Source organism: Passer domesticus, chromosome 1 (assembly GCF_036417665.1).
Source record: "Passer domesticus isolate bPasDom1 chromosome 1, bPasDom1.hap1, whole genome shotgun sequence".
In the NCBI taxonomy this organism is placed as follows: domain Eukaryota; kingdom Metazoa; phylum Chordata; class Aves; order Passeriformes; family Passeridae; genus Passer; species Passer domesticus.
Window position 1 is genome coordinate 113,839,834 of NC_087474.1, and position 236,914 is coordinate 114,076,747.

Here is a 236,914-nt window from a genome sequence, read left to right on the forward strand (position 1 = left end):
TCCACCAGCACATGATGCCCAATGCTGCCCCTAAAGTAATCTTTTTTTCACTATATAAACTATATCGCCACTCTTTATTTGCCTTCACTGGCTTCCTTCCTGTCGTAATTCCTCACTGCAAGCTCCTCACCCTCCACTTGAAGACCAAACACAAACTCCCGGCTCCCATTTCTGCTCCCACTTCCCCTTCCTCCCATCCGGGCCGCCTACAGCCAACTTTGTTCCAGCAGCCTTTCTGCTTTTGTTTCCCAGCTGCTCTCTCCTGCATCTCTTCAGTTGCTCTTTACACCCCTTACATCGCTTTCCTACACGGCTTTTTGCAGAGATTCTTCACACTTTCTCTTCCTTTTCTCTCACTGATTTCTTACTGGATTTTTTTTCTCCACTTTGGTGTTAATGGCAGAGAAATAGTGGATTTATGATGAATAGTGAGTAAAATTTTAGTTCTTGCAGAACTCATTGAAGCAAGTCTGAAAATTAACACATAGCTAAAACAAAAACTGGTAGAAAGCTAATTAAGGGAAAGCATGATGTTCATTGGCCTTGAACCACGTAGAAAAAGGCCACTGAATGAGTAGCTACAGAGAATGATTTGCTTCTCATAATGTTAATCATGTTAATAGGGTATAGTAAGCCACACATTAATTATATTCCTTGAATTAGAAGGAGTTTTGAGAGTGAAACTCTCCTTAGCTCTCACAGAGTGGCTCACAGTAGGAGAAAGGTGCGCTCTGCCTGTCACACCTGCCAGCCAGGCTCATAATATTTTCTTCTGTTGATCTCTTACTCATTTACCATCCCACAAGCTGCAAGAAAGCCCGTTCACAGCTTCTTTCCCACCCAGTGGCAGGCTACACCTCTGCCTGCTATTCATGCAGCTGGGAAAAGTTTGTCTGCTTCCCTGAGCTAAAAAGTGTCATTCTTGTATCTTTTCAAACATTGTCACTCAGCACAGCTTACAGTACCAAGGTTCACAGCCTGGCTTTTAGCTTAACTAGAACCTGGACATGGTTTTGTTTGGGTTTTTGAGGGTTTTTTTTTTTGTTTGTTTGGTTGGTTTTTGGTGGGTTTTTTTGGTGGTTTTTTTTGGTTGTTGTTTTTGTTTTTGTTTGTTTTTTTTAATGTGGGAGTAGAAGAAGCAACAAATACAAGCTAATTTATTTGAGGGAAATAATTGAAATAATTTAATAATAACAATAATTTAAAATATATTGTAACTCAAGTTATTGCCACCAGTATCCTGCAGAAGGACCAGCAGGTTTGCTTTGGCGTTTTTGACCCCTCCCATAATATTGCTCACTGCAATTTATACTGCTGAGAGACCTCCTGCCTCCTGGGATATCTTCAAGGATACCTGGGTCTTGCCCATATGGTACAAATCACATGTTTTAAGCCTTCTGTAGGAAAAGCAAAAAGTGTCCAAAACTTATGAAAACAAAGAAGACTGGGGAGATGCATTGGCACTGGTCCTGTTTCCATCTTCTCTGTCGGTTAAACACTATTTTAACCAATTACTATTTTTTTAAAGAACAAATTATTCTGTAGGTAATTTAAACAAATTCCCATAATCTTCACAAAATCTGAGGATTTTTAAAGGTCCCTTCCAACCCAAACACACACACACAGAGGAATCCACCTCTGCCTCTGCTGGGCCTCTCCAGCAGCTCTGTTGGCAGGAGCTGCTTCGAGGATGTGTGAATCACCGAGGTGTTCCCAGTTACTGCAGGCTGTTTTACCAGGTGCCAGGCAAGTTGCAAAGCTACAGCCCCCAGCCAGAGGGATTCTCTCTTGCTCGTGGTCCTCTGCTGGGCTCTGTGCAAGCAGGGGCCTGATTCTGCAGACACATGAAGGGGGGAAAGGCAGATGTTCTCCCGAAGGAAATAAAACCGCATGAACTGAAGACACATCCTGTACCACGACTGCACATGCCTACAGAAAATGCTCCACATTACACTGCTACAGAAGCTGCCTCTCCAGGACTTGCAATTCCTTTGATTTTCCTATGACCAGAAACAGCAAATAACAAATTGGGAATCAAATGCAATACCCACCCCTGAAACCCTCTGCATTTAACAGAAACCAGCTGATTTTCTGCAGCATTTTTACTGTAATCTATTAAGCTATTTTCAGAGTGCTTGAACCAAGAATAGCAGTGAATGTCAAGTCCTTCTATGTATGGCTGTACCCTTCATTTCTCTGCAAGATACATTTCCAGGCAAGTATTAGGCCTTGACAACTATATCAAACGTTCAGATCAGGAAATGTTGTGTCCAAGAGGTAGATAATTCCCCCCCCTGCTGTGGCCACAAACACACAATATTCTACAACCCAGCTCTTCTGTTTCTTCCCATCACATATGCCAGGCACCACTGTTTTCCTTATTCTGTCTTTGTCCAGAGTTTTGACCTCTGATTGACTTTGAAGTTTACATATGAGGAAAAACAGTCAGGCAGCTGCTAAAACAAGCGCTGAGAGATCAAACGGTTTTGAAAGAATTAAAAACAAACAACTTTTATCTTTTTCTTTTGTGTTTACCAATACGTTAACAGATCCAGATAGATGGAGAGATACCCAAATGTGCATACATATATATTTAAATGGTAATGTTAAAAAATTACATTAAAAGCATATTGTTTAGAAGGATAAGGAAATTAGGAAAATTAGGAAATACCAGATTAAGACTGCTATGCTAATTTCTTTCTGCTACTGGGTGTGATTATCCTGTGTTGTAAAGAATGAGGCATGCATCCTGTGGGAAAGTCTAAAATCTGACTGTGTTGTGGAAGGGTTTGTAAGAAAACATATGCACAAGGGGAGGGACAAAAAATGATTGTCCAGAGAGTCTTAAATCTGCCATTTTCTAATGTATCAGGAATGGAACTGTAGCTTAAGTGGCACTATTTAATGACTGGAGCATAGGGAATTGGATGTTCTAGCTTGTTTTCAAGGGAGAAAAAAGCTAGCAGAGGGAAGTTCCCTGTGACATGCATAGAGAAACACAGACTTTTGCCTTTTATTGAGTCATTGCAGACATTTAATTAATTGGGTTTGGAGTGTCAGGCATAAGTAGGAGTTATTTGGTCTAAGGCTGGAGGTCCACTTAGTAGAAACCAAGTTTTGTTTCCTCTACCATACTAAACCTTTTTGAGCTTCATCTCTATTAAATTGAGTCCAGAAATTTCATTCTGCTTTTGCTGTACAATTTCTCCTAATGCTTCATCTCCTATTACTGTTTCAGTGTCAGCAAGAACTCGGGTCTTTAAAACCGTGATGTTGCCCAATTACTATACTGGCAGACTGCCTTGACCTTTCCTGGAGAAACCAACAAGAGAAAAGCGGTGGTGGTTCCCAACAGTTTCCATCTCAATGACTCTCACATAGAAATTCACAGAACACAGGAAAAATGTTGTCTCTGAGATTAATGACTTTGAATTTCAAAGGTCTGCCGAAAGTAATAAAGATGTTAAACTTTCCAAAATATGTCAAATTTCACAAATGCCTAGAATATATTACTGCAGATACCATGTAACTATGAATAATAATCTAAACCAGAATGTTTTGATTGACAATGGATTTCTATTTGGTTTGTGAGAAGTTTCCTTTTTTTTTTTAATAAGATTACTTTGGCCTGTATAACTCTGTAGGGCTCTGTAACTTGTGGCAGAGGCAAACCAGTCTGTGCATTCTCCTGCCTCTTGATATCACTTGTACATGTAAGATAATTTCCATAGTCAGTTAATTCAAATCTGCTTTCTTAAATGCTTAAAAAGCAATAAGTTATAGGATGAAAATTCTTCCAAATCACAACTCCCTGTGTGTCATTTTGCCCTTCTGCCATGGATAAACCATTGTCTCTTATATACAAAAGTCTGCCAAAGGACCAGTTTGGATAAATGTAAATATGTTTTCCTGTGGGTTTGGGGTTTTCTTAATGCTGAATTTCACAGATTGTTGAGATAATTTTTGTTGAGCAAAGTAGCAGTATAAACAGAAGTAAAATTGTCTTTTCAGTATTGGCTTCAGAGCTGAAGCAATTTGTGTACAGTTATCTTTTCCATCTATCCCTTGGGCATAAAGGCAGTGAAAGAATTCTTAAAGAGGGGAAGGAAATTGCGTTGGTCAAGATCAAATTGCAAGCATGCATAATTTGATGTACTGATGACTGTCCACCAGATATCACAGTAGGAGACTTGCCAAGATGTTAATTGTCTCAAGGACTGGAGTTTGATGCTTAACAAACATCTCAGTTTCGTTGTGGAATGAAAGTTATGACAGCTGGAAAGACTCCTTGTCTTAGTTGCATGTGCAGTAGTGAGTAGCATTGAGAAAAATCCTGATTTTAAATGAAAACGTCTTCTGCTTGCAAATAGTAGTTATTGGTAGGGTTACTAGAGAGAGAGGGAGTGTAACTTCATAGCTTCAGTATGTGGAGTCAGTACAAAACTCCAAGGTTGACTTTGTGGCTTCGAATCAACTCAGATACTAGGGGAGCATGTAATTTTGTGTAGCTCTTTCTGCTTTTGAAAATGTCAGGTTGTATCTTAGAGACAGTCCCACAGTGAAGTCCTTGTATAAAACAACTCAAACCTCTATTTCAGTCTTTGCATAGAAGTCTGCAGGTTGCAAACTGCAGTTGCATACTGCAAGTTGGTAGATGTCATTTGTTGTCTCTCATGTCCAGACATATGAGCTAACAAACAGGCTACTTTTTAACTATTATTTGAAGCAAAAGGGTCAGTCAACAGCCCATTAAAAATACTTAGGGTGAATAAAATATTTCTAAACACAGAAGACTCCCCTAATCTGACTTCTGTTCAGCAATCCTGCTATTCATCATCCCAGTCCTGAGCAGTGTACATAATGAGAAGAAATACTTCTCCATTTAGGACAGAAATTTTTCTCACTTTGATGGCTAGGACTTCATCCCAGATATTAAGAAAACTCTGACTGCAGTAATTGTAGATCTGCTGGTTGTGCAGGGAGCATTAGCCTCATACCAGCCAAGTAATTGTTGTCCAATTGGAGAATGGTATGGCCTTTTTCTCTGATATTTCCCCTCACCACCACATGGAGAATCCTTCGACACAAATGTTACCCTGTCTGATTTGTTGTAGCTGTTACTGTGGAAATTGTACACATGGGCCTGGATTCTGTTTTTGGCTGAAGCAGATTAAACTGCAGAGGGAATAACTGGAATTAACCAAGAGCTATCACACATAAACTGGATTATTTAAGCATGTAGATGATCAGCATTTCCCATGCACATCAGTAAAAAAATGTCAAGTTCTTTTTCTGCAATAATCCTAATTTAATCTCAATATTCTTCTGAATATAAAAAAAAGAAGTGGTAGTTATGTTTATCCACAGCACATATCCATGATTGTTTCAGATTCCTCTCTGTGTAAACTACACCAAAAAATGATCCAAGGTGGAATACATTAATTACTTCATTTGCTGATGAAACTGGTATCTTTGTTATAGTATTTCTAGACAGAGTTGTTGGAAACAAATGTAAGGGCAAATATCAATAAATAATGTTGAGAAAAATAATGATATCAAACGAGAAGAATTACTGGACTGTAGTGACTGAAAGCTGAATCTTCATCAGGAATACATCCAGATACCTAAAAATAGTGTGTACTTCAAAGCTACGTACACCCATATTGATAATGAGAAATAACAGCCCTATTATGGCCATTCCATAATCACTGCTGGTTCCTGAAATGCTTGTCTATCTGCAAGAGATGCTGTCCAGCAATCTCAGTTGATCAAACTGTAAAGCATTTTCTTCCAAAGCAAGAGAACTTGGCATCAGCCTGTAACTCAACCTGAGGTAGGCAGGATGAGTTGTGAACTGGGTAGAGCAGCTGTTGATCCTGTTTTTGTTTCGACTGCTGCTTGCAAGGAGTTATTTACCCTGCTACACTACATAGGCTGCTCCAAATTGCCATGAGGCTTTTCTTTCTTTCTGCAGCATTCAGGAGAGGCAGGTCTGTAAATTCTCTTCTCTGACTACTCTGAATCACATTAGCCTGCTCTTTTTTTGTAAGCATACCCCATAGTGATAACAGAATTCAATCAGGCAGGCAATGTTGCTCTGCCTGCTTTTCCCCATGTGCACGTACATTCGTGTGTTCACCACCTCTTGGTGAGCTCATACCAGGGAGCAGCTTTACCCCCATCATCAGGGCAGCTCTTGGGGCTTTCCTGCTGCAGGTGCAGGGAGGAAAACCCTACTCACCTACCCTCTGGGGAATGCATAGCCTGTGAGAAACCTACACAGCAGGGAGGCCATCCTCTATGAAAAAAATCACCTTGGACATTTTTGTTTCTGGCTGCCAGGGAAAATATTGACATTTATCTGTGGCACTGGTGCCAAGGTACATTTAGGCTTGCTCATGCTCAGGAACTTTTTGGCTTGGAGAGAGAAGAAAAAGAAAGCAGTTAGGCCACAAGGCTCTTTGGTGCCTTTCATTTTGTCCCTCTGGGCTGCTGCCTTTTTCCTTGCTCCACAGCAATTCTTGTGGGAGGGGAAAGAAGTGACTGTGGCAGTAAGGCACAACAGAAACTGGAAGCAGGAACCTGCATATTAGGGCACGGTGACCAGCAAATCTGCCAGGAGCTGGCGATAATACCCAGGGCACAGTAACCTACACTTACAGCTAGGAAAATTACTTCATGTGCTTCCAGCACTTTATATGCTGGCCTGTTTGTGCTCTTACACCTTCATGGAGAAAGTATGGAGTTGCTACTCGGTGTCAGTGCTGCTGGGCACCTCAAAAGAGTTTCTCCAAGTGCTGAATGCTTGCCTCTGGGAGGTTAAGAATTTTGGTTTGCATAAATAGTTCATATTACCCAATAATAAATGTAACTAATTATTTATTTTATTATTATAATGTGTTATGCATTTTATGTAAATATATTTGCTTCTCTAACTCCAATTTGGATTGCTGGCTTTACTTTCCCAGGAAGGAAGAACCCTTGTTTTGGGAGAGTGTGTATCCACCCTCTGAGGAATTGCCAAAGGCATGAAACCCAGGCTTCTCCTGCACTATCCAAAGTGAGGAAAATGCCCTTGGTGATTATTCCCTTGGGCAGAACTGAGAATGAGCAACAAAATCTGAGGAACACAGTCTGAAAATGGGTGAATTTGTTTGCTTTCCCATCCTGGTCTCCTCTTTGCTGTCTCTTACAGAAAGATGTTGGCCTGGATCAGTTTCTGTTTTTCTATAGGGAGCTTGCCCTGGGATATTGGGGTAGCTGAGAACAACTGCTGAGCAAGGACATTCCCCAGTCAGTTTGAGCAAAATACTGTTTACCCCATTCTCACTCATTTGCCTCTCCCATTTCCCTGTTTCTCACTGGAGGCGACAGCTGCCTGAGGCATGGGAGTAACAGCAGATCCCTCAGCTGCAATGGCTGTCAGACCAGGAAGGGCACAATGAGCCCCACAGAGTGTACCCAGGACCTTTGGAAATCTGCTTTTTGCTACCTGGTCCTGTTACCCTGTCCAAAGTCTCTTACACCCTACACCCAGGGAGATTCCACTACATGGTCTGACATTCTTCATACACATACCCCACATTGACTAGGGCACTCTGGCATTTACTTCCAGGTGTCACTGCACACATGCTTATGCACAGCTGGAGATGATCCTCCTCTTCCCATCACCCTGCCGCTGCTTTGAGATACAGAGGATCCCTATGGATATGAAGAGGGGTGTCTCTAATTGTGGTTTCTGGTCCCTGGCTGGTGCCAGGCCAAGTGTCCCTCATTCATGGGAAAGCACAGAAGAAAGAGGCTCAGCAACTAGACCTGTAGCTGCCTGAGCTCAGAATGTCTCAGGGTCTCAACTATTGGCACTCAGACTTGGCTTTCTTTGTGTGTCTGGCCCCTTCCTCCTTGCCCATAGTTCTCTTCAGTTTTGCCAGTCTTCTTTGCAAGAGAGACCAGGAGGCTTGGGCCAACGAGTTCTGCCTACACTTGGTGACATGGATTGAGTGCTGGTTCATCAGGACTGGTTTCTGCATATCTGTGAGGTTACTTACTCATTGCAGATACCACCACCCATGGTGAAAGCCCAGGTTCTCTGAGTGGTCCATGAGGGAAAATACAGCTTGCCACTGCCTGGGCCAGATTTGTCAGTCAGACAATTGATGGCAACAAAAACAGGAAAGCTTAGGAGGGGGAGCCCAGCTAAACAGCCCTGGGCATGACACACGTGTGAAGGCAACTCTGACCTGCCTGCATAAACCATACTTGTGTTTTTTTGAGTCCTCCCACTCTTAAATCTGACTTAGAAAATTTGCTGCACCTGTCTATGCCAGCTACACGGTCTGCACACAGTGGATCCAACCTACATATCAGCAAACCTGCTGTGCACTGGCAGCTGCTGTTGTGGCCTGCCTTTCCAGTTGGGAGACAGATGCTTTTGTCTGTGCACTTGTGCCTTAACATGGCATTGGAGCCAATGTGCTGAGGGTTGTTTCTACAGCATGAAGAAATTTGTGGTGGAGCCACTTTTCCCTGGAGTTGGTTACAAGACTGTTTCCTCAGATGGTGTAGAAACCAACCATCAGAAGGCAGAGCCTTTGTTTATCCTTACCAGCTCCTGCCACACAGAGCTCAGCTAAAGAGGCTCTTAATTTCAATTTTCCTCAGAGAGACATTCTCTGGTTTCTTCCCAGACCACAGGATCGAATAATATTTTGTTCTTTTGTTTCATAGATTCTCCCATCTTTTCTGCTTTTTCTTTCATATATTTCCAACATGCACTGAATGTTTGCCATATTGGTTATTCTCTCACACGTGTCTTGTATGTCTGCTCTGCTACAGGCATTGACTTGCTCCCGTGTTTGGGATAGAGATTCCTATTGTTTGTATGGTCTAGCTACATGGAGATCCCCTGTCTTAAATTAGGGATGACAGTTAGTCAAATACAAAGCCATGTAAAGTAAAAAAAGGTAAGTTATTTGAAAACTGGGGGAATGAGATGCTGGAAAGCAGTGCTGAGGAAAGAGACCTGGAGGTCCTGGTCGATGGCAAGTTGAATCTAAGTCAGCAGTCCTGGCAGCCAGGAGGGCCAGCTGTGTCCTGGAGGCATCAGGCACAGCATCACCAGCCAGGCACGGGAGGGGATTGTCCTGCTCTGCCCTGCACTGCGGCAACCTCACCTTGAGTGCTGGGGGCAGCTTTGGGTGCAATACAAGAAGTGTCTGAGGTCACTTGGTTTGTTCAGCCTGGAGAAGACTGAGAGAAGGTCTTACCACAGTCTTCAACATCCTCATGAGGGGAGGTGAAGGGACCAGTACTGATCTGTTCCCTCTGGTGACCAGTGACAAGACTCAAGGAAATAGCATGCAGCTGTGCCAGGGGAGGTTTAGGTTGGATATTGGGAAAAGATTTTTTGCCCAGAGGGTGGTTAAGCACTGGAACAGGCTCCTCAGGATGTGGTCACAGCACCAAGACTGCTAGAGCTTAAGAAACATTCAGACAACACTTTAAGACACATGGTGTGATTTCTTGGGCTTGCCCTGTGCAGAAACAGGAGTTGGACTCAATGATCCTTGTGGGTCCCTTCCAGCTCAACACATGATTATATGTTTCTAAATTTTTGCTCACAATTGTCCCAGACTGCTCACTCAAAGTTCAAAGGAACTGTTTGCTTTGATCCCCATGTTCTCCTTCATGTATAGGGATGAAAATCCTTCACTTCCCTAGAATAGAAAGATGAAGAAATATATGTGAATCTCATAGGTATTATGATAGTGAGAAGCATAGAAAAGCCTAGGAAGAAGCTGATGGTTTTTCCTCTGATAATGGGACTTGGGTCAGGCAAACATTTGATGAAGAAAAACTCAGTTCTACCATGATTTTTTTCTTTCTTCTCCTGCCTAACATTCAGCCTATCTCCTGATACTGTGAGACATGGGGAATGTGTAACCACATTACAGCAGAAGAGATCCCCTATTCACCAGGGAGAATCTACTGTGGGAATCTCCAGTCAGTTTAAGTTCATGCTCTGCATGCATAAGCAGAGCAAACTTGGCAGGCTGAACAGTCTGTCCCTTGGGAATATTGACAGATGAATATAAACTCAATTACCTTGCTTTTTCATTCCAGTTGGGTTACTTGTGCTGTGTAACTAAGTACATCAGCATCTGGAGTCACTCTAACAGGAGAAAACATTTTCTGGTGTTGAAACTAGATTTTTGTACAGCATTTATTACTTGCAAAAAGTCAGGAGGCTGGCTGTGCTTTGTTTCCCACCATCCTGAAAAAAACAAACAAAGCAAAACCAAGGTAGAAGGGTCATCATTGCCAAGGGCTGGGGTTTCTTCTTTTGGTATAGCTAAAAGGCTGATAGCCATTGTGCCTATGAGCGTGCACACCTGAAAGATGCAAAACCAGCTCCTGAATTTTCCTTACCACTCTCCCCACCACCACCATCTTCACTATCCATCAACCTGCCTCACTGCTGAAAGCTGAAAACACAAAAGTAAACATTAGTTAAGGAGTTTTGCACCCGGGGGTGGTAAACAAAACTGCTCTCCATGCCTGTGAGCTCTGGAAGGGAAAGTCTGCTGTAGGAAAACAAATCTCATCACAGTAAGAACAGGTCTGCCTGGGGTAGGTTGTGTGTGCAGAGAATGAGAAGAATATTTTCATTTTTCTGATTTCATAATTAGGGAATGATGAGGTACAAAATCTTTCCTAAATGTGTCCCTCCAGTTAGAAAATACATACTTGCCTTATCTTTGTTTTCATTGTAGCTAGAAGCAGCAGTTGATGCTAATCTAATTCCTTACTCCTCTGTAGTTTGGGACATTTCAAATACATATTTTTTGTCCTGAGATTTTGTCTCAAATGGAGACAATTGAGACTTTGTCTTGGACTAAAAGAATCAAGACTTTGTCTAAAATGCAATAATATGGTGCATGCTAAACAAAACAAGTCTTTGTGTGTCATTGTTATTAAACATTGTAGCAGCAGGAAATAGCTAGACGTGGACTTTCCTTTGCTAGTTAACTGCTACTATAGATCTGTTAAAGTTCAACTCATTATACATTTAAATCCTATTACAGTACTGAATGCTCTGACAAAGAAAGAAACAGCCTGTAACACAGTTCCTTGCAAAACAGTAATGCATATATTAAATCAGCATGTTCTCACCTTACCGTGTCCTTCGTTCAGTCCACCCTTCTCTGAACGTGACTTTCACTCCTGCACCCGGGCGTGACCTCCTCCCGCCTGCCCAGTGGAGCATCACCAGGGAGAGGCAGGAACACCCCCGGCAATCTGGCCCCCTCGGGAGCTGCACGACAGGGTCAGGTCCACCCCTTCGGCATCGCTCACCAGAGCCGGGCTCAGCCCCAGTCCTTCAGGAGCTCCTTTGAGTCCTTGGTCAGAAGAAACCCGGCGCAGTTTAATGCCTGTGGCAGGGTCTGCTCTCTCGGTCGGTGCTCCCCCTCCGCAGGGCTATGGTCTGAAACAAAAGCGAGCTCTAGAAAAGCAGATCTCCCTAGTCACACATTCAGGGATAGATTTTCTCCTCTTCTTCTGGTGCTGAAATCAGGGAGAGGACTAATTCTTCTGAAGATAATGGAGCAAACCAACGCAAGTCAAAGGAGAATCTGACTGTAGCTCTAAGAAACACCTATTCCTATTACTTCCTAGGTTTTTGTTGGGTTGGTTTTTGGGTTTTTTTCCCTGAACATATATAAATCTCTGCATTAGCTGACTTCAAAGATCGTAAATCCCTAATTGTATGTGCAGACTACTAATACAGTGTGCTGCTGATGCAAAAAACACGTACATATTACAGAAATACACTCAGGCTGGACTTAAATTTAGCTTCAACCACACAAAAGATATCTTTATAACTAAGAATGATGGGAAGAAAGATCTCATTCCAGACCAGATGAACATCTCATTTTTTCATTAATCCTGGATTTGGCTGGTCTGACTTAAATGTGTCCTAAGATGTTTCTTAGTGCTTTGGAAATTACATCAACATACTTGGGTTGGAGATGCCAGAGTTAGGAAAAAAAGGGGGGATTCTATTTTTAAAATTCTGCTGCTCCTTTTAAAAATAGATCAGCAAAGCATAACTTTTCCTATAGCTGTAATTTTTCAGGCTAAGCAAACTCCAGCAATTTCAAAAGCAGTGGGAACAAGGGGTCACTTGGGGCTAGCCAGAAAAACAATTTAACTCTTTGCTCTTTTCCAGCACAAGTTTTTGTCATGTTATTATTGTTGAACAGAGTCAGCTTATAAATGAAAAGTTAAGCTTTTCCTTGCAAGAAAACACAAACTGAAAAAAGTATGCAGCAATAATTATTTGAGAGCTGGATAAGAACATTAATGAGGGAAGAGAAATAAAACCAGGAGTTCAGCTGTGCATTTTCTTAGTACTTATCACTATAGCCAGACTAGAATTTGCTAAATGACATCTGTCACTGACAGCTGCTGTCATCAGGAGACTGCCAAGAGCTACAAACACCTTTCAGCAGCAGGAGGCTATCAGCCATGGCAGTGTACAAGCTTTTCATGACATTGCCTTCAGTGGTGAGAGCTCCAAACCCTTTCCCTAATAACATTGCTGCAAGTCTTCAGTTTAGAGGGGAAGAAAGCCATGTTACAGCAGCATGACCTGACTCTCTTGAAAATTGAACATGAATAATACAGATCCTTGTTTCATGATTGTTTTGTATCAGACAGCTAGACTTCCATGAGTTAGTGTTTCAGGTGATTTTTAGATGTTACATTTTATACAAATATACAAGTAACCCTGAAACAGCGAAAAACCCAAGCACAGGTGGATAGGCTGTCCTTGCCATTAGGGTGTGTTTAGCAAAAGGATGGACTCCCCCTCGCCTGAATTCACACCTTTGTGCTCTGGCCATCTCACTGATAAAATCCCTAGGAGTAAAACTCCATCTTTACTTGACCTGCCAGCTATAGCTCAAGTTTGCTGATTTCAACTGGGGCTCCACTCACATTTATATAGAAGTTATTTGCCATCCTCCTGGCAAAGTCATAGGGTAAATGATTCTTTCCCTCAGTACTTTTCAAGCATGGGAATTTGGGTTAAAAATCTATTGGTTTCCCAAGTGGCTTCCAACAGGGTAATGATAGTTTGGCACTGGAAATGCTTGGCCTCTGTAGTTTGAGAACCAAACTGGGGAAGGTAAGATAGATGTTCAGGCTTTGAAAACACCAGCTAGTGCTCTTTGTTTGTATCTACATTTGCATTGGGATGAACAACTCTCAGCAGAAGCAAATGCAATTTGTTTAAGTATTTCAGCTAGAGGACAGCAATTATAAAAACAGGGCCCTCCTTTTCCTACCTTCAAAGCATTTGCTGGTGTCAATAATTAGGACCTGAGACCAAGTCCCAAGGCTTAAATCTCTTCTAACTGGGCCAGCCTGACACTTAGGAGATTTACTATTTTGCATTAGACATTGTGAAATGTTACAAACACTTCCCAGGTAGAGCTTTTTTTTGTCCCATTGACTCAGGAATAGTCACACTGCAATGATGTTTTAGACTCCTCCTTGAGAAATGAGCTGCTTCATGCTGTAACTGCAGAGTGTGATCAGTGGATAGACAGAACACCAATGAATCTTTAGTCACAAGACATCCATACAGTTCAGTAGCACCCTCTGAAACATCTACAGCTCCTCACTTGTCAGGAATTGTGTTGCCTTAAGAAATCACATGAAAAATCCTTAATGGTATTTCAATAACACTGACCATGCATTGTCTCTTGGAAAAAAACCCCTAAAACTCAAAAATTTGGTGATCTAAAAGTGTATACCAGGAAGGACAGTCCTGTAGTTACAACTCACCGTAGCTTCTGATGTTGGCATTGACAAAACAAAAGGGAGTCTTCTTCGATGTAAAAAAGCTTTCCATGAGTTGATCAGAAAATACAGAACTCTTTGACCAAAAGTCTCTTTTATAAAAAAAGGCTGCCATATATAAGCTATTATAAAGAATAAATTCTAAGGGCTTAATCAAATAAATTTCTTTCATGAAAGATAAATTTCTGGAGATTGAAAAGTGTAATATAAAGGCTAATTATTTGTTTTCTGTCTGTTACTAAAAAAGTTCTACTAAAATAATAAAAAAATGCTTTCATCATATTTTCTTCCTCTTAATTTTCAAGCTTCCTATATTTTCATTTTTGCATTTTCTTTCCAAAAAGCAGCTTAAGTATTGGACCAAAATTAAACTTGTGAACGACCCAAATTTGTGCGATCCAGTGTCTCAGTGCAGACTGCTGTGTTCAAAGACAGCAGATAGATCCTATATTAAACACTTCCTTGAAAATCTAGTCATCTCAGACAAAGGCTATTTTGAATTTTATAACCTAAATAGTGCCAGACCACCAGTCAGATGAGAAATATTCAAGGAAATAAACTGAAGATATTTTAAGGAGCTGTAGTGTGGGGACACAGTAAATTTGGGTTTAGGACTTCCAGTATCAGATCAGGAGTTGGCAGTTGCATACTGTAAAATATTTTTGAAAAAAAAAAAGTCATGTTTTTAGCTGGATTCTATTTGAAACAATCTTAACTCTGTGCAGGTGGCACTTGGGCTTGTATTGGTACTGTCAGAAGAAATGTCATCAGCCAGTCCTCAGCTTCTTATTTTATCATCTGGAGGTTGGTGTTGCCAGTCAGTGTCCTTTAATTTCAGATCCAAGTCAAAATCTAATAATCTCTGTATTGCAGCCATTTCCCTATTTGCCATAGCTATCTTGCATGTTCTTTTGACCTCTTCTTTTGCATCCACCCTTTGCCTCCCTCCTCATATGCTGAAGAAAGTGAAGAAACTCAGGATGATCTCAGGAACAGATATGGGTTTCTATCTGTAAAGAGGCACACTATAAGTTACATGCACTGTATTTCCCTAGCCCTGTCTGCCAAAATTCAGCCTGGTCCCGGGTTGTCAGCATGCATCATGATAAAGTTTACAATTTCTATGTGGATACCACAGGATAGACACCAAAGGGAACTGGAGCAGCGCAGGGACGGAGTTTTGAAGTGTGACTACAAGAAAGGAACTGATGACTTGATGCAATAGGGTGCTGCTGGCTCCTGAGGTGACCAGCTCATCCAAAGACAGTGGGTACAGTGGGATCTTGATGGCAGACTTCAAACTGAAACTTTGAGCCTAAATGCTCTCTTATCAGAAAGTAAAAAAGGATTCAAGGATTGAGAGGGGACTGTCCTAGGGGCAGCAGCCAAAGGGTAGATGGACAGTACCTTCTCTGTCCTCGGATGTTGTTTACAGGAGAAAGTCAAAATAAATAAAAAAAAAAACCAAACCAACTTGCCTCTGGCCCAAGTAAAGAAGCCACTATGAGAGCTCTCTTCTGCTTGCATTTTTTTATTTGTTTGCTTTATTTCTTTTGTGGGGTGCTCCAGTTTTCTGGGCATGTCTCCAGGGGTTGTGTGCTTTGCCAAGCGGCTGCTTCACATTCTCAGGCAGGCAACATCCTGGTTCCACCCTATCCTTAACGGGGTGTGCTCACACACCCTCATCTACCGTCAAGAACACTTTATTTCAGATAGATGTCTGGTGAAGAGAAATTAGACTAAATCTGCTTTTCTCCCATGAACTGGCCTTATTTAGTGTACTGGCACCTACAAATATGAGCTGTAGCTTGGCACAGCAGTGCTGGAGAGATCCCAGAAGAAGAGATACTCCCCGAGACGTGCACAGGCTCTTTCCACAGGCAGGTTCATAATGTCTCCTCAGGCATCATTTGCTGTTGGTGCATTGTGGCGTAGCTTGACTTGAGTGACAAGGGACTTCAACTGATTAGAAACTACATGGATCACTGTCACATTCTCCAGCAGGGCAGAGGTTTCACCTGTGGACCATCGCCCACAGACATTTACTGTCTCCAGGGCTGTCCCAGACACGGAAGGAAAAAAAACAGAAATGCAGTTTCTAAACAGAAAGGAAAATAGTTACTCATTTGTGTAATAGAGGACAACTGCTTACATTTTACAATACTGCCCGGGAACAGGGAAAATTCAAGGGAAAGGTGATAAACCCACACGTGTAAAAGCCAGGGAGCCGGAGAAGGCAGCTGGGGTGACAAGGACAGGGCTCAGCCCAGCAAGCACGCATCCCGCCCCCGGCCAGAGCTCTGTTCCCGGGCAGCCATGGGCAGCGGCCGGCTCGCTCCCGCAGTCCCCGCTCCCAAGGAGGGGAGAGAACAAGCAGCTTGGCCAGGAGAACGAAACTCACTCCGGTGGGTGCCGCGGACCCCTCATTGCGGGCAGGCGGCGGCGGGCCGGGCCCGGCTCCCCGCGCTCTGCGGGCCGCTGGGCGGCGCTGCGGCAGCGCGGCCCGGCCCCGCGCCGTGAGGGGACTGGCTTGGTGGCGGGGCACTGGCGCTTGTGGGAAGCTGTGAAGATAGCGTGTACATATATAGTATAAAATAAAATAAAATTTAAAAAAAGGTGAATTTAAAAAAATTGCTTAGGCGCAGAGGGAAGGTTCCGTGGGCGGATGACGTCCGCGGCGCTACTTGCGCACGGCAGCGAGCCCCGGTGGCCCTGTGCCTTTGTCCCCCGGAGCCCGGGCCACCGCCGATGCATCCCCCGGCTCCCGAGGGTACTGGAAGCACGGTCTCATGTGTCTCCCGCACTGAGGCAGTGCCGGTACTGGAGGGTTTGTCGGGATTTCCATGGAAGGACCGAGTGACAAGCGGCACGCAGCCAGGAGAGGTGGCTGCCGTGTAGCACCACAGAAGGGCAAGGATGCCGCAGAGATGAAGAGCAGCATAAATACAGATAATAAACATTTCAGAAGAAGGTTTCTCTAAAATGATAGTAACAAAGGGATTTTAATAATGTATTAATTGCTATATGGGGACAGTATATAAGTGGTAGCAGTGACATAGGAAGGGGTGCAGCTTCAAGCAACATGACTGTGCTCCAGTAGGAAACATTTCAAAGGGATTTATTAAGACTCTGCCTCAGTTTTGACTCAAGTTTGCCTGGAATTTTTGCCTATGCACAATATAAACTAAACAAAGATTTGCAATGGACCTGTTTTGGGAATTTCAATGACTACCTCAGTTCTGCATCTGGGAGGAAAAGCAAGTGGAGTCACTGCTGTGGAGGAAGAGTAGGTATGTCAAGATGCTCAGAATGATACTAGACATTCTAACATCAGAAAATATGTCAGCACCCCAAACTTCCTACGACCTGGCAGAAGCTTGTCATTAAAAGTCACTTTCAGAAGACCTGGAAATACAGGGGATCTCCAGGGGGTCGAAAAAAAGTTCATAATGAAACAGTATTTGAAGGACACACAGAACAACCTGGCAATTCACGAAGTGAACTTCTGTCCAGCCTTGACATTGCCTGGATTCTTCTGGCTCTGGGCCTGATGGAAGTCCATAGCCTGAAATGTGTGCTGCCCAAAATGACTGTGTTAGTAAACACCAAGATAAAAGAAAGTATATTATTTATACTAAGTAACATGTATTTACAAAAAACAGATTTTGCTGAGATAATCGGATACCTTTCTCAGAAAAGCAAGACATTTTCATATAAAGCTGCTAGATGCATGAGGCTTCAGTTTTGTGCAGCTCTTTTATGGAGAGGTTATAGCATATCAGTATATCAGTTCACAATCCAGTAGTCAAGTCTATCTTAATGTTAAACAATCATTGTTCAGTATCATTCATTGTTCAGGGGTAGTAACCAGTGAAGCTCCACCTAGATTGTCTCCTGGCTATTTTTCATTTTGATCTGTGGTACAGAAAAAAACCCATAAACTCACCCTATGGCAACAGACCAGAGGAACAGAAACTAAAATAGGCCACTGATGTAATCAGATGGTAAACAAAACCCAAGCATATTATATGTTACCCTATTACAGGTAAACATTATATATCTAAGAATAGAGAATGAAGGCAAAAACTTAAGATGGGAAACTATGCTTTGAAGCAGTAGTTCTGGAAAAGACTCATGAAAGAGGGACACAGCAACTGAACAGAAACTCCCACTGAAAGAGGACCTAGAGGGATAAGGAAATCTTTAGATGTACAGGCAAGTGAGTTCTTGAGTTGGGCTAAGGAAGATTTTGAGATTTGTTAGTAATCTTGCCATTATGCAGAAATACTGGGTCTAGTTCTCCTGTGTTTGGGTCTGGGAGGATGTTGTCACGTTAGTGGGGGGAGAGGTCAGTGTCATTTTTCTGTGCTAGACCCAAAGCACACATTAAAGAACTCCTAATGGTCCAGAGACTTCTCTTATAGACAAGAAAATGGTGTAATGCAGCAAGCAGAATGCTGACATTAGTGAAAGCAAAGCTTTTTATACCTGAAAGATTGATTTCTGGTTGTTATCAAGTATAATTTTCCTGGAACTGAAACCATTCAATACAACTGTATTTTTCTCCTAGATGGAAGTAAATACCTTGAGGTCAAGCTTTCTAGCTTCTGCCTGTGACTGGGAAAAAAATTATGTCCCATAAGATAGTTTCCTGAAACAGGAAAACCTTATGCACTTCTGAGGATAAATGTCAGACTATTTCTTTTACTGGACTTTTGAAAATATGAAATTAAATAATAGAATCATAGAATCATTAAGGTTGAAAAAGACCACCAAGATAATTTAGTAAAACCATCAACCCAGCACTTTCAAGTCTGCCTTCATTCTTTTTGAAAGGGTTTCCTCCACTTCAAGAACCCTTTTCTCTGCCCTCATATTTTGCTCTTGGACTGCTTTTGTGCAGGGCAACCAATGTCAACACTTGCATGTGTCCCCGTGTGAGGATTTATGTATTTGCAAGTTGCCTGCATCCTAACGCTTCTTTTCATTGTGGCAGCACAGTGTATGCAACTAGGAGGCTCAAAGTGCCTAAAAGTGTCCTTTCTTTTTTACTGAGTCACTATGCAGTTGCTTACTGATGATAGAAAAAAGGAACAACTGGAGACCACCTGCTCCAAGCCCCTGCTTAGGACAGGGTTGATTTAATACATGCTACTCTGTGTCTTTTCCAGTCAGTTGTAAGTATGCCAAGGTATGAGAATCCTCAGTACCTCCAGGCAGCCAGTGCTTGAAAGGCTTTCCCCCCCTAATGTTGTGATGGAATTTCCATTCTTGTTCCCTGATAGGCAAGTAAGTGTCAACTAGTGTTTACAGGGAAGGCAGTGTGCTTGATGGTGATGCGATGAAGGACTAACACAGGGAGGTGGCATTTACATTCTTCAGCTTGCTCTTGGTCTTACTGGTTGCTCCGCAACTCCTCTTCAGTGAAACCAGATAAGATTTGAGTAGCAACGTTGTTCTCCAGTCAGCGGGCAGTTCAATGACCAGGTAGTTGACCAAAGTGTTTGATGAAGTCAGAGCAGATTCTGTTTTGACCAGGACTTTAATGAGTGTTGTGTTTACCTGCCTCCATTTCATGTCCATCTTCTCATGCCAGTTTTAGTAATTTCTGGTTCCCTCCTTAGTTGCATCTCTTGAAAGATTTTATAAACTATTCCCAATATCTGTCTGTTTTCAGCTCTGACTTGCTAACATCGCTGGACTTCTTCCTTGAGTCTTCACCACACAAGTGATATGCTTTTTCTCTTACCCTCAACTTTATTTGGAATTGAAAAGTTCAAAGTCTTGTGATTTTCAAGTTTACCTTTGCATAATGTTCACGTTCCTGCTGCTGATGATTACAGCAGATGTAGACAGCACCCAAGCACCAAGAGTAGTCTCTGGCAACACTACAAGTTCCCACCACAGCTGGAGCCACTATCTGTAAGACATCACGCATCTCATTTGCTACTTTAGGAAAAGTGTTACTCTCAGGCAGTCTCTTGAGGGGGTTCCTGCTGAGAAGACAACAGCATGCCTTATTTTAATTTGGGGGTGTCAAATCCCAAGAAAATCTTTGGACTTTCAACTACAAAACATTATGTAAAACTGAACTTACTTACGAGGAAAAACCTTCCTCACAGGCTAGAGAAAATAAAGCAAACAAACAAACAAAACCCAAAACCAAACAAGACAAAAACAAGAGCCCAATCAACTAACCAACCAAAAAGCAAAGGAGGGCAGGAATACCATATAAATTCATAGATTGCTAAACGTCATGAGTGAACATACTAAAGAGACTTAAATGACTTTTTGTTAATTCAAATGAACAAAAACTCTCTTTAAACAGACTGGAAAAGCCAGAGGAATTTGTTTCGCATAACCTAGATCTGCCGTTTCTCTGGAGCTACTGGAACATGAACAATTTTATACAATAAACATAAACCATTCTATACAATAAGGGAAATTAATAGAGATTAACCCACAGCATTAATAAGTTCATGTTTTGTAGCCCTCAGGATTTCCTTGCTCTTTTTGGCGGACTGGACAGCAGCTGGTTTTGGAACTGTTTCTAACCAGCAGAGCAAGCAGGCAGGTTTCCTTCCCTGGGGACAGCAATCACAATCCTGTCTGTTTCACTGTCAGGAGGTACCAAGAAACTGGTTTTAAAAAGCAATATGGAAATAAAACATGACCTGAAACTACACATTGCAGTCATGAGGATCCAAGCATGTCTGAGCTGGGACGGGGGGCCATAGATTGGCTGTTGTGGACTCCAGGGCAAAGCCATGCAGGGAATAAGTGCAGCAGCATTCCCTGCTGGCCTACCCACATACAAATCCTATCCCAGATTGCTTTCAAAATGCTAGTAAGGACTCTCCACCAATTCTCTTTCACTGATGTCACAAGAAGACCCACAGAAATCCAAAAGCTCTACAGCAAGTTGTTAGCAAAGGTAACAAATTCACTGTGCATTTTTTAGTACCATGTGCTTGAGAGATGATAATACAGTAAAAGACAGAAAATTACACTAATTTGGTGAAACAGCTGATTTCCCTGAGACACAGATGAATCTAACTCAGTATTAAATCCAGTAGTTTTGTGAGACATTAGCCTAAATTAATCTCCCATGAAAGTTACACACAGAGAAAGAAACAGAGGATGGGTAGTTGGACAAAAGTATTTGTAAGTAATACATTATCACTCACATACAAATTTATTTTTGCAATGAGTACATACAAATTTATATTTGCAGGCATATAGATACTGCAGCATTTAACTTGGCTTGTTTTCTTTTTCTCTTTTGTTGGAGAAACAGGAGAAACAGCTGGGAGATGAGTAACTAAAGCATTCTGTGTCTGCACACCTGCAGAGTGCAGGTTGAGACACCTCAATGGCAAGACCCTGGAAGCTGCCCAAGAGAGGGATGGTAGGTATCCGACATGTTTCTGAAGCTCTGTGGGAAACCTTCACTGTGGAAAACCCAGCTGCTGACAGGTCACACCCCATGGCACACATCCATTTTTCTTTCTGTGCTTCAAGAGAATTGAGCCAAGCTATCTCTGCATTCACATATCTCCATAAATTTTTCTGGTGAAGATGGAGATTTTATAAATATGGGAGTAAATCTCTGTGTAGGCTTAGATGTTTGCCTCCAAAAGACTACGACAGCATTTGAGCCAGTTAAGATACACTGAATGCTGGACTGAGTTCCCTTACTGGGAAGGGAGTCTGGTCTACTATGATGTGTGTGGAGCCAGTAGGAAAACTGGGAGAAGAGTGAATTACTGTTACTTCTGGCAGCTGCACAAGCCCAGAAACTTTACCATAGGCTGCTTTAAGTAGGATTTTTTTTCTGTGTAAAGGAATAGTGACAAACCTGTGAATAGTTAGGGCTTGTGCAGTCTTACCTACCTCACCTTAAAAGTATTTTCCATTTGTAAGAGTCCCAAAAGCTCAAACACATCTGTGACTTTCTGGCAAAAACAAAACAAACTCACAAGCCAAATTGAAAATTTGATACCCTAGATAGAGAAACCTGCATATATTATGGGTAGTGCAAAACATTAAAAATTTCTTGCACTACAAATATTACACTTAGGCCATGGGTGACATTCCATTACAGCACATGGGTGCTGTAATTGTGAAATGACTGTTTTTCACCTCTAAAATTACCAGTTTCCGTGTTTTGACTCCAGTATGGATTCAGGGCCATTTTCTCTGCTATTGTTAACATACCTGTAGTTCATAAGCAGCATCTCTTATGCAGTGCAAACATCTGTTTAAGAAAAGGGCAGCAAAAAATAAAGTAGGAAGCAGCAAAATAAAAGGAACTAATTGAAATTTCCAAGATGGATTCAGAATAAATATCCCAACAAATGTCAGCCAACACTAAGGAGGCCAAATTGAATGGTGCTCTGAGCAACCTGGTCTAGTGGAAGTTGTCCCTGCCAATGGCAGGGTGCTGGAACTAGATGATCTTTAATGTCCCTTTCAACCCAAACTATTATTCTATGATTCTTTACCAACTTTGATGAGAATCACTTCTCTTAGTGATAACAACTACAGGAAACTTTGCAAATTTGGAATTTAAAAAACTAACCATTGAGCTTTACTCTTCAAACTACGTCAGTGCCATGAAATCCCCCCCCCACCTCTGTAAGCTCTAAATGTAAATGCTTATATGAAACTGCAACTTATCTTTTTGCTGTATATGATTAACTAGTCAAAGGACTCACAGCAAGCCTGTGAGTGGTTCTGTTGTGCAAGTCAAATGGTGAACAACAGGGAGAATTTTTTTATATCCCTGTGGTAAATGATCAGGTAATCCCAAGGAGACAGTCTGCATTTCACCACTATTGGTGATGTGTAGGTGCATAGTCTAAGCTAGGGCTCTAAACTCTCTCAAAAGTCAATGAGAACAAGAGAAGAGGGATTGCCTTTTGAAGGTGTTCATTTAAGAATGGGAAGAAACTGCCAAGTCATTTTCACTGTCTGTAAATAAAGATAGATTAGATTTCAAGTTTTATACCTCTAAAAGTTAGGCAAGACTGCCTCCTCTACAGGTAAGCCCTATTTAAAAGGATTATTTCACTCTAGGCTATAAAATAATTTGATTTGAGTAGATGTGTTTGGCAATGGAGATGTGTCAATTAGGAGTAATGGATCTCAGTTTCAGTAGTGTCTGAAGGTGAAAAATCCAGAGCAGACTGGAGTATTTTACTGAATAATCAGTATTATGCTTACCTTGTATTATGCATATTTTTTCCATTTTGTTGATATTGCTTTTCATATGGTCTTGCACTTTGAAAACATTTAAACAATTGATAGTATTACTTTTTATTACATACAATTAGCTAAGTAGCCTTGGCAAAATTATTATTTTTAATAATATTTCCTGATGAAGAAAAGACTAATCTATATCTAGATATCCCAGGGGGAAAAAACGAGTCTTTGATAGATGGGCCTCATGAGTGTACTAACTATGCATTAAAAGATACATGGAAATTCTTTATAATGCAGTTAAAGTGAACAAATCCAACTAACAATCAGAAAACACTTCTTGAATAATTTCAAGCAGTCACCATGCTTTTAATTTCCCTTTTAAAAATGATAGTGGTATTGATAACATTTTGTTGTATAGTAAAAAATCTGTCTGTATTTTCTCACTGAAAGAGGTCAAAATGGATTGCGCTAATCACATGGTGTATAAAAACCAGGCTCAATCAAAAAACTTGAATTCACAGTGTGATTCATTTTACTCAGCTACATTCCAAAGTAATGCACAGATTAGGTAACAAAAATGATTCCTTGATCAATAGCTAATAAAAATGATTCACTGAATGATCAGTGAAATCTGAAATAAAAATTTGTATTAAAAAAGCCCCATAAAAATTATGTAGACAGTCAGTTTTGACAAGTGCTCACTTACAGAGTTTTCCATAACTGAGTACATACTTTTTTGCAATATGTGTGATAGTGCCAAAAAGGGGTAGTCCTTTTTCACTGCCTTATCTGAAACAAACCTATTTTAAAAATTATGAAGAGACACATTCTCACTACATGAGACCACTACTTTAATGTAGTTCATTTTCCCTTTAGCTGGCATCCAGGCTGCTGTTAAGGACAGGCTTCCTAGCAAATGAAATGGCATCCTGCTGTGCCTTTCATGATGGATACTGTACACTTACCAATCGGTAAACCAGAGATGACGCTACTGAATATTTTATAGAAGCTTCTAAAAAATGGAGGCTGTTATAGTTTCTAGAGTCAGTGTGACTGAGATCTAAGTGATTAACTCCAGGACATTTCTACAACCATCCTTTTCCTTTTGTGATTATCTCATTAACAGGCATTCTAAATTACCTAAAATCCTATTAAAATCAAAAAGAAATAGAAAGTATATGCCTGTCACTGACTATGTAATACTGCTGAATTTTCAGAAAAGCCTGATGATGAGTTGCTCTATGGAGCAACAATCCTACTTCTATGGAGTGACTAATGGAAAGATAAAGCAAGTATGTCCTTACTGGTTGTAAGAAACTCTCTTTCTCCTTTATCTTGCTGTGCACAATCAAATTTTTTGGTAGGAGGTGTGCTAAATATTCATGCTAAAAACATTAATGCGAAAATATGGATTTAAAAAACATTACCATGAAATAATAGTGATAAAGAAGCCTAGATATGATGACTTGGAAGTGGAATTACAGCAGCATCTGAGCATCAGATCTGAATTCAGTTTAGCTCTGACATCAAACTGTCTGCATTATAGACATGTAATTTCATGTACTTTCACACCCCATCTCCATCTCATGCTTTCTGTTTCATCCTATCCACCTGTTTCACCCATTTAGAATAAATGTTTTGGGGGCAATAGCTCATTTCATAGATGCCTTCATGTTAAATAGACCAAATTGTATTGGTCCTAATCCTAATTACAATATTACAACTAGGGAAAGGATAATTCACATCCAAATAATAAAGGGGTAAAGTATAATGAACTTTAAAAGGTCATTGGTGATTCATACAGAAGGAGAGAAGTTCTTTAGAAGGCTGAAACCAGAATTACTCATCAGGATGGTGGGATTTGCTTTAGCCCCAAAAAAGAAATCAAAGCGAAGTCTGCAATTGGATTTTAACTACAACAATACCAGGTCTGTGGAATTCAGAGTCTTCATTCAGGCAAAATTTAATACCAAAGGTCTCTTAGGCTGGATCAACTAAAACATTGATACTAAAACAGGATAGAAATTACTGGGTTTAGTATGTATGAAATTAATAGTTCACAAAAAATTAAAGCAGAGAGTTCTCTTGTGTGACTGTTTATTTCTTTGTCGTTTTGGCAACCTAATTCCTGAGGCTGGATACATCAGATTATCAGTGAATATTTAAATGTAATGAACATGACAACAATAAACACAAGCTTGCAGTTCAGAGAATGATCTAAGATGAACTTAAAACCTTTGCTTGTAGGATTGAGAAAAAAGGTTGAAATCTGTTGGGAGTTTGCCTTTATGGCTTGGAAGAGGGAAATGGACTTCCAGAGCACTAGATCATAAAGGACCTTATTCCTATTGCTCTCAAACCCAGCAAATATGAAGAAAGAGACTTTCACTTATGTGCAGAGTGAAATGTGATACACAGTGAAGGCTCAGGTCTGAATCATGCCTATCAACTTCTGTAGTTCCACTGGGCAGTGGTCCATCAACCTTTGCACAAAGTGTAGCAGCAAACAGTGTTCTTGTACAGTAGTTCTTTACAACAGAATAAAGGTGATGGTATCTTGCCTTGTTGAGTATGAAAATGACCAAAACTCAACCTGTGACAGATAATTTTCTTATATGTTGCCTAGTCAGCAATCAGAAAATGCTGTTTGTTAAACAAGGTGCTTTTTTTGATGCTGCCTCTTAACCTAAGCATTAATTGACCTTGAATCCCAAAGTGAGTCTCTAATTGCTGTGTGACTGCATATCTGCTGTCAATAATTCCAAATGATTGACTTCAATTTCTCACTACTTGAAGTTGTGCTTTCTTTTCCCCTCAAATGTCCTTTTGTTCTGGATGTCCTCATGTTCCTCCAACTGTGTGGTCTCTCCTTTATTTCACTCCAGCAGCTGCTTTGGCATTCTGCGTCTTCTGTTTCAGATACATGAGTGGCTCTGCACATTTGTATTGTGAATATCATGGCTTCAAACCCTGAAAGACTTTTATGTCCTAAAACATTCTCTTTGCAGATTTTATCCTGCCATCTGATGTGCAATATGGCCCACAGATGGTACAGATGAAACCACCCTACAAGCTGTAAATGTTGATAGTCAAAATAAGAAGTTAGAAGAAAACATATAATTAATGTCTCTTCCTTTTCAAAAAATCAAAACAAAAATAAGTCCAAATAGTAAAATAGTTACTGCATTAAAGCTACCAGAATAATTCTCACTCATTCAGTACATATCTCTAATTAAATTCAAACACAGATTTCGAGGGAAATCTAGACTGCAATTACTGGGATCAATTCAGATATAATTAAGTAATCTGAGTTAGAGTTATCATAAGTTATAGCATAGTATTATACAGGAGCCTTGATATGCTTTCAAATCTCTCACAAACCTTTAATAACTATAATAGTTACTATCTAAATGTGTCCAGAGACACATGATAACATTATCTCAAAAGGACTGACACTGACATTGCTTAATTTGATTATATTCGTGTGTAATATCAATAGCAGAGTTGATATACACAGCATAAAAATGTACTACTAAGAACTGGCAAAGTGACAAAGTTTGATCCTGAAGCCTGACCTGCTTTGGTAAACTCTCTTAAACTCTGATTCAACTAAATTTTTAGCTACCTGTTAAGGGTCATATTATTGGCAACTTTATGAATGCGGAGATACCAAGATGTTTAGGCTAATGGAGGTAGCATGTCTTCAGGTAATCCATGGCAGAAGCCCAGCTCTAAGCGATTCAAGCATGTGAATAGCCCTCTCAAAGACAACTGATGTAGAAATTCACATAAAATTTGCATGAAATCAGAATGAAAGTAGCCAGTGAACAACCCAGTTACAAAGCCTTGTTTGGGAGATGTCTTGGTTTTGAACATTAAATGAATTTAGCCTTTTTCTGCCTTGGCTGTAGCCATGAGTTCCAGAACTTCCTTACATTTATTCTCCTGCCACAGTTGTTCTCATTTCTGGACCAAGCAGCATTTTTGCAGTGCCATACTATAGCTGTGCCACCTCTACTTTCTCCAATGCGTATGGACAGTTTTTTTTCCCTCCCACTTTTTGATGGGAACAATGCTGGAACTTAGTGTTTTAACCAGCAAGTACAAAAGAAAAGGATGTGAGAGAAGTACTGGACTTCTTTTTCTCTGTGTCACACTGTAGCAGGTTCCTGTCAAAGAAAATGAACACATACTACCACTTTTTTGTCACTGTACTTTTTTTTTTCCCTCAGGTGTTGAAGCAGAAAGATAAAACACTTTTATCATAGCATAGGATTGAGCCCTATGGTCCCAAGAGATGAGAAAGGCTTTTTGAAAAGCTCTTGAGAAATATGTCCTGTGAAAAGCAAAAAGGGACATAGCTCATACACTTGCTTAATCAATCCAAGGCAGAAGAAATGAAATGCAAAACATTTTTTTCCCCAGTTCAATGGATGCTTACCCTCAGAGCCCCTGGCTATTTTTCTAGTCTCCTTCCCATGCTCCTGAAAAGAGACCTTCATCTACACACCAAGAATCTGAACCCACTTCTTCCCCACTCACTTGGACACAATTTACAGATCTAAATGTTCCAGTTCCTTCTGTTTCCAATCTCTCCAACACAATCAGACCCTCTCACCTTTACCCACCTCAATTAAATATCAGACACAGTATCAGTTCAATTTAATATCAAACACAAATATACGCAGAGCGCCCTTTTCCTGTTGGCCTCCAGCAGCCTCCTAACATGCTAAATCCCTTCAGCTTCTACTTCAGCACCCCTGGACCAGCTCCATTGCTAACTAAACCCAAACAAACCTCCCGCCCAAATTTCAGCTCTGCCCACAGGACTGACCACCGTGCACTGCAGGGCTGTCTCTCACAGGGCAGATGGCACTCCCAGTGCCATCTTCTGCCCTACCGGCCGCCGAGCCATGCTCAGTATCCGACAGGGTTTTGACATTTCCTAGCTTGGCTCCTCTCTGTGCTCTTTCCCTCACAGAATGGAAGCATCCCAGTTGGCTCCGTCCTCGGGGAGTCTTTGCCGCTCCGTCCCGAGCCTCACTGCTCTTCACCTGCCTCCTCCCCTAACTCATGTCCACACTAGCTCCCGTTCCATCACCTCAATCCCCGACACGACGCTGGCACCCCCTTCCCAGCCCCGCCGCCCTGGGGCACGGCCGGGGACGCTGCCGCCGGACGCCCCGCACCTGAGCGCGGTACTCCCGCGGGCACCGCTCGCTCCCCGCGCCTGCCGCCCCCCGACCCCTCTCCTCCCGCTGACAGAGCAGGAGGGGCGGCACCTGCGGGTCCGCCCCATTCTCCTCCCCTCGCCTCCCCTCCCCTCCTCTCGCCGAGAGAGAGAGAGAGACCGAGACCCGGAGGGGGAGAGAGAGACAGTGGCACCGAGGGCGCCGGGAGGCACTGCCTGAGCGCAGTGCTCGGCGTGAGGGGAGGGAGGGGGAAATTAAAAAACCAAAACCAAACCCCCAAAATTTCAAATATTTAAATTTAAACAAAAAAGTGAGGGAGGTGTAGAAGGAGAGTGCTTCAACTTTTTCTCTCTCTGCCCAGCAAGGTAAGGGAACGGCACGGGGCTTTGCTTCGCTTTCTCGCCGGTTTCTGGGAGGGCACAAAGGTAGCGGGATGGGGCGGCGGCGGCATCTCCGCTGGCGGAGCCGCGCTCGGCGTTGTCACCCCGCGGAGCGCAGCCCCGGGGGCGGCGGCGGCGGCGGCGGGCTGCGGGCTGCCAGCGGCGCGGCGGGCAGCACCCGTGTCACCCGCGGGCTGCGGGCGCCCGCCCCTGGGTGGGCTCCAGCCCTTTGTTACCGGCGTCTTGGATCGGGGCGGGGGGGTATAACCCCAGCCGATGGGCCAGGGCGGGGGTGGGAGAAGCTTGGGCAGGGGGCTGCGGGAGCAAAGCAGCCGCCGTGGCCGGGCGGGCGGCGGGCAGCCCAGCTTTGGGACGAGGCGGGCGCGGGGGGTGCAGGTGGCTCCGCCGGGGGCGGGCGGGCGGCGAGCGCGCCCCCGCCCCGCGCTGCCAGGCGGGCGGCCGCCGGCAGAGGGGGCTCGGCCGCCTCGCCCTCCGCGGCCGCGGGGGCTGCGCCCGGGCGGGGAGCCGCGGGACGGGCGTGTTTGGGGGCGCTTCTGGACGTGCGCGGGCCGGGTTTGAGGAGGGAGGGGAGGATGGGGCGCCGGCCCCCTCGCGGGGTGAGGGGCTGTCGCTGTGGCGGGGGCACGGCCGTGTCCCCGGGAGACGCGGCGGCCCCGACGCGCGGTGGCGGCCGCGCTGCTCCCGGGCCGTGCCACCGGCGGCCCGTCCGTGATGCTGCCACGGCGGGGACAGCTGACCGACACGGCTCCTTTGCTGTTGTGGAGTAAGGGCAGAACGGGGGAAAAGCGGCTGGGATGAAGCCGGCGGCGGGTCCCCGCGGCAGCTGGCAGATGTACACCGGGGCCTTTAGGTACCGCCGGGTCCGGCCCTTCTCTCCCGGCGCTCCCCGAAACCTCCGAAAGATGAAAACTCTGTGTACACCACAGGATTTCGGCCAGCTCAGCGGGTGGGCCAAGCATTGCTGTTTGCTTAGGCCCCAAGCCTGCAAATATTTATCCATATTCTGAAATTTAGGAATTATCAATGGTTAGATGTGTTTGAAGTGCGGGAGACTCTTTCAGTAACCCCGTGGAAAAATATTTCCCATGTGTGCTGCTTGTCAGCATGTTTGCTTTGAATATGCTCAAGATAGGACCTTTTTTTACATTATTCCATTTGCCTTTCTTTGAATTGGTGCCTCTTCAGACTTTTCCACTGAATGATACTTTAAGTATTATTGAAATAATACTTCATATTCTTCATACTTAATTGATATGTTGTTACAGAGAGCTTTTTAAAATATGGAAATAAAAAGGCTGCTGAGAAGAAAGTGTTGTGTCTTATTGCCTGACTAGGAATTACTAAAGCTTTATTTTTTAACTTTTTTTTTTTTTTTTGCAATTGTTACTCTTGTTTGAGAGGTGAAGCATAGTTCAGTTGCAGGGATGGTTATATATGTGGCTTCTAAGACAGGTAAAGCTTTCAGCACTTTAAATACTGTAAGGCACACCTAAGTTTGGTTTTTATTAAGGGATATGCCCTCTAAAGAGATGCAAGGATGGGTCTTAGCTTGATTGAAAAACTTATTACATATGTGCTAGTGGATTAAAAAAATCTTTACAGATTTTAAACATTATTCTGTTGAATTTGCTTGTGAGTACAACAAAAGCACTTATGAAGCTGGAGGATTAGCTGGTTAAATACCTCTTTGCAAAGGAATAGGGATTGTGTGAGTATTCTCAGAGCTGTTGAGAAATATTTACTTATTTGTCATTATTAATATTGATGGATTTTGTACATATGCATACTTTTTCTCAGGTATTCTCAAATATTCCCAATAAAATGCTCCAGAAAGTCAATGAATAATGCTCAATATGTGCCTACCTGTTTAAGTGATTGGGTTCTGAGCCCTGAAGGTTTAATTTAACATCTGTAAATACAGATAAAAAGTACAGTCTTTATTTCTGCTTACTGTTAGTAGTGTTGGTGCAAAACAATTTTTTTCTAAGGTGTTCAACAGGAAAAAAAATTAGCTCTAAGTAACAATTTGTACATACTAGGAATTTTTATTGGTTGGGTTTGGCTGTAGATAATGTAGCAATCATAAATAGCGAGGATTTTTCTGTAAGACAGTTTTTAAGTCTGGGATGTAATACTAAAGGAAATAAGTAGTAATAGGCAAGCTGATTACTGAGCTTTTACTGGGATAATTAAATTGCGTGAAGTTTCTTAAGATCACATGAGCACATCACAGATGAAAGGAGGGGTGATCTGACTGTGTGAAAAGTTTGTCTAGAATTCAAAAAAAGCACATTTGGTTCAAGGTCTTCTGAAACACATAGCTACCAATACACATATTGGTATTTGGCAGTTCAACAAGTCATATCTTAAGTATTTTGCAGATATAACATAAAGAAAATTTGGAGTCCAATTTAGGAGACTCTAATTAGTTGCTATGGGATATAGAGAATTAAACTATTTTTTTAAAGGAAAAAAGTCTTGTGTACCTTGAAGCCAGTCACACTATGAATGCTGGGCTGTTTATTCAGTGTAAAATTAGATTCGGTATGATGTCAAAAATGTACTCTAGGAAACCTTTTAGTGAAAGCTGAAAAAAAAATTGAATGCTTTTCTCTCTAATTTTCAGTGCTTCTAGGAAATTTGGAGTGGGCATAGGACTGTAAGGATTTTACTTTCTGTGGCGTAATCAGTTTTGTAGTACCTTTTATATTAAGCATATGGTTTTTAAAAGTGCTTTTTTTGCTCTGTACGGTTCTGTACCATATGTTTTGTATTTAATTCTTTGAATGACCACTGAAACACAGCCAACTTTGGGTAAATGTGGCAACTGTTAACTAGCGCTTAGCAACAGTGCACAATAATCAAGACGGGAAGTGAGGAAGAATGCCATGTCTAATTGAAACTGTGGGGGGCATTTAGCTGGGTAGGACATAATTAACAAAACATGGAGCTTGGACATGATATTAAGGCATCACATCTTGACTCTTGCCAAAAAAGGATTGTGAAATTGACAATGTAAAAAAACCATTTCAGGTATTTTGCTTTACACTTGGAAGAACAGCCTCTTTGAGAGGTATGTGCTTTGCCTATTCTTGTATAATAATTTCTTGCATGCAATGTAAAAGATGCATTTTCTTTTGTTTCTAAAACAATTGTGAGCAGGAAAACTGTTGGGAAAACCAACAAATGAAGGAGTAATAAGCCTTGACATTCTGACAGTCATGTCTTTTACAGAATTATTCCTGTGAACTGGAGTTCATTAGCTATAGTAAGCAATTAAGTGATCTCTAATATCCTGAAACAGATTACAGCAGCATCATAAAACAACACTAATTTTACAACTAATGTGTTGCTATTTTTTTTCAGAATTGTTGACTTTCCTCAAATCCTGTCTTGTCATTACTTTCCTTAATATGTTAAGAAAAGTATTGCTTGTAAAGATATGTGTTCAAAATGCTTTTGCCTAATGTAGTTTCAGGCTTTATTTTAAAAAAATTCCAGACCTGATCATTTTGTTTCATGCTGTATTTTGTGTGAGATACATTAATGGATCAATTTTATTTCTTGTATAACCCAAAGGCATCTTGTTTCTAAGAACTCTGAAGATATCCTCACATAATAAAGAGAGACCTAGTGAATAAAGCTGCAGTGAGTCATTGCAAAAGCTAATCTGTAACTCTGAGCAAACTACTATAGCCTCTGTTAATGGATTTGAATTTGCAGGTAGGTAGTGAGAATGACCCGAAACCAAGGAGCCATTTTTTGAAGGTGTGTGCATTGGCGAACTATCCAGTAGCATTAGGCTCTTAATAATTAAACAGAATCATTAATGTTTTTAGAATCTGGAAGTAAAAAACACAGGATATCTGTTGGAGGAACTTGTAAATGACAAAAATTTGGAACAGTGTTTATTTACAACGGGGACAACTACATTTTGTACACTGTTGTTGGCTTGGAAGTATCAAACAGAAATACAGAGTTCTTACAGAAATTATAGGCTGGATTGATGGGCCAAGGCCAATTGTATGAGGTTTAATGAGGTAAAGTGCCAAGTCCTGCTCTTGGGTCATGATAACCCCGGGCAACACCATAGCCTTGGAAAGAGTGGCTGGAAATGTACTCGGTGGGCAAGGACCCAGGGGTATTGGTTGACAGCCAGCTGAACATGAGCCAGCGTGTGCCCAGGTGGCCAGGAAAGCCAGCAGTATCCTGGCTTGTGTCATTTACTGTGGCCAGCAGGACCAGGGCAGTGATTGTCTCTCTGTGTTCCGTACTGGATGAGGCTGCACCTTTAATCCTGTGTTCCATTTTGGGTCCCTCAATTCAGGAAGGGCATTAGATGCTGGAGCATGTCCAGAGAAGGGCAACGGAGCTGATGATGGTTCTGAAACACAAGTCCTATGAGGAGCGGCTGAGGGAGGCAGGATTGCTTAGCCTGGAGAAAAGGAGGCTCAGAGGGGATCACCTTGCTAGGTGGGTGTTGGTCTCTTCTGCCAGGTAACAAGTGATAGGACAAGAGGAAATGGCCTCAACTTCCTTGAGGGGAAGTTTAGAATGAATATTGGGAAAAATTTCTGCATGGAAAGGTTTGTCCAGCCTTGTAACAGCTGCCCAGGAAAGCTGCTGAATCAACAGCCTTGGAGGTATTTAAGAAGTGTAGTCATGGCACTTACAGACATGGTTTAGTGGTGAACTTGGCAGTGCTGGGTTGATGCTTGGACTCAATGATCATGTAGGCCTTTTTTGATCTAAATCATTCTATGATTCTGTGATTCTGAAATGTAATTAGCTTTGGTTTGGATGACTGCTGAAGCCTGGTGAGCTGGTTTCTGTTGTCTTATTGTGTCACACAATAAGGTCACAATTTCTGTGAAATTCTTTTGGGACATGAGAGACCATAGAGGATTGTGTAAATTATTACTTTCATTGAAGTGTATTTAATGTTATTCTCATTGAGTTAGCCTTTTAAGTTCCATGGCACTTCAGATGTTTAGTAAAAAACCTCCATATACTTGACCTGAAAATCTTGCATCATATACTGTCAAATGCTTTGGTTAATTTGCATTTAATTTTTTTTTTAGCAGTGACACTACACTAACCAATAAAATGTTCATAAAATATAAAAGATAGAAAGAACTATATGTTGTGACATAAAATCACCAGATGAGTAAGAAGGTAGGGAGCAGCCTGAGTCAGTATGACAAGATATGATTGATTCATGTTGGTCATGTAAGGTTTTAGAGAGGTTATTTTGAGGTAGTTTTTCAAACTGCTGGAGCTGTGCACAGAAAACTGTGTGGGCAGACCTAAGATACTGTTACTTAAGAGATTACCAGACATCTGTTGTACTGGTTCCATGAACAAGCCTGGAGTGACTAGTTTTTTGAAATGCTGTGCAGAGATCCTCTTGTTCTCTGTCTCCTATCTCCATCACTGTTTGTAATTAGCTCTTTTCAAGACCCTTGGTATGATTTGATCAGAGCACTTGAGGCAAGTGAAGAAGTTAGTTACTGAGTGTAACAGTGGTCTGAAACGCACTCTATTAATAGCCTTCCTTTTTAAAATGAAGATTCATCTATGTGTCTCACCAAAAGTGATAATATTTTCCTAGAACTTACAGTGTGAAGCTTCTTTAGATGGTTATTTTAAGCTGCTGAACATTTTCCTGGTACTCCTGTCCTTTTGCACCAAATTCTGCTGTACCTCCCTCTGCAGCACCTATTTCTCCGTTGAATGGAGTGCACAGCACCAAAATTTCAGGGAAATCAGTAGCCTTTTTTGAAAGGCTCTGTTTATGCTGCTGTTTTTCTCTAGAGCCATAATAAATTTAAATTTGGCTTAATGAAGAAGTATTAATGTGCATATGAAACATTTTACCTCTAGCATTCTGCATATTTGAGGGCTGTGATTTGTCCCTCCCCTTTCTTTTATAATGCTACCTCCAACTTCAAAAATTGCTTTCTTATAGACACCCATGTCTGTAGGCATAAGGAAACCTAAGTACAATTTTTCTGGGAGTGTGGTAGTTAAATTATGCTTTTAATTTGGTAGAATTCCATTATGCCACCTTCCTTCCCCTCCCCCCTGCATTATTTCCAGCTGTCCTTTAAGATAGAGGTGGTCATGTGCAATTGTAATGCCAATGCTCAGGGAGACTTGTGTATACTCTGAGTTGCATGGTCCCTTGTTGTGTTATCACTCAGGAGTAATTGAGTAATTAGAGGAGTGCTTGGAAATTGCTGTGAGCCTGATCCTCCACAGTCTTCCTAGTAAAGAGGAAATGATCACTTATTTAAAAAAGCGAAGTGTGGCACAGCATTGTGGGCTTAGTGAGATCCAAGCTCTTTCTCCATCACACCCACTTCAAAGTGATGGTGTAGTGGTAAGGAACAGCAAATGCAGATAGCTGAGCTCAGCTGCCTCTGATGCTGTAAGGACTCTGGGCAGCTACCTCTTCACACTGGAACAACTGGTGAAATAGGGGTGTTCACAGCAACATTTTACAAATATCACTGTTGCCTGCCCACGCTCAGAATGAAGAGCATATGTGACAAAACTGTCTTGATGGCTTGATTTTGGATTTGCAGAGAGCCAAGTGCTCTGTTCCCTGTCCTGAGCCCTGTGTCCTTTTCCTGCTGGTACAGTACTTCACTGCTATTAGTTCTCTTCTTACTTATCTCCTTGGTGATAATGTGCTTCACAGTGTACGACTGCATCTCAGTTTTGCCATTCAGCAGAGCAAGCCATCTACTTTTACTGCTTTTGTTCCTGCCACACTGACCATCTCCCTGTGGCTTCTCAGGAAGTCTCCCAAACTCTGTGTTGCTTTGCAGCATTAGATGGCTTTATTCTCCTGCTCTTTTACACTTTCAGTGCACTTTGAGAACAGCTGTTTAATACAGGAAGCTTGATCTTGTAATTTCTTTAAACCACTTACACAGAATCAAATTCTTAGTGCAATTAGGTGATTCCTTTGGGAAGACTGTGAAATAGGTCTTGAATTTTACAATTACAATGCACTGAATCAAGAAGTGGGAAACAGCTTCCTGCCAGTCATGTTGTATGTGACATTTAAGAACATGGTGGTTTCCCATTCTTGCAAAAAATGCTTTCAAAAATTAATATGTATAGATAAGATGTTAAGATACTCTTGTTACTCCTTTGAATCTTAACCTCTTAGAGGGAAACTTCTGGTTGTGAGAACAATAAGAAATTAGGTGGGTTAGCCAAGTGATCAGTACCACCCCACAGAGGAACAGTTTTGAAGAAAATGTACAGGAGAAGGGTGGGAAAGGCAAAGCCATCCAAGAACACTTTAATACCTCCAGACATGCCAGAGGCACACTGAACTACCATGGGATATTTAAAGCAGAAGTTCAGAGTGAAAAATATGCATATCCTCACAATCTCTTTTGCAGCAGTTTTGGTAAATTTTGAGAGTTAGTGCCTCCCATTTTTTTCAGTAGGAGAGTCAGCACTCAATTTCCAAGACTTTTGAGCAGGATGAAGACAGCTTAGCTGCCACACTGTGGACTTGGGGGAAGAAGGTGAATTAACAATCATGATTATAGCAGATGTGGAAGGTAAGTTGGATTTCAAGGGCACAAAGATTAAAACATTAGCAGTCAGAAACTTTTGTGTCAAGAGCTATGAAATGACAGGGCATCTAGACATACAGATTTCTTTGTTTTGTTTTGCTACATTAACTTATTAATACTCTTCTTTCTTACTACACATCTGAAAATGTTTAAAGTACTCAAAGCTAGAGAGGATACTGTGTATGTTTGTGCATGTACATGTATATATATACATATATGAAAGAGAAGAAGACATTAAATAGAAATGCTGAGGTCTAATATCATATTGGTCCAATACATTAGTGGTCTTTAAAGAAGATTATTTTTTTAAATAATTGACTGGCTGAGATGATTCATATTGGTTTTTTTGTGTTGTTGACAGTTTTCCTTTAGAGACCAGAAGTTCTTAGTGGGTAGTAGATGTGCCACTGGTAACGTTATTCAAAACAGTATGCCTTCAAAGCTTTTAAACAAAGGCCACCACCACAAAAAAAAAAAAAAAAAAAGAATTAATTTTAAACAGCAGATGTGACCTTGTGGCAGAAAAGCCTGAGAAGCAGGGGAAGAAAAACAATTATTTTGGCTGCTCTCAGCTAGCATAATGAACAGTGTTGCTTGTTGACTGTCCACCTTGGCTGTTTTATTGAGAGAAGTCTTGTTTCTGGTGTCTGTGCAGATAGATGCTCAGTTTTCATCTGCTGCACAGCTGACTGGCTTTCTGTCAAGCTTGGCTTTGGGATGATTCCAGTTGTCACGTGGATTTGGTGTAGAAGGAGGGAGGCCATGCTTGCAATAGGAGTTAAGCACTCCCCTACACAGCGCAGTGTAGGTTTTCAGCTCCATTTGCTGTCACTGTAGTAAATCCATTTCTGATTATGTGCTAAAGCCAGACAGATTAACTGCCAAGTTGAACTTGTGAAGTTGTGTGTGTGTTGCCAGAGTCCCTCCTGCTGGAAAAGGCAGATCTATATAACCTGGAACAGTTGAAAATTCATCCTAACATTGTTGCTTTGATGTGTGTTTGAAAGCAAAAAAAACCATGTTTGCTTTTGATTACCATGTTTTAAGGATGCTGTCTTACAGTGTAATAAATGAGAATTGGATCTGGGACTTAGTTTCAGTAAAAACAGTGTTCTTCCAGATGCTTTTAAATTGAATCTTCCTGTGAAAATGGGCTCAACTTTGAATTCAGTAACATTCAGTTCAGGGGTTTAGGGCTGAAAAAGACAGAGGAATGCAACAGATGCTGCATAGTTATGATACTTCTTATGTTGGATGACACTGATACTTTAAGCTTGTGTTCTCTATTCTGATTCACTATATAAACAAGAGCAGCATGAACCTCAGTGTATAACCTTGACACAACTGGATCTTTACTTTATAGGTCACTAACAGTTTGTCCAAATTGCAAAAACTGTGTGTTGGGAAACAGATGAAATATTTGCATCAATAAAATATTTAATTTCCTTTAGCAAAAGCGGTTTTGTGCCTTGGGCTTTTTATTTTTAAGAAACAGACCTCCAGTCCTTGATTCGTTGTACCCTAGCTGAGAATCACTGAGAACCTCACAGTTAGATTTGACAGGATAGTAAGTCAAAATTATCAATGCAGATCAGCCATGAACCAAAATGCATCATAATGTGTGTTGTTTTAATGGGATTTCCAACATGGCCCTGCCAAGAGTGTGAGTTTGGACTGGTTGACCTTCAGAGTTCTGTTGATTGTTGTAAAATGGGGTAGTACAAAACCCATAAAACTTGGCAGTATTACCTATTGGTAGGATACAGCTTCCTGAAACAGTTCATCTGGCCCAAGGCCTTTGCAAAAATACTCAAGGAACAGGCTACAGGCAGCCTGAACTGGTTTTGTAACCTGCTTTCTACTTTTCTTCTTTCTGGCCATTTTTCTGCTATGTACCAGATGTGCTTTCTGTATATCATCAGAAATGTGTGCTGCTTGCACATCCAGTCACATGCATTGACAGAGAGACTCCATGGGTTCCGCTACTGGCAGCTCTCTGCTGGTCTTGTCACCTTGGTGGATGGCAACAGAAATGGTCTGGTGATTGAGGCATCGCTGGGCACGTGTTAATAGGAAGGCTGCAAAGCTTGAGTGGTTCTGTAAGAGGTTGTTTGGCCTGTCTGGGATGGGAGATTGAGCATCAAAGGGTAGTAGTGGTACCTGATGGATTGACATTGTTGCATTGTCTAAATTCAGTCTGTCTAGATTCACATTCATAATTGAATGTTTTACTCTAAGGAGTAAAAAAACTTGGAATAAGCCCAGTAGTATTAATTTTAAACCTTTTTCAGGGCTAAAATAAAACATGCGTAAAAAGGAGATACTTGTTATTTCAGTCAATCACTTCTACTACTTATTTTGTTAATTAGTGAGATTTGGGAACTGCAGTTTTCAGTGACATGCCCTCCAGCATCTTTCTGTTGAGTTGTATGTGTGTCCATATGTTTTATTTTTCTGGACATATTGATTCTTATGTGATGATTCAGTATGTGGGTTGCAGTTTCTCCTTGACATATTCTAGCTGAACACACTCCATATGTAGAGGAAAACCAGCCAAGTGTGGAAAGAAGGGGGTTGTGCTTTTTTTGTTGCAATTATGAAAAGAGGAACAGAGGCTGGATGATAAAGTACCTTTTCCTGCTTCAAGTGATTACCTGAATAAACCGTGGGTGATTGAGGTTTTGTAAAAAAACAAGGGGGGGGAAAGAACTAGAAATTTGCAACTGCAGATTGAATTTTCTTTGAGAAATTCCACCTCAGGAAGAAGCTGACTGGCAAGTTAACAAGAGCCAGAAAGCAGAACTGTTTTATGATTCATTGTCCCAAAGACAGAAGCAAGTGCATTTTGAGGCCATATGCCTGGAAGGAGGCTGGCCTCAGGATGAATTAATTGAAACAATTCTCTCCTCCCTGTTCCAAAGTGCAGTTCATGCTGAGAGAGACTGATAAATTTCTCATTAGGAAATGCTTGTTGAAAATGTGGTCTATTCTCTGTGTTGTCACACTGCCTTTCTGATCTGGAATAAATTACATAAACTGTGGTCCTTTCAGCCAGCATGCAGAGATAAGAGAAGGCACGGGTGAATCTTGTGTCCATTCTGTCATTATGTGTGCCAGGAAAAATAGCCCCAAACTAAATATATAAGCAGAAAATTGTTTTAAGAGAAATGTCCCCTTTTAACACTTTGATGTCAAACTGGGGAGTAAATAGTTAAATGCAATGCTACCATATAGGCACATGAAGGATAATACTCAGTTTCTGATGTTCTTCGTTTTGGAAATGAGGCTTGCAGTTATGTACTTGCAGTTTTTTACTGGCTTAACCCTGTAGGTTATCCCTTTTGTAATTGCTTCTCTGTTTCTATGGATAAACTTATTTTTACTTAACAGAGCTTTTAACTGATGATCACTGTTCTTTACTGTTCTATTCTTCTGCCCATCATTTAATGAAAAGTAATGTTATTATGATTTTAGTAAGACTGAGGAATGTTCTTATATTTTGAACACTGCTTATTGCTATTATATTTTATGGCAAAAAAGAGGACTTGTTTGGGTCATTCACAGATTCAAGCTTTATTTTGCTGTTGAATGGCTTCGTTCAAGGTAAAAAGTCAAGTTGAAATAATTATTATAATAAAGTGTGTTAGAAGACCTAGAGTTTTAAACTAGCAGTTTAAGAGATGGAGAATCCAAAGAAAATCTGTTGTGATTTTTCTAAGAAAAGGATACTGGAATGCAGTTTCCTCAGACCTCATTTCATAGAATCACAGAATTATTGACAGAGATATGAGGTAAGCTTGTGTCTTTTTACATTTCAGCCAAAAACATGCAATGTGTCTGGAGATACCACCTAGGTCAGGGAATATGGAAATTTCTTTAGTCATTGAAGAAAAAGCATGATGTTTCATTTAAGAGGGAAAAAGAAAACAGCCTTGCTTTCTTTCCCCTCTTAGGTGGTTCTCTCTCTCTTACCATGGCAGAGTGGTGTAAAGTACATATATTTAAATGTAAGGGAAAACACCTCTTTTTAAACTATAATAAATGCCTATGCAAAACTATAATGTCTGTTTTACTCCCAGATGATGGTCTGTGTATTAGCAGGTAAAGAGTATGGAGTTTTTGCTACTGTGGTATATTTCTCACCATTTACACTGATGCACGAAAGAAACAAAACCCTTGCAGTCCATAATTATTTTGATATTTATAGAGAAATTGCTAACTTGCCTTAGAGAAAGGCGATAGTTTTATGTCTTATTTAGCCAAAGTCTGAATGTGTTAGAAAAATAAGTATATTCATTCCTGAATAACTCTGGAATGACTATCATTGCTTGCCTGATTGGAGAGACTAATTTGGGTAAAGAATTGGATTTAATGTACAGGTCTCTTGTTCAGCTGTGAAGAGGCTAAGAAAAACAGCTGTAAAAATGTTGATGTTGGCCATGAATTTGCATAAATAATGTGGTAAATAGGTATGATTCATGCTGATAAAATTGAAACAGTAATCAATATTGATACAATAATTAATATTTGGAAATAATAAAACAGTTAAAGGTGTAATGCCAAGAAAGAAAGGGAGAGGAGGGGTTCCCCTCCTTCTGCTGAAGATGTTCAGAACAGGAAGAAGCAAGAGATAACTTACTAAATTTAGTTGGAAGAGAGGAGAATTTGGTTGGACACCAGGAAAATGTTAATTATATGAGATTTATTGCTTTAATGTTAGAACATAATATTGGCTTATACTATACCAGCTTGGTGTGCATATCTAATCCAAAAGGTGAACTAAAGGACACCGAGGAAGAGGAGAGGCCTTCCTCAAAGAAGACCCCTAAAAGAATGGTGGAGCATGCATGGTAAAAGTGATGATGAGGGTGGTGATACAAGTGTGACGAATCGAAAATGGGAGGAGATAGTAATGATGTACAGCATAAAAGGGGAATTTTGTCTTGGCAACTCATATGTGTGGTGATGGGGGTCAAGCCCTGCCCTCTGTACCCCGCACTACCCCACGTGGTTGTTTTTGCTTATGCGCTATTATCAGAACTGAATTATTCCTTATTTCAACCAAATTATATTGTCAATATTTTGAGTGTATTCAATTTTATATATATTATGCTACTTAATTAAAATTGCTGTTACATTTAATTTTGTTTGGGGTTTTTTTATTGGATAATTAGGCAAATAGAACAACAACAACTTGCTTGCTTTCACATGCATACTTAGGGTGATATTACAATGTGGACTTGGGTCTGTGAAAGATCAGGTTTTATTTCCAAATTCTACCACTGAGAGATGGCACATGGCTTCTACATGTCTCAGATTCCCTCTCTCTAAACCAAGGGTGTTCTTGGCCTGGGAGTTTTTGAAGCACGATAGGGTAGTAATGATTTGCTTTTAAGGTCTTTTATGGCTGAGCCTGGAGGGCCTTTAGTTCAAGTCTCCTGCTCAGGTCCTTGGGCTGCTAAGCTTCATGCTTCTGTCAGAAAGCTTTAGACCTCAAAGAACAAATGGTGTTCCTGGCATACATACAAGCAGCTATTTGGCTTTTTGTGTTCAAACCTTCTGTTTAATTGCAATTAACTTAATTTTGATTAATTGAATTTAGACATCACAATCTCTGGTTTGCCTGTGAAAACTCTTTGCCGTGTGCAGAAAGCCGGGGCAGCGTCTCCACTGAGGTGACTTGATGGTGAAATGGATGCGAAAGTCCAAGGCCTTTGGTCAGTGAAGCAGCCCACGGCCCGTGTTTACCCACCATGGTGGTGGCAACCAGTATCTGCACTGGTGTCAAAGGAGTACACAAAATACCCAGTGAAAATAGCTGTGTCTTGCAGAAGTCTTCAGCTGGCTAAAGCAAGCAGTAGTTGAGGAGGGAGTAAATAAAGCTCTTGCAGACCACATGCTGTCACAACCTTTCCCCTCCCCCCACCTCCCCCTATTTTTTTTTTTTTTTTTTTATTGGCCATATGTTTTAGTAGTCTAAGTATGTGTCAGCAGTAATCCAGGCTCTGTGCTTTTAAAGGATGATTACCCAGTTTGTTGCTGAAGTGAGACTTTTTCTTCCCCATTTAATTAATTTCTGTGAGGGTTGTAATTGTAAACCTTTTTTTTTTTTTTTTTTTTTTTGTAATTTATCACAGATTACTCTTTGTGTAGCTAAATTTAACTCCCATCTATTTTTGCTGGCTGCCGGTCTGTTCCCGCTTGGTATGACTGGGGGGGTCAAACAAACCGGTTTGTTCCCTGGATGCTAATCTGAATTTCAGAGGCGCTGTCCTTCACCCCCGGGCTCTGCTCCCCTCCCCCTACTCCCTGATCTCTGCAAACAGCCTCTTCGGGTCTCTTTCTCCCCTCCATCCCACCCCCACTCCAGCCCTTCTTTCCTCTACTGCCTCACCAGAATAGTAAATTTTGATTATCCTTTCCTACTCATCCCATACCCCAATTCTCACTTAGGGTTTTTGATGTACTAGAGAATTAATGCTCCTAAAACTCAAATTACTTAAAAGCTCGCTGGTCCAGGTGTTGTATTAAAGATATCATGGTGCTTTTTGAGAATTAAATTTTACGGATTTTCATGGGTTAAAGCAGGTACAGGATTTTTTGATGAGTTTTTAAAAAGTGGTGACCTTTTTTCAGGGTGTGATGAAGGTCATCTTTGTTTCATATAAAATAGAGACTGGGAGCTCCCCTCTTTAGGGAGTAATTTCTCAGGTCACCTTGGCGGAACAAGGAGGGGTTACTAACTAGCATTGGATCCCTGCTTGTAACCCGTCTTCATGGTAGTTCTCATAGCATGGATACAGTTAACCTCCTTCTTGCCTTGAGAAAAAGGAAACGTGGCTAGTGGGCATGCAGGAAGGCATTGTCCTTGCTCAGAATAAACCCTCCTACCTGATATGTGGAAAATAAACAAACCCACAAACACACCGCCCTAGTAGATTGAAATGTATGTGTGTCGGGGAGGAGGGGAATAACACGTAGGAAAAGATTTATGCCTTCCTTTGGGCTGTTGCTTGGTAACAGAAAATGCCTCTTAAGCCTATTTTTGGAGAGGGGAGGGGTGAAACTTGATTCAGTGACCATCTGTCCCAAGCTGGTTGATTTCCTGTTGAGCTCTCCTTTGTTTCTGTCAAACAATTGATTCTTACCCTTTACAGATAAGAATACTGTTGGTGACATTGCCCTGAATCAGCAGGTTGCCTTGTGGCAACCACAAAACAGATCTATTAATTTTAATAATTTTTTTAATGTTTAAGGGATTTTGTTTTCTGGGAGGTTACTGACTGGTTTTACTGGGATTTATTTATCTGGGTTGTGGTTTTGGGTTTTAGGTTTTTAGCTCTTTGGGAATGCCTACAGTACAGTAAGCAAATGTAATAAATGTAATTGAAACATTATTAGAGAAGACATAATAAGCTGTTTTTTCACTCTGAAATTGTTGGGGAAAAGAAGCCATGGTTTTGGGTCCATTAAGCCTTTTGTCAGTGGGGGGGGAGCAGAAGTTAATTGAAGTCACTATTGAAGAAATCCCCACTGTTTCTGTGAAAACAAAATCCAGATTCTTGATTGCAAATGGAATATTTGCTATTGTTCTTGCTTAATTGTCAGAAAATCATTCTCTGTTTGACTGCCTCCTGATGTTTGCTTAGTAGTAATGTGCTGGATGGATTTGAACCCGAGTTATTTTTAAATCATCTGTTTTATTTATATTGCAGAAGCCCGTATTTTTCCTTTAGTTTTATGCATGCAGGGTACAAGGCCCATGCATATGTCAATATGTGTGTCCTCTGTAGCTGTGATTATTTAAAAGCATTCCAATGCCGTTTTCTTCCCTGCCCTGAATTTCAGCATTCAGAGAAGCATTTCATAGTTCCAGGTATCTGCTGAAGGCAAATTAAGGCATGTGTGACACAAAGAGACAGGTAATATATGCAAAAAAAGCAGTGAAGTACCCCAATGCAGTAGGAAAATGATAGTCGCTGTTATTTTCTTCAGTCATTGAACCTCTTTCCTGGAGTATTTCCATGATGTTGTGTTACAGAGGAGGGTGAGAAGGAAAGACTTTCAAAACAAATGTCTTGGCATCTTACAGGTCTTTGCTTATTTGAGTTTAGCCTACTTGTCACTCAGTAGATGAAATTTGGAGTTAATTCCCAAAGGTCACTTCACAGTGTTAGAGGAGGTGTTAGAAAAGTTCATTTCCCTTTCTCTTCTATTTTTCCCATGTGCTTTCCAGATTGCTTTCCGTAGGTAGGAGGCCTGTTGCCTGCAGCTTTCAGCATGGTCCTGGATGTGTGTGGATTCAGCTCTTTTGGAAGCCAATGGCAATATGCCTACTGAACAGTGATTTAGTGATTGTTGGGTCAAGGGATACTTGTGAGATTTCCATCCTTTCAAAAGAAAGTTGCATCTTTGATTTGTTTCAGTGAGGAAGGTTCATATCAAACCATGTGAATGAGCCTGTGGCTTGTGGTCCATCAGCCCTTGGCTCCTCGTTGGTTGCCCATTTCCTCACCCCAGTCTCAGCCTTTCCCTCTATTTTGCTGCTGTTTGTTTGGAGCATACTGGGATCTGGCAGAATAACTGATCCACTTGAAAAACACTGTCGTTCTCCAGGTTACTTTTCAGCTGGATGAATTCCTTGATCCAGTTTACCCACTGAGTAGCATGCCAAGCTTGACTGGTGCAGTGTAACACAATGGGGTGGAAGTGATCAGTACTGAGTAGATTTATTTTATTTTTTCACAAACCGCTAGTGCCAAATGTACTGTAAAGTGTTTTTAAACATACATTATATTTTAGGTTGAGAAATCCTACTTTTGGATTTTACACTGGACAGGTGTAAAATGAATTGAACCTGCGTATTTGCTGCTTTTTGGTTTTGTTTGTTTGTTTGTTTTTGTCGGGTTTTTTTTGTTAGAAAGTGATAGGTACCACCAACATGCCTTTTGGGCATTTTCAGTCTGTCTTGAAATTATACTGAGATCAAAAAAATCATTTGTAGAACTAGTGCCAACTAGGTGAATGTTGATCTGAGGTTTTAAACTTGGCAGTGAAGGAACTGTTCTGAACTGTTTTAAGAACTGATGAAATTTTGTTTCTTCCTGCAGAGTTATTTTCATAAAGAGAAAAAAAAACCCTGGAAATTTTATTTCAGGCTTGAAATAAATGAAAAATGAAGCCCTGCTCTAGTACTTGGAATACATTTTTTGTCTGACCTAGAGAAGATGATGAGTGGTTGTTCTTATCAAGATTTTCTTGGAACTCTTAAAAGAGCATTACTAAGCTGTATGACTCAAATTGTAGGGAACTGACAAAAAGTCCAGTTCTTCCGGCATCTGGGGCAAGCAGCTGAGTCCATGACCTGTGCAGATGACACAGCAGTTAGAATACAGTCCTGCACTTGTCTCTGTGCTTTCTCTGCCTGGCTTGTACTGCGCTTCTCCCCTTAGAACGGCTCTGATGTGCCCTTTGTTCCCAGATAAGAGCATCTCCAGATCTGCCAGTCAGGCAGCAGCACCTGTAGCTTACCCTACGGACAGTAATTCTAGAAAGGGAAGTTGGTAGAAGACTGGCATCTGCTTGCATTCACCTTCTCATGTTGCTTTTGCAAGGATGGAATTATTTATGTACGTTTTTTGTCCCATCTGAATGCAGTCAACCAGAGTCTGAAGAGCCACTATTCAATGTCAGGGTGTTTGGCAGGGGTTTTCTTTTGGGAGGGGGAGCACAGAGGTAGGGTCATGATAAGCTTCTTCTCCATGCTGGGTGAGTTCATTGTATGTGCCTCAGGTATTATGTCATTGTCATGTCAATGTCCCTATTACAGTTCTGACTCAGCAGCCATTTACAGAACTGACAGCAGTGACACCCTTAATACGAGTTTGAGAAATCTTTCTCTCTTGTGACAAAAAGGCCTATTTGTGGTTTGCAGGACAGAGTTTGGGCACTGTAGCAATGACTTTATGCTGTAAGAATAAGAATGATGTGACCCCAGCCAAAATCCCCAACTCCAAAACCATGTGCATCAAAAGTGCAAGTGCCAGGCTACCCTTGTAGGAAGGTATGGCTGTCAGCACCACTGACAGACTCTTCAGGGTGGAAGCAACAAAGAAAAGGCTTTTAGAGAGCCTTTTGTTTCCAGCAAATAGCTTTCTGAAATTACAAAATTGAAACTTAACTTTGGAAAGGAAAAACCCCATGTTCTTCAATAGAGTTACATGGCCGATTACTTCCTGGAGTACCACAGCCCTGTTCTGTGTTAGAAGTTACTGCTTAGGTGAGCATTTGCTTTTAAAAGAGCTCCAGGCCTTGGGCATATTGGGCTGTGCTCATCCTCTAATCTTTGCTTAATGTTCTGAGGCCTAAGATAATGTCTCAAAACCTACCTTCTGCATATTTCTGACTAAAATGTACTCTTTTGTAACCTGCTGGCTCAGTGTTCATGTGAGTGTGCTTTCCTTTGTAGAGATGAGCCCATTTCCCACTCAGGAGTGGGGAATAGCCACTCACATATATATCTAAAACACATGTGAGTGGATCAGAAAGTTTTCCTCCATAAATAATAACTGATTTGATTTAATCTAGATTTTATTTTTTATTTAAGTTGTAAGTTGCAGTTGCCTGAGATACACTGCTGCTTTGCTCTGTGATCAATGCTTTGAAAGTATAACTTTGGTGTTTACTAATAATGTTTAATATGATCCAGACATTTCATATGATGCAGTGTAAAACCAGAGAATCTGGACTATTGCATGTTAAACAAGTGTTGCCTCTGTCTGGTACTGCTTTATACATGTGGGTAAAGGACTACAGAAGACTGCAAATAAATGGAGGATGTAACTCTTACATGTGTCTCTGTTATCCTGGAATGGCAGTTTCTGTGAATGGAAAAGAAATACCTTATCAGTTGAAAAAGAAGTGAACCAATGTAAAGCAGGGCAAGGCCAGTGTCTCTGAACTACTGTTCAGAGACAGTAGTTCTCCAGGCTTTTTGACCTAAGGATTTTTGTCATCACATGATGACCATGTAGACCAATACTTCTACTTTTTTTTTTTTCCTTAGCTGAGCAAAGATATGTTCATTCTTTCCCCACTCTTGTTCTCATGAGGTTGAATTTCTTGCTCATTTTTCCAGTGGTTTTGCCTCGAGGTTTTTTCAGATTGTTTGCGTAAGTGACTAGATAGTGGCAAGGAGTAAGGGGACTGAACTAAAATTAACCAGCTAAAGCCAGCAGCTGGGAGATCTTTGTTCTGTTCAGTCTTGACCGCAAGCTTCCCAACAAACATTGGTGGGGGTAGGGGCATTGATCTCAATTCTTTATCTTCTTAATTTTCTTCTCCCCCTTCATAAGTAAAATGGAAATAAAATGTTACTTAAATGAGCAGCTAAATTCTTCTCAGTGTTGGTGTTGAATTAACATACTCTGTAAAGCCTGTAATAAACTGTGGGCTTACAGAAATACCCTGGGAGGATGTGCTGACTTTTTTTTTTTTTTTTCTTGCAGTACATTTGTTTAAAGTGAATTATCTAAGTACCATGGAAGTGGGTCTTCGTTTTACTCTTCTTTTTGGAATGCAATTTATTAGTGATATCCAGAGGGGTCAGCAGCATAAATAATGTTTGTTTCGAGTCCTGTTGGTTGCAAAGGAGGGGGGCTCACAGTGAAGAGCTGTTTTGTTTGGTGTGGCTGATGAGGAGTGAGGCTGGAATTGCTCATAGCTGTCATTCAGGTTTTGTTTCAAAGTCCAAGGACCTACTGGGAAAAACAAAAAGCTAATGAAAGCTGACTGTATTTCAACCCAAACCCTGTGGAATCCAAAATGATGTCCTGACACTGTGTGTATTCTTATTCTCCTGCATTCCCATGGTTACTAAGGTAACAGGGTTTTAGAGGCTTTACATCTTCATTGTCAAGTATTTGCTACACTTATTGTTGCTGTTTGCAGATTAGGGCAATTTAAACAATGCCTTTTGAAATGGCAACCAAAAAAATACCAAAAGAAATATAGTAGAAATAGATGTAATGAATCAATTACCTTCCCTTGTGTAAATTTTCAGTGCTACATCTCAGAAGCTACGCACAAAATGTCACACTGGTTTAGTGTAGGGATTTTAGGCAGAGGAAAATGATTTTGTGGCTTTTTTTATAGCATGTTAATTACAGAACTCCAAATACAGATGTGAGGAGTACCAGATGTGACTTAGTGCCTTTTTTGACTACAGAACTGTGAAGAAACTGAAGTTTGTGTTTATGTCAGGGTATTGTCACTCTACTTACAGTACATCTGAGAGAGTGACCCGGATCTTGTAAGCTGTGTTATCTACTGCATCTGTGAAATCATACTTGAAAAATTAAGCAGCTGGGAAAGAAATAAATTGCTCTTTTTCTAACAAAGAAAAAGGCACTTGTACTTGGAGCATACTTTATTGATGCTTCTCTGTCCATTTAGATCAAGCAGAAATATGCTTGTTCACATCTTCACTGTAAAAATGGATTATAGATGAGATGGTCAGGCTTGTAAGTGTATCTCCAAGAATATGATATTTAAATTAATTTAGTACCTGCTGGCTTATTGCAAATTAGTGCACTGCTGCAGCAAAAATATTTAGCTTCTGTGTTATTTTTTTAAAAAAAATTAGTGAAAATAGTGAAGTCTTTACGTCATGATAATTTGCGCTATGCAGCTGAGGTATGGTACATAAAAATTCTACTTTGCCTGACAGAAATAAAATGTTTCTAATTGAGAAGAATCCTGCTAGACAGGGGAAATACAGGTACTGTTCTCCCTGAGTGTCCTTGAAATGAGTCTTTTGCCACAGACTCAAGAGCCCTTTATTGGACAAACCCATGCAGTGGGTGAGATCCCTGTGCTGCTGAAGTGAATCACCACCAGTGTCCATGCTGTCTCCATCTGGGCAAGACTCAGAGTATGCCCTTAGACCACTTTTTTTAATAAAGGTGGGTTATATGAAACAACTTTATTGCTGCTTATTTTCAGCTAAATATAGTTTCTTTGGAAGCACAAGTGGTGGTGGGCCCTGTTGAGCACCATTTTATTATGGTTTTGCAGATGCTTTTGGCGGTGGTTTGTGCTCAGCCAGGCATATGCCTGGTCTCAACCATCTGTACCCCCAATATCAGCAAGAGGTAACTTTCTTGAGGCAGACAAGACTTAGGAGTCTAGTGTTCAGATAAGTACAGAGCAGATTACCCCAGAAAAAGGGAGGTGACAGATGGGTGGCTGACGCCAGAGGGGTGAAGCCGAATGCAGACTGAATTAGTCCCTGCAACCAAGGACAGAAGGTGCTTGGCACGCAGCTCTCACAAGTTATCATTTTAAAGTGTTTGTAGGGAAGCCTTTAATTTGATTAGGTCATTTCCTTAATAGTTTTGTACTTGTGGTTGTTACATTGCCCTGGACAAAAGTGTGATTTGACATCAAAATGGCTGTTAACATTTAGCTTTACAATAAGCCATGACAAGATTTAATTTTTTTTTTATATGACAAGATTTAAATTTTTCTGGTACATACAAAAAGCTGAATGAATGAACGTATATGTATGTATGAAAATAGGTATACTTTTGTCAGACTGCTGAAGGAAAGGTCATCTTCCTTCCATCTCACTTAAAAATATGTGTAATGCATAAGAGAAATAAGGTGTGCAACTCAAAAAAATTATGTAGTATTACATTATTATTATGTATTATTTATATATAAATACAATTGTTTGTTTTTTTTTGTTTTTATGGGGTCTTTTAAACTTGTTTAAACCTGCTGTTGTACTTTCAGCACTTCTTTGAGTTTTTTGAAAGTTGTTAATCAAGAGGGGAAATCAAATTTATTATTAGTGCTTTGCAAAGCTTTTGAGATTCAAAGCTACCAGTATTCTACGTGTGTCAGTTGTAAGCTTACTAGGAGGGCTTGTAAATTCCTTAGCTGGAAAAAAAAAAGTCTCTGAAGTGTAAGGTTTTTAAGAACAGACCTGAATGCAGAAGGGTCCATGACAACTTGTGTTTTTAAAAATAAATAAAATAGAAAAGTCATACTGCTTTTTGCCGAACTTGGGATAATCATTGAAAACTAATGTGGCAGGAGGCTGTAGCACCCTCTGGCAGAATTTTTCCATCCTATAATAAGTATCTTCCTTCCCTACTGGAACAGGGATGAACATCCACCCATCACTCATATTATGGATCATTTCAGAGTAGTTTGGAGGGGGTCTTTAGTGAGCAGGGAGGATATCAGGGTGCTTTGTTCATGCTTTGGCATTCCAAATCTGACTGAATATAATTTAAAACCATTTGTATGGGCCTCAAAGGAGCCTTCCACTTTGCTAATGAAAATCAACCCCACTCCTTCCTTCTTTTGCTCCCCCATCCAAAAGGCAGGGCCAAGTCTTGCATAAAAACATGGTTTTCAACCCATTTTTTTTCATCAGTGCTACCTCTTCTTTTTTTTAATTTTTTAATTTTTTTTAATTTTTTTTTTTTTAAGCATGATTTTGATCCCTTTTTGGTCAACTATTTAGATTCCACTTTTATTTTCTGTTGAAAACTTCTCTTTCATGATAATCTTAAGAAAGGTTTCTGTTGGATAGGCTCCTTTTTCATCAAAATTATTATTTCAGACAAACTGAAAGATGTTAATAAAATTATATGAAAATTAAACTTAAGTGAGTGATTAGGTACATGTTCCTAATGTACCCTCCAACGTGCTGGTCACTGATTAGATTCTAGGAGATTCTACTGGGTGCTTCATAAGTAGGAGTGCCAGTCTTGACAGTGAATTTGAGATCAGAGTTTGGTAACCTTGATTTGATATTTATTTTTTTAAGCATTGCGCCTGTTGTTGGTTTTTTTTAGTTTTGTTTGGTTTGGGTTTTTTTTAATGGAAGATGTTTGAATGCCCTTATTTCTAAATAGCAGCCAGAGTAATTTACTTATTACTTACCTCTAGATCTTTCAACACTAAGTTATTACCCTTCAGTGAGGAAAAGGGTATTTACCTCAGTAAGAACCAACTGTGGTTGAGCACCAGAGAAAACAGAAGGAGTTTCTTTTTCTGTATGGTTTGGCTGTTAAAAGCAAATTGAATTTAAACTCTGAGTTGACTTAGCTGTTTGCATTCTTACAGATGGCATGGGTTTCTGCAGTTGTCCTAAAAGATTTTGAAGACTGAAAGTGTGGATAAAACCAACAAGATGAATTAGTTGCTGGAATGTTTAGTGTGCTCCTGACTCAAACAAGGGAATGACTTTTATTCTTTGTGGATAAAAACAACTTAATGCTTTAGTAGACATATAATTTCTAGACTAATTGCATAGTATTTATAACCCATAAATGAGTTATAAATTTGCATTATCTGTGGCAGATGCAATTTTTTTCTCCTGAGCCGTTAGTCAGCCTACCAGTTTATTCCCATTGACAATGATGGCTGCTGAAGAGGCACAGACATTGCAGGATCAAGCTATAATTTTAATTTCTGGCACACTGGAAGCTCTTCAAAGTGTCTTGTGTTGGCAGAGAAAATTCTTGCAATATAAATAAGTATTGTATCTTGCAGCCCACACTGAAGAGAGATGGAATGAAATGCAAGAATATTCTTTGGGTTTTGATGAAGTGGTTTTCTCTGGGAGAACAGAACACAGAAATAATTCAAGAACTCTTTTAAGGCTGCAAGATTTAACTACTTTATATCTTCTTCAAGCAGCCTGTGCTGAACACCATTTGCTATATAAGAAACACTGACTGAATATGTTGTGGGGGTTCTCCTCAATAACTGCATAAAAGAGAGACTGATGAAAAGCAGTACAAGCCTATTCTTTTCTCATCCTCTCTTTTTCCTATAAACTGACTTTGTGGAATTTCCACACAAAATTCTTAAAGAATGTCCCATTTTTTGACATGGCAGCTCTCAAATCTGTGTGGAAAAGCTGTTGGTCATGCACGAGAGCTAAAGTAAATTATTCGCTGAGTAACCTCTTTGTCTGACACTTAATGTTATAATAGAAAATTTATTATCACATCTCATTTATTCAGACTATCTAAACTGAATGTTTAGATAGTCTGAATATCCAGTGAAAATTAAATAGACAATTTTTGTAATATTTGCATCAGCCTATTAATCTTTTTCTTCATTAAGTGTATGGAGTTCTGGTTAAATAGGTATTAGCTGAATAACCTTATAGGAGGAAATTTGGTGGTTTTCAGCTCTGTTTCACAAAACAAAACTATTCCTAGGGCCAAATGAGTACAAAAGATCAGTTGCAACTAACTTTGGTTTGCAGCAAGGAAACCAGTGGAAACCAGAAGGCCAAGGGGGTTGTCTTCCATCTGTGCTGAAGATGCAAAGTCATGCTATCTATAGGAAAAGAAAGATGACATTGCCCTTTAGCCTGGGTTTAATGTAGGTCAGTTGGGTCACCAGATGACATGACTTTAATGGCCAAACTGCTTTTAACAATTGCCTTGGGCAGTGTTTAATTTCACTGATCCTTGCCAGCCTGCAGGAGAGGAGAGAGAAGAAATCCACCTTATCTTTTGGTTTTCACACAGTGATGATTTAATCCTCTTTTGTACTGAAATTTCTCTAATGAAACCTATTATATAGTACACACTTGTTATAGTTGAACACAGCCCAGGTTTGTATGAAATTTCAGAATGAGTTGACAAAGAGGCTTGGTTGTGTTCTTGGGCTGTTCAGCTGCCATGTACAGAATTCCTAGTCTGTTTAAGTTGGCCTATGGTTTATTATCTCTCTTTCACATGCAATATCTTCCTTCTCACTGCAAACCACTGTAACAATCAATCATACTGTAATAACACAAGAGGAAGGATAGAGCTGAATTCCAGTTGTCCTAACACTTTTCCATCCTGGTCATGTACTGGAATAGCAGTTCAGGGAATATAAAATGTTCTCTTTTGGAAATATCACAGTATATATCTTAGAAAGTGCATGGATGTGTGTCAGTTTTGTATAGATGCTCTGAATGGGCTACTGCCCAGAAAAAAATGCCATTAATGTGCTAGATTAATGGTCTGTAATGATAGGGGGGAAAAGACAAAGAAAAGCAAATGTTGAGGCATTAATGGGATAAAAAAAGGAAACCAAAGCAAAAAATTATTCTGCCATGCACATGCATCTTTGGGATACCTACATCTTGAAGATCATGTGCAATTTGTCTCCTTCCTCTTGCTTAAGTGATAACATATTGAGATTTGAAAAAATGCAGAGAAAGAAGTAAGGTTGAGCCAAGTGTAGAACAACTACTACTATGTAAGGAACAGCTACACTGACCAGACTTCAGCCCTCCAAGTCAGACAGCTGAGGTCCATAAAATACTGTGGGGCAGAAGGTGAGAGCTGTTCGTGTCTTCTGGAGGAAAAGAGCTGAGGAGCATCAAATGGAATTAGCAGGGGCTGTGCTGAATGCAAACAAAAGGTGATAATTACCAGTGTGAGGTAGGTTATCACACTCCTTTCTTAGGTCCCAGGCATGGTGCTTTCTAAAGCAGCTGGATAAATGTATGGTTCCTCTTAAATGAGCCTTGAGCTGCACATCAGTGGAAGTTGGGAGAATATTTCAGATACTTATGACTGCAGGAATATCACAGAATTTATGTTCTTCTCTGAGTATCTGCTGTTGGCCTCTAGGGAAAGCAGCCCCATGTCTGCTTTTTAGGTTGATCTGACCACTCCATTGTCCTTCTTTGATTAGTGTGGGTCACTGTGTTGGGTGAGGTGGGCTGCAGAAAGTGTTCCAGGTCTGCCCTATGCTCACAGTGCATTTTCTGCAGGCAGTGAGCCAGATGAAAGCAGCATACATGTGCCTTGTCTGCACCATGTTGGTTTGATAGGTAATAAAATAAATTCCAGGGGTGCCAGTACTAGAGAAGCTAGTTTCCTAAAGATTTGTCTCTTTCTTTGTTAATAAACTCTGATTTAAAGTGTTGCCTGTATTTAGGATGTGGTTAGGATCAGCCCTTCCAATGGCTTCCTGTTGTGCTACCATTACACAGTCAAATGTCCTGCCTAAGTGGCTAAGTTTCCTCATGAATATTGAGAAGCTAAAATATTTTTCAGAGCTCTGTTCCTCTGTTTCATTTGAATGGAATTGTGGGTTTAAGAGGTGGTTGACAGAAAACATGTAATGTGAGCCATGTTTCTCTTGGAAGCCAGGCAAACACAAATAGTACAAAATAATTAGAAATAATACAAAAAAGCCAAAGAATCCTTCATCTTACCACAAAGTAGTAATAATGTAGTTGAAAAAGTCGCATGAATATAAAAAACAGATTAATGTTCATCTTTCTAAAGTTTTGAGTGTAATACAGGTTAGTTCAATGCTCATGGTTGTGCACAGGAGCAGTGGGGTGTGAGTGTGACATAGTATTTTTCTTACATTATTTAGTAACTGACACACGCTGTGTTCTTGCTGGTTGCTAACAGCATGTGAATTATGAGGCCAAAGGGCTCTTCCTCCTGACAATGGCTAATGTTTGCAGAAATGCAAAGGTCATGATCATGACTACTTTTTTTTAATGCCAACTGGATACCAATGACAATTACCCAACTAGACAGTTCTTAAAGGGTCAGTTTATTGACTTATCTTCCCTGCTTTGTGAGGGGTGATGGAATCAAAGCAAATGCCTGGCTTCTGTTCCAATTTAAGTGAGTTTAGCCTTAGATAGTTTTCCTTCATATTCCCATAAAAAACAAGAGCAACTGGTTCACTAGGTTTATTTTTCTGTGAGGTACTACTTGATTAGTAATATTATTGTCATCTTTAAAAAAGAAAAGAGAATCAACTTCTTAAAACATATTTTGTGATTTTGAGATAGCTTTCTTTTTCTTCTAACCTCTAGTTTAAACTTTAATGGAGGAAAAAAAATTGGTGGTTTTGCACTTACAGATTGTAAGTGGTGACTGCAGTGTACTTTTAAAAAATAAGTTTTTTAAACAAATTTGAATATTGATATCTCTGAGCTAAGCCCAGGATGTTAAATAAAGCTCTTTACTTACCTATGGCTGAAAATATGTAAATGAATAGTTTTGGTTTTCTAACAGACAGAATGTGTTTGGAGGGAATTGCAGAGTAGGACAAATGGCCATAGGTTGTATCTTCTCTTTCCCAGCTCAGATGTTCAAAACTGAGTGTCCATGACCTTAAAATAGATTCTGAATTAATTCCTCTGTAATGCAGTGACCATCATCTGTGGGATGCTGGAAGTCTGCACTGCAGTGTGTTTAGTTATCCTTACAGTGATTAAAAATCTGAAGTGGAGACATGAAGGCTAGTATTTGTTACTTTGAAAGCCATACTTTCCAGTTACTTCACTGAGTGATTTCTGGAGAAGTCAAATACTAGACTAGTATTTTGAGAGAGGGCAGGTCAGACATCAGGAAGTTGAGTCACAGTTGGAGTGGACACAGCACTAGGAAGTATCCTTCTTAATAGCCTGAGAAGACAAGTGGTATTAGATGACCTAATCTTTTTCCTGTGAAATTTTTGCTGTTGTGACTTTTTCCTTGTTGCCAAGACTAAATGTGGAGGTCATCTTTTGCTTTTTTTTCTTTTTTTTCTCTTTACACAGGAACATTTCATCAATACACCACTGGTTAGTTTGAACCTTGACTGAATTTATGGCCTTCTGATGCAGGTATGGTAGTAGTATGATAGATGTGATGCTAGAACTTAATTTTATCCATTTACAAAACTGTTGATTCATTACTAAAAAGAGGACCTTGGCTTTATGATAAGAATCTTTGTCTCAAAAGAGGCTGGAAATTATGCAGTCAATTACTTTGTGTTTGGTAACAGCAAATCCATATGAAATTTGTCTGAAGTTAAAGAAGTTGGTCTAAAGCCAGATGTATCAATGCAACAGTTGAGTGTAAGCATGAAAGTTCTTGTTTGCATCCCCTTGGGAGCTGGGGGTTAGTGGTGGCAAAATGAAGGTTAAAAATCTTGCCAAGGTTAAAACCGGCAGTGAAGGAAGAGTCACTTTTAGAAACAAATTACAGGAAACAGCAGATACTTTTAGACAAATTATATTATTTTATTGTTTTAAGTAACTATAGGTGAAATTTATAATCTGCTGAGATTTACAAGTGGTTTCTGTGACACAATTTAGTATCCTAGTGCTTTACCAGACTTCTGTCATATGTCTGAAACTTTGGCTTGTTGATGAGCAGCTGTTGAAGACTACTCTGTCCCCTTAGTCCAGCTGTTGGCAGTTTTTGGCATCAGGCACAGAGCTGAAGCGATTACTTTTTTTGCAGAAGGAAATATACTGTGAAAACATTGTTCTTGATTGCTTCTTTTTTTTTTTTTTTTAATCCTTGCTGGCTAATTACTTTGTACTTGGCAGGAGCAGTTTTAATCTTGAGTTTACGTCTTTGCTGTCACTTCAGAAACTAGCCAAAGCTATTTAAGACCCAAAACTTCTAGTTTATTCACGCTCAGAAACTTGCTAGTGCTGCACTGCTAAAATTCCACCTCCCCTGTGGTTCTGTTACAGCCTGCAGCTGTACAACCTTTAGTTGTACCCCCTGGTCCTTACAACCCTCCTGAAGATAACACACTGAAGCTGAGGAGGATTTTAAGGGTGCCTGTGTGTGTGACTGTATGACTTCACTGGTTGGATTTAGGCAATGTGGAAGATGGTGAGGAAATGGAAATCATCATGGGGGGAGTAAACAAGAAGGCTGAGAAAGATAGGGAGTCTTGGAGTGAAGGATGTAGAACAAACTGAGAAGGAGATTGGACTGGCCATAACAGATTCTGAGGGCTTGGAAACTAAAGGGAAAGCACATGTTTAAAGAAATCAAGATTGGCTGGATGAGGAGGAAGTGTTTGAGAATCAGAAAGGGAAGTGAAGGGGTGTTGAAGGCAAAGCTAGGCAATAACACTGAGAATATGTTGACAAGGAACCTGAGAACTGCTGAGATGAAGGGGGAAAAGGTGTACTGAAGCCAAATGTTTCTGATAAATTCGTATAAAAATAGGCAATGTTGTTTGTAATGAGTCTTGGGATGATGGGAGAGAGTTGGTGTACTGGGATAAAACTTTAGGAGTAGGATAAAACCCTATGAAATGACAAGAACTGGCACAGTGTGGCCTAGTAATCAGGATTCAGATTAGGGAAAGGGACTGGTCTGGAGATGGAAAAAACAGCTGGGAGAGGAAATAGCAGTGTTATATCAGAATAATATGTTTCCACAGAAATTTATCCATTGTAATACCTGAAAAAGGATCAAATTTTTTTGTCACTTTTCTGCTGTGTTTTGGGTTGACCCTGGCTGGACACTAGGTGCCCATCAAAATCACTCTATCACTCCCTTCTTGAGCTGGATGAGGGAGAGAAAATATAGCAAAAGGCTTGTAGGTGGAGATAAGGACAAGAAGAGATCATTCACCCATTGCCATCCAAATAGACTTGGCTTGGGGAAATTAGTTGATTACTAATGAAGTCAGCATAGGATAACAAGAAGTAAATCCAATTCTTTAGACACCTTTCCTCCACTCCTCCCCTGTTCCTGGGCTCAATATTATGGGTCCCTCCCACTCAGAAGTGATATTCTGTGATATTTCTCTCCCTACTCCTCTGCAGCACCACTATCAGGTCATCACATGTTGTCTCTGCCACTCCTTCCTCCTCAGGGGAAGACTTCTCACACTCTTCCCCTTCTTCACCAGAGGGTTCCCTTTTCACAGAGTGCAGTCCTTCAGGAACAGACTTTTCCACTGTGTGTCCTTTATGGGGTCACAGGTCCTCCAGAAAATCTGCTCCAGCCTGGGCTTCTCTCCATGGGGGCCCACAGGTCCTGCCATGAGCCTGCTCCAGTGTGGAGGGGTCATAGCCTCCTTTGAGCATGGTTTTGGGTCCTCCATGGGCTACAGGTGGATCTGTGCTTCACCATGGACCTCCCTTGGCTGCAGGAGCACGGGCTGCAGAGGGTTCTCAGTTCCTGAGCCTGGAGCACCTCCTCCCTCCCCTCCTTCGTGACTTGGGTGTCTGCAGAGTTTTTTCACATGATCTCACCCTTCTTTCCACCTGCAGTTGCAGTAGAACATCAATTTTCCCCCCTCCTTAGCTCTGTTATGCCAGAGGCACTACCATGGTCATTGATGGGCTCGGCATTCTTCTGCAGCATGTCTGTCTTGGACTCCACTGGCATTGGCTCTGTTGGACACAGGAACTTTCTAGCAGCTTCTTATCCTTGTGCCCTTCCACCACCATAACCTTTCCACACAACCCAAATACATACTGTCAGTAAATACCATAAATCTTTTTGCTGACAGGGTCTTTCCTTATTGCTGGTGTTCCACATGAAGCACCTGACTCAGGGAGAGGAACTCCAAAGAGCTTTGCTGCTCCCAGCGGATGAGCAGACATGGGAGCAGTGAGCACCACCATGTTCTTGCTGATCTGTGGGAATACGGGCAGTGCTGCTTGACTTCTGCTTGTCTTCATGAAAACAGACCATCAACTAATGGTTGCCCATCTCCTCCCCTGTTGGGGTTAATTATCCCCACAGATACTCACAGCAGTCTGATCACACGCTGCTGGAGCCAGGACGTTGGTGGGTTTGGCTTCGTTCTTGGGTCAGGCTGCGGCTGGGATAGAAAGGAGGTCACAGTCAGGGTCAGGAAAACCCAAGGTCAGAGACCAAAGAAGTACAAACACATTAATCTTGAGGTCAAGGCAGGGGTGTGGATGCCCGGCTGTGATGTGGAACGTGGGAAGGGCCGGTGTGCCAGAGTCAAAGCCCAGAGTGTGGGCTGAGGCAGAGCCTGGACTCCACAACACAACAGAGCACAGGAATGCTGAGAGAGGAGGCTGGTGAAGCAGGATGGTTGGGAATGAGTCTCGGAGTATCAGAAAGGACGATCAGGGATTAGATTTAGAAATTGCAGCATAATACATAGTTTTAGGAAACTTGGCAAGCTCAGAGAAAACCTTCTGTAAAGATGTACCTACCACTTTCTGACAGTATGGCTGAATTTGGGGCAGCACAGTGGGGGACTCCTTTCCTAAGAAAAGTTCAATCAAAGCACACTTGTATAAGTGAAGATCATAGTGTTTTTTCCTAACTTACTGCAGATGCCTAGGCTTCACTCTTTATGGAGACTGTTCCACAAATGTGTTTGTAATGTGTTGTGTTGCCTGGTTTTGTCCTGGGTATGACGGGTACACTGGCACAGACAGAAGAAAAATACTTTTATGGTGAAATCACATTCTGAGCTCTGATTTTACAAAGGTTTAGGAAGAAGGTCCTAAGAACACTGTTAGGAGAGTAAAATCTGTTCTCTGGGAAGCAGCTAAAGCCGCAAATTATTACAATTATATGCTTGGCTGTTTCAGAAAATTAGAATTACTAACTTTTCATTGAGGAAAAGAAGGAGGTGTGTGTGCAAGCTGGTCTGAAATGTTGAAAGAAGAAAAAGTAATTAGTGAGGTTTCATGTAGGTGAAACCAATCTCACTTAGGAAGGCTAACTAGCCCCTCATTTTCATGACTGTAATAAACACTCATTTATTCCTGGCTGCTGGCAACATAAAGTAGCTGAACAATTAGTGTGGGATGGGCTCATCTGTGGGTGGCAAGTGAGGTAATACCAGTTGTTCCTGAGGGGAAAACTCATACCTAGCTACCTATATTTTTACCACCACTAGCACACTCCGTGGGCTGGAGTTCTGCACCTCTGGCTCCAGTGTAGCCAGGATGGAGTGAGTGTGGGATTTGAATCTGAATTTTCATGGGATTTTGGCTCAAACAAATCAAGTGGCTTGCACTGCCTTCTGTAAGGTGGAAGCTCAGGGAGAATTAAGCTTAAAAATTGTATAAATAAATACAGATTTACAGTTTTTGAGATGTGAGGAATTCTGTTGACATATTCAATGTCAATTCAGTGTTCTGCTTGTGGAAGGAGACAGAAGTGACTTGGTGTTCCTTCAGAATGTCCTAGTGTATAACGCAGGTCAGAGGAGTTTCCCAGTGGTTTTCATGCTAAATCTTGGGACACAGGAGAGGTATAATAATTTTATTTGATTTAATGTGGTTTTCCATCCCTTAAATTTAATAATTATCATTGGCTGTTTGTTTGCCTGGGTTTTTTAACTTTTCAGGCACACACAAGATGCTGTCCTACAATTTGTTTCACAAGAGTAGATGATGTTTTAGCGTATGGACTTTGAAATTTTGTGGATTTAGGGTGAGATTGCCTTAAAAATGTAATTTCTAGCTGGTGTATAAAATTGAATCTGAGAAGCATTTCTGTGTTAAACACAGTTAGCTTTATTTTCAAGTATTCTTTCAATTAATTTATTTCTTCCTTTCTTTTCTCCTCCTCCCAACTCCACTCCCTGAACTCTAGGAAAAGCCTATTCATTTGTAAAGCTTCATTCTTCTTTCAGGGCTGGTATTTTGGGAGGGCAGTCATACTGTCAGTTGTAAAGGGGCACATCAAAACCTACAGTTTTTAATTCTTTTTTCTACCTAGTGTGTTCATCCTGCCTGGTTTCGGGGCAGAAAGTGTAGAGTGTTGCACAGGATGGGATGGAGAATGGAAACAGGGACAGAGAAAAATACTGTGCTTAATTTAATAAAATTTGGTTCTCTCTTTTAAAGTCTGAATTGTTATTTTGTCCTTTTTGTAACACTGGCTTTAGAGGAACATTTAAAATAGAGTCCATTTTCTAGGTTTAGAGAAGTGTTGTTTATGAGGCAGCAGTTGCAGGCTGCTGCAATTTTTTTTTGTGCCTACACACAGTTTAATAAGGTTCTATTGACAGTAAATTTTACTAAAATTACTTAGGAGAACAGCCAATCCACAAATTTCCTAAGTACGAGGACATGCAGTTGGTGCAGCCAGTATTTTTTGTATCTCCCCTTCCCCCTCCCCTTTGATTTACTAATAACTCTGATTCTCTTGAAAATTTTCTTCCTTCCCCACCCAACAACTGCTTTATAGCTGACAAAAATAAGCAATTTCCTAGCCTTATCCTCGACCTGCAGAGGTAATAAAAATTGCTAATGGAAATGCTGTTGCCTTCTGTTGTGTGATTCTAATAGGAAACGGATCACTGCAATTTATGGGGTACTTACCCTTTTCGGTACATGATGAATGGCTCACTTCAAATGATGTTTCCTCATTGATTTCCAAGTATTTATCACCAGAAAAGACAGAGCAGGAAGAACAGCATTTAAACATGAAGTTGATTTTGAAGATGTTGTCTTTTCACTGCCGTGTGAATTCATGGCAATATAGCATTTGCTGTAGTAGGGAAGCAAAAGATGTGAAGTCGGTTCTTTACGTTGCTCTTAAAATTAGCTCTCTAATTAGGTCTCCCGCTTTTTGTTATGCTGTGTTAGCTTTCTTGCCTCTTCTTTGGTAGGGAGAGTGAGAGGCTTACTCCGTGCACAGGTTTTGCTCACATTCTGCCTATTTCTTGCCATGTTCTTCAAACAAGCACATATGATATTTATATGTCAGTAGTCTCTTTGCTGTCAAGCTTTTTCGGATATTTTCACTTAATTCACAGGAAAATCTATATGCAAATAAATTCTATGTAATATTTAGCAGGTGACTGAAATATTTGTATTGGTGTGGTGTTGTTTTATTTTGCTACATGAAGTATTATATTTTGAATCTGTTCCATTTCTGGCTGGCTGGACTGGGCTGAATCAAAGTAAAAACCATCTCTTTAGTGACTGCAGTGTTCATACAATCTATTTCTGTTTGTTGCTGCATGAATCACTGGGCAAAACCACATGTAAGCAAGGTAGATCATGGGCAGATACAATCCTCCAAAATATATTTGTTTTTAAATTGCCAAGAGTAGAAAACTGATACATCCCTGTGCCAAGTAGGATAACTTGCTTCAATGGAGAAGCATTTTGCAGTTTGTAAGACTGGCTTAAATGTCACTGATTTGACAGTCTTTGAATACTGCAAATGGTTATAGCTATGCAGTAACTAAAGTTTTCATCTTTTTAAATGTTAATGTTAAAACTTGTTTGCATTCTTCATTTCCAGAGAGTCCAATATTAGATAATTAGATAATATGCTAGCAAAAATGAGGTTTTGTTGGTTAGAAAAAAGCGTGGAGTTTCACAAGTCACTTTGATAGGTACTACTGCAATTAAGTTTACTATTAAATGGATATAAACTAATTTTTCATTAAGGAACTATATGAAACCATTGATGTAAAATGCACCTATTCCAGAGAACTTGTAATAATTTTAACTTTCACTATGTAAGAGCGCATCTCTATACTATTCTCTTACATTATTTATCTGCTTCTTGAGGTTATAACTTTGATACTTTCTTTCTTATTGTAATGTGATTTACAAATTTTTAGTTTCACATCATAATGCAAACAATGGAAGTGAAGAATAAAATCTGCAGATGACAACTGTGCAGTTTCCATTTTTTTCTCTTTTTCTGAAAGCTGTGTTGAGTAAATCTCTAAACAAGCTACCAGGCTGCACGTGGATGACTGACAAAAACCACTCTGTATTGTCTACTTCCATTGCCAAGATTTATAGAATTGGTCTTCAGATGTCTCTAGTGTAAACATACTGGATGTCAAAGGAAAACAAGTGAGGACTGTCATACCTCTCTGATCATATTTGCTCTAAAATGGGCTTAGTATAATGCACAATTTCTTTCTACGTGAAAAAGCACTTTTCTCTAAAACCATCCTTTTCAGCTGTCCTTTCCAAAATCAGTATTATCAAGTGTTCTGTTCTTAACTTCACCTGCTTTCTCACGCCACACTGCAGTTGCTTGCAAAAGAAGAGCTCTCATACTTGTGTAAGATGTCTCACATAAAATAACAACAAAAAACCAGTTACCAGCCTTGCAGAACACTAGATTATATGTTCACATTCTGGGCTAAAAGTTGTCCTATAAAGGACTTCCTCAATTCCCACAGTGTTCAGGTGGATCCACCACAGTCACTGATTAATCTGTGTTTCATTTGGAAACACATTGGTTGGACACTGAGTCATGGGTGATGGTGTGAAGAATAGGTGCATTAAATCTGTGTAATATTGGAACGTAAAAGATAATTGAAATAGTACCTTGGAAACACAAAAATGGTATCTGACTTGTTAGAAGGCAAGGAATAAGCTATATTCTTTATCTTGAGAATGTGTAAAAATATGGGTGGAGAAAGGGAAGGAATAAATATAATTGTTTACTGTACTTCATTTCAATTAAAAACAAGCATAATTCAATTCATTGTATCTGCTTTTCTTTGTAACTTAGGGTTTGGTGTACATGCTTGAGTGGCAGAGGACAAAATGTACTTTTTGAAGATAAGAAATGTTCTAAATGATGAGAACAACATGCACTGAACAAGAACAAATCATTCAGATACCTCTCTAAATTGCACATGTTGAATTTAAGTGACTTGAAATTAGGTTGAAGTATCAATCTAAAAATACATAGAACCTCTTTTTTCTAAATCCTGCTTTTAGAATTTATCTTCTTATTGTACATCAAAGAGCTGTTGACAGCAAGTCTCTAAATGGCTGGCCCAAATCTGAGTTAAATAATATTTTGGAATGAACTGTTCCTAGTCTTTGCTCTTGTAAACCAGCCTTGTCTCTGAAAATGATAAACATCTATATTTGCAGTCTTGTCTTTTGCTCTTGGTGGTGGCATGGCCTGCATTGAATATCTCACGTCTGGAGATTCTGACATTTTGTTGCAGCTAATGAGCATCTGACTCTTGATACTCACAGAGCTGCAATGGACTTGATTGTAAGGCTGGAGCAAGGCTGGTTTTGGATAGTGCTGGTGGGTGTTGCTGGAAGATCTGTCAGTCAGGGGATTTCAAAAAAGGGGAAATGGAATGAAATGTTGGCAGAATTTTAATAAAGTTACAATTGCTTAAAGAGTGTTCTAACTTATTTAACTTGTCTTTTAACCTTATTATATGCCTCACACTGTCAATATGTAAATGTAAGAGCTGATTACAAAGGAGATTATGTAGGTTCATGAAGTATTTTAGCAGTACTACCCAATTCTTTCATTATCTTTTCTGTAACCCTTGGTAGAGCTTCATGGAAATGCAGACCTCAATGAAAAGTATCGACCTGAACTATTAAAACCGTGTATAGCCATACATACAGAGTAGTCCTATGAAAGCTTTGGGTATAACTTGGATTTTCTTTAGTCAAATAATTTAAAATAATCCTCTTAAATTATAAATTAGTAGTTTATAGAGAACTTTGAAAACCATTTGTATTGCTGTTTGTCTTTTAGAGCACAGATGAGAGAGAATCATAATTGAGAGGAATCATGTTTTCTTTGGTAATTCTAGTGAGGGGCTGTTTTTTTGAGGTCTTTTGTGGAAAAAGAAATTAAATAGGTGACTTAACAAAGTTGTGTTATCTCTGTAAAAAATTATACTACTGGTCACGATTTAAAGTATTTTTTACTGTAGTCTAAAAAACATTGGGTTTTCTTCATTGAAGCTGAATGTTTGAACAGAGGATTCTGTTGTAGATGAGAATTGCTTATTGCTTTGAGTTTCAAAAGGGCAGATTTTATTTAATCTCTGCTAGCTGTTTACCACAGAAGAGCACTCCACTGGGCTTCCTTCTTCAGGTGCCAGGTTCTGCATTGCTAGAAGGTACAGCTGTGGCTGTAAGCAAAATTCAGAGGAGCTGTTTTAAAATTCCACTTTGTTCCTCGCTACTTAGTGCTGTTAAATAAATACCGACGAAGCCTGTTGTATGTACTGGGCTTTTATCTGTTTATTCTATGCCTTGTGTTTCTTTCTGTGCTGTTTTCTCCTCTATCTGAAACAAGTATTATGTGTTTGCTGTTTAGTAACTTGTAGTTTCCCTACTTTTATTTTGTGGAAAATCAAAATTCCTGGTATATGAATGAGTTGGCAAAGAAAAAAGTTGCACAACCTGTCATGAAACAGCTGCCTCTAGTACAGAAATACATTTTGTTTCCAAAAATGCAAACTAACAAGTATTTGCATGATTAGTGCTCAGAGACATGACTTTGATTTTTATGCATCAGAACTTAATCACAAGCTCAATAAAATTCTCTGCTTGGAGAAAGCTGATAGCAGCTAATTGTCCATCAGTACAGGGATGGAAAGTCATGTTCTTTGCTCTGTGAAGGGAAATTATAATATCCTACAAGCAGCTGACTGGTGAAGCCCCCCTCAGAGGGTCAGCATGGAGAAGATGTCAGTCAGAATATTCTTTTTCAATATTCTGAGGAGTCATTCAGCTTCAGGATGGAGCTTCACTGCTGGAGTCAGCTTTTCCTTCAGTGCTCCTTCAGAGTCTGACATTACACCTGGAGCTCCTGGTGTTAATAGGACTGCACCTCCCTCTGTCTGCAATTCAGACATCAGGATGGGAAGAAGCATTTGATCTGGTTTAAGCTTGTCATGGTGCTGTAAATTATGACTTAGAACTTTAAGCAAGACAGAAAGTACTAGTGGAGGTTGTTAGTAAAGCAGCAAGCAAAATCTTTATCCATAGCTTTCTCTTCACTAGAATGAATTCATTGCCCAGACGCCTTTGGCCTCATCTTTCCAAAGGAATTCTCTGTGTCTAGTGAAGAGAACCTTGCATTCAAACTCTGCTAGCTGGTACCTAAGTGTCTAAGAGGTATTTAGCATGGGGAGGAAAATGTTTTGTACTCACTGTTGTGACTATTACTTCCAACACAAAAGCACCCACAGCTCTGCTCCGTGAATTTGCTTTAAATGAATGTGCATATGCTAACAATCTTCTACTTAATATATACAGGGGAATAGCACCCGTAAGAAGTGCACTGCCTTCTTTTAAAGTGACAATTTACTATGAGGAATTTCCAGTTTTGTAAATGCCCTGTTCCATTCTATCATCATACAGAAAACCTACAAACATGGTATTTCTTCATATGTTTTTTTCAGTGCAGTGCAAAGGTACTGAAACGTGATGGTTTAGAGAAAGGTTGGGCTTCGATAGACGCTGACCCCAGGACAGCAAGGAGCTCCATGTGAGCTATCCAGTCCACTGCTCAGAACATGATGCCCACAAAGCTGCCTGCAGCTGTGGGTGGGCTCTTTCTGCTTCTAGAGCTGCCTCCTCCCTCCAGATATCTTTGCTCTGCGTGTGCTGGGAAGATACAGCCTAGTCAGGGCTGTAGGTCAGCTCCGTGCTTTGTTAACAAAAGAAACAGACTCAAAGGCATGTCTTATCTTCACAGGAGCTACTGCAGGTCCCAGTGCTCTCCCATTCCACCACTGGGGCAGAGCTGCTCCTTTGTTTTCAGACATGGAATGCAAAATTCATCAGTCAGATACTGAAATTGTTCTGTTTGTTGTTAAACTTCACCCCTGAGTGACAGCCATGTTGCTTTTGGGTTTTGCAAATAGGAAAGGCACCTGTTGGATGTACAATGCTAGTGGTTCTTGCATAGTTGGAGTCCAATTGAAAATAACCCTTTGCAGTTCTCTGGTGATCTTTACTGCCCTTGTCCAGTTCCTGTGATCCAGTTATACTCTATATGGTGGCAGTAAACACTTGAAAATTTTTTGCCACTGACTTAACAAGAGAGAATGGAACTGTTCAGTTGAGGAGTGGAAAGCTTTTATGGACAGAAAGCTCTGTGATCTCTTCTACTCTGGGGAATTAATATTTGCCTTGCCTGGGTGTTTTTAAAGCTTGCACTTACCATTTATTGATCTACATTTTTTTCCCCTCTAGTCTGACTCAGTATTCCCAGTTTTAAGAAAATAGGTGGGACTGCAATCCAGAAAAAAAGCGTTATTATTTCTGAGGCAAAAACGATGGCTCGCATATGGAGGAAGACAGATTTTTTGGTAGTTCATCCTAGGAGAATGGGGAAGAAAGGAGATGGTCTTACTTGTATTTTCACATCCCTTAGATGACAATCTGCATTAGTAACATTTGATATTTCTATTAGAGAATAACCTCCAATTTTGCACCCCGAAGTTCCAATATTCCTTTTGATTTCCATAGCCTTGTGTTCCACAGCTCTTTGTTCATGTTTACCTTTCCTCTGGACTCAGCCTGCCTAGCCTTGCTGCTCTGTGTCTCATCAATTCCAACCTAATCCTTTCCAGTGCAAAAAGTCTCCTTTCTCCTCTAGCAACGTGCAGCAGAGACCGCCTTACTTTTTCTACCTATGTCCCTTTTGCCTCCCAGATGGCATCCTCCCTGCATTTAACTACAGGCTTTGAATTTGGATGGTCTCTTCACCCATGCTCGTGTTCCCCATCTCTCCTTCATCTATCCTGTTGGCACAAGGACCTAATGGTGTGTTGATTCCTAAACCCAGATGGGGACACTACGTAAGTAAAAGAAGGAGATTGCAGGTGTCTGCTCCTGTTATTGCCTCAACATCTGCAAGCATAAAATGCCAGTGAAGAGACAGGGAGATCTTCCTCCAGGTTGTGGCTTACAGTATTCTTGAGAGAAAGAACGTGTAGTTTTTTTACACTTGCTCTGACATAAATAATATTTAACTGCTCCAGCCTGATTGGTATCCCTTGAAATTGCATGTAGTTTATGGCAAGAACACCATGTTCACTTTTTGAATGCCTAATTTTACTCATAGAGATAAATAGTGGCAGTTGTTCTGGTATAAATGAATGAAAGAAGATTGCTTGGAGAAGTGATCTGGGCCAGAGAGCACAGCAGCTATTTTTATGGAACAGGAAGTCCTGAATGAAGCAGTCAAGGTCAGAATGGTGTAGTTAAACCCAGGAGTTACCAAGTTCCTCTGACCCAGATGAAGGTCTTTTTCTTGGCAACCTCAATAAGAAAACACTAGCTGTTGTATGGCTCTGCCTTGGTTGTTACATTGGTGAGACACAGATTGTGGTCTGATTTATAGTTGAAATAGATCACCAAGAACTGAGCTGGACTTGCCCTGGCTGGCAGCAGTTCACAGAGTGCCATGCCCTGGTCCTCTGTGACCTGGACTGGTTTCCTCTGTGACCAGCAGTTGTCAAAGAATTAAGAGGTTTTAAAAGGTATGATTAACTCAATGTCCACCTTTAATGTAAGTGTAGAAAATAATTAAGTGAACATATAATTATGCCTAAATATTTTGCTTATCTTTTTGGGAAGATGAGGGAGATGAGTGGAGAGAAACTACAAAACTGATATAAATAGATCTATATAATGTGTATATAAGAAAAACCCCAGTGATTTATATATTAAGTATCTGTTTCTGAGCAGCATGCAGAATCTTTACATCAGGACACCTGTACTTTGGTTACATCAATTCCGTATCCTCAAAGATGTGTTACTAGTGTGGGGTTTGGTGTATTTTGTAGTGTACGGGATCCCCCTTTTAGGAGCCAATGTATAATGTTTTCCCCTCGAAAACTGGAATTTCTCACAATCTTAGCAGTAAGATATGTTAGAATTTGGGGTAAGTAAGGGAAGAGGAGGAAATTTCAACTGAATTATATGAAAAATTATTTAGATTAATTAGGAATGCCTAGCAGGCCCAGGGAGAGAAGGAAGGTGTGTGATCCTGCTCACAAGAGAGAGTGAGAAGGAACTGTAATTCAATTCAGAAAGCATAATCTGTGCAAAACTTTTTTCTTTACAATTTCTACTCTTTCAGTGCACAGTAATGCTGACTGTCTCTACAATTTGTCTGGATTTTAAATCAGATCAGTGTAATTAGCTAACTTTACTTATTAGCTTGAGCTGACTCTAGTGGCACAATGGTTGAATTGGCTGCCATTATATTTGTTTAACTGCTGTAAAGTAAGATTCTAACAATAGGTTCCTACACTTAAATAGCACTGTCGAGCACTGGTGCCCTATCAATCAGTCAGACCTCTCCCTCCTGCTGTCTGCTCTGATAGACAGTTCTGCTGATGTGGGGACTCTGGAAGAAGAGATCAGGAAGAAGGGATGATGGATAAAGACCATCTCCTGTCTTGGGAGGAAATCAGAAAAATCCTTTCTTTGACTATCAACAAGCTGCTTTGTCAAGGTGTCAGAAGATTAATTATGCTCATGCAAGAGGCGAGAGTGGCTGTTTTCGTGCCGGTTTTGGTGTAATGGGGTGGCATTCTTCTGAACCATGGCAGAGAATTGTAAAGAAAGAGGCTTAAGAGATTTCAGCCCCCTAACATCACTGTCCTGTAAGCGTTTGTAAAGCTCTTAGGCACACATCCACAGTACTGTGAAGTTCTGCCAGTAATTGATTAATCAAAGTGTTTGCTTCGAGTGCTGTATGGACTTGATCTCATGAAACATTTGGTGCCAACCACTGTTAAAGTCTGTCAGTATTATTGGTCGTTGGTACTCTTTATATAGAATAAGCTTTCAACAAAAAGATGCAGAAAACTTTTCCATAACAGTGAATGTGAAAACATGCAACCCCTCACTAGTTTTTTTAGTTCATAAATCAATGAAAGGGAAAATCTCTAGTAAGTATTTGGAGTATTTCATATTGGAACTGAGCAGATCTGCTTTGTGTTTTCTTTTATCCATCAGTCTTTCATATGTTTTTGAATAAATTAAATGTAAAGTATAATAAAAAATGAACGATCTTACATTTTGAACTAATCTTTTTGGGAATAAATACGATGTGCTAGCTTTAATTCTGATCAGATTAGATTTTGGTAAAGAAGAAAAAGAGGGGGCATTTCTTAGAATAAATCTAAATCGTAGACTTGAAGAAATTCACTACTTGAAATATGAGGTTATTTTAACTAAGTCACTTGATATATTAAAGGAGTATCTTCAAAAGCTCTTTAAATTTTGATCAAACTATGTCAGTAAAAGAACTCCTTCCATCTGGCCTAATCTGTCTCACTTAATCCTGTTCTCAGATGAAGAAGAACATTTTTTGTAATCTGCTAATTTGATACAGTTTTGGGTTTTTTCTTGAAAGAGTCAAGTCTAGAGTTAATAAAAGGGAGAGTTAAAGAGCCACATCACTTTATTAGTTGTGGTTTAAGATGTTTTAAACTCTAGTATGCTGTAGTTGAAACTGTAACAAATTCAAACATTTTAAACATGGATGTGCCTGACCTTGAAATGCTGCTGGTAAAAGCTAATGCTGTTAAATTGCATGCCAAATTAACCCTCATTTCCAAATGCTTTGTGTGTGTGTTTCCTGTAGGATAGGCTTTGATCCTGCCAAGCAACACTTCTTTTACAATCAGTTATTTTTTAATGAAGGAAAATCAATGAACAAGTTTCAGTAGCTGATTTCAGTGGTAGTGAAATGAAATGTTTTGTTTTACATCTTTCTGCCACTGCGCTTGGTGTGCTGTATCAGACACCTGACATGATACATTTTTGTGGTTTTGCTTGGAGGTAATGGTGATTTTCATCTTGAAACTTTATTTTTACATGTGTAAACCTTATCAAGGACTACAAGTTCATGTGATAAAGGCACAGGAAACTGGCTAATAGACTGGGCAAGGAATACTTTCTGAAGCAGTCTTTTTTTTAAGTCTTACTAAGGCTTAGCATCAGTAAAGTGGGGGTTTAATCTAAATCAAGAGAAAAAAATGTTAATTGCCTCACAAGTGTTTTTTGCTTGAAGCATCTGGGTTCACATTACTTTAGCGGTTGTCCATTTTGGAGTGTTTGTTTTTAATTCAGAAGTTACATTGCAGAAGCATCTGTCTGTGCAATCCATGGGTTTTTCATTTGCATCTTTTGAGAAATATACACTTGGTATGAGATTTAATGGGATATAATCATGTCCCTTTTTGGACCAGCAGGCCTTGTAGGTCTGGTGGTGTACACTCCACTAAAATCAGACAACAGGCATGAGCAGAAACTGCTCACATACAGATACTGGCTTTCTTTTAGTTCTTGTCTGTTGTGGACCTCAAGTGTTCTTGTTTTTAAATGGAAGTGGCTCTTTTTAACCTCTGACAAATGAACTGCTATCTGCATAAATTCATTTGAGAGGGACATTATCTTCCTGTGTGAACTTTGGCGGGAAGTGCTTTCAGGCCATAAAGTGAATCATTGGTCTCCCTGGGCTGCAGCTGATATCTTGGTCTCTCTCCCTGGCATCTCCTCCAGGATGTTTAGCTCTGTCATGTGTCTTTTCTCTGCCACTATGCACGAGCCGCCCATACCATGGCTGTGTCCTGTGCAAGGTCTCTGACCTAGCTGTATTACCTTTACATTTGGAGAGGGAAATACCATGGTCCAAATTTCCATCTTCAACACATCAGGACCATGTTCGTTGAACTGGGCAGATTTCTCCTTATGCCTGGTCTGTGTGGCTGTTGTTTTCTGAGTATCACCTTGATTGTGTTACCTTACCTTCTGCACTTCTCTGCCAGCTTTTTTTTTTTTTTTGTCTCTATGTTAGACCTAAGGTTTTTATCTTTTCTTTCAAGGCCCTCAAAAAAACTCCCAAACTGTGAGGGTTTTTTCTCTGTTATCTGCCACTTGTTTCCCTTTGTTATTGAGACAAGGAACAGCTGACCTTGATCCAGGGCCAGCTGACTTTGATCCAGGGCCAGCCCAGCACTGGTGAGCCTTGTTGGGTCCCCACTCCCTGGCACTGTCTCACTTGCGTGGTGCTTCCACACATGCTGAGACATTTTGGCTGCAGGATTGGAAGTGTGGCCGCATGGAGCTTGCCCAGACAGCTCCTGAGCCAGGGTGGGAGAGCCTACTCCAAACCAGAGGTAGCCAGTTGCTGCACCAACCAGCCCTGCTCTGGGAAGGGCTTTTTTTCACCCTGGTTCTGACCTGACCTTGCTGCTGACAGGAGAGCTGCTTGAACATCTCTGTCTGTGGTCCTACTCTCTGGAATTGGATTTTCCTGTTACCCAGTGTATTGCAGCACCCATTGCTCTGTGTACTGGGGGTAACTGTATTCCTTTGTGTGGCCTGTTGTCTCATGTGGATGCTGGGGGAAGTGAAGCAGCCAATCTGTAGGTCAGGGCAGCATCCTTCCCAGCACATATACTGCCAGCTCCAAGATAACACAGATTATTGGAAAAGTATATGGTGCTTTACCTACATACTTTGGTGCAGGCTATTTTAGAGACTTGTAGGGGTGGGGAGGTGTGAAGAGTTGGGAGGGAGCAAGCTCAGAGAGCAAGACTCAGGATTTTCCAAAGGCTCTGTTTTGTTTGTGAGCTTGTAAAGCATCATCCCCTTTCCAACTCTAAATACAAGAATTAACGTTGCTCCAGCACAGTAGACTTTGATGCACAGCTGTTTCTTTATGCAAGCACACATGGCTTTTTGCCTGCTTTGTAGGACCCTGTATTTGCCTCCAGGAAAATCCAGGGACAAGGTTTCCAGTTTGTGCCTGATGGTGGGGATTTGCAGCAGTGTGAATGGAAGCAGAGGGGAGGCCTTGCCTGTGGAGCAGCAACAGATGCAGCTCGTGAGCGAGCGGATTGCTCGTGGCAGTGCTGAAGTGCTGCTGGAAGGGCTGTCTGGAGGTCTAGTCCAGCTCCTGCTTTTAACAGCTCTGTTGCCAGCATTTGTGTTAGAGGAGGAGGAGAAGGTGATAGGGTATAACCAAAGACATTGCTATATTATAGCTGAGAGGACCTTACAAAATGCTAATAGCGGGAGGAAGAGGTGATGGGTTTGTTGTTGCCTCTTTTTAGCAGCATTTCTCTGAGAATTTAAGAGAAAATTAATTCTGCTGAAATGACCTTTTCTTCACCTCTTACTGGCTCTTGAAAAGCCTGTGCTCCCTGAGCTGTCCACACAAACACACAAATAATCCAAAGAAAAATCCAAGTGCACATGCTCCAAGGGATAGTTAACCATGTCTAAAAAAAAATCCTCATCGCTGCTATTATGTTAGAGGGCAGTTGTTTCTGAGTAAAATTGATTTTTTTTTCCCCACTTTAATACCTTAAAAATGCTTTTAATCTATCCCTAAGGAAAATGTGATAAGTTCTAAATAACTAACTAGAAGCTTTTTGAAGCCTGGAATATCTTTGTTGTTCTCCCTCTCTTGTTTTCCCAAGACTAAGGGCTTTGTTAAGACGTAGAAATAATATTTAGAAAGAGATAAGATATCTGATCCTGCTAAGTCCTATACTTTTCTGTAGAAATTCAAGGTAATTGAAGATGCTGTTTTTTTCATTTTAAAATTGTCTGTACAGCAGATAAAAAGTGAGCTTCAAAAGAGGCTATTCTGGAAAGGAAGTAATTTGAGAAAAATGGGCAATTGAACAGGAATTGGTTTTTTAGCTTTCCTTTGAGCACAAAGTGTTCCTGCTACACTCGCTGACCTAGTTGTCTCGCTGTTATATCAGAACGTACTTATTTTCTCTTTGGTATTTTTGTCTTTCTATTCTTGGACGAGTAATGTGCAACATTTGCCTGGTACCTGACAGTAGATCAGTCACATCTCTGCCTTCCTAAATGAGACTCTTTCTGTCTGATACTATTTTTTTTTTTCAAAGAGGAGAACCTGTATTTTTCTGTCTTGACAGATTAATGGCCATGAATGACACCTTGCAATAAAATCAGCATTCTGGCACAGTCCCTGTTGGCCCTTTTGTATTTGCAGGGTAGGAATCCCTGATCACCAGGTTGTTTTCTGTGCAAACACTGGGAGAATGCTGGGACCAACAAGGTTGAGCTGACCTTATGTGCTGGCCTGCTCACTGCCACTGACTGTCATGTTTCAAAGGTTAAACTAACTGTGGATGAAATGTAATCAGTAGTGCACTGGATCCTTTCCAGAGCTCACTGGAGGAGTGCAATAACCAGCATTGTTAGCTTTAGGAGAGCAAGAGACAGAGGTCATTACCTGTGTGCGTCTGAGCATGAGGAACCAACTGCCTTTCCTGCTACCTCCCACGTATGTTTATTTAAATCTTATCTGGAATTGTTATCCAGCTGGCCCCTGCTTTTTAAAAAAATATGTCTGTTTATTCTTCATATGCTAATTTTTATCCTTCTGTTGCTTTCTCATGGTTTCCATGAGAAAAAAATGTGCTTCTCTCAAACCCTGTCATTAGATGGGATGAGAATTGATACTTGGGGAAGCAGAAAAGGCTGAAAGAAAGAATTGCTATGTTTTTAGATGACAGCCAAACCTAGGCTGGGGTAAACCAGACACTGCTCTTAAGACAGACACGTAATGCACCCGCAGAGTAAAGATGATCATGGTAAATTTTCCCTCCTTCACTACAGGGTAGCAAGGAAAAGAGCTGGTAAAATAGGAAGCTGGCAAGGGACAGAGAGCAAGAGTGGGAGGAGAAGGCCAAACAGAAGCACTGAAGCAAAGATAGCATTTCTGAGAATTGATTTCCTGTTTCTTTCTATAGTAAACCACTCATTTTCCCCAACTCTCTGTCATTTGTTCAGTACTTTCAGTCCTCAGCATTCAGATCTGCAGCAGGAGTCTGTTCTCAGCATCAGATAAAAAGGCTTTCTGGAAAGCACCAGAAGCATATAGGATATGGTGGGGAAGTACTGCTTGTTGTCGCATTAGGAATGTCAAGGGTGACAGGCACTGAAGTCAGTTTTGGTTTTTTTTACCTGTATAGATTTTATATTACTTGCCTTCTAAAAATGCCTGTACAATAACAATAAATTTAAGTGAGGAGCAAAAAATTGTCTTCCTTTTGAATCCTGTGGAAAGATTCTTTTTTACTCCATCAAAGCATTTTTTTTTCTTTATAGATTAGGGTGTGGGTATGGCCTTGAAAACCAATACATTTAGAAGAAATTGAAAGAAGAGAGGAACAGATGGGGGACTTCCATTTCGGGGAAAATCAGAGCTGTAGAGAGGATTAGATTATTTTTATATATGTTTTGTTGTACACTTGTGTTTATTGTGTTATAATCAGCTGGTGGGAATATGAATGTCTTTTTCAGGATCTTTCTGTATGGGCTTTTCATTTTGAATTAGTTTATAAAAAAGCTGTGACAAAAATAGAACCCTGTACCTGTTAATAGGAAAGTCAGCTCCATTCAGAAAAGCTCAGTGTGAGTTGGTTATGATGTGAGAAGAAATTGCCATTATGCTCCTTAGCCCACCTTTATCAAACTCTCAGGTTTGTAATCACAAGCAGAGAGAGTTCCTTAGCACTGTTTTTATCTGTTGCCCCCTCCTGTACTTCAGAAGTAGAATGATCTTTTTTTTATTCTTAGTCTTCGTGAGGTCTCTCTACTTCAGTATGCATGAGAGAGGACAAGGTATTCTTTTTCTATTTACTGTTCTTATGAAATTCTTATTTCTGAAAGGCCTTTTTTTTTTTCCCTTGGCCATTTTTTTTCCTTTCTCTTCATGCCAGAGCACTGGAGATGTGGAAGGACTGAGTAAAAGCACTAGCAACTGTCTGATCCTTGTGAATGCAGAGAAGTATTCTTTCCCAGTCCTGCATCTTTCATGTCTCTTTCTCTGTGATCGATTTCTGTGTTAATTGTTCAAAGAGCAGCTTGATTTCTCTTCCCACCTTGAGGCAGAATGCTTCCATAGCCACTTCTGTACATATGGACTTCTAGTATGGCAAGCAATGTCTGGATTAGACATAATTTCTCTGTGAATGCTTCCTGGTCTACTGGGATAACTATTCCAATGTCCAATATTTGTGGTGCAAAACTGTGCTCAAGGAAACTCTCTGTGCAAGTCTTTGTATAGAGAGCTTCTCAACAAAAGCAGTTTTGATGTGAGAAAAGATGTAGACTCAAACTGCAGTCACAGAGAATGTACATCAGCCTGAGTAGTGAAGATGCCCTGGTCAGTTTGTGGTTTTCCAATCAGGTCTATAAGGAACCCATCAATTTTTCTGTGTGTGTGTGTGTGGGGGTCTTTCTAGAGACCTTGTACCAGCTCTGCTGAATGACCTTAGAAACAAGAAACAAGTTTCTTCTACCTCCCAGGTGTTCAATCAACTGCCCAGAACTGGGTCCATGGCATTCTCAGCCAGGGGAATACTTGTGAGTCAGGTGCTTGCCCCTATGTAGAAATAACTAGAATTCCTCAAAGAAAGCTTTTAACATTAGCATTTTTAGGAAGGTCTGGCCATACTCAGTGTTTCTGCACAAGAAAAAGCAGATAAACAGCAAGCCCTAATGGAGTTTCTGTTTTTCTGGAATATCTTAGTGATGGGAGAATTTGGGCAATACAACTTGAAATAAATAGCCTTGCTTGGGAAAGCCATTTGTAATTCAAATATGGGGTCTGCTTGTATTAAATAGTTTAAGTTGGTTTTTTTTAATATTCTGATCTGCTTCTTTGCTTAGTGTGCTCTGATATTTTATTAGAAAGATGCAGTGTAAAATCACTAATCATAATCTAACTGTTCATGACTACCAAGCATGTTTTCCCTTTGCAGCAGAAAGGCCAACTGCATTTAAGTGGATGACTTAATGTGACTGCTAGCTGTATCCATCTTTGTATTCAGACTGGCTGATTGCTATAAATACAAACACAAGTTTCTCTGAATGGTGATAGGCTGAATGTCCTCAGTATAAGGGTTCAGGATGAGCCAGGTGTGCATCAGTATCTTTTGTTTCCCCTCCAACTAGATTTCCACAGCACATATGTATGCACCTTTTGGTCACAAGTCATATTTCTTTTTGAAATCTCCTTTCTTCTTGACTCTGTTCTTCACATATTTCATATTTATCTTCTGTGGATTTATAAAGGTGTGTTTATGCCTGAGTGCTGTTTTGGCTAAGAAGATACCTTTAAAAGAACAGTAAAAGCAGAGGGGCTTCCACTCTGTCTGCCTTCTGCCCATCCACCTTTTTCTCTTGGGTCATGTATGTGGCAGAAATGCTAGCAGCATCATGGATACCAGGGTAGTACTCCAGAGGAGAATGGTTTGGAACCAGAGACAAACTGTATGTGCACAGTACCTACTCCATACCATTGGTCTTTTGGGCTTTGTTGGGTGTGTTGGCACTGATGTCCCCAGAGATGGCCATTTTCTATAATTAGAGGCCTGCATTACATCTTTCCCCTTTCAGATGTGTTTCATGGCTGTGTATTTTGAAAAACTCAACAAGTAGCAGAAGGTGTTTGCAAAGCTTTTTCTGACAAGCCTTTCACTGAGCCTCGACAGCAGGATTTCCAGGTCAGTGCATACCATATATTTGTGTCTGGACACAGCTGCAGGTTGTCCTTTCATGCTGTCCCCACCAGACTCTGCTGAGACATTTTTATGGGTCTATTTTCCCTGCATTTGTCACTGAGAGGAATCAGCTGGCTGTGGACAGATATGCTTCATATGTGAGATCCCATCCTTACTGACTCTAGCCGGTTTATTTGTTGCATGTGTTCAAAACCCAGGGAGGCAGTGTGGTGTTCCAGGAAGGCTTGTTCCTTCACCATGTCTCAGCTTTCTGTGTTGTGTGCTAGCAGCAAGAGATGCTGAGAGCAAAGCTAGCAAACTGAAATGTTTTCTGTATACCACAGTGTTCCTCAGAAATTTCTTCTAGCTCATGAATATTTTATAGCTGGGCAATTTACTGTCTTGTGAAGAAAGAAAAATACTTGGTTTGGCTTTGAGTGTATAGAATTCTTAATTGTATGAGACAAAATTGTGGCAAATTTTCCAATGTTACCCTGGAAAGTTTTGACTTCTCTCTCTCTCTGGTGTCTACATATCCTTACAGACTTTTGTGTTTGAGTTTTGCAGTTTGGTCCTTGTGGTTATAGTGTGCCTGGGCTTTTTTCAGGATAAAAGTCCTGTTTTAAGCTTCTGCTAAGGAATATAATATGATTCCTTCCTGTGTTAGTGAGACACACATGTGAGGAGATGGGGACTGGGGGGAGAAGGCAGCCTTCTTGTGTAATTACATGAGAATATTGCAGTATGTGCATTTTCTGTAGGAGAATTTTAAATACAGATAAAAATAGTGAATCTGTTCCTCAAGCCTAGCATAAATGTTAAGTCTTCTAACTGAAATCTGTACAACAAATTTAAAAATCATTATTAGACCTTTAAAGCATCATAAAGATTCAAAGACAAAGAGGCCAGTTTGCCTCTTTAAATTATATGGCATTCAAGGATGTGTTATTTCAGGAGCTTTTCCAAGACACTGCACTGTCACAGCTTCATTGCTTCAAATGTCACTTCAAGTAGGAGCAGTTTTTATAACTACACAGAAAACTCAAGATGGTTTAATGGAAATTATTTCTTCATGTGTCAAAATGACCCCTTTGTTTCTCATTTTACTCTTTTGTTGCCTGCAGCTAATCTGGTTTTTGGGTTATCAGATCCAAGCATCTTACAATGCTGGCTCTAGCAGCGGCATTCAGCTGGAATGCTGCCTTTTGTTTACTGGTTTCACCAGGCCTCCAGTGCTTTCTTTGGTCATCTGGTGGCTCCACTAATGTGATTTGCACTCCCAGGCTCTGCAGGTAGTCATGGGCTTTTAAAGGGAATTAGAGGAAAGCCTGCCACCCTGGTTGTTAATGAATCCACAGGGTATTTTTTACTGGTGTTTTGTTTTTCCAGATTCTTTTCTCTGTTTTATGGTATTTTTCTTCTGTCTTCTTGGACTTCAGTTTCTAAAGTAGGTTTACCTGGCTGTGGTTTGGGAACATTCACTTTGCTTGAAATAGAAGTACCAAATCCTATTGGTTAGTGTGTCCATTTGGGGTTTTCTCAGGAACTGTAAATAAGTATGGAAAAAATAGATATCTACACAAATACTCAAAACTTCTTTATTACAATACACATTATACAAAGCTTGTTCTTGGTAATAGGGGATGTGGTAAAAAGAGACAAACTTCCACTTTCGTGAAAATTTTATTAAAATAGCAAATATTGCTCATGTAGGGAAATTGAAGTGTTTTGCTAATGGGGTGGCAGCTGGAACACTGAATTTTTGCAAGCACACCAGGAGAAGATGCAAGTTTATAAACACCCTCAGTGCAGTCTTACAAATGTGAGCCAGTGAAGGACATAGTCAAAGAAATATTCTATTACAGTTTTTACAAAAAAACAAGTTATACCGGAGAGGGTTTTTTAATATGAAAAGCATATGCACAAAAGAGGATATATTATTAAAACATCTTCTTTTCTGGAGCAAAGGAGAGTTTCAGACTCTGAGGAGTTAAGTTGAGTAGCATGTCAGATGCTGAGTAAGATGCCATTCCTTCTTATATCCACAACCTCTTACTTAAGTATCCTTGTGGATTTGAGTAGGGATTAATAGAGTGATTAGGGTTGGTTGGGGTTTTTTTTTCCCCAGATTAGTCTTGCAGTTTTGTTAGGGCCAGTATTTGGCTTGCACAGAAACAAGCACAATGTCAATGTTTTTGAAGCTTCACTCTAGTCTAATTAAGACTCAACCTCCCGTGGCAGGATGTGCAATGTTTTTATGTTTTCATAACATATTTTTCATCCATTTCTGTTGTTTTAGAATGGAAGAGAAAAAAATCCGTGATAAAAGCAAAATCTGAATAAGGCTTTGGAAATAAATGGGCCCTTCCCATGCAAAAATAGTTAATATTGAATCTATTTTTATTTACCTTAAGAGCGAGTCTATCTGTTTACCCAAGTCTGAATAATTTAGACTGGTAGGAGTTGTGCCACTGATATGTGGTTTATAGGGCTGGGTCTTAAGAGTAGAAGAAAGCTTTAGAAAGGTTGAAGTACACAAACATGTTTCAGTGCCCTTGCTTTGTGCTCTTCCACAATGTTGGTGCTGTGGGATTTATGTTTATATTATATGAGTGTGTTTATATGTTTTAATATACAAATTAATATCACAGCATTAAATTGTGTTCAAAGAATGTCAGTATAGTTATTGCATTGGTATTTTCACTTCAGAAAAAAAGAAACCCTGTAGAAATTCAGGTGTAGGGGTTTTAATAGTGGAAAATAAAGCAAGAGTGTATCGATTGAGTTTTACCAGGCTGACAGCAGCACTGAAGGTCCTCATGATGCAGAAGTTTGTGACCTCTCCATTGTGAAATCTCCATTTTCCTTCTATTGGTAATGTATCTTGAAGTACAGAAGCCTGGAAAATGCATCCTGGGTGAGCTAACACATTGATTATCTACAAACAGAAAATTATTTGAGCCTGTTGCTAAAAATGTGTTTGGTAGTAGTAAATATAAGGGATAGGCTTAAATCAGATTGTTAAACAAGTGTTCCATGAGCACAAATTTACTAAGGCAACAGCCAGTCCTTATAGGTATGAACAAGATCTGCTATATTTTCCTTTAAAATGCTAATTTCAGATGCTTGGCCATTTTGCTGATTCAGCTTCATCAGCTTTCTGGTGCCCAAAGATCAAAATTTTGCTTTATAAATGGTACTTGTGTCTGACTGAAGGAAATAAAGGGCAGTAAGGAATTGAGCAGTTGTTTCTAAAACGGGTAAGTATCCAAGGTTCATGAAAAGAAGCCTGTAGCACACAGGCACACCAGCAGGCAGATTTTACAGCTCTGTCCAGAACACAGAAAGAAGATAAATGATGGCCATCCCCCTCTCATTTTTGCAATGGTTCAACCCTGGGGTTTAGCTGAAGGACTTAAGGAGTTTTTGAAGTGCAAATAGACTGGTGAAGGGTAAACCTTTTCAGAGTTTCATTTAGATGGATTTTTTTTTTTCTGTGTGGATTTCTGGCACCAGCTGAGATCTGGAAAGCCACAGGATTGTTTTGTTTTTGATCAATCAAGCAAGCAGAACTTGCCATGGGGGTGTACATTCTCTGCATACATATTGATCCTATTGTGTTTAAAAGTAGTTAATTTAATCAGGGCTTTTTGAAACCTTCCCTGGTAAAACTTGCATTAATGAAGCTGTCATTTCAAGGTCATGTTTCAGTGTCAATAACTTAATGGTAATGACAGAAGTTACCTGTAAGTTTATTATCAATTTTAAAATTGCATTGAATGAGAGCTGATTTTGCATACATGCATGTAAAAATTTTCAGCTTCAATTGGAAAATGTGAATCTCATTGAATGAAAGATTTTCAAAGCAGTCTAGAGTTACCAAACACATTAATAATGACAGTTCTGATACTGTTCACTGGTGTTTGAATCAGTACCCTTGGTCTGCCCTATTCCATATGGAGTTTGGCTCTAGTAATCTATTTTGCACCTTGTCTCTTCCAGCAGAGGTTTTTTCCAAGGCCCTTTCTAGTAGCTTTGACCTTTTACTCACATTTTATCTTGTTTAAAAGCAGCAGCATGCAGAAGATGGATTGCATATTAATTATAAACACTTCCCTCTACTGTGATAAATATTTGGAGATAAAATGTGTAAGGGCTGGCTGCTTGATAAGATGCCCATTTGAGTGCACAGTACAGATTTTTTAAGGCATGATACAGTTTACTACTTTTTCATCCATATCTGCTGCCAAGATCTTCAAGTATTTTGGGTGAAAGCATTGTATATTTTCAAGCCTTTTTTTCCTGTGAGGATGTTAAGTGCAGACTTCATTATTTGCTTCTTTGATTTATTTGAGTTGGAAAGAACTTCAGAAAGTTGTTCTGGACGTGGTGACACTCAAGGTATAGTGGAGTTAGTGGATTCAGATACTGCAGCAGAATGTCCCTGTACATCCCTGAATCAATCTTCTCATTTCTTTACTTCTTGATAGTTGCAGTGTGCCTTGAACCCTGCCAGTTGCTGAGAGGTGGAAAGCAGAGTCTCTCACAAAACTTTTTCAGTTATATACAGTAACAGTCTTCTGTAGATTTTCCTGTTCATTTTTTTTCCCAGCTGAAGGGGATTTTAGCAAAGATTTCGGTGTCAGATCATTCAGGGGCTCAGAATGGGAGAGGAACTCTAAAGGTGGTCTGAGGCCCAGAGTTCGGATCCTCTTTAGGAAGGACTAGAGTGATTGTTAGTTTAATTTCTATGTGTTGAATGTCCAAAATGGTACTGCAGAATGGCATATTGTGGGAAAATGACCTGTATTAAAAAAGGTGTATTTATACATTACTTCTGCATTTACAGTCTGGTGGTTTGGTTGGTCTGCTATGAGAGTGCAGCAGAAACATTCACCATCAGAATAGAGACCAAAATTAATAACACAAATTAATAAATATGGCTAAATACAATCAATAAATAAATCTTAATAAGTCCCTGTTATGATTTTTCCCTGACTTTACACTGGACAGGAGATGTTTGGTTATCAGGCCCCCTATTTTATTTTACAGTTCTAACTTTATATTTGTACAACTCACATGTTCTCAGTTTCATGTACTGTAATGATGGTTATTACAGGAAGGGTTTGGAAACTGAACATGAGATGCTGTTTAAAGCTTTACTGAGAGCCAAGGAAATTCTTTTGTATCTCACTGCAGAGAAGGGGTTCTCAGCATTTGTGGTGTCACTTTTGCAAATATGTCACCAGGAGAAGCTAATATGACCTTCCGTTTTTTAAGCAATATTTTCTACCACCAGGACTCTTCAGCAAGTCCTGTTCCACTGACTGGATGGAGAATTTGGGCTGTGTTTCAAATCAGCAGTTTTAGCTCAGTCTTACACGCATAGAGGGCAGATTTTTGTTTAGGAACAGGCATCACTCCATAGCTGGGTATGTGGGTGTTGGCTGGAAAATCTATCATTCTAATTTAATTTTTTTTTTTAAGTGGTGCATGCTCAAATGTCACAACACTGAGGGGTTGTTACTTGCAGATCACAGATTTATCAAGCAGCTGTGACATTAAAGTAACCTTACTCTAACTTACTGGTTACAGTATGCATCTTTCAAGGGCACAGGCTTGCATGATGATTCTGAATTCCTGTGGAATTTAACTGAGCAACAGCTGGTCTGTAGGATGTGTAGATTTTAACAAGGTAATGTCTGTGTTTTGGCAAAGGTCTTGTGTGACCTTCTGCTGAAGCTGTTCCAAAGTGCCTTCTTCCTCCATTCAAGTCTGTAGGGGTCCTGAAACAGTATTTGTGAGAATTTTCTCCATTCTCTCTTCTCCTCTTGATTCTATCACAAGTAAATTCTACACAATTCTTCAATGGGAGGGGAAGAAAATAAAAAGGTCATCAACACTACTAAATACAACTTAAGATGGAAAGAATACTCTTTTTGCTTGTAATTGTGTCAGATTCCTTTTCCCCACAGTTGTTGGTTGGGGTTTTTTTTCACTTGAGAGAGGTTTATGGTGCTGTCTCTGCCAGGATAACCATGGCTCAGGGTTGAAGTTGTATTTCTCCCGGAGTTCCTAGAGGTGATGTTATCTTTTGTTCACTCGACAGTATGGTCATTCCTGAGAGCATCTGTCACTTCAGGCATTGTAAGATGGATGAGTCTCAAGTGAACTGCTGGTTGAAGCAAATGGTAAAAATAAGAAAAGACGTGGGGGTTGGGGGTCTTCAGAGGGGACAGACGACAAGGCAGTGCTGTTAAGAATCAAAAGTAAGCCAGACCATAGTGGAAGAAAGAGCCAAGATGTGGGTCACGTTAGCAGATCTCACGGGTCTTGGCAATGAAGATTGGTGGTTGATGAATTCTGAAGAGATCTTCTTGGCAAAAATGCTGTTGATTTGTTTCCTATTTCATTTGCAAACAAGGGAGGATAAGAAGGAGGTGACCTGGACATAAGATGAAAAACATTTTTTTTGGTCATGTTATGTTATATGGTCAGGACAAATTAATGTTGCCAATATTCAGGAAAAGGGTTAATGGTATTTTGCATGTCTTAAATATTGTGTGATTATCTGTCAGTTCTGAGTGGGCACATAAGAGTATAAAAAGCAAAGCAGCATATCAGCAGTTTAGCTTTTGGAAAAAAAAAAGGAAACTTAAAATTCATAGTTCATGGTATTTCAGAAGGTACTTGATATTTTTTAAAGAGGTAAGGTTCACTACAGCATCTCTGATTTAGCTGAACTAATTGAGTTAGACTTTTTAACAGAGAGAAAGTGGTGCAAAAACACATAAACCCCAAGAAAACTGCCTCAAATGCTGTGACAAGCAGATCCAAACCCCCCACCCCCAAGCTGAGCAAAGGTCTGTGTTTGCAAAAGCAGCCAGCAAAGGACAAAAGGCACTTACAGCCCAGTGCGTGTCAAGGTTTGGGAAGGGTCCAGGAGGATCTTGGCTTGAAAAATTATTTTGTCACACTGTTGGCATTGGTCCATAAGGGGAAGAACTGGTTGAAAGGCGAAGAAATTAAGATGATTAGAAGCTTTAAAGCTTCACAAATGGTGGAGTATCTCTCTTCTCAATGGATATAAATAATAGATGAAAGACTGAGAGTGACAACAAAGGCTCAGGGCCTTTAAGAGAATGTGTGCAGCCTGAATAGAGGTCTGTGGCCTAGGGCCAAAGGTCTTAGCTTTGAGTGTAATTAGAAGAAAATACAAAAATGTCATTACTAGCAGGTGAAATGTTCAGCACGTGTCTGAAAAATAGCAATTTCAGAGGCAGGAGCAGTTGGAATTGGATTACAGACGTTCTGCAGTGGCTGCAGCCCGTGCAGAGCCCTACAGTTTGGTCGGGGCTGTGCGTGTGCTGTCTCTGTTGTCCCTCTGGGGCTGTGTGTGCGTTGTCCCTATTGTCCCTCTGTGCCAGGGACGCAGTGCGGGCCAGCAGCAGTGATCCCTGGCCATGGAGTTGCTCAGTGCCTTTCTTCAGAACACGGCAATCCCAAAACCTTCCCTGAGCCAGAAGTGAGGGTTACAGCTGCTCTCCTAAAGAGCATGATTTTTAAAATTGAGAGGCGTTCAATTTGAAAACCTGGAGTTTGAATTGGTGGTGTCCAGCTGAGTTCTGGTTTTGCCAGTGGGCCTGTGCCTGTAGTCCCAGCTTTAAACCTTAAAATCCCACGTGCAAACACTAGGGAAAATTCCTTTAAATCTTTTGGCAAAATATGGTCTGTTGCTATTGAGAAACCAAGCCAGTTTGTCTGCCTAAGAAAGTCTTGTCAAAGTCCACTCAATGACAACTTAATTTAAAGCTTTTCCTGATGTTAATTGGTGTTCTCTACAGCCTTAGGTATTTTTGGAGTTATTCTTTTGCTTGCTAGACTATTTTTACCATTCCTTGGGGTACTTCAGGTGTATTTTCTTTTATTAAGTGCAATTTCTATTAGCAATGTTTTCACTTCAATATTTTTATGGAAAGCCAGATAGGAGAGCAACCATCTAATTCTGATTTAATTTTGAACATTGATCTCCAGGGTGGATAACTGCTCACTCATTTAGTTTGTTTCTTTATAAATAGTAAAAAAATAACTTCTGCATTATCATATCTTTTTTAATGTTTCTGCAACAGTTAAATTTATCACATTAATGTGATAAATTCTTAATCTGTCATATAGTGACTTCAGTGCCAAAAATGTGCAAATTCTGAGTTTGTACTTATGGTAGAATATAGAGAAGCCACCAAGCACTTTCAAACAAGTATTCCTCTAAAGAAAGATGTGCTTTTTATAGTCATTTGCCCTTCTTTTTTCACCCTAGACCAGGTTTCCACAAGAAGGGATTTTTGTCTTATTATAAATTATATGCTGGCATGAGTAATTCTGATTTTTCCTCCCTTTTTATTTTTCAGGTGTTCAGGAGTTTTAAACAACTTTGCAGCAAGGCTTCACAAACTCTTAGCTGCATCCTTTAATCATGACTGCATTTCAAATAGGTTAAAAGGAATCTGAGAAGGTACTGTACTTGCTTTTCCTAATAGACAATGCACTCAGTGTATGTTTGTGATCAGCATCTCTGCTCTCATTTCCATTGGCTGCATTTTAGGAGCTGTGTGGACTGTAAATAACGATTTTATTTTTGCTTCAGACATGTAAAATGTCCAAGTTCTTAAAAAAACCCCATGAAATCTAGTTCATATAATCAAAAAGCCTTCAACAGAGGGCTGATTTGTGCTTCCATTTTTTTCTTATACACCCACAACGAGGTCAGCTTCATTATTTAATGACACTTCTTTTGAAGCTGTAACAATCTTCTTCTGCTGTTTTACTTAGAGGCTCTGCAAATACCTAAGCAACTAGCTAAATATATGTTTTATGCACTTGGGGGGCGAATGTTTGTTTGTTTATTTGTCCTCTCGAAGGTTTTAAAACAAATGGGAAGAAGAATGCAGATCTTGGTAATGATTGGGCTAGATTTGTGCTTCCAACTGAGATTCTCACACGTCTTTTTTTTTTCCCCTGACTGCTGAGAGGGGGGAGGCTTGCCTCAGTACACAATATTGGGCTCGCATAGTTTCTTGTTGCATTTAAATAGCCAGCGTGCCCAGAAGGCTGAGGATCTATTCCTGCTTTATGACCTGTTGTATCCCTGGGGGCAAGGGCAGCCCTGAGCGGAGCCAGGGGGTCACGGCCACAGCCCAGGTTCTGCGGGCGCTTGGGGCTCCCCAAACCTGCCTGCAGGAGCGTTTTGCTTGGCAACATCTGGAACGTGGCGTAAATCTCGAAGAGGGGGGAACCTCCAGGATTTTGCTTCACCAGGTGCCAGGAGGAAGCAACATTAGCCTTTTGGATGGGGGGGAGAGGCAGATTCTGTGGCCCTGAAGTTAGGCTAAACAATTGCAGAGGTCAAAGGACAGCTGAGTGCGGTCAATGAGACACCCTGGGGTGTATTTTGTTACTTAGTAAAAGGAGCAGCATCCTAAAACCCTAAAGGATTCTCTTGAAAATCTCTGTTGTGAAAAGGTTTTATGAGTCTGATGGCAAAAAGTGCTGATTTAGCTAAGGAATGCTTTGCTTTTGTCTAAATGAAAGGCTAATCCTTACCAAATGTTGGCAGCTATTATAGTGCAGTCAATGCAGGTCTGAAAGGACAGTTAGAGTAGAAGTGTACTTTGGGATCCCAAATGTTTATCATTTTAATGGTTCTGTAACTGAAAAGATTTCTGAAACTTTCACCCTTTATCCTAAAATTTAAACCGTGAACAAATTATCTGAAAAAGTAATAAGTAACTCTTCACTATAATTTCAAAAAAAACTGTTCATAAGTGAACTGTGCCTGCCTGGTTGTTCTGTATTCCCTGAGAAATTTGCTTTTGCTTTTCAGGGTATTGCCCGGCTTAAAGCGTAACTTCCTTTAATCTGCTAACACTTATTAATTGGCTGAAAAAAAAGTGTGGGTTTTTTCCTGGTCTTGAGTAATTTTTACTGTTCTTGTTTCAATGCTCAGGACAAAAAAATAAAGAATAGGTTTGGGGTAATTAATTCCTATAATTTGTTTAGCATTATCTTTCTTTAAAAGGACAGCTTATTAACACTTAACATCTGTCATAGAAACAGATAAGAAATCAATGTCAGAGCCAAGACCTTGTAAATAACCTAAAAGGAAATGTAATAATGGCCGTCTTCGCCACAGAGGTGGTGGGGGAAGGACTGGGCATGTGGCAGAAAAGGTTCAGTGCTTTTTGTTTTCGTTTGGAAGGGGGGGTTGCTGCAAGGCACGACCCAGAGCCTCTGACTCGTTGGCCCTGCTGTCTTACACAAACACTCGTGGTTGTATTAGGAAGAAAAAGGTACTTGGGAGTCAGTGGTGGTGGTGTTTTTATAGTGACCAGCCTGGTGTTTCATTGTGATCTGTAGAAGAACTCTGTAAGAAGAGCAGAAAAAGAATAAACTGCATCATTTTCAAGGTGGGGGGAAGTGAACAAAGAAGTTGACAAGTTGGTTTGTTTTATTTTTGAAAGAAACCTCCTTGCAAAATACAGCTCTTTGTAGCGTTTAATTTTTAAACTCTTCAGAAGTACTCCATACAGATGCCTAGCATTGATTTATGTCAAGGTTAAGGCACCTTTAAACAAATAAAGTCAGGAATGGATAAACCTACTAAAATACAAATCGCCTATTAAACACAGAAGATGTTTGTATAGCATTCAGGTTGCCACAAAACTGACACATGTCCTGAAATTCTCCTGATAACCCCTTCTAAACTGATCAGGAAATGATGGCATGTGTTTGAGGGGTACACAAGGGAGCAGCCAGAGAGGACAGAGATGGAAGGTCAGGCTTTAGCTTTGACTTTCTAGGCTTCAGCTTCATGCTTTTGCAATAGGGTGATGGCAAATGAAGAAAGGATTAAGTGATTTATTTATCAATGAGATTGTTCTGGCTTCTGCTGTAGGAATTCAGTGAGAGGTCTGAGACTATTTTCAGCTTTATCCAAACAGACAATAACTATCACATTTTACATATATATCTATGTGGTATTAAGTGCTATATCTGTATAATTAAACTGCTTATAAGAGTACATATTTGAGCTGTAATGCTTAATTTTGTTTATAACTTCAGAATTGTACTACTCAGAGTACATAAAATAGGTTTAAGTGTGTTGTTATATTTTTTTCTCATCTATTGGAGAAAATTTTGTGTTTATAAACTATTTATTTAGCAGGAGTTTGGGTTTTAAACTTTTTTTAAAGCAGATTTTAGCCCACAGTGAGAATTTTATGGATAGTGTTTATATTCCACTGTGGCAACAGTCACAGAAAAATATTTTGAGTATTAGTTTCTTGAGTGTCAGGATTTACTGGAAGTTTTATATGCATGCCATCAAGAATGCATAGAAGCTGTAAATATTCCATGTTGCTGACTCATTAAACCATAATAGCAGCTTTGGGAATCAAGACTGCCTGTGCTAGCATGCTTATGTTGCATGTAAATTAAGTTCAGCCTGTAAACATCATTAAGATTTTGGGGAAAAAAGTACAGAAGTGTATCTAATGCCTCCAACAAGTCAAATATTTTACTACAATTTTTTTTTCATATAAGACATAGCCACCCCCCCTGCCCAGATTTATCATAGTGGTTGATGAGGTACATTACAGAACAATATAAGCATTAGAAATAGAAAATTATTTCCTTCTCCTATTAAGTGTTAATAGTATGTGATTTGAATTTTTGGATTTCTGTTTTGAGTAAAGATAAAGGTGGGGGGTTTTTTCCTAGACCTAAATGACATTGTATAAATGTCATTTGTGGGTATTTATCCCACAAAAAAACTTCTGAGATTCCTAAGTATCTAGAAAAGGTAGCTTAAATGTCAAAACTCTTCTTTTTTAGCCATATCCCTGGATACGGTGTTCAAGTGTTGTTCTGTTGATTGCCTGTTTCTTGCAAATTTCATCCTAACTAAAATCTGGGATATTGCAAATGGACCAACAGCAATGAGCATCTTTGATCTTAAACAGGGTTGCCTCTGGTAATTTTGGAGATTCTGGACAGAAGTTTGTTTATTTTACAGAAGAATTTGTGGTATTCTGGGGAGGGGAAAAAGTAGAGTCAGCTTTGACACATGACAAACACATGTTGTGGAAAAGGAAGAACTCTATAAAGTACTTTGCACTTGGTAGTTCATTTCCACTAAAATTATCTATGAGAAATTTGGACACAGTTTCCCACCAGCAGGGAAGTTGCAAAAAGATTGATATTAAATTGACATTACTTGTGGATTTAAGCTGATTGTTACGGTTTTGACCTATAGAGGGTTTTCTTGTCCATTCAGAGCATTGTTTCTGCATAGAAATGGCCATGAAAGCAGCTGGCTTTGCTGTGTTGCTCTTCCTTGTCTCTGCTGAAAATGGGCTGAAAGTGACTGCAGAAATGTTAGATGTGCCTCTCTATCTAGTGACTACATGGGAGCTTCAGATAAGAAGAATCTTGTTTGTTCCATTCTAAAACATATTTTGAGTCCAAAAGGGCAGAAGTATGATCATTTTGACTTATTTAAAAATGGTACTTTTGGAAGAGCTGTGCAGGTACATGCTCTGAGGGAACTTGACAAATATTTTGACAGAAGTCTCTGCGAAAGAAGAGGGGCTTGTTTCCACCTTTGCTGGCTCCTTTTTAGGGATGACTAAGCCTTGTAAAGCTAAGGAGAACTCTTGTCCAGGCTTGCCTGTTTTCAAACTGTGCTCTGGAGAGAAAAACAGTCCTTTTTCAGAGGATGTGAGGAACCAACAGCTTAGCTAACCTTCTATCCACGTGCATTAGTGAAGGCTAGTTTAATTACTTAAGGCTGACTTTATTTCTTCTTGATTATATTTTATTTTTAATCTAGAGATCTGTGTTAGGGATTCTTTCATTAATCTATTTGAAGAGGGAGAGGAACAAAACTTGATGTGCTTTTGGCAGAATTTTGTGCTTTACAAGTGAAGGAGAAGGGGGAAATGCCATGTGTGAATCACTTGGATGCAGGGTGTTACCCTTTGTACAGAGTCAGAGACACGTTCTGGCTGCAGAGACTTTTTCTTTTTTTTATTGGTAATCCTGAAATTACTTTCAAGTTGCATATTTGTAGAAGTGCCATGGTACATCTCCTGCCCTGCCAACTTCATGGGGGAAAAAAGTTTGCTTGCAGCAAAGGAAAGGTTGAAGTCAACAAAGTTTTACTCCAGGGCTTTATTTTTAGCCTGCTGCAGCTGTCAGAAACCAGAACATGGATCAGATAAGATGAATACAGTGGAAAAAGAAAGTATTAAGTGGGTATTTGTGAAGAATTGGGTCATCTTTGTTTGGAAAGTTTTAAGAGCCAATGTAATCTGTATTACCATTATGGCTATTATTCAAAAAGTTTTATTTTTATTAGCGTCAGTTTGTATGTGTTTCAAGAACTGAGAACTTTCAGAACCACTAATGTCTCTGCGAAATGAATAGTGATTTGTTTATATTGCTTGGCAATAAAAATATCTTTTCCTCTCTTACTTAGCAGCACTTTCACATGAGAAAACTTTAAAAATAAAAGAAATTAAAGAACATGGGGAAAACCACTTTTATTGTAGATATACATAATGAAAATGATCTTTATTAAGGATTTTCTTTTTAATGCTGTACAATCTGATGTTGAGATGAGTCAAAATGGATTACATTTTAGCTTCTATTTTCTGTATCTTAATAGGGATTTTTTTTGCTGTTTCCTATCAAGTAGTGTCATCTTGGTGAGCAGTCGTTAAAAATGTCAAGCATAAGTTTCTATGCAAATGGTACCTTCTGCCTACAATAAATAATTAGCATAAGCCGTGATGTTTAAAACTTAAAATTTTGCAGCCCAGTGTCCTAAGGATTTACAATAATTTACATGCATAAATAAATAATATATAAATGTATGCTAAGCCATAATGCACAGTCCTACTCCACAGTCCTGTTGAAGGCAGCATCAGGCAGGTGAATATGTAGAGTACTGAGCTCTGAAAGCAGATCAGGAGAACTGGTGTAGAGACAACTTGGAGGAAAAAAAATGAAACAGAAACAAGCTGAGCAAACTCGGTGGCTGGAAATTACTTCAATATCATTAGCTTCATATGGTGGTCTTTGTTAGTCCAGTTGTATTGAAGAGTTGGTCCACAAACTCAATAGATAAGGCATTTGAAGTATTCCTGAGATTGTGGGTGAAGTGCTCAGCTTCCAGGTACCCAGTCCTGAAGTGTTTAATAGATGATCATTCCTTTCATTTTCCCAGCAATGCCAGCTGAGATGCCATTGTGATTGCTTCTTTTTATGGCATTACATGGCTCTTTGGAAACATTGGTGAATTTGCCTTTCAGTTTCTTGGAATAGAAGCAACGGGGAAAAAAGCCCCAAACAAATATACAAACCCATAATAACAAATACAAAAACCCAAACAAAATACAAACAAAAATATAATTCCTAAAAGTCATCAATTAGTGATAATTACCAGCATTAAAATTGGTGACAAGTACAGACTTGTGTTTATTTAGAAAGACCATTCACTGAGCTTCCCAGTTATGGAATTTTTTTTTTTTAACTGGTGGACTATTAGACAGTGTTCTCTTGATATGAACATTAAATCATAATTAGAGACAAAGCTTTAAATTAATGGGTGCATCTGAAAATACAATTTACTTCATAGATTTTTGTAAATGACATAAATAGATTTTATATCTCTAATGCTTCTGAATAGTTTGTTTTAATTGGTAATTATTAAATATAGTTGTTAACTAATAATTTACAATAAGATCTGTGTATTGACAGAATATATTGAATGACTAAACACGTATATATATGAAAACTATATCAAAATAACAGTTTCAATTCAAATGTATTCACTTTGGGAACAGATATTGATTTTGAATACATTATTTGAGGAACAAATTCGTACTTATTTTATTATGTTAATTGCTTACATACTATATTAATTTTATCTGCTGTGTTATTAAGAGTGGTAGCTAAATTAAGTCATAGAATCATAGAATGGGTTGAGTTGGAAGGGACCTTCAAGACCATCTAGTTCCAACCCCAGAGCCTCACCACCCTCACAGTGAAGAATTTCTTCCTAATACTTACTGTAAATCTATATTATTTCAGCTTAAAGCCATTTCCCCTTGTTCTGTCACTTCTTGCCCTTGTCAGAAGTCTCTCTCCAGCTTTCTCCTAGGCACTAGAGGTCTGCCTGGAGCTTCCTCTTCTCCAGGCTGAACAGCCTCAACTCCTACAGCCTCTTCTCACAGAAGAGGTGCTCCAGCCCTCTAATCATATTCATGGCCCTCCTCTGGACCTGCTCCAGCAGCTTTACATCATTCTTAGTATGATGGAGACCCCAGAGCTGTATGCAGGACTGCAGATGGGGTCTCACCGGGGCAGAGCAGAGGGGCAGAATGCCCTCCCTTGGCCTGCCAGCCGTGCTGCTTTTGTCGGAGCGGGATGCGGTTGGCCTTTGGGGCTGCAGGCGCACATGGCTGGGTCGTGTTGCTCTTCTTGTCAACCAACACCCCCAAGCCCTTCTCCTCAGGGCTGCTCTCAGTCCATTCCCCATCCAGGGTGTATTTAGGCCAGGGGTTGTCCCAACTCAGGTGCAGGACCTTCATGAAGTTTTCATGGGACCACTTCTCAAGCCTCCTCCACATGGGATCCCTTCCCACCGCTCTCACCCCTTTGCAGAAGATTACCAGATTTTCAGGCACAATTTGTCCTTAGCGAAGCTCTGTTGGCTGTCACCAGTCACCTCCTTATTTTCCATGTGCTTTAGCATAGTTTCCAAGAGGCTCTGCTCCATGATCTTGCTGGGCACAGAGGTGATTCAAGCATAACTGCCTGACTGTATGAAAATGCAAGGTTGTTAGAAGAATAAATTGTAATTCATGTCTGCTACTAATTGCAAAATCAAAAATACATAGCAAAAATATGCCTTGATCCTATAGATAGGATTAAACATCATTGCTAATTTGGTTGTATTGCACTGGCATTAATAATGTGGTTAATAGTCCTGTTGATTTAGGACAGAAAATATAAGTGGGGAAAGCTATGTATGAGCATGCATGTTTTAAGGAGGAAGGCTGAGGTTTTCAAAAGTGCTCCTTGATTTATTTCTGCCATCCCTGCCACAGCTGTGTAAGCATATACTCCTTTTAAAATAATGAAGTCTTTTAACAACACATAAATTTCAAAATCAAAAGCGATGTTTGTAGGTTGATAACACTTTTTTTCCCCCACCTGAATGTTTTTCTATTGAAAGAGAAGTGTATCCCTTTTGTTAAGGGTGCATACTAATGTTCCTTTTCCTATGTATACTGTGAAAGGTCCCTGCAGCATAAAAGGATTTGCTCCATCTTCTACTAATTTATTTAGAAAACCCTACAAAACCTCCACAGTAACTTATCTGCTCATTTCATAACCATTTGAAAGGATTCCAGAAGCTTTGCAGTCAGAGTAGGCTAAATCCACATAATTAACTCCTGAAATCTTTTACTTCTTTTCCTTCATCTGCTTATTACATCTGTTTTTTTAGGAAATGGCATCAAATGAAGTTTGGAACATGCTTAATCTTAAATCACCTCAATCCTCACTAGAGGAATGTGTTGGTGCACTGGCTGCACCAGCTTTCCTCTCACTGTGCTGTAAAAGTTTAACCTATCTAGAATGCAGCATTTTTTTTCCTGAGTGGGATTCATAACCTGGAGAAAAGTAAAAGCCAGTGCCATTTTGTAAAACTTGACTTGAGCTCAGCTCACAGTGACTTCTGTACCATTGTGCCTCTCAGTGCATTCTGTGTTTGATTGTGGTTGTAAACTGCTCTTTGTGTGCACAGCTCTGTGGATAACACTGTTAAAAAGAACTAAAGAAACATTTCAAACTTGAGGTAAAAGAGATGAAATGGTGTTTCAGTGCTGTTTTTTGCTGGTTTTCATTTGCCAACCTCAATGTCACATCACTGCTAGTTTATTCTGTGAAGCTGAAAACTCCCAGGTCACTGAATTTCTAAAACTGCAATTCAGACCTAATTTTTGCTTTAAATCACGTGGGGGTGATTTGAAGTTCATTTATGTATGTTCAACTTAGTAACACCATCCTGCATCCAGGTGTTAATTTTACCTTTAGTACGTTTATTGTTTTGTGAGCTGTTCCTGAGACTGTAGGAATAGTGGGGTGGAAGGGATGGAGCAGTAAGAGCACAACAGTCTCCATATTAAAACCACTTGTGATTTGCTTTCTGTTTGATGTTGTGGGGAAACAGCTGCCCCCTTCCACCATCCTGCATTTGGCTCTGCAGTATATGCATTTTTCTGTCTCTGTGCAAGGAATTGTCCAAATCCCAGATAATCTGATGCAATACTCCAAGTACAGATACCATTAATTGAGCAATCAGAGAAATAACCTTGTCAGGAAAAAATATGTGTTCTTGATCCTTCCCATAACTTTTACACAGTAATAACAACATTAGACTCAAAGATGAGACTCTAAATAGTACTGGATACAAAAATACTTTTTAAAAAAATAAAACAAAAAATAAAAATGAGAGGAAACTGCACTGTAAATAGGGGAAATCCAAACTAATAATTCATTTTTTAATACACATTGTGAATGAGTTATTTTTCTGTCACTTGCTACATAGGATTGTAAAGCTTTTTTACAGTTGAGTTTGAATATCCCTAACGAAGACAAAACAGGGTGAGAATGTCCAAACCTTGAAAAGACTGTGAGGGGGGGAAAAAAGAGGTCTTACAGTGGTTATGAAGTAAGGTTTCTACTCCACCTTACAATCTTTTTTTGAGTCACACATAAGTCTTCCCCACTGAATGCTACAGTCGATGCTGTACATAGACTTTTGACTTTGAAGTCTGCACTTCTGGTGAGTGCATATACTTGTTATTGTCATTATTACCTAACATTCTTTCTGCTGAATGCATGTTCAGGGTACATCCTAGTGATGATGCTCTAATGGGAAAAAATAATACTCCCAGAACATGACTGAGAATGATGTAAACAATCAAAAACACTAGCTGTACCTGAAACAACCAGTTCAGTTTTTCTGCAGCACAAATAGATGCCTGCTCTCTCTTTGCCTGAGATAACCCTTTGAGATACAGGAGCTGTGCTGGGCCTGGCAGTGCCTTTGTGGAGAAACTTGCTTTCTTTTCCTTTGAAGAGAAACTTCTCTGTGGGGTAGGCCAGATCAGAAGCCAGATTATGTGTTTTGGAGAACACAATTACATTATTAGGTTAAACACAAAGTAAGGACTTGATAGAGCTGACTTAATGGAGGGTGTTTGCATCAGATTCATCATTCGCTATCAGGTAATTGTGAAATTGCTTTAAGCCATAACAACAACACTCACCCCCTCCCTCATCCTCCAGTTCGGTTCCTCTCCTTTAAAGTCTCTGGGGTCATGACCCACCTGGAGGCCAAATATGTGGTATCTGGTGTACTGAATGATCTGATTATATTTTTACTAGCAGAGCCTTCAACTCAATGTGCACTTCTGGCTTCCAAGAGTTATTGAGTCATGATGCACTTTTCAGAGATGACTTTTATTTTTGTTTGTTTGTTCTGGTTTTTTAATGTAAAGAAGCATAGTCACCTTTTTTCCTCCTTTTTTCCTACCTAAAAGTGGGTAGTGCTTACTGTACTTACACACTGCTGGACCTGGGCTCTGGTTTTTCTCAAACATCCCATGTCATGTCTCTGCACAGATTTTTTGAAACCTGTGTGATCACATGGAACAAAATTATTTGCTTGAATTGACAAGGTCTTTTTGTAAATTCAGCTTCTGAGTTTGAAGGAGTGATTAGAATTTCCCTGAGTCCTTCACCACACAGCAAAGTGATGCGGTGTTAAAATCAATTATCTTTGAAATTTTGCTTTTGTTATTTCCATTTCTATCTGCTTTGATAGAAGCTCATGGTAATCATAGTTTTTCTTTCCACAGTAAATGCCCATATGAATTGTTTTCTTTAAAGCTGTAGCAATCATCCACCCATCCATCCATCATCAAACCTCTGTGGTCAGGTTTGAAGAATTTCACAATTTCCTTGGTTAGAGGAATTTCACAATTCCAGTAGAGGAATAACAATTGCCTTGTTCGTGTGTCTTTGTAAGGAGACAGATGGCAATGTGAGGGCTGCCTTCCAGCTCTGTTTTAAGGCAGTTCTCACTCCAGCAAATCTCATGGTTAATCCTCTAGTTCAGTGCCACTGCAAAGAAGACTTGAAGTGGGTTTAGGAAATTCGCTTTGTAGAAGCACAGCAGCAATGGAGATGTGCTGGATGGTGTCTGAATCTTTTCAAAGAAGAATGCTGAGAGTGATAGAACCTGGAGGTGATCTAAATTTTAGGAAATTCCCCTATAATTTAATGTTTTCTTTCAAATTTAATTTTGAAATTATTCAATTGTTATAATATCTTCTAATCCCTGTAGTGAGTTTTAAGGAAATTAAATAAAATTCATCTGTGTATGGTGGGAAAATTGTTGTGGTAGAGGGGGAGCCTTAGAAGGAGTGTTGCCAAATTGGACCTCCTTCCTTGGTAGGCTGGTGGGGAAGGAAAAGAATAGCAGCTAAATACACATACACTTTGCACATACTAACATTCTGTAGAGTTCAATCCAAAACAGACCTTAAAAAGTCACCAAGAGAAGTAGGCAACTTAAGAATTACACTGGCATCCATCTAGTGGTGCAGGTAAAAGGAAAGGTGAGGGCTGGAATACTGAATTAGAGATGTGCAGATTGCTCATTGGCAGGAATCTAACCAGCTCTGTGCTGAGTTAGCTACAATTAGTGTGCAGGTAGATATGGAAATGATTATTTACCCTCTCATCAAACCTCCTGCCCACTGGAAACCTCTTGGTGCACGCAGGTAAGGCTTCAGCAGAGCTCCATGCCATGTTGCTGGGTGTGGAACAATGGACACAAGGGTGAGCCCTGATGTGCCAGAGTTGGCAGCATAAAAACAGGTTTGTGAGATCAGGGAGGAGCTCCTGAGTCAAGTCCAGCTCTGTTTTCTCAGTCACCGTGTCAGATCGGCTCAGATGAACTCAATGGAATGTCTTTCCCACATCCTCCTGAGCTCACTGATGCATCCGATGGGCAGACTTTTAGGAAAACCTTGTCTAAATTTCACTATAGAAAGCAAGAGGGGTTGGTTTGTTTTGTTTTTGCCAAATGACCTCATGTATGAATGTTGGATAGACATATTACTTGGGTAACTTTTTTAACAATGAGCATTAATTTAGTTATGTTAAATCATTGGCTTTGGTCGTATTTAAATGCAGATATGGCAGATACATGTCTTAATTAGAGAAATGTTCTTTGGTTTTGGTGGTTTTTTGTGTTTTTTTGGGGGGTGTTGGGGTTTTTTTTGGTTTTCTTTTGGGTTTTTTTGGGGTTTTTTTGGGGGGGGGTTGTGTGCTCTTGGTTTTGTTTTGTTTTGGGGTTTTTTGTTTGGTTTTTTTTTTTTTTGTAGGGTTTTTTTGTAGGTTTTTTCCCCCCTCCCTTTAAATTCCATCAATTTATTTGTCCCATAGGCTCTGCTGCCTCCTCCCCAAGCCCCCTCAGCACGTTTAAAGCACGTTCTCCCATCTCCTCTGCCGCTGCTGAGGTGTGCTCCCATTTACACTGTGAGGAGGAAAATGAACGATTTCCTAATTGCACCAGGCATTTAGGGGTCGAATCAAGTGCAGAAACACTTGATTCTAGTAACTCAAGGAGTTACTCCCTTGGATTGGTGCTCCTGGCTTTCGGGGAGGCTGGATCAAGCGCAGCCTGAGCCAGGCCGAAGCTCGCTGCTGGAGAGTCTTGCCACCTCCTCTCCCCTGCCGAAGGAAAAGCCCCTGCTCTCCCCTCCCCTCCCCAGCTCTATTGAGCTCCAAATGAGGCCCAGCTGCCCTAATGGCCTCAGGCCGTGTTAGGAGATCGGCTGCCCCGTGCTGTTCTCCGGGCTCTCGGCTTCCTCAGCTGGGCCCGCGGCCGCCGTGCCCGGCCCCATCCCTGGCATCGCTTCCTCCCGCTCTGCTGCCGCGCTGCAGGGACCGGAGCTGTGCTTCCCGAGCTTTCCTTTGCTCGGCATTCCCACCAACAATCTTGTCTCTTGGCAAGCTGGAAACATCCTCTGGTAGCATTAACCATTAACCATTTCTCTGGTAAATCTGTGACAATCTCCATCCGCAGGCGAGTCTCCTTGTGTAGATGCCAGGGAAGCAAATCAAACTGCCAGCGTTTTTGCTCTGTGTGTGCTATGCTTTATTAATAGCTTCCCATCGAAATGAAAATGATTGTCATAGATTTTATGCAACAATGGAGAATGAACAGACTTCATACAGATGTTGTGCTGTGGGGATTGCAAATTTTCTGATTCATGAAGTTTGATTCATTTTCATTATGGTGTCTTAATTAAACTCTTTTAATTTGAGTACAATCCTGAAATCTTACCTTAAGCACATCATAACTGACATAAACAGCAGAGAAATTAAATTTTATTGCATGAAATTTAATAATAGTCTGTTATGATTTCACTTATATTTGTGGAATTATCATCACTGATTTCAGTAAAATAAGTATTTCAGCCACTTAGCTGATCTTCGTAAATTCTTTTTCTCAAAGGCACCTGACAGGCTTTAGGCTACTGCAGCCTTAATCCTGCTTCAGTGTAATTTTTTTCCCTAACACACTTTGTAGTTGTGTGTTTGTATACAGTTCCTACCATTTCCAAATCTAATGAAAACATGTAGAAGGGAAAAGAGAATCTACTTATCTTAGGTATTTCATTGCTGAAATAGCAGAATGTTTCTGGTAAGAAATGGGTTTTTAGCTGGTGTTGTCTCTGGTTGGGGTAGAGAAGTGTAGTTGCCACAAAATTTATTAGAAGCCAGTCTAAATCAGAGATGGGGAATTACTTTCCCAGACCTGCATAAAGACTATGAACAGGTAACTGACCCTCTCTCCCAGGTTAGAGGTGAATAATTTGATTTTTTTCACACCTGTGTACCCAGTAGTGCAGTAATAATTAGCTCTTAGCGATTTGTCTCCACCAGCAGCCCTCAAAGGCTGCTGGAAGTGGCTGTCATGATTATTGCCCTTTTACAGGTGGCCCTGAGGACCTTGAGCAACCCACTGATAAAGCAGGAGTGGAACTGTAGGTTTTCAAAATGCCAACTTATCTTCTTGGCCAAGGTCTCTTCCTGTTTGTAGGGCTGGGTGACATCTAGTGAGGGGAAGTACAAAGATAATTTATAAGGTTTTGTACTTTTGTGCATATTGGTATAACTGGGGTAAACTTTTCTCTGTTGAAATACATTTCTCAGAAGTTGGATGATTTTAGACTGCTGTTTCTTTGGAACAAATGTCATTTGGTATAATGATCTAGCAAAGTGGAAAATTTCATATTTCAGTGAGTCTCCTTTAGCTCATTTTAAAACCTTCTGTGGCCACCCTGTTACTAAATGTTTAAATTTGAGTGTCTGTATCCTAGTGCTGGGTGCACAAATATAACAGTCTTTGGGCTGTGTGAATCCATCCAAGGAGAAGAAATTATCTACGGGTCTGTTTGTGCTTGAATATTTAATTAAGTTCCTAAGTTCGTCATTGATATAAACAGAAATATTAATTATAAATAAAGCATATTTTCAAATAAAGACATTTTACTGTAGTTGTTGCATGTGGTTTAGAATTTACTTATTTCTCTCTTTTTTATATATATATATATTGTTATAACTAGATCCTTTCATAGGTCAGACAAATGTAAATCGTGATATTACACTGAAGACAAGAGGTGAAAAGATTCTGAAAAGACAGAGAAACTGACCTTCCATGTAATTTCAGTTAATATGAGCAAGAGCAAAAATTCAAGTTATTAGATTTCTTTGTGTAAAGGTTTTCTCCAAATAATGGCATACTGACATGTGAAAAATCATGTAAAGACACTCTTTGGCAAAAACTGATGAAGACATTTTTTTTTGTCATGTACCCTTCTGTATTCCACTCTGAATATCCTAAAAAAGCCCAAATAATAGTAATAGATAATTTTATCTCTCCTCCACTAATTTTTTATGCCAGGCAGGTTCTTAAGGCTGTTGAGAGGCCATGTACTCAGAAGACACAGAGCAGTGTGTTGGAGATGTGCTAAAAGCTTAATGGAACAGAAGGATTCAGTCTGTTGGACTGAGAGAGAAACATGAACGTGTGGTGCTTGTTAGAGATGTTGTTTGCACAGCATATTTTCTTGCTAACTTTATATCACTGTCATGGATGATAGTAAGACCTCTGTCTTCATTTGTAAATTCTCTGTGCATGGGCATTCCCATTCCCTTACCAGCTGTTTCCTTTGTGGTTTTAGATCATGGGGAATTCATATGCAGGGCAACTAAAATCTGCCCGTTTCGAAGAAGCTCTTCATAACTCCATAGAAGCTTCTCTGAGATGCAGCAGTGTTGTCCCACGGCCAATCTTCTCACAGCTGTACCTGGATCCTGACCAGCCTCCTTTCCTGCCGGAAGGTAACCATGAAAGTATGGCACGTTTCAGTTGTTTTTCTGTGTGTGAAAAGGGTGGGGTGTGTTTAATTTAAAAAAAAGCAAACAGAAAGTGCACGACAGTTAATTGTGTGGCAAAATCTGAATCTTGGGCATCATTAAGGGGAAAGAATGGCATGCTGGTTATTTTAAAAGGAGATAAATGTTATATTAAAAGGAGGTACTGTTGAAAAGTTTAATTTTCTAGGTTATTTTTATTTTTACTATATTTTATTATTTTTACTATTTTTATTCTTCAGATGTGAAACCAAAGGTAGAAGAGTTGGATAAAGAGTTAGTACATCGCTATTCACAAAATGGAAACCTGGACTTTTCTACCAACCAAACTGTTAATGAAATGGAAGATGAAGAAGAGGATGAAGACATGTCAGATTCAAGTAGTCCACCAATCCCATACTCGCAAAAACCTGCCCCGGAAGGGTCTTGCACTACTGATGGTTGGTACCCTTTTTTTTACTGTATGATCTCCACACCTGTTTCTAGTGATAATGTGCACTCTCTGCAGTTACAAATTCTTGAGTTAGAAAGTCTGAAAATACAGTTTATAGTCAAAACCATAGATCTTGCAAGATAGGATTAGAAGGACTTATTTGAGGACATTAAACTTAATGTATCATTTGAAAGCAATGTTGAGGACTGGCTGTGGCATGTCATTAGTTTCTGAAAGCCCTTTTTTGTCTGTGGTTTTCATTGATTCACTGTCCTCAAAGAGGTTATCTGAGTTGGCATCAGTGTGGCTCCTTCTCAATCTATCCCTAAATGATTCTCAAAACATTGGCAAAGCTGGATTTAGTTGCTTCCATGGGCTGAAGGAAGAGTTTGGAAAAAGAAAATGGGGAGGACACTTAATGTAATTTCTGCTGCTGAGGTGTCAAGAAGGTTGGTAGTGGAAGATTGTCTGTTTTGTCTTCCCCATGTGCCTGTTGGCCATTGCTTCCTTCCCTGAGCTGTCCTGATTTGTTGTTGCTCAAGATGAGCAAAATTGTTGACCATACTATATTTGTTTGGATTTAAATGTGTTAAAGAAAGAACCAGGTAATTATGCATGTATCTATTTAGTCTAAGAAAAATCTGCGATTGGTTCATCTTACCCCAGAATTGTTCTATTCTGAAGGTTTAGCTTCCTCAAAAAAGGAAGATCTGCTCATAATTGTTAGATGTGCTTCTTGTTAAAACATCTCCCTGCTGACTTCAGACACCTGGAAACAAGAACTATTCCCACCAGATCCAAATGCTCTTTTTGACCTTTTATTCAATATCCTCCTGAATCGTGGAATTCCTTGTGCACAGTTCATCAAAAATTGTAACTTTGAAATGGTTTTGCACCTTACTGAAGTATCTGTTTATATGAAGTGATAGAAGTAAGGACCAACCGCTGGTAATTCTTTGACATTTCTAGGGGTTTGGCATTAGTGGCTTGTCTTGTTATCTTTGCCTTTTCCATTTCCAAATGCAGCTCACAGGAGCATATTTACCCTCTGTAACAGCATCCTGCCTGTTCCCTGTAGCAGAAAGAACAGAAGGGCTGGCTGGCTACTGTGAAAAGGTGGGGAATATTGTTGGGAGAATTTGTTATTCACACAGAAGTGTGGCTTTCTGTTCTTTGAAGGCTTGTAAATTTGAAGGAGGAGGGAAGGAGAAAGTATAAAACAATGTATTCCTAGGAAAGTGTTCTCAGTTGAGGACAAGTATCAATAAAGTCTGCAAAATCTCCTTTGGAGAGGAGGAGCAGTACTTCACATATTATATGTATGTAATATTAAACGTCTTAGTATGTCCTGGGATTGACCTTTCAGGGGCAGTTTTGTGTTTTGATTTTTATCTATAAGGCTTTTATGATCAAAGCACTTTAGAAAAAAGTTCTGTGTGTTACATATGCAGAATTTTAGGGTTGTTCATTACTCATTTTTAAGTTTACCATTGTGAGTTTACAAAATCTACCTTGCTTTTAGATGTTCTCAAGGAACTGATTTAAGAGAGCAGTGTTTTTGTATCTGGAAAAGGAAAGGAAAACAGATTTTTTTTTTCCAAATACTTCTGGTGATCTGTTAGGACAGTTTTGCATAATTGTTTAAAATGCCCTGGTTCCCAAACATTCACACTGCAGGCCATATCTCAACAAGATATTAATCTGATAGCTCATCTTTCATCTCATGAGTATGCCTTCCAGAGATGTAAGACAGGATCACTGCCATTGTTTGCATCCCTTATCTTACTTATTTAATTGCAAAGGTAAATAACATTATGAAGATGTTAAACAATACTGATAGACCATTTGAACTCACTGTATTTGGATACTTTAAACTAAGCATGTATTCAATTGCTTGTCCAAGAGCAAAATATTGGTACTAGAGCCTGCAGTTCATGGCTCTGCTTGCTGTAAAACCTGTTTTCCACCTTTTGGATCAGGTGGGATGAAATCTTTTTCCGTTTAAGGTATTTGTGTTGTTTGTTTTTCCTGAATTCAGGATGTGTGCCATAACCATCATATTATTTTCTGTAGTGACTTGAGCTTTTATTCAGAGGCATTTGTCAGTCACATGGCTGCAGAAAGTAGATCTTAATGCCTTTAGTTGTCAGCCAAAAAAAAAAAAAAGTATCTCACAAGTGCGTTTGTTTGAGATTCTTTCTCAGCTAGCATTAGATGTCTTAACTCTCTCCTTAGCCCATTGGAAAGAGCAACTGTATTTGCCACTGAACTTGCTATTATTAGTCAAGAAAGTAATTCACTTATTTTCAGGGGCATTGGGGGTTTGTTTTTGTTTCTTCCTGCTTAACAGAAATTTTTGTAACTGAAATTTCCATGAAAATAGGCTTTCAAGAAAAATAATTTATTTGTTTTCATATGGGTATCTCAAATAGGCAACAAAATTCTTGCATTATCAAGAAGCTGTTCTGAACCTCTTGCTTGCTGTAGCTTTAAAAGAGGCTGCTTCTAATTTGTGGAATAACATTCTATGCAAGCTGTGGGAAACACAATAGTATCACCTTTCTTTTGTTAGCAAATCCTCAATTTACCTGATGCTTAAAGAAAGGCCAAGGTAGTTTCAGAAGCAATTAGGTAAGGAGGTACTTAACACCTGATCAGTTACTGTGAGGTTACAATAGCGAGTGACAGTGACCCCTAATTCATATGTAATTCCTGGAAGCTAATTCCTTATGCAAATAGCCCATTTACTATAGTGCAGGAAGGGCCTGGTGCCCCACATGGAAACTACCTCTTACAGTAGGGAAAGGGAAGACAGATACAAGTTTCATTTCTAAGAAGATTCTAGCACTTGTAGTCCTTGACAACTGCGGGGATACGTTTTCAGGGAGACGGGACTGGGTTACTTTAAATGAAGTGATGTTGGAGAATGCACTCAGAAGCAAAAACTAATGCAGAGAAATACAGATGTCTGTAAAAGCTGTTAATATTTTAATTTTTTGGTGACTGCTCCTGGTATTTGCAAATCTTTAATTGAAATATAAGTGCCTGTCCTTATTTGAAACAAAGCTGAGATCCTGTGAGAACATGTTGTTTGTTTTGGTTTTTTTTTTCAGTAGTTCAGTTACATGTCGATAAAAGATTTCACAAAGAGAATTTGGTTTGGTTTACTGACTCGTGTTTTCTTCTCTTTGTACTTACATTTTCATAAAAGGTTCACAAGTAAATTAAAGTGCCAGTCTTTCTTCTTTAGAGGAAATATTTTACTGCTGTTTGACATAGCAATGTAGGTGCCAGCACAGTTATAAATGAACAGCTATGAAATGTAAATGGATTTTAAATGTTCTTAGACATTGACAGCACAAGTTCATCTAGTACTGAAACATTATGTCTTGTCTTTCCTAATGTGGAAATTATTATTTCTAACAGATAATTAATTACCAATGCAAAAATCATGCAAAACAGAAAACAAAAGAAAAGAAAATAAGGTTGGGATCTCTGTGGTGCTTGCTAATTAGAAAAAGACAATGTAACAGGGAGAGGGTTAATCCCCCCTTCATCTCCCCACAGTTACTTGCTTCCAAATCAATGTATTTTGGGTGGAATTTCCTCATTCAGTTTCAAAAAGGAACAGAAACTTAAAAGAGTGCTTTTCAGCCCTAAAAGTCAAGGGAAAGAAGGATAATGAAGGGCTCTTGAAGTATACCATCTGCATGTCTTTGAAGGAGAATTCAAACCTTTTACTGCACAGGAGCAGATTTGCATCCTCTCCATATCTCCTGGTGGAAGTACCAAGCTCTGCAGCCCTCCCTGCTTCTCCTGTGGCAGCTGTTCAACCAGCAAGAGAAAAGTTCCTGGAGGCTCTGAGGGTCTGTCTGTGCTGCCTCTCATGCCCACCCATCGGGATCCCTTTCCCTCTCAGAAGGGGAGCCAGAGGAAACCATTTGGTGTCAGCCCTGTTTATTATCTCACCACCTCAGCAAACGAGGTTTTGGCAGTCGCCTGCGAGCTCTGAGCTGGTGGCTGCTTTCTGCCGTTTCTGGCAGAGGGGTAGAGATTATAAAGGTAGTGAATTTCAGCAAGATTTGTGAAGTTCAGGAGCTGCTTGGATGACATCGGTGTCCCCAAACTTAAGTCCCCTAGGGCAGCCAAGTAATTATAGCTCTCTCGCAGGCTGAACATCACAGAGGCATGTGCTGGCCAGCCAGTCTGCACATGCATACCTCTCTGATCCAGAGATGTCGCCAGCCAAAGCAGAAGAGGATGCCAAAGGAGATTGTGAAAGGAGGGAGAAGGGGGAGCGTGCAAGGGGTCTGGGAGCACTGGCTAAGTAAGAGATGATACTGGGGTGAATCGTAGGTATTGCTTGCAGATTCAGCTACGTATCCTAAATGGTAGGAAATATTAAGTATTTTAACATCTACAGCCTCTCAGCTAAGAGGCTGCTGTTCCCATGATAGCAGGCTGTTACTGAATTGTGCTTGTAAACTTGGTAAGATGTTTTTTCTTAGGGCTCTCCCGTACCTTCTTCCTTGAGGACGGATGCAGAATGGTGACACACAGCTGCTCAAAGCACAGCTGAAGCTGTTTTGCTCATAGCCCACATAAAGCTGAGTCTTTTCTTCCACCTGGGATGTCGTGCAGCGCTGTTTCACTTCACTGGGACATCAAAACCCACAAGCAGCCCAAGGGGCTCAACGCTTCCCATGTGATATTCACCCTTCCCAATGTTGCATGCTCCTTCAGAAAGCAAGTCTGTGTTGACACACCATAACACTGACAACCTTGCTTGTGCCAGTATTGCAAGCAATTCCTTCAAAAGCCTCCTGTTGGGCACCATTTGTGCTTCTGGGCATTTCCGGAACGTTTTTAGGTAGAGACTGGGCTAGAAGCTAATTGTGTAAAAGCACGGGTTTAAATCTGTGTTGAAATCTTACTGCACTTGCTGTTTCATAATCCTTATCTTCAGATTTCCTGTTTGCCCACATTGTCAGCAGTGGGCAATTTTTCTGTTTTAAATCTAGATGTAAAGTGGTATTTTCTAAGCATGTCAACTACTCAGGTTTCACTGAATGCCTAAATATTTAAGGTTAGTTTGAAAATTCTGGATTTAATACCCAAGTGATATAAACATTTGAATAAGCAAATTTTATTTTGAGTGTAAGGGGCTTTTCCCCTGGGTTTGTCTGCAACTGTTTTTCTAAATTACATGAGAAAATCTAGATAATACTTACCCTGGTACCTGGCTTTCTACTTGACTATGATCAATATGTTTTTAGAGAACATGCCTTAAGAGAAATTTAACAGATTAAAATCAAATGGCACCTAATCAGAAAAGAACTAATTGTGCTTTAAATATACAAATTTAATATTTCTCTCCTAAAGCATATGCAAGTTTTTATTGATAAGTTATTGGTATAATCCACTGATTCATACATGAAAACTTCAGGTGCTTCATTTCAATTCATTGCCTGGAAAAAGGTGTGTGTGAGGGGTGCATCCCAGCTTTCCATGAGCTGCTGCTGGAACTGAGTTGATTGAAGAACTGAAGAAACCATTCAGCCAAGAACTGGTTCAGCAGATTGTGAATGTAGGCACAAGACTGAACCTGTATTGGACCCTGTTTTCAGCAAGCTGCTGCTTGTGAGGAAATTCATGCAAGCTGATTCTGTGCATTCCACTTTGCACATGCTCTGTGCCTGCTACAGTTCTGAGATAAAACCAAAACCCATTAACTTCCATAATTTTTGCTGAAGTTACTACAGGTTTTGGCCCAAGAGCTAAGAGCACAGACGTGTATGAATAATGGCTGAGGTGGCTTTTGGTTGAGCTGTGATCACATTTTGTTACCACATGCTTACCCAAGATATTCCTCCAGGATTTTTTTTTCTTCCTTAAAATTTCTGTGACAATGAATAATATTTACATGAATAATATTTTAAATCAAGTGTAAATAATAGGTATTAATAGCTATTGCAGTAAATTCAACTTCCACAGTAATCTTGATTCTTGTGATTGTGATTTTCTTTATTTATTGTTTATTTAGCCTGGACACTGCTCTGGGTTGCCTTGCTATGCTTTTTGTGTGACCCAGCCTGCCACCTGCTCACTGAAGGGCATAGAACAGCAGAAACTCCCTCAGGTCCCCATTTTTGCCCACTTCTGCTGCTTTAGCTCTACATTGATTAGAAGCCCAAGAGGCAATGTTATGTCCTTATTTTGTGGGCATATGTGTGTTTGAGTGGGGAAAAGACTAATTGGGGACTAGAAAGTCATGCCGTACACTGAGACTTCAAGAGACTCAACTGGAGATGTAGCAAAAACATGATACAGGTGTCTAAAACTAGTGAATTATTTATTTGCCGGAATTTCTAAATTGTGTAGAGAATTTTAAAATTATATATTTAATTATTGTAATGTAATAAAATAATTTTTAGTAGTCACTACTAAACTTTCATCAACAATTTTTATCATTTTTTGTATTACTTAATGGTGTTTATATATCAATTCTAGCCTTCTACAAGCAACGAAGACAAAACAGTTTCTCTTGAAAAAAACTGTAAACTAAAATTTGGCAAAGAAAAAATAATCTTTGGCATGTTTTAAGAGCTGCTTTCTGTAATTAAACCACAAGCTTATCCTCTTATTTTGATTGTTTTTGAAAAATTGGGTTTTGGAGCCATTTGATGTCTAATGTTTGGACACTTAAATTTCTTTTGTGCCTGTATATGTTCAGCATATTTAAAATAATGAAACTCTCAGCAAGTGGTTGTGATGAGATGCTATCTCAATTTCCTCTATTTCCCTTGAAAAGGATATATTAAAATTCCAGTTACAGTATCAAGTTGTGAAGCCCATTTACTTTTGCAACTGATAAAACAAAGAAAATTAAATGAATTCTTCTGAAGAGCTATCATTTGTTTTGCTTTGTTTTGTAGGTTTTTGTCAAGCAGGCAAGGATTTACGGTTAGTATCTCTGTGCATGGAGCAAATTGATATCCCAGCAGGCTTCCTGTTAGTAGGAGCCAAATCTCCCAATCTTCCTGAGCACATTCTAGTCTGCGCTGTTGACAAGAGGTTTTTGCCAGATGATCATGGAAAAAATGCACTTTTAGGTAAGAGATCCTTTTTTCTTTGTGCTGTAATAATTCAGAGAAAAAAAAAAAATCCAGTTGAAAATTATCTAATGTCATTTCAGCTAATAACCTTCTATTAGAAATATGTTGAGGAGAGGACTGACTTCATTAAATCAGATCTGTAGATGAACCTGCTTTAAAAGCCCATTTTAAAACAAGTCCCTGATTCCACAATTAATCACAATTGAATCTCCTAGGTTTCTGTGTGGGCAGAAGTCAATTGCAGCCCTGGCATTCTAAATGTGAGCTATCCATACTGTTTATCTCAGCTGGAGCTTACAGCATTTTCATTTAAGGAGAAATATGCTCATGCAAGTACAGAAAATGAACTATATAATTTTTTAAAAAATTTAATTAAGGGATGTTTTCTGCCCTTGGCTTCACCAGGATCATTGTTCTCAGTAGAAGTTCTGGGAGCAGTTTGCTTCCCAAAACCCAATACACAGAGACACCCTGCCCCACCTTTTCCAATTATGTCATAATCTGTTACATTTATGAAGTTTAAAATTTTAGTACAACAATGCCTCTTGGTAATTGAAGACAGGCCTATGTGCACCTAGATTTCCTGCTTGGATCACAACTGGTACACATTTTAACAAGCTAGTAGAAGTGATTGAATGTATTTTGGCTCCTTTAGCCTGTTTTGAATTTACTCTCTCATTTCTCCCTCCAGTCATTGCTCTGCCTAGGATATATTCAGAAAGACCTTTCAACAGAAAAGAAATTACAACAAAGGATAAATACCCTGATTTAACTTCATTGCTCAAATTCTGGTGCAGACCACCAATATTTTGTGTAACTATTGGAAGCAGCTTTGTTCTGTGCTTTAACATTACCTCTCCATTAAATCCATTTGACAAATCCATACACAGCAAACCTTTGGGCCTAGGGCAGAAATGCCCCTGGCCTGAGTTAGAGCTGTGGTGTGATGTGCCTTCACTGGGCATAACTGGGGATTTTGGATAACAGGGTACACTTCGGGATTCAGAGGAGCTTCTCCCCTGCTAAGCAGGGGAAGTGTCAGGAGCTGACCAATGAGAACTGATAGGCAGATGGTGTTTAAACCTGATTAAATGTGGTACTGCTTGCCTTTGTTGGTAAGCCTCCCAGCTTTGTATCCATCCATCATCTCTGGTCTCATTTGTTAAGGAGCCTGGTGACTCACACCTCTGGCATTGCTGAGGTATTGAAGTGCCTCCAGGCTTCTGTCACTGGCACCTGTGAGCAAAGAACTAACTTAGTAGCTCTGAGAGACCCTGGTTACTCTTTCTGAAAACTGTGGAGATGCATCAGTAGATTCTGTGGGCTGCAAGGGAGTAAAGAAAGAATGATGCTGTCCCAGGAAAAACAGATGAAGAAATTTGCATCTTGGCGTCCTCATCAAAGATGATAATGAGGTGTAGTAAGGCTAAAGACAATGGCCTAATTATTAAGAGTTTTATGGATAAGGTGTTTTGTCAAAAACACTGAATATCTTTGTTATAAACCCGTTATTTTGGCTGATGTGAGTGTAGGAACCAGCATCCTCCAAGCTGTTTGTCATTGTGAAAAATAAAGATAGTAACAAGAACGAAAAATTGATTCTCTTACAGATCTTGAACTTACTAGTAAATGGAAAAAAACCCAGACAAACAAAAATAAAGCATTTCCACTACGTATTTATCTGCTAGCACTTTTATAAATCATTATTGATATTGCATAGAAAATCTGTTTCATTAAGGGTTGAAAACAGTTCAGAGACAAGTGGCATGACAAGTAAGACAATGGGACTTAACTGTTCTGCATTAGATAATAGAGGGCTGAGTCAAACAACAAAGATTTTAAGGCAGACCCATTTCAGAACACGCCCTGTGCTTTGTTCTATGAAATGTTACACTGGTGTCATCGTTATGCCAGATTCCCATTAACACAGCTGTGAATGACACTGGAAATCAAGGCTGCTCATAATTCTTAGTCTGGATTATGTCCTGCAGACCTCAACTCAAAATTTCACCCCTTTCTGTGAAACATGGTGGCGAAGGTTGCAGAAAAACAGTCTTTGTCCCTAAAATGGTTACTTTCTTGAGAAGCTGTAGGTTTTTAAAATTATTTTGAAGCACTCCTAACTTTGGCCATGCAAATCTTGATGTCAAGTGATTGCTTTCAAGACTGTAATAAAATGTAAGGTTCAGCTTACTTGGAAAGTATTTTGTGTAAGAAGCCTCAGGGAAAATTTATTTGATGGTAATTTTACTCATATGAAATTGCTCTGATGAATTAGCCACTATTTTGAGAGAGATGTCTGCAGTTTGGAACCCATGTTTTTTTAATAGAGAAAAAACAGCCTTTTTTTTTTCCTCATGGAAATTTCCTAGTGTGGCAACATAGTTCTCCCCTTGTCAAGTAGTTATTCTTCTCTGAGCTGTGTAGAGTGGAAAACTGGTGGTAGGATTTTGACATGAGTCAGTATGCCCCAAAGAGATGTAGCAGTTTCAGAAGAGCTAAGACTGACACACACGTGCTGTGTCCACAGAAGCTGGCTGGCTGGAGCCCTCCAGTCCCCTGGAGCTGGGTGTGCAGGTAGGTTTAGGTGGCCTTATTCCTAGCTGACAGTAAAAGACATTTAATTTGTTTGTGTGTCTTCTGCTTCATTCTTTCAGGATTTTCTGGGAATTGTATAGGCTGTGGAGAAAGAGGATTTCGGTACTTCACAGAGTTTTCCAATCATATCAACCTGAAATTAACCACTCAGCCAAAGAAGCAGAAGCACTTAAAGTACTACCTAGTAAGAAGCTCCCAAGGTGTACTGTCAAAGGGACCCCTTATTTGCTGGAAAGGTAATTAAGATGCCCATTCAATTTTTGTGGTTTTTGCTGTTAGGGGTGATGTTGAATGAAAAATTGCAAGTCGCTGTTGAAAATGTATGCATTCAAAAGTAGCTGCTTGAAGGGAGAATTCTCACTGATTTCACTGAAATTTGGATTTTGCCAAAGAAGTTAAAGTCTTAATAATAACCCTCTGATTGTGAACCCTCTTCTTTCATCTCACCATACTTTTGGTGGCAGACCTAGATCTTCCCATCTTAGAGTGTGCAGTCATCTTGGTAGAAGAGAAGAAGCTACTCAGTCTGATGATTCTTTTATGTGCCTGAAGCAAGGTGACTCACAGCCAGGGCTGCAGCATTGGTTTTCCACTGATATCCATCTTTGCAGGTGCAATCCAATCTGTCTCATGCCTGAAGATAGCTAGCATGCTGTAAGATTAAGAAATCTCAGGGCATTGATCTCAGGAAAAGAAAAGACTTAGATGGTCCTGCCATTTCCAGTGTTTTAAACTTGGTCTTACCTTCTACCAGAGCAGCCTGGGTGATATTATGTGCTACAAGAGGTTGCATTTGTGACCTCAAGGCAAGGTAGCCAGGGGGTCTCTTATTGGAGGATTTTAGGGCAGGGTTTTGTAGCTAGAACCATGCAAGGACTCAAGGAAAGAGTAGTTTACCCACTCACTGTCAACCAAGCTGGTTTACGTGCAGACTACCTGACCTTTTCATCTGTGATCTCACTCACTGAAGACAGAATTTGATCTGGCCCCTGTTGTTCCAAAATGTGGATGTGAGGAGAGGGGAAGCTCTGCAGGAGAACTGACAGACATCTGAGGAGTCACATCCTCATGTGAATAGCAGCATGACACCAGAAAGAGATGGTTATCACCAAGATGTATGAGTGATTATAGTTTGTATCAGTTAGTGGTTCAAAAGGATCCTGGCTTCAGCTGCTTTTCTCTGTTACAAGGATAATTAACACTGCTTTAGAGTGCATGTGGCTTTTCAACAGCATTTTTTCACAAAAATGACACAAAGATTTAATTTGGTAGTGAAATTCCAAATAAAGACAAAGGAAGCCTTATTTTACTTCTGGAATATTTTTTCTGAAACCCCTCCCTGATGCTCATGCACTTGGAGTTGGTGTGTGTCCTGGTAAATGCAGTTGGGAGTAATGCACATGTGGAAGAAGCAGATACTGGTTCCACTTTTGGTTATATGCTAATTGTACGTGTTCTGAGCACCCATGAAAGTTCAGAAAATCAACCAAAAGTCAACCTCATGGGCATTACTTTGATAGGTCCTATCCCCATATTGTCGCCATCCATCTGGTAACCTTTCACTCTTCACTTACATTATAGGTCTAATTAGAAGAAGAGTGCTTTTAAATGCTTAAACCCTTCTCTTAAAACAAATCCTGATTAGATCTCAGTTTAAAAATGGATTAATATGTGATTTTCAAGGTGACTTTCCCCTCCCTCAACTCAGTTATCATTCAGACAGACACTAACAGCGCTGAGATCTCCCTGAAGGTTTGTGGAAGCATATTAAAAATCTGGGTCTCAGCACAATTTCTCCTTTTAAAGGGCAACATGTGACGGTTTGTATACAGGTTGTGCCACAGAAGTCGCTGAGTATTTTCTGGGACATGTCCAATACCTTAAAATCTGTTGGAAGCTGTGATCTGAGGGCTCTTGCCATTTTGCAGCATCTGGTCTGTATTTGCCTGGCCCCCTGAGTGGCCCCCAGGGAGGTTTTCTTAATTAGAAGACAAAGTTGACAAAACTGTGAATCCGTATTTTCGTTGAATGCTGCCATTTGCCGCTGTTTGTTGTACGTGCTCTGTGTGTGCTCTTAACATTTTGTCACCCTTTGCCGCCGCGTTGCTGGACTTTGCTGCTGGAAGGAGGCCTTGTTAATATGTACTGTAGCTGCTTCATTTGCAGAATGTAGAAGCAGGCAATCATCTGCTGCTAGCCTCCCTGCTAAACCAAATCCTTCGGTGTCACCGTCCACGACCCCAGAGGGTGGATCAGCTAATGGATACAAGTCAGGGTTCACTCAGACAGGTAGGAGCTGAAAGTGCTGTAAAGATAACCATTGGGGGTGGTAAGTTACCTCAGACACTGGTGGGTCAGGGATGCTGTAAACAACTGGGTATTTACCTTGAGCCATGTATAGATTACACTGGAGAGGATGCCTTGCAAAATTTGCTTTGGCAAAGATTAAGACCCAGGTGAGGGTGAAGGTTAGATTAGTCTCAAAACAACAATTGATGTAAAAGTATTAAACAGTCTTTTGATTAATTTATTTAGTTCTGTGCTTCCTTGTTGAAACCTCTTTGTTTCATTAATTTTTTTTTGTGCATCTCAAAAAACTTCAATTACATGTTTGTAGGGGAGTGTTTGCTTACTATATAAACTAGGCTATTTGTCTGGTAAAGGAGAATAATCTCCTTTTAGGGAGAGGGAACCAGATGTTATTTTATTTACTTGCTAATTTCCTTATTTATTTAATTTTTTTGCATGCAAAGCTGTACTTAGAATTGCAATTTGCCCTTATGCACACAGTGGGTTTTTGTTGTGTGAGCTAACAGGTCTCTCACAACTATTCTAGAAAGTTATTAATGATATCCTTAAATAAGGGGAAAATATAAAAATCAAATAGACATTGACTGACAAAGAAGCAGCATCTTAATATAATGTATCTATTAATTTATTGCAAGTAGACAAAGTGCTTTTGTTTGAGCTTTCTTCCTCATTGCTTTACTGCAGCTTCATCTATGCTGTTGTATGTTTTTGTGTCTGTTTGTGCTATTTCTTGAGAAAGTAAAAACAAGAGAAAATGGCCTGTTAATTGTTATTAATTGATATGAATGTCCAAAAACACATATTTCTTTAAAGGAGTATGAAATGCAGATAGAAAGCAAGATGGTTAAAATACTTTTTACACCCAGAAAGTTTGTCAAAAGGAGTAATAAACTGCTGAACACGGGCATTCATATGAGAATATAATCACTGATTAGTATTTTCAGAGATACTTCTCTCAAGTGGTTGCCCCTGTCTCTGTTGAGGAAGCTAAATGCTTTAGGCTTTGGGTAAAATTAAATGATAGTGGGGTTAAAACATATCTGCATTTCATTGCATGATGCCTTGGCTTCCAGATCCAGGCATGAGAACTGTGCAGATGCATGAGAACCTGTTTATTTGGAGCAACAAGAATTCTAATATTTACACAGCTTTGTCTTCTATTGTATCTGCCAAGTTAATAGATACACCTTTTATATACGGCTTTCTCCTTATCACTCCCTGCCATTTTCAGCCTGCTTGGTGTTTCTGTGTGTCACTGTTTGTACTCCCAGGTCATGCTCCTCAAAACCTTTTCATCTCCTTCTGCTGTTATCTCCTAGTGAAGATAATGCCACATACATACACATGAATCCCCTGTGACTGGGAGAAGGGGGGAGAGCACCTTTTATTCAGTGGCATAAATTCTGACGTGTCACCTATGATGGAGGGCTTTTCTGGCTTTTTCTCTCCTAGATTCTGCATAGCTCTTTCTACTAGAATTTGCTTCTAGGTTGTTTTAAAACAGGACTGCTTATTAGCAGGTTGTTTTCAGCTCATCATCAGCCCATATCCCCTTTTTTCTTTAAAAGTTGTGTAAATATTTCTGGTGAGCAGTTTATTCTCTGAGTTCTGTAAGATAAGTGTAGGTACTTATGGACATACAGTATCAAAAATATTATTTTGGGCAGACACTGGAGGGGAAAATTCAATTCATGTGTTAAGGAACTAGAAGCAAGGCTTTACAAGAGAAAGATGAAGAGTTTTGATAACTGGTGTTTTAATAACTGTGAGTCCTGCTTAGGTAACAGAGTGCAACAGAGTGGTGTTTAGACACATACCAGCCACATCCACATTCACAGATAAAATTTCAAGAAAATGTATTACAACTAGAGATGGGGGGAAAAATCCCCAAAGCTTCTGGACAGTTTACTTTAAAGAAACTTTACATATTTGCTACATCATATTTAATGGCAGACCAGTGTCTCCCTCCAAGGGCCAAGACCTGGTAGTCTATTTTGTTACCCATTCAGCAAATTTCCTCTGAACCTGGACAAGATTTTCTGGTGGGGCAGCAGCAGCAGCAGAGGCTTCTGTGTTTGTTCTTCATGTCAGTTACTCGGTCTGGCAAAGAAGAGCTTCCTCCCACCCTCCTTCACCAAATGGTGTGTGGCCTGAGGGTGAATGTGTTTGGCAGATCAAGTTGGTCTTTGTCTCTGTTTTCTTTAGCTGGCTGTTTTACTAGGACATCTGTAGGTGAACTTAGCCTCCTTTGCCTACTTGCTGCAAACTACTTGCTGGACTGACAGTTAATATTCTTTCACTCTGGTTATAAGAATTTGGATTTGCCAGTGTATCAGCAACCCAATGCCAATTTTTTCTTGAAGTAAATTGCAAGTATAAAATGCCTAATATTAAAAGGACTTACATGCTGAGAGGTTTGGAATCAGTTTTATACTGGGCAAATATCAAAACTTGTTTGTTCTTCAGGTTATCCTTCTATAAAATAGAAAGATTTATAAGTTTTAGCCTTGGTAAAGTGCTCTACGAAGTTTGTTAGTTCATGCAAAGAGTTTGGGCTCAAATATTCTTAATTTTTTACCCAGATTTATAAATGGGCATATGCTTTTCATAGTTTTATAGACAGTAGTGCTGTAAGGAGGCTGTGGTTTTGGGTTTGGTTTTTTCTGCCCTTAGTGAAGCTTAGCTGTGTCTGACAGAGATTCAGTTGAAAATCTCAGGTGATGGAGATTCCACAACCTGTTTTAGGTAAGTTATTCCAGTGCTTATTCCCTATGCTTGCTGGCTGCTAGTTCCATAAGCTCTTGGTCTTAGCTTTCTCATGTGAATCATGAGATAACTGCATTTATTTGCCTACCCCATGAGACTATTTTGAGGAGCAATGAGATAACTCTTTCTACAGTTAAAATATTTTTTGAGTGTGTGTGAGTGAAAAATATTGTGGAGGAGATCACTCATGGGTTCAGTGGATTATAAGATTCTACAGAAATGCCCAGTTAAATGATTGTTAAAACTCCTGAAAGATACATGGTAATTTCTTAGGAGTGTAAAAAAATTGTTTGCAATTTATGCAGAGATGAGTTTTGATAAATGTGTATGTAATAAAAATTATATAGATATATGTATGTAAATTTTAATCATTAATTAAACAACTTCTATTCTCAGATTCTTCAGTGTTCAGTCCAGCAAAATCATCTTCTGCTGCTGTTAACTTAAGTGGAACACAGGACCCATCCCGGAACAAGAACGTTGTGAAACCTCTGGCTCTGTCAGTACAGCTCGTAGGAAAGGCATTTGCTGCAGGTATGGCTTTGCTTTCCGAAACTCCTGGGAGCCAAGGGAATCATCAGCTTAACAGCCAAGAAAAGAGAGTGTTATTTTTTTTTTGGTGGAAAAGGGAAAGGAAAACATTCACTAGCATTCTCCAGAACTGTCATATTCTTGCAGTCTTTGGCACAGAAATTTTTGCAGTTAATACTGTCCCCGAGCTTCAGCCATGCCTTTCAGATTTAACATCCTGGTAGGAGAGCAGTGATACCTCTCTCTGCACTTCCCAACTGTAAGAGAGCATAAATGTCACCTCTTGATATCACACTGATTCCTGCCTCAGTAATTGAGAGTTGTGTGCAGTTCTGCATTTCTAACAATTATAGTTCCTCAATATACATTTGTGGAATTTAGTCTCATTTTAAGGCGTTATAATATATCTGCTGTTTTAATTGCTTCTTTCTGTTTTGTGTGTTTAATAAATTGTAACCCTCAACTGTGACATCTAAGTCCTACACTGACAGTCTGGGATAATCTGATTGTGTTTTACTTTAGCTTTAGGTTAGTCTTCAAGCAATAAAAAAAAGAAATCATCACACTTATTGCAGGACAGAATGTTTGAATAAGAAAATGTATCCATTTATTTGGTTTATACATGCACGTGAGCATTACACTTTATACATAATGTATTACATCTGCTATTTAATACTATATATACTGCTATGGTACATAATACAATTATGTTATATCTAATAAATCATTAACAGTTCTTTGTGCAAAATACTTTTCCCCCTCCATACTTGTGTGATTTTTATTTTGCATTGAAATTTCTTCCCAGCTTTTCAATCGCTTCTGTAACTGACCTATGTCCACCATAACTGCTCGTACAAAATTGTTGACTCAGAGTAGAAATGGGGAGCTTACAATGGGCAAGTGAGGTTATTCAGATTTTGTAATTGAAAATTGTGCCAGAATTTGTTTGGATGTCTGCAGCTGGGGAGTTGCATTGTTTTAAGCTACATACCCACATCTGTAACACGTCCAGTTGCAGCTGCCATCAGCAAGCTGCTGCACCATCTCCTGGTATTGCTTCTGGAATATGTTCTTGGGAGCTAAATCCCTGTGAAGCTGGCCAGTATCAGCAAGGAACTGGAGTTTTCACTGGTCTCCATGTTGGCAGTTTATGCCATTTTTTTTTTCTTCTGCAAAAAAATGTTCTGAAAAAGAATGAGAATGAGCTCAGATGAGTGATGGTAACTTCTGGTGATCATCAGTTGTTGTAGTTTAATTTTGTGGCCTGGATATTGTGGGACCTGCTGGAGTGTCAGGTTTGCTGGGACTGGAGGATCACCTTAAGCAGAAATAGCAAAATCAAACATGGTTTGCCTCAGTAATGCTCAGGCCATGTACACTTTGCAGCCAACTTCCCTGTCTTCCCCTGCCCAGTGTCCTTTGCTAAGGCTTTAGATGAGAGCCCTGTAGTGAATTACTGTGCATAGCATGTGGGTGACTGGGGGAAAATTATGTAGATACACCCAAGTAGCTTAGAAATCCTTACAAACTGAATTAAAGATGTATATTTAAAAATAATTTCACGGTGTAAGAAAATATCTCACAAACTTGGAAATAATTTTGTGTGTGTGTAATTTTTTATTGTATTTTCGTGGGGCTTTCTTTGCATTTTTTCTTCCACCTATCCCTCCTCACCTTGAAATCTGGACACCCCTTTTCAAGGCTTGGATTTTGCAATCTTACTGTTTCTCTGCCGAGTACATTTCATGCTTTGCCTGGAGTATGTTTTTTTTTCAGTCACACATCTTTCTCTGGTCTTTTGCATCAGTGTGTGGCTGTATTATTTTATTTGTTTGTTTTCGAGATTGTCTCAAGCCACACACTCTGTATTTTATTATATTCAGCTCCTCTTTCACTGCGTGCCACGGATGTTGCTAATGGAAACGCTAATGGAGGAAGAAATAATGCATTGAGTACTACAGTCTCTCGGCCAATGCCTCACTCAACATCCCCAAGTCCTGGCTGTGCAGCTGGAGATCAAGGTAAATAAAACCTCTCTGTTTTTTATTCTAAGCTGCATTGGATGGTGAGTTTGAAATTTGTGATTTTGCTCTTCTTCCGATTGTAGCTGTTCCTACAGTTCAGTTTTCACAGATCCGTTTGCTTTTTGGCATGACCATTAATGATAATGCTGGACATTTTAACACGGGTAACAATGTTTTTCACATCATAATCTGGTTTTATGTAAATCTATGTATGAGCCTCTGGTGCTCTGCGATGTGATACCCACTCAACACCGGTGTGAAATGGAGTGTAGGCTGGAGTTTGGTCATCTGGGAGGACAGGGTTTAGAATTAGTTTTTGCTTTCCTTCCAGCATCTATGTCCAGTTCTGGACCACCAAAGAAACGTCACCGAGGATGGTCTCCTGGGTCCCCAGTCCCGCCTCCTGGTTTAGCAGTACCTGTTCCTACAATCCGGCCTTCGACAAGAACAGGTACAACTTGAATGACACCGAGATTTCATTTGTTAAAACATGAACTCAGCCAGCCCAGCAGCCCTGTGCTGCACCTCTCGCATGTTCCACAGCAAACATAACTGATTTTGTCAAAGTATTCAAGCACACCACGGAATATTTAAGCACACCATGCCCTCAAAAAAGCATGTATGATTGCTTGGTCCTGGTTGTTGTAATCTAAGCTGCGACACAGGGGAAGTAAAATTGCTGGTGGGGAGAGAGGAGAAGAAGTGTTAAATAATATTATTAAAAATATAAAGCTAAAAGAAACCCATGGTTTACCCAACTGTAACTCAGTTGTTCTAAAATTGTGCAGGTGTGTGGATATATGAATATATTTCAAGGATTTTTCATTAGCCTTCACCTTGACTGTTGTGTCTCAGTCTGGTGTGGGATGCTACAGAACCTGTACACTCTGTTTCTGCATGGGAAAACCAGCTTTATATAATTTTGGCCTAATAAAGGACACTGATACTGATACACTAGGTGATCTTCAGTTAAAAGCAGAAAGTGAGGCCAAATGTTAGTTGTGCATGAAAAAGCTGTAGGAGTTTAATGTCATTACAAGACATAGAATTAATTACAAGTACTCATTGATATCCATGTAGATAACTTTTTATTCATAACTGTTAATAAAACTGTTCACTATTTGAGTACTTTTCAATTGTGAGATTTAGCATATTTTCTGAAGGGGAATAATGAGTTATTTATTCTTCTCGCTATAGAGTGAGAGAATAAGCATCCAAGGAATGAAAAAAGCCATTCATCAATATGCACAATGCGTTTTTAACTCTGCTCTTGAAGACTAGGTTTTAAGATATTTTGGAATTATTTTCAGATATATTCATAATAGGAGGAAGGATTACATGGTAGTCAGGCCTGCTTTTCTGAGCACCTCAAACTGCAGCTTTTGTCTGTTTCTATCTTCAGAAACCTGCTGAAGAGACATGATATATAAGGCAGTCTCCTCTGTTGAGTTTGTCTCTACTAATCTCCTACCTCTGTTGTGTACTCCATTTTCTATGAGTCTTTAGTAGTACTTTTTTCTGTTGGATAAACAGTTTCCCCTGGTAAAACATATGCATTCATTCATTCTGACTTTGATGTTTTTCTATTGATGGCATGGTTTGAAAAAGTTGTTGCAAACCACCAAATGAAGCCTAAGAAACTTGTGAAGCAGGCCTTACTCTGAAACCTGATTACAGGTTACAAAATTCTTGCACTTGGTTTCTTTCACTTATGAAAGCTGCTGTTGCTCTTTCATGAGTAAAGCCTGATTTTTATCCTTGTGGCAACTATCTAAGGGCAGCTTTGAGATTTTGGCCTGCTTTTATTTTTCTTATCTACATATATTCTAGGTGAGAATTTGAAGCAGTTTCTTCCCTTGTGTTGAGAGGCAGTATTGGGGGGTGGACTTTTGGCTTAGTACTTGGCTTTGTTTAAAGATGCATATTCAAAGCTGTGTTTTGCTCTCTCATTCTCACCAACAATACAGTGGTCAGAAAAAGTTTTATTTTAGGGTTGGGGCTACAGGAGGATATAGGCTCTTCATTTAAATTACTTAAAACTATAGCAGGAAATGCAGAGACCTTTTGAATTTTATTACAGTTAGTGATTTGCAGTAATTTTTTTCTTATTTGTTCATAAGGCCAAATCACAGTATGAGCCTTTTAGTAATGGAAGTCTCTCTTTTCTTTATTTTATAGAGCCTCTTTTGTCAGTCCCAGTTCCTCAATCCATGTTAACTGGAATTTTACAGCCTCAACCCATCCCAGCAGGGGAGACTGTAATAGTTCCTGAAAACCTGCTGAATAACTCAGGAGTCAGACCAGTGATTCTGATAGGTAAGTCTTACACTGGGGAATCAAATGCTGCATTTTGGGCTTATTTCTTTTTGTTGGTTCTGGCATTCAGTACAATACAAAGTTGTTTTGTCACAGATAGTTTCCTTTGGTTGCTCAATATGTAAAACTGAGAGTCAGGTGATTTCTGGAGAACCTGATTTGCAAACAGGTCACCACTAGGTCAAATTTATGCAGAACTGCTGGCCAAATCTAAGTTTTATACAAATAAAATTTTTGTAAAACCCAAGAAGAGAACTATTTCCAAGTAATGAAAATAGCTTTCCGGTATAAACAACTTATAAACCAAGCAAATATTTCCTGCAGCATTTATAGTTCACATCTTGAAGCCCCAGAATTCTACGTGAGAACCAGAAAATTGATTTGCACTGACTAAACAGAAGTAAATCATACTAACTTTTTGTCATTTATAGTTCATAGTTCTTGTAAGCAATTGAGATAACAGATCAGGCTTCAGGCTTTTAAAATCCTTTAGCTGTATAAAGGACTTTGTTAACCCTTAGAAAGATGTTGCTTTAAGAGTATGACTTTAAATGTGAGTATGCCTTTCAACCTGAGCTATTTGGGCATAATAGTTAAAAAAGATGGGTCAGCTAGAGCTGCCAAAATTATGATGAGTGATTTCTTTTTTCACTCTAAATTTCTTTTAGGTCCAATAGATGGTCATATAAAGTAGCTTCAGTGCCAACAGAACATGCCTGTCAATACAGTACGTGGAGTAATTTAGGAGAAGGAATGGAGAAGTTCTCCAAGTCCTCACTTGCACAGATAATTTTAATACATGCAGCTCCTGGAGAATTAACAGGGCCATCCACACCAGTAAATCTGTCAAGGATAGGGTTACGCTTCTGGTTTGTTTTGCTTAGCATTGTTTTCTGGAAGCCGATTATAAAGCTCTAGCGTGGTGTTCTAATGGTTTTCAGAGAAACACTTCCTTATTAAAGATGAGGGTGCCTACAGCCATCAGCTTAAGTGCAAATTGAATGCAGCCCTTAGGCTCTTGGAGAGCTGCCATTAAGTCCTGAGTTAGGCTAAACGTTAGTGGCCCTGAGAAACAGCGTCCTATTAATAGCACAGAACCAGATGTACCCAAAAGGATGGATTTGGCAAAATGTCTGTGGAAATGCTTCTTTTGAAACAAAAAACATTCTGAAGGAAAAGGAGTTAGCCTGTGCTCATGTGCTTTACCTTACAGAACAGCATGTTTAGTTGTCAGTGTTTATTTTACCTGTTTATGAAAACAGAATGGGAAGGTGGCAAAAAAAGTGAAATCAATCACAGCAATACCACAGTGGCTGAATCAATGCTAATGTGACTTATGCTGTTTTTATAATGTTAAGATCAATGTACCTTTTCTTTCATTGATTTTTCTTCTTTGTACACTATATTATGGAGAATCTGTATTTAAAGGTCAGAGTAAGACCCAAACAGATAATATTCTCATCTGTATTTGGATAACAATAATTATTACCCTGCTAGATATCATGCAGTTAATGTTTGTTCTTGCAAATATATGTGATCACTTGTTGTAAAACACAGCAGAGGATCCCTGGCCTATAATTATTTTTTTAAAGCTATTATAATGCCAAGAACAGTCATTGATGCAATGTATTTTGCCAGACAGCTTTAAGAAGATGTTCGGAAATGTATTATTGTGCAAGATTTCATGTAATGAAATCATGCAAATTTTATTAATTTTTTGGGGGGTTTTGTTTCTTTTATCATAGGCTATGGCACTTTACCTTATTTCTATGGAAATGTTGGTGATATTGTTGTAAGTCCCTTGCTGGTGAACTGCTACAAGATTCCACAGCTGGAAAACAAGGATTTGGATCTCTTGGGTTTGTCCAGCAGTCAGCTGTTAAGTGTGGAGAATATGATACTTTTAACTATTCAGTATCTTGTCCAACTAGGTAAGCAATTTGTCATAAGTACTTGATTTTAATTTGAGACTGTCCTTTTTTTCTTCATACCTTCTTTATGTCCCTTTAGGGCCAGTTTTCTGGCTGCTTTTGTGGCTGGAAGAGGCAAGTGGCTCCATCTAGTGTGTGTGACTTTGTCACTTTGTTCCTGAACGAGAAGAAGTGAATTTAAAGGCTGATACTGTTTCTACTCTCCATATGGGGATTGACCAGGTCACCTTTGTGAAATGGATTTGCAATGCAGATAACTCATTTTCTTAGGGCATCAAACCATCAGTTATCACAGCCCTTTCTAAGGACACTTGGTCTGTTTTATTCAGTTTTGTGACAAATGCTGGCAGATGTGTGATGGTTGTCATTGTTTTGGTGACAGCACTGTTTACATGAAAACCACATTTGTTATTCAGACTCAGGCAAGTGATTCAGTGAATATCTCATTCTTGTAAATGTTTTTGAAATGGACTTTTTGCAAGTTTGAGAGCAAACCAGCAAGCCACCTTTTTTTATCTCATTGCAGGTCCAGTCATTTTTCCCTACCTTAGAATAAAAAGGGAAATGGTAGCAACGAGGTTTTAGAAGTCAAAAAATGCAGGATAGGGTTGGGAAACTTCTATGATAGTCTTACCCTAACTTTTCTATTTGAAAAGATGCCAATTATCATAGGGGAGTGTGAAGTTACTTTTGTGAAGAGCGCAGTGCATCTGTAATATGTAATGGTATGAAATATGAAGATGTTCCAAAAGCAGCACAACTGCTGATAACCTTACAATGTGGAGACCAAACATGCAGATTTCACCCATGAGTGCTTGTACTTCTCTGCAGTTCTGTAAGAGACAGGAAGGAAACCATTTTCCATGTTGTAATTCTCTCTAAGTGACCTGTTAGCTTTGTTTATCATTCTCTGCCTCACTAGTCCATTGGATGCCATGTTAGAACTGACAAAGGGTTTCTTAATTTTTTACAGCATGTTTTTCTGTTACCTTCTTTCAGTGGGCCTAAATTTCTTATTTGAGGTTTTTTATTGGAAAGTTTGTAGAGTGTGTGTGTTAAAAACAGCTGCTTCACGCAGGTCTGGGTTGATAGAGGCAGCTTGCAAATTTGTAGCCAGCTGATAAGAGCCTTTCCAGTTAAAAATAAACTATTTGTTGAAACTTGTGAGTCAGTGAATCATGCTCCATGAGCAAGTCTAACTTTAGATGGATGCATCAAGTCTATACTTGCTGCAAACTAGAGGAGGCTTCATGCAAAGCTTCTGTAGCAGAGCTGTGTTCATTGAGCACTGTGACTTCAGCATAAAGCAGTTCTCTTTTTGGCAGGTGTTTAGTTTGGCTTTTGTTCTTAGCTGGGCAAAGCTGAATAGTTCGCTGTTTGACCTTATGTGGAGACGTGTGCCAGTACTGTAAGATGAAAGAGCCTAATGAGGAGAAAAGTAAAAACATTCTGTAGAGGAGGGGATAAAAACATGTTGCTGGTTTGAATATTGCTGTAAACTTAAAACTGTTGGAATTGTGACAGCTGCACTGAAATGTAGCCTTTGTCCCATGTTGTTAAATCAAAGCAGATTAGAGATGATTGGTGGGCGGCCAGATTCAAAAGTTTTTGACAGGAAGAGACAAATGCACATATAAATTAACAATTTATTCATGTAAACCTCTTTTTTTTATTGAGAAATTAGGACTAAAATGTTTTTCTTTTCTCCAGAGTATATTTCGAAAGAGTAAGATAAAGGCAAAGATAAAAAAGCAGGCAAAAGCACGAAAGAGAGTCTTGCCTAATTTTTTTCAGATCTCACTACTTGTATAAAATATATTTACAGATGACTGTGATCACGGATGATAAGACTATTATCTATGGAAGTACTCCTTCTTTGGAAAAAAAAAGGATATAGCTGAGAATTCCTGTTGGTGTTCTTGTGAATTTATGACAACATTAATTGTAGGATGATGCTGTTGTGTTTTCCGAAATCAGCTGAGCAGCTCGTGATGATATTACAAATCAAAGTAAAAATAAAAAACCAAAATGCATTTCTGATGCTTTAAGCCTTCTTTGAAGACTATACATAGTTAAACCTGTGATTGTGAGTGGTAGCAGGGCTGTAAATAAAGTCTACTGGCTGTGGTAAAGGAATAAGTAAAAAAAGATAAAGAAGTGTGTTTGATTTTAGTGGGTTTTTTTTTTTGGTCTACCTCTGGGACTTATTTGGATTTCACATTTGTTATCTTTGGCAGCATTCATGGTGAAGTATTCTCAAGCTTTGTTTTTATACATCAGAATGCCTGTATTTGCAGTATGGGTTACATTCCATCATCTGTAATCATCAGCTTTTTACTATTGTGCTGCCATTTCTACAAACACAATCTCAGCCTATGCAGTGCTAAGGTGGTCTGTGTTCTGGTTGAAAAAGATTTCTGAACCCTTTGTTTTACCTCCTTTTTAGGATTCTGAAATAATTCTCCTTTCTCTCTTGTTGTGGTGCATTTCAGTCATTTTGACTCTAGATTTTGTACGCTGTGACACTCAGAGGTGTTTTGTAGTTTTAATGTCCAAATGCACATCCAGACTCAAGGCTCTTGCAGGGCTTTGCTTTGAGTGGAAGGGATAGTCAGAAACTAAAAGCAAGAGCTTATTCCAGCAACTCTCCTGTCTTAGGTGGTTGGAGAAATAGTCTCTGTGGGATGTACCCTGAAGTTTGTCTACCCAGAAATGAGTGTCATCCAGAAATGGATGACATTTGAATATGTTGACTTAAACTGTATAGAATAATAGAATAGAATCACAGCAGCATTTAGGTTGAAAAAATCATTTCGGTTGAAAAAAAGCCTTTAAGATCAGTGAGACCAATCATTAACCCAGCACTGCCAGGTTCACCACTAAATCCTGTCCTCAACTGCCACATCCATGTGTCTTTTAAATGCCTTCAGGGATGCTGAATACACCACTTCCCTGGGCAGCCTATACCACCCTTTCAGTGAAGAAATGTATCCTAATGTCCAATCTAAACTTCCCCTGGCACAACTTGAGGCTGTTTCCATCTGTCCTGTCACTTGTTACCTGAGAGAAGAGACCAATCCCCACCTGGCTACAGTCTCCTATCAGGTGATGGTAGAGAGCAATGAGGTCCTCCTGGCCCTCTTTTTCTCCAGGCTAAACAACCCCAGTTCCCATTTCCCACAGAACTTGTGCTCATCTGCTCTGCTGCCCTTCTCTGGACACCTCAACATCCTTCCTGTAGTGAGGGGCCCTGAACTGTACACAGGACTCGAGGTGTGGCTTCACCAGTGCTGAGTACAGGGGGATGATCCTGCCCCGGTCCTGCTGGCCACATTATTTCTGGTGCAAGCCAAGCATTGGCCTTCCTGGCCACCTGGGCATATATGTGCTGGCTCATGTTCAGCCAGCCATCAACCAACACCCCCAGGTGTTTCTCCACTGGGCAGCTTTCCAGCCACTCTTCCCAAGCCTGTTGCACTGCTGGGGGTTGTTGTGACCCAAGGACAGGACATGGCACTTTGTTTTGTTGAACCTTAAACCACTGTCCTCAGTCCATTGATCCAGCCTGTCCAGATCCCTCTGCAGAGCCTTTCTGCCCTCTGTCACCTGCAAGCTGCCTGAGGGTGCTCTCATACAGAATGACTGAATATTGTGAGTTGGAAGGGACCCATAAGGATCATCAAGTCCAACTCTTAAGGGTATGGCCCATACAGAGTTTGAACCTACTACCTTGGCATTATTAGCACTGTGTCTGACCAACTGAGCCAATCGCACTCAATGCCCTTGTCCATATCATCAATATAGATATTAAACAGACTGGCCCAAACACTGAGCCCTGGGGAGCACCACTTGTGACTGAATGTAACTCAGATATTAATATTTTATTATATTGTTTATTTTGCTGTTTTGTTTTTGAAATCAAGATGATCATTTACGTGCTCATTTCTGCAGAGGAGCTTCTATATGTTTCCTTTTAGCATCGATATTTTTTTAAAGAAACTATTCACAATCAAAATCAATATCTATCATTTTGTCTTACATCTCATCATTAGTTCCATTATTTTTCTGGACAGTTGTGCAGAAAGACTGTCATACTTTCTTATAGGTAATCTGAGTGAAATTCTGTGTATTCTCATACTTAGAATTCGCTGTTCCATTTGTACCATTATTTTAGTCTTCTTGGATTCATGATGATGATCCTTGTGTTTAGAGCCTGTCTCTTAAGTAGCCTCCCTCAATCAGCAAAAGCTTGCTTTAATTTCTGTTAGTGGGTAGCATCATTTTCATCTGTTACTTTATTTCTGCAGAGGAACATTCTTTACTGATATATGTCTAGTTGTTTGTTTGGTTTTTTTTTTAATTTTGAGGTCTTCAAGGACCTAAAATGTGTGATGCTTTCTTAGAAGGAAAAAAAATCCATTTCCAAAAGAGAACCTTAAAAGAGAGAATTATGCCCATGCTGTGTTAAATTGGAATCTTCAGAATCTTTCAATTTGCATCAAAAATGAAAACAGCATTGCACTTACAAGTTTATAGTTGTCTTACCATCCTATGGTAATTGCATGGTGGCACTTTCCATATGTTACTTCTCAAAAAGGCAAAAATGACAACAGGTGGCAGTTTTTACAGATTCTGTGCTGTGGGTTATTTACGCACACCCTGTTTCTCACACAGCCTTTCTGTTTCCTGGCCTGAAAGAAAACATAAAACCAAACCCAGTACTTCACATCTCTCTGATATTTAAGCCCCCCTCTGTTTAGTCATAGAAAAGAAGCTCCTGAAGTGTGAAGCTGCCTCCTTTGGCATTGATATGAAATCTTGGCAATATAAGCCATGGTTACTTTTTACTCTGTGTTCATGAATGTTTTTAACTGTTCCTGAATATTTTTGACAATGAGAAAAAAACCAGAATATTAATTGAAGTTCAGTTAGAGGACTGATGCCAAGATAGGATGGCTTATATTTCTGTTTTCCAGTTCAAGTTGACAGCGCAGTTGACAGAGTCTGGGGAATGTAGATTTAAAGTTGCATATTCTTCTTTAGTTTAGGTACTCCCATTTTTGCTAAATTAACTTAATTAAGCTAAGGAAGAGGTTAAACATGTTTATTTGCATCCATGCTTAGCTGATTAGTATGCAAGATGAGAAAAAGCAAAGCAAAGAGCACTTAACAGGCTTCGTCAGGCTGCATGGCTGTGATTAGGCTACGAGGATAAGCATTTTTGTTTTCTGCTGCAAAAACATATGGCTGCATGCTTAATCCTTCTCTTCCAGGCAAAAGGCACATATTTTCCCACTCCCTTGTTTGTCCCACCTGTTGCTGAAGCTAGGAGTGAGGTGGAATACCTCATTGTTTGGAAGACAGAAAAAAAAAGGTGGTGGTGGAAGAGAAATGCTTCTAAAATAAAAAAAATAAAATTAAAAAAAAACAAACCCAAAAAAACCCCAAGAATAAGCCGTGTGGGTAGATATCCACTGAGTAGCAAGTGGTTTTTTTTAAATATAAAAAATATGATGAAAGAGCTTGTCAGATCAAGACAGACGTAATTATTCCTGATTCAATTACATTTTTATATGAGACACTGTTCTTCTATTTGTTTGTTTCCATTGTAGGACCTGACCAGATACCCCTGAGGGAAGAATTTGAGCAGATCATGTTGAAAGCTATGCAGGAGTTCACTCTGAGAGAGAGATCCTTGCAAATGAGTGCACAGTGTATCTCTGTGTCACCAGGTCAACTCCCTTGGCTTGCCAGGTTAATTGCCAGTGTGTCTCGGGATCTCGTGCACGTGGTTGTCACCCAGAATTCCCTGGCAGAGGGCATCTCGGAGACCTTGAGGTCTCTCAATGAAATGAAACATCAGCAAAAGCTACCAGATTATGTAGTTGCCATTTGTGCATCAAAGATTAGAGGAAATGAATTCTGTGTAGTGGTTCTAGGTGAGTATATTTGCAGACTGCTTCAAATGGCAATGCCAAATTAATTTTCTTGAGTTATTGATCTGGTTTTAAATCCCTTTTGTTCTCTCTATTCTCCTTTGTATTGTTGCACTGCAATGTCACTTGTCACAGTTTACTGTATCTTTAGCAAGACTTGGAGTACTGAAGTCCATGAGGATATAGAAAAATATCTTTATGCTATTACTACTTCTTGAGAGGCCTGAGACTTTACTGTTTGTGTGAATGCCTGAGAAAATATCTTGAAATGACCCAGTGGTAAAATAGATGATTTGTCTTTGTTTCATGGAACAACTGTGATATTTTACATGGCAGGGTCTTCTGCAGTCTGCTTAAAACAGAATGTGCTTTTCATCCTTTTTGTCCTTATTTCTGTCCTTTTTATTCTGCACTGATGACTGGCTGTGCTGTCTGTGTGTGAATGAGTGTGTCTGGATGGAAATGAACTTTGACTAGTCATCTTTGCTTTGTAGGCAGAACAATCAGTAATGCCATTTAAAACTTTTTTTTACTTTTTTTTCTTCCCACACTAGGGAGAGTGACTTTTTTCATATTTATCCAGAATCCTCCATTTTGTCTAAGGTGCAAATACTTATTTTGTCATACAAGTTTGCAAAATGATGTGCAATCGCAAAGAACCTGCTAAAATTAGTTATATCAACTAATTCTCCAGTCATTAATGAAGTAGACTTGAGACTGCTCTCCCAGTCTGCTGGGTAAAGGCGGTGGAGATCCGTGGCTGAAGATCAGAGTGCCCCAGACTTCTAGGATGAGGAGGTTGTGTTGACAGTAAACTGTAATCAGGTTTGCTCTCACTCTTTTCCCCTCTCTTCTCCAGGTCAGTATCAATCTCGGGCGCTTGCAGAGAGCATGCTTACCACCAGTGAATTTTTAAAAGAGATCAGTTATGAGCTCATCACAGGGAAAGTTAGTTTCCTGGCATCACATTTCAAAAATACATCTTTAGGTAAGTGATTCTAAGAAACAGAAGTCCTAGCCAAAGCAGTCTTTTCTTTAGGGTTGGTGTGTCTGCTGTTCAGCAGTTAAAATACACATGGATACAGCTCTCCTCTCTCCATTGAGAGACATTCTGTTCTTCTCTCTTCCTTGTGTGTAAAAGACTCATTCACCTGTGTGGTGGCAGTTCATAACCCTCTGGCAAAACATTTTTAACACTGTCTCAGCTGTTGAATGTAATGGCAGGGTATGTTGTGCACCCATAAGTACCACAAGTGTTTTCTAGTTTATGCTTTTAGCAAGGTTTTAGAGGTTGTTTTATAGTGTGTATTTCTTAGTAATCATCAGATGTCACCAGTAGCTGTAAAGCCACAGACCTAAACTTATACAACTGTATCTCCTTTTTTTAAAAAAAACATAATCCAACTGGTAAATCAGTAGATAAAAAAGTATTCTCCCTCCCTCTCTTTCCTATGTCCCCCGTCCCTTGCCCGAGTGCAGATTTGACACCAGCTGTGTGAGAACATGGGTGTGTGTAATGTTCAATGATGTTCCTCTGAAATGGTTTCCAGATAATCTGGTGTTGCAATTCTGATCTAGGTGATGATCTGGACAAGCTGCTGGAGAAGATGCTACAGCAGCGAGGGGAAAGTGTCATTATTCCTTTTAATGGAGATGTTAGTGAGTGTGTGTCATCTCAGGAGGCAATTGCCATGGTTTCTACACAAGAACCAGGTAATTTTTTTACGTGCAAGTTATGAAATAAGTGAGTAGCTCGTTAAACATCAAAATGCATACACCTTAGGAGAATCTGAGGGCACATTGCAGTCAGTGTGCCAACCTTAAAATACTAATACTGCCAGCTAAATGTAGCAATACAGCAGTTGCTCAGACAGAAAATCTCTGTAATAAACTTCAGCAATTTTTTCCCCTGATGTTTTTATATTCTCTAAGGTAAAACATGTTATCTTCTGCTAGGTGTCAGGCAGAGTAGAGAAGATGTTTCTTTGTAACACTGGCAGAGTGGATTCATCTCATCTTTTTGCAAAGAGAAAAGGAATGTAACCTTGAGTTTAAGGCAAAGGGGAATTGTGTTCTCCTTCTGATCTCCTCAGGTGTCCTCCTGCCTGGTAATATGCATTAGAGACTTGTGCTCTGAGGCTTAAACTTTTAGGGAATGTGTTTTAAGATCTTGGACTGAAAGTGCTAGGCAAGTGTGATCTGTAATTTGTTGATCTGAGACATGTCTTATTCAGCATAATGTGATAAGATGCTTAAGTGCAAAAGGTAAGCTGGGATTTCCTGTCTAAAATTGCTAATTTTCAGAATTACTTAGCTATTCGGAGTTTTAAACATACTTTCCTTTTCATATCACAATACTGACAAAAGATACACTGAGCTGTTGTGAACACTGAGATTCTTTCAGGTCCAGTATCAAAGCAAATTCAACCTCCAGTAAAGCTTTTTTCTGTGAAAGAAAGGTATGCTCTTGGTTCATATTAGTTAAATTTACTTATTTGGTGTTAAATCTGAGTGAAAGCAAAGTGTCTTATTGTCTTCACGTGGATCAGGAGATCCAATTAGAAGGGCTGCCAGGCACTTTGTTCTGGCACCCTCACAAGTCTTGAGCTTTCACAGAGGATTAATTTGAAGGGAGAAAGATCTTTAGATTCTCTTGTTTTGTTTTTTTTTCTTACTGTGTAGGTTTTTTAAAAGCTTCATATTTTCTCAAACAATTGTTCTGCATTGGTTTTGTTCTTAACATATGGCTGTACAGTGGTTGAAGCCTGTATAAAAATAAATAAAGCTGCTTGAATAAAAATAAAAAAAAAAGTAAGTCTCCTAGGCAGTGAGAGGGACATTTCTTCCGTAGCAGATCTGCTGAAATGGACATTAAAGGCATATTTGAACAGGAGATAATCACGTGCACATACACACATGAAAACACATCCCTATGTAAAACCAACACAGTAGAAAAAGTGGCATAAACAAAAAACTGTAATACCATTATAGGATTTAATCTGGTAATCTGCAAATTGAAAAGTGGTTAATGAAGCATGCATTGTTAGACATAGAATTTACCTAACGGAAATACTGAAATGGAACATGCTTTTTATTTTGAGGAAACATGAGTGCTCTGGTCAGTCTCTCAGTTCTCTGCATGTGGTATTGACTTACATTAAATCCAAACAGATCTGAGTTTCAGGAGAACATTAGAGCTTTGTACCTCTCTCTTTCTGCTTTTTATTATATGTACACATGCACAAATTTATTTTTGTCTAAGTATGTGCATGCATATTATGTATGTGTTGGTTCATTTAACAGAATGCATTTCACTGTGTTGCCATTGAGGTTTCATTGGGTCACACTGTTAGAAATCCTTAAAAGTGCTTCAGGCATTTTAAAAAATGGGCAGTGCTGTACTTGAGGTCATCTGATATATTACCACATTTTTATCAAAGAAACAAAGTTGGCATTTGTGATCTGGACCAAACTTTCCAGAGAGTTGAGATTTATTCTGGTGAGTGATTTTTTTTCCCTGATGGTAGAGGGTAGGCTGTTTGGAGGGTCACGTTTTACTGGGGGGGTGGGAAAGTAAACATGTTTCTTGCTGTGTTTTGTTTTCTTTTTCAAACAAACACACTCTAGATTTGGATGTTGATACCTTCCAAATTTACCAGCCACAGCTCACAGTTGCCAGAAAGCTCTTGTCCCAGGTTTGTGCTATAGCGGACAGTGGCAATCAGAGCCTGGATCTGGGCCACTTCAGCAAGGTGGACTTCATCGTTATCGTGCCCCGTTCGGAGGTGCTGGTGCAGCAGACCCTCCAGCGGATTCGACAATCAGGTAAAAGGGAGGGAAGGCTCTCACCATGGCATATTTTATGAAAATCCTTTCAATAGCATTTTCTCCTGAGAAGCTGAGGAGCCTCAGGAAAGAAATGTAAACAATAACTGTCTGCTGCTGTGGAATGCAACAAGTGCATCTTCCATTGGTCCATGTGGATTGTTTTCACTTGATGACCAGTCACAGCCACCTGTGCCGAGGCCATGAGCAGTCATGAGATTTTGTTATTCATTCCATTCCTTTTCTTTCTAGCCTTCTGATGGATCTTTTTCTCTCTATTCTTTTTTGTATAGTTTTAGTGTAGCATTTTAATTTAATATGATATCATAATATAATAAATAAGCCTTCTAAAACCTGAAGTCAAGATTCTCATCTATTCCCTCATCCTAAGACCCTCGAACACAACCACAGGAGGGCAAACAGACTGATAAACCCCAATATGTGAAGTTATTACATCGTTACAAGTATAAGGGGAAAAGTAAGTTGCTCCAGCATATCTTTCGTCCTCATAGTTTGTGTTTTATTGTACTTCTAAAAAAAAGAATTTACAAAATCATTATGACCCTGGAAAATACCTAATTGATCCATATGTCAGACTAGTTTACTTTTTTAATTCAAATGGCATTGAACGTCATATACATTGCACCATGCCTAATTTATGTATGTGGCAGCAATATATCTTTACAAAGACTAGTTGTATTGACACAAATATTGAAGCAGAGCATAAAAAGTATGATAGGATATGATATGATAGTAGGGAGAATCAATTTTATATAAATTAATGATATTTGCAAAGCAAAGGTCAGGGTGACTTTTTCTAACTCAAACAATATTAATTCATTAGCTTAATGTAGGCAGGTTTGGCCTAGGATTGATCATAGAGCGTACCCAACTGAATGCTGCTTTGGCCTGATGTTTTCCCCCCCATTTTTTGATAATAGGTGGAGTTTTTGAAAGGTCTTCAGGCACTTTTTAGAGGAAATCTAGAAGCCAAGTAGCACATTTTGGCCTCCATTGTGAGAGAAATCTCGTTTGGATAATTGTCTTCTTACTGGGGCCTATTGGTGCTTTGGTGGACAAGTGGGAACTTCCCATTGACCCTTCATTTCTCGATGCACTCAAAGGGAAAGATTTTTGTTGTATTTTCCTTTTTGACAGGTGTGCTTGTGGACTTGGGCCTAGAAGACAATGGGACAGCCTATCAGAGAGCTGAGAAGTACGTGGTTCGGCTGGACAATGAGATTCAAGCTAAATTTGAGGTTTTCATGAGGCGAGTGAAGCAGAACCCCTACACGCTCTTTGTGCTGGTTCATGACAATGCCCACGTGGATTTAACAAGGTAGCTGCTCCAGTCTGCTGAAGGAAAACCATCCTCTCCCAGCATCTTTCCATTAGGTTTATCAGAAGACTTGCCATCTTAGACATGTATTGCTTTGTCTAGGCATTTTTAAGGCATTTGGTGCCTTATAATCAGAATCTCTTTTGGTTGCCCATGGTATTTGTTATCTAATTCTGATTCAGCTGAAGGTAGGTAGGACTAGTTTCAGATTACTGGATGCCTAACAGGACTCTTTTTAGGGTTGTGTGCTATGGTGCTGAAATCTAGGGGGAAATGCTGGATTTTGCAAATTTCTTTGTTGTTCTTGTCTTTGTTTTCTGTTCCTCTTCTTTTTCTGTCCTCAAACCCAAATGTATCTGATGCTCACGAGCTGGTTGTGCTTTAATTCATGTTTCTATCCCTGATAATAGTTTTGTTTGTGGTATGAGAAGGCCTACGGACATTTTAAGTCTGCATCAAAAAAAAATGCCATAGCTTCTGTAAGAAAAGCATTTAAAGAAGCAGCTGTATTGAATTTGGCTTTAGGTCTAAACACAGCATGTACACACATGCAAAATCATTTATTCACACCAAATCCCAACTTCATATTGAAAGAAGAAAGAAATCAGTAAAGCTGATTATTCTGTTCTTGTTTCATGAGTAAACTAAGGAGAATATGGTTTAAACATGATGTATAAGGTTGTGGGATTCTTTTCAATATTAGCAATAGTGAAAGGTGTCCCTTCCCATGGCAGAGGGGTTGAAACTAGATGGTCTTTAAGGTCCCTTCCAACTCAAGCCATTTTATGGTTCTATAATAAGCAAAATACTCTCCTTGAAAGACAGCTGAAAATAGACAAAAGCAACATTATTTCTATCTGGTCTTCCCATTCACTTTTTTCTACTGTCCTTGCTCTACTTTGAATTTGGAATTTCTGAATATATAATGGAAGTAAAGGCAATTTCAGGAGCTCAGAACGTCAGTAGATTTTCAGGCTCTCCAGCCTTTTAGAAATTTTTTATTTCAGACTGGAAAAGCCACTGTATTTCATAAAATTGCTACTATATCCTGTCCCCACAGCTCATGCAACAGTGTTTCTTAATGAAGGGGTTTAATCAGCATTGGATTATTTTTGGTTTCCTCTGTGTGACACTTTTAAAATTGTCACACTAATCCACCTTCTCACTGTCAACAGATTTTGATCCTTTATTTAGGTGTTTGTTGTTTTCCCTTGTTTTCCTGAGTTTACCCACAGAGAACAGCCAAATGTTTTTTGAAGTCTTTTACCTTTCCAAAGAGATTTTTTTTGAGCTATGGTTCTCTGTGTCATGGTCATTTAGAGAATTTTTTCTGTAGGAAGAGAGTAATCCATTGAATTTCAGGATATCTGTAAGGCAATTCTTTGCATTCTTATTTCTGCAGTGCCATTTCAAGTTCCCTGTCCCATGGTGAGCCTAATCATGGTCTGGCTGATAGAGTTATTAATTGCAGGGAGGTGCTTGAAGCGTTCAACCTCCTTGTTCTTCAGGTCAGCTCTTTCCCTTATGCCCTGCAAACGCAGCAGTCCAGGATCAGCTCTAGCAATGAGGTACATTGGATACAATCTGACCCTGTGGTAAGTGTTTAACTGTTAATTTTAACTGTGCATTTTAACGTGGAATTGATGCCTAACAGAGTCTAGAAAATGTGTGTGTTAGGAGGGAGCTCTTTCTCTGCTGGAGTTTATTATCTCAGATTCCAGATGGATAGCCCTGAGATACTGATGGTAGAGGTAGTACCTGATATTTAGGACCAGGAATTAGAGAATTTTCTTTATCCAGTCATGCAAGATGAGAATCCACTTTCTGTCCTCTGGTCAGACAAAGCTGTGTAGACATGCCATAAAGCTCCAGAGCTGGCTTTCCCTTTTCAAACAGTCTGACTTTTGACTGTCAGTTATATGTCACATAGCCTGTCAAGTCTGTTCATTACATCCCCAGTCCTAATTAATGTTGTGTGCTAGGTTAACAAGTTTTGGTGTAGTAGGTGCAGAGGAAAAATCTTGTTGGATATTCTGCACTATTAACTTTTTTCAGCATTTCAGCCAGCTGATTCAGAGGATGTTTAGGATAAACCTGCTAAAAATAGCATTTTCTCCTATTACTTGTTTGGTGTATTTCTATCCGATTTGACTTTTCTGTCCTGAGTGGACCATTAGTTTCTGCAAAGGTCTTAAAATGGGAGCTGTAAAAAATAGCTAATCGACAATGACAGAGTGAATGAATATTCTAAGTTTGCTTTTTGGTCAATGGTTAATATAAACCATGTTTAATGGTTTCTAAAATGGTCTGGACAATTTTTTGTTTCCCAAAAGTAAAAAAATTAACAGCTTTCAGTCTTCTGATTAAAAAAATAACCCACAAAAGCGGGGGAGACTGTAGGTGGTTAATTACATTCCTAGAGATTACTGCTGATATAAATGAACTGGAGAACATGCTGTGCTTTCATCAAAGGCTCATGAAATTTGAAACACAAATATTCTGCCTTTCTGATAGCTGAATGCAGATTTACATTCCAACCAAAAAAAACCCCCTATTAATTTGTGGTTTCCATTAGAAAAGCATGTAGACTCTGACAATCAAGAACAACTTTGGAAATTAATAATCCTTCTCTTTTCAGGTTCTACTCTAAATAGAAGTGAGATGACACTAGTCAGTAGATTTAAAGCCAGAGATAGGGAGTCAGAAAGTAGTTGGCAGGATTCTAGAAACCCCCTGCAGTCACAGGTAGGAGATAACACTGAAAAATTTGCAAGGACTTGCACCTGTCTTTCCTAGCTTTAGTCAAATAATAAGTTAAGGAAAAAAAAATTACATTTTATTGTATTCATTGAAACAAATAAATAGCATTACTTTGGGAGAATGGATAAAAAGAAAGGATTCTTTGGTTGGGAAAGGCTTTCCACTTTTTTTTTTAAATTACATAAGAAATAAAAATTTGTTCCAGAGTACCTTATATTTTTGCTGTTTGTGTATGAAACAGGATGATGCAGCAAGTGAAGAAAAGCTATACTTTGGTTTGAATGAATACAGCAAATCCCTCCAATGGGGAGTCACAAGTCCCCTTTTGAGATGTGATGAAACCTTTGAAAAAATGGTCAACACGCTTTTAGAAAGGTAAATAATAACATGGAAACTTGGGATTCTGCCCAGTTGGGATCTTAAAGATACATCTTTATGAGCCCCATTACAGGGGAGAAGACATGATGACCTTTGATGTTGATCTTGGAGAACATGAAGTATGTGCAATTTTATTTTTGTAACAAATTTAGTGCAGTTGAAGAAGGGAGGGGATATCCTTCATTTGTTTTTAGATGAGATCGGCTCCTTTCAGCAGCAAGCTGGGCTCAGCTGTGCTTCTCTCTTCTTTTGGCTCAGCCCTCACTGAGCTCAGAAGGTACCAGAGGTTTCATGCCTCGCCACTTCTGGTGTCTCTCTTGTTGGTGGTCAGGGTGTTTCAAAACCAATTTTTGTTATTTCAGTAGCTGGCCGTGATTTTGGTTCCTGCAGCTCAGGGCCTCTTAGCACCCTGCAGCTGCCTGAAAAAGCTACTTTCATGCACATATCCAAGATCCAATTTAATGTGCCCATTTCAGGAGTGAGGGGAGTATTGTCATTTCCAGCAATGTGGAGTTAATCTGCTGTGCGTATCAGCAGGACAGATCCCTTATAGCTCTTCAAATAATAGGTCTCATGTTTTCATATTTGCTAGAACAGGATTGTTCTATGTTCTGTACAGTTTTTTTCTGTTTTAATTAGGTCAATATAATAGTTGTAAATGCATCTGTATTTATTAAGTAAAAGTCAATACAAAATGTATTAAATTAGCAACATTAATAATTAAGTGCACCATTAATACTATTGTAATTAATGATCATCATTAATAATATTGTTGTTATCTACAAATAGGCAATAATAATTAGGTCAGTTCCTTAGGTTTCTCCTATTCTTTCTGGTCAAATCCAATGGAAGAGATAGTGGTCACTATCACTCTCCTTCTGTTCAAGTGTGGGTGGGAAAAAGGATGAAGGAGGATTTATGTATGTGCAAATAATCATACGAGATTAGGATAATACCAGAAATTGATGGCAGGTGAACCTCTCTACCTTGGAGCCAGGATATGTTTTTGTGTTGCAGTTTATCAGTTTAGGCTCTGTTTTCAAGAAACTGGAATATTCTGTCTGGGTGGATGAGCCATTCAACCTTACAATCTGAAAATATTGCAGACATTTTTGTATTATAAGAAAGGCTCCATTTGTTTGAGTAGCAGAAGTGCAGTGGGCACTTTTATGGCAGGAAGAGTAAAAAGTATTTTAAAAACTGGTTTAATGACATACTGGTTTAATGACTGGCTTGTGGTATCCAGAACAAACTACTGTATCAACTGGCTAAACACAAACCCAAAACTTTCTTTAAATGGATATAATATTGTCTGTTAGATTACTCAAGAAAGAGACCAGAGAAATTTGGAAGTTCTAGTTATTTTAGTTATTTGGACCTATGTGACACGAGATCAGCACTCAAGGCGTAATAGTGTAGTGTTTTTCTGTACTATGGTGGCAAGTGAGCTCATGGGAAATGTCTAGAAATTGAGTTGGGTTTTTGCTTGAGTAGGTTTTAAGTTTATTTCTCTTAAAATTTTACTTCATATTTGTTGTCACTACATGTGGCTGTAATGAAAGCAAAGATAAGTTAAAAGGCAAAATGGGAGTTCAGATTTGGCTCAGAGCCAGCAATTCCTATTGGCACATCCAACTTTCTGGTGAGAGATTGAGAGCTGTGAAATTATGAACTACTTCTCCCACAAACCACTTGAAGCCATGATGGTCCTCAAGTTTGTAGAAGAAAAAGCTTGTGGGAAGCAAAGCAATTATAAACGTATGTTCCCGGAATAAATTGGATCTGAGGTGTTCCTTATCTCCATCAAGCCAAAGGTCTTCAGCTGAAATTTTGGACCAGATGAGGGTAACAGAGGTTTATAATTCCTGTTACTCGAGCTCAGGACTTGGGCCAAATGCAGATAATTTTTGTTCAAAATTTTTGTCTATGAGAATGGAAGACTTCATTCTTTGAGCACTACTGGAAAAAATAGGCACTTCCTCACTATGCTGTCCTGCGATTTTCAGACAGTGCTGTGATTTTGCATGTGCTGATGCAGAACTGTGTCTCCCCCAAGGTACCCCCGGCTGCACAGCATGGTGATCCGCTGCTACCTGCTCATTCAGCAGTATTCCCAAGCTCTGATGGCCCTCACCACCATGGCCTCTCTAAGGGATCACAGCACACCTGAAACACTCAGCATAATGGACGACCTCATCACAAGTCCGGGAAAGGATAAGAACGGCTGTGGCCACATGCTCGTCATTCGGGTGCCATCGGTGCAGCTGGCCATGCTGGCCAAGGAGAGGCTGCAGGAAGTGAGGGACAAGCTGGGGCTGCAGTATCGTTTCGAGATCCTCCTTGGGAATCCTGCCTCGGAGCTCACTGTCGCGAAACACTTCGTGACACGGCTCAAGGTTAGCAGGAGCTGAATGTTTGTTTGTGTGCTCGCTGTAGTCATCTGGCTGTTGTAGTTTTGTGTTTATGCACATGTGTTTATAGGTTGATTGTTCTATAGGGAAAGGGCAGGTGTTCTGTGTCTGTCGCTGTGAATGCATTTCTGTACTTTGAGCATAGAAGGTAGAGAGACTTGGACCCAACCTGAATTTTTACTGGTCCATGAAGTCAAACACCAGTTGTTATTTCACTTCCTAAAGTTGATTAACAGCACACATCAGATAGGGTTCATCTCTAAAAGCAGAGCTCAGATCTCTGTAGGCAAACTAATTATTTCCACCAACTTATCTGTCTGTCTAGTGTATCTGTTGTCTGCTCTGTTCATCCATCTTCTGCCCTTCTGATAACTGGTAAAGTATGCTGTTTGTCATAGATTTCTTTCCTCAACCCCCTGCATGCTGAAAGCCTGAAGAGGCTACATGCATATATGCCTGGCATATCTGCACCAGCCTAAAATTTTGCATGGATTTACAAGAGCATGGTTCAAGTAGCCAAATCCACTTCATTGGCCTCACTACATTAAACAAAGAGGCGATGGGTTGCCTGCCTTAGGTATCAGCCTTAAAGCAGTACTGGTTATCTGTCCTGATCTCTGCTCTAAGTCTCACAGAGAGCTTAATTTTCTGCTTCTGCTATGAGCTACACAGTGTATCCAAAACCACAGAAAAGAGGAATTAATTTTGTGAGCCTGTCTGAAAGAGCTTGCCTACAGCCAAAAGCAGATAAAATGTCCTATAAAGAAGCTATGACTCCTGCTTCTCAAACTTTATGTGCAGCAAGAGAGGGAAGAAAATGTCATAAATGAGACAATAACATGTGATATTAACTGCTCTGTGCTGGTGGGAATTCATGGATAGGCATGAATTCCACCCTTAAATAATTCTGGACTGAATCCTGTGAGGGCTTCTTAATAGTGCTTTGCCATAATGAGTTGCAACCCTTACACAGTGCTGAAGCAGCCTGTGAGGCCTTGACTGTGGAGCTGTTGCAGGTGGATGTCCATGTAGACATTGGTCTGGAATAGAGGAATTTTATCATGTAGAGAGTGAAAAATCTTCAAAATATTTCTTCTTATTCCTCTCTCCAAAACATAAGATGTATTTTTGGACTAAACAGTGCTGTAGGATTCTGGATTTGTTTCTTTCCTTGCAGTTTACTAGAAGAAAAGCCCTCAAATCAGAACCATGCATATGAAGGGAGTTGAGGAGGGGAATTCAGTTTCCCAAATATAGCCTTGTAGTGTCTTTTTAGGCGGGATGTCCCAGTGGTATTTCAGAATAATAAAGGTCACCTGTGAGGCTGGTGCTGCACTACCATACCTGCTCGTCTGGTGCCTGGGATAACACAAGATTTCTGACATGGTGTGAGCATATCTTTGGGGAACTGATTCCCATTATAAAATTCATCAGCCTAGGTTATTGCAGATGAATTTGATTTAGTCTCTATGCTGCTGGGCATTTGTTCTGACATTAGGTGGAGTACTGAAACTAAAGAACTAGAGGCAGTGGAGAGCTTTCACTGCAAGCATCCCAGCCCTTTTTTTTTGATGTGTGCATGTGGGGAGAGAGCAATATGAGGCTACTGAGTGCTGAGGCTCAGAATGTAGTCCCACCAATAAATAATCTTGGTTGCAGGAAGGATGATTCCTCATCATGACCATTTTCAGAGTCAGAGAGAGAAACTTTATAGGTGTTAGTGAACCCAGCTGGAAAGTGTGACTTGACTTGGCCTCTCAGATGGCATTAGCAGGGTTTGTGATGCCACAGCAGGGCAGGGAGGGTGGGCAGATGTCTCTGCAGTGCTGGTGGCTGCATTGTTCTGTCAGACAAACCTGCTGGTCAGCCAGAGCAGCCAGACAGATCATTCTTCACCATCAGGGAGTCAGAGCTACAGAATGAAACAAGAGACGGAAGACAATTTAAATAACTGTTTCACTGACCAGGGATGCTGTTGTGGCATACCCTTTAAGTGTAACAAGAATCAAACTGTTTGGGACACATTCAGAAGTGAGGAGCCCTGAGGGTTATGCCTCTCTGACTTCTGAGAAAAATGGTCAAAAATATATATTCTGGGTGCAAATTTACACCTCAAATCCCCAGGTACTCATTCTTTTAAGTCCTTATGGTAGCAAAAAGAAAGTCAAGGAAAATCAAAAGAAAAATTGTCTTCCCCTATTTCACTTTCTAGTCATGCACTTTCACAGAAACTTTGGTCTGTGGAGAGATGGGGGAACACACAGCTGGACTAAGCCTGTTGAGCCATACATTCTGTCTTTGCTGCCAAGGCTGCTTTCCCAAGTCATTAGGTACTGCTAGTTAATTGGAGAAATAAATTTTTTCAGTAAGCTCTGCTGAACCAGGGGAAGTGAAGGGTGTAAGGACATGAGACTGATGCTACCAACCTTTCCAGTGCTAAGGGAAAATGGTGCAGTTTTGTGGTCTTGGGCCTTGATAGACTGTAGGTAAGGAGTTCTTTTAGGGGGGGGATTGCCTCCAGGGAAAGGTGAAATGTGTTTCTGTCACATAATCTTTTATTGTATATTATAATTAAACAAGGTTCATTGGCCCATTTTCATACTCCACTTCAAAGTCTTACTTTAGCTTTACATTAATACCTTTTATCTGTGCCACATTGAATGCATCAATGGCTTTTTTCTCTGACAGCCCACACTAATACCACACCTGGTGAATATTTCCAGCACTGAATAACATATGCTGTGCACCCATTTTCTTTGCTTGGCTAACAGTTGGCTACCAGAAAACAAATGCATGCCTGCACCCAAGGTCTCCTTCATGTTGGCTGTTGAGTAACCAAGGCCTATATACAAAGCAAAAGCAGGAGCTGGTGAAAAAAGGAAACAGCTGAAGATTTAGAAGATGTGATTTAGGTGTAACTGGAATATTCTTTGTTCACAGGCTTGGAGGGGCAATGAGCAGGATGACTGGATTCCTCGCACCTATCAGGATCTGGAAGGTCTACCTTGCATTGTTATTCTCACTGGCAAAGACCCTCTGGGAGAGACTTTCCCCAGGTGCTGTTATTACTCTGTCAATATAGTTGCTCTCTAATGTGTTTAGATAAGTTGGGTTTGATACCATCTAGCTTTCTTTTCACAAAAGAAGTCTGTTTTTGTAGACTTCAGTTAGGAACTGAAGGTTTAGTTTTGGAAAGGTTTAAGGGTTTTTTTAAAGGTTTGGAAAGTACAGTTTGTGAAAAGTCATATTTCTCTACTGTGTGGATCAGTGTCTGTGCAAAGTATGAAGGAACACAACTTAAATGCTGAATATTTTTAAATCATTTTATATGTACAGGCTAATAAAATTGTTCATGAATATTTAGTAAGCAATTAAATATAGGGAGTGTTCTTAAAAGTCAGAGAAAGCAAAACTTCTTTTTTCATTTGTGTTGGCTTTCCTAGGTCGTTGAAATACTGTGACCTTCGACTAATTGACTCCAGCTACTTAACTCGTACTGCGTTAGAGCAAGAGGTAGGCCTGGCATGCTGCTACGTCTCCAAGGAGGCAATTCGAGGGCCTATTGTAGCTCTTGACCTCAGCGAGAAGGAGCAGGAGAAGGCAAATGGCAGCGAGAATGACTCTGATGAGCTGCTGATAGACTTGGACCGGCCCCAGAGCAACAGCAGTGCTGTCACTGGAACCTCAGGTCAGTCATTCTGCTGTTGGTCTGAAAAACAAGTCTTTATTCCTGCCTCACTGGAATTTGGATGCAAACAGTGAGATGTTTTCTCAAATGTGGGTTGCTTAGCTGGATTCAGCTGCAGGCTAAACAATGAAATGCTGCAGATTCTTCACACAGTGAGCAATTTTCCTGTCTACTGCTAGAAGGAGACGGTGTTTCAGTGGAAGGGATGGTATGCCATAGCTAAGCATCCCTTGTGATTTTGATTTTTAAACTTTCATTTCACATTTGTTGCTAGCTTTGTTCAGTGGATCCTGACAAGATCTTAAAAATCAGAGCAAAAAGGGCTAGTATAAAATTGTAGGAATAGAAAAATGCTCTGAACTCTGGGAATACCTGTGGGTGAGGATGGATATCTGCCTCTTTGGCAAGAGCAACAGAATGGTTGGGTCTTGTCCTACCTCTTCAGGCATCACCTCCACCAAGCCTTCCCTTCTTTGCATTCTGCAGACACTTGTGGTTCCTTCTCTTTATCTCCCTATAAGTCTGAGGTATTAAGACAGCTGAACTGGGTCTTTGCTATGCGCCAGGTCTTCCCATACACTAACTAAACCTGACAGGTAGGGAGGAGGGGACATAGTCCAGTTCATGTCCAAGTTGCAGTGAAATAAATGCTATGTTCTTCCTAGAAAGGAAGATGCAATTGATCTGTGTATACAGTGTTTTGTTAAACTTGACTTCCAGTAAATTGTGCCATCAAATTCCAAATCCTACATGGGAATTGATAGCTAGCATACAGAGATTAGGACTGAACACTTGGATCTGAACCCTATTGCTCCAGGGCATTTGCCTGTCCAGCCAAAGGGACAGACAGATGTAAATGATTTCTTCTTACATGGTGCGACACTGACCTAAGCCACAACAGCATTCATTGAACAGAAGTATTTGTACATTAGGAATGTCGTGTAGATCAAATTAATTAGTGGTTTTCTTTCATCAGTCATTGCTTTTTGTTTTCCCAGGCTCCCTGGCTGATAATGGTGTGAGCTCCTCGAGTGCCGCAGACAAGTCTCAGAAGCAGGCTCCATCCCTGAACTTCCAGGCTGTGGCACACAGCTCAGTAGACGAGGGAGCTTACTCCAGTTTTACAGCCAGAGAGACCCTGAAACAAGAGTGTGACTCGCTGGGTAACCAGATGGCGAGCAGCACCACTCCCAAGCTCTCCTCCTTGTCATCAGTCTCCCAGACCTTTCAGTGGCCTGCCCAGTCAGCCAAGGACAGCAAGGCCCTCCGTGTGGCGCTGCCACGCATCGTCATCCTGTCCAAAGCTGCCTACTGCCTCCTGAGCTCGCAGAAAAACGGGAACTTGCCTTCCTCCTCCTCCCTCCTGCCGCACGCTGACGTGTCTTGGCTGAGCTCCCTGAGGCCTCTGCTCCACAAGGACATGAGCAGTGAAGAGCAGTCTCTGTACTACAGGCAGTGGACGACAGCCCGACAGCACCACGCGGACTTCAGCAATCAGGCTGAGCCGTCTGGCACCAGGACCTTCCACCCCCGGCGCCTGCTTTTGACAGGGCCACCACAAGTGAGTTCCTCCTGCCTTTTCTGCAGTCTGAGGGGGCCAAGTTTGCAGGGATGTGTTCTGAGGTCAAAAGTCAAAGTCAAATTTTAAGGCTAAGTCCATGCTGAAAGTGATAAGGAGAGGAAGGGTGATGCTTTGTGTCATGTTTTAGCCTAAACAGAACACATGTGGGTGGCACTGGGCATAACATTGTCATCAGGAGAGATGCAGTTATCACTGCTGATCTCCCTGCATACAAAAGTAACACAGGCTTATGCTCAGAGACCAATTTAGTAAAAGTGTTTTCAGTATAGTAGGCAATATTACATCTTTCAGTGTTTTTAGGCAGAGCTGAACACAGAGCTTTGGGGTAAGCCTAGAGGGATTTTTCTGAAATTTACCCTTCCACTGTAGTACTTTGGGTTGGCATTTAGACTTTTTTCCATCTCTGGCTCAGGTTGGAAAGACTGGTTCATACTTGCAGTTTCTAAGGATTCTCTTCCGCATGCTGATCCGGTTGCTGGAGGTAGATGTGTATGATGAAGAAGAGATTAATGCCAGTAAGTATTTAGTAGGTATTCTTAAGATTTGTCATAAAGAGTCTACATTGTGTATTACTCAGCAAGGAAGTTTTTAGGCTCACTAAAAGACTATGAATTATACCTACTGCATGTTCTCTCCATTGGTGTGTAGCTGGACTCTAGGTGTCTGCATATATTTCAGTATAGACTGATAAAAAAGTGAACTTTATAATGGGCTTGTCTGAGAGCTGTTACGTGTATTTTGGGCTGATATGTTTGTGTAGCACTCAAACAAAAGTGAGCACAAAGCTGTAAATGGGCAACATCTGCCCATGTTCTCTCTCCTTGCAGGTTTTTAAGTGCTGGCTGCTTTTAAGCAGACAGGACATTTTGTTCCTGGCTGAAACCTAACTATTATTTATGTTTATTTAGAAGCTATATACCCATTTTCAGTAAGATTGTCTCCTGTCTGCAGTTTGCAGGTTTTATGCTGAGGATAAAGGGGAGCAGGATCTTCTTTGGATTTGTGCTCATTTGTCAGATCTCACAGATCCATTAACTGCCATGGCAGGACTTTGCCTTGAGGAAAGCAAAACCTTTTAAAAATTAGTCCTCTTTAGTCCTCTTCATGGTGTTCTGGTACATAATTCTCATGACCATTAGACTGGCAACCTGAAAATGTAGTGTTGAACTTTTGAAAAGGCTAATATTTCTGTTCATGCAGTCCTATTTAATGAAAAAGAGAGAATATATTTTCCTTTGATTTGAAGCTTTGGGGGATGTAATTCCTTTGTTATTCGAACTAAAGTACCACAGAAACTTAGGATGAAATATTAAAATGCAAGAGATGTTATGCATCATGCTGACTGGCCTGTTGAGATCATGGCAGTGTGTCACACCCCTGCCAGGAATGCATGGAACTCCAGCAGAAGAGAAGTTTGGGTTTGGTTGGGGTTTTTGTTTGTGGCTTTTTTGCTCCCACTACTTCTCTTGGAATGCTTCTCCAGAGCCTTTGTGTTCTCAGTATTTTAAATACTACTTTATTCTCCACCCCAAATATGTTTCTGTCCCATTTATACACATTCTGTTTGGGGCTAAAAAGCATAGTAATTTAAATTAAAATACTTTTTATTTTATTTGATGTTTGTTTCTTTGGAGTGGTCAGGCAGCTATCTTACCTCCCCTTCAGCATTCATCTAGGTAGTCTGGATCTTCTTACAGGATTCTCACAAATGACAGGCTCTTTATTTTCCTTATCAGTTTGTTACTCTGGCCTACACATCTATTTTCAATTTATCCTTCTGGTGCATAGGTGAGCAGAACTGAATGTTCACAACATATGAATGTGAACAACAGCTCATGTATTTCCCTGCCCCCACTGAAAGCCTCATGACTGGTGAAACCTATGAATGCACTGGTCTTTTCCATTCTCCCTTTTCACTGGCATTGATGCTTAGCTTGTACTCCAAGGTTTCTCAGCAACTCTGTCATTGGCACTCCCAACCTGCTGCAGAAGTGCTTGTTATTAATCCTTGAATATCCTTGAATATAATGCGACTCACATTTTTTCTGTTAAATGTCACCAAGTTTTTGTTGTTACAGTTGTTGAGGCCATTGAATTCTTTCCAGCTGATCTTTGATTCTTTCTCCATGTTGGCATTGTGCCACCAGCAAACTTAAGCCAATTTTTTGTTTAAGCTGGTGACATTAGTGAAAATATTAAACAGTGTGCCCCTCTACAGTATCACCTGCCTTAATGCTTACAATGTTACATGCTGCCATCTTCTATTTAGTCAACTCTTTACAGACATTTTCTTCAGCTGTATTAATAATTTGTCTTATAGTATCATACCAAGTACTTGAGTCCAGAAGGGTAAGATTCATTGTATTTCCTTTGTTCAGAGAAATAGGTACTTCATGGCCATATAATGAAAGTAGCACAGGATTTCTTTAGTCAACCTATTTGCATTTTATCACATTTTTCATTTATTTCAACATCTTTAATTACTTCCTTCACCCTCTCCCAATTTTGAATATTACCCAGGTCAATGTAATGGATTCAGAGCTTTCTAGATTACTGTCTCTCCTCTTGCATCAGGGTAGGGTGAGCATGTGCTCGTCCGCATACCCAACCTTCTTTTGACTAGAATTCTCTTTTCTAAAATCGGTAACCTCAGTTACACACCTACTTTCATGTGTTCTGCCATCTCATTTTAATCTGAATTGACTCACGTCCAAGCTGCATTCCAAAGCTGTTTTCTTAGGCCAGTGTTTTCTACCATTCCCATTGCTTAAACTTGATTTTTTACTTTAGACTTATCTCCTTTGGATCAATACAGAAAAGTTTCATTTGATCCTTGCTGGCCACATCCTATTCCGTAATAGGAGTGTGTCTTCTACTGCCTTTATCACTACTAGTTCATGAATGTATACAGCCTCTCTTTCTTTGCTTTCATCCTTCTGCCTTTGGATACTTTTGCTTCTCATTTGCCCAGTGCTCTTCATTCCATCACAAAAAGGCTCGAAACTACTACACCCATGCCTTCTGCACAAATAGGACCATTCATCTGAGCATTTTATACTTGAACCAGAGTGAATTATACCTCAGCAGCATGATGAGGGACAGTGCAGGAAGGTACCTAGGAGGCTTCTTCTCCTGCATGCATTTTCTAAGGAATTGCCATTTCTTTGAGGTGGCTTTATGTGGATTGTAATTTCACTGGTAGTATTTATGTTGTTCAGAGATATTGCCTGTGTGAGTTCCAGTGCAACTGTAAAGCAGCAACCATCACAAAAGCATTGTTTGGTGAGTATCTGATTCTGCTTACCTGGAGTGTGTTGTTGCAGATCATACAGAAAACAGTGAAGTTACTCAGTCTAGCAATGACCACTGGCCAGACATTGAGATCTTCAGCAAAATATCTTTCGACCTGAGTGTACATGACCCTAAGTACAGAAATATAAGTCCTGTATACACAGAACAACTCTCAAGAGTGAAACAAGGTGGGTAAAATGTAGACTTTTTAAGGAATATTTTCCTACAGAGACTCAGTGTTTATTGGTTCATTTGAACAGAAGTTCACAAGAACCTTTAATCTCCCAAAATTAAGTGGAAAAAAAATTTATGTATTCTTTACAGTTTTTACCAGAATCAAAATCTCTTGTTTTTAACGCTCCTAAAATTTCTGTTACTCCTTTTCTTTCTGCACAGAAACAAACAAAGAAACAAAATCAGAGGAACCTAAGAAAAGGGAGACTGTGTCCATGATGCTGACTAAATATGCAGCTTACAACACCTTCCATCACTGTGAGCAGTGCCATCAGTACATGGACATTAATCCTGCTGCACAGGTTGGTGTCAAGGTCTAAGGGTAAACTGCATCCTTGTTTTTTTATTATGGTTCCTGCAGGCATACTGCTGTCATCTCAGGACTCATGCTTTCACCTTCCCTCAGATGGAATTGTTTAATTCTTCCATTCTCAGGGGAGATATTGAGCTACAGACCCAGGAGCATCAGCTGTGTCTGCCACGTTCTGAATGAGCAGTTTTCCTCTGCAGCTGCCTCTGGCAAAGGGTGAATATTGTGATGAGTTTTCTGAAGCCAAAGCATTATTCAGCCTGCCCAGAGGGTTTGCAGTGTCTCAAGGGAGAAAACTAAAAATGAAGAGAAGTGCTTGTCTAACCTAAATGCCAGCCATCCACACCTGTGATGGGAGATGGCAAGGCCTCCTTCTTCCTTGCTTTGTATGTAACTGAGCATCCTTCTCAGCAGTAGCTTATGAGTCGCTGGACAGAAATGAACATTTTAATCTGTTTAGTTAAAAAAAACCTTTCATTTCTAAAGCAAACAGTTCTGCTCACAGAGGACTGGCAAGTAAGATTATTCCTGGTTAATAGTTCACACATTATTTCTTAACCACCAGCAGCAATTTACCTGGAAGTTTCTTATCTCCATTCATTCATTCCTTGCTCGCTAATGTTTTCCAGCAGCTTGCTATTAAGGTATGGCAGTGTAGACACCCCGACCTGGCAGTGCACAATGCCAGTTCCCTCAGAGCAGCACCAGCAGGTCTGATCTAAGCCTCATGCTTCATTAAGTCCGTTGACAGAAGCAAATCCTCCCCAAGGACATCTGTTGTTCCCTCCTCTTATCTTTGTGCATGTGGTTAAACATAACTAGTACTAATAAATATAAACATCTACTTCTATGTGCCAGTGTGAGTTGTGTATATAGAATTAAGATAATTAAGCTCAGAGAAATTACGCTTTCAGAGGGGGGTCACTGGATAGCAAACATTGTGAAGAGAGAGGGATTCTTAAATGCTTTAACAAAACCTAAATAAAGTCCCTTGCATTTTCCACCTTAGGCTAAGTATTTAAATTTTTAGCAAAATATTATAGAAAACTCATTGGTAAGAGTGATTTGACTTTATAGTAAGACAGATGCTTTTGTAGGATGAAATCTATCAGCTGTGTAGGCATTTGTATGCACTTACATGGTTTACTGAAGTGCTGTGAAACTTAAGTTCACCCACATTCTTCATAGCCTTGTTAATGGTGTGGTCTGCTTTGGTCACACAACTACTTAGGAGAGAATTGCCACAGTAAAAATACTACACTGACACCAGTACAGCAGTGCTCCTGCTGAGGTGTCTGAATGACAGTGCATGCTGCTGTGGAGGCACCCCCACATACTGCACTCCTCTTTGAACCTTCTAGGTAAATTGATTTGGACAGTTTTTTTCCTAGTATGTATGCATGTTTGTGTGTGTGAGTGTGTGTGTGTGTATCTGTACATTTGACTCCTCTTTGTAAATACTGAGAAATAATTGCTAGCTGAAATGGACTTCAGAAGAGTCCAGTTTGGCCAAAGACCATTACTGGTACAGAAAACTGATTCCTTTAATAGCAAGGCCTCAATAATGTACCTTATTGTGAGGGAAATGATTACTGAAAAAGAGTGGTTTGGATGTTCTTCTCTGATGGCTTCCAGTACTGTGACTGTAAGAACTCCTCCTCCTTACATACTCCTTATGTGTTACCTGCTTGGAAACCTCTTTTTGCTGCTTGTTTGTTTTCAGGTGTCTGACTCCACTCTGCATGCATTCACGTTTTCATCCTCGATGCTGGGAGAAGAGGTTCAGCTGCATTTTATAATCCCCAAGTCCAAAGAGAGCCATTTTGTCTTCAGCAAACAGGGAAAACATCTCGAAAGCATGCGACTCCCACTCGTTTCTGACAAGGTGCGTGTGCTGCTCTCGCCCATCTGCTGCTTGCAGTCAGCTTGGCATACATATGCAAATTAATGGGGGCAGGTTTTTTCTGTTGTCTTTTTGTTTTAAAGTCCTTTGTATAAATCTTGCCTGTCCTTAGAATGTATTTTTTGAGGGCAAATATTCATTTTTTCTGTTTCTAGCGTCCAGTTCATTTGTGTTTCAATAATCAGTAATGTTAAAATCCGGTATAAAAAATAAACAAATAGAAGTCCTTACCAGGAATAATCTGCTTTTTTTAACCTAATGTTGCCAAAATACCCTGTGTTCCAGCAGAATTTGAATGCAGTCAAGAGTCCCATCTTCACCCCATCGAGTGGACGTCATGAACATGGACTCTTGAACCTCTACCATGCCATGGAAGGCATCAGCCACCTGCACCTCCTGGTAGTCAAGGAGTATGAAATGCCACTTTACCGGAAATACTGGCCCAACCACATCATGCTTGTCCTGCCAGGCATGTTCAACAATGCTGGAGTTGGTAAGAGACACCATCAATGCATTGCTGTGAAGGTTCCAAAATCTACCTTGGACAATGTGGATCATGCTGTTGCAGGAAACCATGCAGCAGCTCCTCACATAACTGCTGTGAGAGCAGCAGCGATGTCTGTGCAAAAATGTGGAAGAACTGCTGTCAGGGGCATGGAATATATGTTTGCATGGATCAGTGCCTTCTCAGCCTAAAGTCTGATGTTTTGTGGGCCATAATTCACTCATTTTACTCAACCCTGCTGTGTAAATTCTAGATGTTTTACACATATTCAAATTGCAACGTTTTAGTTAGCAGAAGGTAAATATTAACTGCAGCTGAACAAAGGGGGGTTGAACTTCGGAATTTGTTTTCATGGATGCTGATTTTATTCTGCAAGAAGTTTTAAGTAGCTTCAGTTTTACAATCTTAGCCCATTCTTGGTACAAGTTACTTCATTAATGCCCACAAGACTGTGTTCTGCAGAGTGTCTTAAAGCATCCAGTCTTCTTGGAATCTGCCTTTTAGATTTAATCACACTGAAAAAGGGATATACAGATTTATCTTCAAACTAATGTGTTATGAGCACTAAGTTCAAAAAGGGTAATGAGCAGATGTTTCTGTTACCTTTCTCTGGAAAGAGTGATAAAGTCTAATAAAGATGTCTGTACATCTTCTTTATGGTATTTCCTCAGGTGCTGCCAGGTTTCTTATTAAGGAACTTTCCTACCACAACCTGGAACTGGAACGAAACCGCTTGGAGGAGCTGGGAGTGAAGCGCCAGTGCGTGTGGCCCTTCATCGTGGTCATGGACGACTCCTGCGTCCTGTGGAACATGCACAGCCCCCACGAGCAGTCCAGGTTGGTACCCACCCACGCTGGCTCCTTGCGCTGATCCAGCGCTGCCAGCAGCACATCTGGGACCGAGGCTCACCTCCAACATCTGGCAGGGATGCCAAAATCAGAAGGCTTATGTTTGTCTTGTTGACCACCAACATTCAGTGCAACACCTGCTGTTGAACACTTCCACATGACTGTGCCCTTACATCTGTGTCAGTACCTCCAACAGACCTCTCTGCTTGTGTTTGCTCTTTGCCTAGAGCCACTCTTGTTTCTAGCAACTGTTTATTAAGGGATTTTTCAATGCGTTACTTTGTTTTGATTCAATTTCTGTTTCTCAGAGCAAACAGTTTATTTGGGAAACCTAGAAGGCATTAGGCTCTTGACCTTCTCACTGCTTACACTGCCTAGTACAGAGAAAATAGCATTCCAAAAATTATGTGTAAGGTGACTTCTTTTCCCTTCATAAATTGCTGTGTAAGAATTTATCCTGCTGAAAGGCTCATTTTCTGAATGGTTGCCCTGATGAGGGCAAAAATTAGTTGCCTGTTGCTAAAAAGTCTTCATTTATGTATATATTTTTAGAGCAACTGGAGTAAATATTCTCAGTTGTCAATGGAATTTTTTTGATCCTTTTTATACACACAGCTGTATATATATGCAGTGTATGTAATATAAAAATAATAAAATATGCTATGTATGATCATGTTTTGCAGCCAGTCCCTGGAGCCTGCGACTTTCAGCAAGAATGTGTCTTTGAAAAGTGTCCTCCAACACATTGAAGCCACCCCCAAAATTGTTCATTATGCAATACTGGGTGTTCAGAAGTGGAACAGCAAGCTGAACACCAGGAAATCCAAGGCTCCGTTCTCCAGGTGCCACGTGCGTGATTTTATACTGCTCAACATAGACCTGACCCAGAATGTGCAATATGACCTAAACAGGTAGGCAGTACATATGTATCTGTGGAAAAATAGCATATTGGCTTGATAAGAAATTTGTCACAATGTTTCTGAATGCTGTTCAGATAAACAGAAAGATTCTACCTCAGGTAATGAGTGCACAATCACAAAAACAAAACACAGCGTGATGGATGTTTCATCTGAATAAGTAAGGCATCAAAATAAAACTGCTATAAGCCAAAAAAACCCTGGGGGAGACAGATCAAGGGCAAGGAAGGGCTTCAGAGGACTGAAAAAGTGAGGAAATAAAAAACTTGAGGAGAAAAAATAATTGGGACACCGAAAGTACAAGAAAGGAGCCAAAATGGCATCAGTTACAGGAAGAATGGGGAGTTTCCAGAGTGCCTAGAAGGAGGAATTCCTTGTATTTCCTTCAGAGATAGTTGTCCTCCCTGCTGTCACTTGAGTTTGCAAGAAAAAATTTCTATTTCCTTCCTCTCCCCACCCCCCACCTAACTTCATCCTAAAGCATTTGCAATAAAGCACCCATATGATGGGCCTTTATTGCTAGCTGTCATCACAGACTGAAGAAATACCTAATTCTTCTTCTTCCCAGACAAGTGAGCTCCAAATAAACCCTGTCTCTGCTGTCCATAAATGGCCCTGGGGTTTCTCACCTTGGGCTCCTGCTGCTGTTTTCAAGGATCCTGTGTGTTTCAGCGAGGAACTGTAGCCTGTCAGTGCAAGCTGGTGTGACTTTTGGAGCTCTTGATTTCACATTCTGTGTCACGTTGAATCATGAAGTGGGAGTCAGCCCATAGAAATGAACAACATCATAAATAGTGGAGGACTAAGGTTACTTCCCAGCAGCTTTTCCTCTCATAGCCAAGTATTTGTTAAAGCCATATTTTTGCTTTAATTCCAGTTTATGGAGAAATATGTCATATGGAACTGGTTTGTTCAGAGGTGGAGGTTGGTCACTGCAGAGCTTCTGCCAAGTCCAAAATATGTAATACAAAAAACCCCAAACATAAAAAGAATTTAAAAAGAAGTAAAGGGTGGGGAGAAAATTACTGATGCCAGTATGTGATGAGCATAACAGCACAAGCCAGATTTGGTGTGGGAAAGAAACACACACTGAAAAGTGAAGACTAGTTTGGGTTTAGGGTGAGCAGCAGCTGCTTTCTTTGAACAGGAGCACATTGAAGGAATGAGTCTTCGGAACTCTGCAGAAAATTGGTAGTGGCACCATATCAGATGATCTCCAAAAAGCTCTGCTGAGCCCATAGTGGTGCATTTCAGTAGGGAGTGTGTGAATGCTCGTGCACAGCAGCCACACAGCTGGTTTAGTGATCTTGTGTTTAATGCCCAGGTATTTCTGTGAAGATGTGGATTTCAATCTGCGGACCAACAGCAGCGGCCTCCTCATCTGCCGCTTCAACAACTTCAGTGTCATGAAGAAACATATTCAGGTTGGAGGACAAAAGGACTTCGTTGTTAAGCCAAAAATCATGGTAAGTCTCATGTACTCAAGGGGTAAAATCAGGAGTTGTTTTCCCTAGAAATAATGAATTCTCTAGTTCTTTAGATTTATTTTGTCCTTATTTGACATCAGACATTCGTGGCTTAATCCATGGTAGGGCTGCCACATCAAAAATAGAAAACAAGAATCATTTTGCTATTTATAAATTACTAAAAAAATCCTCCTAATCATTACAAGAAGGACTGAGATTGGGAAGAGTTTGGTCTAGCTTTTCAGTGGTATCTTGGATAGAGGAAGATTTTGCAGACTCTGTTCCAAAGCAAGCAAGTTGTACCAGAGTCAGTTTTAAAAATTCAGCACAGCCACAAGTTTCTGGTGTTTGCTGATTTGTGATAACTTTCAGTCCTTGCACTTCCTAACAAAAAGTGGGCTGAAGAAAGGCTCTGAAAACTGCAACCTTCTGAAATCCCCCTGGGAAATCCAAGTATTTGTAAAAATATATAAAATATTTTACACAGAGTATGTTACACCTATTCCAGCATTAAATGGAGGTGTATTTCAAAGGATTGTTCTTAATCTAGGAATCTTACAGTTTGTGTTCTTGGTGATTTTGAACACATCCCACACCATCCTCCTTTTAAATAACCACCTCCCATACCTCACAATTTAACTGACTAAACTCTGGGTTTAAGTATTTTTGAAGAACGTTTCTGATTTTCCTTTCCTTGTGGTTGCAGTGGAATCTGTAGTGATGGACTGGCCTATGAGAAAACACCATAGAAAACACTTTTTATGGGTGACTCCACACAAGGAGTATGTAATTTCATATAATGCCCACAAGTAAGGCAGAATGAAGGCCACTGTGACAGTTTGAACTCCACATTTTATGTCCCTTCTTTAGGCAAGCGGATATCCACAGAAGTATGTAGCAAGCACAGAACAAGGAATTAATTTATTTCTGTGCTTTGGTGCTGTGTGAAAATTGAATGGGGAGTTTTGATCCTTTTGTTCTTCTTCTTTCTCGTTCTGCTCTGTCATGTCAGTCCTTTCCCCAGTTAGTGGAACTCCAGCAGAGCAAATACACAGAGTAGGAGGGTTAAAAAGGCTTCCCCTTGGTTTCACTGCAGGTCTCAGAGAGCGTGGCACCAATAATGCCTCTTCAGTATGTCTGTGCCCCTGACAGCGAGCACACATTGTTGGCAGCCCCGTCTCAGTTCCTCCTGGAGAAATTCCTTCAACACGCAACCTACAAACTCTTCCCCAAGGCCATTCACAACTTCAAGAACCCGGTATTGGCCATCGACTGCTACCTGAACATCGGGCTCGAGGTACAAGAGATTTGCAGGGATGATGGGGACAAGGAAATGCAAAGCTTTACTTCAATATCTTTGTTGTGTTGAAATTCCCTTCCTCAGCATCAAGGGTAACGTTTGAAGACTTTGGTCTCAAACAGATTCTGCTGCTGCTGGAAGTAAAGCACCAATCCACGGGAGCAGCTGGTGGTGAAGCCTCCAGCTGGCTGGTGTGGGTAGAGACCAGAGGTCTGTGATGGATTAATGTGACTGCTGGACTGTGTCAGGTCCTGCACTTGGGTCCCACAACTCCATGCAGTGCCACAGGCTTGGGGGAGAGTGGCTGGGAAGCTGCACAAAGGAAAAGACCTGGGCGGGGGGCTGGTTGACAGCATCTGAACATGAGCCAGGGTGTGCCCAGGTGGCCAAGAAGGCCAATGGCATCCTGGCTTGAATCAGGATGCTGTGGCCAGCAGGACCAGGGAGGGGATCATTCCCTTGTACTCGGCACTGGGGAGGCTACACCTCAAATCCTGTATTCAGGTTTGGGCCCTTTAATTCAGGAAGAACATTGAGGTGCTGGAGCATGTCCAGAGAAGGGCAGTGAAGATGGGGAAGGGTCTGGAGTACAAACCTGATAAGAAGGAGCTGAGTGGGCTGGGGGTGTTTAGCCTGGAGAAAAGGAGGCTCAGGAGAGACCTTATTACTCCCTACAATCACCTGAAAGGAGGCTGTAGCCAGGTGGGAGTCAGCCTCTTCTACCAGGTAATAAATGATGAGACAAGGGGAAACAACCTCAAGTTGTGCCAGGGGAGGTTTAGATTGGATATTGGGAAAAATTCCTCCATGGAAAGGTTTGTCAAGCACTGGAACAAGCTGCCCAGAGTAGTGGTGGGTTCACCATTCCAGGAGGTGTTTAAAAGATGTGTAGATGTGGCATTTGGCAACATGGTTTAGTGGTGAACTTGGAAGTGCTGGGTTAACAGTTGGAGTCAGTGATCTTGGATCTCATGGATCCATGATAACAGTGGGATCTTGATGAGCGTAACCTAAACAATTCCATAATTTGCAAAGGAATTGGGTGTGTCTGTCTGAAATAATATTTCGTACAAAGCAAAAAGTGATGCCATTCTTGACAAATCCTGGTGTTCATCCTTTGATGCTTCTCTTTTTATGAACTCCGGTTTCAAGGAAATTAGATTTTTGCAAATATATTCTACATGTCTGTAGGTGGGGAGTTTAGAATTCTTGAACCCAATGGTCAGCTTGATCTGGGTCTGGAGCCGGTCAATGTCTAACAAAGGTGTTGTTCAGACAAATTTTATGGAGATCAGTGGTACAATAGAGGAGACACCCTTTGTTATATAACAGCTATCACAGCACGGAGACACAGGAGTACTTGGAACCACAAGCATCAGGATTTCCCCTACTTATGGAATTGCTTACTTTGACAAATGTATCCTTATTAGAATAACCTGTATAATCTATACAGGTCATTATAAGCAGGAAATTTGTAGAGGAAAAAAAAATCAAACTGAATTACACAGAGCCCTGAAATAATGTGTTGCAGACTTGGTGACCAAATTTGAATCTAGAGGTTTGTTCTGTGTGTTACTTCTTTGGGAAAGTTTGCTCAGTACTGCAATCTTGTTGGATTGGATTTTTATCAGAGCACCAGCTGACTTGCCTGTTACCGCTAAGCCCTGTTCCATTACATGTATGTCATCCTTAGACATTTCTGGGACAGAAAGCATTTCTTTCCCCCTTGTGTTTCAGGTGGCCATATGCTACATTAGCTCTCGCCCACACTCAGTCAATGTCAACTGTGAAGGGGTGTTCTTCAGTGGACTGCTGCTCTATCTCTGCGACTCCTTTGTCGGTGCAGACCTCCTCAAGCGGTTCAGGTTTCTCAAAGGTAATCTCACTTCTCTGCTGGGCATCCTGGGTGCCTCTCACCAACTAATAATAGTGTGGATGAAAAGGCAAAGGCAGAGGAATAAACAGCTGGATTAAGCAGTTCCATTATTTTCAGTTTGTTTTGGCACTGTTTTCAAAAGAAATAGATGGGGTGGTTTTAGAGGGGTGTATGAAACTTCTGTTCCTGTTGGCAGATAATTGAACCTTAGGTAAGCGTTGATAAATGACATTCATTAAGCTATTTTAAAGTGACATCGCCAAGGATTTTGGAAATCAGGCAGTGAATTGTGCAGTCAGCAACTTGAGAGTTGGGAGCATAGATGTTACTGATGAGGATGGGAAATTCTGCTCTGGCAATCAGTCTATAATGGTAGTAAATCTTCAGTTCTGTAAATAAGGACAGCTCTTAGCTGAAGGATGATTTGGTCTGCCTCACCAGGACTTGATAAACCTTATAAAAATCTTAATTTTTGTCTTAATGCTGGCAATTAGCAAATTGCCAGAGGAATTCAGTAATGCTGAAGTGTGTTGCAGAGCTCCAGTGCAGTTGTGGTGGCACAGCTGAGCCATTTCCCTGTCTTGCCGACTGAGGATGGTGCATGTGCAGGGGGACCATAGGAATGGCTCAGCCAGCTCCAAGAACCACATTTTGAAGTTTGCTCCTGTGCCCTCTTGACCCAGGCAGGGACAGAGGAAGAAGGCACAAAGACACCCTGGGGATGTTCCTGAAGGTGTCCAGTTCTCCTGCTTATTAAATGATCATGTGTAACACCAGGTGGAATGAAGTTTCTAAATTTGTTAAGCCACAGAAGAAATTACAGACTCCTTGAGTGCTTTACCAAGGGCAGCTCTTATACTTAAGAAAGTCAGTGGATTTTCTTATGTCAGTTGTGAGACTGGTTTGGTTTCATAGAATTTCATCACTGACCTTCTACAAACCAAAAAGTCCTATGAAATAAACAAAACAGTATGCTTTAATTTGAGCTTAATTATCAGTATTAATTTAAAGATCCAATTAATGTTCTCTCTGCTGCAGTTGATGATATTGACACTGCCTGGCTGTCAGGCAGTGACATCCTGTGATCCAAAGCACACCCCACACCATGCTCGCTTCTCCGTGTCTGTGCCTTCTTGGGAGTGGACACATTCGTTTCTGTCCTGAAGCTCAAAGGATTGATCTGAGCCTGGACTGGCTGGTGGTGATATCACTGGTTGGTGATAGACCCTTGTAGTACTACTTTTTTCCTCTCTAGCAGCAGAGATTTCTTTAAAATATCTTAGGAAAATCAGTGAAGGAAATGAGTTGTTATTGTACCTTGAGAATCTAACATGCTTTTCAATTGAAGGTGCCACCCTGTGTGTCATATGTCAAGACAGAAGCTCGCTACGGCAGACAATAGTGCGGTTGGAGCTGGAGGATGAGTGGCAGTTCCGGCTTCGGGATGAGTTTCAAACTGCAAACAGTAGTGATGATGAACCTCTCTATTTCCTCACGGGACGCCACATATAAGCTTCGCTAACCGCTAACAAAGGAAAAAAAAAGAACTTTTTTTTAAAAAGTACAATCACTGTGGAGCAAAGTGCAACCAATATTTATCTTGACTGCTCTAAAGGATTCCCCGCGTTCTGAAGTAGCTTTATTCCTTGGGGTAAAATTACCACACTGGTTATGATTTAAAGGATCCTGGATTCCAGTTATTCTCATATCGTTCACAACCACCGACACCAATCCTACAGCCAACCAAGCTGTAGGATCTGGGAAGAGGATGTTGTTTCATCAAAGAAGAATCCTTTTTATATTCAGCTGAGTTAGGGGAAGAAGCTGCTTTCCTCTTGCAGCTGTAAGCTTGAATGTGTTACATGAAATGCACCCTAGCATGTGGAATTTATCGAAGATAGGTGGAGGAGAGCCCACCATGTCTCTTCAGCTCTGTGCTGTGGTACAGGAATACTCAGGGGTTTGAAACTACAATATAAAGTAGATATTTGTATTACGAGGAATAGTCTTGTTCTCTGTGCAGTGTTAGTTTAAAATTTGTAATTGTGTACGTATTGAAACTGTCTTTGGCAAAATTTCCACAGGTGTTCAAAGTTTACTACTTAAACCTGAACAAATGGGCAAACGCGTGGCAGGCACTGTGCACCCTTAGCAATGGTATTTCGCCCCAGCAGGCTCCTCAGCTCCAGGGCCCAAAGCAAAAGGCTTCTCAGAGCTGCTCTCTTCAGTCAGAGGCCAGAGTAACTTCCCAGCAAATCACCCTCAGTTTCTCACTCTCCTCAGAGCTTTGGAAACTTGCGGTCCGTGCCCCTTTGCGTATGGAAATGCATCCTCCTGTTTGTCCGGTGCCTTTGTGGTGGACTGCCTGCAACTCACTCTCCTTTTCCTTTACACTCGACTCCAGTTGGCTGCAGAGCTGAGATCAGGTCATACCCCTGTATGAAGCAACACACCAAGAAATGTGCAGGAGTGTAACAGTGCCTGAGCTGGACCCAAGAGAAACAGAAAGTATTCTACAGTAGCTCCCAGGGGGGGAGCAGAGGAGAAGTCCCAGGGAGCTGGGACTGCTCAGGAGGGACTCTCCAGAAGCAGAGATGTGTGATCACATCACCTGAAACCACCATCCGTGTACCTCTGTAAATACTGGCTCTGCAGCAGTCACACACTGTTGTATTTCCAGCTGCAATACTGATCCTTGTGAAGGTGTTCCAGGATCAACTCGATGCCGTAGCATTTGGCTGCCAGAGGTGTAAGCAGCAGTGCTCTGTTCCCCTCACTCTTAGCAGGTGTTGTCTCCCTGAGGTTTACACACACACCCCCCCAACAATCATCTTTCTGCACATCTTGATCCCCGCTTTATCAATAAGAAAAATGCAGAGTGTTCTTAAAGGCTATTCAGGAATATGAATTTACTCCCCCAAAAAGCAATGAAATTAATGCATCTTTATACCTGACCTGCAGTCATTGCAGATGGACCTGCCAAAGCTGCATTTTTTTTTTAAGGCATAGTGTTAATTAAGCAACTTTTTTTATCTTGTGAAGAGATGTTTACAGATGAATAAACATAATATATTTGACAGAGAGCCAAAGGAAAATGGTTTGCATATGTCTGTGTTGATGTAGCATTATTTCTGATGCTGTAAATTTAGCAAATTTCACATGAACAACCCCTTTCAGTAAATTTCTTTTTTATTTTCCTTCAGATCCAACCTGCCTTACCTATTTTAACACTGGGAAGACATAGGGATATAAAAAATGATTTGAAGTGTTTGCTACATGCCTGAATGTATTCCAGTAGCTCTGGTTTTGCCAGAGGGCTTAAGGCCAGCCCCCAGTCTTAGCACAGTGTAGAAAAGTGTCAGGTATTACATGTTCAAAAATGGTTTCCTTTTTGTTCATGTATTTGATGTTTGCACTAAGTTCTTAAAATTCCAGGTGCTGAGACTAGCAGGAGGAGCTAGCCCACTGGTGGAGCAGAGCAAAATCACCCTGAGGGCTGAGAGTCCATTTAGAAAATCAGTGTATTTGCCTGCCTTTACCAGCTATTAGTAACCCATTTCCTTAGTGCTGTCCCCTATGGAAGCAAGGAGTTTTGGTAATGCTCTGGCCAGAGTGCACTACACCAGCCCCAACACCACGGGCCTGTCCCATGGGACACTTTAAATTGGCTGCCTGTGAATTCCTGGCAAAGAGACCCTTGGCTGACAGGCACATGATTGCTATTCCATTTTGGTTTTAAGCCTTGCCATTAAGGCCATTCTTATGAATGTATGAAAATTGGCCAGCGTTATATTTTACCTGTAGATGTTCTTGTCTATTCACAGGTTAAAACTGAATGTAAACTAAGATTTAAAGAATCATATGCAGATGCTTTTTGCTTAACTTATGTAATTGCTTTTTGTGACTTTTGGAAGAGGGTTAAAAACGTTGCTTTCCTAGTGTAAAGTTTTCTTAACCAAAAACTTGGTGAATCTAGCTTCACTAGTCAGTCTACCTCATGTTATTGTTTATGAACTGAAACTGTCTGAAGTTGTGGCTATGGTATGTTTATAATGTGCTTTCATTAAATTTGAATATATTAAGTTACCATTTCAGACTGTCTCTCTCTCAATGGGTCCTGCTCTTCCTTCCTGAGCCCTCCATAGAGGATTGCTTCCAGAGTTCCTGTGCACCTGCACCACCTTCCTGACAAAGCTCTTTACAGGCTGCTCACAATCCCCTGGAAAATGACATGTGGCAGCTTGGAAACAAACAGCCTCTGCAGCCCAGAATTCAGCACTGTTCTGCTACTCCGGCTTCAAGTACTCTTGAGTATTGTTTGGGATGTGCTGCGAGGTCTTTGCTACAGCTCTAGACCAAGGCTAAGGACAGCACACCATGAACAAATCCCTCCTGACTGCACACAGGCTCCAAAATTGAAACAAACACTAAGTTTAACCGTAACTAAATCTTTCCCATCTTCCATTAGGGTTTTAAACTGTTACTCAAGACTGAAGGTATCCCTGCTCACCTTACCACAAACCTTGCATGAAGATGGTCTTGATCCAGAGCTCCTGGGGGCCTTGATCTTCTATATTACGTTATGTTATGATTTTCCCACCGAGAAAAGTAAGAAATAGACTAAAGATTCATTCACACTCAGTATTGTACAGAGTAACTTTAGAAAAGCTATCAAGTATTTTATTTTTAATCTATCTACATTATGTACAGATCAAGAAAGGCCACAGCAGTTTTTCAACATACAAACCCTTTGAAAGAGGAGAGATTTATGAAGGAGCGACAAGTATCAAAGTGAAGTCCACTAACAAAGGTATATACTCAGTACAACACTTGAAGAATGACGAGTACACCAGTCCTTGGGCTTTTCATTCCACCTTTTACTCCAAAACTAATCTGGGGGAGAAGGGGACAGGGGCCACAACAAGATTCCAATGCTGCTGCCAGGGCGCAGGCGCCCTGACACGGAGCAGGGTACAGGGGCACCCCGGAAGGCACCGTGCAGCCTGGGAGGGCTGCACTGCAACACTTCCTGCCCCAATTGCACTGGGCACAGCCTGGAACTCTGTCAGACAAGTGCTGGTAGTGGGAGCTGGGCCAGGAGCCCAGCGCTCCAGTACTGGGAAGCACTGGTATATTACCTCAGTGAGAACTTCAGCATGTACTCGTCAGCCAGACTAGAGTCTTTGCATTAGTTTACAGTCCACTATGAACAATTTTCTGCTGCATGTAAACATGAATAACTAGATAAAATACAATCAAACTTCTGTAAAAGTTAATAAAATATCTTTCTTTTAAAAAAACAAAGTTAGCCTATTACTGCATTGTTTACAATTTTAATAAAATAGTACAACCGTTTGGTTGTTACCAGTCCTGAGTTCACTGTAATAAAAATGGCCCTGGCTTCTGCTGAAGGTCTGCACCCACTCCATGCAGTTTGGCAGAAGTCTCCAATAAAAATGGAATTCCTGCAGAGCAGTTAAGTCTGGTGCTGTCCATTGAGGAAGTTGTATACCAGGAACTGGCCAGTGCCACAGTACTGTGTTGCAAAGAGCTTTCCATCAGGAGTGGGGTCAGAGAAAGCAATTTCTTCCTTGCTTAAGTATGAGCCATATATGAAGTTGCTCCTGTTTAAAAGAGGGGAAAAAAATATAATTACCCTCAGAGAATCATGAAAAATATTTATGCTATTAGGCAACAAACCATTAATTAAGTGGCACAGACATTCAAAAGGAAGAAGTTCTGTTAGGAGGAGATTCATAGGATCCTTTTCATAGGATTTATCTCCTCCTTCCCAAGAGCAAGGAGGACAACTTGATCTGGGAGGGGGTTTTATAAGGGTCTGCTCTTTTAGAAAGAATATTTGTACAGTACAATTGCATCAAGAGTTCAAATTCAGAGTTTAAATTAAAACGTTTGAATTCATTCCAAAGATTTTTTAATAGAAAAGAGACCACTAGGGCTGTGACTACAACCACTAGGAACGAAAACAAGCTATGACTCAAGTTGGGGTGCTTATGGAGGGGCTTCAAGGGACCAACCTCTAGGCATAATTCCTAAATACACATTCGGTAATTAACTATACAAAAAGAAAGAATCAATTAACTTATTCATGAAGAGTATTTCCTGTCTGTTTTAGTCTTATTTGAAGGGAGAGTGGGAATCAAGTGATAGCATTCTAGTTCTCTGGCTGGCAGTGTGAGCAATTTTAGAAAACTGAATTCAGGGTTTAAGACCTCAATTGGTCTTAAAGGGGAGGTGTTATTTTATCCTTCGAAACAAAAGAAACTGCCTTTAGACTTAAGTTCTTTAGTTTCCATAAAATAACCAGAAATGTACTTGAAGAGCAAGCAGGAGCTTCACTCATATAGATGTCACCATTAAATACTGAGGAAAAGATAATGAGACAAATAATTTTTAATTACTACCAGCTTTATTATCTTCTCTTTCTTGTGTTCAGAAAGATGATTTTGCAAGGTTAAGACTGACTGGATTTCTGTGACTCCAAGGTACTGTGAAAGCCTGAGTGAAATGGGGCAGACATTCTCAAAATGAACTTCATTCTGTTATGATGCCTTCAACATTCTGAAGTCAGGATTTAGCTGGTTACCAATATTACCTCATTCCAAGTACCTTTTGCTATGCAAAATGTTTAGGTTTAGGCAGCTGAGCAGATATAACTGCTTCCTGCCATCCCAAAGCAAGTCTCCTTTCCTTTGCCTTCTGTAACTTCCTAGGGTCCCTCATGTACACCAACTCTAGAGCTCATCAGACCCTTCTACAAGCCAACAGAGCACCAGAGTAACACAAAACTTTTCAGTGAATACAGCAATGAGCTACTGGAAGGCCAAGCATGCACCGGAGCACAGTAAAAGGGGAGGTGCTGTGCACAGTTAAGAGAAAAACTGAGGCCTCACTATCTGCAACAAGTCATCAAAATTGATTTTGAAGTTCCTTTAGGGCTGTAGCTGAGAAGTCACTTCAGCATCATTTTGGGAGAGAAATCTTTCCTTTAGAAATAGTTTCTAGGAAGCTACAGACCACACTATTAAAAATCTGCCAAAAACATAAGCATATCATCAAGTTAATATATTTATGTGAATACAGCTTTACCATCAATAGGTCAGCCAAAACATAATCTGAGCATGATTTGCTCCACCAGCTGGGCAGGATGAATTGTGCAGGGCAAAACAGCTTTGCTGAGTTCTCCAAATACCCAAGAGGGTGAGGACTGGCAGAGGCAGCAGTATCTGTTCTAGAAACTCCAACAAGATGAGGCAAGCACAAACCTGACAGCCCAGCCATAGTTAAGATTTGAGCAGTTCTTGCCATTACTTAGAACTGACATTTTAACTTCTTGGAAAGAAACCTCAGGTTTGGAGATTCAACATTTTTAACATTTATCTAGACAACAACACAGATGTTTGAGTCCTTTTTATGGACTCAAACATTCAGCTGGAATACACTCACCACTAGCTACTAAAGCTCCATGGAAATGGAAAATATCCACAAGGTTCAGTGAACCTGAGTATATATAAAAGAACTAAAACAACAGCTGGAACCACCAGACTAGATCCAATACTTTGTTGCACTGGGTCTCTGTTGCTTCCCTCTTGCTAGCTCTAAGTAATGGACAATCATCCAACGGCTGGGTCCCAGTCCATGGGTAATGTCACACTTTGTGACCAAAGACAGTCCTATGTCCTTTACTCATAATTACTGTGGAGAAACTTCCCCCTGGGAGTCTGCCAGGGTGACTCATTACAATTGCACTCAAAGATTTCTGCGAAAGACAAACTGTAGAGTACTGACATTGGTTACTGAACTCCATCTAATACTGGAACTGCCAACTGTGCTCAAATCCTTATCCCCAGAATCACCAGCAGCTGCAAATACAAGCTTGAGACGCACAAAGCAATCAATGTCTTGCATGGAATTCTGTGTAAACCATGTGTAGCTGAGCAATGTTTCCCTCCTACCTGAGACACTCTATCATCCGAGAAGCGATCTTCTTCCGGCGCATCATGCTGAACACCCAGATCCGACTGATCCCGCAGATCGCGGGCTCTGGAGAAGTGGAACAGCACCAGGCTTTCTGTCTCTCAAATATCACTTTCTCATTTTCTGAACTGATTTCTGGAACTTTCTCTTCTATAACTCTGTAGCCCTGCAGATGATGTAAAAAACACGCGTCATTATAAAAGCATCACTAATGACTAAAGAAAATAATTAATGTTTGATTTATTTCAGTTAAACATACATGGCTGCTAAAATGCCTTACCAAAACCACCGTATTTCTGCAACTCATTTAATTTCTCACAACAGTTTCAAAAATCAAGCAAATTATAAAAGATTAAATAAAGCAAAAACCCTCTGAAGTTTTTCTCACTTAACAGCAACAAATAATCCAATCCTTATTACTACCTGTATTAAAGCATTTGCATCAATTTCTCTGGCTTTGGCTAAGATTGTTTTGCTTGTTGTCTGATGCTCCCAAGGGACAATAGAAAACAATACAATTTGGAATGAAGAGACAGATTACGTGACATCAGTGATTAGTACTACAATGACTTCTTGTCCTGCCTTCCAGTGCAGTTCTGTCCTCTGTTTTTATTTCCTGTGGAGCTGTTTGACCCTGTGGTGATTCAACTCAATCATACAGAGCATCCCCTCTTTCATCCATGTTGGATTTCTGCTGGGTAGGGAGTTGAACCTGATTGTCAACAAGCAAGAGGCACAGCCAGAGCTGTGTAACAGCAGAGGAAGAAAAAATTCCACCCCTCAGCTCTAGCAAGTTTTTAAATTATGAGGTTTGAGCCAAGTGTGACACCATCCATGTGTCTCTGCTCTGTATCAACCACACAAAACTGAGTAACTACATTTCAGAATGGCCCAAGCACCCAGGCTCTTCATCTGTGGAACGGGCACACACAGAGTAGTAATTTGCTGTGTAAAACAGTTATTAAGCACTGACATAGATTATCTTTCTCCAATTCAATCACTTACCCACTGGATATGTTCTGCAATTAAGCAGCCAATGACTTTTTTGTCATTAGAAATGAAAAGAAGAGTTTTAGTTCTAGAATAGCACATGAGAGGAGTTTGCTGAAATCCCAAGTCATTGTCTACCATTTCTCTGATTTCTTCAACCTGTCAAAATAATTTTAAATACTGTATAAGAAACACATCTAAATGCACATTTTTATAAATTTACATTAAAATCACAGACTTGCAGAAATGTGTTAGGGTATCTAGCATACTGAAAGCTATTCCAAAAGTTAAGGATCAACCCAAGTAACTTGCAACACATCATCTGCAGAAATGTTCCTTAAACAATGCTCATTTGGAAACAGGAAGAGTAGAGACCCCTCAGTCAACTTCCATTAAAAGTCCAAGCTTCATTAGACAAAGGCTAATAGAGAGAATGCAGATAATCAAACAGTGAGCTCTGATATTTTAGAAGTCAATTTGACCTGCAAAGAAAGTTAAAGCAGTTTGAGATTTTTTTGTTATTTCTGAAGTCTTGAAAGAACTAATCCATTAAGGGTTTTGGACAAATGACAGCAGGTACAGTGCCAAGGCAGATAGAAAATATAGGCATTTGTTTTAAAGGAGTAACTGCTGTCTCTTTGCTTCAGCTTTCTACTCTTTCACTGGGTTTTCAAAGAGCAACTGAAACTAAAAATTAAAATTTTGTTTAGTATTAGCAAGTTTACAAGAAAGAGATAATCTCCAGCATGAACGTAAATGAAAGTTTATGCATGAGCTGTATTTACTGAGGCATTCCTGAACCTACATCTGGACACTGGAACAGCCTCTCTCATCCCTCATCTCCTGTAAGACAAAGAAGGTGCCCTCACCTATGGTGCATTGAATGGCAGAAGCTTCTGGAATGCAAGGTGTAGTTACAGTAGTAATGCACAAGGAGAATTACTGCTGCTGTGAGTATCACAGAATCACAGAACAGGTCAGGCTGGAAGGTACCACATCTGCCCCAACCTCCCTGCTCAAGCAGGGCCTTCCCAGAGCACGTGGCACAGGATTGCATCCAGACAGTGCTTGAGTACCTCCAGTGAGGGAGACTCCACACCCTCTCTGGGCAATCTGTTCCAATAAACAGGCACCCGCACAGTAAAGAAATTTAAAAATGCTTTAAAAATAATTTTAACAGGTATTAATTACTCTCTATTTTCTCACCTTCAGGTACTTATTATTTAATGACACATCCTATTATCTGAAACACCAAGTAAAACTATTCTTGAAATCAGGCACCCATGGTTGTGACAGCTGTAAGATTCTGTCAACTTCAGCTACACAGAACTAGACAGAGAACTCTGTCCTAAATGACTTAATTTGCTTCCTTTTCTTCAGCCATTATATTAAAAAATGAATGTACAACAAATTAAGATAAAACTTAAACTAAAATTAGGATAATCACACAAGAAAAACACAACTAAACAAATAAATTTATCTGCATAAATTGTGAAAATCTGTAGTTTCATTCTAATTCAGTAATTCAGACTAAAGAAACCTTCTCTAGCCACACCAGCAGCAAGAGCTGTCTTGGGCATCAATTCAGCCTCCAGAGGTCCCTTCCAACCTCAACCATTCTGTGACCCTGTGACAGGGATACTGTAAAAAGTCCCTATTAGCCACAGCAAATCCCCAGCTAAGCAGAGTCAGTGCCAGGCTACAGTGAAATGACACTTTCAGATGTATGAACACAGGTTAGCCAGCAGGACACTGGAGTACCCGACTGCTCTAAGTCCCCATTAGTGTGCTGGGCCCAGTTTTAGAGCTTCAAGGAAGACATGAGTCATGGCACAAATGGAGATTAGCTAGAAGAGAGCATGACAATGAATGGAGCTCTAAAAAACATTATTTAGGAGTATAAACTAAAAAAAACCCCAGCACATCCAGTCAATCTCCTTAAGGTAAAAAAAAAAAAAATCAGTTTGTTCAGGCACAAAAAAATCTGCTGCAAGGAGGAAAAGAAGGATGTTTTCTATCACTATGGAAGTATGATTAGTAATAATGAGCTTAAATTGCAGCATGGAGATTGTGTTAAGACGGGAAATTTCAGGGGAAATTTTCTACTGTTAGCAAAGCACTGTAAAACAGTCTGAAGAGGTCAGACAAACCTCTAGTGGTAGAATTTTTAGAAAGTTGTCAGATGCATCATAATCAGAGCAAATCCTGCTTTGGACATGGCAATGGACTAGGTGACTCAGAGGTCGCTTTACACCTAATTCTGTTTTTATCAGAAAGTCACCTAAAGAATGGTGCCACATTTGTGCTGTGAAATAAATTTCACTTCATTTAAATATAACGGGAAATTTATATTGCATAAATATCTGTCAGATATTCTGCAAGGATACTTAAAACAAACTAACACCAAACTTTAAGAAGTCAGCTGGTTGATGGTCTTCCCACCCCTGCCCAGCCTCTCTATGAAAAACCAGCAGTGCTTAAGAGTGAGGCATCAGATCTGTCTGTGGAAAAGGGAACAGCAGTTCTGTTCTGAGTCCAATTTCAACTTCCACATGTAAATGACACAAACTGTTCTATGAACATTCTCATTATTTATATGAAAACATCAAACAAAGCAGTCAAGTCCAGTCCTTCTCACCGTACCTTTTTAAGTGCATACTTTGGGTCATCAGGAAGAACCATTATTATCTTTCCATCAGGATATTCAGCCAAGATTCTCTCCTTTTTCCAGCCCTAAATAAAACAAACACTTATCTAAATCACATACATGATGTACTTTTACAAACAGAAGTGGCAAATTATTGTTCTGGACACTGAATTGATGCAGATTTCACAGAATTTAGCAGTTGCTTTACTAGAGAAGTAAACTTCAGCTAGCCTTTTCAAATGAGTATAACAGATAAAATACGATGTTATTTATACAACTGTTTATACAGTAACCTGACTATATCTAAAAACAATGTGAAAGCATCTTACAATTTCCCAACTAGATTTTTTTCCCCAGAACTGCAGCACAAACTCAATTTTAGAACAGCAGTAACAAATTCAGCTCACATAACTGATTTCCAAACCACGTAAACACTTATTTTTTGAAGTCCAGTGAATGAGAATGCCCTAAGTTTTATTAGATTTCTTTTTAACATAGTTACCTCCACAAATACACACTCAGTTTTTAAAAGTCTGGCATGCGAAAGACCTCCAGGAGGTTCTAAGTGAACTGATTGGCATGCAGTTGCCCAAAATGTAAGGAATAGTTTATTTTGTTACTGATCATAATTGTTAAAGCCACAAGAAGGATACTAGAAAAAAATTTATAACTACCTTCTAAGAATCTAATAGGGAAGGAGACTACGTTGTGTGTATCTGAAGTATAAACATACTCAAAAAAATAGAGGTAATTAACTCTTCTTCAGATCCACACTCGTGGTGAATAATGAGCAGTACCTGCATGGAAAAAAACAAAACAAAAAAGCCACTTAAATCTAGCAAGATGGGACTGGTAGATATTAGAACTCAAGTTGCTTTGATGGGACTAAAAATATTGAATGCAGAAGTAACTTCAGCCACTAAGAAGGCTGATCTACAAGTCTTACTTCAAAGCAACTTTTAATAAAAAAGTCTTTGAAGAAACAATACTGATGGAGTGATTCTCATTGAGATTTGTACCTTCCCATAAAATAACGTTTGACTGAAGACCAAGCAATGGAATTTGGCACTATACAAATGCCATATATACTACCACAAAAAATGTTAAACTTCAGTGTTATAATACTTGATCTGTACCTCATTTTATTCATACTGATTTTACTCTCTTACCCCAAGGAGCACATGAAGAGAATAATTTTAGAAATGGATCTACTTGCTGCCAGCCCTGAAACTATTTAAGTACCAGTTTAGCACCCAGCATGGCAATCATTGCAACACAGACACCATTTTAATCCTGTCTGCTTTTCTTCTCAGCAGAAAAGAACTCAGTAACTGAACAAATGAAGATCCTGCTTGAATTTATATATATTATGGTCTGAACACAAAGGGCAGTAAACAGCAGTGTCATCATATTTAGGGGTGCCAGAAAGTGTAATTTGTGGAATTGTGACATGCTTTTTTGAGACTGTCATCAGGAAAGGCAACAAAAAATCAGGCAATGATTACTACTCTCCAACCTCAAACCTTGCCTCTCTCAAATTTTTGTCTTTTTCTGCCTTTTGGCTACCTGTTTGCTCCACAAGAGCTTTTTACAGCCTACTTTAAACCATCACTCAGGATATAAATGCGATCTGTTTGATAATCCTGCCATTACAGCATCCAGACTGCCACAAGCCTAATGCAGAAAATTCAACACTAATTTTTAGGTTAAAGTATCCTGTTAATGTTATAGCCAGGTATTTCCACAAAATGAAATCCAATAAAGAACACAACACTTCTTAACATCACAGTATTTATGCCTTTAAGCAATGAATGTTAGCACAAGTCTAAAAATCTGTAAAAATGTAATAATTGATTCTCAAGTGTAAAGGACTAATTATTTTCATTACTGTCCACCTGTTCATCTTTTTAAGTGATCTGTATAATATAGAGACTGATGATATTCACAGGAGGAGTAGTTTCTAAATTGAAGTATTTTGGAATTCAGAAATGCATCTTTCAGATGCAGCTTTCCAATTTCTGCAAAGCCTAAGCTCATCCAGATTTTTAGTGAAGTCATTTTACAGCCATATTGAGCCCTTAAAGTCATATGCAGCTCTAATAATGTTATAAAGAAAAACTATGATTTCATATATTTATCTGCACCTTATTGCTGAGTTTTGCTTCCTTTAAACCAGACAAATGGAAGCAATGCACAAGACTAGTCACAACTCTCTCATACTGTAGCATTGAAGGGAAAGTGCTACAGCTGCAGCTGGGACTAATCCTATTAGATATTTACAGTACACAAAATATGCTTTAGTGTCAGCATTTTCATGTGGTCTGAAAATGATGTCCCTAAACACACCTATTAACACTTTTTAACCAACCCCCCACTCTTTTAACACTACTAAAATACTACAATCTGCAAGGTATTTTGATCACTGAGAACTAAAGTGGGACTCTTTCAGCAGGCAGATGACAAGAACACCTCAGTAGGTTAAGAAACAGAAGTCTTATGTTTGCAATATACAGTATTTTACTGCAATGTCAGAAAAACTGCTTTCCCTTTTAATTGGCATTACTTTAGGACATTAAGACTTATTTACTGCTAAATGAGATGCCCAAGCATTGATACACATCCCCTGTGATGACCAAAGAAGTCAAAAGGAAAGGTACCCTTCCCACAGGGAAACATGTTCTGCAAGTACACATGTTCTGGAGTAAAAGCACCTGATTACAGCACCCATCCCTGATACTGCAAGTCTGCCCCACAACAGATCACCTCCAGCCAGCAGCAAGGCAGGCAGACCCTTCCCCACAGCAGGGCAGCCTGGTGCTGTAAGGGGGTGTGTAAGCATTGTAGAACACCCTCCTCCCCTCCATGCTGGGACTATTGATCCTGCAAGTATTTGTAACAGCTTGAGAAAGTAAGGCAACTCTGCAATGCTCTGCTAGCTCCTTCTCAGTCTAACTTCCTCCCAGTTCAAACAAGAATAAAGGCTGCTTCTGCTGTGTTTATTAAGGGGCAATGGCAATAGGACTACAAAAGACATCATTACAAAAAGGGCAGCACTGGTACATGAAATAGTGTGGACAGTAGCTACCACTACAGAGTGGTTCTACGAGGTAGAACAGAGGTGTAATGATGGCTCCAACATTAACAGCTCAGTAACAAAACATTCAGTGCTCTGTTTTTCATGAATTATGTTCTGTTTATAGTTTAAAATAATCTCTGATGTAGATTTGTCTTCAAAAGTTTAAGTTAGCAGATGTGATAGCCTGCTTTCAATTAATTTCCTAAGTTTTTAGAAATTCTTACATATGAGTATGAAATGAAACACCAATGCTGGTGCCTGTTTATGCCAGTTCTGGCTTTTCTGTAATCACTATTTCTCAACCAAATACAAAAAGGCTTTTTTCTTCAAAAATACTGAGGTACTGAGGAAAACATGGTTAATACTGTATAATTCTTGGTCTTCACTATGAAAAGCATTTATGAATATTTTCCCTAGTAATGAAGTCTAGTGCATAATGTTGTAAACTATTGTCCTTGACCATTTGCAGCAGAGAAATGAGTCTGCTGCATTCTTCTTCCTGACAAGTACAGGTATTCTGCCTCCCCCTCCTATGCATGAAATGTAGAGAATGAGTTTTTGACTGCAGAACACATTAAGATCCCTGGATATAACAAGTAAACTATTAAAACTTCTCACAGAAGATACTAATGGTAAGAACTTCATTTGCAACATTATTTTTATGTCATACAGATGCATTACTTTAGGAATTAATGCAAATCAAGACAAGTATGAAATCCTTTTAAGATGACATGACCTTCAGCGCCATCTTCAATCCCAATATTCTATTAACTTTAGATGCCAAGAAGTCAAATATTGCTGTTCTTTAAATGTGAGAGTCCTAAGAAGCTCAAAGACTAACTTGGGCACAGTTACAGCAGAATAGCTGTAAACTTATCAAGACTACATAGCCCAAATAAGAGTTTCCTCCATTTTCTTAAACTCAAAATATTCTTAACCAAGAAGATGAGTTTGAAATACAAACACATTAACTGCAATCACATGACACCTGGATGGACAAACATTTACTTGAATCTATAAGCAGTAACTTAAGGTTTTGGCTTTGCAACTTCAGAACACCACTAAAAATGCCTTGCTCTTACAAAAATATTTTGCAGAAATACTAAGCTGATCCTACATGGTATCAGAGAGAGGATGCAGAATTGATACTGTGTGGTATCACAGCTAGAAGATTTTATAAAACTGAATCCTTTATCCATCCCATAGAGCTGCCCATCCTGCTGGAACTAACACCTGATGTGCACATCACCGCTCAGTGCACACACTAGAACGGCATCATTTGTCTGGAGACTTCCAGATGTCTGAAACCAGAGGAAATTGAGACAGATTGCTCCATTTGTCTGCAGCTGGGGACATCTCTCATTCCAGCTCCAGTGCTATCCTTTGCCATTTTACCTTCTTGCTAATTTAATCTGCATGTTTCTATTAATAGAAAATGTCACCCTTAGGAAAACTTGTATCAATCCTTGCCAATCTTCTGTTCTCAAATCTAAAAATTATCATTACACTTGTCAAATTTTCTCTCTACACACAAGGCCTACAATTACCTTAACATCTCTATCAGACACCCACAACAAAACAAGTACCCAATACTAATTCCTTGTTAGCCTGTCCTTCTTTTGGGGTCATCATGGTATTTCTAGAGACCTAAACAGAATTTTTTACTACAAGGAGCAAGACAAGCCTTTAAACCCACTGAACAGTTGTATTTTGTTGAAGATAGTAAGAAATTTACTGTTTACATGCAAACTATCTTCTGGCTACTCAACACTTTTAAAAACCTACAGAGCACCTCCAGGCAGGTGGGAAAGACACAAACAATAATGTCAATTTTCACAGTTCACAGCAAGGAGCTCTAGCATGACAGTGTATATAGACCTACTTTTTTGAGTCTGTGAAATGAATCATTCATAGAACTGCTAAGCCCATAATAAGAGATGCTTCAAAGAAAGAAAAAACTGAGAAAAGTTTTCTCCAGTCAGACTGGGACCTCATCATATGGCATGGAGAATGTGAATGACAAGAGAATGACAAATGCTTATAAAATCTCTTAGAATGGCCTCTGGATCACAGGTAAAGCCAAACATGTTAACTACTTATAAGGAGTGTCTGGAGAGCTAAAAACAAGGTCACTGAGACCAGGTGTTCCTGGACCAGCAAGTCTAACCAAGGAGTTACCAGGACTTTCCCTAGTACATTTTTTTAATCCCCTGATGCCACTATCCAGTTAACATTGTCAGGGCAAGGAAGACAGTTAAAATTTCAATGCAGTAACTACATACAAATATCCAGAAACCATCCTCCCAACAATCCCCACTAAAAACCTCCTAGCAAAACCAGGAAAATTAGCAATCATTCCAGTATTTCTGGATGACTAAGAATTAACAAGTAGTCACTTGGTGTACTAATTCGCTGCCAAGAAGGCTTATCTTAAATTGAAGTTATTTTCTAAGAGGAGGTGAGAATGTTTCTGTCACAATACTATCAACCAAGAACCAGTGACTCCAGATCAAATGACTAGTGGTAAAAACTCATCTATTTAGAATGGCAAAAGTTACTCAGCCATGCAGAAAACCATGTTAAGATTGTTAAGAGGGAAAAAAAAAACAGAGAGGAATTTGAAAACTCCTCAGAGTTCTTCTTTCACCTCTTATTCTATAGTTTCCATTCCAGAATAACCATCTAAATTATGGCTCCATGGTTCTACAATCGTCTACAATGTCATAAAATACAATGAAAGTCTCAAAAGATTACAGAGAGACAACTCTTTACTCATTGAACTGACTATACAAATAATTTACTTGAGTACACATTGTTGGAAGTTTTAAGAAGATGGCTAGCAAATGAGAAAACAATAGGGAAAGCTTTTTTAAAATTAAAAGTATACCTAACTCTGTATGAAATTATTTATGACTGGTTTAAGTCTGCTCATTCACTTTCATGTTAATTATGTAGCTATCCTAGACATACACCCAAGTGTGAGATTTCAGCTCTTTCAACTTCCAAAACACCCAAAACTTCAGTACAGCTTCTTACCTACATGAAGCTACTGAACTCATGTGCCAAAGAGCTTCTGTCCAAAAGAACTAAACATCATCCTCTGCGAATAATGTTTACATCTTTGGTAACATTCAAGATCTGAAAGTACTTGGGTGGGGAGAGGGAGGACAAGCAGGAATACAATGGGGAAACTGTTTTATGCTGCCATTATAATGTACTGAGTCCCATCACAATTTCTGCCCAGTCCCACCCGACAATGCTCCTAACGTGAATCAGAAGAGATCTTTCCAGATGTCCAGATTATTTGGCAAAACTAACCAAGGACAGAATAAATACCAGAACTATTCACTAGAGACACTCAAACACTTTAGGGATGAAGCTATATCTTTATATCTGCAAACAGTGGGATAAAAGTGTGCTTGAGATCTAAGAGCAGCCCAAGAGCCATTTGGCGCCTACATCAAACAAATAGGTGGCCTCAGTTCAGTTATCCTGGAGGTCTTATCTACTCGAGTGTAGAGTACTGAAGGTAACATGTATGATAAGAAAACAGACTTTGTGGATTCTGTTCTGGATTTCAGACATGTGAACAGGCATTTCCTCTGTCTTGTAATATCAGCTAGTGTGAAGTAGCTGATTTTACAATATACTTGAAATTATGCAGAATTTTTCAAATCTGAGATTTAATGAGATACTCAGAGACAGCATATATAATGAAATTTTCAAATACGTATTATAAAGATCACATTCTCGTAAATTCAGTCTAGCTTCAATATGCTATGAAATTGTATCAGTTGAATTCTTAGGCAGTGTCTCCTCAAATTACACATAATTAATGGAAAAGTAATTTCTAAGTCTTCTAAGATCATACACTTAAAAAAACAGGGCAGTCAGCCCTTCATCTGACTATTAAGTCACTGCTGCTGCGAACATCAGCTGTAGAGAAACCTGTATTTAATACTTTTAGAACAGTGACATTCCTTTGTTTTGCAATCACTACCCTCACACATCCCCAAGATCAGGTAATTGTAGCAGAAGTAATAATATGGCAATGAAACACCATTATTGTACTAACTGTTTTTATACATAATATATAACCTGTCTACCATGGTTCTTAAAAACATTTATTTCCCAAAGTGGATGATTTATGGCCTACTGTGATAATAATTTATTAAAACACAACTTAATATAACATGAATTGTAACTAGTACAAAGCAAACAAAAGATACTGCTTATGTCTTTCAAAAGAGAAGGTTTTCTTACCACATATTTAACAGCACTTATGAACTGGTTGTGGAATAACAGATGTTGGGTTTCATCCTCTGGATTTGACACAGTGTAAAGCATTCCACAAATATTACAGGAAATAGCACCAAATCTCTTCTGTACTCCATCCTATAAAAAAAAACCAACAAAACCAAACCAATAACCCACAAAGCAGGAACTTATCAATTCCTTGCACAGTAAATACAGTTAAACAGAAATTTCATTGAATCAGGTATCCCTCCTAATAGCATATCTCCTGGAAACTCAACACAAAGATTAAAATGGGGTCAAACAGGAGAAAAAATAAACACAGAATTTAGAATTTCATCTTTCAACAACCTATATACCCTTAAAAGGCACAGGCATCAATCACAAGGCAAACTCTACCTTAAGAATAGTAGCTCCACCCTCATTACTTTTTAACAAATTACTTCTATTCTAAGACATACAAAGAACAGGGATTTCTTCCTTCATTTCACCATCTGCCAAGATATAAACATTTTCCACAAAGAAAATTCCCACACTACTTGGTTTTCCCTACACTTCTGCTGCTGCCTGTTTTTGGTTGTGAGCTGCTTTCAGGTAGGCGACAGATGAGCCATTTTCCTGAAAGTCTGGAAGCTTATCATAAAAAATGAAAGTTATGGAAATAATTACTAAGATCAGCAATATGTCTGCAACAGCTGATCACTACCTTTGTTTGTTTTTAACGAAAATCAAGTATTTCAAAGCAATTTTTGAGACACTGCATAGCAACTACACTGCAAATGGAAAATCATACCACTCATGACCTTATAGGTTCTCCTGCTACTCTACATGCAACCATCACCAAACTCAGGGCACTGCTCAATACCTACTGCTTTATGTTTATTCATTGAAAGTGTTACTAATCTGGAAACATGCTCAGATTTTGGAATCAGTGCCTAATAAAGGGTGAAGTATCAGGTGCTGGGGCTGCCTTTTGCAAAGAGCAAGAGAATACCAGTTAGAATAAAATCTTTAGCCAAAAAAGGCATGTTTAAGTTACAGCTTAATGCTCAACTACTTTTTTTTCCTCTTTAACTACATCTGGAAATTGAGCTTATGTAAGCAGCAATAAATGTCACTTTTAATTTATTTTCAAATACATCACAAGCAATAGAGGAACAGGAACTTACTGTATACTCTAAACCAGTACACTACATAAGCAAAAAAAGATTTGAGAATGATTTTAACATTAAACTGACCTGTGTGCACAATTTGCAAGGAAACAGATCACATGAACTTCATTTTTTTTTTTCTAAGAGCTGAAAATATTCATAGTAAAAAAACCCCCTATTTTACAGAAGAAAGCATTTTGCAACACAGAAGTGTTTACAAAACATTTCTTATTCCTTCCATCTTCAAAGACACATCTACAAGCTATACAACAGTTCAATTCTCCACACAACAGCAACTTATTTCCAAGAGACATTAATACACATCTAAAGTGTAGGTATAAAGGCACAACAGGCCAGACAAATTCAGAGTTGAACATCTCCTTAGGAGCACATCTATGGAACTCAGCCAAAAGAAAGAAGCTGGATCTGGGAAGTGATTGCTTTAACCAAACATCAATGTACAGATCACTACCACATACAGAAGGAGAAACAGGAGTACACTATGCTTCTGAAGGAAAAGGGAGAGATGAACCCTGAGGTTAGATGTGTCAAGTCAGAATAAGATGAGCTTTCTAAAAGTCCAAAAATAGAACCAAACGTATTTTATTTCACTTGCAGATTTCCTTTAAAGCAACAAAACAAAGCACCCACCAAAACTAAAGTAGCCACCAAAAGACACTGCATTTCAAGGGTTAATACAAGAAAGATGAAAAAGGCAGTGCAGCTGACCATCTGAAGACGAACCCACTCAACCAGATTTAATAATCCTATCTTGAAGATGGAGAACATATCCCCTACACCTTGAGTAGGATAAGTGAAAAGGAATTGTATTTTGATGCTTGGAATATATGTCAAAAAACCCCCCACCACTTAAATTAGAAAATCAGCTACATAAAGCAAGTCTTAAGTATTGGTACTGCATTAAGTCTCATGACAATTTCTGTTCAAATCATCAAGAAGCTAAAGGTATGAAACAAACCTGTAAGTTTACTATCAAAAAAATCTCAAACCAAAGAAACCCTAATTATGCAGGAAGCAATCTTTAGAAAACTCAAGGCAAGGACATCCTCAAAGCTGTCCAGCTCCCTAGCTCATCCCATCTTGCCTTGCAAATACAAATGCTGTTTTTCCAGGAACAGATTAGTTCCCTGGAATAGTACTGCCATATTGTATTTTACAGTCAGACTTTCTCAGATGTTGCTGGTATCAGTGGCTTTGAGTTTTGCAGGGGAAGATTTTTTTGTTTGGATTTTTTTAAGGATTCCACTGATATTACTATTTTACACACATTCAGTTGTATCAATGGGCTACCCACAGAGGTTAATATGAAAACCCTGTTTCATAAATTATCAGAAAAACACACATTGTAGTATCTAAAGCAATCTTATAAACTGTGTAGCCCTAATAACTGTGGACTATAGCCTTTAGGAAATATTTCACAGTCTCCTGAAGACAAGGAAGAAGATTTCTGTATAACTGAAGTACTATTTCAAAGCCACAGCACAGGACATAATGCTTTGGGCAAAAATTAAATGCAGGTAAGTTTAAAATCCAACACAGACTGCAACAACAAATAAAGACATGAAAAATAAAGTCAGGAATTATGATGAATACATGTTTGTACTTCAACAAAATATCTACAGGATGACTATTTTTAAAGTGATGTCATTGCATAAGCAAAAGTGGAAAGGACATGCATCCAGAGGAAAGAAGTGCTCCCAAATCATAATACTGCATTAAAGCTTGCCAGACCTTCCTAATGGGAAGAGATTAACAACAACAACCAGCCAAAAACCAAAATGAAACAACTAAAAAAAAACCCACAAAAAACCAAACCAAACAAAAAACCCCAAACAAAACAAAACCAGAATCAAAACAAAAAAACCCAAACCCCAATAACCTAGCAGCACCTTCTGTACTATGTATGAGAGTAAATATAACAGGGACTTGAAAGTGGAGGGTGAAATCTTCTCAGCAAGCATCAGATACCAACAAATAAAGTACTGACTTGTCGCAACTAGAAAAATATGCAAGAGGTTTGACTCTCAGAACTTAATGTTTTTCAGAGCAACGATACTCAGGAAAATGTGGGTTTTCAGGCAGTAAAAAAATGTTGTCATTCCATTTACAACTCAGTTTTCTAAACAACGATGAAGAGAAAAAATACTTTTACTTCCTAAGCAAATTCTGCACATGCACATGGCAATTAAGAATTCCAGCATCTCAGGCAATCCTGAAGTACAGGATATCCACTGTTCTATTACAGGCTAACTGTAACAGAACATTGAGACAATACTGCCTTAACATCAGAAGGTTTCTTAATTCGGTGTTAGACAGAAAGAAAAGTCTTACCAATATCTTCTTTGAGAAGATGCATGTCTGCTGATCCTCCATATGTGCAATAAGGAACCCTGCAAGCAAAAAAGGCATTTGGTGCCTCTGTAGGAGATGAAAAGGGGCCTTTTTTTTTTCTTCCTTTCTTTTCGGTCTCTTCAGTCACAGACTGGGTCACCTCCTTCTTGATTACCTAGTACTATTTAGAGGAAAACTGTTTTTTCCTCTTGCCTTTTCACAGAACAAAGAATAAAGCCTAGCCAGAGAAATGGGCAGGCTGGAAAGGAAATACAAGAAATGCAGGAAGAAACAACACAAAGATTTTGGGGCTCTCTGCAGTAAATTAGAAGGTCAAAGAATGTTATTTCAGTGAAAGATGCATTCATGACTGAAACCGATGGATAGATCCCCTTGCTGACCAGGAAGATCACAAGACATGTCCCAACTCAGAATAAAATCCAGTCTTCATTTTGAAGAAAAAACCCCAACCAACCAAGAAAAAAAAACCCAAAAAATCCCAACCCATCACCAGTGCCCATCTTCCTACAAAGCTATTTTAACAAAAGGATATAAATCAACTTGAAGCTTTCAGAGCCGTGATACATCTAATTTTCGTTAACATATTTGAAAAATTAAAATGGAGGGTCATTATCCATCATGAAATTATCTTTTCACTGGTTGTTGGCTAAAGCAATACGAAAAGCAATATAAAGTAAGAAAATAAATCTGTGCAATATTTACGATGGACAGGTAATCCATTCTGAACTCATACAAAAGAATTAAGCAGGAACATTACAGGAAGTGTTCTGATGAGCACAGGTTTTGGCTTGGATAAGGTTAATTTCCTTCACAGCAACTGCTATGGAGCTGTGTATTAGATCTGTGACCAAAACAGGGCTGATAACACAGGGATGTTTTAGCTACTGCTGCACAGTGCTTACACAGCACTCAAGGCCTTTTCCATTTCTCACACTGCTGTGTGAGGAGGATGGGGGTGCCAAGAAGTTGGGAGGTGACAGAGCCAAGACCGGCAGATCCCACCTGACCAGAGGGGTATCCCATGCCATCAGGCATCCTGCCAAGCAGTAAGAGCTGGGGAAAGAGGGAGGACAGGAAGGATGTTTGGAATTAATGGCATTTGTCTTCCTAATAGTTACACATGATGAAGAGAAGACTGAACATCAGCAAGCTGACAAACAGCAGTGAATGAATTCCTTATTTTGTTTTGCTTGCACGCACAGCTTTTGCTTTACCTATGAAACTGTTTTTCCCCATCCTACTTGGGGCCAATGAGGGAACAGCTGCATGGTGCTTAGCTGCCTGCCAGGGTTAACCCACAGCAGTGTTAGCAGCCCCGGTGCCCGAATTCCTGTAGCGGCTCCCAGCTAATGTTACAAAGCATTCTCACCTCCCTTCAGGACAAAGGACACCAAGAACAGCCCACCTGAATTTGCAAGACAAAGCTGGGTTGCTGCAGAGGAGAAGAAATGGGAAGAAGTGATAATAAGAGAGCATACTATCCCTGTAAGAAGAGAGCACCATTTGTGTGGAAGGACAAAAACCTACTCACAACTAACAAAATCCCTCCTTTTGGCTTATGAAGTACTCAGTGTCTCGCTTTCTCTGGGCTAAGAGGACAGGAGAGAGGCAGTACTTAGCTAATGAGAACAATTAAAGATTGCATAAAAGCCATTCTCTGAATCTTCAGAGAAATTGCCTAACCAGACTATACAAGTTCAGGGAAGAAAACAGCAACTTCAAATGATTGCTATGCAAGTTTCTTCAGAAATTCTTCTTATAAGAAATTACTCTTACATTTCTTATTTCCACTAAGGGCTGTATTTTCTCCTTAAAGAAAAATATTTTTTTCATATATAACCTATTTCAGTCAAGCAGGAAACTATGCTCAACTTCAATCAATATATATATGTAAGGAAAAAAAATTCAAGCATGATATCCAAATGCGTAGACTGGATTAGCATGCATATCACATCCACATGTAGCACCAACTCAAACCTCAGAATCAAAAACACTTTCCATGAAGCAATCCTGATCCATGCACTTGCTGATACTTATAAGGGTCAACTACATTTAATCACATTTGCTGGCATCCAGGCATTAACTCAGAGCTAAAAAAGTCCGTGTAACTCAAACCTATCCCTCTATCACTTCAGTGATTTGTTTTCACTGTTCATTCATTTTATATGTTCCTTCCTAAAACTGCTAATTTATTTTCAAACTAGTCAAATTCAAAGGAACAAACCTCAAAACAGAACAAGTATCCCTGTGCTTCATAGGTAATAATTTAGGAGATTTCTTTGTAGCATTAATGCTTTTATCAATTCTTATTTTTATGGTCAAAGTTTTGTCCTAGGTCTGACAGGCAAGCAGAATTTTTACAAGACAAAAACAACTGACTTTCCTTGTCTTGCTTGTACAGCATCTCTCATTTGATGAAAACTGAGAACACATGCTTTGTGCATTTGTATTTCTTTCCATTTCAGAATTTAAAGGAACAGATGATTTCATGCTCAAGTTCTCATATTTTCAAATCACATTCAAGTAATTGCGAAGTAAAGAACAATTTCAGTGCACTACTCTACAAAGCTTCCTATGGTGCTTCATGCAACCTGACAACCTACCAACTGAACATTTAAATGAAGTGTAAGAGGTTGAAGTTCACAAATATTCAGCAGACTATTACACCAAACACCAAGTCACAGATTTGGAACACAATGAATTTTTAGCCTCAATCTTAATTTCTTTCCCCTAAGAGAGAGGAAAGAAAAGAGAGGAATTTCTTTCCCCTAAAAGAGATCATACTCTCTCTAGTCTGAACCCAAGTCTTTGCATATCACTTCAAACACCACTACTTCCTGGCACTGCTTGCTTTATGAAGTGTCTTGGAGCATTAGATGCTTTTCTGTTCTCAGCTAAGTTCTGTGCTCTGAAGAGACTTGCCTTTTAAGATGTGTGACAGCAAGCAAATCTGAACAGAAACAAACCCATCATTTGACTTAGATGTACTTTTATAAAATGAGATAATTTTATGTTTGAAAGCTGCCCAGATAACTTGATGATGTTACTAGGAAAGAGAACAGTGCAAGTGCAGCTATTAAGTATTTCTTCTACAAACAGAATTTGTGTTATTTTACTTCTGTTAGTCAAACAGCCTTAAAGCTTGTTAAAGATTATTATTACTTGAGAAAAAAAAGAAAATTAATCTATTCACTATAGTAACCATATGGGAGAAGAAAGAAGCTAAGATACATCTTTAACGATTAAATATAAAAAACCCAAAGCACATTGTGAAAAACAAAGCCCAGTTTTACCATAACACCTCTCTAAATATAGCTCAGGGACCAAAAAGATTAGAATAAACAGACAATACTGTAACTTTCCAGACTCGGAGCCTCAGATACTACCAAAAAATTTAAAAGGACAGAGTCAAACTCACACTTGCAAAATAATAAAAGCAGCAAAACAAAAATTTTGCATTATGTGACTAGTCAAATAAATAATTAGTTTTTCAACTTTGGTTACAAAATGAGAAAAGGATTCTGTACCTACATTACGATGGACTGGCTTGACACATCTCCAAAAGAATCAGACCTCACTTGGAGAGAACTAAATTGCATTTTTCAGGCGTTTAGTGTTTTTTAAAAAGTGTAACAAAGCACTAATTAAATGTCTCTTGCTAAGAATAAAAGCATGACTTCCCAACTTTGCTCAAGGTAAAGAATAATGAAACTGCTTCTCTTAATACAACATGCCAGAAACTTGAAATAAAAATGATTTCTAGCTATTAACTATAATTTTTTAGACACTATAAATGCTAATTTAAGAGATTTGACCTTGCCTAGTTAGACTGCTTTCTACATAGGAGAAATTTCAACCTCAGCAGTTTTTAAACCGTATCACTCATTTTTCTGTTCTCACAGGATCATTATGGAACTACATAAACACCTTTGAAAATAATTACTACTAACAACAGAAAAATAAGCCCAGCCATTCAAAATCCACATTTTAAAATCTCACCATGGTTTTGCAAGCAAAACTGTTAATTACAAAAAGTACCTTATTTTATTATATGCATTTAATCCAAAATCTTTTGAGTATTTGTAGGAGGAAAGCCTAGTAATTTAGAAGTTAATTTAGCCACTTTTCACCTCTAGAAGCTGGCACAAACTACTCTAAACATAACTATGTCTCATCTCCACTGTAACCAAGGTCAAGGACAGCATTTTACAAAGTGGCTTAACTAATATTTGGGTTCTTCTACATGTTTTGACAAAAGAGCAGTTTTCCCCAAGGTAAAAGAATAATGGACGAATACCTAATGTTCTCTTGGTAAACTGAAATACAGGCATTATTAAAATGCCCTTTCCACACAATAAAAAGCCTACTCTGAACTCAACGAAATCAAAGTGAATTGGATTTGTATGAAGTGCTGAACTATGTAATAGATTGTGAAGCTGTTACTTACACATTTAGAAATTAAATATCCACTTGCATTTTCAAGAAATACTCATAGAAAACCACAAACCAAGTCTCTCCCATTCTTCCTCATTTTCTCCAATGTTCTTCATCAATGAACCTTTCTTTAAAATTTTGCTTGGTGAATAGCTTTTATTGCTGTATACCTGAAGAAAAAATTACTCTCCTAATTCTAGCTGAATAGAAGGATACTACCAGAATAATCAGTAACTCGCAAAAAACCTCTTTGTATAATAAACACTGCCAAGAGCTACACAAGCCCTCTTCAGTAGCCAAGCAGGAAGTTCTGTATTTCTTCATGTCAAAGATTCTAGCAACTTCTCAGCCAAGTTCTATCACTGTATGAGTAAAAATTAAGTTAGTTTCACAGAAATTAAAAGGGATATTCTTAGAGCCCTTTTACTGTAGTTAAGATGTTTAATAATTCATTTAAATTCTGTTGGTAAAATGGATTTCAAAGAGACAGTAATTGAAATACTTCTTAAATGTTAGATACAGTTCAGTTATCCTGTGGCTGGGCATTCACATGCTTAGATTTGTATAACATCAGACAACTGGAGGATATATTTATCACTTTAGATCTTAGAAGCTCTGATTTTAAAATATTTCAGTATGGATATAACAGAGTGTTCAGAATTCATTTGGTTCTATTTCAGTTAATATTTACATGTGTATAATCTATGTATTACATGAAAAAAGAACAACTTAGCAACACCTCCAATAATATATGTTAGAGGTATCATTTCATAAGAAAACTCCTTCCTTCATAATGGCCTGGATTCCTCTCCCTCTCTAGCTGTTCATTTCTCAAGGATTATCTGGCATGTGCATTATTGAAAACACAAGCCAAGGTCAAAACCTCCAACTGTCTCACAATCAGGCTGTGTGACCCTACACGACACCAAAACAACTGTGTCACTCCCTTCTCATTTCATGTTTTCTTGTAACCTGTATTTTGTAGCTAATAGTCAAAAGGGTAAGAATAAATAACCCAACTGGTACTACTGCTTAAATACTATGGTAAAAATAAGGGCATGTACTGGGAAATCTTTAAGTTGCTCTCAGAAGAATGGACACTCTAATGTCACAGGAACAAATCTGTTGATACTAATTCTGCACACAACCTACCATATGCACCTCCCCCTATAATTCTGAAATCTTAAGATAGTGAGAATTTACACATAAGTAAAGGCGTATTCACTCTCCCTCCGTATCTTCAATAAAAAACTATTCTATTTTAAAATGGCAGAAATTTCTTTTAACAAGAAATGTTAAACATTAAGGCTTGCTGACACCATTTTCCCATCAGCACTGAGTGGCAATCTAGTACAGGTTCTACTTTTACAAGTCATTTACAACGGTGATAAGTAGCATGTAGAAGTAATGATTTTTAGACAAATACGTTAAACCACAGCACTGCAAATGCAGAAATAATTTCTCCAAGAAGCTCTAAGCCTTACTAAAATGGTATTACTTACTGTGATCAGCTGCTTATCACCATCTTTTCCTGCTTCTTTTAGTTTCTGAATAGATTCCTCAGATGATGGCAAGTTACTGCATTTTGATGCTAATGAAGGATTTGACAATGGAGCCCTTGAAATACAAATATATTTCATGTTAAAAATGGAACTGCTTATACACGTCATGCTAGATACTCAAAACGTTGTGATTAGTACAAACTTCACCAAGATGCAAATCCAAATTAATTAAATAAAACAGTCCTGTATATTTTAACATGCAATTTAAATGGAAAATATAAGGAAAAAAAGGATTAATCAAGAAACACAGTTTGTAACTAGCCTAATTACAAGTGGATTTTTTTTGGTTTCTGAAAAATAAAAAATTATTATCAAGTGGGTAGGTTAGTCTCAACCATTAACAGCAGCATTTAAAAGAGGCACTTTCAGAGCATGACCAATGGCACCTGATGCTATGTATTGCCAAAGTAAGATTTAGGTATCATACATCAGGCTACTAAAGCAGACCATGCACGTATATTCTCACAAGTCTAAATCAGATGTCAAATCCCTACAACTAAAACTTATTCTCTTCTAACAGGTGGCAGGGAAGGGAGGAAGACCCAAGGAGTAAATGCATCGGTAGCACTGCAACCTTACTCAGTTTAAACCTCCCCTTGTCACAGCTGAAAGAAACACTGGAAAATACAATAAACTATCACCAAAACTATTCTATGAGCTTGCTCCTATATTCAGGGAAAAAAAACTGTATTCATTCCAGGTTTGGATAAAACTCGTAGAGATTGCCAAAGCAAAACACACACAAAAATACACATACTTCAACTAGGTATTTACATATTTTTCTGTTTCTGAGCAAACTTACTTGGGGCACCTCCTGTAGCACAGGCAGCAGGTTAATCCAGTGAGCTTTTTAAAAAATTAACTTTTGCCAGACATTTTTAAAACAGCATTTTGTGCTAAATCGGGAGTCATTTTTTTTATTTCCCTCATGTGCTCTAAAATTTGCCTTATGTAACTACTTCAAGGTGTGCCTTTTCCTACAAAGCCCTCAAGAGATTTACATGGTAGATATGCACACAGGTAACAGATTACTCTATGTAATGGCAAGATTACCACAGGAAGAATGATGGCTTAAATCTTGGATATCATATAGAAAGCAGGGTAAGAAAGGTCTCAGAATTAAAATATAGATCCAGATAATAGTAAAGCAATATAATCTTGTTTAGGTAATAGAGGCAATAAATTTAAGTAGACACCATAAATCTGTCAGTTGAGACTAAAAATATAAAAAATCAAAGCTATTGCAGTGCTTATCAATACATTTTAAACCACTCATTTAACTAGTTTGCATCTACCTTACCAACCGTCTTCAGTGAAGTACCATAGTAGTAGAGTTTTTCAACATGTACTAAAGGTCTGGTTAGTCAGAATTGTTCATCTGGCCTCAGAGAGATGTATTGAAAATTACCTGAAACATTTCTTCTTGTCCCCATTATGAATATAGAAAACAGTAACAACACACTGACAACTGCTGCTGCTCGAGGTATCAGGTACAAAGAAATTTTTGTCTTATCTTGTAATTGACTAAAGCCAGAGCCTATGACAGAAGTGCTCAAAAACGGTAACAGTCAATGTCATTAAGGCTAAAATACAAACTTGAACTGTAAGACAATTTTAGTACTAAGAACTATTTCTTTTTAAAATGGCTGCTGACACCTTCATTTCACAGCAATCAGAAAATTCTGAATTAAACCCCCTCCTCCTCACCTAAAAAAAATCCACATGTACAACACTCCCATAGTACAAAGAGCAGAAAAACTCCAGACGTAAGTGAAATAATTCAGTACATGAAAATCACGTGGCAAATCCTTCCCCTACTCCCTGGTTCTCATCTGATTTGAGGAAGAGACCAGTATAAATGTTTTTCCAACTCTGTTAAATAATAGTTTTGAAATAAATGTGCAGCTACAAATATCTTCATTATTTTCTTAGCAAAGTAAAAACATCCCTAAACAATGGGATAAAATGAAAGTCTGTTTTTACAAAGACAAGTCACTTATCTGAAGCTGAAAACTGAAGCTGGGAGAAAACTGTTTTATAAATTCTCTCATAACTCTATCCATGCAAGGTTACTGCAATTTCATAATGTATGAAATACCATACCTGTTCTCAGATTCAGAAGTTTGACTCGTTACTGAAGTTTGCATCAACTGTGTGGGAGCCAAATCTACAATTAATCAAAAATTATAACTTCATTATAAAGTTTTCAGTTGCAAAGGAAATTTGAGTTACACAAACAGTGATTTTCAAAAAACACATTCAAAACAATTTTGCAATCTGTTCATGGCCAATAAAAAAAATATTCACGTTTGAGGCAGTATGTGCATGTTTCTCCAAGTATAATTTTAAAAAAGGCATTTTTCTCCAACATTTTGACAGCAGTTCTGGAGGACAGTTTGCCATAAGCTAATCAAGGCCAGCAGTAAACTACACAGGAGTTTAAATATGTTTATACTGATACATACATAAATAGCTGTCTGTATTTTATTAGAATCATAAATGTACAGTATGTCCCCATCTGAGACATGTTCTACAACACTTAAGGAAAAGAAACAATCAAAAACAGCAAAATTTTTTTTTAATTCTGTAACAGAAATTAAGAGTAGTTACCCTTCAAAACTATCTTACGACAGGTAACAACTCCAACTATTTAGTAAAGCTAAATAATAAAACAGTGCACTCAAACTAAGGTTCAGATTTAAAAAATACGTGAAAACCCCACAACAAACCCCTCACCACTAAGAACAGAAAAAAAATAACAAAGAGACAACTTAGTGATTTATTGACAGTACTTCTTAGTCAAATGTACTTCAGTCAAAATATTCACATCACACTCATCATATGCTTTGACAAAACTGCTTTCACCTGCTGATAAATGAAGACTACATAATAAAAACAAGGGAGTGATCACTCAGTCAATAATTTGGTTAAGATCAAATAGAAAAATTTAGAAGAAACAAATGCAGATACTTATTCAAATGAAGCAGAAAACAAAAACCAAGCCAAGAGAAGAAATATGCAAGTTTTACCACTTTATTACATGGAAAAGGAAAGAATTTGGTTGGGTTTCTCCTCTTTCCTACTCCACAGCCCTGACAAGAAAGCACATTTCAGTGCTACTCAAGTGGCCCTGGGTGTGACACAAAGCAATACAAAATCCCCTGGTCAAAAGTTCCAACTCCCGAACTTGAGTTCTGCACCAGCTATGCCTTACTCTGTGAACCATTCCTCTTAAAGGGAGACTTGTCCTTCCCACAGAACTCATCAAATCAAGTACAGAAATCTGTAGTAGACAGTTACCTTGAGGTTCACTTTCTCTGGGTTCTTTTTTTAACTGTTTTGGTGGTCTAGGAGCTGTAACACACTTTACTGGAGAACTTTCTGGACTTGATTCCAAATGTAATCGGAAGTTCTAAGCAAAAGAGAAAATATTAAATTTATAAATGTCCAAATTATTCAATGCCTTTAACCTATTAATAAAACCACTAATTGAACTAAGTATGAAAATTTTAAATACAGCGTCAGTTTAAGACAAAATGAAACTTATTAGCTAGTCTATATTGAAGTTTGTGACATTAATTAAAAAAAAACTTTTCCATTTTATATATAAGCTTGTAAAATGTTTTCTGTAAAACACAGTTATCCTTAAAATCCTAAATTCTAGTAGAAACACATTCAGACAAGGAAATGAGAAGAAAACAAGTTCATTTACTCCAAAGGTGTAATACAACTTTGCAAAACAAAACAGCTAGAGAAGCTGAAGTGTCCATATGAATCCATACAACCTTTGGCTCAGCACAAAATTTTATTGATCAACATTTAGTTAACAACAGAATCTAGGAAGGTGGAATCAATTAATTTTTCAGCTTACTATCACCCCTCTATAACAATACAGCAGTAAATCTCTAATACATTTGAAAATTTTAAGTTACTGTAAAAGAAAGTCATTGTTAAAACAATTCTGAGCATGGGATTCTCAGAAAACAGAATAGATTTAGAACACCCTCCCACCATACACCATAATTAAAATAACTTACCTCATCAGGTCTTGGCTCACATAAATGTTTTGTCAAGTTAGGCAACAGACCGTTTTCTGCACCTTTCCTTGTGGGCTGTTTTGTTTCCAATGTCACTTCTTTAGCTTCAGCTCTTTCAGATGAAGGATGTGATTTCTCCTGTGCACAAGTTGTACTTTCATTCTCAAAGAGTCTTGCTGACAGCTTGCCTTGTGCCTTTGAAAGCTCTGCTTCTGCAGCCATTTGACTTGCCTCTGAAACTTCAGGGAAATCTTTTAAAAAAGGAAGCTTGGGGACATTTGGAAAATTTGAGTTACTTTGCTTCACATTACTAGCTTTCAGCAACTTAATTTTGGTCCATTTAGAGTTTTTGTTTGAGGAGTTATTTCTACCATTCAGAGTGCATTTGACAGGCTTTGCTTTTTTGCTAGGGAAAAACCGTTTGCACTGAGGACTTTGACTGGGTTCTTTCTGAGTAAGCATTTCACTTTGCTGTAACTGTGTGTCATCGTGCTTTTCTTCTGCTTTGCTATCCTCTGCATTAGGGGAATCTTTTCTCACTTCTACTGTATCTGACTCAATCTCACCTGCAATTTCTTCACAAAGTTCAAGGATGCTCACCCTTTTGGATTTTGCATCATTCTCTGGCTGATCAGCCACATTTGTCTCACTTACAGGTGGCTGTGAAGCATTTTTTGGTTTTGTACTGGGTTTTATGTTCTGATGTGTTTGTTGCTTTTCCTTAGATGCTGTAGAATTTGGCTTAAGAGAAGCAGTTTCCACTTTCTTTGCGTTGCTAGAATTAGGAGACACAGGGCCCGTTTGGTCTTTCTTGACTTCCTGAAGACCCTCAGCAGGACATGACGAGGACCCTTGAAGATTTTGTTGAAAGCTACTGGAATTATCCTTTTTATTGTCTGCTTTACACTTTTTCTCTTTCAGAGAGCTGGTCACTTCTACACGTACTTCTTTATCCTCCTTTGTATTGTTTGGCTTTATCTTTGTGTTTTTCTGTTCCGTTTTCCCTCCAGCAGATTTCAGTGGTTTTGCTGCAACACTGTGAGCGTGTTTTTTTGCCTGGCTACTGTGCTTAACTTCTGGAACTTTTTCTTCTTTAACTTCTCTGCTGCGCAGGGATCTTGCTGGAACATGCACATGTGTTAACTGCTGCAGTCTCTGTGATCTCCTCATTACTGGCTCGTTTGGTGCAATTAAGCATTTTGACTTAGGAATTTCTTGCACAGATTTTTTCTGGCATACCTCCTTATTTTTTGCAGATTTAGGTTGCTGCTGTTGAACTGTTTTGCCAGGTGTTGTTTTATTATTTGAGTTGAGTGCTGATGATCTTGTAGTCATGCGTGTTCCTACTTCAGGTTCATTGGTGTTATCACTGAAAGAGTCAAATAATACTTTTTTCAACATACAGAAAGTAGAATCTGTCATAAGATTATTTTCATTCCTCCTCTACCTCTTTCTTTTCTTTTTTTAAAACACCAGATCTTATACTCTCGGTACTTCTGGAAGAATTTCCTCAAGAATTATCTCAAAAAGGTGTTCACTTCCACCTAGTTACTCTTAAGTGTTGTATTTAATGTTTTTTATGCCTGGCAAGACTAAACTATGAACCTCAGATGAATACTTTGTAACATTTCTAGCAGTTAATCACTGATGCTTCTGACTTGCAAATGAAGTACAAGTTACATATATACAGATAGATAATATTAGATTTATTTTTGCTTCAGAAACTTTTTTGAAGGAGGTCTTTCTGGATTTCAAGGCACTTAGATAGTTCCAGAGAAAAATCATGTAGCAGACAGCAAACATAACAATTTGAATCTGATCTCCCTTCTAGCACTATTTAACTATTTGCTGTATCTTTAACTCAGATTTCCTCTGCTTAGACTGTTTTTGCTCTAATGTAGTCTATCAAGATAGTGCAGAATTATGTAATTTTTTTGTCACTGACCTGTTTGGTTTGACAGAGGTTTTGAGCACAGCTTTCTCCTGCACTGCACACTGACTGGGCTTTGATTTATTTGAGCCATGTTTTGTATCTGACACTTCTTTTTCCTTCTTTGACAAAGATGGTTTGCTGTTCTTGTCCAGCTTTGGACGTTTAGCAGAAGGTTCTACTAACGAAGACTTCCTTTTCTGAGCTGCCATTTCTGTAAAAAAACAAGCAACTCAGCTTTTAGACTCTTTGCCAAATATCATAACTTTTCATTTTTATATATTCATTTTCCTTTTACAGCCAGATCATGCTGCAATCAGAAAGCAAATCATTAAAGCAATCTCAAATCAAATGACACTCATTTTACTTACAGGTTTTTACAAGAGGCAATCGATGTTTAGGCCAAAGTAACTTATCAAGGTGTGACAAGAGCATTCCTTATGCATATGCTTACAAACAGGATGTTTCATGCCACCTATGAAGAACAGAAAATGTTCATGCAGTAGACATTTCAGAACTTCCTACTCAAGATTCTGAATTCCCACCCTCTTCCATCTCCTCAAACAATGCTTACCTTTAGAGTTTCATTGATAAGGAAATAAAAAAAAAACAAAAACAAAAAACAAACCAACAACCAACCAAAAAACAACAGATAAATTTTATTTTTTATTTCCATATCCAACAATTTTTGGCACTTCGGTGTCTTAAGCGCTACTATTTTACCTTCTGAAATGCGGCAAGCAACAGTACAATTCAAAAGAAGTTTCTCAGTCTTCAACCTTTTTTCAGAAAATAGTGTGCTGCTCTCTTTCAGAGCTGGCAAAATACGTGGGACTGCTGTCAATTCTGTGCTTCACAGCAACAGGGAATAAATCCATTAGACTCAGTTACCAAGTTTTGTGGCTGCTACAACAGAATTTTACAGACATCAGCAACCACCTACAACTGTTCCTTCCAATATGACTTCAGCTACAAATCAGAGATGGAAAGCCTAAAGAGTAGCATTATTAGAGACATTTGCCTTGGGCAGTTAAAGACAATGTTTTCAGGAGAACTGAAATGATGTTAACAATGCAGGAGTTACTCGGCACAAGAGTCTGAAAGCTAACAGAGATTCTTGATAAAAATATCTTCACAGATTTGGCTGATCATCCCTTTCATATACATTTCTGACTTGTGAAACTTTTCAGTTCCTTTATTCAAAGACACCGTCATTGTATTATGGCAGAGATAATAATTGTTCTATAAAGTTTTACTAATAACTTTATAAAATAAAGTTTACTGGAAGACCCAGTGGTCAGAACTTCCACATCACCTTTTTCAATCAAGAATTACCTATCAATTTTTGTCACTGACAGACATACAGATTATATACAAGTTTCTATAAACCTACACTGCTTTTCAAACCTTAACTGATCTGAAGTTAAATCTGACATATTTTTAAGGTCAAATAGGAACAATTCACCGATTTTGTAACACAGACCAGACACTTTCAGTTCATTACAACTAAAGTATAACTTCCAGTATTGACAAATGTATGTCTTTCCACAACAACTTGAAAGATACTTATGTTAAGCTCCTTTTAATAACTCATCATTATTCAACAGGAAGAAGTAAGCAACCGTACTTTTTCTTTTCTTTAGACTTTAGATTGTCCTTAACCTCATTTTCATTTTTCCACCTATGAAAGCATTTCTAACCATGCAAAACTGGTAATTCTGTTAAAAAGCTGATTAAAAACACAGATTCCAGACACCAGCACTGTCTTCTGACCTTCTCCTTTAAAGAAAATACATGATAAACAGCCTGTATTTGAGGTATATTTTTTTAATTCTACCCAGGAAAGCAATCTTTTACAGCACTTTTTGTGGTGCTATTTTCATGTCTCTCTCTAAGGAGCAGAAGTAGAATTTGCGTGCCTACATTCTAATAGCTCATGAGCTCCACAACACCTCACAAGTCTATGGGCTTCCACCAGTCAAAGGAAACCCGTCAGAGATGCAATATGGTCACTCCTCCTGAAAACAGCAGCCCTAGTTGCTGACCAGGTCTTTGGTCTCTTAGAGCACAACACTGACCCTCAGAATCTGAGAATATCATGACACTGTATACACCTGGACCTCCTTTGTTTTTTTCCAGACATGACATGTCACACTCGGGGAAGACTTACAAGTACAAAACAGAAAGCACAGAACTTCCCTTGCTGGTACTCCTTCTCAGGCAACTAAAAAATACACTCTCCTCCCACAGAGCTCTTGAATGGTAATTTCTTTCCTACTAATACTTTGTACAACAGAGCAAAGTCTTTTCCAGACATTCCAGAACCGGCAGTCTCTGCCCTGGAGAAGTCACCCTCTAGTAAAAGCCGGATTATGGAAAGCAGGGAAGACACAGAAGTGCAGGAACAAACTAGAACACGAGCAAAGAATGGTTTGGTGCAAGATGTACGGCGGGGGGGGGGGGGGGGGGGGGGGCGGGGGTGGAACCCCGAAAACAAAACAGAGCAAACAAAAACCTCAAACCCAAAAAATCCAAACCAACAAAACAGAGAAACGCGAGCCGCACAGCTTCCAGTCCTTGGAGCAGGGGCTGAGGCAGGCTGCCCACCAGCCGGACAGGGCGCGGGGGGCTCGAACCTGAGCCGTCCCGGCTGAGGGCCACGGCAGCGCCTGGCAGCCCCTTCGGCACAACTCAGGACGAAGGGAAGGGAAGGGAAGGGAAGGGAAGGGAAGGGAAGGGAAGGGAAGGGAAGGGAAGGGAAGGGAAGGGAAGGGAAGGGAAGGCCTCCAAGCGTGGCCCGGTGTCAGCCGCCCCAGCGCCCCGCGGTGACAGCCCTGCCGGGGCAGGGCCTGGCGGTGGGACCCCATCCCGGCCGGGGCCGCGGGGGCAGGGCGGGGGTGCCGGGATAAGGCCGGGCTCACGCCACGGCTCCCGCTCGCGACTGGGCACGGCCGGGCCGCTCCCCCCGCGACAGCGGCGGGCAGGCCCGGGGAGGATCCGCCGCCGGGCTCTCGGCCCCGGGCGGGGCGCGGGGGGCAGCGGGCACGGGGCAGCCGGGGGTGAGGGGACCCGGCGGGACGCGGGGGCGGTGGGGGGAGTGCGGGGGAGAGCAACTTCCTCAGCGCCCCCTCTCCCGCCCGCCCCCCGGTCTGCCGGCGGCCGCTTACCTCGCGAGGGTGTCAGCGACGTGCCGGCGCTGGCGGAGGCGGCGAGCCCGAGCCTGGAACCCGCCCACAGCCGGGCACCGCCGCGGCACCGCCCCGTCCCGCCCGCCCCGCCCCGCCCGCCGCCGGCCCAGCCTCCCCCGGCGGGGAGCGGACATCTTCCGGCGGGAGACGGAACGCGGAGGGTGGGGAGCGGCGTGGCTCGCGCGTGCGCAGCCGCCTGTGAGGGCGTGTGCCGTGTGGGAATGTTACGTGAGGAATGCAGAGACGGTGCTAATTAAAACTCGCATCTAAGCACTGGAGGGTGTTTACAAGAGCACGTATTGACAGGACAAGGGAGAATGGCTTCAAACGCAGCGAGAGTAGGTTTAGGTTAGGTATTAGGAAGAAATTCTTTAATGCGAGGGGATGAGGCACTGGAACAGCTTGCCCAGAGAAGCTGTGGATGCCCCATCCCTGGAAGTGTTCAGGGCCAGGCTGGATGGAGCTCTGAGCAACCTGGTCTGGCAGGAGATGCCCATGCAAGGAGGTTGGAAGCAGACGATCTCTAAGCTCCCTTTCTGGCGGTGATACCCAGTGGCTCAGCCCGCTCGCACCACCAGGCACCCAGGCGGGTTTGTCTGAGCCTTGTCCTTTGCCAAAAACAAGGGGAAAGACAGTGCCACGTGCTATGGGGCCAGTGGGATGAAGTAATTGGGGTGTCGGCCTGCGCTGTGTCAGTGGCTGACACCTCACAGCTGGCAGCCATAGTGAAGTGAAAAGAATCGACTGACGGGGGGCTCATCAATGTGTATAAATATCCAAAGGGAGGGGGTCTAGAGGATGGAGCCAGGCTCTCCTCAGTGGTTCTAAGCAGCAAGAGGCAACGGGCAGAAACTGATGTACAGGAAGCTCCACATGAACATGAGGAAGAACTTTACTGGGTGGGTGGCTGTGGACTGGAACAGATTTCCCAGAGAGGTTGTGGAGTCCCCCTCACTGTAGATATTCAAGAACCATCTGAGCACAATTCTGTGCCATGTGCTCTAGGATGACCCTGCTTGGGCAGGAAGGTTGGACTCGGTGACCCTCTGTGGTCTTTTCCAACTTGGCCAATTCTGTGTTTCTGTGATTCTGAGTCCCACTGAATTCCTGGTGGTATTACAGCAGATGTGCTTGCAGCAGCATTTCCGTAGTGTTTGTGGGCCCCTTCTCTCAAGGGCAAACGTGACACCTTTGAAATAGGTTACTCAGCTGTACAGTTCTGCAGACAGCTGCCAACCCCCTTGGGACAGGTTTGTCACAGTGTCAGTGTATGTCACTTAGCTGTAAAGCAGGATGGGTACTTGTCTGTGTCTGGGAGATTAAAGAGGGTTCTTGGGTGTGACTTGGTCCTGCACTATGTCTACTCCTCTCTCCAGAGCACTGAGTTCAACTCAGTGAGCTGCCTTTTTGAGTCCATTTGTCCAACTTGTTTTGCTTTCCTCAGTCCAGCAGTAACTCTGAAGGTGCCAGCTGGCTCTGTTGTTCTGTGTATTCTGCACAGTGTTTCACAACTCGCTCTCTAGCATAACCACCTATTAGTGATTTTTGCCATGGTCTAGGATGTTTCAGTCCTTGCTACATTTATAAAGTGTTTATACCTCACCAAACCTTAATGTCATGGCTTCTTTGCCTCAGGATATTTATGTGTCTGAGCTTGTTGTCTGCATTGGCAAGTATGAGAAGTTCTGAAGAAAAAGCTGAAGATCTGACATCCACATCACTGATGTGGCAGTCCAGCTTTTGTCACTATGGATGCAGTGACAACTGGAGTTTGAATATATTGAGTGTGTTCTGGGGGTGTAACTGTGGGTTTGGTTTCCTTCAAAAGGAGTCCATTGTGCACACTCCAAGACCCTGGATGGTAAGTGGGAGCCATCAGAGGATTCCCTTCAAAAGTGAGCTGCTGATCCTGTCTAGAATACTGATGCAGAGGTACCTCATGCATACCTAGTGTGCTCCATCCATATTACTGTCCTAGGGGTAACCTGGACTAGGTCCTACCTGAAATGCACATAAGTGTATCAAGATCTCCACATTTGGTATCTTTGCTCTGCATACCCCCTCCTATCAGTCTGTACTTGCCAGTATAGACACAGCCTCAGTTTATCTGACTGTGAATTCACCTAGGGATGTGTATACAGCACTGGAGAACAGTGTGATGAACTGCAGCCCATAGCCATGAAAACTTTTAGAAGAAAAGGTAGTATGTGATGGGGTTTCTTACAGAGATTTCTGATTTCCTTTACAATTTCTGGTTACAGTTCACTGATCTAGAGGAGACCACAGAAGTATTTTATTATTTGGTTCTGTAAATATTCATTTGTTAATGCTTGAAGTATTTTTTAAAAGTGTTACTTTAGTTTTTGTAATAAACTTTCTAGGTCTGTTTTATAATCTTCAAAACATTTTAGTGATTTCTACTGTTATCACATTTATGGGATTGTTGAAAATTGCTGTCAAGTTTCTGACTAGCATAAATTTGTTCATATAAATATCAGATTTACCTGGAGATACTCTGTTTTGTCTGTAAAGTTTTCTGTCTCTGTTAACTGGAACAAGGAACTGCCTTCTTTGATAAGTCCTCTTTCTGGACACACTTCATTGAAGCACAGTTTGCACTGGATAAATGGAAACTTTCAGCAGCTGTAAGTTTTGGGGGTTTTTTTTAAGCTGATAGGAGGAGATGTTATTTATAACTCCCTGTAGCTCCTCTTTAATGCATGATAATCTGCTGTGACTTTACAATGAACGCAGCCACGTGTGGTCTGCTGCTCTCCTTCAGTAACTAATAGAATATTTTCCAGATGAAGGATATTTTAATCACTAGGCTGCATGTAAATTTCCTGAAGGATGATAAAAGCATTTCTTTATGTTACCATTATCTTTATAAATTTAAAATTATGTTTTCCCGCGTCTCTTTCTTAGGAACATGAAGCAAATAAACCTATATTTTCTTCCATACTTCCATGAAATGGTAATTTTCTGTACAGCAGGGAAATAGTAAAGTAGCAGGCATTCTTATAAAGCATTAAATTGCAAAATTTGGAAGAACTTATTTCACGGGATAGAAGAATATCAGTAATTTTCCAGTTTTCCACAGAAGGTGGCAGCATTCTGAAGCACTGATGTCAGTGTGAACTTGCTAGCAAATGCCATTGTTGAAAGAACACAAACTTTACAGAAATTTACTCTCCTTGGAGGTTGTGGTGAATATAAACAGGAGTGCTTGGGCACGAATTGTTGTTGAACTGGGGAATCTGGGGAGGGAGGAGAAACTGCATTCACATAGGTGGAGTGTATGAGTAGGACAGATTTAACCCCAAAAGATTTAACCCCTCTGTTAATTTAGCCATGTTTATTTACCACTGCAGTAAAACTGCTGCAGTGACTCTTGTCTGAAGCTATGTGAAAAATTACTTGCTTCTAGGTTATGGCTTTTTTCACGGAATAACTCAGCTGATAATGGATTACTCCATTAATTGCAGAGAGTGTCCTGTGGGGCTGCAGCTTTGGGAGATGACTGTCATCAGAGAGTGGAAGCTTCTCCTGCTAATTTCTGCACTCCTTTGCCCACTCCCAGCAGTGTTCTCCAGCTCCTTAACCGTGCCAGCCTCCATCTAGCGCCTGAGGGACCCCCGCAGACATGCAAATTTAACCTCCTGAGCTAGCAAAAGAAAAAAAAAACAACAAAAAACCCACAAAAAAATCACACAAAAAAACCTCCCAAACAAAGCCAGTGGGAAAACTGTCATATTCTACCGGAGTAAGAAAGGCTGAGGACCGTGTGACTGGAATGGGGATAAGAACAGACAGGGGAGGAGGAAGGGAAAGCCTTCCCCTTTTGGCATGAGGGAGCTGCTAACATTGACAGCTGCTTGTGAAACCGCAGCCTTAGGGCGGGCTGCCTAGTTACAGCATTGAGCTCTTGATCCCAGACTGGATCCCAGCGGTCCTACCAGCACGGAGGTTTTACAGCCCCCTTTGGCATTCAAACACGCTTCCCACCCTGCCCTCCTTTTTATCAGACATCTCATCTGAGCAAGGAAGTGGTGACAGACAACCAAAAGGCAGGAGCTGCTTAACCTTTCACCGGTAATTAACCTTGCAAGCACCGCTCCAGCCTCAGAATGCCTCAGACAGGTGAGGTAAGGCCACACGGGAAGCTCATTTAAACCAGTGGCTTTCTAATCACTACATATACAGAACATTTAAGGAACTGGAGGAGCAGCTGAGATAGCACAGGGCTCCGATTTTCCTCCTTTCAGCTGATTCAAAAAGTCCCTCTATCCTAGGAAGGAGGGACAAGCTGATGTTTTCATTTCCAGTAGAAGGAATGAGACAAGAAAATTGGATCCTTAAGAGGAAGAGATGCTTGCCAATGAAGAACCTCTATCTGCTTAGCAGATTTTTCCTTTTCTTCTGTTGGAATAAAAATTAAACAACCACAACCCAAACCTAAAAAGTGGCTGAGATATTCCACAGCAGATTGGCTGCAGTGGAGTTGCCTGGGGGGGACCCAGCATGTATGCTGGAGGTCAGTAGCACGTCCCCAGAGTGAGACTCTTGGGCTTTTTATGCCTTCCTCTTTCTTATTCATTGCCTTGAGCATGCCAAGGCTCTTTTTTACAAGCTGGCATGCTGGGATGAGAACCTCAGTAAGTGGCACAGGTTGAAGTGTGCCCGTGTGTTACAGCAACTCGATGACTCAGGCAACAAATGTTTCCTTTTTTTCCCTTGGGGTGATGATGCATTGAGCTGAAGAAACCCGGGGAGAAGCAGAGTGCAGGGCCAAAAGTCTTCCTGGCAGATGTGAGTCACTGGCGGGAGCCAGGTAGCTGCAGGAGTTGTAGGTGAAAGAGGCAGTCCCCCTCTGAAATTCCTGTGTAGGTGGCACGTGGGACAGCAAGGATTGGAAAATGCCCTGGCTGCCTGGACTTAAAGAGCTTTACAAGGCAGTTAGTTGAAAAAGTAGGGGGGCACGTTTGAAATGGGAGGAGATAGACTTTGAATAGTTGGTTTTCTTTTGGTGTTTTCCTTTTGCAGGGAAGCAGGAAAAAAAATTGGGCTGGGACTTGTCCACTTTGCTTGCATGCTGAATATGAGTTCGGTTTGGTTTTTGTTTGTTTGTTTGATTTTTTTCTTTTTTTTCCCCAGGGGAAGAGGGGAACAGGAATAAAAAATCCCTGCAGATAGCTACATCTGGAGGGAAGGCTGGTGTAGTTGGCTTACAGAGATTTGGGTTTGGGACAGAGAGTCGATACACGTGTGAGTGGTACACAGGGGTCTAGACCATTGCAGAAAAAGGGGAGGAGGCTGTTGTCTGAAACATTTGGGAGCTGCTGAGATAAAGTAAGCTGCTCCATTCTGTTGGTTTGAAGTGCTCAAACAGTTGACTATGAGATCTCAGCTGGAAATTGCAAATTGCAGCATGGAGAAAGTAAAGAGAAGCTTCCTGAACCACATCTGGGGAGTAATTCTTGAATGTGGAGCCCTTTTCCAATCTCTGTAATAATGAGTCTAGGCCTCGGAGTGACTGCACTCTGAAACAGAGTCAGCGTGTTGGTACCTGAAGTGTGACACTCAGTGCCACATTGACAGGACCATGTTGACATGCCTGGAGTCACTGATGCTTTATTGGCATTTTCTTGACACCAGCTCCTGTGGAGTTGTAGACTATCATCCACAGCCTTTTCTGTTAAGTATTTTAAATGGTACTGTTATGTGTCTTGGTTTCTGAAAAGAGCATTAATTCTTCCATTCAGTGTGTAATGTATACCATGGATTCATTTCTCTGTATTCAAAGAACCATATTTACCTATTGGAAGTTTTCAGGTTTTTAAAGTATATTCTTTTTTTTTGTTTTGTTTGGGTTTTGTTTTGTTTGGGGTTTGTTTTTGTTTGTTTGTTTGTTTTTTGTTTGTTTGGGGGTTTTTTGTTGTTGTTGTTTTGGGTGTTTTGTTTTTGTGGGTTTTTTTTTTTTGTTTGTTTTGTTTTTTGGTTTGGTTTTTTTGCCAGGAGTGGACATAGTAAATTACACCTTAAAGTCTTGGTCTTTATGATCTGGTGCTAAGACAGCTGAGGCCACGAATGGCTCTTGGGTGACTGAAGGCCTCACAGAGAAAAAGAACTGTACTATGCATTGACTCCAAGGGAGAAATGAGAAGAGGTGGATGTTCTGGAGCATGTATGTTATATGTCCTGTCTTAGTCAGGAGGGTGGAACTAGATAATCTTTAGAGGACCCCACCTTCAAAGAAGCTTCAACTTCAGCTACTTTAGAATTCTGAACTAGGAAAAAAGTTTTTTTAAGAGGTAGGTGTCTGCAGCCTTTGTCGCTTGGAATTTCATTTTTGTTCTACTCCATTTTTTCAGTAATGAGTACATTGAGAACTAACAACTTTCTCCCACCTTCAGCATTACCTATCCCTGTTGATGCCTGGGTACTCAGATCACATGAAAAGCCAAATAAAGACCCTGTGGATTCACACTGTTTTGAGTAGAGTGCACACTGTGGACTTTGGCTCACTTCATAAAAACTGTATGTGAGGTATGAAGTTACTACACAGCAAAAATGTTTATGGCACTTGCTTCTAGCTTGTGTGTACCCTTTAAGATCTGAGGTGTCTGAATTTTTTGTTCCAGAAAATCTGACTGGGAAAGCTTGAAGATACCCATATTAAAATTTGATTGTTACCACCTTGCACACTGTGCTTTTTCCCTAATGGGGTACAAGGACACTGTATATTGGTGGGGGGAACACCAGCTTTACAGATTTTTGCTTGATGTAGCTTTAAAGATAAATGTCTCATGGAGATCTGTATAGGGATCAGACATAAATTAAGACAGTGCAGAGAGACAGAAATTCTGGCATTAATCATAATACTTTTATTTAAACAGTAAGGTGTGATTTAATGTAAGTGGTTTTATTTTTATTAATACTATATGCTGAATTTTGAACAGTACTGTACCTAAACAATTTTACAAATATAACACTAAATACACTTTTTATTGCTCTTTTTTTTGCATGAACATAAAACCTGGAAATGAATACAAGAATAAATAAGGCACCCTACTAATATACTATTTTTCTGTATTGTAGTAGCATGCAAAAAATTTCATTTTGCTTTTGCAAGTCACCTTCCTCATTTTTCTTATTAGAGAAAAAGTAAGAGTACATTATTTGGGGAAGTGCATGTTTGAAAAGTCAAAACTTGAAAGCACTTTTTAATTTTCTTAATTCAACAGTCTACCTTACAAAACAGCTCTCGTATAGCATGTCCTAATTTCTTTTTCTAAAGACAAAAAGTATTTTTGTTCTTCCTTTGCTGTTACTAGGAAACATGCCTTGCAAGAGGAGTGTTCACGTACTGCTTGAGACAAAAGACCTGACTTGCTTTTTTTAGCTGCATTTTCTTCTTGTACTGACCCCACTCAAAAGATAAAAATAAAAATGCAGAGGCATCTTTCCTGACTTCTTGTATGTGGCTGGGCCCAAATCAGTGATCAGCAAAAGATGGGAGCTCCACAGATGCTGCTTAAGGGCCTATTCTAAATTTCAGTATGCCCTAAATTAGGGCTTCTCAACAGTTTCAGAATACATTCTGTCCAAGTGTCCTTTCTCCACACTGGCTGTCACTCTGTCAGGGCTCAGGAGAACAGCGATGCCTCAGCCACCCTCACAAACTTGTAAGCTGCTAGGGCAGAACTTGATTTGCAGTGGCTTCAGTGATTTGACAACCTACTGCCAAAATGGTGACAAATGATAAAATAAACAAACCAGAGGCACAACTCTGACTTCATCCCAACTTTCTTTAAACAGTTTGTTCCATTGTTTTCAGAAATTATATGAGACAAAAGGTTTGAATTTGTTTTTCTTTTTTAATCTAAAGCAGATTATATAATAATTTCTTGATGCTCTAATATTCATTCTTTAAAACTGAAATGTTCTTGCAAGGTAATATAAACATAGCAGGTTCAATCACCGAGTTTACCAGTTATATGAAGTATGTGTTACTTACTTATGTGACAACACCCAGCTTTACATAAACTCTGAAATGCAAAATGTCTTTTAATTACATAAGTTATTACAGTACTGTTTTAAAGGAATCTTTTGGTTATATGTAAACACTATAAATTAGCTCTTTAAAAAATAACCATGTAAGACAAGTATGGCATTGACATAGTTTAAAAAACAATAAACAGTCGTAAATCTGAATACTCTCAGGGCAGAACAGCAAAAGCAGGTATCAGTCTAATGCTGTGGAATAATAACATGCTGAAATTTTGACTTATTTGAAGAATCAGTACTTTTATTTGATCCCTCCTTTTGTTTTATTATTTTTACATTTTCACCTTTAGTGCTCTAAGGAATGGACCAAGTGGTACTATATGTGAAAGAATAATATAAGATCTTTAGAGTATTGCCATTCTAATAGTAAAAGCCATCTAAATAAAATGTCCTAAATACATACTGGTTTAAATTAAAATCCTGAGGAATTATAATCTCTCTACTTGATAGTTTTGGTTAAGTGCAATTTGATGTATGCAGAACACTGTTTCATTTAAGGTCATTCATAGTAAGGCATATTAAAAATAAATATAAAAGTGACAACATAATATTTAGTTTCTTGCTACAAAATCTTAGGCAAAAATATTTTTGCATGTAGTAATAGACTTTATCCATTTGCTGGCTTACAGGAGTTAAAATTTGTGCACTAAGCTTGACTGCCCTTGTCAGAATGTGCCACTGTGCTATTACAGTGGTCCAAAGCTACATGCTGAAGATTTTATTTCCATGCTCAAACACAGCTTGCACAAACTGCTTGAAGACTCTGTCCATGTAAGTGCACTTCCTTGGCCATATTCCTTCCAGAAAACCGATATGGCCTCCGCATGAAGTCAGGACCAAAGCAACGTTTGCATTTTGTTTGGCAGTTTCTACTGGTATAGCTAAAAGGGGGGAAAAACATTTTAAGTCCTTAACCTTAATGCCAGCCATTGAAAAGTTTATTTTAAATATTTCTCATATTATGTATGAATAAATAGACACAACATTAATATACATTTAAATGTCTTACAGGATTTAGAACCACAGCTGTATTAAAAGCCATTTTTCTCTCCATCATTAACTCACCTTACATGTGTGGGGTTTTTTTTCCCTTGGCTGCTGTAAAAATTCCAGCTTCACCTGTCTTTCACTCACAATGATGGAACAGCACCCATGTTAATGCATACTTAGGATTTGCTATAAACAGTGTAAGGACAATCAGCCCTCTAATTTTTAACTGTTATTGCAATATTCAACTTCAGAAAAGCAGAGGAACTGGGACCTCAGTTGCAATTGTATGAGACTCCAAGCACAGAAACTTTAATGTCAGGGTAAGATTTTAGTCTGTAGGATATCCTATCAGCTAATATAAAAGATTACCATTATATCCGATCTGCCATATGTTTATACCTGCATGTTTAAAGCACACCATGCAAACACACTGGGGGAAGGTTCTTGCCCTGAGGAGCCCATAATCTAAGACACAAGGTAAACACAGAAAGAGGAAGGAGCAAACAACTGTACAAGGACACAGAAAGATGATCCCAGGAGATTAGTGGCTCTCTAGTCTCTGAAGAGTGACTGCTAGAAATTATTTTAGAATGTAGATTATTAGACTGGGTAGTACAAGGATTTTTCTTTTGCTGGGTTGGTTTTCCTGATCTGATTAGCACCCTAATCCAGTTCCCCATATTAATGCCAACATCTGAATAGTGGCAGCCACAGTCAGATGGAGCCCTCAGTGAGGTGGCCATTTCAGCAATAGCCTACAATTAGCCTGAAGTCATCAGTGAATGACACCTGAGATCTGCACTGATCTGGAAATGTGTAGGAGGGAGGCTTCAGTGCCTCCTGTTTTGACTCTGCATAGATGTGTGGCTTAATCAGTTTCACCACCTGGGCAGTTCCCTTTCTGAAGGAAACCAGAGGTCACTTAGCACAGACTGACACCAGAGGAAGCAAATGACTTTACAAAGGATACTTGGTGTGATGGCACCACCCTGGTATCATTTGAACTGGTTGACACAGCAGTGGAGCTTTATATGAAGACTGCAAACACCACAGATCCATAAAAATTAAGTTATTTAAGAAAATTCTCTGGAGTTTTAGGTATGCTAAGTAGACATCTGAATAAACAGAAATCTCAGAACATTTCAATAAAAAATGCATTTCAAATTTCCAGTTTTCAAGTAAGAAACTTTATGAAACAGAAAAAAAATAAAAATCATACAGATTTTTGATTATTCAAGATTGACAGAAAAAGCAACAGCAAAACAAAAATGCTTTGTCCAAAGAAGGGAGTAGCAGCAGTTTCACTGTGTTGTCTGAAAAAGGTTATGAGAAGAGAATAATGCTGATTTTAAGTCACATACTGCTCAACTAAAAATGCCTTGTCACTCCAACACTAAGCAGCAAGTCATTCACAAGATTTATATTACTTCTTCATTTACTTTAAAGTATTTTTGACTCAGATTCAATTTTGAGCGTGTTCAGTTGTTCACATCCCTTTCTGATGGCACTTCCTTCAGAGACACCTTCCACTCATTCCTGTTTCTAGGAGTCTGTTCCTTTACCCCTTTATACATTTGCTATCTCAAATGAATAGTCCCTATCTCTGCATATTACTGCCTACTTCATAGATCTTCTCCTTACTTTCATTTGGGTGCTGGCAAACTCGTAGCTGTGTGCTTGAGATGCCAGTTTGCCTTCATTTTCAGCAACTGGAGTAAGAGCACAGAATAACCCTTTGCTTAGCCAAAAAAGGACCCTCAGCCAGAGTAAGTCACAGGAGAACTTGAGTGCAATGACTGTGGCGAACAGCTGTGCAACTTAAAATAGATCAGGGCAGAAGCACTGGTCCTGTGGAGCCAGGGGAGCAGCCTGTGCCTCAGAGGTCCCTACCAGCAGTGCCTGGAACGACACGCTCTGTTCCACTCCAGGGCCTCAGCACGGATGCAAAACCAACTGCCTGCAGAGCTGGGTTAGTGTCTGTTGTGAAGGTGTTTTACAAACTCCCTGCCCATTACATTAGGTACCTGACCATGCCCTGGGGGAGCTCGGACTGAGCTCCAGAGAGCAATGGGGGCTCTCTTGCCAAATATGTGAGGTTCTTTATTACTCAGTGCTATCCCTTTCTTCCGCTCTTTCCCTCCTTTCAAAATTGCAGACATCTAAGTATTTGTAGATTCCAGCATTTACTAAGTGACTTTGATTCCTTACTAGGAGAAAGAAACTCTGCTTCTTACTGTTTCTACAAGAAATCCTCGGCTTTTCCTTTGTTCAGCTGGAAAACTGAAAATGCTGCATGCAGGATCTGGCCCTTTTAAAGCAGTACTGAGGCCAGACTAAAAAGTCAATGATGTAAAAGCCTAGACTGGGGAATAGCACATGCTGAGAACATGAGATGCAGAAAACAATGTGTTATTTCTTGCAATCTAACACATGCATCATTTTCAGACTCAGCACGCGCTTGTCTGGAGTTTTGCCTGAGTTAATCTGCTCAGCAATCTCTGATCTGCCTCTCTTGGATTCTGTGGAGGAACACATTGCCATGTACAAAGAGAGTGGCTGCAATTCATGTCACCTTCTGCTGACTGCATAGGAATTTGCCCACTTATCTGTACCAAACCATCTGCTCTTCTTCACTCCAGTAGCCTGTGGTCCATGTTAAACAGAATTCCAAGAGAGAATTGGGGATCAGACACAAACCCCATGCCTGCTTCAGGCAATGAATCACACTTTCCACACTCATTCTGCAGCTGTCTGCTTGGTCACTGAGGAGACTAATAAATAGGCTTCTGTGCAGGGTATGAGAAGGAATATATTGACCTCCAAGTACCAGACATAGGTATGAGAACTCCATCAGTTCTAACAGATTCAGGATCAGCTGCTAACTGGACTGAACATACCTCTTCACTCGCTAAAATGTGCAAAAACATGACAGTCATTCAGTTTGGCAGACTAGTGGCAATGTGTAGGGAGAATGTCCCTTCCTGATAAGAAACTGCTTTGCTGGGGGATTAAAAGGGAGATCACAATAAATGTCTCCTCTACTGTGCCAACCCAGCTGGGGAAGCCCTTACAGGCCACCAAACTCACCATGACTTCTGCATGCCTGTCATTCATAGGTTGCCAGTGTAATCATGGCTCCCAAATCAGATTGCTGGTGGTCATTCATTCCCACACTGCTTGGCAATACTGTAGTAGGTGCCACATGCTGCCTGCCTCCCCTAAAGTGGCTAAAGTGGCTCTTTCCTGGAAGCCTACCAGTCCTGCACTAGAATACTCATTATTTTCCATGCCTGGTAAGGTGCAAGCCACATGCAGATCTTTACAAATATCATATTCCCATTCCTAAAATTCCCTCTATTTGTCCATGTAACTCCTCCCCAGCAGAGTTTTTTGCTCTGGAGGTTCTCAGAAGAGAATTGAGTATATTGTGTTGCTCCTCAGTGCCAAAATGCAAATGATGCTTGGCAGTGGTGTGGTACTTTTCTCAAGGCTGTTCCTGTTAGCCATCCAATAAATAAAACCACAATGCAACAGAGTAAATTTTGTAATGTAAAAGGCAGATTAATGGAGCACTGGATGTATGCGTTCTAGGAGATAGGATTGCATGCCAAAAGATACCACTGTTCATTTTTGTCCACACATAACCTTGTACTTAAGTTTCTTTGGGCCAAAATCTGTACTGCTGTTTGATCCAGCAACCACAGACCTGATTTGTGATCACAGAACCACAATGTGAATACTTACATGCAGAATTACTTCATTTAAAGCCAATTTGTTGTACATTCTTTGCCAAAAAGAAGTTATTATTTTCTTAAAGAATAAAAGAAAAAACATATAAGTCACTGCTGTCAGACAGTCCATTTTTTGCTTCATTTCTCTCTGTTCCTTAAACTTTTAACTGAATTATTATCTGTATATTTCTTGGTCATGTGGTCTCTTCTGACAACTGTATTCAACTGTGCTATTTATGTAACAGGATGTACACTAACACATAAAACAATTCAAGTTTGAATTTAGGGGGACACAAAACTTCAGAGAGTTCAATAAAATATATATAACTGAGCTTCAGACATGCACTTATTTGTCACAGTGGATCAGGAGGGAGCTGGCATGGTACCTGGCTCCAAGGGCAGGCTTCCAGCTCGGGCACAATGCTCATCAGCAGCAATTAGCTAAGCATTAGTATAGTGAAATTCAAGTCAGATGCCTAACACACTGCTTAAAGTCTCTTCAGAGGAAAATGCCACTTCAGATGAAAAGTTAAATGTGACAGTGATAATGAATGCTATCACATCATCTTCCTGATTTATTTTTCACATTTACAAAATACAAGGGCTTGACTTGGCTTTATTACATATTTCCTAAAGCAGTGGTTTGTTTAAATTAGCTCTGGTGAGAGAAGTGTCATGCAATGAAGAAAGCATTTGTTTTCATTAGTCAGTATTATGCAATATGAGAATTGCATTCCAGAATTAAACTACAGATACATCAGCTGCCAAGCTCTGTGAACTTTAAACAGCAACATTAAGGAAGGACTGCAAATTGATTGCTTCTTCATAATACTGGATTGAGGTCAAATGGCACATTTTCACAATATATTTAAAAATAACTGCTGGGAAGTACAAAGTGTACCAAAAAGCACATGAGAAGAAATTATCAGGTAGTAACAAACAACTGAGGCGGCATCTGCACTTTTTAAGGGAAGTCTCTCTTTAGATCCACATTATGTAGTGACAAAGCAGACTTGGGTTTGTATCCCTCAAGCTCTGTTACTGGAAGATAGATGTGCCTGGCTTTATAGAAACAATTTAAACACAAAGAAATTCTGGCACAGCTTTCTCCCTGATGAGTTTTCTAGGCTGGTTTCCCAGCTCTTGGAAACCACAGCTATCTACAAGAGAACTGGAAGGTAGCTCAAAAGCTGGTAGGTATTACTGGGAGAAATGAGGCATGAAATAACCAGTCCCCAAAGTCAACAAAAGGCTGGGATTTGGATGACTATGGCTTTGAATCCATGATACAGTTGTGAGTGGAAACTGCCTTTGGTTGCCACAAACTTCTGTATGTCCACACATAGAAGTTTCTAAGTTAGATAAAAAAGCCACTTGCCAGAATAAAGTCACCTCCAAGACTAACACCAGCCCTTTATGTTTGCTAACATAAAACAGCTCACAGAAGATGTCAAAATGTCAAGATGAATGAACTCCAGTAACTAATGGCAGCAGACATAAATCCCAGGCTGCTAATTAGGGGTGCTCTGTTTCTCCTGCCAGCACAGCACAACAATTCCCAGCGAGGGTACACAGCACAAATGAAAAGGGAGCCCAGGATAGACAGATATAACAGAGTCATGCTATTAGCAGGAAATCATCGTCGTCCTGGTGGCCCTTTCTGAGGTAAACTTGTCTCCACAAGTACAAGGGTTTACAGCTAACAGCATTAACTCTGTGAACAAGGAATAAACGAATGCCTAACCACCCAAATATCTTCATGGAGAAAGGCTGGTTGCCATCAGAGTTTTAAGAGAAGATGGACTGTTATTACAATAGACTCTTACCACTTCTTGCTTCAGAAGTACTGGTGTTCTACCTTGCCCCCCTCTACACTTCAAGACTTCTAAGGTATCCTCACAACAGTTTAGATACCTACATTTACACAAACAACCATCCCACTGTTCACCAAGACTTGTGTTACTTTCACAAAAGAGCTTCAAGGATTGAGAGATCTACTACAGGTGTACTCTAAGGGGACTCAGTCTTTGAGTACTCAAACTACACATCACAGAACTGCTGAGGCTGTAAGAGACATCTTGAGATCATCTAGTCCAACCCCTGGCTCAAACAGGTTTTCCATAACTGTGTCCAGTAAGGTTGTGAGTATCTCAATAGATCAGGAGACCACACAAAGTATGCCAGCATTTGACCATTCTCACTGTAAAAAAAGTGTTTTCTGGTGTTCAGGTTGAATGTCATAGGGTCAGATCAATAGCTGGCTCTTGAGAGCTGGAGATAAAAAGGGGATGGAGTATCTGCACTAATTTTTATCTAGGTAACAAATATCCCAGTCCCAGTCATAATGGGCTGGGAAAGGTTAACAAATCTTTCAGGGACTGAGGCATACTGACTGGTTTACTGCTGTTGTCACTATGCTAACTAGGTAGACCCTGCCACAGTTATTACTTAACTTTAGACAGAAACCACAAACTAAGCTAGTGCTAAACACTAGCTCGGTGAAGCCATTGCTCCTTCTCTCAGATACTCTGTGAAAGGAACACGGCACAGCAGGTGACCTCCCTATAGTACTATGGGGAAAGTCATCTCCAGGGTCCTAAGATCTATAAAAATTATCTTCAGAATCACTAGCCAGATTTTATACTTGGTTATTGATTTTAGGGTCACAACCCATTCATTCTCATTTTTAGGCCATTATAAACTGAGACACCAAGCAACTGTCTGATTTCAAGGACAAAAAATCTCACAGAGAAAATAAATACAAAGGGACTAACTCTGTTTCAGAAAGTCTTTGAACTGCAAAATTTTCAAGGTGCATACAGTATTCCACTATAATATTACTATGTTTATCCAGACCTTATTTTTTTTTTAAGCCTCTCTTTTGGTCATTGTAAAGGATAGGTAGTTTGGCTAATCTAGAGTCACCATTTCCCCCCCTCATATTAGGTGTCTGTCACCTCTTTACATTGTTCATGCAAAGCATGGATGCTTTTTGTTCTAAAGAAGAAATCAGACTTTTTCTAGTGCAATCCACTGGAGCAGCCCTTTTCATGTCTCTAACATTTGTATCTAACTGGTCTTCAAACTATAAATAGTAATATGTGTGCATGTTTCTGCATGTGTTATACATCTGCACACAGATGAACAATACACACAGAAGTTTCTTCCAATTCTTTCATTTCTGCTTGTTGTTCTGATCTGTTGGCCTGCTCACTTTGGTTTCATGACTCCTTCTACAACAATCTCACTTCACTTGTGGTGGCAGAAGAAAACTTCCCTGAAATAAATCAGCTGTATAAACTACATTTTTAAAGGCGTCAGGTACTCATTGCTGAAGACTGTTGCCTCAAACAGCTGTTCATCTCAGTGGTTTTCTTCTACATTAGCTTTTGTTCTCCTTCTCAGAAGCTATAACCAATACACAGCCATCACCAACACACAGACCACAGGAACAAGCATATATTTTCAGAATGGTTAGCAACAGGGTTTTGATCTTCAGAGGAAAAGAAAAATGTTCATAATGATCACGTGTTTGGCATGAAACAGAAAGAAAATGGAAAATGGAGTTTTCAGCCTGTTACTTAGCTGATATTGATGATTCTTATTAATTTCAACCTGCCTCCTAGGAGCCCACCTTGTGTGTATCTTTTTCCTTACCCTAGATTTTGGCCTACATTATTAGATATAGCTAATCTAACTTGGTTGGGTTTTTTTGCTTTTGATTTACAGGCAGAGGAGGTGACACTGAGATCAACAGATGAGCATTTCATATCATCTCAAACATAAGCAATAAAAAAACCCACTTGTTTACACTTTAAATTCTGAATGTCTACACCCAGACAGAATGACATCAGAATCCAACCTTTTTTATGGGTTCTCTTCATACTTGGTGAACAGAAACAGCTGCTTCTCAGAGGGCACTACATCTGCTATCTTCCTTTCCATGGATGTTTTGATCCTATGGCAAGTAACATCTAAATACACTTCTACACATAGGTCTGAGTTTATTCTCCAACCTATGTGGTTTGTCTTAATGACTGCATATACAGATAAATATATTTTTAAAAGCCTAAACTTACCATGACCTGGTGAGAAAACATCATCCACAGAGTTTAGACATAACACTGGAATTCCTACTGACTTCAGCTTCCGACATGGACTAGCATCTTCATAGTAATCATCAATTGAACGGTAGCCAAACATGACTGAAGTGAACTGCTTATCAAATTCTCTAATAGTTCTAGCCTGAAGTACAGAATTCAAACAGGGAACCACGTCAGCATTTGGAAAACAGCATCCAGCTCAAGCAGAAGTAGCATTTTCACATACCTTCATCACAAGATCCATATCAAATAATTTCTCCAACATTTGTCGATGCCTAAAAAGAAGAATATTAAAATTAGAGGGCTTGTAATTTTGTTATGTAAACCAACTTAGAAGTTCTCTGCTTTATAGATACATTTATAGAAGTAACTGTCTAACATGCTTGTTTTTAATTTTCTCTCTTATCAAAAATCTGTCTGGAATCCAAGAGCAGAATAATTGTTCATCCATATGTAGGTACATCCAGCAACATGGTAAAAATCTGCATAAGCCATGAGACAGATGGCAAAGATAAGAGAACTTAATATTTGGGAATACAAAATACACCCTGGTTTTATAAAGCCAATTATTAATTAGGCCTTTCTGTGCTTTTGCAGAAGTAAATTTGGATTGTTGCAAGCCCCTTAGTCACATTGATGAAAAACTTTCTTTAAAAGATCTTTTTGATTTCAAAACTTACTAAATAATGCACAAAGAACAACTAGAGTTGTTACAGCATTAATTTTGTCAGTATTTTTATATGTGCTTTGGATCTCATGTTAAAATCCTTCCACCTTGCTAAATAGTTCAGAAGGCAACTCACCTGCTGATAGAAGATTGTAGACAAGTGGTCAAGTAATAGTTGAAAAGAAGCCAGTTTAGTGGCTTCTCCAGAGATTCTATAGATTCAAAAACATTCCAACCCGCAGAGAAAATTGCAGCTGCCATTAAAGGAGTGTCTCTGCCAGTTTTTCCCAGGTAATTTAAAAGAAGCATTCTACAAATGAAAAACAGAAACATACATACTATCAAACTGTTTGCTTCAATTTAGAGTAAATGTAACAGCCATGTTTTTGTCTGTTTTTCAATAGTTTCTGGTATGAGTCCTACAGTTGTACCCAGTACACCTAGAAGGTAGTCACCTAATCAACATATGACTCATGAAGTTTACTTTCTCTACTATCAGAGAGGAGCAGGGTTCACTGTGTAGGGTGTGAGTAGGAGTGCCTTTAGAAATAAAAATGTACTAGCCTTACTTAAATCACTAAAGGGAGGGAAAAGTCAAATGATTCTTACTCATGGAACAAATGTTCCCAAGTGTCAGCAACTTTTACCATCTTACAAGCTCTTGGTTTTCCAGATGTGATAAATCTGATCAGAATGCCTGACAAATGCAAGCTGCCCCTGGCACACCTGCCTCACTATGAAGAAGTCTTCTGAGATTAAGGTAGTACCATTACCTCACCTCACACATATGAAAGAACATAGCTCTTCTTTAACACATAGTATGTGAAGTCTTGGATAATGAAAAAAACTAGAGAAACAAAATTATGACCCAAATAAATGGCTCAGGTCTTGTCTTTCTGACCAGTTGCAACTTACAGTCTCTACTGCTAATATACACTTGAGTTGAAAATGGGGGGAGTTCACAAGTATCTACCCTTCAAATGTAGAAAAAATGAAACAGCAGGAAGAGAGTAAAACAAAAATACTGGTGGAAAAGCTCTAAGTCTTACTTTACTGCCTGAGACCATAAATTTACAAGAAGCATTTTAATTCCAAATCTTCAACACAAACAACTACACTTGAATAGTAACATTAAGATAGCTCCCTGGATTGCCACACTCTGTACCTTGGCTCATCTACTGTACTTCAGGAGACAGCAACCTTTAGCAAAGACATTATGAACCAGCCTTCCATCACAGAGATTTTATCCCTCTGCACTACCTACCACATCATAGGATGGCAGTCCAATAAACCAACCAAAAAAAAGTTGCATTAGCAGAAGCACTTCTCTAACAGAATTGACACAGAATAGGTGGTAGAGAGAAGTTGTAGGAATCTTTATGTTACAAAATTAAGTCCCTTTCCACAATAATACCTACAGAAGACAGTGGAATAGGTGGTCTTTGATTTACATTTATATATGTCTGTGAAATGAGTATCTATTTTAATTCTAAACTGGGGCAAATCTGTTTTATATAGAAAATCTGACTATTCAGAAAATTCTGAAAAGCAATAGATGATAAAAAATTCCTGTAAGCTTAAGACATGTGGATGATTTTTGCAGTATGTCCCTGATGAGATCTTTGCTCCTACTTAATTTTATACACAATGCTCCAATTAATTTTGAAGCAAGGAAATAGTTCTCATGTAGATGATTATAGACTATTGCAGTGTTCTGTATAATTAAGCATATGCTTTCTGGTTTTGGTTCAGGATTTTAAAAACATATTGGAGGGGGAAGTTGGAACACCTTGACTAAAATTGCCCAGTGGTGCTGGTTACATATGAACCAGGTACACAACACAGATTCCCTGTGCCATTGTAACAGACTTGGCTAGTATTTTGGATAAGCCAAGGACAGAAATTACACTAAGGACTGATGTGGCCTTTTGTACCAGTCTCAGAACTGTCAGCTTCTACCACCCCTTCAGCCTTTCATAATTGCCAGGCACAGGAAATTGTAGCCATCCCAGCATCAACTGCCACAGCAAGGCACAAGCAGACCAGATTTCTGGAGAGTGTTGAGGACAATATTTTGATATACAATCAAGAATCTAGATAGGAAAAATATTATTGGGATCTGCTATTCATATGTAAGGAAGAACTGGTCAGGTAGAGAAGATGCAGAACAGTCTTGGCCACCGAGATTATCCGATGGTGGATTTTTAACATGAAAAGTGGATAAGGTAAGCAGCAGAATTATAATACTGGAGAGAGCTGGCTTTTGTTTGCTCAGGAATCTAGTTGGCAAGATCTTACATTAGATGGCTCTGATGAGCAAAGGGGACTTAAAGGATAACCAAACATAAAGCAGAAGTATGATACATTCTGATATGCAGGAAGTTGAGCAAGAGTGGCAGAAGACCACATGGAGGAAAAAAACTCTTCTGACCAATTTCAAGGAGGAAGTATCCTTAAGGTGGAAGACACGTCATCTATCTGGGAAAACAGTCATTTCCCAAGCATGCAGGGATGCAGTTAGGAAAACTGAAGTTCAGCTGGAGCTGGCACAAGCAAGGGATGTGGAAAATAGCAAGGGAAAGGTTTCTGCAGCAAGAACAGCTTCTGTACAAAAGACGTCTCAGAACAAACACCATCCTCAGAACAAACAACATTCTCTTCTTTCCCCTTATCAGTGAAGCCAGTCATCTCTTCATAGAATGCAATCAGATCACTTGGGCATGTTTTGCCCTTGATAAAAACAGTCACCATTATTCCCCATATGCCTGGAAATAGCTCACAGAGGATCTTCCCAAAGAACTGAAGTTAGGCTGACTAGCCTTTTTCCCTCCTGGGACCACTAATCAACAGAACAGGGAACCTAGTGACTAAAGATTTGTGAAAAAGCAAAAAAAAATACCAGTCTTGAGCAAATATGTATTTATCTCAAAGCTCCTACAAGTCATTGATATAGTAAAGTAGTCAATATATAGTAATATATATTAGTATCAATATATATGAACTGTATCTGCCCATCCCTCAAAAAATTTATCAGACAAAAGGGGAGTCTCAGGAAGTTACCACTGTGTCTGCAGTATTCCTAAGGAAAATTCTCCTCTGCTACGTTTTTTGTTAAAGAGGCTGCTGGATATTTCTGCTAGATTCTAGCAGTGTTTTTTTTTTTTTCTGCTAAGAAACTGTGCTATCATTGTCTGTTCTTGCTGTGCTTTCTGGAGAGAAGCCAGGACACAGCAAGTCTTAATACCACAGGCTCTACCAATCCCTATCGGTTTGAACAACAATACTACTTCTTGCTTCTGAGCCAGACAGAGCAGATATCCACACCTCTTCCAGCCTAACCTACCCACACACTGCAGAACACAGAGTGAAGACAAATCTTATTGCCAGAGGTTGCTATGAAACATGGTGTATTAGCTCAAGATCCTGTTTTATATGCCTGTGTTCTGAAGATGGCCTCCATAGTTTCTGAAGACTGTATTGCCAACCTATTTGGCTGTCAATCTGCCTGTCACTGCTCCCTGTCTTTCTCCACCCTCCCTCCAGTTTTTAAATGCTAGCCAATTTCAACCTTCCCTGACACAGAGGTAAAAGCCTCAAAGATACAAAGTTTCTAAAAGTCTTCCGCATATTAACTTTTGGAGAGAAACCCAACTTGCTTGAAGGTCAGTAAGCAATGCAACTATTCCAGAGTAATAATTTACAATCAGGCTACACCAGTCTTATGATCACAGTTAAGCTGAGACTTGTGTTACACAACCTTACCCTCCCATAGAAACACCTGCTGCCATAAATGGAGCTGAGGGGTGCAAGCTGTGCACATGATGAATAACAGTCTCTAAATCCTCTGTGTTAGCTGCACAGTAAGTCCTTGGTGTCTGTAAGGAGTCAAGAGGGAAAAAAAAATGCCATCATAAGCTTTTGTGTTATCCTTTAAGGACAAAGCAAACTGAACAGTGGATCATTATATAAGAAGATAAATTTAGCATTTATTGTGAAGCTTCACTAAATGGCAAATAGAAATCCAGAACATTTCACAAGGAGGTGAAGGAAGGAGTTATACTTATTATTGTTATAAAATAAAAGCAGTGACAGGTATCTTCAGTATCTGCAACCTCTAGGTCATTAGACAAAATCTGAAGAGAGAACAATGTGCTAAAGTAGACAGAACTAGATCAGAACTAGCTAGACAATGATATTTTTAAAATACCCCAAGGAAATGGAAACATTATAAATGCTGTGGTTTACAGAAAAGGAAGTTATAACAACAATTTTACTATATTCACCCACATTCAAATGCAAAAGAAACCATTAGATTTCAAGTTCTGTCAGTCAGCATTTGAAAACTAACCCACATTTAGATTCTACGTACAACACAACCAAATAAACAGATAAATAAATTCCCCAGTATGGTTTACCTAATTTAGCAAAGTATTCTATTAATTAAAGCAATAAAACATATATTATCTGTTGTTTATCCACCATTAGTGTCTCTTTAAATCCTGAACTTGGATTTAAATCCTGAGACTTGGAATGACTTCTGCTGGCATCAGGTCAGGCAACCCCTTGGGTAAGATTTGGTTAACCACTTCCCTGCTATTGAAGGAGAAGCACAACTTTTGAGCCTCCCCTGCACAGACACCCGGAACAGTCCAGCCTGAGGGACTACCTGGAGCAGTGTGAGGGAGACAAGTCCATTTAGGCACCATAAGAATCACAGTGACATGAGTTTTTTCCTAATGTGGTGCTGTCCAGATCTCATCTACAGAGAAATAAAGTTTTTAACTTTAGAGCTGCTTGGAACATGTTAATGACCTGGACTTAACTATAGGTACTGACTGAACTGCCAAAATTCAGTAAATATTAAAACTAAATATAAAAATACATAACTATGAGTGAATGGAACTTTTTTGTTGCCTGAAGCAACAATGAATTTCAAGGGTGTTTTTTTAAATTGCTTTCAGTTAAACTGCCTGGCTACTTGTGGATGATTTTAACAACATTAAACTAATTAAATAGAACACATTTAACAAGAATATTGAAATGTTGATGTCAAAGATGAGGAAATGGAAAGAAAAACTAAATCTAGAAAATTAAAACTGAAGACATTTTTAATTTCCATTTATGTCGCTTTTCCATTTTTCACCCACATTAATCACTCTTCACTGTTTAACATCCTATTAATTATAAAAAGTGTGAATATGTTTTATTTTAATGAAATAGTCAACCTTACAAGGAAAAATAAATTATTTTTGGTAACTAGGATCTAATGCATTCTAAGTGAAAGTATATTTGATTAAAGTTTATAAAACTAAAGCTATATCATCCATTTTAAATTCAGGTAATTCCAGACAGTTTAATGTTTAGCTATCTACACTTTGTATGAAGATATTTTAAAACACCATCTTGGCTCACAGTGGCTGTGGTCAATATAACATTTGATTATTCCAGAGCAATAATTCACAATAGCTTTTATTAATCAATGAGTACAGTATTCTTTAAGCAACTATTATTTGTTGCAATTTTGAATCTATCTTTAAAGTGACTAGAAAAAGAACTACTTACATAACTAATTTCTACTGTGGTGCTTAACTATGCTTCAGACTCATTAAGCAGGGATTTTATACTAAAATGTTGCAACCTCTTTGCAGAAAATGTGATAATTTTAGCTGGTTTGCTGCACCACAAGAACTTATAAAGCTTAAAGATCTAAATCCGATTACAGTAAAATACACACAATGTATCCAAACAAGGGATCTTTTCTCTAAATGATTCAGAAATTCATCAATAAGGACTTTGTGTGTCACAAAACTGCTTTGTAGATCCATCTCCAAAAGTATGCAGAAAACTACTCTTAACATGGCAATATTTGCATTGAAATGCTTTATCTGATTATGGAAAAACATTCTGAGCTTTTTAAAGTTTGAACTAGGGGATTAAAAAATGCTAAACAATACCAAGTATTATGCACATTCATTCCAGCTGCAGAATTGTCAACAGAACGCATAAGAAAAAACAAAGCTTATTCAGCAATATTTCATCATGCCTTGTCCCTAGCTGCAGAAAATGTTCAGCTTCAAGATTTTTTCATCTGAGGAATGAAAAAGTTATTTCTAAGCAAACATGATATGTCTGTCTCCAAAAAAATGTCCTCTGTAGCTGAGTTTGTGTCACGATTGCTGAGAAAAATATGAGAACACATTTAGCTTTCAGGATACAGATATCCATGTAAAACTGGTTCATTAATTTACTAACATGTGGTATGGATCAATTTTAATGGCACCTTTTTAACCATATAAAAAATATAGTTTAAACTGGAAAAGAAATTACAGTGGATTATATTTGGATATGTATGTTAAATCAGTGGGAGAAAAATGCAATGATTGAGCAGAGATGGGCACATTTTAGATACTGCACTATTTTTGGAAAGAAAATGGAAGGATTGTTCATTTTAGTGTTACAGATATTATTAATTGAATAATTTCCTAAAATGAAATGTTCAGAAAAAAATGTGTGTTGACCAGTTGACCTCTAGGGTTTCAAAACAAAAAATTAATATTGGTACATGATTGATCTACCAGACGGCTGAATTATCTTCTCTGCATTTTCAACCCATGCTCTGAGTTTCTCTCATTTAAATCCAACTGTACAAATAGGCACAAATGATTTCATAATTACCACTTATAAGTGAGAGATGTTTATCTTAGAAGTCATCCTTACCAAAAGCTCCTCGCCAGCAATTCCCCGATTGTTAAAAACCACGCATCTAAAAATTGAGACAGTAAATTCAATTGTGCACATTGTTAATTTCATCAAAAGAGATAACCAGCACACAAAAAAATGAAAATGCATAAAGAAAAACGAGCCACTTCTATGAATAAGTTCAGCACATAAATATTTACAGACCTATAGATCCTAGAGGCTGACCTGTGTGGAACAAGCTTTATACCAAAATGGAGTTCGCTGAGTTCAGTGGGACTGTCAGAGCTCTGTGATTTTTTGAGGTCAGATTGCAGGGTGAGAACCCCAAGGTTTAGCTGAAGGTGGTACAGACATGTCCTGCCTGCACTCTGCAATGAGCTCTGACAGTGCAGGGCACAGCCTAAAGCTGTGCTCTGAAAAAAGAACGTCAGAGATCTGTGTGTAGACATCCCCCAAAGCTACATAATACTATTAAATTGGAAGAAATGAGCCAAGTCAAAATGATAATGACAGCTGGATCTAAGTTGCAGGTTCTTGGGAATGTTTTTTTTTTCATCTGGTACAGCAGAAGTTTCTGGTCTCTCTCTGTTGGTGAAAGTCTCTGAATCTTCTAGCAGTATCACCATGATCTAAGAATCCATAGTTTCTCAATAAATATTACTTTTCTATTGCTCTTCTACCATCTCACTGAAATAATTTTATTAAATAATATTCATAGTTAGATGAGTTAAAGGCATGAAAGTATATTTATTTTGGTATTTTTCTCAAATGTTGCTATTTAAAAACAAAATCATAGGATTCTCTTGAAATCTGACCTAAAGTTCCACTTTTTAATGGTCTACCTTCTTCCCTTAGGGGATGAAATGCAGATATAACTTCCAGTTAAAAAATTAATAGTAACAAGTTGTTGATTTTAGGGCTTTCCTCTGATATTTTTTACTGCTAAGTTTTAAGGTGATTTTAAAAGTACTTTGAACAATTAAAGTGCTGCTTTACATTCATAATTTAGTAAAGTAGTTATCCAAATAGAGAAGAGATAACCAAACATGTAGATAGAAGATAATATACACATATTCAAAGAACTTACTGGAGTCAGCACCAGAAGCCAATCTGCAAAGACAAAATCTAATATTCCAAATACAGATCCTGGAACAATGACAACTTATTTTAATGCGCAGCAGCAGCAGCAATATAGTTACATAAAGGAGTCTACTCATCAACTAATCCACTCATGTTACCCAAATCTGACCAGAAGCCTTAAGAATGAAACTAAATTACACAGTAACAATGAAGAGGTGACAGACCCCCTCAAATGCCATCAGTAAGAGTAGGCTAGCTCTCCTTTCTGCACCCAGGAATTTGAGGCTGCTGAATCAAGCAGTTTTGGCATTCAGAAGCTGACCTCCTCCAAGGCCTACTGCCAGCAACCCATCCACACAAGTCTTCTTGGAGCTGAATACAAACCCTTTCTCTAGGAAGTGTAAAGGTTAACACCAATAAAATATAATAACTTAAGAAGCAGCAGCAAAGCCCTATACAGATTCAGCTGGTGTTCACTGCAATCTCTGGGGCACATCTGTAGATATTAAAACAGCCCTTCCAAATGTACTGCCTGTTATATAATTCCACTATGATTATTATTGCTAATAACACTTTCTTACATAAACTACTGTATTCAGATCTCATTTGCCTTAGGAATGTATCTGATACATATACATACTGATATTGGATCCTGCCAGAAGCAGCGAAATGAATAGCAGTGAAAAACAACAGTACCTATATCCCAGTGTTTCACTTTGATGGATCATATGAAGAATGTAGGATTCCTTGCTTGTTCCTGTCAGTCCAGGCAATAACAGGACAGTGGGTCTTGTGCTGGCATCCGGATAATATGAGCTGTCATTATTATCAAACCAATCCAACGAAATCTGTCCTCCATCTGCTGTTTTAATGAGCTCACTGAAAGGTACATTTTAAGACAACATTGATTAGATTGAAAAATACATACATGCTATTAAGAGTGCTTGCAGTTTACAAATTAAGAGGTATGAATTCTGCATTTTTCATTATGTTTTAATACTCAAAGTACCATCTGACTAGGCATGTCTGCATTCAGAAAATGTTACACCTACAGCTGACAAGAGTTAGAACAGTCAATTTGCAGAGTAATTCCCGTTCAGTAAATGAAGACAGTAAATGAAGACACGGCCTTTCATAAATTGCTGCTGATGTACTGGAAGCTTGTAACTAATGTGATTTTTGGCACTGCCTTGTGTTTTATACCGGCATTTTTGTGTACTGCAGATTTCCTTTGAATCATATAAGAATCTTTTGATAGCACACTGGATAATGTGATAAACATTTATCACATTTTTTTCCCTCTTCATCCAAAGAAGTAGAATGTATGTAGAATGGATTGTTATGTTTCAAACATGCAGAACACAGACACACACTGCTGCATCTTTCATCCTGTATCACTACAAACTGTGCTAGAATGCACTCTTATAGCATATATCTTAAAAATGCAACAAATATTGTAATATCTCAGGAAGATATGCATGCATTAAACAATGACAAAAAGGTTTTGTTCTTTTTTTTAGAAATATACAAATCTTCCCACTTCCTGGAAATTTGAACAGTTAAAGTGCTACTTTACTTTCATAATTTAGAGAAGTAGTTATCCAAATGGAGAAGAGATAGCCAAACTTGTAGATAAAAGCTAATATATTCATATTTGAATGGTTGGAGGGAGTTGGTGTAGAAACTGCTGAAATGTAAGCCTACCTGGCATTTGATTTTTCTTTTGAAATTCTTGGTAGTGACTACTGCAGATTTTAAAGGTGACCAGCCTTGTCAGACTCATTAGCTCAGCTTTGCCCTTTTTCAGTAATGGGAAGTAGATGCACTGCTACTGAGTACTGCCAACACAATATAAAATGGTGCAAAATAAGCACTGCTCCACAGAACTATGTTTCTTTTCTCAAAACCCTTGAAATAAAAGTGTACAAGAAGGACTAGAAGAAGTGGACATGGCCATACCACTGAAATGTTTCCTAGTTACTAAAACTAAGGGAAGCTGCTAAATGCTAAATCTATTCTACCATGCAAGCAGAGCTGAAACAACTTGTGTTGCATCCAGGTTCCGGCGCATAAAAGTCCTTCTCCTTAGGTCTTGTGCCAAATGCCTCATTTGCCAGACTAAGTCTCATTTCTGTGTGAAAGAGATCAGCTGAGGACAAAAAAATAAATATAAGAGATTTTTTTCCTTCTTAGAATGAGGGAAATGTTGCTTCTGTAGGCATGCCTCTTAGGCATGAAAGAACACAACAAAAATTCCACAGGTAAAAGTTACTCTGAAAATCCCAGAAGTTCTGTATATTTAAAACAAGGCTAAATGTGGCCGTGCTATGGTTAAGGTACAACATGTTGTACCTTAATAGACAGATACAGTGACTGTATGACCTTTGCAAAATTCTGGCATTTGAACACCAGAATATTTGATAAGCCAAGTAACTGTGCTGCCATTCAGAGGGGCCTCTACATGCTGCAGAAATGGGCTGACAGGAACTTCATGAAGTTCAGTGAGGGGAAGTGCAAAGTCCTGGGCCTGGGAAGGAACAGCCAGGAGAGACTGCCCATCTGGCAAACAGCTTGGCAGAAAAGGACCCGAGGGTGCTCCTGGTGGACACTGTGTTGAACACGAGCCAGTAATGTGCCCTTGCAGGCAAGAGGGCCAAAAGTCTGGAGACTGTGGAGGCTTAGGAGTACTATAGCCAGCAGATTGAGGGAGATGATCCTGCCCCACTATGGAGCACTGGTGAGGCCATACCTGGAGTAGTTAGTCCAGCTCTGGGCTCCCCAGTCCAAGGCAGACATGAACATACTGGAGATAATCCAGCAAAGGACCACAAAGATGATGAACAAACTGGAGCCTATCTCCTATAAGAAAAGGCTGGGACAACTGGGACTGCTCAGCATGAAGAAAAGGCATAGGGGAAACTTAGCAATGTGTTACATACCTGAAGGGAGGGTGCAAAGAGGATGGAGCCAGGCTCCTTTCAGTGTTGCCCACTGACAAAAACAAGAGGCAATGTGCCCACCCTGAAGCATGGGAGGTTCCCTCTGAATATCAGGAAACAAATTTTTAATGTGAGAATGCCCCACCGAGCCCTGGCACAATTTGCCCAGGGGTACTGTGCAGTCACCATCCTTATGGAAATCCTTATGGAAATCCAAAAGCTATGTTGACATGATCTGGGGCAACTGGCTCTGGGTAACCTGCTTGAGCAGGGCAGTTGGACTAGGTGACCTCCAGAGGACTTTTAAGACCTCATCCACTGTGTAATCCCGTGAACATATAACCACACGAGTTCCTATATTGTCACATATATTTCAATGCTAAAAAACTCTGAGCTAAAACAGGACCATTTGGGAACATGGTCCTTTCAAACCTACTTCATATTAAATCCATGATAAAGGCAGTCCCAAGTCTATGACAAAGTTGTAAAGGTGGGCATAAAGCAAAAAAGCTAGGCATGAACTTGAGCAATGACAGTGGGTGTGACACAGAGTAAGAGAATACTTGGATATCAAATCAATCACTTTCCAGAATAAAGGCACTTACTTCCTGTACTGTACTTGGGGTCTAGACGTGATAAAGGGGCGCAGGAGTGTCTGTACCCGACCTTCCCAGCACCAAATCGTGGGATAGTAAGTTTCTGTCACAACAGGGCAATATTCCTCGAGAAAGCGGCAGAAACGGTCATTGCTTGCCACCAGCTGGGGTTTCTAGGAAAAGAGACTGCAGTCAGACATGGGCATTCTTCTAAAACAAATTCAAAAAGCAAATAAATAAATAAATAAAGCTTATTTAAATCCTCTCTCAATTAACTAATTTATTTCATATAATGATTTGCCATGCTCTTACCTTTAATGGTACAGGTAAATGAAAACCAAACAAAATACCAAAATGCCCAAGCGAAAAGTGAAACCCATTAAACATCATGGATTCCTTATGTATTTCTAATAACATCAGGATCTATCTCTAATTTTACCAGCATTGTTTCTTCACTGACAAATTAAAATCACACTGTTTCTTAGTAAACAAGAAAGATTTTACCAAGTCTGTTTTCTTGGACCACACAAAAATGGCATTTAATTCATGCATGCACTTTGACAGCAGTACCTTTTTCAACCTGGTAGGACACTTCTCCTCCCATCTCATTCTACAGTACACAAGTGCACCGGTTCCTGCTCTCTAATAATGCTCTGCATGCAGACAATTTGCTTCGAGTTTCCATTTGTTTACCAATTAACATGGAAAAGTCCCTGTTTTCCAAACATCTCAGGTTCTACCAACCACATTTCTTATACCTCTCTGTTACAATGACTCCCCAGCATGCAAGCATTAATAGGACAATAACACATGCTTTCAGGAAAACCATTCCACATAAACAGCTGTAATGGCACATCATCCCTTCGTTTTTCTCCTCTGACCAAAATCAAGTACTCTCTTCTCTGTGAAGAGGAAGGTTATGTTCCCAGCGGTTCTCTGAAGGACTGTAGCAACACTCAGATCCTCGACGGTCAAAACCCTTTTGATATGCGTATTTTCAATTGATTACGCATTCAACGAGGCGCTCTCACCAGGGGGCCACTTCAGATCTCGTCAGGCTCACTGTATCCAAGTAATTTGCGATTGCCTAATTCATCCGTAGAACTACTGCTGATGAGGAGATGCCCAAGAGTGCTCCAGCCCCCAAAACGCTGCCATGGTGCCCCCAGAGGTACTTAGGATGGTACCGACGGGGACACAAGGGCAGCAAAACTACTTTATCGCTTGCCCCGCTTCTGAACCAAGTAGGTCGGGTTTGTGTTGTGGAGGGCAGTCTCCTAACCTCCCTCTCCAAACCATGGCACCCGGCCAAGCTCTCCAACTGGTACAACCGCATTTGGGGGACTGCCGAGACCGGAGCCCCTTCCCCTCGCAGCCCGAGCAGGACCGGGGGAGCCCTCCCTCACCGCAGGCCGGCGGCCTCCGGGGGTCAGCGGCGGCCCCTGCGGAAGGCGCAGCCCCGGCGGCCGGGGAGGCTGCGCTGCCGGGCCCGTGTGGGGTTCCAGCGGGGGTTCGGCCGGCCGGGACCCCGGCGCGGCACCTGCAGGGGACGGACGAGGGATTTGAGGACAAGGCGGCCGCGGAGCCCTGCCCCCCCAGCCTTTTCAGGTGCGATCCCCTCCCCTGCGGGCGGGGGTCGCGGTGACCTTCGGGACTGTCCCCATCGGCGGGACACCTGCGGAGCCCGCCCGCCCCGCCGCCCTCCCGCTCACCTTGGCGATGCTGTTGAGGTAGTAGCAGGCGTAGGCGACACCGAAACCCAGCACCAGGGACAAGCCCACGCCGGAGCCGAAGAACCCCACGCGGACCTGGGTCTCCAGGTAGAGGGAGAGCTCCCTGGTCAGCACCTGCCAGTCCATCGCACACGGGGGACGGCACGGCAGGACACCACACCCCGGCTGCCGCGGGCGAGCCCACCCCGGCGCCGAGGGAGGAGGAGGAGGAAAGGGAGAAGGAGGAGCTGTTGCCCGCCTCCCGCGCCGCTGCCCGCGGCCCGCTCCGCGCTGCAGCGCCGCCCCGGGCCCGCCCCGCCGCGGCCAGCGGGGCCCGGCGCCGGCTTGGGGCGGCCGGCGGGGCCCGGGGCCGGCTTGGAGCGGCCAGCGGGGCCCGGGGCTGGCTTGGGGTGGCCGGGGCCGCGCTGGGGCGCAGGCTGCCCCGCGGGGGACGCGGTCCTGAGGCCGGCTGCTCCGCGGCAGTGCTGCCGGCATGGGCCGCCCCAGGGCAGGTGACATCTCGGTGCTCCTTCGGTGTCACCTTGCCCCGTCGCTTTGCCGGGAGGGCAGAGAGGGCGTGTGGGGTTGAGATAAGAAAGGGACCGGTCCAAAACCGTAAGGAGCAGCTGATGCAGGCGTGTGGAAACTCAGTCACTGCCGGGCAGGGAAGGGGGAACACGGGCTTCCCAATGCAGCAGTGGTTAATCAGCAATCTCTAAATATTTTACGTGAGACAGAAGTGTGCTACCGCTCTTCCACTTATCACTGCTGTTACAAGGCATTAGTGAAGACCAGAGAGAAGTAGAGGTATCTCCAATTCCCAAGAGAATTTCAGCCAGCTCCCTTTTCAGCTGTATGGATTGTTGCTTGGAGGCCCTCGTGTTTGCTAACTCAGATGCTCCCCCCTTCAGCTTCATAAAAAGACGCACAGTATCTGCATCTTTTCCTTGGCAAAATCCTAGGAGCACAGCTGATAACACGAAGATCCTGGAGCTGAGCATCTGCTATTTGAGATGCATCCATGCACCACAGTAGACAGAAGTACTTTTCCTCTCCTTATTTTATGGCCCAGCTCCATGAACTGCTGAGAGAAGACAGATGTTGCTCAGTGAGACTCTTCACTTCTTACCTTATCTGTGTTTTCTTGCTATATCCAAATTTCAAAATTTACAAAATAAAAAAAGAAGGAAAAAATGTAACTGCGGAAAAGGAGATGTGGTCTTTTTCACTTGCTCCTCCCAATTAAAACAGAGCTTACGAGAGAGATTCTGCTTTGACATAAAGCATCTCGGTCCAAAATGTTCTTGTTCACCATGGAAAGACTAACAAGAATGTATTGCAGAGATCTGAAGAAATTTTAAAATACCTATTCTTCCTGTACAGTCACTGTCCAAAGTTGAAATGAGTATGGGAATTAGTAAGTGGAGGCAGGGATGGTCTGGGTTTTGGGTTTTTTTTCCCCCAGAGCTGTTACAGAAACAGGAAATTGAATGGGTGGAATCCTGCTGTCATCAATGCCGCGCTTCCTCTGCGCATGGAGAATAACCATACCCAGGTTTTGGTCCTGACTTGCTGGGAGTGTATGCTGTACACCCCAGATAAAAGGATTTATCATGAAAGGACACTCCAGTGGGAGAGCTGGAGTAGATAGCTCAGTTTGAGAACACGTAGGCTTCATTTGCAGTGTGAACTTAGGAATCTTCAGAGACAATAATTTGGCTGAACTGACAACTAGATTTTAGGTTGCAGAGGAACCTGCTACATGTTGCTTGCAGCAAACTGTTCCATATCTGAGTCCTATCCTCATTAAGCTGAAGAATCCTTGAATCACCCAAAATCTAGAGAAAAGAAAAATCCCAAATGTCTGAGAAAGAAGAGAACACAGCCTGTGTCCTTGGGTCTAGAAGGCTTCTAAATGCATATCCACTCATTTGACTGAAAAGTGGAAGGTGTGGCTGTTGATGGTTAGAGAAGGCCTTTGAGTCATACAAATCCAGTAGTTGAATGACTTAATCAGCAATCAAGAGAGATTGAATGCCTGAAAAAACATCCAGACACAAAGGTTGATGAGGTCTATCTGGTCTTGGACTTCCACCTACCCTGTGTTGGTTACTCATGGGAATATCAACAATGTCAGGCACACGTGACATGCTGCTGGCAAACTGAAACAAATGACATGTAGTGAGAAGGGCTGAGGGGTTTGGGTTTTTTTACTGTGTAAACATGTTGCTACATTGACAACAGCAATAATGTTAATAACTTCCTTCTGCTCCAAGCAATCCCCATCAGACCCTCTGGTTCTGGTGTTGGGTTTTTTTAAGTCCTTAAAAGGTTGTCCTTTGGCCTACGATGCATTTTGCAGAGCTGATAAAGAAAAGGCTGTATTGTGCTCATACTACAACTACTTCCAAGTGATTGAGTCATTGCAAATTGTGCATGTGTGAGAAAACGAAGTGGTCACTATGGTGTTTTGAACACTTAGTGCATTTTTTTTCAGAGAAGGAGAGTCCACATTCCCAGAGAGTGTTCCTGTTTGCAATATGCTCTCTTCTCTCCAAGTGCTTCATAAAACGATTGCCTCAACCCACTACTAATGGATTATAGATTAAGCAGAAACGAAAGGGCACAGGACTGTTCTTTCATATTGTCCCCCAATTTATCTTGCTTAACCAATAGGTAATAATTGACAGAAGCAATTGAAGAGTCACAGTCTGATTTGCTTTTATTACTAGAAGTCTGCACTATGTTAATGTTATCTTTTGTTAAGGGAGGTGGTTCTATGATCATCTGGGGTTTGGGACAGAATCATTATGTTCTTACTGACATTCCAATTGACAGTTACAAGTTGGCCCCACTGCAGTTCTCTGGAATGGATTTCAGTGCAGTACCTCTGAGGAGGGGCAAAGTGACTTTTAACCTCAGAGCTTCAAGGTTCTGTTTGATTATATTATTTTAATGTTTGTTTAACTTTAGTATTCATATAACAAAATGGGAAAAACATCTTTGTGTCAGCATATACTATCTTGGGATACTTAAAAAGTGCGAAGTCCATGCATAATACATCTGAAAAGTTTTCCATGAAAGAAAAAGCATCCAGTGTTGGTGATATTTATTATCAGCAAGGGAATGGGAGAAAAAAAGTGCATTTGAAAAATTCAATTCAGCATTTCTCAAGACTTCCTCATGCATATTATTTATTTGTCTTCCCTTAAAATATGAATGAAGTTAGTGAAAATGCTCTGTGTTGGAGGCTCTTCAAATTTCAGATGGAAAAAGCCAGGCTGTGTTTGTGTTTGTACTCTCAGTGCTCATGAAAAAATCAATAATTGTGGCATTAGGAAGGGCTGCTTCTCTTGTCCCTTTCTTAAGCTTTGCTACTCTTACTATTATCTTTATGCATATATTTTTCTTCTATGGTTCTTCTCTTCACTCCATCAAGGAGTATTTCTCAGCCCTTTATGGTGGTAAAATTGAAAGGAACAAAGGATTCAAAAAGAACTTATTTGGGACATGTTGGTGGACGAGAAACTCATCTTGACCTGGCAATTTTGCTTGCAGCCCAGAAGGCCAACAGCATCCTGGACAGTGTCAAAAGGAGCATAGCCAGCAGGGAAAGGAGGTGATTCTCCCCCTCTAATCTTTCCTTGTGAGAACCCATCTGGAGTGTTGCATCCAGCTCTGGAGTTCTCAGCACAGGAAAGATGTGGACCTGTTGAAGGGCCGCAAAAATGATCAGAGGCCTGGAGGACCTTTGAAGACAGACTGAGAGAACAGGAGTTGTTCATCCTGCAGAAGAGAAGGCCCTGAGGACACCTAAAGCAGCCTTTGAGTACTTAATGGAGGGCTACAAGAGAGCTGGAGAGAGACTTTTTACAAGGGCTTGTAGTGGTAGGACAAGGGGGAATGGCTTTAAACTGGACGAGGGTAGATTCAGAGATTTCAGAGGAGTTGTGGATGTGCTGTCTCTGGAGGTATTCAAGGCCAGGGTGGGTGAGGCTTTGAGCAACCTGTCTAGTGGATGGTGTCCCAGCCTATGGCAGGGGTGTTGGAACTCGATGATATTTACTGTCCCTTCCAACCCAGACCATTCTATGATTCTATGATAATTTATCTTCTTCCCTTAACTATGTTTCCTTCAATTAAATCTATTTCAATTCATCAGGCGTAGCAGGTATTGTTTTACTCTCTGTTTGGGTGACTGAAGATCCCTTCAACAGCTGCTGCAACAGAAAGACGGCTCAATATTTGTCTCCCTTGGGATGACTTGCAGGATCTGATTTGCATGAAATCAGCTCCCTGCCTTTGACTACAGCTGGCAAACTGCTAAATACAAAATCATGGTTAATAGAGGACCGTGGAAAGTGAATAACTATATTGAGGACATTTGTCTTATCAATTTTTTTCATTTAAAATATTAACAGAGGCTGCTACAGAAGAACTTAGAGAATTTTTGAAACAGCACAGTAGAACTGGATGTTGAATCCACATTCAATTTCTTCTTGTCTTCAAGGAAGATTTATTGCAGTAAAGCATTCTCAGTTTTATTTACCTGTTTTCATTCCTTCATAATCACTTCAAAGAAGTGATTATCACAAAAGGATAAATAGTTGTATTTCACACAAAAGACCAAAATATCTTAGAATGTTTTATAGTCATGTAACAGCTCCCTCCAAAATGAAATAACTTCCGTATACATTTGGTAAACTCTTTTTCTATGTACAGCAGCACTATGGCACCAGCTGAATTCAGTGGAGTCAGAAATAAGCTCAATGAATCTTCTTCCTTTAGGCAATTTCTTAGATTTTCTTTAGCATGTTAAGAGTGAAGATTATTTATAAGAATTGTATACAAATGTAATTTTTAAGTTTTAAAAAATTTCTAGCCATGTTTTAGATAACTACAGATTTCAACAAGTCTGTCACAGTGTACTGCAAATATTATTTCTTAGAATTTAGGATTACATAATGTTGTGACTGGAACAATTTTCTTATGACAAAACATAGAAAATTTAGATTCTGCTTGAGTTGCTCAATGTTTGTTACTATTTTGGAGGATTGTTAAAATTAAACAGAAGTATTTTTTGGTACTGAAGTCATCTTTCAGGCATTACTTCGTGCATATTGAATGCCTTTGTAGTACAAGACAAACCTGTACTTGACACAGGACGCCGTATGTACATGATTGGCCCCATTGATTGCAACAAAAATTATCATGCACATAAAGTAGGAACATTCTTAAAATATCTTGATGACTTGTGAAGACGGGTTATTTTCCTATCAGTCTAAAAATATGACCTAGCTGGTTCTGATTACATCTTAGAATTTCAAGTAAGTACTTTCTTTACAATCTTTGCAATCAGGAAATGTAATACCAGGAAGAAATTAATCCCTCCTTGCAATGCATCACCTAATTTAAAATCATCTATAAATTAAACAACAATATTTGGCTAAACCCTTGGAAATATCAGGTAAGTATACATTTTTGGATTCTCTAAGGCGTGCTAAAGTAGAAGAATTTGTATTGGTGTGCAAATATCAGTACATGGTATTGTAGTGTGTATTCCCTAGACTGCTACATAATTTTTAGTTATTTTATTTTATTTTTGAATATGTACAACTTCAGGATTAACTTCACAGGTTTTTTTGTTTTCTCTCCACTCAAAAGAGTTCAGCACAGTAAAACTTAAAACCTTAACCAAGAAAGAAGATTCCAGGATGCTCATTATTATTATTATCCTAAAATACTTTTCTCAACATGTTGAAGTTTTTAGCTACATACAAAAAAACCCCCAAAACAACAACAACAACAATAAAAACCACCGCAAAACCCCATTTCTTTTTTAGCAGATCTCCATAGGACTGCTTCTGTTTCACAGCAGGAAAATGAAGTTATGTCTTTTTATTCTGTTCTCCGCTAAGCTGTTTTCTTTTCTAGAAAAGGATATAAAACTCCTTAGAAAAAAATTCCAGTGTCATAAACATTGTGGGTTAATACATCTGTTCTAATTAACAGTTTCATAGAGGATGCCACTAGCATAGTGAAACCAAACCCACCAAAGCAATTTGCTCTGGTGCATGACAACTTGCTCACTATCTGACATTAAAAATATTTTAATCTGCAGAAACTAGGGGAAAAAGCAATTCCAATTATTCATGACATTTCTGAAAATTGAGGAAGAAAATTGGATTGTGCCGGGGTAATTAATCTGGTAAATAAAGCGGAGGAAATAGAGTGCGACAAGTGAAGAGGACGGGTGAGTTTTAGCATTACTGAGAGATGGTTCACGGCCACGCGATGGCAGCAGAGGCTGCAGAATTAGGGTTGTTTTTAACAAGAAACCACGGATAAACAGGATATGCCCTGCAGTTCCTAACTGGTACTTCGGCTTCCAGAAAATATACATTATGTGCATTTTCATTTAAAGAAGCAGCACGTTTATGAGACCAGAAGTTTCTGTGGAGGGGGGTTACATACTTTTCGTTACCAAAAAAAAAAAAAAAAAAAGTTTGGGGCAATTTTTTTTCCAGTAAGACAATATTTTTTATTTCATTTGCCAATATTTCTGTCTGCCTTCCTCAGTTACTTGAGTTAGTTACAAAGAGAAGAATAGATAATTTCAATAAAAGCAAGACAGTTGCTTCCTTTTTCCTCATTTTGTTCTCTAGTACTTTTGTCCACAGGAAAGAGCTGTGGTATAAAATCCCTTTTGGACAAAACCAGAAAATTAAAATCTAGAATGCTTTCAGTTTTCAGGAGGACTAAAAAAACATGCTTGTTCTAAAATAGAATCTTGAACTAAGGAAACAGAATTTTTTTATTCAGATCGGTATAAATTAATAAGCTCTACCTCTGTAATTTAAAAAGAAAACTGCAATCTGCTTATTGTGTCCAAACTAGATGTTCTTCCTCAACTCATAGGCAGCTATATATATCCTTCATATGACAATTTCTAAGAACTCAGGATTTGTGCAAGATAGTAAACAAAACCTTGCAACTCTAAAGTTAAAAATTATCTTTCCAAGAAGTTGAGATTTTTTTTCTTCTGAAATTTATAAAATCAAGACTTTCCTATAGAATTCTTTCCTGAAAAAGGCACAGTCCCCTTTCTGTGTTCCAGATAGCACAGTTCCCTTTCTGTGGTCTGTTTCCATTATGTGTTCCAGATACTACACTGCAAGTTCAGCTTTAATCAAACAAGACAGTCCAGAAAAAACTCCATCAAAGCCTCTCTTCAATCCAGGCAAATACTTATATTAGAATTTCCTGCTGGAGCATGACATTTTGCAGATCTGAAAGGCAGCCAGGCAGAGTTTGGACAAGCAGCTTTCTCTATGGCTTTGATGGGCAGGAGCATGGGCTGGATGTTCTCCAAAGTCCTGTTTCCTGTGATTCTGTGAGAGTTGTCTTGAGAGCTACCCTACCCTTCAGAAGGGTGGCAGCTGCTTTCACAGAAAGTCATTCTCACAAAAGTGTTTGCTTTCCCACAAAACCAAGGAGGTGACAGGGCTGAATTCTGCACAAACCAGAGGTCTTCTCTCCTGGCTCCTTGCTGGATTGCTCCAATATGGCAGAAAGTGGTGAGGAAGACTATAATCACCAGCTGGAGGATTGACTCAGCAATATACATAATTTTGGGTAGCCAGAAGAGAACTTGTTCATTGGCTCATTTTGTGCATCCAAACTCCAGCACTGGATGAATATGAATGAGTCTTTGCAATTAGAGAGAGTTTGCCTAAAGCACTGTGGATTCCCTTCCTCCAGCCTGTGATTCAACTGCTCTGTCACGACTACCTGAGGTGTTCAAAGCAAGCACTGTCTCACAGGGCCAGCAACACTGTAAATAAGCTTTTTGCAGACGAGCCCTGCTTGCTCTTGATGCAGCAGCTTAAGGCATTACTGCTCTGCCAGTCTGAATTGTGGAAAAACTCCCAGAGTCCCATTCTTTTACTGGTTCTAGGTTTGAGGGGTGTTATAAGTATAATTTTTAGATTGTAGACTTGAAAAGCAAAGAAATAGATTGCCTGCTAACTCTAGTAGTGAGGGTTTAGATGGCATTTTCCCCCAAAATAGGAAAATAGGACTGATAGGTTACATTATCTGCAGTGTGAGCACATGGATTCACAAGGGACAGTCCTGTTTAACCAATTTGATTATCATACACTCACACATCTCATGACTGAAGGGAAGACACTGAATGCAGTTTTTCTGGATTTTAGTAAGGCTTTTGATATTGTCCCTCACATCATCCTTTTGGACATTGAATCATGGGATGAGCTGGTTCATGAATGGGTGAAGAACTGGCTGAAGGACAGGGCTCATGTGGTTGTGGTGAATGAGGTCACATCTGGCTGGTTACTGGTCATCAGCAGTGCTCCTCAGGGCTCAATCCTCTCCTCTCCTCTCCTCTCCTCTCCTCTCCTCTCCTCTCCTCTCCTCTCCTCTCCTCTCCTCTCCTCTCCTCTCCTCTCCTCTCCTCTCCTCTCCTCTCCTCTCCTCTCCTCTCCTCTCCTCTCCTCTCCCTCTCCTCCCCTCCCCTCCCCTCCCCTCCCCTCCCCTCCCCTCCCCTCCCCTCCCCTCCCCTCCCCTCCCCTCCCCTCCCCTCCCCTCCCCTCCCCTCCCCTCCCCTCCCCTCCCCTCCCCTCCCCTCCCCTCCCCTCCCCTCCCCTCCCCTCCCCTCCCCTCCCCTCCCCTCCCCTCCCCTCCCCTCCCCTCCCCTCCCCTCCCCTCCCCTCCTCTCCCTCACTTTCTCTTCCCTTCTCCCTTCTCTTCTTTCCTGTAAAATGGTTGTTCTGTGCAATTAAGGGCAAATGCAAATTTAGGTGATATGAGAAGCTCTTAGCATACATCAGGAGAAGAAAACAGTCCTACTGAGAGACCAGAAACTTGCTAGAGACAACTGCAACTCTGTGTGCATTTATTCTGCACAACCAGCCAGCCAAGGAGCTAACTTCTTCCGCCACACAAAAGGCTAAGGCCAACAAGGGTTTTTTCAGCTGAAAAATGAATATGAGTTCTTTCCTTAAGGTGTTACTGTGGCTAATTTCCCAGTTTCTAAAAAAATGCTGGCACATATCTGAAAATGTGGTGTCTGTCACTTTTCTTGTCACAATATGTTAATTGGATCCAACTTCCTATCGAATATCTATCATGTTTATACTTTTGCTTGTTTTATTTCTTATCTTAGTTCGGCTTTTTTTTCAAAGATCTCTTCTTCCTCTTGCTAACATTCTGATTCTTCTATCTACACCCTTCTGTGAGCCTCCAGTAGTCTTCTGGTCTCTACTCAGAATTAGATTCTCTTGCTTATTATTCTAGTACTAATGCTGTTTTATATTCTTGTGGCTGATACCATAAAAATATCAAGATAGGACCATTAACTGTCCAACCTAACTTGAAAATCTTTCCCCAAAGCTATATCCTTTTTCTATGGTGCCCTGATGTCACTTTTTAAATCTCCATCTGAAAACAGTATTTACTTCTTATTTTGAAGGTTAATTCAAATAAATATTCAAATATCAAATTCAAATATCTTTTTTTTTCTTTACTAGTTGGTTAAACAGGTAACAAGAATATGGAATATAAAGTATGATTCAAAGAGATAATACAGTAAAATATCTGAGATTCTGGAAAACCGAATCATGTAGCCAATGACAATTTTGCACCTTCCACAACTTTGTGGCCATATAGGAGTAGAAATGACAGGAGATTAGAGTGCAGAAATCAGTCATGTACTCATTGGCAAGTGAATGCATCAGACCAGTCTATCCAACCTTTATTTTCTACCACTCAAATAAAGTAGCACAAGGCTCTGTATTTTGAGCTGGTAAAGAAATCCCTGTCAGCTATTGAGGGAGTAGTCTCATTCATCCAATAGATACTGGGTTCCATGTGTGTGCTCCATTCCATGTTCTTGTGTGTCTAAGGCACCTCTGAAATGATCCAGGCATATTTAAAGATTCTTTTTTTTTTTTTTTTTTTTTTTTTGCAAGTAAATGATCTGATAGAAAAAGCAGGTGAGTAGGAGGAGAGGCAGGGGTTATTGTAACAGACAGAGCATGAGCCGTCAGAAGGATTATTGGGAGAGAAAAGGCTCCAGAATAATATCTACCCACATGCATTGCTGCTGAACTGCAGCAGCAGATTCTCTTCAGGTCTGTAATTTAGGTCTGTAATTTAGGATACAGCTTTTGTGGAAAAGTTAATGTAAGGAATGAACTTCTCAGATTTTCTCCAGGAGAACTAATTCTGATCTCAGACTTTATTAGTTATTTCTGGCATAGCTTTCCTGATTATAAAAAGCCTTTTTTTATCTAACTGTACCAGAGAGTAATAGAAAAACATGCTCTGGGTTATCCTCTAGGCATGTGTGAACCTTGTACTTGTCCATAACTATCAAAGCACAAAAAAGTAGAATGTGGCAGATGGGCAAATTATTCCCACAAGAGCCCAGCTATATCCCTTGATACATCAAGAAACCTCCAGAATTTCTGGAAAATTCTGCCACGTACCAATGTAATAAGCTAGTACACCCTGTGAGTAGCTTCTGTACAAGGAGAAGCATCTGCTATAAAACCCACACTGCCTGGAAACTGCATGGTATCTGTTGGGCTTTGAGGTTTCCATGGGCACTGCTTGGGATTGCCCATTGTCAGGACATAACATGGTGTTTGAGGTAACATTCTTTGGCCTTAGCAGGGATTAAGAAGGAATAAATTATGTGAGGAATGTGGTGGCCTGGTGGTTACATGTTCATATTATTCTGCTGTGTTATACCTTTTGTAAAAAACTACACAAAAGAAGTCAGATCACCTCATAAACTCTTCTAGCTGGATTAATAACCACAAAAGTAGAAGAAAGCACAAAAACAGTAAAAATACCCAGAACATAAGGTAGCTGGGCTGCCTTTTTTCAGCCATATCCCTGTTGACCAAGAAATAGTTTTATTTTGTCTGTTTCAGACTTGTCTGTCCTTTAGGATAGATGCTTTTAAAAAGGTGACATAAAAAAACCCAAACAAACAAACAAAAAGGAGAGACAAAAGCAATGGAGGACTATTTTTGAAGTGAAGAAACACATTCTATAAAAGATTAGCAAGGTTGTGTGGAGTTAAAGGAAATCCACGAGCATCATGAGAGTGCTAATGAAGAGGGTGGTTTATGAAGAATTGCATTGCAGGTATTGACTCAAAGTT

General features: G+C 39.9%; 3 protein-coding genes, 5 long non-coding RNA genes and 1 pseudogene across 29 annotated transcripts; 4 read left to right on the forward strand and 5 right to left on the reverse strand.

The window, feature by feature from the left end:
- Positions 1-9,357: 9,357 nt before the first annotated feature.
- LOC135309015 (uncharacterized) lies at positions 9,358-11,797 on the reverse strand. Its single transcript, XR_010369337.1, has 3 exons — positions 11,173-11,797; positions 10,105-10,273; positions 9,358-9,716 (listed from the first exon to the last, which is right to left on the reverse strand). It is a non-coding gene; the product is annotated as an uncharacterized LOC135309015 (long non-coding RNA).
- A 3,584-nt stretch (positions 11,798-15,381) lies between these two features.
- Positions 15,382-16,324, reverse strand: LOC135289224 (uncharacterized). Its single transcript, XR_010352009.1, has 2 exons — positions 16,268-16,324; positions 15,382-15,964 (listed from the first exon to the last, which is right to left on the reverse strand). It is a non-coding gene; the product is annotated as an uncharacterized LOC135289224 (long non-coding RNA).
- Positions 16,325-16,660: 336 nt separating this feature from the next.
- LOC135309021 (uncharacterized) lies at positions 16,661-25,630 on the forward strand. Of its 2 annotated transcripts, XR_010369339.1 has the most exons (3): positions 16,661-17,156; positions 17,912-20,800; positions 21,164-25,630. It is a non-coding gene; the product is annotated as an uncharacterized LOC135309021 (long non-coding RNA). The 2 variants fall into 2 exon arrangements; XR_010369338.1 differs by having other exon boundaries at positions 16,661-20,800.
- A 2,791-nt stretch (positions 25,631-28,421) lies between these two features.
- On the forward strand, positions 28,422-161,593 carry GREB1L (GREB1 like retinoic acid receptor coactivator). Of its 18 annotated transcripts, XM_064434868.1 has the most exons (35): positions 28,422-28,627; positions 55,859-55,924; positions 85,731-85,834; positions 100,713-100,884; positions 101,148-101,345; positions 108,274-108,450; positions 111,111-111,287; positions 113,203-113,340; positions 116,524-116,661; positions 118,542-118,679; positions 119,014-119,133; positions 120,861-120,998; positions 122,744-122,929; positions 128,542-128,868; positions 129,725-129,853; positions 130,444-130,578; positions 132,493-132,690; positions 133,849-134,029; positions 135,432-135,624; positions 137,031-137,164; positions 139,224-139,563; positions 142,519-142,634; positions 143,022-143,266; positions 144,265-144,827; positions 145,261-145,363; positions 148,172-148,327; positions 148,536-148,675; positions 150,407-150,568; positions 150,875-151,079; positions 151,763-151,928; positions 152,624-152,851; positions 154,182-154,323; positions 155,420-155,620; positions 157,361-157,499; positions 158,848-161,593. In XM_064434868.1, exons 4-35 carry the CDS (start codon positions 100,716-100,718, stop codon positions 159,009-159,011), a joined length of 5,946 nt encoding a protein of 1,981 aa, XP_064290938.1. In that variant the 5' UTR covers positions 28,422-28,627; positions 55,859-55,924; positions 85,731-85,834; positions 100,713-100,715; the 3' UTR covers positions 159,012-161,593. The 18 variants fall into 18 exon arrangements, with proteins under 18 accessions (XP_064290938.1, XP_064290924.1, XP_064291020.1 ...); XM_064434854.1 differs by lacking the exon at positions 85,731-85,834; XM_064434950.1 differs by lacking the exon at positions 85,731-85,834 and having other exon boundaries at positions 113,218-113,340.
- LOC135309104 (uncharacterized) lies at positions 90,906-97,710 on the reverse strand. Its single transcript, XR_010369431.1, has 3 exons — positions 97,192-97,710; positions 96,017-96,087; positions 90,906-93,202 (listed from the first exon to the last, which is right to left on the reverse strand). It is a non-coding gene; the product is annotated as an uncharacterized LOC135309104 (long non-coding RNA).
- Positions 155,898-157,354, forward strand: LOC135286638 (uncharacterized; annotated as a pseudogene).
- Positions 161,594-162,143: 550 nt separating the features above from the next.
- ESCO1 (establishment of sister chromatid cohesion N-acetyltransferase 1) lies at positions 162,144-195,230 on the reverse strand. Of its 3 annotated transcripts, XM_064434980.1 has the most exons (12): positions 195,119-195,230; positions 192,323-192,426; positions 191,967-192,165; positions 190,022-191,390; positions 189,285-189,396; positions 188,088-188,151; positions 185,925-186,039; positions 176,474-176,605; positions 169,131-169,220; positions 166,503-166,646; positions 165,476-165,663; positions 162,144-163,123 (listed from the first exon to the last, which is right to left on the reverse strand). In XM_064434980.1, exons 3-12 carry the CDS (start codon positions 192,161-192,163, stop codon positions 162,976-162,978), a joined length of 2,559 nt encoding a protein of 852 aa, XP_064291050.1. In that variant the 5' UTR covers positions 192,164-192,165; positions 192,323-192,426; positions 195,119-195,230; the 3' UTR covers positions 162,144-162,975. The 3 variants fall into 3 exon arrangements, 2 of the variants coding, with proteins under 2 accessions (XP_064291050.1, XP_064291056.1); XM_064434986.1 differs by lacking the exon at positions 176,474-176,605; XR_010369413.1 differs by lacking the exons at positions 162,144-163,123; positions 165,476-165,663 and adding an exon at positions 169,809-169,931 and having other exon boundaries at positions 166,597-166,646.
- A 78-nt stretch (positions 195,231-195,308) lies between these two features.
- LOC135309113 (uncharacterized) lies at positions 195,309-202,926 on the forward strand. Of its 2 annotated transcripts, XR_010369443.1 has the most exons (3): positions 195,309-195,492; positions 198,629-201,450; positions 201,553-202,926. It is a non-coding gene; the product is annotated as an uncharacterized LOC135309113 (long non-coding RNA). The 2 variants fall into 2 exon arrangements; XR_010369442.1 differs by having other exon boundaries at positions 198,629-202,926.
- On the reverse strand, positions 202,001-226,233 carry ABHD3 (abhydrolase domain containing 3, phospholipase). The gene is made up of 9 exons (XM_064434996.1): positions 225,724-226,233; positions 224,021-224,184; positions 221,173-221,355; positions 219,415-219,460; positions 216,460-216,572; positions 212,834-213,007; positions 212,257-212,305; positions 212,007-212,172; positions 202,001-204,087 (listed from the first exon to the last, which is right to left on the reverse strand). The coding sequence occupies exons 1-9, from the start codon at positions 226,216-226,218 to the stop codon at positions 203,909-203,911; spliced, it is 1,569 nt and encodes a 522-aa protein (XP_064291066.1). The 5' UTR covers positions 226,219-226,233; the 3' UTR covers positions 202,001-203,908.
- Between the last annotated feature and the right edge of the window lie 10,681 nt (positions 226,234-236,914).

What these genes read in the sequence shown, in the direction of transcription:
- ABHD3 (XM_064434996.1), bottom strand. Translation starts at nt 226,218, where the DNA reads ATGCCGGCAGCACTGCCGCGGAGCAGCCGGCCTCAGGACCGCGTCCCC. An exon ending in ACCTCAACAGCATCGCCAAG is followed by an intron (nt 224,185 to 225,723) that starts GTGAGCGGGAGG and finishes CTCTTTTCCTAG; the next exon opens with AAACCCCAGCTGGTGGCAAG. An exon ending in GCAGGTGTTTCTATGGGAGG is followed by an intron (nt 213,008 to 216,459) that starts GTAAGGTTGTGT and finishes TTTCATTTGTAG; the next exon opens with AATGCTTCTTTTAAATTACC.
- ESCO1 (XM_064434980.1), bottom strand. Translation starts at nt 192,163, where the DNA reads ATGGCAGCTCAGAAAAGGAAGTCTTCGTTAGTAGAACCTTCTGCTAAA. An exon ending in CAGAGAAAGTGAACCTCAAG is followed by an intron (nt 188,152 to 189,284) that starts GTAACTGTCTAC and finishes GATTAATTGTAG; the next exon opens with ATTTGGCTCCCACACAGTTG. An exon ending in TAAGTGCTGTTAAATATGTG is followed by an intron (nt 169,221 to 176,473) that starts GTAAGAAAACCT and finishes TGTTTTATTTAG; the next exon opens with GGCTGGAAAAAGGAGAGAAT.
- GREB1L (XM_064434854.1), top strand. An exon ending in CTGTGCAGCTGGAGATCAAG is followed by an intron (nt 118,680 to 119,013) that starts GTAAATAAAACC and finishes CTTTCCTTCCAG; the next exon opens with CATCTATGTCCAGTTCTGGA. An exon ending in GCCCACGTGGATTTAACAAG is followed by an intron (nt 134,030 to 135,431) that starts GTAGCTGCTCCA and finishes TTATTTCTGCAG; the next exon opens with TGCCATTTCAAGTTCCCTGT.